At 41.5% G+C, this 288,358-nt stretch overlaps 2 protein-coding genes across 3 annotated transcripts; both read left to right on the top strand.

Moving 5' to 3' along the window:
* The first annotated feature begins 66,188 nt into the window (after window positions 1–66,188).
* On the top strand, window positions 66,189–133,608 carry LOC124607290 (zinc carboxypeptidase-like). Its single transcript, XM_047139576.1, has 10 exons — window positions 66,189–66,256; window positions 76,417–76,570; window positions 84,502–84,638; window positions 90,316–90,391; window positions 98,426–98,570; window positions 101,817–101,977; window positions 110,210–110,300; window positions 124,710–124,912; window positions 130,025–130,109; window positions 132,955–133,608. Exons 2-10 carry the CDS (start codon window positions 76,418–76,420, stop codon window positions 133,152–133,154), a joined length of 1,251 nt encoding a protein of 416 aa, XP_046995532.1. The 5' UTR covers window positions 66,189–66,256; window position 76,417; the 3' UTR covers window positions 133,155–133,608.
* Window positions 133,609–154,073: 20,465 nt separating this feature from the next.
* LOC124607364 (zinc carboxypeptidase-like) lies at window positions 154,074–271,285 on the top strand. Of its 2 annotated transcripts, none has more exons than XM_047139673.1 (10): window positions 154,074–154,176; window positions 162,568–162,727; window positions 186,422–186,558; window positions 200,744–200,819; window positions 206,485–206,629; window positions 234,864–235,024; window positions 240,043–240,127; window positions 254,479–254,681; window positions 258,216–258,300; window positions 271,044–271,285. In XM_047139673.1, exons 2-10 carry the CDS (start codon window positions 162,575–162,577, stop codon window positions 271,250–271,252), a joined length of 1,254 nt encoding a protein of 417 aa, XP_046995629.1. In that variant the 5' UTR covers window positions 154,074–154,176; window positions 162,568–162,574; the 3' UTR covers window positions 271,253–271,285. The 2 variants fall into 2 exon arrangements, with proteins under 2 accessions (XP_046995629.1, XP_046995628.1); XM_047139672.1 differs by having other exon boundaries at window positions 254,476–254,681.
* Window positions 271,286–288,358: the final 17,073 nt, after the last annotated feature.

Here is a 288,358-nt window from a genome sequence, read left to right as displayed (position 1 = left end):
ACATTTCGAACAATCTGAATTTTCCAGTCTTGTGAAATATTTTGAAGACATGTTGCACAAGAATCAGTACCTGTCAAACCCTTACAGCCCTTCAGAACTCATCCGCATTTGCTTAATCAAATTGCCTGAACATTTGCGACATTTTGGTTTGCCAGGACGTTGCAAAGACGACATTGAAGCTTTTCAGGGACTATTACAAAGAATTGGAAATTAATACCGACAATCGCAGAACGCGAAAACAGGAGCACAACAATTACAGCTCACATCCGTCACAATTCCGCGATGACAGAAATAATAAATGGACACGACAAGGCTATTCTTACAACGTAAATCGTGACCAAAACAGACATCACCCGTATGACAACCATTGGCAGAGTAGTAATAATTACAGGGAAAGATCACTTCTCCGCGGTAATGACTATCACAGAGACAATCAGAGAAACAGACAATATGGAAACCAAAATAATTATTATCGAGGGAGACAGAATAACTTCAGATGCAACAGTCCACCGTGCAGTTACCATTCAGGGAGAGATTCTCCACCACAAAACCGACAAAAAAGAAACTATGTAAACTACCGACACAACAACAGACCAGAATTTAACCAAAATTGGCGTGGTTCAAACAGGGCAGGGCCCTCTCGGCAAGGTGAATTTGTAGAAGTTAGGTTTCCTAATCCCAATAACGACGCGCGCCAAGAGACAGACAATGACTCGCACCGCAGGCAACCACATGCTGGCTCAGAGAAAAATTACATAAGCTAACCTTGAGAAAAATTCCAGTATTCTTTACTGACGTATACCACATGATAATTGCGTTCAAGTTAAAACTCTGAATAAAGGATTGCACCACACTTCACATGTTAAACCGCTTATTGAGAGATAATCTGGTTTTTTTAATGAGTGACACAATTTATATTATTGCTTTTGCGCATGTCTGTTTTATATCTGCACAGTTTTTCTGAATTATTCTGGAAAGTAAAACATGTTTTAGTAGTAACTTTTGTGGTATAGCTACAATGAGATAGCCTTTTCTGTAGCACAACAATACGTTACAGCACAGTACTTTCTTCATCACGGCAATAAGCGTAATAACTAAGATATCTAAACGCAAAGCATTTCACTTTTGTTTATCATGAGGTAAGTACATTGACTTCTGCAGAACTTAGCTTTCGGAGGACGATAACTACGACACTTCCACAGAGATTATCTTACAACAAGACGCACAGTTTAGCGCTACAGTACACGTATTTGAGTGATTAAATTTGTACTTAAAACATTTATTTTTAAAGATATTTGAAGTACAATGATACAAAGGTTTTCTGTGATACATTTCCTTCCATTGCTGTAATCTGTCACATCTGAGGATATAATTACATTAATCCTCAGGGGGTACATGCCTGCATTGTGTACTGTGTGGCTGGCACAAGGAGCCCTAGCTAATATGGTATTTGCTTATACAACTTTACACATCGGTACCATATTTCTCTAACACAGAATTACACAGCTATCTGATTATTTAACAGAGAAAAAAATCTTTTTTACTATGTCAGTGACAGATATTTACGCAATTACACAGCTGGATAACTTCACACTTATGAAACTGTATTTCGTCTGTACTTTGTGAACTGTTCATATTTTATCGGAACCATTGTGATACTGTGAGAGCTCTGAATGATGTATTTGGTATGGGATCATGATTTTAAAGTACGTTTGAGGTAGATGACACTATTGAAATGAGCAGAGAATTTTTCTTAGGTTATGAAATTATTGGAGGAAGCTACGGCGATTTTGAGAATTGACTGAGATGTTATGATATTATTATGAAGACGATATGTATTATGCTGTTGAGGTATGTTTATGATCAATAAGATGATGCTACCATATATGAGGAATTTGATTATGCTATGTATTTCTTATGATGAAATATTGAAGAAGTGTCGATGAATATGTATATGTATAATAAGGTAAGGAATAATGAGTAGTGGTTAGGGACTCTGATTTGTGGAAAAGGATGTTGGAAACCAAGAATCGTACTTTAGAATTATGAAATGTGTGTACATGTGTGAATGTATCATAATGCCGCTGAAAATTTTTTGGTCACCGTTGTATTTATAGGATTTTGTTTCTACACATTTGTAATGCAAATTCTCGACCTGTGAAATTTTTTATATGAGACTGTCACTGTAGCACAAACTACTGTCATAAATATTTCAGTAGGAAAGTGAAGTGACCTTCACGTATTGTGTGGTGGGCAACCAGCTGTGCGATAGTTGCCTGGGAATAAGCCATTAGTGTGTGTCTTTCAGAGGCACAGGTGGAGAAAAAAAAGAGACCATTAACCTGGCTATTGACATTCCTTTGTAGAAAGCATCGCAAATATGACACGCTCATTACTTGAAAACGTATGATTACTCATACTTTGTGCTACTTACTGAAATGCTTATGAATTGATGTGAAATATTCATACATCTACACACCTGATTATGACAGGTGTCTTTCTACGAGAATTGAGAGAAATTCTACTAACTTATGAAATGCCTCATGACTACTGAATGATTATTTTATGCTTTACTTTGTACGTAGTTGCTTATTTTATTTGATATCTGTTTTCCAGGTGTGTTGCATCAATGCTTTTATAAAATTAAATTAAATGCATTTGCTAGTGTGAACACTTTCTGTCAACAGATCTGTTAGATAATAATTTTATGATCCACATTCTTCAAAAAAAAAAAAAAAAAGAAAAAAAAGGGACCACTTGGAAAGGAAAGAACAGTAAGAAGGGACTAATAACAGTAACTTCATACATAATTTACTTTTCAAGTACTTGGTAATTTTTATGGTAGAATAAGTTGTGGTGCACCACTTTAATTACATAGACATTAAGATGTGAATAGACATTTCCCTTATCTGCATTGTTGTCTTAAGTGTGCTATTTTTTCTGCTTTAGCTTTGTCATGTTTAGGTATAAGTTATTGCATTTGCTGCTGCTGTGTGCCAGGCATAGTGCTACTGAATTTCACGTTGTATTACTCTGTTAAGCCAGTTTTACTACTGATTTATTTTTCTTGTTGCTGCACATTGGCTCATATTAGTTGTAATGTTGCATTTTCTCTGTTAATTCAGATTTACTGCTACGTGCTTTGCCAATTTGCATTTTTTGTCATTGCTGTTTGTGTTAATTGTTTTGTGCTGCTGCATTGCCTCGTCCCTTAGTTTAGCATCTGAGCTCAGTAGCTTTAAGTTAGCTTAAGAGGGGTAGACTATATAAGAGAATGAGTTGCGATGAATTGGAAGAAATGCATTGAGAAGTTTTATGAAAAAAGTACAGAAAGCAGGTATAAATAGCACTTTTTGAAATAATGAAGAACGAAGGGAGATCTCCAAGAAGTAAAGAAAGTTTTGTTTGCAAGATACTGCAGTAAAACAAACCCTGTCCTTTCCCTTTCTGTTATTCCGCTATGTGTTTGTGTACTCTTGTATATTTGTGTTCTTCCTGTCTTTATGTGTTTATCTGATGAGAGTTACATTGTAGAATTTTTCTGATAATATGTCATTTACTTTGTAAAGATGTTTAAACATTATTTATTCTGTTTTGTTGCTGATATGTGAAGGTGATGTTTCAAAAGTTATTCTGATCTTTTATGTATTTACTTATGTCATAATTCCTGTAACACTGATGTATATGTTATTTCGATTCTTTTGTAAAGCCTGTATTAATACAAATGTTATCTGTATTGTCATGTTCTTTAATGATGTATTTTGTACCTTTGTTATTGTATTCTTATGTTATAAAATTGTAATTGACACCAGTTCATCAAATTAAGTAACTTGTAAGCATTCATTTCATTGCACATATTTCTGTTGTTCATAGTATATGCACAATATGTGAAAAAAAGAGGACTGTTAGTGTTTGGACGTGTGTTAATAATTCAGCAAGGGACTGATTAACAGCACTGCTGGTTCCAAGGACAATTCCAAAAACTCTGTGAGTGGTTTGTGAGTGGTTTATGGACTTGCTATATGCTCCGCAAGACTCTTTGATGGTGATTGTGCACCTGCACAGTCGCAACAGATAGCTGCTGGCCGTCTCTACAAGGACTACAGTGGGTCTACATCTTTGATGGCCCACCAATACCATTATTTCTACAAGGACTGCAGTGGGTCCGCACCTCTGATGGCCCACCAATACCATACACTCTACCAGGACTACAGTGGGTCTGCTCTGTGATGACCTACCTACCAATATTCTTCAAAACTTCGACTGACTCTGCTGTGGGTTTGCTCTGTTGTGGCCCATTAGCTGTCTGCATGTCAAGAGTCAGCACTGTCTTTCCGTTGGAAGGACAACACTACTTCTTCAAGACTGCATGGAAATCCACTACTTCCGTGTGCATTCTCTTTTACTGCTCAGACTTTGAGGAAAAAAAAAACACTGCAGTTTTACCGTGATCAATGATCAGGACTGTCTTTATGGACTGTGAGAAAATTTTTGCTTTTGACCAACATTTTATCAATAAGTGTGTGCATTTGATTTCTTTGTTATTGTAATTATGAAAATTTTTTTCAAATCTGTATTGGCCACAACCCAAAACAATTCGTAAAATTTTTTGTGGGGAGCATGGGGGCAATGTAAGTAGGCTGTTTAGGTTTTTATATTGGTAACGCTACACAGCGCTCTGTATGAAAATCACTGGTTGTGCTATGTGCACTCTGTGGCTGGTTTGCATTGTTGTTGGCCATTGTAGTGTTGGGCAGTTGGCTGTTAACAGCGCGTAGCGTTGCGCAATTGGAGGTGAGCCGCCAGCAGTGGTGGATGTGAGGAGAGAAATGGCGGAGTTTTGAAATTTGTAAGACTGGATGTCATGAACTGCTCTATATATATATATATATATATTGACTTTTGAACACTATTAAGGTAAATACATTGTTTGTTCTCTATCAAAATCTTTCATTTGCTAACTATGCCTATGAGTAGTTAGTGCCTTCAGTAGTTTGAATCTTTTATTTAGCTGACAGTAGTGGCGCTCGCTGTATTGCAGTAGTTCGAGTAAAAAAAATGGTTCAAATGGCTCTGAGCACTATGGGACTCAACTGCTGAGGTCATTAGTCCCCTAGAACTTAGAGCTAGTTAAACCTAACTAACCTAAGGACATCACAAACATCCATGCCTGAGGCAGGATTCGAACCTGCGACCGTAGCGGTCTTGCGGTTCCAGACTGCAGCGCCTTTAACCGCACGGCCACTTCGGCCGGCAGATCGAGTAACGAAGATTTTTGGTGAGGTAAGTGATTTGTGAAAGGTATAGGTTAATGTTAGTCAGGGCCATTCTTTTGTAGGGATTATTGAAAGTCAGATTGCGTTGCGCTAAAAATTTTGTGTGTCAGTTTATGCACAGTCATGTATTATTGTTCAAAGGGGACGTTTCAGTGGTACAGCGATGCTGCCACTTGAGCTTCAGAAGGAACGAATTTCTTGTAATACGAAATTTTTCCCAAGAAGAATTTCAACTGATGAAGGTTCCAGGGACGGGTCAGGTTGTTAATGGCGTCGATATAAGAGAAAGATGGAGAAATGCCGTTCTGGAAAATGATATCACCCAGATAGGAAATAGATTGTTGGAAAAATGAACATTTAGAAATATTACATTTCACACCTGCAGTTCGAAAGTGGAGGAAGAGGAGGCAGAGCTTCGCTATGTGCTCTTCGGGGGAGGACCCCGTGACGACTATGTCGTCAATGTAATTTATACAGCCCGGGATATCAGTGAGAAGTTGCTCAAGGTATCTTTGAAAGATTGCAGGAGCTCTGGCTAAACCGAACGTGAGTCGGTTTAGTTGGAAGAGGCTGAAAGGAGTATTTATAACAGTGTATTTACGGGAGGAAAGATCAAGAGGAATTTGGAGATATGCTTCTGCTAGGTCGATTTTGGTAAAGTAGGAGCCCCCTGCCAATTTGTGAAAAAGATCTGCCGGTCGTGAAAGGGGATAACCTTCCACGAGAAGCTGTGGGTTGACTGTAGACTTTAAGTCACCACAGAGGCGAAGGCGGCGGCCTGGCTTCTGCATGTTGACTAAAGGTGTGGACCACAAGCTCAACTGCACGGGCTAGAGAACCCCTTCATCCTGAAGACGTTGGAGTTCTTCTTTCAGCGGCTGTTGTAGTGAAACTAGTACCTGGCGTGCCTGGAAGTAGCGGGGCCGTGCGGCGGGACGGACTTGAAGCGGGGCCTCAAAGTCCTTGGCACAGCGTATGCCTGGTGAAAACAGGTCCTGGAATTCATTACAGAGTGCATCGACTTCAGGAAAAGAAACGTGCTGAGACACTAGGTGAACATCGTCCATAATGCAAAATCCGAATAAGCGGAAGGCGTCCAGTCCGAATAAGTCTGCTGCGGAGGAACTGTTGACAACCAGAAACGTGATAGGATGGTGAACCGATTTGTACCTGACTTGAGCCGTGAATTGTCCAAGGAGAGCTATCTTTTCTTTATTGTACGCCAGTAGGCGCTTAGGGGCTGGAGAGAGGGGTGGTGAACCAATTTTGGCAGATGAAGTGTAATTAATCAAGGAGACTGCTGTGCCTGCGTCGACTTGCAGACACAGAGGCTTGTCATTGATAGTGACGTATATAAAAATTTTTGATGTCGAGGAGTTGTCTACCTGGTTGACGTCCATTGGGGTGTTGTTCAATCCATCTGGATATGGCCTGGGCTGGCGGCTGCTGGAGTGGTGGTTTTTGCGCGACAAACGGGCGCTAAATGGCCTTCTCTGCCGCAGTGTGTGCGTTGCGGCCAGCGGTCTGGGCATTCTTCTCTGTCATGTGTTGAACAGCAGGTGGGGCAGGAGGGCAGGCGGAGTCGATCCCACCGACGACGTTGCTGGTTGTGTTGTGGCTGCAGTGGCTTCTGGCTCCAGCCGGGATGGTGCGACTCGGCGTCTTGTTGTGGATGGCGGTCTCCGACCGCGGCGGCGGTAGGAACGCGGTGTTGAGCCCTGGATTGCTGCGACGTCTTCGGTGTCTGCCGTGGCTCGTCACGGATTGCTGCTACATCTGCCCAGGATTCCAGTCGACGATCGGCGGCTGTAGAAATTTCTAACTTACAGGCTAGTTTTATGACCTACTCGAGGGACAGGTCTTCTAACTTGACGGCGTCATGGCGTAAAGCGGTGTCTAGCGCTGCCTGTATCAAATGGTCTCGCACCATGTCATGAGCGTATGATTCTTTGGAAAGATGTGTGTCAAACATACATCTCCTGCTGAGACCTTGCAGCTCGGCAGCCCACTGGCTTTAGGTTTGCTCGGGTTTCTTCCAGCATTGGTAGAACTCGACGCGGGCTGCGAGTACATGATATTGGCGTTTGTAGTAGGCATTTAACGTCGCACAGATGGAGATGAAGGTGAGGGAGTCGGGGTCCAGCGGCTGTAGTTTCGTGAGCAGGAAGTACATCTTCGATTGGTTCCAAATAAAAGGTGTGCTTCCTGTCTTCTTGGGTGATTTGATGAATCGTGAAGTGTTGCCGGATACGTCGCTCGTATGCAGATGACGAAGAAATTGATGAAATGTATGATGAGATAAAATAAATTATTCAGACAGTTAAGGGAAAAAAATTTAATAGTCATGGGTGACTGAAATTCGATAGTAGGAAAATAGAGAGAAGGAAACGTATTAGGTGAATATAGATTGGGGGTAAGAAATGAAAGAGGAAGCCGCCTGGTAGAATTTTGCACAGAGCATAATTAAATCATAGCTAACAGTTGGTTCAAGAATCATGAAAGAAGAGTGTATACATGGAAGAAGCCTGGAGATACTAGAAGGTATCAGACAGATTATATAATGTTAAGACAGAGATTTAGGAACCAGGTTTTAAATTGTAAGACATTTCCAGGGGCAGATGTGGACTCTGACTACAATCTATTGACTACGAACTGTAGATTAAAACTGAAGAAACTGCAAAAAGGTCGAAATGTAAGGAGATGGGACCTGGATAAACTGACTAAACCAGAGGTTATACAGAGATTCAGGGAAAGCATAAGGAAACAACTGACAGGAAGTTGGGAAATAAATACAGTGGAAGAAGAATGTGTAGCTTTGCGCAATGAGGTAGTGAAGGCAGCAGAGGATCAAGTAGGTAAGAAGACGAGGGCTAGTAGAAATCCTTGGGTAACAGAAGAAAAGTTGAAATTAATTGATGAAAGGAGAAAATATAAAAATGCAGTAAATTAAGCAGGCAAAATGGAATACAAACGTCTCAAAAATGAGATCGACAGGAAGTGTAAAATGGCTAAGCAGGGATGGCTAGAGGACAAATGTAAGGTTTTAGAGGCTTATCTCACGAGGGGTAAGATAGATACGGCCTACAGGAAAATTAAAGAGACCTTTGGAGAAAAGAAACCACTTGCATGAATATCAACAGCTCAGATGCAAACCCAGTTCTAAACAAAGAAGGGAAATCAGAAAGGTGGAAGGAGTATATAGAGGGTTTATACAAGGGCGATGTACTTGAGGACAATATTAAGGAAATGGAAGAGGATGTAGATGAAGATGAAATGGGAGATATGATATTGCGTGAAGAGTTTGACAGAGCACTGAAAGATCTGAGTTGAAACAAGGCCCATGGAATAGACAACATTAGAACTACTGACAGCCTTGGGAGAGCCAGTCCTGACAAAACTCTACCATCTGGTGAGCAAGATGTATGAGAGAGGCGAAATACCCTCAGACTTCAAGAAGAATATAATAATTCCAATCCCAAAGAAAGCAGGTGTTGACAGATGTGAAAATTACCGAACTATCAGTTTAATAAGCCACAGCTGCAAAATACTAACTCCAATTCTTTACAGACGAATGGAAAAACTGGTAGAAGCCGACCTCGGGGAAGATCAGTTTGGATTCCATAGAAATGCTGGAACCCATGAGGCAATACTGACCCTACGACTTGTCTTAAAAAATAGATTAAGAAACGCCAAACCTACGTTTCCATCATTTGTAGACTTAGAGAAAGATTTTGACAATGTTGACTGGAATACTCTCTTTCAAATTCTGAAGGTGGCAAGGTGTCAAACAGGGACCGAAAGGCTATTTACAATTTGTACAGAAACCAGATGGCAGTTATAAGAGTCGTGGGGCATGAAAGGGAAGCAGTGGTTGGGAAGGGAGTGAGACAGGGTCGTAGCCTCTCCCTGATGTTATTCAATCTGTATATTGAGCAAGCAGTAAAGGAAACAAAAGAAAAATTCGGAGTAGGCATTAAAATCCATGGAGGAGAAATAAAAACTTTGAGATTCACCGATGACATTGTAATTCTGTCAGAGACAGCAAAGGACTTGTAAGAGCAGTTGTACGGAGTGGACAGAGTCTTGCAAGGAGGATATAAGGTGAACATCAACAAAAGCAAAACGAGGACAATGGAATATAATCGAATGAAGTCGGGTGATGCTGAGGGAATTAGATCAGGAAATGAGAGGCTTGAAGTAGTAAAGGAGTTTTGCTATTTGGGGAGCAAAATAACTGATGATGGACGAAGTAGAGAGGATATAAAATGTGAACTGGCAATGGCAAGGAAAGCGTTTCTGAAGAATGGAAATTTGTTAACATTGAGTATAGATTTAAGCGTCAGGAAGTCGTTTCTGAAAGTGTTTGTATGGGGTTTATCCATGTATGGAAGTGAAACGTGGACGATAAATAGTTTTTACGAGAAGAGAATAAAGCTTTCGAAATGTGATGCTACAGAAGAATACTGAAGACTAGATGGGTAGATCACATAACTAATGAGGAGGTATTGAATAGAATTGGGGAGGAGTTTGTGGAACAACTTGACTAGAAGAAGTGATCAGTTGGTAGGATATGTTCTAAGGTATAAAGGTATCACCAATTTAGTACTGGAGAGCAGCGTGGAGGGTAAAAATCGTAGAGGGAGACCAAGAGATGAATACACTAAGCAGATTCAGAAGGATGTAGGTTGCAGTAGGTACTGGGAGATGAACAAGCTTGCACTGGCTAGAGTAGCATGGAGAGTTGCATCAAATCAGTCTCAGGACTGAAGACCACAACAAAAACAACATGATCACAGATGCATAGAAATTGAAAAACAAATGTCACAGTCAATGGTCTCCAGATACTTGCATCAAAACACAGTGAACCCCCCCACCCCCCCACACTCCCCTCTGGCGACAACACAGACGTGTATTCTCGCAGTGTTCCCTGGATGATGTTGGATCGGCCACTGCTGGTCGCTGATCTAGACCTGCGTCCGTACCGCGTGGACGTCCAGAACCTGGTCCGCGGGTGTGGGAATGTTCCACATACCATTGCTGAAAGTCATTATGTCCAGTAATCAGTCGACACATCAATCAAGCTTTCCTTAGGCCCACAATGCGACACCGTCCAAATGGTTGAAGCTCTTCAACACTAGTACACATTCATCAGTGATGTTTGGTTTGTGATGATGTTTGGTTTGTGAGGCGATAAACTGCGCGGTCATCAGCGCCCGTACAAAGTCCCAATTTTTACACAATCCAATTCAGCCACTATCACGAATGATGATGATGAAATGATGAGGACAACACAAACACCCATTCCCCAGGCAGAGAAAATCCCCAACCCGGCATTAGGATTAGGGGGACATGGTTATAGACTAGAAACGAATATTGCAGAAATTGTTTGACTCTGAACTCATCACATTTACTGCCCACAGAGCCAAAACACATGGTGCCGTCTGAGTGCCTTCTTATTGCCGATGACAGTGATAGAGGAATCACTTTTACAATCCGTTAGGATGAACACATTATACCATCGTGCCACAAAACACAGTGTTTGGGGCATGGGAGTCTATAGAAGTTTTTGCAAGAGGGAGTATGATTCAAAAATTGACAGCTCTTTTGTAACTGATTCGGTGAGACTGAAATCGTGCCTTTCTCCTGAAAATAAATCTGAGAAGGATGATGTATAACTTAAAGTATCTCGATTCTTTTTTAGTTACCTACTTAGTATTTTTAAGGTGAATGCTTTGGTATCGAAACGATAAGCATATTTAATACGGTACGTAAAATACACCCATTTAGTTGTTAATGTGTAAATGGCTCAACCCTTTTGATCCAACGATCTGAAATTACATCCACATGTGATTAAATTATGTATTATAATTTACTGATACTCACGCAGTTATGTTAGGTTGAAACTCATAATTAAAATATTAAAAAAAATTGAATGATTGAGTAAACCCAGTTGAATATCAGCAAATACGCCACATTAGTACCCGTCGATATGGCACAACAGGAAACAAACTTTAAAAAAGGCTTATTGGTCCTCAGTGCCAACAATATTATTTTGTTTACTTATAAAACGCTTTCGTTCACTTTCATGGATTTATTGCATTATTTATATGTTAACTCTAGTCCAACAAAATGTGTTTAGGAAGCTACATTTCTATGGCTTGGTCAGCCACCGTGCAGCACAGGGGCCCATACACGACTAGGTGAAAGTCGGAAACCGCCCGAAAACATCCGCAAACTGGCCGATAAAATGAACATTTGGCAACCTAGAACTGCACTAAGGTAGTCCTCGTCTCTCGGTTGCGTCACCTTATTCTGTAGCATGCCACCTGGAATTCTTTCAACCACAGATTTTCAGACGGTCTCGTGGAGAGCACATTTTTCAACCTTAAGATTTCATCTTCCTTTCCCAATCTTCTAACGGAGAATGCGATGTCTTTTTTTCTGTTGGTGTATTAGGAATTGATAAGAGATGCATACGACTACGATATGTGAGAGGAATTCAAATGAAAACCGAACAACCGCCACAACAGGACTACGGAATGGTTCCATTCAGAGGTAATCACTACACGCGTTAAGACATTTATCTCACTGGAAGATGAGACGATCAGTTCCTGTTTCGTAGAAACCGGACAACCGTTGACACATCCACAGCTGCTGGCGCTCGTGCACTTTCTCATCAGACAGAAACTGACATCCACACATGTCTCTCTTATAAAGTAGCCAAAGATGTGAAAATTACATGGTGGAAGATCCGAGCTGGACACTGGATGTTGCAGTGTTCCCCATTCAAACTACTTAAATGTAGCCCTCGCCCGATTGGCAGTGTAAGGAAGGGGGGGGGGGGGGGGGAGGGCGGGCGTTGTCGCGCAGCAGGATAATTGATAATTCCGCCCGATAGCATTCCTGGGTGTTCTGCATTTTTGGGCGCGTCACGCTTTCCGCAAGGTATCTTCACAGCGCAGCATATTGACTGTGGTTTCTGATTTCTACAGACAAATGGTATACTATTGTGGAAACCCACGGAATCTAGGTCTACGTGAGAAGAATGCGAAGCCCCAAATGTGGGATTGTGGTCCAGTAGCACGCCCAAGGGCGACTGTAAGACGGTGTTGGCTACGAGTACAGTATTTAGTGTCGGGATTTATACAATGCAACATAGTTTACCTGTGGTGTATACTGATGACAACAAAGTAGCACGTGTGGCTGGGAGCTGATGACATTCCCGAATGTGCAGGTGTCAATGATGCTTGGCGTGGAAAAGGAGTGCATAGTCAGCAGAGGTGGTGTCGTGCAGGATGCCGACCCACAGTTCTGCAGGGGTTTCCCGTCCAGCCGGGATTCTAACAGCTTGGCAAACCAGAGCACCAACGTGCTCTGATGGTCATAACAGTTTGCACCCTGCTCAGCGGCCAACAGTTCTGCATGGGACGGCAGTAGTCATGCAGAAGTATGCCCTGGGCTCCCAACAAGATATGGCCAAGACACTGGTAGCACAAGCACAGCCAGGGCGCAGGACAAGTGCAGCTCTCCCGGAAGGTGTGAGGTCGGCAGCTCGCAGGATACCGTTGACTGACCCCCAGTGGGTCGTTGATAGAAGGCACTCAGATCTTCTCATCAATGGCAGCAAAGATATCAGCAACAGAAGTCCGCAGCAGTGATGTGCATCAGGCTGGCTGTCTGTTTTCTTGTAACTGAAATTATTAGACGAATGATAGGCTGCTCTTTTGTTTTCTTTCCTGATTTACATTTCAACTGAGACATTGCATTCGAGCCTGTTTATTTAAGCTCTGTGCTTGTCAGGCAAAAACCATAAAAATAGTTTTTGTTCATGCTGAATTGCATTCTTTGTAGCAAAATTCTCCTCCCCTTTAGAAACAATCTCATTATACACGTTTTACATTGACAGTTGTACACAATACATATTTTATTATTTGGCTATTCATGAGAGCTGAACCGCAATGTTTTTGTTTGGCTTGGCTTCTTAATTCTATGACACTACTTCCTAGTTTTCATCCATTGAATTCATCTGGTCTAACCCTGTGCTATCTTAGTTTACTCCTTATGTGATAACATAAATTAACAATTTAATTACTTTGTACCTTTAATGCTTATTTACATTAGTAAGCCACTCGAAAGGTATCTGATGTGCCAGTAAGTCACCGGGATGGACAGTTTTATATTTAAAGCAAAAGTAGAGTAAACAAACTGCTACTAGAACCACGGCAACACTGGTGGTCGTATCACTTAGAGCCGTGATGTTATAATGTTATCTACACGGTACTGTTGGATATGCTAGAACATTCTTACCATGGAAATTCGTCCTCTCTGCAGTGCTATAAGTTCGTCAAATTAGTCTAATAGGTCCGGGTTCAAGGTGTTGTATAAACTAAGGTATTTCATTCCTAACACTTCGAAACGTTTTTCCATTCAATTTAATGCAGAGAGTGAAACTACATTGCAGCCATGCACGCGACTGCAGGTGGGACGTGAAACTGTACTTCTGCTAAATCAGAAGTTGTACTACTGATGAATGTAAAACTGTTCAATAACTTTATTTTTATCATGCTCTGGGTCTTCCATTCTGTAATAATTACTATTTCTGGCGAGAAATAACAAGTACATCACCTGCCCACACTCTGGAACGGAGATGGGTCTTCACTTCACATTCGATTTCCCTAAGAACAACTATATTTCACATGCGTGAGTGTCAGCCTGTATCACTCTGCCTGGGAAAACTGCTTTATTTAAGATATTTTCATAACTTTTTCAATTACATAAGAATGTAAGTTTTCCTGCTCTGAGATTATCAACCTTTCCGGAGTTGAAGAACGGATAGTCAGTTGTGCATGTGAGGATAGTATCATGGGCTCAAGTGGGCATCCGGGATGTTTCTCTTACACGTAAAATAAGGACTTCTAGGATTCAGAGAAAAATGGGTTTTATTCGCAAGGACAAACATTAGGGGGTAAAGTACTCACGAAAACTGGCTACGGCCGAAGAGTGAACGGCGCATGGGAAGGACTGGCGTACACGTATAGAGAGTAAGGAAGCTGGGAGGCAAGAGAGCTACCCGATGTTGTGGCCGCTAAGTCGCCGACTGTCTTGCGTACCTCACGTGACGGCTCTCCATCTTCCCATTGGCGGATTTGTGACAGAAAGTTGGCGTCCCTAGATCAGCGTCATAGCGGAGTAGTTTACGTAACTGCTCACGCCACTGCCTGAGGCTAAGTTACAATCAAGGAGGAAGAATACAATAAAAACTTTTACCATAACTAATCCTTCCTCTACGAGTGAGAACCGGTTAGGGGTCTGTGATTGTGACAGTGGCTGACACTATTCACTCTTAATGACCGATTCAAAACACTCATCCGGCCGCGGTGACCGGGCGGTTCTAGACGCTTCAGTCCGGAACCACGCGACTGCTACGGTCGCAGAATCGAATCCTGCCTCGGGCATGGATGTGTGTGATGTCATTAGGTTAGTTAGGTTTAAGTAGTTCTAAGTTCTAGGGAACTGATGACCTGAGATGTTAAGTCCCATACTGCTCAGATCCATATGAACCAAAACACACAAAAATTCTTTTTTTAAAAAAAACTTATTATGAAATATGCGGCAGGGACAGAGAGTATAAAGTACGAGAATTTACCTTACAGTATCATTATCCAGTGGTGTCATTTGAGTTGCTGTTCGTTGGAAGTTTCTATTAATATGGTTAATGTCTTTTTTTATACACACTTGGCGAATCAGCCGGAGTCGGTGCAACGGCCAGTAGTGGACTGCGTGCGTGGAGCCAAGGCGGTGGTGGGCGCGGTGGCGGCGACCACCTGGGCTGCAGCTGAGCCGAACTGCATGGTCACCTGGGCTCTGTAATACCGACCCGGACTCCACGTCGCTAGAGTGCCGGCTGGCCGAATGAGAGCTTGTCAAGTACCAGCCACTGCAACTCTCGCAGGCGGGAATAGCGTCAATGGAGGCTCAAGTTACTAACAATAATCATGGGTTAAACTTACGGCAAGAGATATATTTAACTGCAGACTGCTCCTCTAGGAGGCGTAACGGGCAGCTGAACAAACCAGGCATCAAACGTTTTCATTAAAAATAGCTAGTTTGTTTTTATTCCCGAGATCTGACAACTACTTGCCAATAAAATTGTTTTTACCAAATTTGCATAATACTTGAGTACACAGTCATAAAAAACTCTATAGCTTAACTAACTGGTAGGGCCGTGCCTGTGAAGTGTGACTCTTCAGACGTTACCCACGGTATTCACCGTCTGGCTGTGGATTTCGTACAACCTGTGGTGGTGGTTCGCGGGATTTGCGGTACCCATATTTATCCAAATTGCATACAAAGAAGCCAGTGGCCACTAGAGCTACAGACACAGACGTAACGCTTCAAATGACTACTCTATTGGAATAATTCTGAGTGTGTCATTCAGAAATGTGTAAGGAAGCAAACGTAGCGACGAAGGAACACAGATTGCCACAGCCGACAAGCAGCAAAGTTTTATTTCTATCCCTTAAGGTGAGGCATGCGTTACCGAAGTGCAAAGCGTTCGATATCTTCGTAGAGTTTCACTTTCTGACATTTAAGTAATGTACTTGGTTAATCTAGTAGGACACCGTTGACGCCTTACGACAAAACACTGAGAAAGTGAGATGGATCACGGCATCAAAACAGGAACGATAATGTGGGTGGAAAATAATGTGATAATCTCACTAACTGTGCAGGGTCCCGATTAATCCGGCTAGCTCCTCAGACACAGAAAAAAGAAATACATAATAGAGCTGACAACAGGGTAACTGATAAAAGCGGGACGGTCAAAAAATTAACTGCACCAAGATGCGGTCGTGGGCGCTAATTGGCAATTCCAGCAGAACGGACGCACATGTACAGTGCCCCGTGAGTAGCATAAATAACCGTGTCGTCACAATCAATACAGGCTTACTCGGTCCACCGTAGAAATCAACAGGTGCATAGTCTCACGTCAATCGATATATTACGCGTTTCTGCGTTTCCGGCTGTCCAAGGGCGTAGTGGCGTGGCCACTCAATGAGTTCCTCGCAGGCCGGTGTGTCTTGTTTTGGCATACGCCATACAACTTTTGGCGCCACCTTTAGTGACACTGATCCGCTATGTATGTTAGTGCAGGTATCTGTTACCAGTTCTCAGGGCTAATCTTTTTATATCTCCTGTTTTACTGGGGATTGCTACTGCACCGAATTAGTGAAGTAACACGTATCATGGCACACACATTCTACGTGGATTCAAGACGAAAAGTATTTGTTGCATAAAGTGCTCTGCGTACAAGTCTCTCAGTGAGAGCAAATAATTGTTTACAATATCTCCATAAGGAGATATGCCCTCGTATCTGTTGTTTCCCTCGACTGCTATCTTCAAATCAATAAAGTTGAAATAATATGAAATATCCATATGTTCTATTTCCCAATAGATCAGTTTGAGCCTCCTGTAACTGCATTGAACAGTTTTATACATGACACAATAAAATAAAAACAAAACTACCCTTCAAAGTGGGGAGGCAAGCTCAGAGAGAGGGGGTAAACTATCAGATAAAACACACAAATGCATAATAAAATACAAAACCTTGCCGGTGCAGCTCCAGAATCTTACGCTAAACTCAATATACATTTTCACATATATTTCCAGTAGCTACAGCAGGGGCTGCTACGATAACCTTTCTCTCGATATCTATGTTGTCATGTGCTTCTGCTTATAGGTTTCACGTGAAAGTATTGAGCAGTGTGAGCCCAACGGTTCTGCCTATAACTTAGTGCGTCATGAATTCCAGTATTACTTCTACTTGTTACCAAGACATGATCTTCTTAACAATGTTTGGCTCTCGCAAATGCTTTAATACTGGTATGATATATTCATTGATCATCTTGTATTATGTGTTTCGTTTCTTTTTCCTTGCAATCCTTATTGCAGTAAGCGATCATTGTCGGACTTTCTGGTGATTTCTTCAACCTACCTTCAATATCCCGACGACAGATGCGCCGCATTGAAGATATTCGCAGAAAGCAGCATATGATTTTCCAGTGACGAACTTACCTTGAAGTCTCAATGAAACCTGGCAGTCAAGGGAAGGCAGTATTCGGTTACGATTGTGGACGAGGCCGTAATCAGTTACTATTGGTGGCCTTTTACGGTTACACACAATTTATTTTAAATCAGTAATTTGAGACTCAATAATAAATGAAAATACCACACGTTATTAATGAAGGAATAAACAACTGTGTAAATAATAGTGTTTTCAGCGAGTTACAGTTTATCAAATCACCATTAAATACAGATACAGCTGATAATGTTTTAAAAGCAAGCCACTGTGATCTGGGCAGAAGGCCTTACACGCCAAGAATGGCAATAAAGTAAGAATTGTTTAAAACTCGCTGCAACTTACAAATTAGGTATTGAAATATTAAACGCAAGTCGCCACAAACACAGAAGAAGGCATCAGACGCCAGGAATAGCAGTAAATAAGGTTTTAAAGGCTTACTGCGTAAATACATGTACCAAATTGGAAATTTACGGCAAGTGAGCACAATCACGACTGAAGGACTTACACGCCAAGAATGGCAATAAAGTAAGAATTTCTTAAGAACTCGCTACAATTTATAACCTACAGATATCGAAATATTAAAGCTGAGTCGCCACAAGCACAGTAGAAGGCATCAGACGCCAGGAATGGCAGTAAATAAGGTTTTAAAGCTTACTGTTAAAATACAGATACCAAATTAGAATTTTAAGGCAAATGACGACAATCACGGCTGACGGCCTTACACGCCAGGAACAGCAATAATAAAAAAAATTAGAAACCTGCTGTAAAACAGCAAATAGAAAAGCAAAGGTTAATTAAAAAAACAAGCAACTGATCACCAAGCGGGTGAAATAAGATGATGGTAAACTTTGTAACACAACCCTTAACATCCACTGAACGCTACACTGCTGGATTTATTGCGAAAGGTGACTAGAACTATTAACTAGACATATGCAACCTTTAATGTAGGCATTAAAAGGTATTGTAATAAAAAAAACAATAATAAAACACAAGGACCAGTACATAAGTTCGTTAAAGTGTACTGAGGCAGATTGTAGCCATAGAAGGCGTGGAATGAAGGAGCATTACACTGAACTCCTGGCCATCAGACCTCCTTTTAGAACACACATGTCTTACAAGAACCAAGAGGCCACAGACGGTGCTCCAGGAATCGACCTCTGAGAAGGTCTGGCAACAAACACTTTCGCGAGAAATGAGATAGGCAGCCAAGAGTTGCATTCACTTCATAAGATGGTAACTCAAACTAGTGGAAATATAACGAATGACCAATGACAATCTTGCTGAAGATACCTGACGTCCGATAAACCAAATGCAACAATGGAACCATACGCCAAAGCCGGAACCAGCCATCTTCACTACGTCCCCAAAATACAGTGCTTAGAGCGCCCGGAACGAGAAAGAAATCACTACCACCAGAGTAGAAGAATCACCAACTGGCCTACAATCAAGAAAGCTGGCAAAACTACACGCCTTACCGAACAGCAGTTACATACACTTACCCCACGGTGTGAAGGCATTGCTAATTACGGATATAAAATTTTTTTTTGTGATTTTCATTGGATTTCTATTCTTTTCCTTTTGTTCATATGGGCATTTCTAATTGTGATTATGTAACATTCTACTGTGGTTTTTAAATGTAAAGATGTAATTGTGATTATTTCGTTTGCCAATGGATAAATATGTTTCTAGCATTGTACCTGTGGCAAAGTTTCTAAAGTTCTCTTTTTGAATATTATTAATTGTGAAAAATGCAATCAATAACATTTATAAAGGTTTAAGTAATTTACGATAATTGTATAACACCTATAGACAGGGGACAGCGATAGTGCTTTCGAGAGTTGAAAGGTTGTTGCATAGTAGAGGGGATGGTGGATGGCGTGTCTGTGAATCGTACGCGGGAAAAATAGTACTGTGTTCCATGAAAAGCATACGTAATTGTATGGACAGTGATATCGAACTATCAGATTTTTAATTCTCTTTACCACTTCGGTATGTAATGCCATCGCCAGCGAACTTTAAGAACAAATAAACCGGACTGTGAAAGTGCCGCTAACATTACTTTGTTGTGGCCGACACGAACTGTGCCTTTATTCGAATGAACTTTGCTGGTATTGGTTTTGGGTGGTGGAACTGTTGAATATCACATTCTATCAAGCCATGAAAGTGAAGACTAACTAACTGTGCAATATAAATGGTTTTCAGTGACGTTGTCGAAGTTTGAAATGCGAGAACAGAGTGGACATTATTTACGGTGTGCTTCACATACATGAACAATTCTATGAACTGTGTATTTGTGGCTAAGACTATATGAATGTGACGAACCGTGTAATTATGGACGATAGCGTCACGGACAGTGCATAAAGTGTAAAAACGAGCGATGTCTACGTCATATACTTTGAAAGAGAGGACATGTCAACAACGTTCGTATACTGGCGTCTTGTGGTTTGTTAATCACCACGGGGTTAATGATACAGCTGTGCCGGAACTTTATTTGCGTTTCGCCGGAGAAGATTAACCAGCGGAACTGTCTGTATCCTGCTCTCATCATCTTAACCCGCCGACATCGTGCTGCCTAACGAAACGCTTCGCATGCAACAAAAAGTTAAGGGATTTCGCTGAACGCTATCCCCTGACTTAGAAACGTTCTTTCTCTATTAAAAGTATAAGAATTACAGACTCTGTTTGATTAAATTCTTTGTTTAGTTTGTTTGATTTCTGCTAACGAAAATAAAATTACAATCAGTGAATTAAAAGTTGCCTGGTAGTCATTGTTGAAACACCAGTAAATATAAACTTCTTCCTCTCATTAGGACTAATTCTCCTTGCATGTCAAAATTATTGTGGTTATTTTATGTAGTTTTATGTATTGTTATGAGACTAGATATATGACAGTAACTAATAAGAGTATTTTGTCGCGAAATATGGCTTCGCGCGAAAATTACGGCGACTGCCATAATTGCTTGCGTTCTTACCAATAATGTAAAAGCTGCTATTCCGGTATTGGTGCTTTTCCTGACGTGGGCGGGAATTATAAATGTCAGCTGTCAAATCACGTAGTGACAGTTTACCCAGTAATAAAAGTTTTTTGATATTGTATTGCTACGAGTCGTAGAATTAAGAGACACTGGTTATACTCAAATGTGGGTAGATGTATGGTGAAACACCCCCGTGTTCATGCGATTGTTAACAGTACTGTGTGTGATTCACGAAATTTTGTCACTTTTTCTAATTCCTTTCAGATATTGTCTTAGATGTCTTTGAAGTTTCAGAGAATATATACACAATTTTGTCGGTTCAGGTTAATTTCAGAGCAGTTTCTCGTGAATATTAGAGTTTTCAGTTCATAAACAAAGTGGGATCGTGACCAACTGAGAAGTATAACAGAGAGTGTGGTTTTGCAACTAGAATTTTGGATGATTTCACAGTTCAGATTTTGATAATTATTTTTCCTGTGGGTTTAGGTCATCACACATGGCACCATGTTGTGGCAGGACAGTCTTTTAGTAATACTGTCTTTTCGAACCTGTCAATCTTAGGATTGATGTTTGAATTTGGAAGAGTGAAAATTGTATTGTTTTGTTTTGTGTGGGTTACCTCTTGTAGACAAAATGGCAATCAGAGAAGATGAGCGTGTAGTTAGTTTCAAGGTGTGGGAAAGTGAGCAAGAAAAAAAATAAAGAAGAAGAGTTTGTTATGGAAAAGGTAGATAAAGGATTAGACATTAAAGTGGAACCAGGTGTCAGAAGAGAAGCAGATAACAAGGGAGGAGTGGAAAGTACGTTAGCATTGCTTTTGACGAAACTGGAAGGAATGAAAACAGAAGTGAGTGGAAAACTAGAAGCTGTCAGCAAATCACAGGAAAAAATGGGTGAAGAAATAAAAAAGCGAAACGAAAAGTTTGAAAAACGTCTGAGGGGATTTAAACAGGAAATGAAAGATGGGTTGGAAAAGAAAATCTTGGACTTTAAATCAGAGGTTGATAAAGATTTTGAGAAGTTTAAAGATGACGTTAAAGAGACTTTTAAAGAGACAGAGTTTGAGTTAAATAAGAAGCAAGAGAAGTTTGAAAACATCATAAAGGAAAGTGTAGAATGCTTGGATAAAAACATTAAAACCCAATCTACTGAATGTATGAAGGGGACGGATGAAATTAAAGATTATTGCAAAGGAATGTTCCGTGAATATAGACAAGAGACTAAGGCAGAAGTGGAAGATATTAGAGAGACCACTGCTAAGATCGAGAATAGGGTAGGGAGTTTAGAAAAGACAGTACAGGGTAAGCAGTTTACAGCATCACCAGTAATAGTGCAGATAAAGGATGGTAGTAGTTTCAATAATATAGTTTTTGATCCTAGTGGAGATGTACATCCCGTGTCTTTTGTGAATAGTTTGAGAAGTAAGTTTGCTACAGATTGGACAGAAAAGGACAAACTAAGGAGGGCAAGTGCTTGTTTAAAAGGGGAAGGTTTAGATTGGGGAGTTGATGCACCAGAAAAATTTGAAACATTTTAGGATTTTGTGTCAGCGTTTTTGCAAGAATACTGGTCGAAAGAAAAACAAAGTGATGTCATAGAAGCTTTTAAGAAGGCCCCATGGTATGATAGGAGTAGTAGGGAGAATATGAGAGAATATTGTGAGAAATGGATAAGTAAACTAAAACATTTGGACAGCCCATGGAGTGACAAGGATACTATAGAAGTATTGATAGGGAAGTTGCCTCCTAATAGAAGATGTGGGTTGATAGCAAATTTTAGTACTATCAAAGACTTTCTGAACAGAGTGAGGGATGTGGATAGGTGGCAAGTGGGCTGTTCATTTAATGAAAATAGACATGTGGATGGTCATTATGATAATCAGGATAGAGTAGGGAGAATGAACCAAGTAAATGTTAGAGGTAGGGGAAGAGGCCAAGGAGCTTTTAGAGGAAATAGCCAAGGCTATCAGACAGTAGGGGAATCACGAGAGGGAAACGGGACCCCACTACAGTGAAGGCCCGTGCTGAGGCGGGTCAAAGGTTAGGGCCTATTGAATTTTCAAATCACCATGGTAATGTAAGGGATACAGTGATGGGTAATAGTATTAGTAATGATTATGGTGATAGGGTGTGTAGTCATCATGGTCTGGTGATGGAAGAAATTGGATCTGAGATTAATGGTGAAGGTGGTAAGGAATTAGGGGACTCATGTATGGAGAGATTTTCCCAGATGTATGAGGGAGGCAAAGAATATGAAAGGCAGCCAAAATGAAAAGAAATTATTTCAAAATGCAAGTGGTAATAATGAAAGGGAGAGTATGAGTAATGGTTGCAGTACGGGAGGAGAGAAAGAAAGTAGTGAAAGGGGAGCTTTCCATGCATGTGATGATTTAAGGAAAGATGCTAAGCCAAGAGAAAGGTCAATTTCTGAGGTCAATGGAGGAGTGATGAATACACATGCCTTGAACCATAAAGAGAAAGTAAGTAATGAAGAAGATGTCTATGTTTTCATTATTCACAGAGATGCAGGAATAGCAGCTGATGATCTGGAGGAAGTAGGTGTTTGTGCTCTTCAGAAATGTTTAGAAGGAAAGGAAAGTTCGAAGATGAATTGTGATGACTGGGCTCATAATGAAATTGAGCAGGATTTGTTATGTGAAGAAAGTAGTGATGATGGTGACAGGATTAAGCAACCTTTTGTGAGAATTGGAATGTATGGTAGGGAAGAAAAAGCTCTTTTGGATACAGGTAGTGAAATTAGTGCTATTGCTGAAAGTTTATTTAATTACATAAAGTAGCACAATGAAGTGATGAACGTACCAGTAGTAGGTTTGAAGATAGTGGGTGCTACAGGGAAATTAAGCAAGATAATTAAACACCAAATAATTTTTGGAATTTGAGATTGGGGTCATAGGTTTAGGACATAATTTTTTGTAGTACCTGGGTTAACAGTGAATATTATATTGGGCATGGATTGGTTGACAGAGTGCAAGGCAGAGATAAATTGTGGAGAGAGTTTTGTTAATTTTGAGGGTGATGGGTCAAGGATCAGTGTGAAGTTTGATGGATTGGTGATAGATAAGGACCGATTGTTAGGGTATTTAAAGGTGAAAATGATGCCTGTAGTAACTAATTTGGGTGATGATAAGCTGAACTTGGAGTATAGGAGTGAGGAGGATACAAGTGGACTTATGGACGAATTGAAGAGCCAAATGTCTAAAGTTGAAGGGTTAAGTGAATGCCAGAAAGAAGAACTGAGAGAAGTTTTGTGGATGAGTAGGGAAGTTTTTTCTGACAGGCCAGGAAGAGTAAAGAATTATGAATGTAAGCTGGATATCAAACCACATGAACCTTTTTCGAAAAAACCTTATTCCATACGATTTGCACAGAGGGAGGCGGTAAATAAAGAAATTGAGAGGATGTTGAATTGTGGTGTTATAGAGCGAGGGAAGAGTGAATATAATTCACCTCTGGTCATTGTGGGCAAGAAATATGGTAGTGTGAGACTAGTTATTGATGCCAGGATGTTAAACGAAGTGGTAAGGAGAGAAACTGATAGGCCAGAGAGTATGGAGGAGATGTTACAGAGGTATCACAAAGTAAACTATCCTAGTAGTCTCGATCTGACCTGCAGGTACTGGCAGGTGCCACTTGCTAAGGAATATGGGAAGTATACAGCATTTTTGGTAAACGGGAAGTGTTATCAATACACTGTTATCCCATTCAGGCTGAATATTAGTGTGTCTGTTTTTATACGAGCCCTTGATCAAGTATTAGGACCAGAACTGAGTTCAAAACTGACAATATATGTGGATGACCTATTAGCTGCCACTGAGTTATGGGAAGAACATTGTTGTTTATTAAATGAGTTGTTTCAAGCCTTAAGGAAAGGGGGCAGTACCCTGAGACTCAAAAAGTGTGAATTTGTTCGCAAAGAAATAAGGTTTTTGGGTAGGATTTTGTCAACTACTGGTATTAAGATGGACCCAGACAAAATGAAAGCAATCGAAGAGTGTACATCCCCAAGAAATAGAAAAGAGTTGAAATCATTTTTGGGTATGTGTAATTTTTACCGGAATTTTGTTCCAGGGCAAGCTTTTAATGTCCAATGTCTGAACAAATTATTGAGTTCTAAAGTGAACTAAGTTTGGACAGAAGAGTGTCGGAAAGCCTTTAATGAACTTAAGGAAGCTTTGGAAGTGGAAAAGATTTTACACCATCCGGATCTTAGTAAACCTTCTGTTTGGGGACTGATTCGAGTGGGTATGGTATTGGAGTGGAATTGTTTCAAAATTTTGGGGATGAGGAAAATGAAGATCATAGGACCATAGCCCAATGAGAGAAATTACTCTGTGACTGAGTGTGAAGCATTGGCAATAGTTTGGGGATTTCAAAAGTTCAGAGATTACCTATGGGGGAATAAAACTATCGTATATACTGATCACAGAGCCATTATATTTTTCAAAAAGTTTCGTCTGGTACACAGACGGTTAACAAGATCGACTTTGTTCTTAAAACAGTTTCCTTTTGAGATAAAGTATATTAAAGGTACACAGAACAAAGCAGCAGATGCTTTATCCAGGTTACCATTGAGTGAAGGTAATGATACAGGGTATGATGTTGATGAAGAGCACGTAAAGTTGTTTTATATAAAAGGTGTTCAAGGAGAGAATAAAATTGAAGGTATTTGCAAAAACATGAAAAGGTATCAGAAGCAGTGGAAAATGGTGAAGCGTGAACTGGAAAGGAAAGATAGTAACAATAAGTTGCCAAAGTATTACAAAATTCGTGATGGAGTGTTGTTTAGACAAACTGATGAAAATTCAGAAGATTGGAAAGTATCTTGGCCCCGTGGATATATAGATGAGGTAATAGACTGTATTCATTTGAGTTTTGGACATGTTGGTGTTAAGACGTGTATACAGAAATTGAGGGAATGTGTATCTTTTGACAACATGGTAAAGAGAGTGAATAACAGTCTTAAGACATGTGACAAATGTCTAAGAGCCAAAGTTACTAACCAAACATGTAGGCTCCCTATGCAAAATATTAAACCGAATGATGTAATGGCACTGTTATCAGTGGATCTTTATGGTAAGTTACCAAAAATCAAGGGAGGTTTTGCATACATTTTTGTAGTTTTGGAGGTGTTTCCTAAATTTATAAAACTTTATCCGCTACGTAGAGCTACTGGAAAAGCCGTTTTGAGTAAATTGGAAGGTGATTATTTTGTGAAGTTTGGGAAACCTAAGGCCATATTATCCGACAATGGGTCACAGTTTGCATGAAAGAAGTGGAAAGAAGACCTTACCAATCAAGGAGTTACAGTAATTTACACATCAACGTATCATCCGCAAGGGAATCCAGTAGAACGTTATATGAGGGAGATTGGCAGATTCTGCCGTACATATTGTAGCAATAATCACAGTTCATGGGGAGACATAATAGGAGACATTGAGGATGTAATGAATACTGTTGTTCATGAGGTAATGGGGTTTACTCCTCAGGAGATTATGAAAGGTGAGAGACAAAATAAGTCTGGTGGAGGAAAATTTATCTTTCCCTGCCAAGGAGGAATTGACTTGGGGTGAAAAGAAGAAAAGGGCAAGAGAACAGGTAGAGAAGAAACTGTTGGAAAGAAAAAAAAGACTTGATGATAAGGTGAAGGGTATTGATATAAGGATAGGAGATTTGGTTTTGGTCAAGACATATGAGAAGTTAAAAGAGATAAATAGTGAGATTTCTAAATTTTTTGATGTATACAAAGGACCATTTGAGGTGGCTGGTATACCCCACCCGAATGCATTCCATCTGATTTATCCCAAGTCCAAGAAGAAATTTGCCATTAAGAATGCGGTTGATTTAAAACCATATAAGGCAAGAACAACACACTAATACATTTGCCCACTTGCAGTTTTCAGAGGAAATAAATTTCAGTGTAAACAGTGTAAAGATTTGATTATGAACTGTAAATGAGAAGTGGTTTAAGAATAATTTCTTGTATACCATTATATAAATTTGTTTTTGAAACCAGATAGTTTTTTTTACATGTTTGATGATGTGAAGAGTCAAGTAGTTATCAGATTCAAGCAATGAAATGTGAGTTGTTATAGTAGACTGTGGTTTTGCTTACAAATTCTTCCAAAGACACTCCAGTGTGTGTGATGATAAGTAGTATATACAACTGTCAAGAATCTAGCAAGATTTGTCTGCAGCAGCATTGTATAGGTTTACAGTAATTATTTGTTAATCCTAGAATTCTGTTTGTGCTGTAACTAACACCTGTCTTAGTTTTAGTCTTTACTATATGAAATATTCATTTGTTAATTTGATTTGCTTGCTTTATGTCAGCCTTCTCAAAGAATTGTGTAAAATGATGTTTCATTGTTGTTAAGTTTATTTGTACTGTTATATGATGTATCCCATTATTTGTGTCAAATAGTCTGATTAGACGTTTGAATACTTTAGGGCAATATATATATACCCATGACATGACCTAGCTTTATGATGTTGGTTGTCTCACATGAGTCAATGACAATTTTTTTTTGAGAGGTTCCTGGGAACATCTCATGATAAAATGGGGGGCATATGTGAAGGCATTGCTGATTATGCATATAAATTTTTTTTCGTGATTTTCTTTGGATTTCTTTTTCTTTTGTTCATATGGGCATTTCTAATTGTGATTATGTAACATTCTACTGTGGTTTTTAAATGTAAAGATGTAATTGTGATTATTTCGTTTGCCAATGGATAAATATGTTTCTAGCATTGTACCTGTGGTAAAGTTTCTAAAGTTCTCTTTTTGAATATTATTAATTGTGAAAAATGCAGTCAATAACATTTATAAAGGTTTATGTAATTTACGATAACTATATAACACCTATAGACAGGGGACAGCGATAGTGATATCGAGAGTTGAAAGGTTGTTGCATAGTAGAGGGGATGGTGGATGGCGTGTCTGTGAAGCGTGCGCGGGAAAAATAGTACTGTGTTCCATGAAAAGCATACGTAATTGTATGGACAGTGATACCGAACCATCCGATTGTTAATTCCCTTTACCACTGCGGTATGTACTGCCATCGCCAGTGAACTTTAAGAGCAAATAAACCAGACTGTGAAAGTGCCGCTAACATTACTTTGTTGTGGCCGACACGAACTGTGCCTTTATTCGAATGAACTTTGCTGGTATTGGTTTTGGGTGGTGGAACTGTTGAATATCACATTCTATAAAGGCATGAAAGTGAAGACTAACTAACTGTGCAATATAAATGGTTTTCAGTGACGTTGTCGAAGTTTGAAATGCGAGAACAGAGTGGACATTGTTTACGGTGTGCTTCACATACATGAACAATTCTATGAACTGTGTATTTGTGGCTAAGACTATATGAATGTGACGAACCGTGTAATTATGGACGATAGCGTCACGGATGGTGCATAAAGTGTAAAAACGGGCGATGTGCACGTCATGTACTTTGAAAGAGAGGACATGTCAACAACGTTCGTATACTGGCGTCTTGTGGTTTGTTAATCACCATGGGGTTAATGATACAGCTGTGCCGGAACTTTATTTGCGTTTCGCCGGAGAAGATTAACCAGCGGAACTGTCTGTATCCTGCTCTCATCATCGTAACCCGCCGACATCGTGCTGCCTAACAAAACGCTTCGTATGCAACAAAAAGTTAAGGGATTTCGCTGAACGCTATCCCCTGACCTAGAAACGTTCTTTCTCTATTAAAAGTATAAGAATTACAGACTCTGTTTAATTAAATTCTTTGTTTAGTTTGTTTGATTTCTGCTAACGAAAATAAAATTACAATCAGTGAATTAAAAGTTGCCTGGTAGTCATTGTTGAAACACCAGTAAATATAAACTTCTTTCATTAGGACTAATTCTCCTTGCATGTCAAAATTATTGTAGTTATTTTATGTAGTTTTATGTGTTGTTATGAGACTAGATATATGACAGTAACTAATAAGAGTATTTTGTCGCGAAATATGGCTTCGCGCGAAAATTACGGCGACTGCCATAATTGCTTGCGTTCTTACCAATAATGTAAAAGCTGCTATTCCGGTATTGGTGCTTTTCCTGACGTGAGCGGGAATTATAAATGTCAGCTGTCAAATCACGTAGTGACAGTTTACCCAGTAATAAAAGTTTTTTGATATTGTATTGCTGCGTAGTATTAGGAGACACTGGTTATACTCAAATGTGGGTGACTTCAATATAAATTGTATAAGTGGTTGTGTAAGGAAAACGATGCTGGTAGACCTCCTTAATTCGTATAATCTTATGCAAACCGTATTCTTTCCAACGAGAGTGCAAGGGAATAGTAGTACAACCATAGACAATATTTTTGTTCATTCGTCATTACTAGAAGGGCATTCTGTTAGCAAAATGGTGAATGGCCTTTCAGATCATGATGCACAAATTTTAAGTCTAAAAGATTTTTGTGCTGCAACACGTTAAATATAGTTACCAACTTTTTAGGAAAGCTGATCCAGTTTCTGTAGAGACTTTTGTAAACCTTATCAAGGAACAAGAGTGGCAAGATGTTTATAGTGCTGATACAGTAGATGATAAATATAATGCTTTCCTCAAGACTTTTCTCGTGCTCTTTGAAAGTTGCTTTCCGTTAGAAAGTTCAAAACAGGGTACTAGCACAAACAGGCAGCCTGGGTGGCTGACTAAAGGTATAAGAATATCTTGTAGAACAAAGTGGCAATTATATCAAAACGTTAGAAACAGTCACAATCTAAATGCAGTAGCCCATTATAAACAGTATTGTAAGGTGCTTAAAAAAGTTATTAGGAAGGCAAAAAGTATGTGGTATGCAGATAGAATAGCTAAGTCTCAGGATAAAATTAAAACCATATGGTCAGTCGTGAAGGAAGTGGCTGGTCTGCTGAGACAGGTCGAGGATATAGAATCAATGCGTAGTGGGAATGTCCGTGTTACTGATAAATCACATATATGTACAGTATTTAATAATCACTTTCTGAATATAGCAGGTGAAGTAAATAGAAACCTAGTCCCAACAGGGAATCATATAGCGCTCGCAGAAAAAAGTGTTCCGAGACTGTTACCTGAAATGCTCCTCCATGATACTGACAAGAGGGAGATTGAGTTAATAATTAAATCACTAAAGACCAAGAACTCTCATGGATATGACGGGGTATCTAGCAGAATACTGAAGTATTGTTCCATGTATGTTAGCCCAGTACTTAGCCATATCTGTAACTTTTCCTTTAGGAGTGGTCGGTTTCCTGACCGATTAAAGTACTCGGTAGTGAAGCCACTTTATAAAGAGGGAGACAGGGATAATGTTGATAATTATAGACCTATTTCTCTCCCATCGGTGTTTCCTAAAATTATCGAGAGGGTTGTATATATAAGGTTACTGCAGCATTTAAATTCGCATAATTTGCTGTCAAATGTACAGTTTGGTTTTAGAAATGGCTTAACAACTGAAAATGCTATTGTCTCTTTTCTCTGTGAGGTTTTGGACGGATTAAATAAAAGGTTGCGAACCTTAGGTGTTTTCTTTGATTTAACGAAGGCTTTTCACTGTGTTGACCACAAAATATTACTGCAGAAGTTGGAACATTATGGAGTAAGGGGAGTAGCTTACAATTGGTTCGCCTCTTACTTTAAGAACAGAAAGCAGAAGGTAATTCTCCGCAATATTGAGAGTGGTAATGATGTTCAGTCCCAATGGGGCACTGTTAAGTGGGGCGTTCCCCAAGGATCGGTGCTGGGGCCACTGCTGTTTCTTATTTATATAAATGATATGCCTTCTAGTATTACAGGTGATTCAAAAATATTTCTGTTTGCTGATGACACCATCTTGGTAGTGAAGGATCTTGTGTGTAATATTGAAACATTATCAAATAATGTAGTTCATGAAATAAGTTCATGGCTTGTGGAAAATAATTTGATGCTAAATCACAGTAAGACTCAGTTTTTACAGTTTCTAACTCACAATTCAACAAGAACCGATATTTTAATCAGACAGAATGGGCATGTTATAAGTGAGACAGAACAGTTCAAGTTCCTAGGCGTACGGATAGATAGTAAGCTGTTGTGGAAAGCCCATGTTCAAGATCTTGTTCAGAAACTAAATGCCACTTTATTTACCATTAGAACAGTATCTGAAATAAGTGACATTTCAACACGAAAAGTAGTCTACTTCGCATATTTTCATACGCTTATGTCATATGGTATTATTTTTTGGGGTAATTCTTCTGATTCAAAAAGGGTATTTAGGCTCAAAAACGGGCTGTTCGAGCTATGTGTGGTGTAAGTTCAAAAACCTCTTGTCGACCCCTATTCAATAGTCTGGGAATTTTGACATTGCCCTCACAGTATATATTTTCTTTAATGTCGTTTGTTGTTAGCAATATTAGCTTATTCCCAAGAGTTAGCAGCTTTCACTCAGTTAATACTAGGCAGAAATCAAATCTGCATGTGGAATGCACTTCCTTGACTCTTGTGCAGAAAGGAGTGCAGTATTCTGCTGCATCCATTTGAACTCAAAAATCTTAGCAGTAGCCCAAACGCTTTTAAGTCTAAACTGAAGAGTTTCCTCATAGCTCACTCCTTCTATTCTGTCGAGGAGCTCCTGGAAGAGCTAAAAAATTAAGCAAATTCCAGTGTTACATTCTTGATTTTCTTTATTTAAACTAACGACGTGTCGCCTGAATATGTTTCTTATATTTCATTCTATCTGTTTCTACAATCTACAACTGAATATGTTTCTTATATTTCATTTTATCTGTTTCTACAATCGTGTTATAATTTTATGTATTGACTCGTTCCATGACCATGGAGACTTCTCCTTAATGTGGTCCCACGGAACAATAAATAAATAAATAAATAAAAATGTATGGTGAAACCCCCCAGTGTTCATGCGATTGTTAACAGTATTGTGTGTGATTCACGAAATTTTGTCACTTTTTCTAATTCCTTTCAGATATTGTCTTAGATGTCTTTGAAGTCTCAGAGAGTATATACACAATTTTGTCGGTTCAGGTTAATTTCAGAACAGTTTCTCGTGAATATTAGAGTTTTCAGTTCATAAACAAAGTGGAATCGTAACCAATTGAGAAGTATAGCAAAGAGTGTGGTTTTGCAACTAGAATTTTGGATGATTTCACAGTTCAGATTTTGATAATTATTTTTCCTGTGGGTTGAGGTCATCACATAGGGCAGGTACCTGTGGCGTTAGCGGCCACCAGGCAAGAAAAATTACCGCTGGTTGAACTTAACAAATTGTAACAAGTTAGACGTAGTATATCGTAATAAGAAGTCGAGGAAAATCAGATCTGCTTCCCCCAAACACTCCGCTCGCCGCTCTTCGCCTCGGCGACACTACGAGCAGCAACACGTACCCAAGTCACTGGAGAATCGCGAGGTATCAGAATAGTGGAGGTTTCTCTACTTGGATTAAAATGAACTCATCCTAAGGCGTGCTGAGTCCCCAACCGAACTCGCACATTCACACGACCCGGAAAAACAAAGACGTCGCCCCAAAGATAGGGCAACAGTTACTACATACCTATAACCGCCGCTGCTGCCACTAGCGGCAGGACAAGCTTGCGAAACCGAGTGCCGCCAGTCAACACGAGAAGAAGACAAACAACAGCAACCATTCCAACTAAACGATACAGTCTGGCCTCCGAGAAAGAGCGGATACCTACAAACAGCACCAACGCGAGCCGCAGTACGGCTCACTGAAAACTGCGTATCTTGTTACAATCTCAGTACCTCAAAACTAAAAGTTGTGCGTTTTAGTCGCAAGCTTGGAGCTTGTAGACAATGCCTTGACTCATAACAGATGGTCCCTTCGAGTCGAAAGAGCCCGAGGCTGAATGGCCGTGAAACTCCATCCGGCATTACGGTGTCGTGAGAGGCTGTATCTTCAAAATCGACGTTTTGCCAAAAATTTGCAGCACGAATTTCTGTATATATTTTGTAAAAACATGAATAACTGTGTTTGGTAAAATCAGTATGTATGAAGGGAAGGCTGCGGCTGTACTGGAAAGTTTTCTAACTGCGTTATGTAAAGGTGCTGGATGCCGTAGCTAAGCGAGGCTCGGCGCAGTCGCAGTGGTATGTGTGTGCTGTAGTGAGCAGAATCCAGTGTCGCGTCGGCAGCGAGCGTGCTTCCGAAGTGAGAGCTGCTCGTCCAGTGCCTTTATGGCGGACCATATTCATGCGCTGGAAAATGTATCTGGCTCGTTGGCGCAGTCGTAGATTCAATTTCGATTTATATTGCTCCAGAGTTTTCTTTCATCGTTACATATGCAAAACCCGTAATTTACTTCAATTACGTTTTGTGACGTAAGGACACGGCTGGGAATGCTGCAGCTTGATAAACTGGTTATGCGTAGTTACTTTTAAATGCTCAGGTCCTCATACCATGATTTCAGCTACAAAATAAATGGCAGTTCTCTCTCTAATTTGAATGAAATTTAAATTAAGACGATCAATAACGAGTATGACATCATATCTTGAATAGAATTTCACAATATTTGTATCTTAATGTGAAATTTTTGCTTAGTTTGAGATCTGAGTAAGTTTACTCAGGCAGGATTTGATATTACTGCAGTATTATATTGTTTCTCTCTCACACGCATAGCACGGAATTCCACGGAAATACATATCGTAGCGAGTACTTGCTAAAGTAAGAATCTACGTTTATCACCCCTGCTACAATGACAGATAGGACGGCAATATCTGCCGGGAAGTGTTAACTGAACTTGCTAATGGGACTTGTGTTTACTTAAAACTACATCATTTATGGTTCTGCTTCTTCAGTCACACAACGGAGTCAGGTTGTGTGATAAACCAGAAATATTTTCCTTAATCTACTGAAAGCTATTAGCATTAGTTTGCACACTATGGTTGATATAGCAGTTCATGCAGAATGGTTTCAGGTGAGCTCCGAGCGCTCTAACATTGGACTTATTTAAGCCATTATGGAAGTGCATAACCGCTTACTTGATAATGAATTTAATGTTTTAACTTTCTGTTTTAATAATTCTTTGCTAATCTGGGATACAGTGGGTATGTTATGAAGAGAAATAATCTTCCGGTATGCTCAGCTTAGTACGGTAGCGTTCGAGTGGAGGTGGTAAACAGCAAGCGGACGCATGGCCATACAGGTGGGAGCCGCACGACGGCAGAGTGATGGCCGCCGTTCGCCAACAAAGAAGTGGTGAGGAGCCGGCGCCCATTCGAACCTCCGACGCGGGAGACGATATGGCGTTGCTCACCGGAGCAGCTAAGATTTTCGAATTGTAGCTTCGTTAACATTTCCTATCAGGAGGGTGCAAAGACGTTTACCAGGCAGTCGGTACATGTTTCTACGGTGCAGAAATCTTTAGAGACACTCTTATGGCCCTGTTGATTCTAAGCTGACAAAAATGATCTTATGTTTATTATTTTACTGTTTTATAATAAATTATCCTTATTACCAGATAATAATCAATAATCTTGAACATTAAAGGGATTGTATTACTGCTCAGTATGCGAAATCTGAGTGTAAAATAAGTCATGGCTTTGTTTGAAAGTATGGTTCTAACTCAACTCGTGTAAGTTCTAAATGTTGTATGAAAGTTAGCTATTTTAATGAAGTATTTCATCTTCGTGTAAACAACATTGGTTGACATGAAATTGGCAATGTGTAACGTGTTACATTTTTATTACAGTTTGTGTAGATATACGCAGCAACTTTCTCATGTCAGTATAAATTACTGACTGAAAAAACATCTCTTAATACTTGTTAAGAGACAGAGCTGCCCTATGCATGAAGTATGGTAGATAGAGGTAAGACATGTGCTTACTAGTAACAGTTGTTCCTTGTAAACGCGAGATTTTTGTGTCTCGTGTGTCTCAAGCTATCCAGCGGTACTAATAATACTGAGTGAAATGACCAACTTTCGAGTGGAGCATAACTTGGTTCTTCACATGTGTCTAACACATGCAGTGACTTGCGCTTCTTGGAAATGGATTAAGCATTTTAGAGGCATTTTGCTACATTTCCGTCTATCCCACTTAAAGTGTTGCATTATGCAAACTTATTCTCTTTAGCTTCTCCGTGCATGACCAACTTGTGACTCCTGCTTCGAAAACTTACTCATACCTACAGATTTCCCTGTAATTGATAGAAATTTTTCACAACTAGAACAGTTGACTAATTGTCATGACTTGAATCATCATTTTCTTCTGCTCTAGCTACTACAACTAATAGGATAATTTGACACAACTAGAAACATAAAAGAGCACAAGCAACCCCTGCACGTTTTTTTGTTTTATTGTTTTTTTTGTTTTTGTTTTAGTGGATCCGCATGCATCTCTGTTCCACTCAATTCTGTCTGGTTAATACATTTTACAGATATAACCAAGTAATTAAAAGATTATCTTTCTTGTCCTCTTGTGACATTCTTATCACTACATCTTTCTCATTTAGCAGCTGGACCTCAGGGCATAGGGATGCTTGTATCTTGAAGTGTAAAGAGGACGTGCTGGGAACACTCTGTCCTTCTTCTTTGGCTGCTTTGTCGGTACGATTTTCGGGTAGAAGCAGGCGGTGCTGCTTGAGGCAGCACAGTGTCGTGATATGGCTTTAGCCAATCAAAGTGTACTATTGTAATTGAATTTTGCGTTCACCGTGGAGCTGCTACACAATAGAGGGAAGGGGCATTCGTGCCGAGGAGTGAACCTCTTAGTTCGCCCCTGTTTTACCATGGCATTTCGGAGCAATCCAGATGACCAGGTTTATACTGAGGGAGTGTAGTTCCTCTGCTGCTGCATTCTAGGTGTTTTTATGTGGCTTTGAAATTACTATGACATCTTGGTTCCATATGGCTTTGAGATGGCGGGTTAGCTGTTTCAATTCGCCTAAATTGACGTCAAGGGGCAGCTTGTCAATCTCAAAAGTTGAATTCATTGGTCCCCCAAAGACTACTTCGTACACGGAGCATCCCTTTGCCTCATGAACATGACTGTCGTATGCTGTACATAATACGATAGCATTTGCACAATATATTTGTGCTCTCACTCAAGGCACCTGTTGTATTTAGGGCGAAAGGGCATAACTCGCCATTTTTTTAAATTTGTAACGTTTTATAAATTTGTGCAAACAGTGCTGATATAAAACTGGAGTCTTGTTCGGTAGGTATTGCTTCAGGAATTCCGAACGGCAATAGCAAGTTCGGCAAAGGTGCAAGCAACAGTTTCAGCGGTCATATCGGAAAGTGGTACCGAAACTAAGTACCTTATATATTCTTGGTACCTTGTGGAAATGGGCCACAGATACGCAAGACCACAATCCGGTTTCGATGCATCTGGTAATGTTTGTAAAGGAACTTTACTCCCTGGTAGAGGCACTCTTTGCACATAAGGCAGACAGTTTTGTATATACTTCTGAAAATCGGTTTGTCGACCTCTCCACCAGTAATTTGAGGCTATTCTTGCATTTGTGGCTCGTCGCCCATTATGGCAGGCCTGTAAACTGTCATCACACTGTGCTGTTATTTATTGTTACAATTCTTTAGGTTTTACTGCTCTGTTACCCAACGGGGTCTTGGATATAGTATACCACCTCCTGCAACAAAATCAGAGAGTGATGCATACCAGTGGCATTCCACATCTCTGTCTTGCGATTCTTTAAATTCTTCTATGGAAACGTCATCTGTCTGGACAACTCAAACCGCTCAGCTTACGCCGTTGGCATTTTTGTGCAGGAGGCCAGTGTTATGCCGAACTGTGTAATCATGTACTAATAATTTTAATGCCCATCTAGTCAAAGATTACTGGGGAGTTTTAAACTTAACATCCATACCAAAGCAGCGTGCACCATAACCACAGTGAACTGACATCCATACAAGTAACACTTAAAGTACTTTACTCCAAACATGAGAGCCAGCAGCTCCTTCTCTGTAATACCGTAATTAATTTCTGCTGAGTTGATTTGTTTGCAGGCGTAAACAGTTGGTCTTTCCTCACCATTAAACTCCTGACTTAAAACAGCTCTGTCAGCGTAGCCTGATGCGTCCGTCGAAGAATAAAAGCTTTTTCAAAATCTGGAAATATTAGCAAAGGTGAACTAGTCAACATTTCTTTAATTTTCCTCATTGCTGCTTTGTACTCATTTTTCCATTCAAATATTCATCTTTCTTTAGTAATTTTGTTAATGGCTTTGCTATAGTACAATTATCCTGCACAAAACCCCTATTGTAGGTGGCTACACCTAGGAAAGGTTGTAATTCTATAACATTTCTTAGGGTTAGAAAATTATCCACTGCTTCAGTTACCCTAGGATCCGGCTTAACTCCATCTGAACTAATGATGTGCCCCACGTACTGAATCTGTGACTGTGCGAAAGAACACCTTTCTAGTTTTAAACTCAAGTGTGCACTTTTCAATCTAGACAATACATTTCTTAATCTTTCAGTCTGCTCTTTAATTGTTTTTGCAAAAATTACGATGTCGTCTAAATACACAAGATACATAGCAAACTTTAAACTTCTCAATATCAAGTCCACAAATCTTTGAAAAGTCACAAACGCTTTTCTTGGACCAAAAGGCATGCATTAGAGTTCATACAGTCCAGATGGACCCACAAAAGTAGTTTTTGGTGTAACTCTTGATGCAGTCGGAATCTGATGATATCCAGAAAGCATATGCAGGATGGTAAGGTATTAGCAGTTTCCTAATCTGTCAAAGGTCCCGTCGACACGTGGTAGAGGGTAAGTGTCCGGTGTGGTAACCTTGTTTACCACTCTCATATTGACACCTGGAAGATAGGTTTTCTACCCACTGATTGATTTCTTTGGCGCAATGACTATTGGACTGCCAATGGGCTTGCAGAGGGTTGAATTATCCCTGCAGCCATTTGTTGTTGAATCGTATCTTCAACAACAGATTGCAATTGATAGGATAAACGATACGGCTTATGTGCTATTGGTCTATCGACTCCCGTGGGAATTTCGTGTTGTGTGAGGACAGTTTCCGGCAAATATTCCATTTCCTCGAATAACCAAGGATATTCCTCTAAAACTGGATGAAAAAGATTTTGCTCTGGCACTGACAAATGTGCCAACTTCTCTTTCAACTGATTTCTTATTGAAAGTGCTAGTGCACAGACCTTCCTCACAGGTAACTGCTTACATTTTTTCTCTTGACACTGTTTCTTCTTCGAAACTTCTGTTTCCGTGACTTCTTCGCCACTTGCTAGTACTGAACCATGCAGGATTTCTAGGTCCCACTGACAAAAATTTTCAATTCACACAGGTATTTGAAAACTGTTCCCTTCTACTTTGAGTCTACTTAGACCTATCCTAACATGGATCTGCAACCTGTCTAGAAAGTCATTCTGGACGAGCGGGTGAACCAGAAAGTCCGATCTCGACGCTAGCCAGTCTTTGACTTCAAACTAGAGAACTTTCCCTATTCTACCACTAAGTGTTAGATGTGTGATAGTTTTCAACGCCTATGAACACGGTTCAGTTGGAGCTTGTCAGATACGCCTCGCTTCACAGGTTCCTCGCGAATGAGATCCATTGCACAGAGCACTGACTGGACAGTGTACTATATCACTGAAACGAACTGTGCGCGTTCTATAATTTATCACAGCCTGATAGCGAATTAGGAAATCGTTCCCCAGGATGATATCAAAATTCCGTCTGCGTTTTCATACTACTTCCGTATCAAAGACATAATTTCTCCCTTCAATGTGCAGTCTATTATACAAGTGCCTGCAGGAATGATTATCACGCCTCCTAATCCATTTATGTTGTGGAGTGGCGGTTTTAGCACATACAGATATAACCGAAAACCAGGTGTTTCAGCAATAAGCGCTATCACTAGAGTTAACGCGCTGCTTCCGGGATGCTGTGATAGGAGCCTGCCCCAAATCATATCCTCCTTGCGGATTAGCGACGAGTACTGGTGAGCTGACCAGCCTGGATGTTGTTTTAGGCGCTTAGCAACATCCAGTTAGGTAAACATTGGGCAACTACCCACGTCCCGCCTCAGATACATGCTACGGAAACATTTATAAAACGTCCTCATATTTGAACATGAGATTTACTCTAGGCGCAGACATATGGAGTACACTCCTGTTCCCGGAGGGAATGGTGGTGTCACGAAGGGCATCCAGCCACCAACTGCTACTAACAGTGCTAAAACCCATATAACTATTTTGTGAATGAGAGGTATCTGTTCTCTCGAACATGTTCGAAAGAACAGACAGCACACATTGAAAAGATTGATTTGCCTAGATGAGCAATGGAGCAACCTTCTTCAGTGTGGAGGCACAAGTACATCCGACCTCGTGCGACAGTCTGAGTACAGAGCATGGAGGATATGGACAGGGACTGAGGACAGGTGGCACTCGGTGGGAATGTGGGTCGGCCGTGAGGCGCGCCGAGGTAATCCGCACAGTGGCGGCGGCTGCTGTGTCCCGGGTGACGCAGTGGTCAACGCACCTGCGTGTTGAGCACGCGCTTCCAGGTACGAACCCCAGTCCGGCACGTATTTTCACTCACCGCCGCTGATTCCGCGTAATTTCCAGGTGCAGCTGACGTCATTAATCCGTTCCCTTTCCTTTCGTTTTCTCTCCTCTGCACTTTCAGGTTACATATACCATATAAAAGTGCTGACCCTGACGAGAAACGGAAAAAACAAGGAAGAAAGAGAAGATCGTTGACGTCAAACTGCCGCAGGATATGGGAGTTTTATTATATCAGTAGGAGATTTTTGAGAATGAAAATCTCCTCTGTAAAACGTAAGGTCTGGGACGTTGGATTGTAAGAGCAGGAGCAGAAGATGACGTTCATCGCCAGTGGCCTCCTAGGTCTCCAGGCCGCGCACCTCTGACTTTTACCTATGGGATTACCACCCACCCCCTCCCCCTACACCTCATAGTCTTGAAAGTCTTAGGCGTCTTTCGTGTGTGACAGGAAATGAGCCACCATTTTGATATTTGTAGTGTAACGCAAGGTGCTCACACTGAACTTTTCACTTTCCGGGAACGTTGGAATTGTGTTTCTATCTTTTGTAGTTTGAAACCTGTTCCTTCTTTTTGAATAGCCCTGTATTTGTAAATTACCTGGCGGATAACGTTAGAAGCTCCATTATACTGTTCGTGGACGCTGCTGTTGTCTCAAGAATGTTGTAACTCCAGAAGACTGTATCCTGGCGAGGAAGATTTGAAGCGTATCGTAGGGTGTTGCCGTTGACTCTAAATGTGAATAAATTTAAAGTATAGCACATAAATAGGTGACGAGATAAACCACTCTTCGATTACAGCACTGGCGACAAATTACACTAAATAACAACTAAATTAATATACCTAGTTGCAACATCCGAAGCGACCTAAAGGAGAATCACGACGTAAAACCAAAACTACGATACCCATATGTCAAGCTGAGATAAATTGGGTTGACCTTAAGGAATTATAATTTATTTACATAAAGAGCCCACAAAAGATTTTTTCGAATGTCCCTTCAACAATGTTCGTCAATCTGAGACCATTACTAACTTGGATTAACAGAAGACGCACACAAAATCCAATGAAGAGCGTCACGATTTGTCACTGGATCGTCCAGTCGGCGCGACAGCGTTATCGAAATGCTGCACAAACTTCAGTGGCAGATGCTACAAAAGAGGCACTATTCAGCATAGGGAGATACATTGAGATTTTTAGAGCGTAGTTAGAAGAAGAGCCGGGCAACACACTACTTCCTACACTACTGGCCATTAAAATTGTTACACACGAAGATGACGTGCTACAGACGCGAAATTTAACCTACAGGAAAAAGATACTGTGATATGCAAATGATTAGCTTTTCAGAACATTCACACAAAGTTGTCGCCGTTGGCAACACCTACAATGTGCTGACATGAGGAAAGTTTCCAACCGATTTCTCATACACAAACAGCCGTTGACCGGCGTTGCCTGGTGAGACGTTGTTGTGATGCCTCGTGTAAGGAGGGGAAATGGGTACCATCACGTTTTCGACTTTGATAAAGGTCGGATTGTAGCCTATCGCAATTGCGGTTTATCGTATTGCGACATTATTGCTCACGTCGGTCGAGATCCAATGACTGTTAGCAAAATATGGAATCGGTGGGTTCAGGAGGGTAATACGGAATGCCGTGCTGGATCCCAACGGCCTCGTATCACTAGCAGTCGAGATGACAAGCATTTTATCCGCGTGGCTGTAACAGATCGTGCAGCCACGTCTCGATCCCTGAGTCAACAGATTGGGACGTTTGCAAGACAACGACCATCTGCACGAACAGTTCGACGACGTTTGCAGCAGCATGGACTATCAGCTCGACCATGGCTGCGGTTACCCTGACGCTGCATCACAGACAGGAGCGCCTGCGATGGTGTACTCAACGACGAACCTGGGTGCACGAATGGCAAAACGTCGTTTTTTCGGATGAATCCAGGTTCTGTTTACAGCATCATGATGGTCGCATCCGTGTTTGGTGACATCGCGGTGCACGCACATTGGAAGCGTGTATTCGTCATCGCCATAATGGCGTATCACCTGGCGTGATGGTATGGGGTGCCATTGATTACACGTCTCGGTCACCTCTTGTTCGCATTGACGGTACTTTGAACAGTGGACGTTAGATTTCAGATGTGATACGACCCGTTGCTCTACCCTTCATCCGATCCCTGCGAAACCCTACATTTCGGCAGGATAATGCATGACTGCATGTTGCAGGTCCTGTACGGGCCTTTCTAGATACAGAAAATATTCGACTGCTGCCCTGGCCAGCACATTCTCCAGATCTCTCACCAACTGAAAACGTCTGGTCAATGGTGGCCGGGCAACTGGCTCGTCACAATACGCCAGTAACTACTCTTGATGAACTGTGGTATCGTGTTGAAGCTGCATGGGCAGCTGTACCTGTAAACACCATCGAAGCTCTCTCTGACTCAATGCCCAGCTGTATCAAGGCCGTTTACTAGGGCCAGAGGTGGTTGTTCTGGGTACTGATTTCTCAGGATCTATGCACCCAAACTGCGTGAAAATGTAATCACATGTCACTTCTAGTATAATATATTTGTCCAATGAATACCCGATTATTATCTGCATTTCTTCTTGGTGTAGCAATTTTAATGGCCAGTAGTTTATTATATATATCTAATCTCGCGAAGTGGCCACGACGAAAATATCAGAGAAAGTACAACTAATACTGAGTTTTATTATCAATCATTTTTCCGTTGTGTCATTCTTGAAAGAAACAGTGAAGAGAGGAGGATTCTGGTAACAGAACTGCGTTCCACCACAATCAGGAAGAAGACAGCGAATGTATTGAAGCATACCTCTGCAGTGCGTATATTCTATTCATTTTGATCTGCATTTCAGTGTTTACATCGTTCACACTGCATGCTATAACCAAACTTGTTTCAAAGCTAGTATAATCTACGTACGATAAGTGAGGAATAGCTGATTTGGAGACAGTTGTAGTTACTATAATTGACATGAATATCACAGCCAATAATAAGTTCGCAAAGAACCTAAATAATACGCCTGCAATACTGACTGCAATACATTTTTGATACAAATAAAACGGCCCACTTCTCAAAAAGTAGTTGGCTTCAGACTTGTTTACACGACTCTTCTTAAGATTTAACCAGTATTACGCCCCATAGAAATTCATACTTTCCATCTTTAACCACCGAGCAAAACCTTGCGCTTTGTGTTTGCACTGCTGGGGTCGTTTTTAGGCGAGCAATTGTGTGAAATTAGTTAAACTGTTTAATATTACCACATGTTGACTATTGTTACACAACATTACAGAAGCTGCCGTCTTTAATTCCTAGTGAGGTCTTTAGTGCTGGTGCTCACGATGACTCATACTGTCAATGAAAATCAGTATGTTACAATGCATCGCCCAAAACAAGAATATTTTTCACCAAAAAGAGAACTATTGGTGACATAGATAATAAATAGTCTAACAGTGCACGAATGATAAAGAACGTTATCATGTGAAATGCCCGAGATCTCCTCGTTACGTTATCTGTAGCACAAACGCACACGCTCTTACATCTGATAGTAGCTCGCACTGTCCAGATTTTTCTTTCTATTTAAGTAGAACAGGTGCAGGTTATTTCGAACACTTGTTGTTCACTGATGGTGCTATACATGTACTTGGTTCATAACAATAAAAGAAAGATATCGATGGAGTGTAGCTCCTCATTTGACAGCGACATCGTAACAGAGAGCGAAAGAAGCGGCAGTGAAGAATCGCCTGTTGGTTTTTGTTCGGGATCTTTGGTCCACGTTTGCTTAACGATGCATCAACAAGTGGCTACGAAACGTTTAACAGTACTGAATGGATAGTGGTTTTTTCAAGGCACCGAACCATATTCATCTGAAACAACGTAGGTTAACTACGGAAAGGTTAATGCAGGATACCAGAACTGGAATTTTATCTTCTCTCCTCTTGCAAACTACTGCATCACTCAACATGAGTTCTCTAAGAACTAATGTCAATTTTTTTACGATACTGACACTGCCAGAATGATAAAGTCTATGTCATTGTGTTCACAGTGCAGCATGAATCTCAAATCTATTTCGCCGCTCACTCGGTAGAGAAAAAGTTGCTCTCAACTGGATCTTTTTTCTTCTCCTTTTTTGTGAGTGCTTTCTAGAACTCCCTGTATTGCAACAGGAAGACATTGGAATGCATTCATGTGATAACATCACGATTTTATTTATTTGTTTTGTAGCTTTTTACCTCTAGTTTCTAAACAGGCTGTATTCATTGTTACACAAATTATTTCTGTCAAGTCATTGGTTTCCTACACGTCGGCATCTAGTAACACAAAATGCTCTGTTATAGCTGACACAATACTACTCCCTAATTATTTATTTCTGCAATTGATGAACTTTGTTTCAAGTACAATAAATAACTTGATCCTCCACTAGTATGCTCTGCAACTTGTTTCCCTTCTATGATCTTTACGATATTTCAGTGGCTGTGTTGTTCATGCAGTGTTCCTTCAGACATGCGCACATGGACTAAGGAACAGTCACTGCTGCGATTAGAGTCGTCATGAAATATGTAAAACTTGTTCAGTCACTGCTGCGAACGTAAACAGCTATCAGCTGTATAACGGAATGAAGACAATGAAAATTCATGCTTGACCAAGACTCGGACACCAGTTCGGTTTTACAAAGAATACTCCACGTCATTGGCCCCTTACGTAGCTTTCATTTATCACGAATCTCCTCACCAACGCAAAGTACCAAATGACTGGAAAAAAACGATGGTGACTCTTGTGCATAAGAAGGGTAAGAGAACGGACCCCCAAAATTACAGACCAATATCTTTAACATCGCTTTGCTGCAGAATTCTGAAGCATATTCTGCTTTAGAATATAATAAATTTCCAAGGGACAGAAAAGCTCATGTCCACGAAATCAGCCCACAGATTTAGAAAGCATCGCTCGTGCGATCTTTTCACACATGGTATACTGTGAACTATGGATGAAGGACAACGGGCAGATTGCATATTTCTAGATTTAGGAAAAGCATTCGACACGGTACCCCACTGCAGACCGTTAACGAAAGTAGGTGCATGCGGAATAGGCTCCCAGATGTGTGACTGGCTCGAACACTTACTTCTTCATCGGAGGTTGGGGTAATATTAGGAGTGTCCCAGCGAAGTGTGATAGGACCGTTGCTATTTTCTGTGTACATAATTATCTGGCAGACAGGTAATCTGTGGTTGTTCGCTGATTATAATGTGGTGTACAGGAAGGTGTCGAAGATAAGTGACTATACAGTGATACAAGATGACGTAGATAAAATTTCTAGTTGGTATGATGAATGGCAGGTGGTTCTTAGTGTTGACAATTGTAAGTTAATACGGATGAGTAGGAAAAGCAACCCGTTATTTTCAGATACATCATTATTAGTGTGTTTCTTGACACAGTTAGGTCGTTTAAACATCTGGGCGTAACGTTGCGAAGCGATATGAAATGGAACGTGCATGTGAGGTTTGTGGTAGCGAAGACTTCCGTTTAGTGGAAGTATTTTGGAAAGTGTGGTTCATCTGTAAAGAAGGCCGCACATAGAACGCTAGTGCGACCTATTCTTGAGTACTTGTCGAGAGTTTGGGACAGGTCGGAGTGAAAGAAGATATCGAAACAGTTCAGAGGCGAGCCACTAGATTTGTTACCGGTAGGTTCGATCGGCAGCAAGTGTTGCTGATATGCTTCGGGAACTCAAGTGGAAATCTATGGAGGGAAGAAACCATTCATTTCGAAGAACACTACTGAGAAAGTATAGATAAGCGGTATTTGAACCCGACTGTGGAACGATCCTACTGCCGGCAACATACATTTCGCGTAGGGACCACGGAGATAAGATGTGAGAAATGGAGGCTCATACGGAGGCATATAGACAGTCGCTTTCCTCTGTCTCTGTCTGCGAGTGGAACAGGAAAGAAAACGACTTGTTGTGGTAAATGGTACCCTCCGCCTCGCACCGTACGATGGCTTGTGGAGCATGTATGTAGATGTAGATTTCCCGCTTATCGTTAGTAGTCACCTTCATGACTTTGGCCATCCGTGCATGCTTCGCAGGCGTATATTGTCAACCATGTGTTTACAATCTGCACTCGTACATCCATTACGTATATTTCTTTACAGGAGAGACATTTTATTTGGAAGCCGCTTGCTCGGTAGAGGCGGATAAATACAATATTGCAGTGCCTGTGTTGTTCTCGAGTACTATGCAGTGTTCCTTCGGATAGATCTGCGGCACTACGGCTATTACAGCCATTATGAAGTGCATCAAACATATTCGCAGTTGCGAGAATGAAAATTCATGCCGGAACGGGACTCGAGCCTGGATTTCCCGGTTATATCAACCGGCCCCCTTACCAACTGGCTATCCAATCATGCTTCAGAGCCAGACCCAAATTTTCATATGTCGTCTACAACCTGCACTCATAAATCAATTATGTCTATTCCCGTATAGGGGAGACATTGTTGTCGGCCGCGCGGGATTAGCCGAGCGCCGGCCGCGGTGGCCGTGCGGTTCTAGGCGCTCCAGTCCGGAGCCGCGCTGCTGCTACGGTCGCAGGTTCGAATCCTGCCTCGGGCATGGATGTGTGTGGTGTCCTTAGGTTAGGTAGGTTTAAGTAGTCCTAAGTTCTAGGGGACTGATGACCACAGCAGTTGAGTCCCATAGTGCTCAGAGCCATTTGAACCATTTAGCCGAGCGGTCTAGGGCGCTGCAGTCATGGACTGTGCGGATGATCCCGGCGGAGGTTCGAGTCCTCCCTCGGACGTGGGTGTGTGTGTTTGTCCAGGATAATCTAGGTTAAGTAGTGTGTAAGCTTGGGACTGATGACCTCAGCAGTTAAGTCCCATAAGATTTCACACACATTTGAACATTTTGAACATTGTTGTCGTTCCACTATACAGCTGATGGTTGTTCGTATTCGCAACTGTGAATACATTTCACGCATTTCATGTGTTTCCCTACTGTCTGTCAGTGATAAGCATACAGCTATTGTGAAATAGATTGTAAACGGTAAAGGCACGAGTTTTAGTCTGCCACATTCCACAACGTACCCCTCCAGTAGCTTTGGCATTGCGGGTGGCATTTCAGGAAAAAAAATGTAAACACCATGTTTTAGACATCCCTCCCATTTCTCCTTTACGAAAATTTTGAACTATAATGTTTAATGATTCTTATAAACCCAAAAAAAAAATCCAATTTTAATTTGTGTGTGAGTGATTCAGATTACAAGACATATTCATTTCTAATTTCGCCATGGGCTCTTAAATTTCTCTCTGCGTGTGTGTGTGACGAAATTCAGAGACTGAACAGAATCTGAAGTACAGTATTTGACAAAAAGTTTTCGTGGGGGAGTATAAAGCAATGATTTATGAAAATACGTGCGTGTGTTACGAAATTTAGTAACAATACGGTGTTAGATATAAAATTTTTGGTGCTAACATGTGAAACAGGCATTTATGAAAATGTGTGAGTGTGTTTCATAAAATGCTAGTATTTGACATACATATTTGAGATAAAACTTTTTGTGCTACAGTATGAAACTATTATGTAATCAAGGCTGACACGTTGCGCACGCTTGCCAGAGTAGCACAAGTTTATATGCCACCTAGCTCCGGGGATGATGAAGACATTGAAGAAATGTGTGAAGAGATCAAAGAAATTATTTACATAGTTAAGGGAGACGAAAATTTAACTGTCATTGGGGACAGAAATTAGATAATAGAAAAAGGAAGCGACGAAAATGTAGTAGGTGAATAGGGACGAGGGGTTAGGAATGAAAGAGGAAGCCACCTTGAAGGCGTTTGCTGGCCTTCTGTTTGCAAGGGACGACTTCGTTGTTCCGAGGAGCATCGTGTTGTCGTGATCTTAACCACATGCTCGCCCGTGTCACCCCGGTTTTATTGGTATTGTTATGATCACCGATAGTGTACCCTTGGCTGTCGAGCAGCAGAAACTGTTGACCTCGGTTGTCTTCGCTGCGTTTCCTTCCAAACTTTTGTTGCAACCTTTCGTCGTTCAGCGGACAGGGATTCATCCACAAGATGACGAACTACTCAAGCCTTTAATGAATGCACGGAGAAGATATTGCTCATGATTGTTGTCTCGCAAAGCAATATTCCCCTGACATAGTCTTCCGTTTTGATTCAGTTGCTGCCAAACGCTATCAAAAATATCACCATACAGCGGACATATCCAGATAGTATGTACTGGATGGCTTTCTTTATTACAGACACATTCCGAGGGTTGTGACTGCATACAAATTAGGACTGTTTCATAGTAAGCTGATACAGCTACTCCATACTTGCCACTCATATACAACTGTTCGCTCGACGAAAGATCCCTACCTAAAGACGGGATAGTCTCTCTGGTCACACCAATATTCAAGAAAAGAAATAGAAGTAATTCACCGAATTACAGACCAACATCACTGACGTGGATCTGCTATAGGAGTTTGGGACATATACTGTCATCGAACATTGTGAACTACCTCTAAGAAAACTGTCTGTGGGCACATAGGACGGATCCAGGCCGGCCACGGTGGTCTAGCGGTTCTGGCGCTGCAGTCCGGAACCGCGGGACTGCTACGGTCGCAGGCTCGAATCCTGCCTCGGGCATGGGTGTGTGTGATGTCCTTAGGTTAGTTAGGTTTAAGTAGTTCTAAGCTCTAGGGGACTTATGACCTAAGATGTTGAGTCCCATAGTGCTCAGAGCCATTTGACGGATCCAGAAAATATCGTTCTTGTGAAATATTTTTAGCTCTTCATTCGAACGAAGTAATGAATTCTGTCGGCAGGGGATCTCAGATTGATTCCATATTTCTAGATTGCCAGAAAATTTTTGATACCGTACCTTACAAACGACATCGAATGAGATTGCGTGCCAGTGGATTTTCGTGTCAGTTATGCGACTAGATTCGTGATTTCCTGCCAGAAAGATAACTGTCCGTAGTAACTGAGGAAAGACGTCAAGTAAAATTAAAGTGATAGCTGGCGTCTCCCAAGGGCAGTTTACACCATAAATCACACGTATCTAAGGCTCGCAATTCAAATACTTTGGGATTACAGTTATGAATAACTAAAATTCGAACCGTCACATATAAAATGTTGAGGGGAAAGCGAACCAAAGACTGCGTTTTATTGGTAGACTGCTAAGAAGATACTAGAGGTCTACTAAATAAAATGCCTACACTACGCTAGTCCATCGTCTTCTGAAGTACTGCTGTGCGGCATGGGATCTAGCAGATACGACTGACGAACGACATCGAACAAGTTTAAAGAAGGGCAGTTCGTTTTGTAATATCGCAAAGTAGAGGACAGACTGACACCAAATTGAAGCCAGAGTTGCGGTGGCAATCATTAAAAAAGAGGGATTGTCGTTTCAGTGAGATATTTTCACGAAATTTCAGTCACCAACTTCCTCCATCAAATACGAAAATATTTTATTGACGCACACCTACATAGGGAGGAATTATCATCGTAGTAAAACAAGACAATCAGAGCTGGCACAGAAAGAGTTAAGTGTTCGCTTTCCCCGCGCGCTGTTCGAGAGTGTAACGGTAGAGAAATAGTTTGAAGGTTGTTCAATGAAACATCTGCCAGGCACTTCACTGAGAATCTCAGACAAGTCATGGTAGATGCAATTCTTCAGTTTCTCCCGGTGTATTTGTTGATCGAACAGTCCTCGGATGTACTGTCGATTAGTAGCGTCAGCGGCCGTTGAGACACTACCGTCGGCCTCTGTAAAATCGTTGATATAAGTTCTCTATCCGCATCGGTCGCCACATCGTTTTGTTTGCTGAGTCTTTTTAATTAGACTCAGTGCCGCTTCCCAAGTCTTGACAAGACTATAGTCGCAATCTTGGTTGATGAGATCGTCCCTGGTGCGAATTTCTATGAACTCTCTAACGACTCTGTCCAAGTATTTGGACGTCTTTGCCAAGATCCTGGTACGTCGGTACTCCTTCGCGATGGAGAGACCATAAAAATTCGACCAAGGCCGATCTCATCAACCGAGATTGGGGCTAAAATCTTAGCAAGGCTTGAAAACCAGAACAATTTAGTTGAGAAGACTTGAAAGTTAACCCGTTGGGTGGTTATATAAAATGATCGAAAATGTATGCAAAATTTAGTTTACTAACAATATTTATTTTCCCGAAACAAAGACAGACATAAATTATGATAAACAAGTTATGATTGGATACCGTAAACAACTAATAAGTGGTTTGAGACCGCAATGCACAAGGATCCTGGATAGCAGAAGTGAGTCGAGTAGTCTGGCCCTAAAAATGTGGATAACACAATCTAAATTGATCTGACGCTTAGCAGACTTTGATTGTTCAAATCTACAGAAGTTTATATAGGTGCAGCTGAGAGCAAGTGGCGATTGAGATCTGTACGCCCTGACAAGGGCCGGAGCAGCAGTACGTCACCCTGTTTGCTTCGTGTGGCAGTGTAGCTTGCAGCTGGCGTGATGTGTGCGGCGGAGGAGAGGCGTGAGGCGGCACCTGTGAATCGATCGCGGCCACGAAAGAAATGCAAAACTCTCACGGTCTAGTGATCAGGCAGACGGATCGTAATTTAGTCTACCAGAGCTCTGAAATCATGGTAGATTTCAGTGTGTCACTCACCCGTTCGCTGGTCATACCAAGGACCAATTTGGCTTACTTATATGACAGAGCGCACAAGGACACCGAACGTCAAGACGTAAACCAAAAATGAATAAGTGTCCCCTCGGCAAACGAGAAGTCGGAGACATTTGAAGTCACACTGTCGGTACAGTAAGAACTTCACTACAGGCTCCCCAGTCTTAGCTACTCACAAGTGAAGTCAGTCTCAGGACAGGTCCCAAGTATCAACCACACATGCCAGAGCTTCGATCAGAAGTGCTTTTACCAGACCAAAGTCATGCACCCGAGTGCATCGCACCTCTCCAGAAGAAATAACCCGTTTTGCTGCAAAGTGCACGAACGATACCGAATTCACGCCATCTTGAGCCAATCACCACGCTGTAGAGGCGCCAAAACTCCCCTCCCACATGACAACACAAACTCCTGTCGAACCAGGGCAAGAATTCAGAAACCTGCGTCTCTGGAGAAAGAAGAAACCTTCAATTACTGGCTTTTTTAAGTTTTTTCGGGGAGGGAAGATGTTTCTCTCCGAAGTTGCATCGCTTCCTGCAGCAACAATGAACAGATACAATCTTAAAGATCGTTATCTAAATCACCTGTGCCTTGGAGGTTGTTAGTTCTACTTATGAGGTGTAATAGGATTCTATCGCTAAACGTTTCTCAGATGCCGGAGTTTCTTATACAAACGAGGCAGCTGATGAAAGTGGTCACAGGCCTATCTGCAGTATCGGTGAACACGAAAACATGTGAATTTTTATTATGCGTGACCCTGCACACAATGCCCAATTAACGATTCCACTGTGTAGATGCGTCCCATCAGTCCATCGCCCCCAGTCCAGCCTTCGACTGGCGCCAATGCAGGTATAGCAGCATTGTTCTGCTGGAGACCTGTCTCGCCAAGGGGCTGCTCTGTCTGCCCTCTACAGCTGTGTGAGCCTAACAGGCAAACACAACGACCTTGTGACCAGGGCCGACTGACAACTTACATTAATGCTATGAGCTAGCGTCCACGCGACCGCTTACATGCAGCCATAGGAGCTCAACGTGGAGTGAGCGGCTCGTGGGAGCAGGGGATGTTGGTTGGACATGTGTCCTCATGAGCTCAGCACACCTGACGATGGCGATATGGCTGATTACCGAAATATTATGCACTTTGGATACAATGAAGCTGTAGTACACAATGGACTGTTTAATCACGCTGTCTTCAGCTGATTCGATGATAGTAGATGAGATAAGATCAGTGACTCATCAAGAGATGTGTCAAGCCTCTTGAGGGATTCAGGTGCCTCATTGTCCCACTCCGTTTTACGTTTGGAAGAAAACAAGTGATCTGCACATCAGCCTGTTGCTTCTGTCACAGCAGGGGTGCTAATTTTAAATTAGCTGCTTGCTTGTGCCACACATTGCAGTTAAATATTATTCTTCATGATCTTCTTCTTTCTTCAGCCAACACATCACTGCTTTATTTCTCTGTAATTGGAAACGGAGTGAACATATCCCAAATATTAACTACCATACCTCGACCTGCAAATTCCAGATGCTTATAATTGAAGTGCAGCTACTCACGCAGGTCCAGTGTAGGTTGTATTTATTGTATGGCAAGGAAACTTAATACTTATGCTAACGCCTTAATTCTGAATCAATTTACACTCGAAAACAGGTGCAGATGTGGCACTGTACACTATTTATATGACGGAATGAGATCCACGCTGTGAACTGACAAGCCATAACACGAGAGAACAGTGTAGCTATCGAGAAGACAGACTGTGATCTGTTTATGAAACTGTCTGACGTGAACGGCAGCAATTACAGTGCTGCCTTGAGAGAGTATAGGCAACTGAAATGTCTGAGGAGAGCACTGATGCCATTAACTGGTCTCAAAAAGATGATAATGAAATGTGAAGACACAGGTGAGCATTGTGTGGCACTTGGAAGAGGAAGGCGTCCTATCCCAGTGGAAGTTATTGACAACGTTGCTGCTGCTGAAACTGACCATGCTGCATGTGCCCCGGTTGTGCCAGGGCTCGTGCAGTGTCATCAAGAATTATCCATACCATGGTCAACAATATGGAATGTTCTGCGGTCTATTTTACAGCTGTACCCATACAAGATCCAGACGGTGCAGTAGCTGTACATCATGATCCACAGCAACGTTGTGGTATGGATCTGAGTTGATGATATGTGGCTGAAAATATTCTGCGAAGTAATGAAGGAGATTCTTCACTACAGGGTGCAGTGAATATACAGAACTGATGAATTTAGGGTACTGCTAAACCGCGTGTTCTTCATTATGAGCCATTGCTGTCATCATATATAACTGAGTGGCGTGGTTCACAAGCATCTTTATTTTCGGTCCGTTCTCTTTTGAAGAGATTACACTCGGAAGACCTGTCAGGGGTATCGTGACATCTGTACTCCTTTTACAATACGAGATTCTTGCTCTGGAAGTGCGCAACTCTGTAAAAACCAGTGACTTCATGCACGATGGGGCAACGCTTCAAGTCGCTTATCCGGTGAAAGATCTGCTTAATATTAACCTACGCAACTGTTGATCAATTCATTTTACGGATGCTGCATCTCGTCGACGTCTCCGATGCTCGTATTGAGTAAATTGTGTGAGCGCCTGTCAATAATAGAATCAACGTTATGCTTTTCACACTTGTTTTAGCTTTCGTGCCAACATCCTGATTCCTGGTTCCTTACATATGGCTTCATTTCTATATGCCATTCTTTCATTCGCAGGGCCAGCTTTTCACCTGGCGGCCAAAACTGAAACAAATACTTTTTGTATTTTTTGTGTTTTTTTCTTTTTTTTTCAGAGTAAAGCGGTTCCGTATTAATGCACTACAGTGTCTACTAAGTTTCGTTGCCATATGGGAATTACAGCCCACGCTGGGCCTATGTGAGTAGCTGCATTGTAACTAAAACTACTCGGTACAAAAAGGTCCCGTCTACCGACGAAATATTCTACATTTGACCCATCCTGGGGTAGTGAGTGATAGTCTGCGAGTTCAAGCATTCGCAGAGATCCCAGGACCTGAGTTAGGTTGTGTTACAACTAATTCTTATTGTTCTCATTGGTAGTTTATGAACATAACTGGGTAGCGTAATGATTTTGTTCATCAGGCTGCTCAATTCTTACTCACTGCTTCAGTATGAGCGGTAAAATTGAATTAGAAGGCGTGTTTCTCTTACCACCAGCCCTGCTTGCCGCGCTTGCGTGGGTCCGGTGCTTGTGATTCTTGTTAGAGGGCACGTTCGGCAATGTGAGGTCAGCAGCAGCATCTTTCTGAGCTTTTCTGAGGGAATACGATTCAGCTGTGGGCAGTCTGCTGTATGGAGACGTAAGCTCAAATCATCTGGTCGTCAGTGCTGTGGCCACCATGGAAGCAGCTGACAATCCTGTGACATACTGCCAGGATCCAGGCATTGACACGACTGATGGGGTTATCTGTTGGAGGGCTGGCCCCAAAGATGCCAGTCAATGTTACGGAGGAGAAGCTGATATAACAGCTTGGGCCACTGCCAGAGGCCATAGTGTCCTTCAGCTGACAGGTTGTGGGCGGTGCTGGGCTGCGTTGGAGTGCTGGTCACACTTGTTTCGGGTTTGGTGTTGCTGGCACAAGTAGTAACCACAAGCGACATTTTGAAGGAGAGTGAGTTCGTTGACGGCCAGCAAGTGAAATGCAAAGGGTAAGAGACTGGGAGGTGGTGTTGCATGGATATAGGATGCGAGTGGATGGTTGTATTGGTTAATACAGGGCGTGGCCATGCCGTATGTAGACACTGCCTATTTGGACAGTGGATGGTGTCCTTTCCTGGTGTCCAGAAGAAGACAGCAGCCCACAGCCAGAGAAGAGGAACTGTGAACAGTTTAATTGTTGCAGACGTGTACGGGATACCATGTGTTATGCGTTTTATGACCCATATCTATTGGCAGCCAACTGACAGGTATTCGCAATGTGATGTTAGTGTGCGGCAGGTACCGAAGTAGTGAAGTCAGCTTGTGTCTATTGCACTGATTTGAAGTATGTTACAGCCATTATAAGTTGTGAAGTCTATACTGCAAGCCTAGACCGTGGTGCATAGGAGAGAGGTTTAACAGAATTGTGATTTTTTTATTCACGCAGAAGGCGTGAGTAGACATGGTCTTCTCTCAGTCTTCAGAAGAAGATGGCAGCCTACAGTCAGAGACAACGGACACTGAAGAGTTTAGTTATGGCGGAAATGTAGTGACAACAAGTGTTGTTCATTTACGACGCACATCTATTGGCGAGAAACTGACAGTTTTTCGCAATGTGAAGTTTGTGTGGCGTGTAGGAAAGTAGTTGAAGCCAGCTGGTACCTGTTGTGGCATTTTCAAATATGTTGTAGCCATTACTAGTTGTGAAGCCTGTACTTCACAGTATAGGCCATGGTGCATAAGAGCGTTTTTCTGAGATGTGTTTTTTGTATTCGTGCAGAAGATTCAATCATCGCATATACCTATAACAATTTCTGCACTTTTTTGCTTTCCTTTGTCAGGATGTTAGGTAGCTCTGTGTAGCTGTGTTGTCTGTAGTACCAGATTGGTAGATGGTGGAGTCTGATGATACTAGACTGTGTCTCTTCTTATCGCAGCTCATGGGTTTTAATGTATGGTGTTATCTGGATGCCTGCTTATAAAGTCACGGGGTTGTATTGTGATACCTGTTTCTGGTTGATGCCTCACTTGTCTGTCCCCAGGGCCGAATAAGATTATTATACAAAAATATTTCCTGATTTATTTCATTATTTTGTACTGTGCCCCTTTTAATGACTTAAGCCTCGGCAGAACACTGTTCTTTTTGTGATAATTATCAAGGATTTCTGTCGATTTCATTGAAGCTTTTATTCTACAATATTTGGTTGTTAGCAAAGTCTTTTCAACTGAGTCTCGATGTGTTACAACCCCATACATACCCTGTTTTACAACTGGAAGTAGGGCGAGGTTGTGTTTTGTGCCAATATGATGCCATGACGTTAGCATTAGCTTATTGGGAAGCTGTCAAGTTGGAGATACAGTTTACAAGGTATCCATTCACAGATAGGCCCCCATGAGCAATGTGACTGACTTGCCTCAACAACTTCGAAAGATGATGTACAAGCTGTTGCAGTTGACAGCTGGGAAGCAGATAGACGTGGGTAGGAGCTCCCTTGCCTCTATATCCAGAACAGATGACGGTTAATCATTCGATCCAGCAGGGTCTTTCCAACAAAGTTCGGTAAGGCGATACTCTGGTAACTGCTGGAACATGTGCGGTCCTTTCCTCATTTGAAGAGAGGGGTCAAAACTGTCTCTCTCCAAGAGTGAGAAAGTCACCTGTCTGGAATATCAAATTAAAACATTCGAGAAGGATTTCCTTCGACACTGTGGTCAAATCTCAAAGCTCGCATTACCTCATTTTACCGTAATTGGGTGCAGCATCAGAGTCTTAGACACAGCCGATTCCATCCCAACGGGGAGAAAGAGTAGTTATAATACTCAGAATTGTTGGATATGCAAGTCCAGCTTGCCCATCTCTACAGTCACACGGTATCGGCGAAACTCCGGATTCTGACTGGCATTGACAGTAGTCTTTATAAAACGCTCCAGCAGCTCTGTCTGCAAGTACAAAACGATAATATCACGTGGGGACTGCACGTAGCTACTGTCAACAAACCATTATGTGTTGCTCATGTAATAGATGTACCTGTTTTATACACAGTGAACTGTGAGAGCACCAAGAGCGCACAATTTTCAAGATGTTATTCAGGTAGGACACACAGTTTTGGCTTTAATGTAGAACCTTGTGAACGAAGTGAAATGTGTTGTCGATTGAGAGGAGATCAGCTCTTAAATAAATACTTATCACGATTCACAATGTTAGATAAGTGAAAAGACACTAAACCATGCAATTTCGATGTGTCATGGGAGACTGTCAAGCAAGGAAAATACATTATTATGACTTTGTTCTTGTGCATGTACCCAAAACCAAGCGTGGACAGCTGTGACCACGTCAATAACTTGAATCTTTTATGATAAATTACGGTCGCCAGTATGATGAAAACTTGAACTAACGATTTCATAATGTCGGTGAACAGAGAGAAAGGAAATTGTGTTCCACACAAGTAGTTCGCCTTCTCGTCAAACTACAAGATGTTATGGTGCGTCAACAAACTATTCTTGTTACTGTGAACGTTGGACACACGAACTAATTCCACGCTACTCGTACCAAACCTGTTACCACGTCAATCTCGTTTAACGAACTAGTTTTGTACCTCAAACCGAGGTTAATATTTTGTGTGTTCTTTCTTACTGGGAGAATTTAAGATATTTTGTGTTTCATACTTTTTTTATAATGCAGACTAATGTGTAAGTTTTGATTAAAAGGAATACGAAAACTATGGTCGTTACTCTAATATTTTCGTTGTTTTAACCTGTTTTAGCTATTTTCTTTTATTAGGAGCACACCGTTTTTGTATTACTATTTACTTACTGTTTGACCACACCTGATGTATCACTATTTATAGATATGTACACTATTTTTGTGCACAGTGACACAAATGTGAACTCAGCACCGAAGTTGAATTTTGTGAATTGCATATGTCTTCAGTTTTGTTTGGATTTTTGTGTCACGTAAGCTGTTGCATATACATTTCTTGAGTTTCATTTGTAGCTTGCGCTATATATGTTATTGTGTGACGATGTACTTTCAGGTTTATTTTGCCATGTTTATAGTACTTTAACACATATATTTGTAAAAAGGATGTATGAGTGAAATTGTAAGAATGGTTTTAGTTTAGAAGGAATAATTAATTAACATTTAAAGAATGAAGAATTATGAGTGAGCCTAATCTATCAGTGAGTGAATGAGTAAGGAAAGTAACAATACATTCTTTATAGAGTCAATGAGTGTGAATAAGAGCCAAGATAGGAATACGAATTGTAAACTTAATTTTAAAATATGATTGAATTAGTTGTAAGGTAGTACTCTTGATGAATTTGATTTGTTTAATAAATAAAATTACCCTTTTATGCCAGGAAGGAAATGAATGAGTGCATAATTGCTTATTACATTGGTAAGGAACACAATAAATGATGATGTGAAGCCTTGGCAAAATACTATCGTTGTCCAAACGAACATTGCCAATGGTTAACACATAATCCCAGTACCTAGTCTGGGCAAATTCCTTTAATGCACGTATACTATATGAATTCTGAGTTCAGCAGCAGCTACTATATAAAGTGGAAAGAGCAGAAAGCTGTGATATAATGTGAAAGTTCCTTTTTCCCAAACTTTCCTGCTCACTTGTGTAGAGCCCTAAAGTAGAGTCAAATCAAATCTGAATAAAGTCACCTTCCACCAAAAAATAAGACATGTATAAGTACCAGTGATTGTCAATACTTAGTTACCTAGATTACAATTTCCTATATTAATCTGCATATATAACTAATTGAGATGCTACTATGAAACCAGGCTGCACCTGGCTGTGGACGAGGCAACAAGCTGTAGGGGTTGCCTAACAGGCGGGAGCCAGCCCCCAGCAGAATTCACAGAAATGCCGCCCGCACACATGCCAAGGACCACACCAGACATTTGGGTCAGACATTACTTTGAGGACAACTGCCTTGACACTGGCTAATCAAAGTTATAATCCGTATTACATCTCCACGACTAGTAGAAACAAGACACTTTGTTTGGTTAGCGGTGTGCGGTCGGGGGAATAACTGTCGTTCTTAGCAGAGTCCCAGAAGAACTGCTATGTTGGAAAATCTGGAGGCAGGCAAAATTCACCAAAAACCTCGGGCTGGTAAGATAACGTCTTAAAAATGCAATGGGTTCGGAAATTTTAGCCCTCTTTTGAATATCGCGAGACACTGTGTGTCAATTTTTACATCTCTATCTACATTATTCCGTGGTTTATTAAGTTTTCAAATTTATACTGACTTTTTGATCACCCTGTAAATCTTGATATACGAATGTAGACCACGCACCTATACGTGTTAGTGTCACGTACCTAACGGAGGTTTAAGAAAATGTAAAGCAGGGGCGATTGGTTGTTAGAAATAATTTACGAGTTGGATTAAACAGTGCAGCTGTGTTTGCAGAGATCCCACCTTACTGAGCGACAAACGCAAACAGAGAGAGCAGACGTTTTAGAGCGCCAATTCTAAGAGATTTCGTAACTGGTTAACCACGTGAAATGCGAGTGAGGAAGGGAGACCAGCATCTTGTAAGACAACTTCTTACTGGCCTGCACTCCTAGTATTTATCAGTTTACCATTCAGCCGATCAAAATTACATGATGCCAGAAAACGCAGAGAATCGAGTTTTTCTTATCGGAGTAGAACTGCAGAAAATTATTTCTCTGGCGAGGTTCTCAAAGGGCGGACTTCACATCTAGACGACTGCTGCAGACTTGTCTGCGACCAGAGGCTCTCACCCATCTGAGCTGAACTTAGACGCAAGCTGCCAGAACAGAGTCAGCGACTGAGTTTGCAGCCACTTTAGCCACCATCTGAGGATTGAGTGTGGTGAGGTTCAGACGCAACAGTGAGGTGGACTGTAGGGAAAGTCCAACTATCTTTAACGACGTTCAGAAATTTCAGTCTTCATGCTGAAGACCGGATTGCAGTTAGTGATTCAACATTCTTTCAACTCCGGCAGTAGATGCAGGGCAAGCATGTCCTTCTGTAGTATTTTCTGCCTGTATGAACAGTCCTTCAACAATCATGTTACGACTTCTGCGAATGTAAATATTTTATACAGAGGTGTGTTCACCTGAGTTACATTCCAGATTCCTGATCCAGGTTTACCAAGGCATTAGCTTATTATTTCCAATGATTTTTAATCCATTTCTTTTAAGCTACGCTCATTACCAGATGACCTCTGTGCCCTAGTTATGCAAGCTTTCTTTTCAAATTTTGTGTCATATAATGAACTGTTGTTCTTCATTACGAATGTAATTTCAGTCGTACTTAACTCTGGTTCAACCTGTGCTACGTAAAACGTAGCGAACTTTGTACTATTTTATCCCGTTTGAAGCTCATTTATAAATGTTACTCAATAATTTGTAAAATTAATTTTTGTTAAAAGCTATATTAGCTATACGTGTGATTTACTTCAGAAAATGTGTAATATACAAAATTGTTTTGCCCACGTTACTAGTGGCCCGCTTGTGGCGCACCCTACATTACGTTTAATGGCAGCGTGACTAGTTACCACACAGTCAGCCTTTTCACACCGCACCGGTGTTACTTATGTTTTAATGTTTGACCTTTTGAAGAACATCATGTTTTATATTTTAATGTATGAGTTGAGAAACTCAGCTCTTAAATCACTGTACATCTTTGACGATATGTTCTTCATGTAAGTACTATTTGTTTTACACTCGTTTACATTAATGTAACTTTTATTAGATAAGAATTTAATCTGACATATTCATTTTAGGTAATTACCTTACCTTGTGGTGAAGTCACCCTTAGAGGTGATGAAACCTGGTCAAGGTATATAGAAAGCCTTTGCAACCGGTTGGCTGGTTTTTTGCATATTTTTCAAATTTGTATATACGGTTGCTACAAACGTCAGCCATGTTCAAAATTGTACATTTCTTTTGTTTTTACATGTAATAAACTAAGTTAATTGATATCCCTGTCTAATTTCGTAGTCAGATGAATTCCTTGATCATTGTTTCGGTGGGTAATGATTTGTGTATCTCTCTATATAAAAGGTAATGTCCTGGCTGACTGACTGACTGGCTCATTGTCGCCCAGCCCAAACCGCTAAGGACATAAGCTTGAAATCAGCAGAAGGTGTGGATCTTATACTGTAAGCGATGTTTAAGAAAGAATTTTCCGAAATTACAACTCCAACGGGATGGAACAGGGGATAAACATTTTTTTTTAATGTCTCCATTAAGGCAATTGTGAAGTAGACCAACGAAAATTGGTATTCGGATTCTCGGTCAGAAAACGATAAAGAACGTATTTCAGCATTTTTTGGAAATTCAACCAAAATAAATAATTACTAAATTATTTTCAAGACTATATCTATGACAGTTGGTATTTGTCTTTTCAGTTAGAAATTTAAAAAATGCAGCAGTACTCTGTGTACACTTGGTATTAGTATGATTACTTCTAAAAGACCTGTGTCGTATGTTGATATTTATGACATGCGGTACACATTATTTAAATAATGACAAATGTAATGTTGTGGCTTAAACAATTTAACCTTTATCCGTGAAGATGGTCCATGACTGAAATCGGTCGATATTTGGGTACAAAAAAAAAAAAAGACAGATGGACAAACATGCATTTTATATAATGAAATTATGGATGCTACATCGGTGTAATTCACCTATCACATAGCAGCCAACCATACACTGGAGTCAAAGGGGAGGACCGTGTAGCGGAGTCACAAGGCCCGGTTCAGCAGACATCGGCCGATAGGTTTTGCGAGACCACCAAGCCACCAGGCAGCAGCGTTGGCGCCACGAGAGGTCCCTGGACCCGTCAACCTACATGCTTACGTGGGGTCAAATGGCCCTAAATGAACCCTGCTGTATCATGATACCTGCATGGTATTTAGACTGGCGCCTAGGCTGTGCCACGGAGTTCTGTGCTTCGATTTATCTGAGGAAGGCACAGACTGCAGTAGCGGTTCCGCAGTCAGAGCTAAGGAACCATCAGGATCCACGACCCATTACTCGAGCCAGAAACGTGAGTCTTGCGGAGCTACCAGCACCGCCACCTTGCATCACGTAGATACGGCCTTTGCAGCACTGATATTTGTGGGCTTTGGTACTGGTCGTCATCATGGGCGAGTCATTGAATTTTCGTCCAAAGTAAATTCGGCCATTAAATCTGATATTTACTTGGGGCCTTTAGCTCAACAGACAATTACTGTGTCAGTTAGGCACAGATAAGAGTTAATTGCGCATTGTCAATGTAAAAAAAAAAAAAAAAAAAAAAAACGTACTCGAAGGGGAACATTTAGTTAATGCGCCTTTTCCAGTAAATTTCTTCTAATTGTTCACTTGGGCAACGTTGTTATTGCGCTTCTGGTGCCGCCGTACATATCAAAGGAAAACAAGTCATGGATAAATTGAGAGAAACAGACGTTGTTGGAGTTTCAAAGGCAGATTATGCAACGACTGGTAGCAACAGTGCAAACGCATACAGTAGAAAAGGAATGAGTAGCTTACAGCAGCTTAAAATAGTGGAAGCAGCAGAGAAACAAACTGATAAAAATACAAGGAGCAGGTACGGTTAGACTAAAAATACAAGGCCGTAGGAGCGTGCGTAACTAGAAAATCTACAGGAAAATTGTAGTGATGTTTAGACAAAATAGAATCACATCTTCAAGAGTAAGGAGCTTAGAGGGCAATCCTCTACTACACAAAGAACGAAAGCAAGAAAGATCGAAGGAATATCTAGAGGGCTGTGAAACTTGGACGGAAAATGGCATCGTTAAATTAATTGTAGATGGACCCGCCATAGGAAGAGTAACTAACACAAAAGTTATAGGATGATGTGCGGTAAACACGAATAGAATTTCATCAGTGTGTTACGCCCTCAGACTCCTGCCATCAGCGTGCAAGAGCCGGTGTCATTTAGGTACATACTGTTCATGTGCACACAGACTTCTTACCTGTGGAATTCTTTCCTGGGGAATAAATTCAGAAAATACTGGCACAGTTTTGGAACTACAGAAAAGGGCAATGAGAATAATAGCAGAAAATAGTAATAATTGTAAAGATCCGTTGGAAGCATTTTGGATTTTAACTTCATCATGTGAGTAAATTTACCGGTCAGCTGTTCGCATCAAAACCAACATTGATAATTACTGCACAAATATCTCTGTCCAAGTCTATGTAACAAGAGATAGATTGAACTTACAGTTCATAAGAACGAATAAACAAACATCTCAAACAGTATTTTCTTCCAAAAAGATCACAAAATAAAAGTTATAAACGTTATTTAAAAAGGCAGTTAAAAAGTGCGCGTTAAACTATACTTCCAGTACATTGAAGGATTACTTAAACAACATAGACTAGTGGTCTGATAGAAAAGGTAACACACAATGTATAAATAATATAGATATTAAAAGATATATTATTTCATATACCACTTTCACACTACTCTTCCTTATTATTTTTCTTTTTTGGAAAAACTTATTCCCAAAGCTGTACAGTGTACGACGTTATTCCCTTTCTGAGCTCAGCGTGTCACTCATTGTTGAGGGACGGTGAGCCTGTTTTTTCAGGCTAGCAAACAGGAAATCACTAGACACAAAATGGAAACAGACATCGTCGCTGTAACCCTGACATCAGCTGATAGTGTATATAGTGATGTTTTATGAAACAATATGTGTATAGTGCGAGTTTCCTAAATTTCTTCAGGCTAATTCCGGGATTGTCCGTAAATGAGGCCACAGTAGGCTACCTGATGCACATAATCAAACTAGACCTGCAAGTCAGAGATCCTTGCGACAAGACGCCATGATAAAACTATTCCACCTAGTATGGAAGATAAAAGTGACACGCCAATACCCTGAGACCTCAAAAGGAATTTAATAACCTCAATTTCAAAGAATGCTGGCTCATACAGGTTTCATTCACTTTAATATGTCATGGTGGCGAAATACTGAGACGAGTTATTTACAGACAAATGGGAAACCTGGCAGAGGTCAACCTCAGGGAACATCACTTTTGGTTCCAGAGAAATGTAGGAACACTATAGGCAGAACTGCGCTCACCACATAACTTAGAAGATAGACTGAACGCAGAAAAATGTACATTTACAGCATTTGCTTATTCAGAGAAAGGTTTCGAATATGTTTGTCTGGGACACGCTCTTTGATGTTCTGAACAGAGAATGAATAAAATATTGAGAGCGAAAAGTTATCTAGAACTTTTGCAGAAACCAGTCGAAGGACGCGAAAGTCGAGAGCAGAAGTAAATAAAACACAGATGGGCAGCAGCATGGAAAAGCGTTTTTGAAAAAGAGAAATTTTTTAAGGTCTGATATAAAATTTAAAGTTAAAGAAGTCTTTTCTGATGGTAATTATCAGGAGTGTAGTTTTGTACGGAAGTGAATCGTGGACGATAAACAGTGCAGACAGCAAGCGGATAGAAGTTTTTGAAATATAGTACCAGAGATGGGTATACCGAATAACTAATGAATCAATGGTGAATCGATTTGACGAGAAAAGACATTTTCCCACATAAATCGAGTAAAAGAAGGAATCGGTGGGTAAGACACATCCTGAAACCAAGAAGTAGTCAATATGGCAACGAGGGAAGTGAATACCCTAAATAGGTTTAAAAGAATGTAGGGAAGTATTTATACAGATATGAATAGAACAACTGCTATCTAACTTGTCTTCCAGACTGAAGACCACAACAACAACTTGCTATTTAAGGGGAGCTGCTTCACGGTGGCTTTAGATTACATTTTGTAGAAATATTACTCCAGTTTCTATAGGAACCTGTTCCAAAATACAGTCAGTCGCGTAAAGAAGACGTCATTACACTTTAATGAATAAAAACTGACTGATTTAAAATCTGTTACACACCATACGGAAAATTCCTCCTAGTTCTACATCAAAACAGAGAGAGGACTGACTATGTCTCTCAAAATTACTTTTATCATCCTGAAAAGTTTGGACCATATCACCAGAATAACGTTTTCTATATGTTTCCACAGCAGTAAAAAATGAGAAAAAATTCACTTCTCAATAAAGTCATCGTGTTTATTTACAGTCCTTCTTATGTAATAGCCAACTCATTTTTTTAATGTCAGTATCAGTTTTTCATCTTGGTAAAAACCACGCAGGTAAGTTACCCACAGCATAAGGTAGGAGTGTACGGACCACCGAATATACACGGTCAGAGATATCAAAACTTCAGAAAACGTTCCACGTAACATGTCCATAATAACGAAAGTAAATTTAAAACTGTCATTCAGACAGGAAATTTGAGAAGAACTACAAGGTTTTAAATTAACCTGATATGTCCACAACTGAGAGTAATTTGGCACAAATAGAGTACAAACACACCAAAAATTTTGCCAAATTTTTCACTTTTTAATGTGCATACTGGTACACTAACACCATTTCCCCTACGAACTTCGGAAAATTTTTCTTCTTTAGTCACAAATAACTTATCTGGAATTAAATGTAAGTTGCTTAGTTATTTTTAAATTGATGTTCTGTTTTGGCTCAACCTGTGTACTTTTATGCACATGTAAGTTCCTTTAAGTAACTAAATATTTATCTAAAATTAAAATAGCAATAATACTTTATACAGCTACAAAGAATTAAACAATACAACATTAACTCATGAAGCAATTTCTGTTTGTTCTGAGTGAGGTCTAAATATGTGTTATGTCTATCTGTGTAACTCTTGGATCAGTTTTGCGCTGATGTAAGCCATGTGCTGCCATATTTCTTATTGACATATACTTTATGCTGCAACATTGTGAAAGTTGGTCGTTTCTCTAAAAGGTATGTAGCATTAGAACATAATTTCTCATGAGACTATCAGACTGAAATACACGTAATATGTTCATCTGATTTATACAGATGATGGTAGTAGATAACACTCGCTTTGGTGACATAGTCATACAGCACCAGCCTTTTGATACGTGATTCTATGCATTCAGAAGTTGGCGCACTAATACTCGTCAGTAAACCGCCAAATATCGTACAGCACTCAACAGTGTGTTAGTGTGTGCTATCTTTTATTGCTGAAATGACACGTCACAATTTCAAAATACGTGAATACGTATTCACATCCGAAGAAGGCTGCCGACACGGTAAACATGCCCCTTGTCCTTGGCGTTCAAGTTTAATTTCAGAACGTAAACTGAATCAGTTAATGAGAAGAGAGCAGAGAAGAAGTAAGACTTAATTTGGAAAATAGTCTACTTGGTTTCGACGAAATCTGTGTCGACAACGATTGTGAAAGAAGTAATTAAATTTCCACTTATTAAGCAACTTCTACAGTCAAGCTACCGCTTTTATTACGTTGCTTGGTGAGAGTGGAGACTTCCTTTTGTCAATACTTTTCCGGACACAAAGATGGAGATTCCTAATTTATTGCATTTAAGTGAGGAAGGGATACTCATCAACGAATCTTATGTGAACCACCTCTGATGTGCGGGTAACATTAATGCGTTCACATTGACTGCAGAACATTTCAACAATGAACAAATGAACTCAGTGGAACAAGCATGAGAGTGGATCTGAAAATTACAGTGAAAATAAAATTGCACAGGTATAATAAGTATGCTGAAAGAAAACAGCGAGGATTTCATCTGTAAGATTGTTACACCTTGGAACGCTTCAGGTAAATGAAAAATAGGAGTGGATAATCCCTGAAAGAAAGAAATAGTAAAATAAAATAGTTTGAATTCGCATGGGATATAAAAGTGCTGTACTTCAAAGAAAATTAGATGTAAACCAGCCACGAAATGAGGCGTGACTAACAGGTTACATTAAAATATCCTTTTAGGATAACAAGCGATCTGTATGAAACTGGGTTGCAAATTTGTGGAATGGCAGGAAGGGAGGGGGGGCTGGGTGTTACGTTGGTTAACAAACTGAATTTTTCTGGGTAATTAACGACCTTAGCAGAGTAATAGGCAGAAAAATCGGGACATATTTCGGTGAATAAGAACGAACAATGAAATATGTGAAGAACTGCAGAAGGATACGTGCAGCAGACTATGGTGTCTGCTGATGATAATGGCGACGATGTCCCTAACTCGTTAAAATACAAGGAAAAACCTGAAGAAGAGGAGAAAGAAACTTGACCGTTGTAAATTGTTTTAACCGGAGATGCCATGAAACACTGCTAGATTTAGTTGACCTGTAAACAATTTTGCGCCACATTGCGACAGTGTTAGTAAGAGAAAGTTGTTTGGGATTTCCGTTCTGATGCACCATATCACTGAGTATATTGCTTTATTGCGTAATATAGTTCTCAGATTCAACGCTCTTTCAAGAAATTCGAATAATAATTCTTAAAGTACTCCTTACATAACAGGAATTATTGTCATGAATTTAATACCATAGCTTCCGGAATTCATATTTTGAAACTTTAAAGCTGATGATTAAACGTGTTGTTACACTTTACACTATCGAACATTTATTAAAAATTGTAAGGGAAGGGGTAAAACTTAAGGCACATAATATCGGAACCAACAGCAGTATAAATGTTCCAAAATTCTGAAACTGCAGGACTGCAACACTTCTGTGTAATGTTTGTTTGGTTTTTTTATCTGGTGTATAGCAATGATGATGAATATCTGTCGTACTCTTTTGCTGCTTTGTAACTTAGAACTCGAGTACAAGAAGCTTACCTTTAGAAGCACCTGAAGGTAATTTTCTAGTTGAGCTGTGAACAATTTTGCGCCACATTGCGACAGTGATAGTTAGTACGAGAAAGTTGTTTGGGATTTCCTTTCTGATGCACCATATCACTGAGTATATTGCGTTACTGTGTAATATCGTTCACAGATTAAACGCTCTTATCGATGCCTACCACTATGAAAAGAACCTTTTATCTCGATTGGTTGTTTGCTTAGCTCAAGGCCGTTTTTAAAAGACGAGTGAATACTGTCGGAAACTGGGACAGATGACGATCATTATAAGATTGCCTGCGGATTTCATTCTATATAAAAACGATATATCGCCGAGGTTACTCACTTGCTTTTACAGGACAACACAGTAGGTATGATTACCGAGCTATCTGTAGTATCGCACTAAAATAGATCCAAAGTAATGATACTGTTTGTAAGTGAGACGTAATTTTAGTTTTAAGCCGTCATTGTAGTAAAGCAAGAAACTGTAGCAAGCTAAAATTTCGTAGCTGTCTACTGTTAAGAGCTGTGGTCCTTAACTATATTAGCAATAATTTGCTGTTTGCCAAAAGTTAAAATTTCGCAATTTGGAAGTGTAAGTATCACTATGTGATCAAAAGTATACGGACACCCCCAAAAGCACATGTTTTTCATGTTAGGTGCATCGTGCCTCCACCAGGTACTTCATATCAGCCACCTCAGCAGTCATTAGACATTGTGAGAGAGCAGAATGGGGCGCTCCGCGGAAATCACGGACTTCGAACGTGGTCAGGTGATTGTGTCATACGATTGTACCCGAGAGTTCCACACTCCTAAACATCCCTAGGTCCACTGTTTACGATGTGATAGTGAAGTGAAAACGTGAAGGGACACGTACAGCACAAAGGCGTACAGGGTGACCTCGTCTGTTGATTGACAGCGACCGCCGACAGTTGAAGAGGTTCGTAATGTGTAACAGGCAGACATCTATCCACACCATCATACAGGAATTCCACACTGCATCAGGATCCACTGCAAGTACTATGAGAGTTAGGCGGGAGGTGAGAAAACGTGGATTTCATGGTAGAGCGGCTGCTCATAAGCCACACATCACGCCGGTAAAAGCCAAACGACGCCTCGCTTGGTGCAATGAGCGTAAACATTGGACGATTGAACCGTGGAAAAAGGTTGTATGGAGTGACGAATCACGGTACACAATGTGGTGATCTGATGGCACGGTGTTAGTTTGGCGAGTGCCCGGTGGCAGCGTGTGTAGTGCGAGCAGCAAAATTCGGAGGCGTGGTGTTATGGTGTGGTCATGTTTTTCATGGAGGGGGCTGGCATCTCTTGGTGTTTTGCGTACCACTTTAAGCACCTTCTTGCTTCGCACTGTTGAAGAGCACTTCGGGGATAGCGATTGCATATTTCAACACGATCGATCACATGTCCATAATTCACGAACTGTGGCGGAATGCTTACAGAACAATAACATCCCTGTAATGGACAAGCCTGCACGGAGTCCTGACCTGAAGCACATAAAAGACCTTTGGGATGCTTTGGAACACCGACTTCGTGCCAGGCCTCAATGACCGACATCGATACCTTTCCTCTGCGCATCACTCCATGAAGAATGGGCTCCATTCCCCAAGAAACTTGCGAGCACCTGATTGAACGTATGCTTGCGAGAGTGGAAGCTGTCATCAAGGCTAAGAGTGGGCCAACGCCATATTGAATTCCAGCATTACCGATGGAGGGCGCCACGAAATTCTATGTCATTTTCAGCCAGGTTTAGGAATACTTTTGATCACATAGTTTTTTAATAAAGTGCCCATTGTTAGAAGCAAGTGGATGCTACGCAATTATCGCTTATCGACGGAACGATTAAGCCGATAAATTTTTGTTAATGGTGAGCAAGGTTGAAATTTTTTTTCAGATTTTTATGTTTCTTTTATGAGTCACTTACACCTGATTTTGGGTTGTTGTATCTCAACAACGTAACATTTCGTCGCATCATCTCACATCATTTTCTATCTAACGTAGAGTATTATTCATCTAATAACATAGCAGTCATCGGCCGCAGTGGCCGAGTGGTTCTAGGCGCTTCAGTCAGAAACCGCGCGACTGCTACGGTCGCAGGTTCGAATCCTGCCTCGGGCATGGATGTGTGTGAAGTCCTTAGGTTAGTTAGGTTAAAGTAGTTCTAAGTTCTAGGGGACTGATGACCTCAGATGTTGAGTCCCATAGTGCTCAGAGCCATTTGAACATAGCAGTCGACAGAATACGAAAGATGAACATGTATTTGAGTTCTCATTTGACAAGGGTTTTCTCACGTAATACTAGTTAAAGGAAAGGTCCTTCTCAGTAGTTACGAAAAATATCTAAAGAAACATTTGAAAAACATGAATTTAAACTCTTTTAATAAGCCTAATGTTATATCCCCCATCAGTGTTGTGCAAGGAAAATGATGAATTGTTCGTAGATAAATTAACATTTAGTACGATATTTAATGAAATTTGCCAATTTAAATGGAATTTCATTAAAGAATAAAAGTAAATAATCAGTTACCTTTCTTAAATTTTTTTTTTGCTTTTAGTTAATTTGCCTTTCTTTCTTTCTGTACGTACGAACGAACTTTGTTGTAGAACCTCTCATTTACATGTGGTAATAAAAAATTCATTTACACGGAACTAAGTACATTTAAAATTACGTGAACTCATATTAACTGATTAAGAATATTTAGTTGAGAATTAAATCCTTTACATAATTCGTCCTTGGCACACATTTTCTAAATGCAGTGGTTTTTTTTTTAAATATTTACTGAATTCTTTCCCGGCGTTAGCTATGGAACACAAGACTGTCTCTATTAGCAGAAAACGGTTAAATATTGCCAAGCCGACGTTTAATTATCACTGATAGAACACACATCCCTATACATTTAAGTTATTTGAAAGAACCAAAATTGTTAAATTTCAACATTAACTATCCGCCTATGAATGCACAAATGTGAACTAATTTAAAATCCGTAAGTCTCAGGATCGCTGTAAAAGAAGAACATTTTCTTAATTCACTGCTAATTTTATCTGTTCCCGATTTACGGGTTTGGTTAATTTTTCTTAGCGGAACAATTTTTTAAATGTACCGCCGCTGCAAATCGTTCGGTCGTCACACAGCCCAGCAACACCGCTAAAAATGCTGAAAATTCTTTAAAGAAATATTATAGATGACATGGGCAAGCTAATTTACATTAATAATACACACTTTTGATAAATTATAATATATTTAAACCACAACAAATATTCAACTCACATTAGTTTGTAATTTCTCCTCTAATGGCGGCTAAATCTAGCTACAGACAAAAGACGTCTACCCATTCATAAAATGCTTCGTCACAGCTTGCTCTCGCTTTCAGCTCTACAGGGAGACGACCAAAGAATACTCAGTACGTGGTGCTTTTATACTACTGCTTACTATTAACATCTCTTTGTAATCATATAACATTATTTTCGTCTGTGGCTGAATTTTACATTTTTGTTATCGCAGATATTGACACATTTCGCAATTATATTATGAATATAGAAATATTACCATCCTAAATACAGAAAGAATATTACTACAGAAAATATTACAATAATAATGAATGTCCTTTACACAAAATTCAATAATATTTTTTGTTAAATAATTACAGTATTTACAAATTGCTTTATAGCGGCGTATATGGTACAATTAAATTTTAGTTTATTAATAGTGTGAGGCTGCCAGGGAACGTTACAGATACAATTGTCAAAGTTAATGATAGCGCCTAAGAGTATTAAGATATGCATCAGAGGAACTGGTCATTGTTTTTCTGATCCACGACTACTGTACGTAATTGACGGTCTTGCGCAATGCAGTGTTCCAGTTTTTCATGGCGCATCAGATTTCTATGTGCTGCAGCCTTCTGTCGCTATTTTCAAACGTCTCAGAGTCAGAAGTCGCTAACGCACAAATTTGCAGTAGTGATCGACAATGAAGTTGCCCTTCTCGACGGAAGAATATGAAGGATGTCAGTACAAAGAGAGCTGGGGATTTTTTCTCATATTATGGCGTGGCTTTTTAGAAGACTATTGGAGAAGTACCACTGATTAGATAAGAGGATGACTCCTGCGTTGCTGGAGCTGAGGATCATTTATCAAGACCTCAAAGATACAGCACCACATTAGTATTTCTTTCATTTGTGTTTCAACAAATCGGGAAATTTCGTGACCATATCAAGAATTCAGAAGGACATGAATTCGGACGCAACTAGGAAACGCTCTCAGCCCAGACAGCATTCACTGTAACTAACAGTTTCGATTTATTCCTTTCAACACAAATCATCGCACCCTTTCTCTTCATCTCGTAACCTGAGAAATCACTGGTGACAAAAAAAAATTATTATCGAACCACTTCAGTTTGTGTGTGGCACAATGTCTTTAATAAGGAAGAACGAGCACACGTGCGATGTCAGGGCAACTGCGCCGCAGTAGAATCTGAAAGGCGAGGCGAGGTCATCCTTTTAGCTGTAACGGTAACAAAAGAAATTATTTGTCAGGAGAGGTGGAAGAGGACTTTTAGGGTATAGTTCATGCTCACTTTGTGCCAATATTCTGGGTGAGATTCAATCTAGGTAGTTTCTTATGAAATGAGGAGGTGTTACAATTTTGTTGGTGAGTCGTCTATGGTATGGGGATGCTGTTTCCAGGAACCCACTTTCTCCTATCGAAATGGTACAGACTATGTACTGTCTCCGTATTTTCCCCTCATTTCTCTGTTTCATCACCGTGAATACTGCTGTGTAGTCGAGTGGAGACATCCTAGAATGATGTCAAGATGGTTGCTGGTAACCTACGAAGCGTCGAACATTTATTCATGGTGATTACAACGCGTTGCTCTCCCGCACCAGCCTTAGGTGATGTTTCATTCAGCTGCGTGTTGGATGGCGTTAACAACCTCAATGCCGAGGCGGGCTGCCGGTGGCAGGCGACGACCATGCTCAGTGCGAGAATTTGGTCTCTCACTGGCTGCTGGAGTGTCCTCGGTTCTACTGCAGATTCTACAATGACGCTTGATGACCCATGAGTGATGTATGTTGTGTAGTCGGTTGATCTCCTCGCTACTGCCCTGGTTGCTTTCATCGCCTAGAGGTGCCTGGGCGCTGAAAAGAGACATGAACCCGGAGAGGCCTATTGCTGATTTCCACGTTGGAGCTCAGTTCTGGAAGCTCTCTGCGATGTGGTGTTGTGTAAGACAGTCAGCTTCTCCATCATTACATGGTAGTCGGCGAGCTTAATGAAGTTTATCAGGTAAATACCATCATCTCGAATACATCTTCAGCTAGTTCATAGACTGTGCTGGAACATCATTCACTACAGTATCGTAATCGTAGAACTGAATGCTACTGCTGTGAATAGCATCATTCCCGATGGTCAACCGACGAGAGCTGGAAAATTGGAGTATTTAAACGAAGGTCGAGGTGTGCACCAACAAAGAAAAGCTTGCCCTCCCAACACCGACGTTCCGGCAGGCTAGGAAACCATTTTTGAAAAAAGGAAGTAGCGAGTTCTATGGCCCATTAGGCGACAGCTAGCCTCTTGGTCACCCAGGAACTTGGCACCGGAATAACTTCTTTCAGCAGTAGGCATACTCGTGTGAGGCGGCAACAAGCTAACAAAACCTCTGAGCATCGCCGCTCCGGCCATTCTGCATCGTCTTCTGGAAGGCCCACCAGCTGCCGCGTGCACTCGACCGCGTCTGCTCCGTAAGTACACTCACTCTACTGTAAATTTTAACGGTCGTCATTTCGGGTAAAGTCTAGTAATGAAGCTAGGATTACATTGCGGTTTCTGTCGTTCGGCGATCAGATGAGCATCAGCACCAACCATGCGGTAAGGTTCACCGAAATCTGCCACCCCTTTTGTTGCCGAACCTCAGTATTCTCTCTCCAAAGTGTTCACATCTAAGCCTACGCAGTTATAGGTGACTTTTGTTTCTATATCTTGCGCTGTGAATGTGTCTGTTAGTGGAGGCTGCCCTCAGTTAAGGGAACATTGTTCTGCTCTGATTATAGTATATATCTCTTTGTGCTACTTTGTAAATTATTTATTTGTGTTGTGAATTCTACCATCTTTTCTCAGTATCCATTGAAATCAGGGGCTCCTTGCAAGAAGAGTCGCAGTGTACGCCTTCCCACACTTCGGTACTGGGTAGAATAATACAACGTGAGGTCCCTATAGCCTATCAACATTTATCTCCCCCGCTAATTGAAGCAAGCTCTTTTGATTCACGCCTCCTGGGCTACGAAAACAGCAGTGGCAGTCAGTGTAGGAGAGGAAGTGCAGTGTCATATAAACTTCAGTGGAACTAGCGAAAGAAATTTTCTCGTTGCTTGGTTAGCAAACTCTCTCCTTGTCCTTCTATTGACATAAATATAAAATAATTTAACAGTTTGGTAATTAACGTAGTCCACACAACGATAATAACACTCGCCATTTTTTCAAGTAAATCTGATACAAAAACATGAATGCGCCTTTATTTGTGCCTGATCATTTCAACATCCACCAGGAGGGGGCAAATTACGTCCGACTTTCCCATTTTCATTTATGTCAAGACAACTGAAAAATTAGACTGCAACTGAGATAAAACTGCAGACATGGAGGCTAAATCGATAGAAAAAGATACCTGACGAGAAGAATAAAGATACAAAAGCTACATAAAACCACTAAACTGAACAGAATTATGTCGACGCCGGGGGAAGGTGTGATATATTACTGGTGAACATGAGGACAAGGCGACGGTCGGCCACTCTCTGTATCGAGATACAACAGAACAGCCTGGGCAGCATGCGATCTTGCATTATGTTGTTGAAAGATAAAGTCACAGAGACCTCGAAGACAGGACACAGCCATTGGCCTTAACAAGTCAGTAGTGAAACCCCAGCTGTCCACACTACTGTCTATGTGAATCTGATATGACCTTGCTGTGACGCAGTGGCAACCCGCACAGTCGCGCCGGGTGCAGCCAGACAAAGTTTGTTCTCGTACGTTCATCCTCGTGTTGTACGTGGTACCGTGACTCCTCCAAAAAGAAGACGTGTCCCTACTCCTGTATCGCAATATGTCGTTGGGCCGCGCTGTCGGTGCGCCTCTCTCAGATCTCCCGTGCTGGATATCCGTGGTGCTTCAGACGTTGTCACGAACTCAATGGAAAGCGATACGCACATATAAAGATGGCGATGGTGTGCCATACACAAGGCATAAAAGGGAAGTGAATTGACGGAGCTGTCATTTTACTCAAGTGATTCTTATGAAAAGGTTTCCGATGTGATTATTCAGTATTCTGCGATCCACACTGTCAAGAGAATTCTGGGAATACCAAATTTCAGGCAGTATCTCTCACCACGGGCAAAGCTATGGCCAGTGGCCTTCACTTAGCGACCGAGAGAAGCGGAGTTTGCGCAGACTTTTCAGTGCTTACAGACAGGCAACACTACTTCAAATATCTGCGGAAGTCTATGTCGGACGAACGGCGAACGTATCCGTTAGCATGGTGTTGCGCAATTTGGCGTTAATGGGCTATGGCAGCAGACGACCAACGCGAGTGCCCTTGTTAACAGTACTACGTAGCCTGCAATGCCTCTCCTGGCGCTCGTGACCACATTGGTTGGGCCCCGAGTGCTGGATAACCGTGGGCTAGTCAGATGACACCCAATTTCTGCACGTAAGAACTGATCGTGAGATTCGAATGTGGTGCAGACCCCCGAAGCTGTGAACCCAGCTTGTCAACAAGGCACTGTGCAGGGTGGTGGTGGCCCTATAATGGTGTGGGCTGTTTTACGTGCGATGGATTGAGTCCGATGGTCCAACTGAGCAGATCACCGACTGCAAATGGTTATTTTCGGCTACTTGGAGACCATTAGCAGTCATTCATGGACTTCATGTTCCCAAACAACGATGCAATTTTTAGGAATGACAATGCTCCACGTCATCAGGCCACACTTGTTCGCAATTGGTCTGAAGATATTGTGGACAGTTCGAGCTAATAATTTAGGCACCCAAATCGATCGGCACGAATCTCATCAAACATTTGTGGAACGTAATCAAGGGGTCAGTTTGAGCACAAACTCCTGCACTGGCGCCGGCCGTTGTGGCCGAGCGGTTCTAGGTACTTCAGTCCGGAACCGTGCTGCTGCTACAGTCGCAGGTACGAATCCTGCCTCTGGCATGGATGTGTGTGATGTCCTTAGCTTAGTTAGGTGTAAGTAGTTCTAAGTCTAGGGGACTGATGACCTCAGATGTTAAGTCCCATAGTGCTCGGAGCCATTTGAACATGCACTGGCAACACTTCAGCAATTTTGGACGGCTACAGAGAAAGCATGGCTAAATATTTTTGCAGGACACTTCCAATGACTTGTTGGTACTTCAATCCAGTGACTCATTTTAGAATCACACGAAGAAATGAGCACCAGAGATCGCCATAAGCATTTTCTTACACTTTACAGTAGTTGTTGTTGTTAGACATTAGGTTGTGTTTTCTGCAGCATTTGTAAACGTTCCACATTCTGGACTTTTAAGTGCTGTATAACGTATTAAAACTATTTGGGATATATTGTTAGTTATTCAAGTACATAATTTTATGGTGTGTAAAATTCTATATATTCTTAGATTTGTATTACATGTGGACAGTTAAGCCGCACTTTGGCGCTCATGCAGCATCTTGGAACGGAAGACGGTGTTCTTGTAAATGAACTGAGTTTTTTTTAAATATCTTAACCACTGGGTGGTTATAAGTAAAACATAGTTACTCACACAGGTCCAGTACTGGCTGCAGTGGTCGTATGGCAGCGAAATTTGATAGATATTCTGATGCGTTAATGCGGAATCGATATAAACTAGTAAAAAGTCAGTTCTAGTATTGGCCACCAGGTGTAAACTTGGTGGTGTGAATGCAAGGGACACATGCTGAATTGTTTCCATGTGTAATGGATTAGGAACTGAGTTTGGGTAGAAAATGACAAACAGTTGAGAAACCCATATTGTTGGTGTTATTATTAAATGGCGCTTACACAATTTGTTTAGTATGAGCACCGGAGATGTCGACGAGATGTCGTACATTGCCACATTTTCACCTGGTGGCCAAAACTGAAAGTAATGTTTTTTTCAGCGTGTGTGGGTTGCACATTAACACATAACAATATCTACCAAGTTTTGCTGGTATAGAGTCTAAACCATTTCTGGTGAACATTAACAGAATTAAAACAAACAAGAAACACATATTTGATACTTTAGAACTCAATACCATTTAAGAAGTAACCTATGTATGACACGACGCCAGTAGAGGACTACTAGCTCACTTATCAATGTTGTGCTAGAACACTTTACGAGGCTTATTCGGATTCTACATACCAAAATGCATACTGACTGACATATTACATCTCAGACGCAAATGGGCTGTTGAGTAGTGTAATTAGACCGCAAATTAAGTAGTCCATTTCTCTGTGTATCAACACAGATTGTCAATCTTGTCTACAAGGAATGGTGTATAATTTGCAGCCATGTAACATGGCGTAAGGACACTGAACAGTGCTCATATAAGTCCTAACTAACGCTGACCAGAGATGACTGTCTCGTCTTGTCAAGCACAGTCGATTTCAGACCTGAGAGGAAATGCTGTCAGTGAATACAAATCCATCTCAGCTAGATTCCTAATAAATATTTAAAATGTAAGTACATGCAATGAGAGCTGGGTATCTCGTAAAACGCCATTTCTCACAGAGCACAATAAGTTGCAGGTCTTCAGTAGGCGATACAACAGCTCGACAGTAGTTGACTGGAGGTTGTATTGTAGTCCGATTAATTGCTAAAATGACGCAAGGTATCAAGTGCACCGACAGCCCAAAGAGGCGTTTAAATTTCAGTGTATCAGAGGGTGTAGCTGAGCAGGGGCAGAACCTGGTTCTACGATGTTTTGGGTTAGAGGACGAGGAGGGGTTTGTTTCTCATACCGTGACATGGGTTCATTCATTCAAGTAAAGTGGAATGAACCAAGATTTTCGGATTTTCATTTCAACATTGTCACTGACCAATTGTTGGCTTTTCTTCCACGTTTCATGACGAGTGTGTTGTTGGTACTCACCCTTCTAAGTTGGCACCAGCTGTGTTCCAGGGGCTGCACAAATGTGTTCCTAGTTTAGCGAATACTCACACATCATAATGCCCCTCGACTGGTACAATGAATAACCAAGCCATAATCGCACAGAAAATCTCCCCACTGGAAGATTGGGTAAAATGTAACAATCAATTTCCTCCCCATTAGGAAGCTCTGCAGGAGCTGCTCACCAATTAACGGCTTCCACTTGACACGAAGTACCAGAAACATTGGTGGGCTCTCTTCCTTGCCGAAATGCAGCTGTTGTCAAAGCTAGAGGCGATGTTACACCATACTAGCTGATATCTTCAGGTGATTACTAATTTTGTCCGGTATGGTTATCTTTGTACTGTGTGGTTAAAATCGGAAGATATCCATACTTCTGTTCCAGGATGGTGCATAGAGTTTTGGTGTTCCTCGTGGCTGGTCTTGCGGTGGCTGCTGGAGAGAAGGTGCGCTATGACGACCACCGTGTGTATCGGGTACTGCCAGCCAATGTGGATCAGCTGCAGTTCCTCAATGGGCTCACCAAGTACCACAAAGATGTGAGTATTCCTTCACCAGCGACTACAGTACCGCTTCTTTCTGCAGAGTTCTTCTAGTCACAGTGTTCAGCTGACATCGGTCTTTCTGCAACAGTATTCCAACTTCTCTAAAGACAGCTGCTGAATATTTTCTCCCCAATAAATAGCTTATTCAAAAAGCATGTGCAAAAGTGCTTGTAATCTTCCTACGTTATAACATAATAGCAGTGTCTGCTGTTACTTAAGGATTTTCTAGACTCCCAAGTTTCCAAGAAGACAAGGGACTAGTCCTTGTGTTGATTCTCCAGTGACGGTCTTTCGAAACCCACTTTAGGCCGAGTTAGGTATTCGTAATCTTCGCTTGCTTTGTGTTGTTATTTGACTCCAGTCTTTGGGTAGACTGTCGAATGCCATGTAAGGGTTATAGTCAATTTCTCAAGGAGCTCATTGTCTCTTAGTAAGCTGATGCCAGCGATTCCAGTCTTTCGTTGTCAGACTAAATGTATATGTGATATTCATAATGAAAGAAAATACCCATTTCAAGGTGTAACGTGTTAAACAAGTAACACATCTTCCACTGAATTCCTGAAACAATGCCGGTTAACTCGATATGTCACACAATATATCGAGTGAGACTGTACGAATACTATGAATATGCGGATTCAATGAACAAGCTAGCATTTCGTGAGTATAAACCACTAACACTCACACTCGTAATTGCACGCAAGTAATTTTCCAGACCTGAGCTACGAGATGCAGTTATGAGGGAAGGAGAACTTTACAATGGCATGCCCATCCCGCGCGGCGCGAAACCTCACAGCAGGACACCTAGCAGACCCAATGAGACATCGGAGTCACTGCGTAGACCGCCGGCAAAAGTAGGCCTTGGCCCCGCATCTAACGACAACCATTCATAAAGCCTTTCTACAGGAACACCGCGGAAAAAGCCAGATAAACGTCTGGAGAAACCCTACTCAAAACATTGGTGACTCGCTGTAGCTGCTTGAGTTAAAACTCGCATGGAAGAATAAGCTGTTTATCTCAGTATTACGTATTAAAAGTTAAACTCTGCGCTATGAGAGAAACGACACGTGTTATAGGGTACAAATCTCTAGTGGGAGGAGTCATAACAAGTATGAACACTCTGATTGGCCCGAAAGAAAACGCATGGCCACCAGCTTTGATCTAAACAAATTGCAGACAGAGTAACTCGCTGTTTCTCTTGCAGCAAATCGTCGAGTGTCTGAGCCAGGGGACTCGCGCCGCGCTGAGACGACTGAGAAAGCCATTATTTGAACACTTGTTCACGGGCTCATCTTAACTCATAAGAAGTTAAACTGCAAACTCTCCTAGTATGGAGAATCGCACCAAGCACTGACAACGCTAGTGAGAGATTTGAGGGCAACAATGTACGATAAATTCCAGCCATATACCGTGTACCATGCCAATTAACTTAGCTAGCGAATAACTGGGAGCCTCGGTTTCACTGAAGATATAGAAAATGTATCCAACTGGTGTTCAACAGACGAGAGAGATTTAGAATAGATTCTCAGGTTCACAGCTCGCGCCGACAGCAGCCACTGCCGCCGTCAATCACGTGTAAACACGCGCGCTCGCGGTACACCAGCAAGTGATATTCAATTCACTCAGAACTGTGGTCATCTCGATCTCTCCTAATTTTTGTACATTTAACCATCATGACCTGTAGTTAAACATAATCAAAATTGTCGGGCTTCATTGGAGCAGAAATGTGAGATATCCGATCTAATAGAAAGGATTGATCAGCCACTGTAGAGTGCTTTATACCCTCAAGTTATTAAAATGTTTTTATTGCGACCTTCTTTCTGGTTGCTCTTTACCCACCCTATCAATTATTTGATTATTTTCATTGTGCATTTTAGGTAAACTGATATCGCTGGCCCCAATTGTATTCGATTTGTTTGTACTTTTATCGACCTGCAGACACAGTCATCACACTTCTCATCATTAAAGAACCTTATGATAGGAATTTCGCTTCACAGTGGTGAACACCCAATATCAATATTTTACCATCCTGTAAGTAATTTTTCTAACATTACTATGTCAAACTTAGAGTAAAAATAAACCTTAATAAATAAAACCTAGGATTTTCATTTTTTGCTAACCTATGTTTGCACATCAATCCGTTCACTAATATCTGTCAACCATAACGTTTCCTTTGCAGGGAGTGTAGTGGAACTGACATTGAGATCATTTTCTGATTATATCACTTTCCGTACTGCTGCACTCTTCTTAACTGTGTATGCAAGAGAGGGTATGTTCCTACCTTGCAGGTCATAGGTTCAACACCAAATTCCTGAAACACTCACAAAGCGTTCTTGCGCATCTGTGGTAGGAAGATAGATCTGAACCGGTCTCACACTTATTAGAGAGATCATAATAGTACATAAACATTTTTGAGTTCCAATATGCAAAGAACTGTTATTCGAATAGACTTCAATTGATTATTAATTTATTAACATTAATGCTAAAGACTACCAGTTCTGTTTGCGAGACGAAAACAGATCTCACTGTCAGTATCAACACTGACATGAGTGACTGTGTACCTTTGTTACACAGCTGAGTGGAGGCTCAGAAGGTTCTGCGACCGTATAGGCTGCAAATTGCTTGATTTGTGTTATAGGGTGGTGCGTCTCAGGTTCCGATAGACAGGTCGGGGGTCCATTGGAGGCGGCTACACGGGTAGTGGGGCTATGTACAGTGGACTGGGTGGATATTTAAGTTAGAGGGTCTCAGTCTCAAAGGATGTAGGGCAAACAAAGGCTAGGGTGGAACTAGAAAATATATTGTAGTTGTAAATTTTCGTAGTTGTGTTGGGAAAAAATTAGAGATCCAACCGCTAACAGAAAGCTCCGAAACCTAAGTTGTTGTAGGCAGTGAAAGCTGACTGACTCCAGAGATAAGTTCAGTTGAAACTTTTACAAAAAACCTAATGGTGTTCAGCCATAATGGATTAAATATAGTTTGTGGAGGTGTGTTTGTTGTCATTGGAAGTAGTTTACCTTGTAGTGAAATTGTGGTCTACAGTTCCTGTGAGTTAGCACTAGTAGAGGCTATACTCGGCAATCTGAACAAATTCATAATTGGTTCCTTTTAACCACTCCCTGCCGAAACATTCATAGAATTATTGTGACTAATATCAAATAGGTACCCCACTCAATAGGTACCCCACTCATACAACTACAGGCAGTGGTGAAATGAAATGAAATGAGCGTTTGGCGTCATTGGCCGGGAGGCCCCTCGCGGGGCAGGTCCGGCCGCCATATCGCAGGTCTTATTACATTCGGCGCCACATTGGGCGACCTGCACGCCGGATGGGGATGAAATGAGGATGAACACAACACAACACCCAGTCCCTGAGCGGAGAAAATCTCCGACCCAGCCGGGAATCGAACCCGGGCCCAGAGGACGGCAATCCGTCACGCTGACCACTCAGCTACTGGGGCGGACACAGGCAGTGGTGACTTCAGTCTACTCTCTGTATGTTAGAGAAAACGCATTTTTAAAGTCGGCGTTAGACATAAACCAAGACCCGAAATTTTACTCAATGCTTCCTCATAAGTGTATTTTGAACAGTTAGTTCAAGAGCCTCGTCGAAGTGTAACAGGTTGCGAAAACATACTTTATCTCGTAGCAACAAATAATCGTGAGCAAATACGGCGCATCATGTGTGATTTTAGGGTTTCCCGGCGTAGGAAAATCTTGAATAGTTCTCGGATGAACAGACGGTGATCACAAGCGTGTTATAGTGAGATTTACCGTCTAAATCCTCCAAACATAAAAATCATGTTTAAAGTAGAAGATAGAAATTTGCTTGACACCTTCCTAAGAGACAGTCTCCACCTCTTACCAACTAACTATGTAAGCGTAGACCAAATGTGGCCTCAGCTAAAAGAAATGGTATCGGCATGTTGCAGTGGTTATCAAACTGGACCATTCGGGAGAACGACGGTTCAAATCCGCGTCCGGCCATCGTGATTTAGATTTTCCGTGATTTCCCCAAATCGCTTCTGGCAAATTCCGGGATGGTTCCTTTGAAAGGGCTCGGCCGAATTTCTTTCCCATCCTTCCCTAATCCGATGGGACCGATGACCTCGCTGTTTGGTCCCCTCCCCAAAATCAACAAACAAACTAACCAATAGCATCGGCGATAATTGAGAAATATATACCAAATAAATTATTGATGGACCTGGTCCATCATGGTTCACAAAACAGGTCAGATCACTAGATCACTGTCACAGAAGTAACGAAAAATGCTTGCCGAATTTAATAGAATGCTAAATACTTAAGATCGGTATCGTTTTCAGAAGCTCGATATTAAGCAGAAAGGTCAGTGCGAGATGCTCTTAATAGTACCACAACGAAATTCTCTCTTTGTCAGAAACCCCAAACACATTTTGGTTGTATGTAAAGTATGTCAGCGGTAAGATACATTCAGTACCTTCACTGTACCATAACAATGGCAATCTTACTGAAGACAGTGCCAATAAAGCAGAATTAAGAAGTACGGTATTCCGAGATTTCTTCACCAAAGAAGACGAAGTAAACATTCCAGAACTCGAATCAAGCACAGTTGCCAACAAAACTACCTTACAAGTAGATATCCTCGGTGTAGCGTAGCTGTTTAAATCAGTAATAACAGGTCTTATGTTCCAGATTCGTACCAAAGTGGTTCCTTTCAGAGATGTTGATATAATAGCTCCGTACTTAGCAATGATATACAATAACTCGCTCGACGAAAGTTCTGTACCTGAAGATTAGGAAATTGCGTAGGTCACACCAATACTCAAGAAAACGAATAGGAGTAATCCGATGGATTACAGATCCATGCCATTGAAGTCGACTTGCAGCAGGGCTTTGGAACATATACAGTATTTCGCTTGAACGCTATGAATTACCTCGAAGGTAACGCTCCACTGACACATACTTAGAACGGATTCAGAAAATATAATTCTTATGAAGACAATTAGCTCTCTATTCTCACGAAGAAATGAATGATATTGGCAGGGGATGTCAGTATCGTCACTGTTGTGCGATTGAATTCGTGCTTTTCTGTCAGAAAGGTCAGAGTTCGAAGTAAATCACAGAAAACCATCGAGTAAAACATAAGTAATATCTTAGTTCCCCAGGGAAGTGTTAGAAGTCCTCTGCTGTTTCAGAACTACATAAACGACATAGGAGACAATCAGAACAGCCCTCTTATATTGTTTGCAGATGGTACATTCATTTACCAGCTGGTGAAGTGACTACATGGTCAAAATCAAATACAAAATAATTTAGAGAAGATACTGTATGGTGCGACAAAAGGCAATTGACTCTCAATAATGAATAGTACTAAAAGGAATCCGCCAAATTTCGGTTACACGATAAATCACACAAAATTTACTGTTGTAAATTCAGATAAATACTTAGGGATTACAATTACGATTAACTCAAATTGGAATGATCACATAGATAAAGACTGTGATTTATTCATAGAACAAGTAGAAAATGCAACAACTCAACTAAAGAGTCCGCTTACACTACACTTGTCCACCCTCTTCTGGAGTATGGCTGTGCAGTATGGGATCCGCATCAGATAGGATTGACGGAGGACACTGAAAAAGTTCAAAGAAAGGCAGTTCGTTTTGTATAGCGAAATAAGGGAGATAGTGCCACGGGTATGATCCGCGATGGCAATCACTAAAACTGAGGCGTTTTTCGTTGCAGCACGATCTTCTCATGAAATTTTAAACACGAATTTTCTCCCCAGATTGTGAAAATACTTTTCTGGCGCCCACCTACATAGGGAGGAGTGATCATCATAATAAGATAAGAGAAATCAGAAATCGCACGGACACATTTAAGTGTCCGTTTTTCCTACGCGCAATTCGAGATAGGACAGGGAGAGCTGTTGAAGGCGGTTCGCTGAACACTCTGCCAGAACCTTAATTGTAAACTGTGGAGTAGTCAAGTAGATGTAGATACAGGTAGTAGAAAGGAGAATTAAAACTCACCATATATATATATATATATATATATATATATATACAGGGTGAGTCACCTAACGTTACCGCTGGATATATTTCGTAAACCACATCAAATCCTGACGAACCGATTCCACAGACCGAACGTGAGGAGAGGGGCTAGTGTAATTGTTTAATACAAACCATACAAAAATGCACGGAAGTATGTTTTTTAACACAAACCTACGATTTTTTAAATGGAACCCCGTTAGTTTCGTTAGCACATCTGAACATATAAACAAATACGTAATCAGGGCCGTTTGTTGCATTGTAAAATGTTAATTACATCCGGAGATATTGTAACCTAAAGTTGACGCTTGAGTACCACTCCTCCGCTGTTCGATAGTGTGTATCGGAGAGCACCGAATTTCGTAGGGATCCAAACGAAACGGTGATGGCCCTTAGGTACAGAAGAAACTGGAACAGCACATTACGTCCACATGCTAATACCTTTTTATTGGTCTTTTTCACTAACGCACATGTAAATTACCATGAGGGGTGAGGTACACGTACACACGTGGTTTCCGTTTTCAATTACGGAGTGGAATAGAGTGTGTCCCGACATGTCAGGCCAATAGATGTTCAATGTGGTGGCCATCATTTGCTGCACACAATTGCAATCTCTGGCGTAATGAATGTGGTACACGCCGCAGTACATCTGGTGTAATGTCGCCGCAGGCTGCCACAATACGTTGTTTCATATCCTCTGGGGTTGTAGGCACATCACGATACACATTCTCCTTTACCGTACCCCACAGAAAGAAGTCCAGAGGTGTAAGATCAGGAGAACGTGCTGGCCAATTTACGCGTCCTCCGCGTCCTATGAAACGTCCGTCGAACATCCTGTCAAGGGTCATCCTGGTGTTAATTGCGAAATGTGCAGGTGCACCATTATGCTGATACCACATACGTCGACGCGTTTCCAGTGGGACATTTTCGAGCAACGTTGGCAGATCATTCTGTAGAAACGCGATGTATGTTGCAGTGCTCTCCGATACACACGATCGAACAGCGGAGGAGTGCTACTCAAGCGTCAACTTTAGGTTACAATATCTCCCGATGTAATTAACATTTTACAATGCAACAAACGGCGCTGATTACGTATTTGTTCATACGTTCAGATGTGCTAACAAAACTAACGTGGTTCCATTTAAAAAAACGTATGTTTGTGTTAAAAAACATACTTCCGTGTATTTTTGTATGGTTTGTATTAAACAATTACACTAGCCCCTCTCCTCACGTTCGGTCTGTGGAATCGGTTCGTCAGGATTTGATGTGGTTTACGAAATATATCCAGCGGTAACGTTAGGTGACTCACCCTGTGTATATCATTGCTGATTTGGTGTAATTTATGAATAAGGAACTGAGACATTTGAATGTATCTATCATTTTATCAGTGACGATGATAATTGATAAGAAAAATTCCTTTAAATCGCGCTTAATATAGCGAAGCTGCAATGATAATTTTACTCCTGCATATGATTTGTTTGGCTAATTGTGTGTGGCTCAGTGGCGGAGTGTAAGTCTTCCAATTGGACGCCACTTCGGTGACCTGCCCCCCCGTCGTAGATTCGAGTCCTCCCTCGGGCATGGGTGTGTGTGTCGTCCTTTATGTAAGTTAGTTTAAGTTAGATTAGTGTGTAAGCTAAGGGACTAATGACCTCAGCTGTTTGGTCCCATAAAACCTTACCAGAAATTTCCAAATTTCCGGTGACCTGCTTCTCCCTAGCCTACCAACCTACCCCAGTTGACCAACTGGATTAGAGTGGTTATGCTTCCGTTACTTGTTACACATATTTCTGATCCACACGTAAAATATGCATACACCACAACGCCACTGGTTAAAGGCCCCCTACTGTCGTTTCCCTGTAAAGTACTGAATATAAGTAACAACATGTTATCTTTCAGATTTACTTCTGGAAGGAACCTAGTGTCGTGAATAAACCAGCCGATGTTATGGTATCGCCTAAAATGCAAGCCAGCTTCATGGAGGGCCTAGAAGCAAATGGCATTGAGTCGTCCGTCTACATCGATGATGTGCAGAGGTAAGCGTTAGCGTGGCCAGAGTAACCTTCAAATTATTTTTCATGTGTATGTCAAACACAGCTGCTACCCTAAAAAGAATACAAGTGGGACAATGAAAGCTAAATTTGTATTACGAAAATTATTAATGGGCCTTTGCACTCCTGTGTGTGCTTTACATGAAGTGAATATTCACACCTCCTTGTTTTTTTTTTGTTTTAAGTAAATGAGATTACACTTTGTAAGTGACCACTTAGCAGTTCCTATCTCTACGTACGTCAGGGCTTCACAACATACGTGCTCGCAGAGCAAGCTGTGAGCAGCAAGGCGCGAGCATGGAGCAGCGCGAGCACGCTACCCCCACTACCGGACCAGAGAAGAGAGTAGGGAAAGTCACGCGGGGCACACAACAGCTGCCGCCAGTCAATGTAAATCCGCGGCCACCTGCAGGGATATCACTCACGAATTATTACTGAGACAAATAAAGGAGAATGTACAAATGCCACATAATTTTATTAGCTTAGTGTATGCCTCTACATTCGCATTAATTTGTGAACTGTTACATAATAAAAGGTGTCACTGAAGTGTGGGATTCTCAGTTATCTTGGACTTTTTGCCCTTTACAATAGCGTCTATGTTCGGAGCAGCGTGCAGTTTAAATTTCGATCAGACAATGCGTTTCTCAGACGCGTCTTGTTACATTTCATTGAAGAGAACAGTTGTTCACAAACATACGTGGAACCGAACATTGATACTATTGTAGCCGCCAGTTTGTGCAAACGAGGAAATCTATCCTGAGGGAAGTGCCTGTAGAATTCCAAAATGTTTTTCTTGTTCTGAAATTTGTCTCTGTATTCTATGTCACACTGCAGGTCAATAATTTCTTGCTGCAGCTCAGGACGAATCTCTTAAATATTCACTGAATGTGGAGAGATCAGATCAAAATCACTGTCTAGTGCTGTCAGATCTTGAAAGCGTTAATCAGATTCTCCCTTAAGGGCAACTAAACTATGTGAATAACGTTCACAGTCTTTGTGAACATCTTGCATGGATGATAATTTAGGAAAATGAGCTAGGTTTCCTGTTTCCAGCTGACTCACCCAAAGTGTCAATTTCATTTTAGAAGCTTGTATTCGATCTACGAAATGAGTAATTAGCAGATCTTTACCTTGTAGTAAAATGTTCAAAGCATTCAGATGGCTAGTTAAATCTGCTAAGAACACGAGATCACATTCAAACGTGCGCGCGCATTTCCCCTCCCTCCCCTCCCTCCCTACTCCGCGACCATGCACCTGCTCGCGAGCACGTGCCTGAACAGACGCGAGTACTCGCGCTCAAAACCGGCCAGTTGTTAAGCCCTGACGTACGTGATGCGATAAGGAGAGTGCGTGAGTGGAACAGAGACGAATAGGGAATCATTCTAGAGACTAGTATACGTGGGGTGAAGTGGGAAATCCGCTGAAATAAGTGAGTTGTTATGGCCCGACGACTGCGAACTTGCATCTCAGAAACGGTGAAGCTGGTCCGATGTTTACGTTCTCATGGTTCAAATGGTTCAAATGGCTCTGAGCACTATGGGACTTAACATCTGAGGTCATCAGTCCCCTAGAACAGAACTACTTGAACCTAACTAACCTAAGGACATCACACACATCCATGCCCGAGGCAGGATTCGTACCTGCGACCGTAGCGGTCGCGCGGTTCCGGACTTAAGCGCCTAGAACCGCTCGGCCACAGCGACCGGCACGACCTCATGTCATGAGCAGATATGGAAAGTCGTTGAGTGCTCTGAAACCACGTCTTGACGACAAGATGTTGAACGTACAAGTTAAATCACAGTGCATAGGACTCCACAGCAGACAGCCGCTATGTGTTCCCACATAAATGGAATCGTAACTGATCATGTTGTTGGTTCAACAACATCTTCAGTTACGATTCCAGTGTACCCGGGATCATAGAGGCTGGGCCGTGGATCAATGGAAACGTTTCGCTTCATCCTGTGTATAACGGTACATCCTGCACCACGTCAATGGTCGTGTCCGCATGTGCTGTTATCCAGGCTTTGATGGTCTGATAAGCGTGACAGGCAAGTCACGCTGATAACTTGACCACCAACTTCGCCTGATCTGAATTCGATGGGACACACCTGGGACAACAAATCACCAGCCATTAATTTGTGGGGACTGCGTGACATGTGCGTAGATATTTGATACCGCAGCATACGTACGGAAACCTGCCAAGAACTTTTGGTACCCATACCAAGCATAATCGCTGCTGTATTTCTTTCCAAAAACGGGTTAACACGCCCTTTAATAGATGCTAATGGTGTTTCCTACTTCGTAGGCTGCCTTTACGCTGTGTAGTGTAGGTCATACGTCGGTGGAAAGCTTGGAAAACTGTAAGTCTCCATGCATGCCCGAATTCCTCTAATGTTACAGGCGGGACCACCAAGTGACATTTGTGTAAGAGGGAGTAATGCTTCTCTAGATTCGTCTTGGGACGGCGGCTCTCGCAATATTAAAAATAAAGCCTTTTATGATACATACGCCATTCTCATAGCCTTCCCCATTAGTATTTGATGGGCAATTTTGTCACATTCGCTTTTTTGCTCGGTTGTCAGGACGGTGCACAGTATTCAACAAGTAGTTGCACAAGAATTTGTAGTCCTATTTATTCCATAGTGCTGTGAATTTGAGACGTCAGCTGTGAAATACTTTCGTATTAAGAACAGACGCTGTTGTCTTACTAATTTTAGACGGAGTAGAGATGAGTTCTTTTAGCTGATTTCGACGCGAATACATATTGATTTTCAGGAACCTCTGGTTAGACCCCAGTTGGTGTAGATGATGCCATAGCTGAATCGAAGTCCATTGCAAATTATTTAACCATACACACAACTCAGTGTTCGAAAAGTGCGTGAGTGAATTTAATTCCACACAATTCTACTAATGAATCTGTTTGGATCTATGGGATTGTTCTATCTTACAAAAATTTAGATGGATATCCCTAAGTAATTCACATTTGCAAGTGAATAATTACATCCCGATTTGACCTGTATCAATGAAATTACTGTTTAACAAGCTGCATTTTCCCTTCTACAGTGGAAAAATGCTCGTTAGTGGCTGTAAACTTTTAGCATCAGGCTGAAAGTAGGTAGTGTTCATTCACAAACAAAAGAGCAAATGGATCTGAAGGCCTACGAAATAAATATTTATGATTCACGTAAAGCTTCATCGTATGCTTTTAGGGTACAGACTCCTTAACCAAGTTCACTTTTTTTTTATATCACATATAGTTTGTATTTACTTCTTCAAGTACGTAATAAATTTTTTTTTCCATGTGAATATCTCTTGCTCCAATTTCAGTCGTCGTTGTGCCGGCCACTGTGGCCGAGAGGTTCTAGGTGCTTCAGTCCGGAATCGCGCGGCTGCTACGGTCGCAGGTTCGAATCCTACCTCGGTCGTGGATGTGTGTGATGTCCTTAGGTCAGTTCGGTTTAAGTACTTCTAAGTCTAGGGGACTGATGACCGCAGATGTTAAGTCCCATAGCGCTTAGAGAGATATGTAGTAACCGTTGTTTCTGTTCTTGTTGTTATGTTTGTTCTTGTGGTAGTGGTCGTGGTAACTATGGTGACGGTGGTCTTCAATCCGAAGACTGGTTTGATCCAGCTCTCCAACATAGTCTATCCTCTGCAAACCTCTTCATTTCTGCATAACTGCAAGAATCTGTCTGTGAACTGTTTGTTCTCCACATCTGACTTCCGTACAACGCTACACTTTAAATATCTGTAGAAAAGACCTCCTAACACTAAGGTCTTTTATTTAATGGTAACAAATTTCTCTTTGTCGCGAGTGTTTTCTTGCCATTGCCAGTCTACATTTTCCATCCTCTTCGCTTTGGCCGCCTTTAGATATTTTGCTCCCCATCTACTAGTTTTATTGTTTATTTCCCAATGTAATGGCCTCAATATCACTTGATTTAATTCAGTCACGTTCGATTACCCTTGTTTTACAGCTGTTATTATTCGACCACAATCTCTTTTAAAGATCTTCCAAGTCCTTTGCTGTTTATTATAGAATTACCGTCTCATTGACAAACAATAAGGTTTTTATTCATTTTCCGTTAATTTTCATTCCCTTCTCAAATGTCTCTTTGGTATCCATCATGTCAGTGCATAGACTGGATAACGTCTGGGACGGGCTACAGCCCTTCCGGTTCCTTCTCAACTATTGCTTTCCTTTGATTTATAACTGCAGTATAATTTCTGTTCAAGTTGTACATAACCTATTAATCGCTGTATTTTACCCTTATACTTTCAGAATTAAGAAGAGTTCATTCCAGTCGACATTGTCAAAAGCTTCCTTTAAATCCACAGTATTGCCACAAGCGTTTCTACATCTCTCCGGAACCCAAATTTATCTTCCCTGAGATCAACTAACTTTTTCATTCGTCTATTAATAATTCGACTCACCACTTTGTGTTCATCACTTATTAGAGTAATAGTTCGATGCAATTCACGCCTATCGATACCTTCCTACTTTGTAACTGGAATTATTACATTCATCTTAAAAAGTGAAGGTATTTAACCTGTCTTATATATCTTACGTACAGGTGCAATTGTCTGTTATGGACGATTCTCCCAAGGATCATAATAAGTGTAAGGGAATGTAGCATACTCCTATGATCTCAGTGCTTTGTCGGATTCTTCCGGCCTTATGATATCTCCCATACCTTAAACTACTTCCTTTTCCCTTTCCATAATGTTGTCTTCAAGTTAGTTTCTTTCGTATAGCCTTCCACGTGTCAGTTTCCTCTTCTTTGCTCAGTAATGACTTGTCGTCTGAGCTCGTAATATTCATACAGTGTTCTGTGTTCCCCAGAGGTCTCTGTAACTTTCCCGTATCGATCTTTCACCGACTCTTCCTTGGTTACGCAACTTTATATTTCCTCTCTCTCCATTTCTAGTCAGCCATTTGCGATTTTCTGCTAATTTTATTTTTAGATGTTTATATTTTCTTTTCTTTATATTTTCTCCATTTGTCAGTTTAGATCAATATGTCGTCTAATATCCAAGGACATTTACTGACCCGTTTCTTTTTCTTATTTGATCATTTGCTTCCGTCTATATTTCGCCATTGAACGCAAAACGAATCAGAAATCTTTTTCGACAAGAATATGAAATATATTTTTCTTCGGTTTTGGAAAACCTTCGTTAAACTTCATCACTGATGCCATCGAAGGCCGAGAATTGTTAGCCTAGTTACGAGTTGCTGACTCTAAAGCTTTCTAAGAAAGCGCAGACGATAACATGACGACGTGAAGTTTTCATGTAGTAAAGGATAAAGTGATCACGTTCCTAACTTAAAACGACGTACTCACCGTTACTGCTTCATCGAGCAGTGATGTAGTAGATTTTCCCTTTGTAGACGCCGTTGCGGAAGGTAAATTCATTTAATGTTATTCTACCACCTTTGTGACGTTCTTTCAACCTTACAAATTTTGCAAATACTGCAATTAGCTGTGGCCTATAGGTCACTGTCATGTGTCATTTGTCATCTGTTGTTCCATTTGAAATGTACCATTGATGAAAATGGTACAATTAATGCCAGTGGAAGAATGAGCTCCGTTCACCAGCACAGACAACGTCTCAGTTGTGATCGCCACGATAGGGTGATAACAACGATTTACTTACTTTCCAGACTCATCGACAACGAGAGACCAGTTCGAGAGCCCAAAGCAAGCTTCGCATTCGATGATTATCATAGCCTGGAGGAGGTAAAGTATGATTCTATGTTATCCTAAACACACAATATTTAGAGATACGTGTAACTTGGAATTATAATTTGATAATGAATTCGATTGGGAGGATCACTGTGTGTGTGTTTGTGTGTGTGTGTGTGTGTGTGTGTCTGTGTGTGTGTGTGGGTGGGTGTTTGTATGTGGATTGGTAAGCTGGGTCGGGGGGGGGGGGGGGGGGGGGGTTGGCGATGAGGGGGGAGAGTGAGGCACATATTTGCAGTGTACAAAAGCGTGTTATACTAATTGTTGTGTTGTGAACGGACGGAAGAGTACCCTGCAGATCCGTTCATGGAACTGGGGACATTAGCTTCCGCATCCTACTAAATTTACCCTTTAATGAAATTTGGTGCACACAATATTCCTCTTTTTCATACCAAAAGCGCAAAAGATTTAAAGTCACTAACTTTGGTTCAGAAATGTGTACATTATTCAGAAATACGTATGTTCAATAGCCTTCCAGCAGTCATAAAGAGATTAACTGCTAATAAAGTTCAGACTTGAAACCGCCTATTCCATCAACAAATTTGTTCGTATAACCTACTGACTTATATTTTATCAATAATATCAAATAACGTGACTTTTACTCGTCTTGTGTCCAGTAACGTGATGAATGTAAGTAAGTACTTCAAACTTTGTTTCTCTTCGATAATGCGTGGCTTCAACTGCCACCATTATATGCGCCCCATTTAATTGTACATTTAGATGCTTTGTGAAATGTTTGTTGTTAAATCAAAATATGTTTCAGATTTTTTTATTTACTCCACATTTTGAGGATCATTTACCGTAGGACCTGTGGGGTCGTAAAAAAATCTGTATTTCGCAAATGTGTGTTATGTATTCTTGTTTCAAGATTTGTTGTACACCCCTGGGCCTCTGCTCTCTATGAATCTATGGAGCAAAATATATGTTTAATCTCATCTGTTTTTACGGCATTCTCTTATAGAACTGTTTGCGACAAGGAGAAGTTTCCATCTGTAAGCAGTTGACGTTTTGGTGTCTTTAAGAAGGCCAATTGAAACCTAGCATTAAAAGGAGAGACTTAGTTCTAGGTCCCAGGGGTTTTCCTCTGTCTGAGCTACTTACATGAACTGCCTAAATGGGATATTTATTAATCCATCCAGTGGAAAGTACCTTTAATTTGTAACACAGAATAGCTTCTGGCAATGGAAGAAATTGGACATTAAATTAGTGGTCCTCAACCACACTATACGTGAAGTTACAGCGGAGCGCGATGATGGCGAGCACCGCCCTCCATTAGTATAGGGAATACTTTACATCCATGCTCTTAAAACTGACAACGCTGGTCATTACCCACCACAGGAACTGGACAGGTGTATCTGTAAGCGATATTTCCACTAACGCAAAAAAGTCAGAGATAGCTTTCCTAGCACTATAAGGAATGTTGGAGTGTTGCCGCTTTGTTCACAACGTCTCACTACGTTTTGCTGTAGAAATTACAAATTTGATGTGTTACCAAATATTATAGTCTGTGCATTAACGGCCATGTCGAAATACGGTTTGGAACAACTGTAGGTATCATAGCTGGGCAAAGTAATTCAGAATCGTACACTCTCCCACAGCTCTTGCTAAGTAGGGCACCAGCCCACTGAATGATCTGTCTGCCTAAATGCGTTTTTTTTAAATAATGAAACTCTCATTATTCGTAGTAAAGGATTAATCGCAAGCCTGAAGAGACATTTGATAGTGATTGAATGATGAGTGTCTACTAGTACTTTCGTGGTTGTGGTGCTCTGGCGAGTAGGGCACCAACTACTCCCCCAGTCCCAGGTAGGCGTGGGGAATATTCTTCGTATCAGCCCTCTAAGCCATCCCTGATCCACTCAGCCAGCTGTCAAATGAGTACCGGTGACCTTTCGTGAGTATAAACGGCAGCCGGCTAGATGGGCCCGGGTAACACAGAGGAAATTTACAGAGCAGTAGATTGTTTAATAACTTCACTTGAGTGCTCACAGTCTTTGCCAATACTGACCAGAGAGCTCCTGCTCTGAGGACCATAAGGAGACCGCTTCGCTATAGGCTTTTACGAGCAACGACTTCACTGCAGGATTTGAAAGAGTACACCTCACTTCAGCTTTTGCAGACTTAAGACTTCAGGTTAGGACTCGAGCTTGATGCCTCTGGAAGAATGTCTATACTTAAGCATTATTACAAAGAGAGGGCTGAAGTCACATTCTCAAGCAATTGCTGCTGCCGGGTACCTCATTTGCGCTCTGCTTGTTTGGGAAGATGGGGCATCGTTGCACTCGCCCATGCCACTCAGACAAGAAGTTAATTCACTGCCTTCAGCAGGCGAGTACGTGAGTTTAAAGACATGCGTCTAGTTTGTTGCTCTCACAGCGCGTTTTGGCGATCTTATGGCGTTCTTTTCAGTGTGCTTAGAGTAAAATAGAGGCAGATGATCAATATCAAACCCTAATATACAAAAAGCCGGAAATTTACTCATACTGATTGATATATTCATATTAAAACAAAACAAGACTTCGTTCAGAAAGTAGACCAAATTGTAGATTAAGTACCAACCTCTTTATATATATTTTAAAACTATGTAATGCTTGTTCATTTTGCCGGTATATAAGGCTTAGATGGCCAGACATGCAAGGAACAGATGGCCAACTGACAAAACACTTTAAAACAGAAGTCGCATTAAATGTGTATCCAACAAAATTAAAACGTCTTTATTGAACTACTTGTTACAGATAAGTTTGTAGAGAAAATTGTAGGAAATCACGCAGTTTTAAATGTGACTGATATTTTTTTCCTGCCGCATCCATGCCATACATCAGTATGTCATGTGCAGGATTCGTGTAGCCAACGCTTGCACCTCACACACTGAATCCAACAGCACTGTTCTTTTGTATCTTGTAATCCTCCCCACAACCAAAGCGCTCTTCATCGTAAAAGCCATCACGCGAGTCACCCCTGTACGGAAATTCCTCTGATGAGCCTGAACTGTCTGAAGTCACTTTAGCCTCTGTCTTAATGAAAGCCAACTATCACTTGCAAAATCGTAATCTGGAGCTGCATCTGGATTAAAGGGGTAAATTCCCATTGCTCTGAACTCAGACATGGCGTTCGCTGGCGTTTCTGCTTTCCTCCGACACTCATGAAGAAGCTCGCAAAATTGTCATCTGTCTAGCTTCCGATCTGGATGATTCCTTTGCCATTTTGCTGCGACACTGTAAAACTAGTTCAGAATTAGTACAACATTTCCACAGGGCTTACGAGGCAAAAAATGATTCTCTAGCGATTCACATAGGCAAATTTCCTTGATACCACCATTTAACTACCCACTTTTTTCCTAGTTAACTCCGTTCATGACAACGTAAGGAGGAAGAAACATCCCTTCGGAATTGCAGCACGTCAGCACGGTAATATTTCCTCCCTTTTCAGACAATGTAACGACAGGTACTGTCTTTGATTGTCTTTCCCCTTTAACAGCGACTGGTAGGTTGTTTAACTCAAGTCCCGCCTCACCCGTATTAAATATACAACCTGGTTTTGTGAGAAAACCGTTCTCTTCTATTAGGCTGGAAAGTAAAACGAGATATTCCTTGGTTTCGTACAAAGTATTCCCTGGACTCTGACATGAGATACATCTTCAGATTTCCGCACAGATAGTGCAGGATGTCTAGAAAAGAAATGCTTCAACAATCGTTACCTGTCTTTTACTTTTCAACGTTAAATCTACGTTTTAAGTGAAGCTAAATCCCAAAATTACTAGCCAAACTCCGTGCGCTGTACTTTGTGACAGGAAACCCGTAGGCTTGGATTTTTTTATATGGCAAAGCCCAACAGGTATCTAGACCCATTGCAGCTTTTGAATAATAACCAGGTTTTGTTATTCGTTCCAGGGTTTCCTTGGAAGCTTCTGTGATTGAATAACCATAATTTTTTTTTTTACTTTATTAATAGAAATTTGAATGTCTTCTTCTCTACATCAGCCTAAGTGGAACTAATACATGATTATTGTGTAGTTTATTTTATGCATATGAAAATACAGCTGGATGAATTAGAATTCAACAACAGCTGGAAAAAATACTTCTTCTTCTCGTCTTCTACACGAACGAGTTGGTAGCAATTGCTAGTAGACGGAAAAGAAAAAAGTTTGAAACAATTGTCCAATACGCAGGAATGCTCATTACAATTTAGTTCAAGTCATAAAAAAATGTGGAAACAACTGTGAGCGATTTGGAAAATATACAAGATCCTTCTACGGTAAACCTTGATAGCAGGTTTGCAGCAAGCTTGCTCCTTCCAGCTATATACATTTTAGCTTTTTAACCTACATCAACTTTTGACACACGACGCTGGACGAAACAAAGTCTACAAAGTCTACTGTCTCCAAAAACGTCTTCCGGTGAAGGACTCCACAAATTACAAACAGTGAATGAGGTTTAATCACGAACTAGAATTCTAGGCAATGCTGTAACTTTCGACACTTTTTTTGGGGACATCAATCTTCTGGCTGGTTTGATACTGACTGCCAGCTATGAATTCCTCTCCTGTGCCAACCTCTTCATCTCAGAGTAGCAATTGCAACCTACATCCACAACTATCTGCTGAACGAATTTCAATCTCTGTCTTCCTCTATAGTTTATGCCCTCCTTCTAGTACCATGGAAGTCATTCACTGATTTCTTAAGATGTGTACCATCATCCTGTCCCTTCTCCTTTCCAGTGTTTTCCACATATTCCTTCCCCTTCCGTTTCTGCGCAGAACCTCCCCATTCCTTACCTTATAAGTCCACCTAATTTTCAACATTCGTCTGTAGCACCATATCGCAAATTCTTCAATTCTCTCCTGCTCCAGTTTTCCCGCAGTCCATGTTTCACTACCATACAATGCTGTGTTCCAAACGTACATTCTCAGACATTTCTTCCTCAAATTAAGGCCTAGTTCGATACTAGTAGACATCTCTTGGCCAGGAATGCCCTTTTCGCCGGTGTTAGTTTGTTTTTCATATCCTCCTTGCCGTCTGTCATTGGTTATTTTGCTGCCTAGGTGGCAGAAATCCCTAACTTCATCTACTTCGTGACCCTCAATTCTGATGCTAAGTTTCGCGCTGTTCACATTTCTCCTACTTCTCATTACTTTTTTCTTTCCTCGATTTACTCTCAGTCCATAGACTGTTCATCCAGTTCAGCATATCATGTAATTCTTCTTTACTTTCACTCAGGATAGCAATGTCATCAGCGAATCGTATCATTGATACCCATTCACCTTGAATTTTAATTCCACTCCTGAACGTTCCTTTTACTTCCATCATTGCTTCTTCGATGTACAGATTGAACAGCAAGGCCGAAAGACTACATCCTTCTCTCGCACCCTTCTCAATCCGAGAACTACGTTCTTGGTCGCCCACTCTTATTATTCCCTATTCACTCTTGGACATACTGTATATTACCCCCTATAGCGTACCCCTAGTTTTCTCAGAGTTTTGAACGTCTTACACCGGTTTCGTTGTCGAACGTTTTTTCCAGGTCGACAAATACTATGAATGTGTCTTGATTTTTCTTAGTCTTGCTTCCATTATCATCCGCAACGTCAAAATTGAATCTCTGGTGCCTTTATGTTTCCTAATGCCAAACTGATCGTCATATAACACATCCTCAGCTTTCTTTTCCATTCTTGTATATATTACTCTTGTCAGTAACGTCGATGCATGAGCTGTTAAGTTGTTTATGGGATAATTCTCGCACCTGTGAGCTCTTGCAATCTTCGGAATTGTGTGGATGATATTTTTGGTATGTCACCAAACTCATACATTCTACACACAAACGTGAATATTCGTTTTGTTGCCACTTCCCGCAATGACTTTAGAAATTCTGATGGAATGTTATCTGTCCCTTCTGCCTTTTTTTTCTAGCTTCTCTGCCACGTTCAAGATTCTGAAATTCCACGCTCCGACTCGTAGGACATTATCCTTCCGTTGGTTATTCAATCTTTTTCTCATGATCAGTTCCCCCTCGGCAGTCCCCTCTCGGAGATCGGAGTGGGGACACTTCACCGGAATATTTTGCCAGAGGAGAGATCATCATGACATTTTTTCAATTACACGTCACATGTCCTGAGATGCACGTCGTGTGTCTTTAATGCAGTGGTTTACATTGCCTTCTGCATCCTCATGCCGTTGATCGCTGCTGATTCTTCCGCCTTTAGGGGTAGTAACCCCCCCCCCCCCCCCCCAAGAACAAGATAGTGCCCTGAGCCTCTGTCTGCTCCTCCGCCCCCTTTGATAAGACCGTTGGCAGAATGAGGATGACTTTTTATGCAGGAAGTCTTCGCCGGCCGCAAATGCTGATTATTATTCAAAGATTAAGCGGTGGCGGATTTCGAGCCCGGTATAAAGGGAGGTTTTGATTAGTAATCAAAGACGCTACCCACAGACCACGGGTGCATCGTCTAGTGCTTTGACACTAAGAAGACGAAATGGTATGGACGTTAACGTTGATCGACGAGGAGGAAGGAGGTAAATAAAACAACGCCAGATGAAATAGCTCATGATGTTGGATTATCGATTCAAGAAGAAGTTCGTCGATAAGTGTTTGAATGCACAAACCAATTTATACGACAACTGTCACAACGATACAGAGCCATGAAGGAAATCACTAAAATTTTTCCAAATTGTTGAAGCAAAATCTATGGTCAACGCTTCATACGACGATGCGGCTGTAGCATTGGAGTACCTGGCAGAAATTTACGATGAGTTTGATAAGAAGCAGGTTCTGCAAGAAATAAAAGTTATGGTAGGTATCTACGTGCGGACAAGACTAGAGTGGCCGTTGCTCCGAGATGGATTTTAGTTTATAATGGAAGCCCAGTGAATCATTTCCACATACACCACCTATAATCCAATACTATTTTACCATTCGTGTCTCTGTCACATTATGCGAGAGAAATTTTTCTAAATTGAAACTAATAATTATCTTCACATTACGAAGAATCAAGAACAACTAGTTAGTCTGTTCATTTTTCCAACAGAAAAAAAACTTTCAAATGGAAGATTTCAACGGCGTTATTGAGAATTTCAGCAAAACATTTACCACACTAATACCAATAATAACTACTATCTCGTACTATGATTGCGAAAATAATTCATACTATTATCGTATAAACTTTCTTACCAGACGTATCAAATATAAATGTAATTTTCTTATTCTATTCTTTATTAATTCTTTACAGTGTACCTGATGGTTGCTGTGTTAAATGACGATCCGTATTCTAAGATTCTCAGCTATGTCTCTATGAATGTTTATTGGTACTATTAGAGGGTAGAGCGCCAACAATATAAATACTTATTTAATTTGTCAGCCATTATAGCTACAAATATGTCAGTTTCTAAAACAACCAAGGGCTTCATTTAGTTTGTCACTAGTCTGGAGTGTAATGTTTTTTGGAAGTTAAACGTGAACAATCAATGGTAGAAACTAGAAGTTCGCAGAAGCATTTGAAATTTGGCGTTACAGTAGAATGCTGAAGACGAGAAGGTCGAGTAACTAATGAAGAGGTACTTAACCCCATTGGAAAGAAAAAATTTATGGTACAACTTGTCTTAAAGAAGGGAACGATTGATGGAGCAATATCTTGTGGCCTCAAGGAATAGTCAGTCTGCTTACAGAGGGAAGTGTGTGGCGTAAAAGATGGTAGAACGCGATCGAGGCTGTAGAATATTTATGATCATATGGAAATTTTGGAAATTTGTAGGAAAGGTCTACGGGACCAAACTGCTTAGGTCATCAGTCCCTAGGCTTACACACTACTTGATATACCTTAAACTAACTTACGCTAAGGACAACACACACACCCATGCCCAAGGGAGGACTCGAACCTCCGACGGGGCGAGCCCCGCGAACCGTGAAAAAGCGCCCAAGACCGCACGGCTACCCTGCGCGGCTATGATCAGATTCCCACAAGTCACCAATGTAGCTCACGCACCTTTTGTTTCCAGCTATGTGCAACAATACGTGATGCTTCTGTACTTGTTCGCAGATCTACGCCTGGCTGGACACTCTGGTGGAAACATACCCAGGTACAGTGACAACAGTCGTGGGTGGAAGCACATACGAAGGTCGCGAAATTAAAGGTGTGAAGATCTCTTTTGGGGACGGTAACCCAGTAGCAGTCATTGAGGGAGGTGAGTAAAGCGATCTGAACCTTATAATGAGTAACTTAATATACAGGGTGTCCAGAAAAGGGCTCCCTGATTTCAAAATAAAATATCTCGAAAAAGATCGATAGAGGAATGCAGTAAACGGTATGTTTATTGTGAAAGCTGTAAGAAGTTTATACAGCAGTTTGAAATAATAGTTACAAAAACTGCTAACAGATGGCGCTGTACGCTGTACAGCTCATATCAGCATACATGAGTGAAAGAATCGTATGAAAACAATCTTTGCAAACAATCACATCACAATGTTTTCAAAATGTTCACCATTGGCACTACAGAGGTGGCGCAAACGAAGAATGAAATTCGCCATCACATTTCGTAGTGTCTCAACCGAAATGGATTCACATGCCATAGAGATCGCCGATTCAAGCTCGTCCAGCGTGGCGGGATGCTTCGGGTAGACCATGTCTTTCACTGTGCCCCACAAAAAAAAGTCACAGGGAGTCAAATCCGGCGAATATGGAGGCCAATCCATGCCTGCACCAGTAAATTTGGGATATTCCAAAGCAATGACTCGATTCCCGAAGTATTCCTAAAGAAAGCGAAACACTTGTTCGGTCCGATGTGGTCGGGCTCCATCTTGCATAAACCATTCAGTAACTGGTCGATCCTCTAACGCTTGCTGTGTGGCGACAAATTGTTCCAAAATTGCAACGTAACGTGCACCAGTGACCGTTTCTCGAATGAAAAAAGGGCCAGTAATGCCTCTGCTGCGTACTGCAGCCCACACAGTAATTTTAGGAGAATACAGGGGTTTCGCTTAACACCAATATGGCTTTTCGGAACCCCAAAATCGCCAGTTATGCCTATTCACGTATCCATTCAGGTGGAAGTGTGCTTCATCTGTAAACCAGATGCAGCCAACATCAAATCCTTCAGTACCAATCATTGTGAGCATCTGATTAGTAAAGGCAACTCTTTGTTGCACAGCTCGTACGGGTATGGCATGGTGCGTTTGAACTTTGAATGGAAACATGTGTAGGCTCTTGCTCTGTATTTTCTGCGTGCTGGAACGCTTCAAACCAGTCTCAGATGCAATTCTACGGACGGATGACATTGGATTTCGCTGAATAATTCCAGAAACTGTGGCGATATTTTCAGGCGTAACTGCGGTTTGCTTGCGGCCAACATGCCCCACTAGATCATCAGTTACGCTGCCTGTTCGTTGAAATTTTGCGAAGAGCGTACGAATGGTTTTCGCATCGGGTCCTTTTGGAACATTAAATCGTGCTTGAAAACTTCGCCTTGTTGCCGTAGGACTCTCTTCTAACCTGTGGCACCAGAAAAACACGTTGTTCAATGGAGTACATGGTTTTAATCTCTTCCTTCGGTACGCTAACCTCCTTTCACGTTTCAATAGTGGAACTGATCGCTCTGGGCTTCGGATCACTGTTTATATTTGGCATTACGTATGGCGATTACAGCGCCATCTGTTAGCAGCTTTTGTAACTATTATTTCAAACTGCTGTATAAACTTCTTACAGCTTTCACAATAAACATACCGTTTACTGAATTCCTCTATCGATCTTTGTTTTCGAGATATTTAATTTTGAAATCACGGAGTCCTTTTCTGGACACCCTGTACAGTCACACTTACACAGTACAAGATTTTTAACGATTGGTTTGGGATGTGAAGCGTTCGTTTACAAGTGAGATGAGCAGTGAAGTCTCCACTTCGCGATGGAGCGTCGTCGTGGTTTTTGGATCCAAAGAGGTTGCCGAAGACGGATATGCCAGGGCGAGTAATTCGAAAATTAATTTTACTGTTGTAGCAGCAGACATACATTTAACAGACTGAAGCTGTCGTATGTAATAACGAAATGCCTTTGAGTATGCACAACCGTAACATTGTGGTTTCGTGTTGGGTGTTTTCAGTGACAGATCCAGAATGTACATACACACTTTTTATGCTGCTGGTGATCAGAAACGGTTGTCAATGGGAAAAGAAAATATTACAGTTAATTTGCGTCTGTCAGTTGAATTAAATTTCTACCTGTAGAGAAATGAATTAGTAGTTCCATCAGGCTTTCTATCACACGATCTATGATGTGAATGTACTTCGAATATCTCCTCCTTGTACCTGAAGGAGGGACCTTGTGGTTCCTCAACTGAAAGGCCATAAATACAGCTGAGTGTATAAATAACCATAGCTACGAGAATGTAGAGTACTTTCTTTCCACTTTGAAGTCAGAGTTCACAATCCCGTAGACGTCGATCTCACTGAATCATGAATACAAGTTGACTGACTTTAGTCGATTTCCTTAAACCAGCTAGCGTGGAAAACCGAATAAAAAGGTTACTGCTAACAGATCTAATTGTCAGTGACGTGAGGTAGTACATTCGTTTTCATAAAAATAGCAGACAGGAAACATGTGATTGCGTTCAATCCTTATACAATACACTATGTAAATTATGTATGACATTGGTTCCAGCATACAAAGTAATAAAATAGAGAAAATAACACAAGAAACGTTCAGTGAAACCTCAGTTCTTCAGAACTTACATTACTCACTGATGCTGTGCCACTTTCATGGGCCCCATTACGTTCTGCTGCATGCGATTGTTCAGAAAAGTTTTTGTTGTTGTTGAGTGAACTTAGTAAATGCATTTTCGTAGAGTGCTGACCTTTTAAATCTGAAGACGAAGCATAATTCCTGTAGACAAAAGTGCTAAGTGTGAAATAGGCTCTTGATTCTGTTTAGAACTTTAAGAAGCCTTTCTGATTTTTATAAGAATTTCATTTGAAGATGTAGGAAAGTTAGCTCTTTGTAATCCGAGCCTGGTGGTATATAAGAGAGACACAAAATCCAAAACATAGAAGAATGAATTCTTCGTTCCAGGTTTGCATTTGCATGTTGCAGAAATTTTTGTTTGCGGTGATCAGAAAGCCAACTCATATTAAAATGTGAAAATATTGAATGTAATGAGTAGGCTAATACTCTGCGACGATACACAAGATTTTTCCTGAATTTGAGGTACAACGATCCCGAAAGCGCTAAACGTAGTTGTATCATTACTGTGCTAAGTTATAATCTCACTCTTGCAGGTGAGTCGATTTACCTTATCAGTACTGTACTACTGCATGCAGCTGCATTTCACCGTGTATGTGGACTTTCACGTCAAGCAACTGCGAAAAGTGAGCGCCTCTACAGCAGCTCCCTGCATCTAAATTTACCTACATCGCTTCACAAGAACGTTAATTGCTTTTGGCAGGCATGCATGCTTTGGAGTGGGCCTCCGTAGCCTGTATGTCGTGGTTCATCAATGAGATCCTCACCACCGACAACTCGACAGTCAGGGACGTCATAGAGCAGCTCGACTTCTATATCTTCCCCACCACAAACCCCGACGGGTATCACTACACTTGGACTACAGTAAGTAACTCGTGAATTTTATGACGTTTCACGCACTAAATACACAATATTCAAATTAAATACTGTTAAATGAAATACGATGTCCATATTCTATTTTTGATATTTAAATGTAAAATAAATCTCACCAGTCTCGTTGATGAGTGAATTAGAAGCACCTAGGTAGTAGGTTGCATTCGCCCGGTTGGCGGTGGCGAGGTGTAGGCACACACAAAAGCATTGGTAGGTCACCCTGGTCCATAATCACTCAGCCAGTTTCCTCAAGCCACTGAAATTTGTAAAAAGTGGGTCAAAGACGAATACGTTTTGCTCAGTGGTGTCATAAATGTGTTCAATAGGATTGATATGACTTCAGGAACCACACAAGCACCCCCATGTCAATGAATTGTTCCTTTAAATGTTTCGACACACATTTAGGAGCAGTGAGATGGTGCATTGTCTTGCTGAATGCGCATGGTGCCTACGGGCTTTACAGGCAAGCAAATGTAATCACTTCCCGGACAACAGAAACCTGTGTCACCCGCTGGTGGGAAGTGATGACAGACTTATGAAGGACCCCATTTAACCTCACGTACACACTAAAACTAAACTCCGCCCGAATAAGCCTCGGCAAGTCCAGTGGTACTGACCGACGGCCGCGTTATCCTCAGCCTATGGACGTCAGTGGATGCGGATATGTAGGGGCATGTGGTCAGCACACCACTCTTCCAGCCGTTGTCAGTTTTGGTGACCGGAGCCGCTACTTCTCAGTCAAGTAGCGCCTCAATTGGCCTCGCAAGGGCTAAGTGCACCGCGCTTGCCAACAGCGCTCGGCACACCGGACGGTCGCCCATCCAAGTGCTAGTAAAGCTTAATATACAAGGGAAATGTTTGCAGCATTGCTTGTATCAAAGTCAGTAATAAACAAATGCCGAATTTAGATACAACTTTTTTTGCGTTTACTGCTGCACAGTGCAACTCGATAGTAATTGTTCCAGTGAAAGTATACTTCTAGCATCGCTCTCAGACGTTGTTCCTTTGTTGAGTCGCATGCGACAGCACACAATACCAATATATTCCAAAACACCACGCATAAAAACGGGATTTTTCCGAGACTCATATTTAGCGTTTAGTTGTGATAGAAAGGGAGGGTAAAATATTTTGGATAGCCCTCGGGCTAGGGACAATTTCTATACCCAACAGAAGGATCGTCTTACTGTAACTATGCTATAGAACAGGGTCAGTTGCTATAGAACAGGGTCAGTTTTTGAATATTACACACTTCCTCCAGCTTAGCAAAATGGAGCAAATCGAATGGTTCGTTTTACATTAGATGTTGATTATGCAGGGCCTAAAGGGACTTATCAAATGGTTCAAATGGCTCTGAGCACTATGCGACTTAACTTCTGAGGTCATCAGTCCCCTAGAACTTAGAACTACTTAAACCTAACTAACCTAAGGACATCACACACACCCATGCCCGAGGCAGGATTCGAACCTGCGACCGCAGCAGTCCCGCGGTTCCGGACTGAGCGCCTAGAACCGCTCGGCCACCGCGGCCGGCAAAGGGACTTATCGAGCCACCATTTAGTCCATGGACGGTTCCTGAAAACACCCGAAAAAGACGTTTTTCACCATTTTTTTCTGTCAGCAGCTACTGCTCAGATTTTAATGGTATGGTCTGTATTATCTAGAGGTGCCATATTTCCGTTAGCGAAAAAACATAATTATTGAGATACAGCCGAAAAACAAGATTTTTTTGCCATCAAAACCGAATTTTTGAAGGCGCTAAGGAAAGCCGAATGAAGCACCACATTTTTCAGTCTATCTTTTAAAAAGTAGCTTATTCGCATTTTTTTGTGTTACGATAAGAGCATTTTTCTGCTGGTTGCAAAAGATACATGTTTTTACATTCGTAAAAGACTTCCGGCATAAGAAGTTACCCTCTTTCTGCCAAAGGCATTGTCAAAGAGGGCGAAGGAGCGGACAGAGATTCTTGCCCATTGGGTGGAAAACCTTCTCTGAAAGGCAGAATAATCAGCCATGATCAACCGCATGAGGATGCAAAAGGCAATGGAAAGCACCGGGTTAAAGATACATAATATGTATCCGTGGGACCTGTTGCCTGTAATCGAAAATGTGTTATGAAGATCTTTTCATTACCGAAAGAATCTCCGGAAGGATACTGCCAAGACGGAAGTGACCATTAGAGAAAGACTCAACACCGAATAAAAGGATAACGTCCTACGAGTCGTAGCGCGGAACATCAGAAGTTTCAACGTGGTAGTGAAGCTAGAAAACGTGTAATAGGAAATGCTAAGTCTCAATCTAGAAATAGTAGGGCCCAGTGAAATTACGTGAAAAGAAGGCAAGGATTTCTGGTCAGATGAGTATAGCATAATACGAAATGCAGCATAAAATAGTATAACGGGAGTAAGATTCGCTATGAATAGAAAAATAGGGCAGACAGTGGGTTGCTGTGAACAATTCAGTGATTGAGCTGTTCCCATTGATGTCGACAGCAAACCAACGCCGACAACGAAAGTTCAGATATACATACCGCAAGCAGAAGGTGAAGAGAAACGGAAAGTATTTTAGAATACTGAACGCATAATTCAGAACGTAAAGGTGTAACGGGAAGTCCACTGTAAAAAATTCGGAGGGGAGAGAGCAGATGGATGGAAGCAGCACACTGAAGATCTGTTTGAGGGGGAGGACTAGTCTGATGACGTGATAGAAGTATAAATATGAGTCGAGTTAGAAGCGGTTGTGGAACCAGTGTGAAAATCGTAACCTAAAAGAGCTCTGGAGATGTTAACATCAAATAAAGCGGAAGGGATGGATAACATTCCATCATAATTTCTTAAATCACTGAAGGAAGTGACAACAAAACTATTATCCACGTTGGTGTGCATATTGTATGAGACTGGCGCACCAGACTTCCGGAAAAACATCGTCCACACAATTTCGAAAACTGCCAGAGCCGGCAATTTCGAGAATTGTGGCACAATCAGTTCAACAGCTGTTTCATCCAAATTGGTTAAAGGAATAATACACAGAAGAATGGAAATGAAAACTGAGGATCTGTTAGATGATGATCAGTTTGGCTTTAGGAGAGGTAAAGGAACCAGAGTAGCAGTTCTGGCGTTGCACTTGATAATAGAAGCGAGACTAAAGAAGAATCAAGAGACGTTCAGAGGTTCAGTCGAGCTCGAGAAATCGTTCGACATTTTCAAATGGGGCAACACGTTAGAAATTCTGAGAAAAGTAGGGGTAAGCTATAGGGGAAGACGGGTAACATACTATATGTACAAGAACCAAGAGGAAACAACGAGAGAGGAAGACCAAAAACGAAGTGTTCGGATGAAAAAGGGTCTAAGTCAGGGATGTAGGCTTTTGCCCCTTCTGTTTAAACAATATATCTAAGAAGCACTTAAAAGAAACGTTCAAAAGTGGAATTAAAACTAAAGGTGAAAGGACATCAATGATATGATTTGCTGATGATATTGCTATACTGAGTGAATGCGAAGAAGAACTGTTGAATGGAATGGACAGGTTAAGAATACAGAATATAGATTGAGAGCAAATCGATGAAAGTAGAATCAATGATGAGTAGCAGAAATGAGAACACGAGAAATTTAACATCAGGACTGATGATCACGAAGTAGATGAAGCTAAGGAATTCTGCTACCTAGGCAGCAAAGTAACTCAGGACGGGCGGACACAAAAAGCAGATTAGCACTGGCATTTCTGACAACGTGCGCTTGGAACGCAGCAGTGTATGGTAGTGAAACATGGGCTTTGCGGAAACCGGAACAAAAGAGAGTAGAAATATTTGAGATGTGGTGATACAGAAGAATGTTCTAAATTAGGTGAACTGATAAGGTAGGGAATGAGGAGGTTCTCCGCGCAATCGGTGAAGAAAGGCATATGATAAAAACGCTGACAGGAAGAAGGGACAAGATGATAGGACATATGTTAAGAAGTTACGGAATAAATTCCATGGTAGTAAAGGAAGCTGTAGAGAGTAAAAACTGTAGAGGAAGACAGGGATTTGATTGCATCCAGCAAATAATTGAGGACGTACGTTGCTAGTTCTATTCTGAGATGGAATGATTGGCACAGGAGAGGAATTCCTGGCGGACCCCATCAAACCAGTAAGAAGACTGATGACTCAAAAAAGCATCTTTATGTCGCTCTAATCTCGTGATTTGGTGATAGCAAAGAATGAACGCTAATACTAATGCGCAGTTGTTCCAGGACCATGTTCAATACACGCAATTATCCTGTCAGTAACGTGAAATTCAACAAGTTTATACAAAACTATTTTTTGCGGGGTTAAAAAGTTATGTATTACGAAGCACCCTGTGAACAGTGTGCAATAATAAAAATATGTGCAAGTACTTCTCGCTAAATGACATCCCAATGACTGCAGTAATTTGAGGCAGACGCTCACACTATGAGGGAAGTTGAGAATGATAAATTATGTACAAGAAAAAAATTTCAAGGGATGGCTCCCAACTGATAACTATTAGTGAGCAATGGGATTCTCTTTACGATTAACTTTGAAATCAATTTTCCAATTAAGAACACGCAGTTAAACAAATGAGTAACAGTCAGGAATTCATCAACAAATTAAAACCAAAGGTGTCAGCTGGCTACCGTTAAAGACTATTTTCATCCATCCCAGATCAAGCACTACTCCACATTCCACATCGCGTTCGAATTCCAAACAATAGAAATATTTTTAACATCGACAAACAAAAATCTTAATAAAATATTATGTACAGTCTTAGCTATTTGATAAAAAGCTGTATGAGTACTGTATAGTCGGAGGAAGAGTGTCTCAACGGGCTCAGTTAAGACAAGGAAACCGAACCTCTCACCACGTGGACACATGCTGCAGACAACTAGCGGTCTTCGCGAATTATCCGCAATGCATAGGGAGACATTGCCGCAGAGGCACGTACGAGTAAAGCAGAATCAGTTTCAATAACGTAACTGCCGATAAACACTCCCTTGAAATCAAAATTGGTTCAAATGGCTCTGAGCACTATGGGACTTAACATCTGAGGTCATGAGTCCCCTAGAACTTAGAACTACTTAAACCTAACTAACCTAAGGACATCACACACATCCATGCCCGAGGCAGGATTCGAACCTGCGACTGTGACGGTCGCGCGGTTCCAGACTGAAGCGCCTAGAACCGCTCGACCACACCGGCCGGCACTCCCTTGAAAGTGGTTTGTCTGAAACACAGAGGCAAACACCCTACATTATAGAATAAGATGCTCACCAAAAAGTCCATACGCTTCTGCAGCTCCACCGAGCGTAGGAGTCAGAGACAAACGGCCGGGGTGAACCATGGTCGTCTTGCAATTCGAGCACCGTATTTCCCAACACACTAAGTTTGGCAATACAGACTTCCGCTGAAAATATGGCATGATTGGAGCAGGTGGTTGTAGCCTTCAAGATCCACGCAATCACCACTCATAACTGCTTGGTGGCTTTCCACTGATTGGCGGTGAGCAGCAACCAGAGCCGTACAACTTTTCCTTTCTACTCCACTGCAACTGTTAAAGCAGCTCAACCGGCCGCAACGAAGACACAAGAGTGCACGCGTATTGAACCACAACGGTCAAAGCAGGCCGCCTTTGGTTTCCACAAGTCTAGCAAGCTTTGTGGGACCCGTCGAGCCTGCTGCATCTGACAACAGATTCTGCTATCAATCCAGTATGACTAACCAGATAGACGTGTGAGTGGATAGTTTCACTGCAACCCTTTTTTTTCACAACGATGGGAGCAGTACAATTACCAAACCCAACGTAAAGGAGATTGAGGAGAAATTAAGAATTGGGGAATATATATCAGTAACGAAACAGAGCACAGGTCCAGAAGGGGAAAGGTTTCCGTGTTTTTATGAGGCACCTTGAAATACATCGGTAGGTGTCTCTCACTGCCAATCGTGTAAAATGTTACTTAACGCTTATTCGGGAACCTCTAATATATTACATGTTTATATTAGTTTCATGACTCTGTAATTATTTTGAAAGATGGCAAAGACTTAGTGACTGACAAGTAAGTGGGAACTGAGGCCATTTAGCGATATATAGGCTTTTCAGATCTAGGGCAAATATTGATTGAAATAGAGAGTAGTGTGGCTCAGTGGATAGTACGAACTATAGTCTGGTTGAATGCGATGAAGTGCGAAGAAATCTTAGTATAAAAGAAAAGCTTCTTCCTTCAGACATGTACTTTTTAGAGCAACATAATATGACAAACGAACTTCGTGTTTGCTAAAGTGCTTTGGGGGAATATAGAATGAATTTAGCCGACCCGCTATGCACATTCTAGAAAAAGTAAACAAAATTGGTGTAATTGGGATCATATTTGGCTGAAACACATTAAAGTTGCAGAAACAATACTTCCAAATCCCTATTTCAGTTAGCGTTGCAGCACAATTGACATCTTCAGGCTGTCAGGTGAAAAGGATCTGGACTTTCAAGGATGACTCTGTTACTGTATTACAGGTGACCCCATGATGGTTCGAAGTGAGAATAGCCAGTACTAGTCGAAAGAGGGTGAAGTTGTACAGAAACCGTTCACATCGAAATAAACAAATAAGCTGGAAATACGCCGAAAAGGAAAACAGGTCAAATACAATCCTCCATTTTCTGGCCTACAATGCTCGAAAACGAATGTATTTTTCATTGAGTCTCGTCTTGTGATACGCGGGTGAAAAGGATTTTTTATCAACTGCCAAAACCTACTCATAACATTACAACGAAGCTGTACAGAATAAACGGCTACGTAGCGTAGAACATCGCGAAGGCAAGCTAGATTACTTTAGCTTACCTGGGACGCGCATAGCTTTGCTTGAATGGGGGCGAAGCCTCTCACCCGTTTTGCTAATAACGTGCTGCACCTTACCTGCCTGGCTAACAGGCAAGCATGCAGGTTAAAAGCTGAGTGTGTACACCATTGGCAACAACCGAGGCCGAGCCGAGCCAGAGAGACGCTGAGTCAAAGAGCCAGGCCATAAGAGCGCCCCTTCGCCGTGCGCCAGGGAGGACGTTGCTTGGCGGCTGGCAAACATATCGATAGGGGGCATGGTTCATGTAGTAATATTGGTGTCCTTAGGTAATAATAAAGTAAACGCTCAAGACCTAACCAGCATCAGATAATGGATCCACATGGTTGAAATCGTGTACTAGTGGCCGATAGAGACGATTGTTTCTCATATTATCTCTCACCCCGTTTACATGGGACTCCCAAAACAGGATTTCGTAGCCTATTTGCCAATGCCGCTTTTGGGTGATCATGTGAACACTTCAAAACCGATTCCGGAGATCATCTTCTAATTGCCGGTTTTCCAATCCCGCAGGCGATTTTTGCCCCCATGTATACGCAACCGGTTTTTAAAAGTTCTAGGACTGTCAAGTTCTATCTCATTTTTAAGAATTTTTGGCTGGTGTGGACGAATCGGCTTTTTGTACAGTAAAGTATAAGTAGAAATATTAGACTACAGCTGTTCACATCTGATGTAATTGAAGAGAAATAGCCATTTTGGTGACTAAATCACAAACTGTAAGAGCTGTTTTCCAGGCGCTATATTTAACTGGGCTAACAAATCCGCTTCAGACCTTAACGTGTAAACATGAAAGCGAAAAATGTTTTTTTCCGCATTCGGTTTTCGTCTTTCGGAAGATGTGTCGCAAGTAAACGTAGTGACTATGCTCTGAACTGTGTAACACAGACACGGTTCTAAATATTTCTGCTCAGAATAAATTAAATTCCAAAATTTGTCGTGGAATAATTCTTTGTCTTTTACCCGCCTTTTCTTTAATCGTTTTCCTTTCGGCAGGAAGTGTAAAATGCCAATACATTTCACCCGTTATTCCAATCACTGTCGTGATAACAAGTAATTAACTTAAACATGTAGTAAAAAATTGAGTTAGCTGTACTTGCTATACAGAATGACGTGAAAGTATCAATTTAATGTTATAAAATACATTTTTTTTTCAGTAGCAGTAGATCATTTTCCGATGACCACAGAGCTGAAGGCGTCGAGCAGATCGAACCGGTAATATTATTGTTGTGGGAGGAAATTAATAGTAACTGGATGCGTAAAGTCACCGATCTCTATGGACAATATGTGTCCCCTGATTGCAGGTTGTTCGTCTAATAGCCACCGATGTCTTAAACTAATCTGAGCGTATCTTTGAGAACTTTTGTTGCGAACTCATATGTTTTCAGGACCGTCTTTGGCGCAAGAATCGGCAGCCGAACCCAAACTCGACCTGCGTGGGGACCGATGTTAACCGCAACTGGGGCTTCCACTGGGGAGGTAAGACCTGCGCACCGCCCTGCGTAGCCGCTGTCAGGCTCATTCTGCGCTTAGTTACACATTTGAAACTCTACCCTTTGCCGAAGTAACCATTCCTCTTCTGTCATTTATTACTGTTCCGTATAGGCTGCGTGTTGCTTGAAAAAGAGTACTTAATTCTGCATTACGAGTGACTGACTTAGTGCTCGTAGACGTTTTCCTGTATACAAAAAAAAAAGAAAAAAACACAAAAAGACAAATCGCCATATAATCGAAAGTGAATTTTTGTTACACAGCTTTGGAACGAGTACCGGAACGCCCATGTTGAGTTAGAGGCATCCTGTTGAGTGGCAGCTTATGCTGCTGTACACTGCCGGTAGAAAAATGAACCACCCTCAATGTCTGCGTTCAGTGGCACCAGAGTGTAATATGTAGGCAGTGAGGGACTATAGAGTTAGTTCGTCATTTGTCACGGTCGTCGGCGTTCTGACGGCCTGTCTGTGTGCCTTCTGTTTTGAATCTGCGGACAGTAACTGCACTGCGTGTTCATTGATTCTAGAGTACAACCATGCCCCACCTACGAGTACGTACTTCTGTTGGACAGTTTCACCATTTGAGTAGGGTCGCATTGTGCACATGATGGAAACTGGGTGGATGAATCGACGGGTTACTACACATGTTGGGCAAAATGTATCGGTGATGTCTCGCAGTTTTCAACTGGTCTGTGGAACGCTTCCACACCTGTAGATCAGGTTCTGGTCGTCTGCATAGCAGAGACGTACATTAAGATCGACACATTGTCCGAGCAGCGGTGGCCGACCGAACGTAGTACAGGGACAAAATTTGGACACCTGATGAGTCCACTATGTCATCAGAGACCGTTGGGAATCGGCTGCTTGCAACAAGATTAAGACCACAGGTACCTCTGGCCAGGCTACCACTTACATCGCGGCACTGCCAAGCTGGGCCACTCTGGTGTCGTGAAACAGTTGATTGGAGAATGTGATGCCCCTCTGTTGTCATCATTGATGGGAGTAAGTTCCGACTGAATGCCACTGAGGGAAGTACATGCGTATGGGATGGACCTGGTGAGGTGCCTGTTCCAGAGCGCAGAGACGACACACATGTCTTATACCAGGCTTCATGGTGTGTTGGTGTGTGTATGGGGATGGGCTACCAATTACAGCTCGCGGGCACATTTGGTATTTCTGCAGGTTAAAGAAATACCTTCCTGCTCATTAATAGGAAAATTGCAACAAAAGGAGCAAGATGCTTGGAACAATGTATCGCAGAATGCTATTTGGCACCTTTATGATAGTTTACATATAAGAATACACGCATGAATTGCCGACAGGAGAGCATATGTTGTGTATTGTGTATCCTCATCATACTGCTATTTCTTCGAAAGGAAGATGTACTTTTTCAGCAGGACAGTGCGCGTCCACTAATGGCAGCTACGAAACAACATTTTCTTCTTGATGTACAGCAACTACCCTGGCCGTAAAGACCACCAGATCTCCCACCAATTGACCACATATGGGACATGATGAAGCTGGAACTTAATCGTTCTTGCCGAATTACAATAAAAGGCGCAAGATTCTTGGGAAAATGTATCGCAGGATGCTATGTGGCGCCTATATGTTCGTTTGCATACGAGAATACACGCATGCATTGCCGCCAGGAGAGCATATATTGTGTATTGTTAAGACTTTACTGTGACATGTGTGTTTCATTTGGTCTGAATTTTTTGTCATATACTCTTAGAGAGATGATCTACCTGTGGCCTCAAATGTTAATAGAATGATCGTGTCCTTGAGAGTATTGCAATTTTTATACCGGCAGTGTATGTATGCGCCTTCCTGCCGCCATGTGCGTACTGACGATAATGAACATGCATGCATACTTGAAAATTACTATGAGGTCAAACTCGACCGATGGTTGTATGGAATAAAGTACTTTATTTCAAACAACATACAGTTCATACGAAAACGCAATATAGTAAAACATTTGTTCACCTTTTATCAAATAATTTCTGCAACTCCTTTGGGCCTTGACATCTAGAAGTACACTCTTTTGGTTTGTTCTTGATTTCCAGTTTATTGCCTTGCCGTGAAACATACTTATGAGAAACATATGTCCTATAAATTTCATCTGCCCTCTGCCTTCTGACTGAGCTTCTGTCCTTTACCTCGTATACTATTTCCAGATCTAACGTCCTTTACCTTCAGATCGTTCTAATGATCTAGGCCGATTTTATATCATTTGATCTTCAATCTCACTTTCTCTATTCCCAGTATCCAGCTCTAAGATAAGTGGATAATGGTTACCCAGAAATATGGCTCATGTCGAATATTCTGATATTGATGTGTTTGTAGTAGGAATATTTTATTTTGCAGTAAATAACTTGTTTTAAGCATCTTTTATCTACTGTTATTTTACTACCGAGATAGCATAGCTACTTTATTCGATTAATATTAACTCAATCAGTTTTCTTCCTTGCACTGATGTCTCTAACAATTTGCTTAATTACCATCACTATAATTTATTCTCACCTTCTTTTAATTTTCGCTATTTTATTGCATCAGATACGACCTAAGGCCGAATACACCTTGTTGTACGTAGTAATTAAGGAACTTCTGTTTATCCGGTTGCTTCCTAGAAAATAGAATATTCAAAAAGATGCTAACTTCAGTGCCTTTCCCATAACGCATACTACGAACGGGTAGGAGTGGGTACTTTAAGCCCACTAAAAAAAAACACGAAATAGAAGTTTAGTTAATTTTTTCAGTTTCATTAAAAACATATTTTTTAATGGTTTACTGATAAGTAAATAGGGTCTACAGCAATAAAATTTCTTTTAGTACTGCCTTTGTAACACCAAAACGTTCTGAATAATGTACACTACCAATGGAAGAGGTAGAGGACAACTAAAAAGATAAGAGATGCAAATTTCGCTAATTGTAGTTAACTTTCATTAACAACTCTCTTTTTAAACAGATACTAATGTCGAAGTAGGGTCCAGAACCTCAAAATATTCACATTCTTTATGAAGATTGCATCTGCTGCTTCACTTCAGACTTCAACTTCAGGATTACGTTTAACTTAAAACATTAAAACAGTTAAAGACTCTGGTAGAAAGTTTTACTGAAAACAATAAATATTTTCTTCAGAATTTTAAAATATAAATTACATGACCAGATTACAATACTTACAAAAGTTGGGCATAGGGTACCCCTGACTTCCGTCGCTATTGCGATGGTTAAATGCTCTTACATCAAATATTCACATCCAGAGAGTTAAAATACGTGTATTTCACATTATTCGTTATTGTAGAAGAGTAATATTCAGCAACAGAAATCCAGTACATCTGACGAATTTGAAGCTGATATTGGTAATTAAACATCTGAAAGGTAGAACAAAACTGCAACAGCGTGAAGGATACAACAAAATATGTTTACTATATTGACATTGACCATAATACCTGAAATGCTGCTCTCAGACCAGCCAAGGTATGGCATGAATTACTGCGGGTAAGAAGACACTTCTCCAGAGTACTAGCCGGTCGGAGTGGCCATGCGTTTCTAAGCGCTACAGTCTGGAACTGCGAGACCGCTACGGTCGCAGGTTCGAATCCTGCCTCGGGCATGGGTGTGTGTGATGTTCTTAGGTTAGTTAGGTTTAAGTAGTTCTACGTCTAGGGGACTGATGACCTTAGAAGTTAAGTCCCATAGTGCTCAGAGCCATTTGAACCAGAGTACTATTAACATGTCAAGGAAATGAAAAAGTCGTTCCATGTGCAACTTCTGTGGCGTCGAAGATGTTTATCCACGAGATGCACTTTATATTCTTGCACTGTTGAGTTTTCCGCCACTTGCATCGGCATAACGAAGTACATAACCATGCAAAATCTTGCTTCTGTAGATCTGAGCAGCCACCGTTTTCGTGGAAGAACTTGATGTCTTCACACTCATGTTAATCTAAATTACGGATTCTGGCAATTCCATTGTTGATACGAGCGTGGTAATGTGAAATCACTGGGCCCATGCTGCGTTCCGTAAGTCCTAGAACAAGCTAAATTTCACTCTTAATTTAGTAGTCGGTTTTTTACTGCATCAAACCTAAAAGTGATATACTTGTCATATTGAAAATGTGATTAGTTTAATTGTAAATGAGACAATGAGACAGTACAGTAATAAAAGGCCATGCGACAGATACCATAACACAGGGAGCCGCGCTGCAAACATTTGTGTCAACGGATAACGAACTTGTGATGCGGGCAGTGGGGATGGGGGGGGGGGGGGCGGTCATCTAGAATTCTGTAGAAGATTGGTGAAGGTGTACATCCACTTTCCAGAAAATGTAAGACGTAATAAATATGCTAAGTTCATGGAATATTCCGTCAGTTCTTGGAGAAACACAGACGTATTAATAATACACAGTGTTAATATTGCACAATAATATTTATTTAATGTTTCGTTATGAACCGGCTTTCGGCTTCTTCGGCCATCGTCAAATAACTTCAAACTATACAGATATTCCACACAACTTTAGCGAGAATTCGTAGTTGTACAAAGACTGTTGAACAGTGATATGTGAGAATTTATGACTATATCGATGCAAACCACGAGCATAATGTAATACCTAAAGAGACTCTGAACAAATATATATTATATAATTGTATATTCAAATGTTAAAACTATATGAACGTACAAACCAAATATATTACACCGCGAAGTACTGGCACACGCTACTATGTCTTACTTGGTCTGTCATATGTACAAGCTAGTGATGTGATGAACAGGCTGAAGAAAAGGAGGGTGGGGAGAGAAAGAAGTCTATGGAACGTGGAACAGTTGTAACAAGCTTATTATCTGATGGCTACATAAATAATAACTGGCTGCTGCTACTTTAGTAAGGGTGAGTAATGGAACAACGTTTGTTCATTAAGGACCTTGTCAGGGTTCTTTGATTGTTGTTTATTAATGGCCAGAACTTCCTGTAGTGTTAGTTTTCTGCCTTTAGTTATTTTATGGGGAACATTGCATTTCACATCATATGAATGACGTTTATTCAGAGCATGTTCCGTAAGGCCGGCCATTAATAAACACCGATCAAAGAATCCTGACCTGGTCCTTAATTACTAAACGCAACTCCATTATTCACCCTCACTAAGTAGCAGCAGCCAGTTATTGCTTCTCTGACCATCAGATAATGAGTTTGTTATAACTGTTCTACACCCACATTCCACAGAGTCTTTCTCCCACCCCCTCCCCTCCCCCCACCGTCCCCTTTTTTGGCTTGTTAATCACATTTACCAGTTTATCCATGTGACACAGTTGCCTGTGCCATTACTCGCTTGTGCAATATATTTGGCTTATACATTCATATAATTTTAATATTTCAATGCACAGGTACATAAGATATATTTTTTCAGAGTTTCTTTAGGTATTACATTATGCTTGTGTTTTGTATGTAAGAATCCAAAAGCTGGTGCATAACGAGCTAGCACAGTGCAAAATAACAGTTCTGACAACAAAGAAAGTAATAATAAATGGAAAAATGTTATTTAACAGAGGTGTTATTCACGCTTAGTTCTTCCGTTATGCGAGAAGAGAAGAAAGACATCACAACACCTGGCCCCATTTGACATTTAGGGGCTCAGCCTACATATGGCTTGTCGACACGTCTCAATTACGGCCTGTTGACTTTAATTAATGCGCCGACTAATTAGTTCGCTTATTTGCAAAAATAACTAAATTTTTCTTTTAAGAAAATGTTTCATCATTTAACTGTATGCAGCGAAAAGTCATTGATTAAATATTAACATTTTGATTGTTCTGTGGATCTCCACATTAGCACAGCTCATAACCACAGTGATGTTGCCAATCCTCACCCAACCTCAAGTCTTAAGGCAATACAGTGACAAAGTAGCATCGTAAAGTTATTGTGAGTGCCATACTTCAATCGCCCTACACGCTGAAACTGCGACTTTTGTATACACCCTGCATACAGACCTCTGATAACATGGTTAAAATCTAAGCACAACACGTTGCTTTGAAAGCCAGACTTCCCAATCACGGTCGCTTATTGGTCTTCAGTCCAGTGGACTAGTCTGTTTCGTCTTTGTAAACACTCCCGTGGCGAGCGATGAGAAAAGTGCGTATTGCTGGTCGCTTTGCATACGTACTGCAGTCATACAGTCTTCTGCATGCAACACTCCATACGATCAACTCCCAGATGGCTGCAGCAAGAGCACAACGTAGTAGGCGTGTAGTCCTTACTCCATTTCATTTGTATCCCGCACGATATCGACAAAAGCGGCATGCATTGTGCCAAGAGCCAGCCAGTCCTATCGACGAGACTTCTCAGGGCGATCACAGCAAAGACGTTTTACGAACGAATGTGGAAACTGGTGAGGCTAATTCCGTACCATCGACCAGCAACAGACAGGCATGGTGATTCCACGTTAGTACAACTCATAACCTCTTTTATAAAACAGTTGACTGCGAGCCGTTTCTTAAAACAGCCTTTTCTCTTTTTTTGTTTTTGCTCATAACACTGCACCGCGATGATGGGGCTCTTTTTATTTGTTTTATGACATAGCAACTGTGTAGTTTCAATTACTGGATATAAGGTCTGCCCGTCAGCCAAACAACTGCATTTTCATAATCCTCAAACATATTCTTTATTCTGTGAACATATTTTAAATAATAATTACTCTAATGGACATTGGGCCTAAGAGCAGTTTTTGTCTGTTGTTGTCACTATCTTAATTTTTGTACATTATTGGGTAATATAGGACCCTCTGTACATTATTGGAAATTGGTAACTTGGCATACGTAATTAAAAGATGTTATCGTTGGTTTGGTTGCTGAATGAACATACCGCTTCATTTCCAAACGCAATGCTATTGTGCGAAAATATTTCTCGACTATATTACTTACAGGTAGCTTTCGAAAATCGTTTTTTATTTGTTGTTGAAACTTTCGCACATATATCACATATATATTTTGAATCTTCGCTCGTAAGTAACACTTTTTCACTTTACAAAAGACAGTGTTAACGTGTCTACAGCCTGTCGAAGTTTACCTCTTTTCATTTCAGTTTGGCGCCAAAAAATGGCTCTAAGCACTATATGATTTAACATCTGAGGTCATCAGTCCCCTAGCCTTAGAACTAATTAAATCTAACTAACCTAAGGACATCACACACACCCATGCCCGAGGCAGGATTCGAACCTGCGACCGTAGCAGCGCGGTTCTGGAGTGAAGCGCCTAGTACCGCTCGACCACAGCGGTCGGCTCAGTTTCGCTCCAAATTTGCACCTAGTTTATTAGCTTTCTCCACTGTCCCTCTCTCTTTCCTTGTGTATCTGTGAGTCTGTGTGTGTGTGTGTGTGTGTGTGTGTGTGTGTGTGTGTGTGTGTGTAACCATTTCCTTTAGTGTGTTAAGTACTCTGCCATCGCATATTGCAGTGAAGTCATTTATAGCATGTTTTCCATCAGTTAATGTCTACTGTATGTGGAAATTTTCTTCCGCTGTAAGTTATTAGTATAGGCGGAGGTTGGGCTTCACGGTTTTTAAATCTGTTTATATTTCAGTTTTGTGGTTGCCATGGTCTGTTAAGTGGTCAGCAAATGTGGTTCCCAGCTGTTACTTTTTATAGCTCTAGGGTGTTCTGAATATCCTGCATATTTGCTCTATCTATACTGTTTGACAGGAGCTGCATATAAGTTCATACATACCTGACGTGTTGACAAGGGGCATTCAAAAGGTAACGCAACTCATGGTGCATCGATCAACTCTGTATTTTGTTACCCTCAGGAAATTGAAGAACAGACTGCAATGTGTCCGTCGCCAGAAAAATGTAAACGAACTTCTGTATTACAACACAAGGCCTTACACAAGTCTGAGCACCCCGGAGAAACCCACGAAACCTCATTGGACTGTTCTTCATCATCCACCCTACAGCTTGGATCTCGCACCTTCCAACCTTCATCTCTTTGGTTCGATTTAGGAGACATTGGCTCCGACGTCGACCAGTAGAGTGGCACCATGCAGACATATAGACCCTTCCAGCAAGGTTACGTAAGGCCGTAGCACTGATTGGGGATTATGTTGAAATACAGGATTTTGTAGCCAGAAGAGTGGGGAATAATATGGTGTGGTGGAATCCAGAGTAAAACCAACCTGCTTTCAGAAAAAAAAAATGTTGCATTACTTACTGAACACCCTTCGTATTTATGGGCGTTTCTTGTCTTCTAAGTATTTTTTGTGTTGCATTATCTCTTCTGTGTACTATCTGAAGTTCCTGTTTTTTTTTTTAAAAAAAGGATTTTTTTAAAAAAAGGAAAATATTTTGTACTATGAAATTTTTTAATATGTGAGTATGTGCCATTTTGTTTTGTGAATGGGTGCTTGTTTGTTATGTCTTGTGTGTGGTGATTGTGTGTGTGTCATGTTCTTTGAGTTGTACAAGATCTTGTGTATAAGTGGTGAATTCATTCCTTGGCCATTTACATATTATCTTGTTAATTTCCTTAGTGTATTCAGCGCCTGTGTGCAGCTCTTTTTGTTTATGGTTGCTCTGTTTAATCTGTGGAGATCCCTCGTTTCTATTTCATCAAGTGGTTTGACTGACTGTGACTGGTGCAGCTGTTTTATGTGTGTTAATGGTTCATCACTCAGGAATGCCATTGGCAGAGTACATCCCAGGTCTTTGTTCATTTGGTTGTTCATGAAAATGATGGCTGAGATCCCACTAATTTGTGATCCCATTGAGAGTCTTCCATGTTGTGAATATAATTCTTTGTTGAACACAAAGTAATTTTGTGCTGTTATAGTCCTGTGTGTGGTTGCTATTCAATGTGTGGGTGCCTACTACGTTACCTTGTTCTTTTCGTTCTAGTCTAATGATGTTCATTGTGTCATCTACTGGATGCAAGTATACTTTGATATGACTTCAAGTGGTATAAGGCTTACTGTGTCGCCAACGTCTATATTCTTCATCCTGTTAGTTAATACATTTGTGTTTTCCATGCCACTATTGTTTTCAAAAGGGTATATTTTCTGTAGTAATGTGTGTGCTGGGCTAGATGATGTGATGCAAAATTTCTGAACTTAATGACTGGTCTTAAAGGAATATGTTGTGTGTGCATTTTTGATATGGAATTTAGAATTGGGCCCTTTTGATGTCCCAGTGTCTTTCTTTCTGTCTGGCCTCTAGTGAATGTATTTTTAAAGCTTTTCCGACTTTGTTGAATGTTACTGTTGTTATTTGCTGTTAAATCGGTGTTTATCTTCGTGATGTTGCTCTTCAGAAAATCTAGTGTTTTGTCTATGCACTCCTTTTCTTTCATGATGACCATCTTACTGCCTTGTCTCCTTTGTTGGTATAGCATTGTGTTAGGATTGTTGAACCTTCTTGGCTGTAAATTCTTCAGATATTCTACTACTTGAGATCACAGTGGATCTGTGCATTTCCATCATCTGTGTTATTTCTACAGCTGCTAATCTTTTTAGTGAAGTTTTCATAAAAAATTTATGTGTTGAGTCCTTTCTCCAATATAATGTGTTCAGTCTCTTTTATAAGGTCTTCCTGGGTTTTGTATGGCATGTGTGTGTTAATGCTGTGTGCTGACGTTTTTCCTGGTACACACTTTCATTATTTTGTGATATTACTGTTTTGCAAATTATATGTTTCACTTGATGATTCTCTGCAGTGGTGTTCTTATGCTGTTTATCATTGTGTTGAATTTTTGCTTTGTTTCTCCTGTTTTTCTTGCATTATCTTTTGTACGTGTGCCTTTCCTCTTTCTATTATTTTCTCAAAGTGAGCTGATATTATGGAAGATCTAGATGCGTTATGTAATGTTCAGTGTTGAGCGACTGCTTTTTAGCATGTAGTTCCTACTTTTTTGTTTTAACAGCATCAGTTCCAACTTCCTTCTACTTTTCTTGTTGGAGATTACACGCTATTCACAGACAGTTTTGCAGTCTAGAATTACACTATGAGCTAGACAATTTCCATCAAACTTTATGTTGAAGATTATCATCTATAAATTTATGAAGTGTATTTGTTGTAGAGCTTGCTGCAGAATGCCTGGCTAGGTGATGGCTAGGTGATGAAGTATCGATCATTTGGTTCTGCAGCTCTTCCAGGTACTGTGTTTACTGGTTGCTCATTACAAGGTGCACCTGTTACCCAAACACCGGTTTCTTCATAGAAACTCAAACATGTATGAGCACTTTTGTTCCATCACCAATGGGTACTCTTTATTCAGTTCTGTAAAATGTAAATTGGATCTAAGTAATGTTTATTCTGACAGAAACTGGGCCCAGACACAAGTTTCCTGTACATTACTGGATACTGTTGGCTTGTAATCTGCAATTAAACAACGTTACTGTGAATATGGCTTTTGAGTTAACAAATCACTATCTCTAAATGCAAAAGTATTTCGATTTGATACTGAAAATCCCCTCTATAAAAATCTACATGGATTCTTCAACAGAGTATCAATAATTATGCCATGTTCCTTGGATTTCGAAAAGTATTTGATACAGTTCCACACTGTTGTTTAGCGATAAAATACTAGGTTACCCAGTATAGGACACAGTTTGTGGCTGGATTCAGAATTCCTTGCATACAGAACTCAACACGCCATTCATAGCAGAACAGAACACACAGATGTACCAGTAATTTCAGGAGTGTCTCAGATGAGTCAAGTAGGGCCATTACTGTTATTGATCTGTTGAATAACATCATATGCTCCATGAGGCTTTTCATGTATAATGATGCGGTCTATAGCTGCAACTCCAGAGAAGGCTACGATCAGAAAGGGGAAATCTGTGTGGTAAAATATATATGCCAGCACGACCCAGTTATCTTTCAACTTTAGTCCAGAAACCTTATTCTCCCCAAATACTGTTTTGAGGGTGGTCAGTAGGGGTTTCGGTGGTAGCAGCACATGTTGTTTAGTCTTCCTGCTTAATTAATGGGTCCGAGCGACTTTCTGAGTAACAGTCAGTGGTGCAGGGCTCTTATTAGTAAATTTGATATTATAACTACTGAACTTTGTGTGTGTGTAATCAAAACGATGTTATCATCCTTGTACAAGTAAGTTCACTAGCACAATAACGCAGAATGCTATCCAAAGGCCACGCATTAACGTTCCTTTCCTGCATGGTGAAACAGTATTGCTAACGAAATCCCACGCTATATGTTGTTTGGAGCATGTGGACGATGGCATTTGATGCCGTTTTTTTACATCGCATGAAGAAAATAAACATTTACAGCTCTGCAAAAAAAAATCATTATCATCATCATCCGCATTCATAGATTAGGTTTAAGGAAATTGTTCTGACTTCAGCGTCTTTTCACCATAGCTTCGCGGGGCAACCTGCATTCCCTTTTTGGGTATATATTGCAAAACATTTTTAGTACAGCTTTCTTGTTCAAGTCAGTCTACATACTGCTTAAGTCTATTTGTATGTCTCATTTTCTCCTGTTATTTCAAATATTTTAAGCTCATTTATAAAATCTTCGTTTCTTATTCTGTAGTTTAGTTTAAATTCTTTAACTGCTCTGAAGAATTTCATTTCTGCCATCGCAGTTCAGTTTATGTCTTCAATGTTTGCTATCCAATTTGCTGGTCTGTAAAGCAGCACTGGAGAAGATAGTGTTTTATAGAATTTCAGTAATGTTTCTTTGGTTGTCTTTTTGTTTAATTTTGTTTTTATTGTTTCGAAAATACCCTGATGTTTTACTGTTTTATTCTTTATTATAATAAAAAGATATGTCACAGCTCAAGTAGTCAAAATGACCAATTTTCTCAATAATTTGGTTTCTGCTACTATTTTTGAGTGCACCTGTTGTTCCCCTCAGGAAACATTATTTTTGTCTTTTTTATAGATATTTTAAAATTATAATTTTGGTCTGTTAGTTTTAATTTTTAAATATTTCTTTGTTATTCTTCATCCAAAGCGGTTGTCATAGTTTGTTATTCAGCATACATAAATCTTTTTACATGATGTTCGTATCTCATTTTAAGTCTCTGTTGTTTTGTATACCCTCATTCCGTTTTTTAATCGTATATATTTGAATAATTTTATAGAAGGATGCAACCTTATTTAATTCTGTTGGTTATTTGTACCATTCTTTCTTATTTTCTTCCTTGCTTTTATTAAAACTTTAGTTTTATTTTATAAGTTTCTTATCAGGTTTCACAGAATACCATTTTCTTGTAATAATAGCAGAAGCTTTACCGTGTTTAATCAGTCAAACGCCTTGGCAGTGTCAAATAAAAGCAGTATGTGTCTCATTATTAAATTATCTTATTTTATTAATCAATACCTACAAACTACGTATTATCCATTGTTGGTTGTCGAAATCTAAATCCACTCTGGTCTTTAGTTGACTGCTTTGGCGTTGGTCTCAGCCTTAGAAATAAAATTTTTGTATTAACTTTATATCCAACTGTTTAAACACTTATTTTCCAATAATTAATACAGTCTTTTCGACCTCCTCTCTTAAAATTTGATTCCTGGCGGCTATTGAATAGAGTTCCACTATTCTAGCTTTCATCCAGCATAAATTTAAGAAAAGTAAAAGCTTAGATTAGTGGGAGTTCTGCAGTATTTTAATATCTCACTGTCAGTATCGTTTACACAAACTGCAATTCTTCTATTCAGTACATTTACACCTTTCCTATGTCATATATTCTCCTTGTTCCATTAAGTTTTGATCATACCACATTTTTTGCAATGTTCTTCCCATTTTTGTTCGTTGATGGTTTCAATGTTTAATACATCTTTTTCTTGTCTGTTTAAATATTTAGTTGTTTTATAGCTAATTTCTTTTTGTTCATGAAAGTCATTTTCAATATTATTTACATCCATTTCCCAATATCGTCTGTGTGCTTCTTTACACTCTCTTTTAAAAACTGCTCTGTACTGGTTATATTCTACTCTTAATTTGGGCAGTATTTTGTATATGTTTTAGAAATCCTTCCTTTTTCTCCCTCGTTACTTTTTCTAACTGTTCATTCCATTTTCTTAATACCTTCTTGTTGTATCTTTTAAATGCTGTTCCCAGTGCATTACAAGCTGTCTCCTAAACAGTATTACTCACTGTCTACCAGTCTTCACTAATAGCATCAGTGGTTGGTTTTATTAGCAATTGTTCAATTAGTCTCTTTTCGGATGAAGTTTAAACACTTTTATCATGTGTTAAGTGTATTTGGGCTGCCATTTCTTTATTTCAGTAAGTGTTATTACTCCTTCTCCATCTTATTAAAATTACTGAAGGACATGTTGCTTCCTCGATACACTCTTTTATTTGTTGACAGTGAGAATACTTTTTTGGTAAGTCACACGTAATCAAATAATGACATTTGATCTCCAATGTACAGTCTATTCATGTGGATATCGATTTTCTTAAAATGTGTTGGTAATTTTCAAATTATTAAACTAGTGAATCGTCTGTATTCTTGTCCATTTTTATTTAAAATGTTGTCCCCTTCAGTGCCAATTTAGTTATAGATGGTTCCCTAATCTTGTGTTTAAATCTGACAGTAATATTATAAGCAATTTTATTTTGCTTATCTACTTCGTTTCACAAATAGGATGTAATTCTAATGTTTTCTGTTCCTTTCCTTTTTCTATATATATTACTACTACTGTCATGTAGCCACTGTTGTACTTTAATCTTACAGTCATCATACGTTCATTAATAAAGATATATGAGTCTATTTTATGTGCCTATATATTTTTCCAAGGTGTCCACTCCCAATTGAGCTCTGGTTTTCTCCGAAATTTCACTGTAAAACATCATCATATCATTAATCATCTTTCATTATTTTAACTCTTTCTTCGTTTCTGTTGCAGCTAGTATATCTATGTCCTTGTCTTCCATTTCTTTAAGTAATTCAGTTTCTTCGTTGCCGAGCCTACTAACATTGTAAGTTGCTGTATTTAAGCTGTCCTGATATCATATTTTTTCTTCCTTTGCCTTTGCGTGCTGTGGGTAACATAACACTTACTCGTCTAGATATTTATCTACTGAAGATTGTAAGTGGTTAATTTTTTTCTTTTCGCAAGTAGAGTTTACTGACCTCGAGATACACCTCTGTTCCGGGGAACAAGTAAATATAATTTCGGGTGTTCTTTCCCTGGAGAAGCTACCTTCATCGCAGCTGACGAACTTAACCTAACCATTGTAGGCCAATTTTGCTTCCACTCAACTCTTCTTATCCAGAAAGCTAGCGAACTATACTTCCCTGGGAAGGACATTTGGATCACTGAATACTGTGCCCACCTACCACGACAAATTGAGGCCAAAAGGGCGATGCAATAATAAATAAATAACTTAAATATGATTTGTTTGTTTGAAGTAGGGAATCATAATTGAGAATTAGAATATTGTGTTGACAGAGTACGACGCCAGTGAAGACCCATGTGCCTACAACCACCGTGGCCCAGCCAATTTCACCCAACAGGAAGTGATTACGTTCGCGGATTTTCTGCTGAATTTCGGCGACGACCTGCTCTTCTATTCCAATTTCCACGCTTACTCTCAAGTGCTCATATTCCCATATGGGGTTCCGAACGTTACTGCGGACAATTACGACGAGCTGGTGGGTATATCATTCATTTATGTGACCTTTGTAATTATAAAAAGAATTTATTCATTAAGGCTGACTACGTGAAACTTTCAAATACCAAGGGTTTTTTTTCCTCAGGCCATTCATTTTAATTGAGAAAAATAATTTTCAACTTTGAGACAACTCTCTCTAGTAGGGATAAGATGGATACATTTCCATCTAGGTATACTGATTCAGGTATCCCACGTATTTCGTAAATCCGTGCTTGAAACTTAGTCAGTGTTCAACCTTCTATAACTTTGATTTCGACGCGTTTTTAGAGACATTAACCATCTTTAATCGTACATGTGTTGAGGCTTCTACACAATGACGCTCTTTAGCATTAGTATTTTGGAACACACATTTTAGCAAACAGCATTGCAATGTTTTAATATTGCAAGAAACCTACCAATACGGGAGGAAACACTCTGTTCTGCTAGAAGGACTACGATACAGAAAATCGAATCAACCACTCAACTCTAAACTATCAACTGATGATAAGAAACCACTCAATAAAATATCACAATCTTATGTATATGACAAATAGGTGGGACTGTCAGGGATTCTTGAATACCATGAGCAGGAACAGCGTGAGGTAGCATTGACATTTATTGATATTTCCAAAGACTGGACTCCCGAGTCGTTCTTTTGAAATTGCGTTTCGTATGTGGAGTTCAATTTTTCTCGTTTTTCTGTCTATATCTCTTTATCTTACAAGAAACTACGTGTGATGTGCTGCTATGCAGTGCATATTATTGAATCAGATGCAACTGGATTAGGAAAAAGTGAAGCGCAGTATAGATAAAAATAATTAAGTTGGAAGTGCCATTACATCTGTAACGTTCGTAGTAGCGACAAAACATTGGATAAACGTGTAAGTGCTGTGACTTGCCAAAGTACGAATGAAAGGGAAGAAAGTGCACAAATCAAATGGAGTCCACTAGCAGCGTTCGTTAGAAATGAAACTTACCAGCAAGTTGCAAAGGCATGATACCCGAATGAAATATAGAATAATGTGAAGAAATTTGAAACCGTTGCCTAAAGGACAAGCTGGTAGTATACAGAACGAAATCTCCCAAATGTGTGAGTATGATAGAAAAAAATGGTTCAAATGGCTCTGAGCACTATGGGACTCAACTGCTGTGGTCATAAGTCCCCAAGAACTTAGAACTACTTAAACCTAACTAACCTAAAGACATCACACACATCCATGCCCGAGGCAGGATTCGAACCTGCGACCGTAGCGGTCGTGCGGTCCCAGACTGTAGCGCCATTAACCGCTCGGCCACTCCGGCCGGCAGTATGATAGAACTACGAACTAGCGTCATAGAAATATGACATTATCTGTTGTGGTGTAATAGATTTTCCAATGCTGTGGACATGGAATACTGAAAGATTTATGTTGAAAGAAAGCTGCAGATTTGGATTAAATATAGGCTGTGATCAGGGGATCCTCCATGAGAAAAGCTGTGTTTACTTATTTATTCAATTTTTACTCAAATGTTAATCTGTATCGGCAAACAGAGATCATAGAATATAATATTCATAAAATATTTTGACAAAGAGCAAGTCAGAGTAATGAAACATCGAACCATCGAAAGCTGCACAGAAAATAGCACTGAAGATAACAACAATAAAATATATGGAATTAGAATTCACATTATTTTCAATATTTTGTGAAAGCCTAGGAAAACAAAAACCAGAATGGTGTCCTGTTTCTCGCGAGAATATAATTTCCTGTAATATTCAATTTCAGAAATGTATATGTTTCAATGATGCTTGTGCAGTCAGTAAAAACAGAGCATTAGAGTATCTAAAATAGCTGGAGACACATTAAAACGCAGCTCTGACAAAGAAGTGATTCTAATGTAGATCCTAGCTTAAGACCTCACTTTTAACCACTTTAAAGTACCATCTGTTCTCTGTTGCTCAAATGAGATTCAAATATCTGAATTCCTTACCCCTAATTTCAGTATACTCTGATTTGTTTATATCTTGATTACATAGATAAAAGCAATTACGATGGCACGGGGGGGAGGAGGGGGGATGATAACCAGAATCTGCAGTTGTTGATCAACATCATCCACTACTTCATGCAAGGAACCTATATTGCCTACTCAGTTAAGGAGGTATGCATAAAATCAAACTGAAAATCTCTCGGTGAATTGTGCTCAAGGAAATAGGCAGCTATGGTGTTATACAGTGGTCTTTTGAAACTTTTCTGATTCATATATGATACTGCAGTCAGTTAATCTGCAGTTAACATCGTTTCATTTTTTATTTAGTACCTTCAACAATGAATATTTAAATCTCTCTGAGAAAATATCTGTCCTAAGACTTATTTTGCGCAGGTATACAGCTATGAAAGAGGCAAAAATAGTAATTTATTTTTGTTGTGAGCTACTCTAGAAATTTCTCGATAGTGTTGTAAAAACTAATGAAATTCGCATTTTGTTTTACACGATATTCTGATGCCTGTATATATGCTGTTCACTTGATGGGATCTGGCCCGGTTTGCTACATTTCCATTGTGAGTGTACGAGTTCAGAACTTTGATTTTCCCGCGCAAAATAGAGACGATAGCACTGCACCACTGTAGACATTAAAGGAAGAGAACTTTATGCGCATGCTTGAATTTTGTCCCCGCCTTCCAGCTCGTCAGTCGCTGCTCGTCGGTCGCTGACTGAGGTGCTACAAAACGTGTTCGTCGGATTACCGATTCTCTCAAAATGACCGAACGTGTTGAGCAAAGATACTGCATCAAATTTTGTCAGAATCTTGGTGATTCTCAAATCGAAACAATTCGTAATATTCAGGAGGTGTTTGGAGAAGATGTGATGCGTGTAACACAAATTAAGGAGTGGTTCAATCGATTCAAAAATGGCTGCACATCAGCGGAGAGTGACCAGCGTTCTGGCAGATCCTAAACTGCTCAGAGTGCAGCTGCTGTTGAGAGGGTGCAAAATTTGGTGATGGCAGATCGTCGTTTGACCATGTGAGAGATTTTCCAAGAGGTTGGAATGAGTAAAGATTCTGCACATTCAATTTTGCGTGATGATTTGAACAAGCACCGAGTGGCTACGAAATTCGTGCCCAAGTTGTTGTCGCTGGAACAAAGAGACCTCTGTTTTGACGCTGCACAGGACCTTCTGGACACCACCAACACTGATCCTGGGTTTCTGAGCGCTGTGATAACTGGAGACGAGTCATGGGTGTATCGGTATGACTCAGAAACAAAAAGACCGTCTTCACAATGGAAGCATCCCGAGTCTCCAAAGTCGAAGAAAGTGTGGCAGGTGCGAAGCAACATCAGGGTGATGCTAACTGTCTTCTTTGATGTCCGTTGAATTGTGCATCACGAATACGCACTGGAAGGCCAAACAGTGACAAAGGAGTGCTATCAAGACATTCTCCAGCGAGTCTGTGACGCAGTTCGGCGCAAAAGACCAGACATGTGGACGGCGAAAAACTGGCAACTGCATCACGACAACGCCCCCGCACATTCATCCTACATGATCCAGAATTTCTTGGCCTAATACGGAATTACAGCCGTTCGCCAACCTCGCTACTCTCCATACATGGTTCCTTGCGACTTTTGGTTGTTTCCAAAATTGAAGACGCCACTGAAAGGATCCCGTTTTGAGAGTAGAGAAGAGATAATGTGGAACACGACGACGGAGCTGAACACCATTAGAAAAGAAGTCTTCGAGAGATGTTTCAAGTGGTGGAAGGATCGGTGGGCTAAGTGTGTGCAAGCACAAGGGGCCTAATTTGATGGGGATTAGGGTCCCAACCCCCTCAGATATTCGAAATATTTATTCTGGCCAAAGGTCGATACTTTTTAGATAGGCCTCGTATAGTACGCTAGGACTCGCTCTCTTCCCACTGTTTCAACGTCAGTGATAAGCAGGGACACAGCTGTTAATATAAGATACGTTCTTACTCACGAATTGTTTTACAAAGCGCACAAAGTGCCCACGAGCTGTGGCCGTTTGTTGGTCGAGTCGTACATCTGCTAGCTCCAGTGTCTCTAGGCCGTCTGGTTCATCCATTCCCTTCGACCGCTCAGTGGTATCCATATGCACAAAGAACCTGGGCGGTAACGTTAGGCGCACCCAGAGTTACATATCTCCACAACGGGAAATTATACTGGGCAAATTGACATGTCGAGTCTGCAAGATACCAGTAGGAGTGGCAAAGTGAGTAGCATAACTCAGGACTGTATTATTCACACTGTTTCATCTGCCACTGTTGTGTTTTTTGTTCCTTAGTGGAAGTCAGATATCATGAAATGCAGTGAAAGTGTATGATTGTCTTGTATTTACTGACCAATCAGTATGCACTATCTCTTGCCATTTGAAAAGCCGAATAAATAACTATAATGCATCTGTGTTAGTGATGTAAATATATTGCATACGTTTGTTTTCATTTCTTTCTGAATACCTCTCAGTCCCAGGACCCAGTACCTCATCTTCTAAATGCCCATTAGTAATATCATCCACACAGCCCCTATCTGGTGGTTGCGCTTAGGTAAAATTTAGAGTTCAGTATCAATGAAACAGGGAATTAATTAAAAGAAACATGTAACGTTTACCTTATCGAGTAGTGCACAACAAGATCATTCTGAGACCTACAGAATGTTTACAAGTATATTAGACATCTTTATTACTGAGTACAATAACAAAAAGTCGACTGTGTTCATGCATATGTGATCGAATTCACGGAACATCTATATTAATGTAAGTCTTCAAAGTACTGTGATGAAATTTACTGAGACAAATTTAACACCATGTAATTTGTCCAGTACAAAAGTTAAATTACGTACAGTCTCCACTTGCGGCTGTGTGTAAAGTTCAGAATTGTCATTATTCTTTAATGGACCATATTACACTTCATATAAGTCGGTTTAAATGAGTTTTACGAATTTTAAGTCACTTTAAATGACTTTCAGGTATACTTATCTTCTCTCATTTACATGGAATATCAGAAGATATTTAGAGACAGTAGTTACTTCATAAATCGACTGTTAACGTGTAAGTTTCGTAATCACTTTCATTGCAACCAGTCATTGTTCGATGGAAGTAAAATCTAAATTTTTCTTTCCAGTACCAACTGGCTGAAAAGGGTCGCGATGCTCTGAGGGTCAGATATGGCACGGAGTACACCATTGGTAGCACACAAGAAGTTTTTGGTAAGTGTCAGATAAGAAGATAAATATTTGATTATCGCCTTGCTAAGAGCCAGTCTCCGCTCCTTTCAAACAAAGTATGTAATTCCTGATGAGAAGTGGCTTAAGTAGTGTTGAAGGCAGTTGAGATTTTTATATCAAGTGAATTTGTAAGAGACGGATCACATTCCCCATAGGTCACAAAACAGGTCAAGGCACTGTTACAGAAGCATGAAAAAAAGCATACCAGATTTAAAATAACGGAACATTCCTAAGATTGGAAACGGTTTTCAGATGCTCGTAATTTAGATCGAACTTCAGTGCCAGATGTTTTTGATAGTTTCCTCAGTGAACTCTGTATGGCAATTTGGCAGAAAATCCATAGAGAATGTGGTCGTTTGTAAAGTAAAAGTGGCAAGACGATCAGTACCTTCACTGTGCTGCACAGTGGTAGTGTCACTGAAACGGTGTCACTAATTCCTTCACCAAAGAAGATGCAGTAAATAGCACAGAATTGAAATCACGAGTGATTTAGCAAAGCAGCTTAGCCACTTAATGAAGCAAGTCTACCGGTCCTGTCTTTATACCAAATAGAATCCTTTCGAGGTCTGATGAAATTTCCATTTTTGGCGATCATTTACGTACAACCGTTCTCTCAACGAAAGATCCGTACCTAATTACTGAAAAGTTGCATCGGTCACATAAAAAAAGGAAAGAGAAAAAGACGTAATCCTCTAAATTAAAGGCGCACACCACTGACATCGATTTGCAGTATAATTTTGGAACATAGAACTTACAGTGTTTGAATATTGTGAAAGAGGTCGAAGAAAACGACGTACTGGCACACAACCATCACGGATTCAGAAGACATCGTTCTAATGAAACAAAATTGGCTCTTTCTTCACACCCATAGCGGGATACACTAATATACGCGTTCACCGCCAAGAGATGTCTACCATCCGCCGTGACATCCTCTGTCAATTGGCGTCATGGAGATGCGGTATGGGGGAGGGGTGGTGGGGAGGCACGTGGTCAACACACCGCTCTCCCGGCTGTTTAGCAGACTTTCCAAAGCGTGGAGCCCCTGCTCCTCGGTAAATTAGCTCCTCAGTGGGCATCACGAAGCTGAGTGCACCCCGACCAGTCCTCTCACCAACGAAAATCGTTGGCAGCACCGGAATCGAATCTGTACCCTCTGCATAGCATCCATATACCTTGACTCCTCAACTACGGAGGCGTATTCGGAGATACAGACTGGGAAAATTATTTCATGCACCTTTAGATACGCAACTCAACTTAGTCCACCTGCTCAGTGGGCAGATGAAGTAAATTCTGTTGCCTACCTTCATGAAACATTTTCGAGGCAACTTTTATTATGCCCATCCTGTATAAAAGGATGGTAGCAGAATTTTACTGCAGTCTTTCTAGAAAGTAACATCTTTCAATTAATCCAACATGATTATCGGAAAACCACGGCCCGTTTCTTCCAAAAATTTCCATTACATATCAGTGAGCATATCTCATACACTTCATATGCGTTATATCGTTCTGATATTACCCTAGCAGCGTGTCTATAAATTCGTTTTACGTCTGTCGTAATGCCCAGTTCTCAGGACACCAAACGCTGGAATAGTAGTCTGGAATTGGTCACATTGCCATCATCTACCGAGTTCTTTTGCGAATGGGCTGCTCTTTCCCAGAACCCTTCCAGCAAATCTATGTTGTCTCTCCGACTAATCTAAAACTCTTATGTGTTCGCATCATTTCATACCGCCTTTTGATGTTAGCCCTAAATACTTATACAATGTGATGTGCTAAAGATCTACGGATTCTTTTTCTTTGTTATTGGCATTATCCTTCATTTATCCACATTTGGAGACAACTGTCATTAATTATATCGAATGGAAATTTTTTCCCCTAGACAACATCTTCAGCATTTCCATGGGTCTTTGGGCGTCGTATATCTTCTTGCGAACACAACTGCGTTCGCTACTGGGTTTTATTAGCAGCTGACAGGGTAAGAATACCTGATGTCTGTTCACCAAAAGCAATTGTACGAGCACAAGGGGAACTCAGCAGAATGTAAGTTGCTCCACAAGGTCGTGGGGATGGGCAAGAACGTTAGTGGACGACGTATTGCTATGACTGCATTGACAAAGGACTTATGGGGCATCTTCATGACTGTCCTGCTGAAAGCAGTCCGCAGACAATCCAAGTATCTCAGCGTTCCTTGTGTCCATTCCCATAAAACGTTTGAGGTCAGTTAACCCTCAAAATAATAACACCCTTATCTTGACCATAGCTTTTTATTGACTTTGTTACACGTTACCCATACAGCGTTACGCCATTTTCAAACGCTCTACAGTAAAATGTATAGACATCAGACAGTAGTAAATACACCGTGGCAAGCGAATGCAAACTAACAATTACCGAATATGTGACACAAACTGTCGTATGGACCAACAAGTGGCAAAAATTAATCTGTCCAACATATGAAGTTACATACTATTTTGTCATTGTTAACGTCGTGAGAAGTAAGTGCAAACTGATTAGAATGTTCTCACGAGAACCTTACGAAATAAATTCGGACAGAGTGCATTTAACGTATGGTGACTATTATATGTAATATTTTGGCACTACAAAAGTAATTTACGTTTTGTGATCATGATATAAATATAGAATAACAAATGTTCCGGATAGCTTGAATTTTTTTTTCTGTATGTGCTGTACTTCCGAAAGCCAAACTTTTTTATTCTCTGCTTACAACGCTGATAAAAAGTACGGGATAGAGATCTGTTACCTGTTGACTTTGCAGTCAACCTTTGCAACCAAATGGCAGAGAATGACTGCTGCTTTCTCCTTCTTCCAGGTCCAACGACGGGCAACAGCATCGACTGGATGCAGGGCGTGGTCGGCAAGAGGTACAATATGGTGTGGGAGCTGAGGGACAAGGGCCAGTACGGCTACTTGCTGCCAACGGACCAGCTGATCCCCACGAGCGAAGAGGTCTGGGACAGCGTCGTCACCGTGCTGACCGGCGTTCTCGCCTCCTCCGCAGCCGGCCGCTAGCCTCACTAACACGACACCTGTACACCGTGCAAATACAGCAGCTTACTACAGCCAGTCTGCGTCTCGTTATATTGCGCGAACGCTTGCCTTCTTTTTACAGGAAATACGTAGTTGAGTTTGTATGTATGTAGTCTTCCTCAGCGCTTTGGAAAAGGTTATTTGTCCGATCACGAACAGGCTTTCAGCTTCTCAGTCAATGCACTCACAGATATTGCTGATACAGAAGATACATAAAATGTGCAGATACGAAGTTATTTATAAAGGAAAAATATTATTTCTGTATGTGACATGAGCATTGTAACATTTAACATTAAAAATAACATTTTTAATTTAGGTGAAGTCATTACATTTAACAAAATATGGAAATAATCCAATTTTCTGTTGTAATCAAACATTTGTGTAAGTCAAACTTAATGTAACTAAGAGGAAAAAGGAAATTACGTTCGGTCATTTAGAAGTGTCATATGATTATTTATTCCAAGTACTTCCAGTTGCGTCTTATTCTACCTTTCCTCAAAGTGTGAAATATGTTTAAATCTACATCGTATGGGTAGTTTTTTGCTTAAAGATGTTACGCAAATCTTTAACTTGTCTTTCCTAGTCCTCAGCTTCTCTCTTTTTCCGATAACCTAGTAACCTCAGTTCCTCCAGACTGACCAGCATATAAATCTCCAAGGCGCTTGTAGGGGATTTTAAACGCGTCACTCTCTGACAACGGGTTCATTTAGTATATAGTACTGAATAACAATTTAGTTATACCGTAATTGTTGTAAACTCAGGTGCGAATATGTCAGAATTTAACTTCTAACAAGGCTGTCTGAAATTTTGACATCAGATGGGATAATGGATCAGTCTTAGTAACTACTGAGTAGTTATTTTGGGCAGTGGTGTAATTTTACGCGTTTTTATTTCTGGAATATTATCAATCACGTCAGAGCAATAGCCGTCACTGGAAGTTAGGAGTCTGGCTGAATCTTTTTCAGTCTGACACCCATAATTAGATAACGGAGCTCTAATCTGATTAAGTATTCGGTTGGTGCGTAGGTTAGTAGAGTTTTTCCGTAAGTTTAATAAACACAACAGGTACACATAACACAGATTTTAGTCATCGATAATATATTCCCCTTCACTATTTACAACAGTCTGCGAACGCTGGGGTAGCTTTTCGATTCAGCAACTGTAAGAGTCACGTGGTTTTGAGACAAATAAGTCGTCGAGCCACATTCGGAGAGCATTTTCATCCAGAAAGGAAGTTCTTTGAACGTTGTTCCATACAGAGCGGAAAAGGTGTAAATCTGAGACTCCAACATTAAGCGAAAATGGTGGGTATGGAATGACTTCCCAACCCCAATCCTGTACAGTGTTTTTTGTCAGTCTAGCAGAATATGGGCAGGTGTTACCGTGGTGTAACATCACTCCACACTGTTTTCCTGGTCGTTTTTCTTGGACTGCTCGTTGCAGGACGGTTTAGTTGATGACAATAAATGCCAGCAGTGATGGTTATACCTCCGGGAAGCAATTCATATTACACCACACTGTCGTTGTCGCACCAGATGCGTAATTTTATCTTTTGTTGATGTGCGGATGTCTTTGTACGGGGAGTTTCTGCTTTTTTGTTTTTATTTCAGACATTCTTTTCTTTTCTTTGTGTTAGCATAAAGACACCATTATTCGTCGCCAGTAACGATGCGGGATGGGAATGGTCGGTGTTTTTCACGAGCCAGTTGATGAAGACCAAGCAGAAATGCACATACGTCCACCCGCTGATGTTGTGTTTTTGGCTTAGGGTATGCGTTTCAATAGACCCGCAAGCAAATATCACACTATGGTAGAGTGATCACAGTTCGCCACGTTTGTCCTTTCTCAGCGTTAGTGATGTGTATCATTGTGGATTAATGGGCTCAAACGGTCTTCATCAAATCCCGAAGGTCTTCCAGAACTTGGAGTATCACTAATGTCCAAATGAGCTTTCTTAAAAAGAGAAAATCATATTCTGTCCGTGGTCTGTCCAAGTGGAGTTACCCGCAGACACGGCGACAGTGTTTCTGGCTGCCTCCGCTGCTGTCAACCCTCTATTGAGCTCAAACAGAAGAATACGTAGGAAATGTTCCGATTTCTCCACTTGGCACTCAATTTCATAGCGTCCACAGCTCCACTATCTCCAAATACAAAATGACAATATTGAAACTCAAATAGCAACAGTAAACTACAAATAAAAATGACAATGGATAAATTAACCCACAGAAACCAGAATACTAAGATGCAAAACAAAAACACTATGAACTTATGTACTAAACTAATATTTAATTTTGATACTCAGTGGCTCTTTTTAAAAGAAAATCTTGTCGTCAGATGAGTGTGTAAGTTTAGAACGTGGAAAGAATTCTATGCACATTGGGTCTGAAACCTGGTAGAAAATCTAAGTGATTTTACCTTAACATAATAAAGTTGACTATTGTCACAGCCATAGAAGCGGCTCCTCTTTATTTTCACCTTTTTAAGATGTCGTTGAAGTGCCATGATCGGATCGCGTCCTGATTTTTTGTGTTATAACCCCATAACATACTACACCTTTGATATTAGATTGTGTGAATGCGTAGAACTAGCGCCGCTTCTTATTATTTACTGTCCACTAATATTGCCATTTAACACAGGATCTTTTCTTTATTACAGCAACAATTCGGCGAGCTTTTATCCACATCAAGTTTACTCTTTTACCTTTACTAAAACATCTACCACCACCTGAGGAATAATTAAGATGTGTCTGTTTCTGATGTGCTTTCAGTGAAGAGTCTGAATCGAATACAATAAAAATCTCTTAACAATGGATTTTTTTTGTATACTTCAGTGGTTTTGCTATGCCTGTAGCTTCTGCAGCTTGCAAGAACGCATATTGTGAAAGTTTATGCAGTTTTTCATAATGGGTTTTAGGACATATATAGAACACCTAAATATGGTTCTTCCTATAACCCTATGTCAGTGAAGATACAAATATACAAAGAACTGGACCAACATTCTTCTTCATAAGTCAAACAGCGTGGCGTTAGCGTGTTGGTTACCGTGTTGATTCATGTGCCGGTAATAAACTGGAAGTGATTACGAGAACTGCGTCGTATTCTATAAAATTACTGCTGGAGAAACCAACGCTTCGGCCACGGTTGCAGCGGCCTTCTTCTGGGACTGCTGCTAGAAGGTCGCTGCAACCGTGGCCGAAGCGTTGGTTTTCTCCAGCAGTAGTTTTACACAATATGACGCGGTACCATATCCAGACAACTTTTATGTCGACTGGCCGCGGAAGCCTACGCAATTATATGATTACAAGAAGATTAACCAGTGCGCTAACATAAGTAGTTTACACTAAGGTTCAAATGGTTCAAATGGCTCTGAGCACTATGGGACTTAACATCTGAGGTCATCAGTCCCGTGGAACTTAGAACTACTTAAACCTAACTAACCTAAGGTCATCGCAAATATCCATGCACGAGGCAGGATTCGAACCTGCGACCGTAGCAGTCACGCGGTTCCATACTGAAGCGCCTAGAACCGTTCGGACACAGCGGCCGGCTACGCTAAGGGAAATTATATTTAGAGACGTGTTTTATTGGCATGTAACTGTTGTAGTTATTACTGCGTGAAGAATTATGCTGAGTTGAACTCACGCAGTTTTTGTTAAGTAAACTGAGTAAAAACCCCCCTGTCACTCGTGTGATAATACCTGACAAGGTCGCTCGTACGGACGATAGGTGTAATCCACAAGATGAACTGTGTATTTATGTACTCTGAAAGGTACATATGACTGATTTTAACAATGTTTTATTGAAATCTAAACATAATACAGGGTGATTCAAAAAGAATACCACAACTTTAGGAATTTAAAACTCTGCAACGACAAAGGGCAGAGCTAAGCACTATCTGTCAGCGAATTAAGGGAGCTATAAAGTTTCGTTTAGTTGTACATTTGTTCGCTTGAGGCGCTGTGGACTAGGCGTCAGCGTTGGTTGATGCTAAAATGGCGACCGCTCAACAGAAAGCTTTTTGTGTTATTGAGTACGGCAGAAGTGAATCGACGACAGTTGTTCAGCGTGCATTTCGAACGAAGTATGGTGTTAAACCTCCTGATAGGTGGTGTATTAAACGTTGGTATATACAGAGAATGGGTGTTTGTGCAAAGGGAAAAGTTCTGGACGGCCGAGAACGAGTGATGAAAATGTAGCATGCATCCAGCAAGCATTTGTTCGCAGCCCAGGAAAATCGACTCGCAGAGCTAGTAGAGAGCTGCAAATTCCACAATCAACTGTATGGAGAGTCCTACGAAAAAGGTTAGTTATCAAACCTGAACATCAACTACCCGAGGCGATGGATCGGACGCCAGGCAGCCCGTGACAGAGCACTTCATCACTGCCCTCCAAGAAGCCCTGATCTTACCCCCTGCGATTATTTCTTATGGGGGTATGTTAAGGACATGGTGTTTCGGCCACCTCTCCCAGCCACCATTGATGATTTGAAACGAGAAATAACAGCAGCTATCCAAACTGTTACGCCTGATATGCTACAGAGAGTGTGGAACGAGTTGGAGTATCGGGTTGATATTGCTCGTGTGTCTGGAGGGGGCCATATTGAACATCTCTGAACTTGTTTTTGAGTGGAAAAAAAACCTTTTTCAATACTCTTTGTAATGATGTATAACAGAAGGTTATACTATGTTTCTTTCATTAAATACACATTTTTAAAGTTGTGGTATTCTTTTTGAATCACCCTGTACACTTAACACGCATGTACAGTAAGGTATAAACTAGGTGAGGAATTTTTTTGGTAAATTGTTAGTAAATTGTCTCAGTAGCCTCTGAGAGGAACCAACTTGTCAAGCACTCTGCGAATACCTCTTTCAAGGATGCAATCAGACTTCAAGCATCTCAAGAGAAACATCAATCGGCCGTTTTTGGTCACGCGTAAATGACATCATTCAAGTCTGTTAGCAACTGAGTTATCCTCCAACTCCGATAAATTCTTTCTAGAACACCTCAGAGACCCACACAGACATAATATATCAATGAAAGTTCTGATCCCTATGACATCTGTTTCTGCAGCATCCCATTCCATAGCAAAGTTACAACGAATTTCATTCATGTAAGTATTAGTACATACTGCAGTAATGCATATTATATTTTCACCCAAGAATAACTTCAGGATATGTGTTTCTGTCTTAGTTATAGGAATTTAAGTTTTGGGTTCAGGTAAAAGCATAAGGATATTATAAAAGATTCTTCTAAAATTGGTAGCATATTTACTTTTTCTGCATTTAGTAGTTCCATCGTTTGCTAAAAGATATGCGTCCTTTTGAATTACTTCTTCTTGTGATTCAAATTCAACGTTTTCTGGCACTTCTTGTTGTATTCCTGAGATAACTTTGATGTACAGAAACATCGTTCTCCGAGTCAGAAGCAACATTGTCAGGATCTTCATCATTCAGCTCCTGAAATCATTCCACCCATACATCAGGATCTCTGCAAAACTCTGTCTTAGGTTTCTCTTTTGATGTTTCTAAAGAGAACATTCACTTTTATTGTGTTAGTTTTCTAGGTAAGAAGCAAATTAACTGTAACTAGTTTCAGTGCACTTGAATTAATCACAGAAAATTGGATTGAATCTAGAAATGCAATAAGTAACACACACTTAGTTCGTTTTAGATTGTAGCACCAAGCTCGTGAAGATGACCAGTGTCCAACAAAGCTATAATAATGTTTCATAAACAAAGTAACCCCCGTAAGTGGCAGCCAATAATATTTGGAGCTAAATGATGGGGAATTAATGGAAAGGTACTGAAAATGGAGTGTAGTCATTCCAGCTGAGTCTGAGAAAATGGAGTGGGAAAACCATGTGGATGGAGGGTGTCATCCGCGCTAGCAATGAAGGGAAGTACGCTGTCTTTTTGTACTGTACGACTATGTTAGAAGATATATTGACAAATTTGCACTTTCCCGACTGCATTTATTGTATATTGTATTGGAGACTACCTGGAGATTCAGTGCTATAAAAAACGTAACTAGCAGTTTTAGTCGACAAGATTAAGTTCGTTTATTTATTACTCAGGAATTGTGCTGCACGATGTACACAGAATTCTTACCTCGAAAATCTACTACAAGCCTGTCTCAAATGGATATTTCATTGTTAGAAAAAGAAAAACAACACGTAAAAAGTTCCTAATATATGTATTTACTTGTCATAAAGATCTAGTTGCGTTTCAGACGATAATGATTACTGTTTATTCCCTCAGAAACAAATACAGTATATGGTATTACTGTTAACGGCATATGACACAGGCACTTATTGAGCTACTCTCCCGTCGTCCAACATTTTGCAAGTGCAGTTAAGCTCGGACTCGCAAGCAGACCTTCTGTGCAAGGTGCAGTGCATAGTTGACATTCCAGTAGGTTTTCTATTTTCTGCGCTTCCCGGCAGTCACAGTTCAACCTTGGGGCTGCTGGGACTTGCCCATGTAATGGATGGTTTTCCTGATGAGTCTAAGTTGTTATCTCCACGTTGGCAGCTACCTCAATACGGATATCTTGCGACGCCATGCCTACGAGCTGACAGAATTTTACAGGTGGTGTGAGTTTCAAGCAATCTTTAATAAACCTACTGGATTCACTTAGGGCAATGTGAACTATCTTTGTAAGGGTTGATTTATACCACACTGGACACGAATACTCTGCAGCACTGTTACATGTTGTTTGTCCCGTCGTTCTCATGGTTTGCGGTGGAGAATCCAACGTGTCACCAGTGATCTTACGAAGGGTAATATTTGTGGAGTCAACTTTCACTCTCATATTTTCTCAATCTGCTTGTTTATAGGAGTGCGATCCCGAATCAATCCCAGATATTATCGACGGGGCGTATTCAGTAACTGTTTACGAGGTGACTGATTGTGCCATTTCTTTGACATCTGCATCGCTTACGCTGGCACTGGGAGTTCACATAAAATCTCGTGTTTTGGACTATACTCAGGATAAATTGGTGAAAACCATGATCTTTCGTTGTCCGTACGTACTCACCGACATGTAAAGCAGTGCCATCTTATTCAAGCCTCATGTTCAGGTTTTCCCCACGGGATTGTCCTTTGTAGACGATACAGACATTCTAACTGTAGATGGTAATAATATTTCCTCATGACTGAACGAGCTGGTGCAAGTCTTTCAATGTACGCCACTTTGGTGACCTGCTTGTCCATGAAAGAACGGCACATGGTGATTGCGGGCAGACAACCATCCAAGTACTAACAGGGCCCAGTGCTGCTCAACATCGGTGACAGGCTGGGATCCGGCACATCCGACGTGGTTTTCTATTTGGCAATTTAAGTTGATTATCCCAGATTTTCTTTTCAGGGTAATGCCCGTGAACCCAACGTCGTTAGGTGTTCATTAAAAATTGAATTATAACTTATTTGATGTATGCATATAACCTTCATTCTAATACGGTTACAGGAAACAAATACTGTTAATCAGTGCTGTTCCATTTACAGAAAATCGGCAGTGTACGGCATGGCAGAAGCATTTGCCCTGATGCACAGAAGAACTTTCCATGACAGATAGATCACGGAAACAGTTTATCAGTTGAGATCGTCGCTGCTCCCTTCAGTGCAGGTAAATCCACGTACCTGTCGATATGGCCAGTTTTAGTTCTTCCGTGATTTCCCTAAGCTAAATTCCCAGATGTTTACTTTGAAAGAAGAACATTTCTCCCTATTTCCCCGATCCCAGCCTGTGCTCCTTCCCCAGTGCCCTCATTTTAGACCTGACTTAAACGTTAACTTCCTTCCGAAAAACTTGAATTGATTACTGGAGAGGAACGAAACATGCACTGTGTGATCAAAAGTAGCCGGACACTCCCAAAAACATACGTTTTCCATATTAGGTGCATTGTGCCGCCACCTACTGCCAGGTACTCCATATCAGCGACCTCAATAGTCATTAGACACCGTGAGAGAGCAGAATGGGGCGCTCTGCGATGTAATAGTGAAGTGGAAACGCGAAGGGACACGTACAGCGCAAAAGCATACAGGCTGACCTCGTCTGTTGACTGGCAGAGACCGCTAACAGCTGAAGAGGGTCGTAATGTGTAATGGGCAGACATCTATTCAGACACTCACACAGGAATTCCAAACTGCGTCAGGATCCACTGCAAGCACTATGATAGTTAGGCGGGAGGTGATAAAACTTGGATTTCATAGTCGAGCGGTTGCTCATAGATAACACATCACGCCAGTAAATGCCAAACGGCGCCTCGCTTGGTGTAAGGAGCGTAAACATTGGACGATTGAACGGTGGAAAAGCGTTGTGTGGAGTGACGAATCACGGTACACAATGTGGCGATCCGATGGCGGGGTGTGGGTATAGCGAGTGCCCGGTGAACTTCATCTGCCAGAGTGTGCAGTGCCAACAGTAAAATTCGGTGGCGGTGGTGTTATGGTGTGGTCGTGTTTGCCATGGATGTGACTTGGACCGCTTGTTGTTTTGCATGGCATTATCACAGCACAGGCCTATATTGATGTTTTAAGCACCTTCTTGCTTCCCACTGTTGAAGAGCAATTCGGAGAAGGCGATTGCATCTTTCAACACGATCGAGCATCTGTTCACAATGCACGGCGTATGGCGGAGCGGTTCCACGACAATAACATCCCTGTAATGGACTAGCCTACACAAAGTCCTGACCAGAATCCTATAGAATATCTTTGGGATATTTTGGAACGCCGACTTCGTGCCAGGCGTCACCGACCGACGTCGATACCTCTCCCCAGTGCAGATCTCCGTGAATAATAGGCTGCCATTCCGCAAGAAACCTTCCAGGAACTTATTGAACTTATGCCTACGAGAGTGGAAGCTGTCATCAAGGCTAAGGGTGAGCCAACATCATATTGAATTCCAGCATTACGGATGGAGGGCGCTACGAACTTGTAAGTAATTTTCAGTCAGGTGCCTGGATACTTTTGATCACATAGTGTACAAACCACTGTGCGATGATCCCACCAGTGTACATGTTATAAATGTTCATGTCGAGGTACTGAACAACGCAGAGCCACAAACAAAAACTGACGCGTCTGTGGAAGATTGTAATTGGCCGTCACCAACATTGTCTAGTACTGTTTCGCTGATTTGAACGTTGTATAACTTATGTTCTGCATTTCAGTGTTTCGTAACAATATTTTGTATTTTTACCGATTTTTTTTTTTCCTGCGATATCGACGCTATCGGAATTCCTTGTAAAAAAAGAATGCTAGTTACACATTCCTATCCACCATTCCTGGATATATATGTATTTTTATCTTCTCTTGGGCCATGTCCTCCTCCACTTCCTCCCTCTGTGCACCATTTCCACCCACCACTCTGTCCATCTCCTGCTGCCCCCATCTCTATCTCTTCCTCCCCATCTCTCTGTCGACCTTCTCCTCCACCTCATCCCGCCCATCTCCTCCTACCGCCTCTCACTGATCTCCTCCTCTCTCCTCTGTACCCCCGTCTCCTCCTCTGTCCCTTCTCTGTCCACCTTCTCCTTTCCCTTCTCTCTGTCCATTTCCCACTCCTCTTCTCTCTACCCATCTTCTCCTTTCCCCTGCCTGTGTACGTCTTTTCCTTCCCCCTCTATCTCCTCTTCATCATCACTTCTTCCTCGATATTATCGCCCTCACTCCAATAGGAGGCTGGTCCTTCTTAAACATACAGTATTTGTTTCCAGGTCGTAACTAATATGTGTACCAAAGTTGTCTGAAATCGTTCCAAGATTAAGGATGATATTACTACCAGTGGTTTTGCTCACGGACACATGAACATTTTTTTCACTTGTATTTAACGTACTTCGCAAGTGTTTGTAGAGATATTTTACCTACATCTCTAGTGAATTTTACCATATAGTTTCCTTTGCTCGCAGCTCATTGTTCATGACGTCGTATCTCCTGAACTATGTGTAGTACAATTATATATTTTTGTAGGTACGTTCAGCGACCTATGAGGATAAAGTCCAGGAAATGTGTAACAGATAGAGTTAGAAGTAAAGAAATAACAAACCAAAACATCACGTATGGTGTGGCAGTATTTCACGCATCTCAGCGTTTATGGCTTCAAATGGCTCTGAGCACTATGGGACTCAACTGCTGAGGTCATTAGTCCCCTAGAACTTAGAACTAGTTAAACCTAACTAACCTAAGGACATCACAAACATCCATGCCCGAGGCAGGATTCGAACCTGCGACCGTAGCGGTCTTGCGGTTCCAGACTGCAGCGCCTTTAACCGCACGGCCACTTCGGCCGGCCAGCGTTTATGACGTCATGTCTCCTGAACTACTTGTCATACAATGATATAGGTTTACTTGTACATTCAGTGGTACATTTGAACACATTCTGCAAAAGGAGTTGTGAATACAATTAGTAGTAAAGAAATTATAATTTAAAACTTCATGCTTCATGCGGCCATATTACTGCATAAACCCCGAAAAGGTACTAAGCCATAAACTTTTTCCCTTTCATCATTTTGTGGAGGTTATCAGAAACAAAACGTTTCGTGAAGGTTGTCGGCTTTCAAATAAAATGGAATGATGTTGTGTGGTGTGGGTGGTGGCCCTCAACTACGTACCTTCCAACTCAGTGTTGAAATATTAAATGTTTTGACTGGTTTCGCTGTCTAGGGGCTGGGATACGTAGTTGCCGCATTACAAGCCAAATACTGCTGAGTCTACAGTATACGATAAGAATACACACATGAATCGAATGGTCGAAGGTTTCTATCACTCGGAAATTGCGAATTATGAATGTAACATATAAATTTGTAAATGAAAGATTGCAATTAAATAAAATCTGCAAGTACTATCTTAACGACTTTAAATGATGATTACGATAGTCGAAGTACTTCTGAGAACGCGGTATATTTCTGCAAAACACTTATTGGTGTCGATGGTCCAGCAATTAAAAAAACATATATTGAATAACAGGGAAACAATAGATTCCTACTGCATGTAATTAGTTATGAACGACAACATAGCTCGCAAGATATTCACTTCTAAACGCATACTCCGTCTTCACTGACGAAGCCACGGAAATCATAAATATCCCTACGGCTGGACCGTAAACACGCTCTAACACACATTATTAGATACATAAACAAATTAAATAAGCGTATATCAAATGAATAGCACAAAAGGTAGGCCAGTAACCCAATGTCTGTGCTTTCTAAAACACAGTAAATATTTAACCAATCTCTTCATGAATAGTATAGGGTATAAGCAAAGACATAGACGAATAAATATATTTATAAGCATGCTGCTACCTTTTCTTCATGTAACTGTGGAGTACTTATGGCCTGACGCGATCGATAGTAATCGGCCACTTTGACCTCCAATAACTCATGTACCATTTAAGTTACACCCCTGTAATTCATACCAATTTATGTTTACACTAATAGATTTCTAAAGACACGCCGATCGACAAAATCGGATGAAGCGGTTAGATTTTGGAAATTCGTTGGTGGGTGTTCTCGTATAATTTACAGTCAGATACTAAACTTTAAACTAATAAAGGTAGTGAAAATCTGATTACAACTTCAGAATCGTCGTGCAAATAATAGTAATGTACATGTTTCTTTTTGACGTATCATGATTCATTTGGCTACTATTCATTTCTATACGAACTGTGAAATGTCTGCCATGATGGTTTCACAAACTTTGGCACTCTCGGCATACAAGTCTCTTTCATTGACACAGCGCCACCATGGAATTTCCAGCCACGCGGTCGGGCTGGACCCCTCTTGCTTCGGCCAACGTCTGGCACCACGTGGTTGCTACCGGGCCGCGGTTTTGACCAGCGTCGTGTGCGGCCGCCCCAACTCCGAACATACAATATTTCCAGGGCGCCATAACTCGCCCGTTACCTCAGAAGGTTTGATATTAGATGCAAAGTTTGTTGCAAGTTACTAAGTGCTTTCATTTTAAAAACTGGGTGACTAACGTATGGATATTCACATATTGTGGGCTGCACTGCTTTTTCATTCCCATCCCTAAACATCTGAGACTATGTGGTTCTCACGTCGCAGCGATTATCTCTAGACAGTAAGTGATATATGTACCAATCTTGGTTGAAGCAGGTCCAGTGGACTGGGAGGAATTGTTAACCATATATATATACGTATATATATTTATAATCTGTATGGATACATCAATCGCTGTTACTGAGATGTGCGAGTGTTGTTTCTGGTACAAAATTTAATTTACATAAACTTCAAGTGAACTACTGATAGGTGCATAGCTGTGAGAGTGTATGGATCACTATTTTGTCACAGGCTCCTTTGTTATCAATATCGAACAAAATGTATGCTCGAAAAAGAAGTGAAATTAGTAGACCGATTCTTAAGTCGCCATATAGCATAGACAACAATACGACACTTCTTAGTACCAAGCGCTCATGGTCAGTGTAAATCACTATTCGACAAGCCACAAATAAAAATATTCTCGAGTTTGCCTAACATAGCAGAAATTCAAAATTTCAGTTAGCATATGCCATTGAAAAATTAGTCAGTCTCGATGGCCAATCTCGAAAAATCATAAAAATCCGCAAAATCCGCAGAATGAGACAGTTTTCGAAACACGACTCATCTCCGAAAATTTAACAAGTGCCGAGGGCATACAAGTGAAGCATTCTAAGAGCTCAAACTGAAATGAGCAGCTCGTGTGTTATGCAGAGTGCAACAGATGCGGCCTCCACTGTGGTCCGAATCGAACAGTTCTGCTCCAGGTTCTGTTTATTGTTTATATGTATTCAGATCTCAGGCCAGATATTCTGTAATTCACACTTTGTTGGGCGTAAAGCTTACATGAGTAAAAATTTATGTTTTGCATGCCCTTATGCTTAATTAAATCCAGTTCCACCGGATGATGCTAATTTCAACAGTATATTGGGAATAGTGTCTAAAATTTGTTAATAACGAAGTATCACTTTATTCTTAGAGAAAATTTCCTCTCCTTTCTATTGATGGAAACAGAATTTAAATTATGAGCAAAACTATTTATAAAAATATGAACTAGCGCAAAATAACCAGATAAATCCTATAAAACATCACACGTCTTCTCTTCTCTATATATAAAGAGAAGTTCCCTGGTCGCCTCTGTCAATGTGTGCAGGATAATCTCAGTAACAGTTGTATGGATTTTTATCTGGTTTCGAGTGATAGCTAGACTGATTCACGAAGAAGGTCGCGTATATTAATTTATAAATGTTTCGTGGCAATTGGTTGAACTATGATAAAGTCCGTAGCCTATGTGAGAACGATGGCATTTCCATTCATCAGTACTGCCGGCACATCACCAGAGAGCAGCAAAGATGGAGTGGAATACAAGTTAGTCCTGGAGATATAGTAGTAAAGTGCATGCCTGAAAACCAAGGATTATGAAACATAATCCCGGTGCGACGGATCTTTCACTGCACTGACCTTTCGGTGATGTCAACATTCGCTAGAAGGAAAACGCGGTTCATATTTCATGTTAGAGTGTAGGTCTCCTTTATTGGCTGCAAGATCCGATTCGGACGTGGTAGTCTAGCTGTAAAGTGCATTCCTGGTAGCTGAAATGTCGTGAGATCGAGTTCCCGTCATAAAAGAATTTTTATCTCTGTTTTTTTTTTCTTTTTAAGCTAGCAACAATTATGTGGAGATTTGCCGTTAACGCAATTAGTTGCAGATCCAAGCTAAACTGTAGGTAGCCATTTCCCTGCTCAATAATTGAATAGGAAGATTGAAGTCACCGAAGCGGCGTCCAATACACCAAGGCAATGACCCACGCGAAACTACAATTACCATAACTTGTGAAAAAGATGCCCTTACCATCTAGCAGTGATGGGTGACTTACAATGCCATCCAAGGAGTGTGCAAAGCCATTTGTCTAACAAGACGATTCTCACTGAAACAAATAACATCGAAAGCTGCAATATGCTGTACAGCAGACAACTGTTTACTATCATACTACAATTACTGACAAGAGGCTTCTTTGGAAAAATCATCTTGAAAGCATAGCTTAAGACACACTGCATCGTAAACGACAAGAACCGTCATCAGATGGTACAGATTGAGAACAAAACACATTTGGTGAAGCCCGACTTGAATTGAATAAACGGCCTATAACAGAATTTTTGACTTCTTTTTTCGATATACGCCAATATAATACATCAACCAACATGGAATATTAGCGAAAAACAAACTACGACCATTCTGTCTTTCACAGACAGTTCAAAATGTCAATCACCTGAATCACGAGAAATGTTTACAACTTGATAATGTCATCAATCAATAGCATTGAAGGGAAAAGGTTTTTCAATGTCATCAATCAATAGCAGTGAAGGGAAAAGGTTTTTCCTTCGATGTGCCTTGAGGCACTGCAAAAACGATTTTACATACATTAAATTTCAGCAGTAATCTCAAACGTGCACAGTAAAATACAGACACTGCAAATTAGTGTTGCATGCCTAGAAAATCCGCGGTAATAATACTAAAATCTCCCAGTGTGGGATTCACATCAAGTACACTAGTGCAGGCGTGAGCTCTCGATGAGATCTGGAGGTTTGGGTTGCTCTGGAAGACGTGCGCAGGTAGCCGAAGTGACAGTCTGAGTTGGCAGTCAAACAGTGCCGACAGAGCTGTTTAAGTCCTCGTCATGGTGCTTGTTTTCATTGTATTTACACGCCTCATCAACCATCACACAACTGAATGTCTTTCAGAATAAATGGCCAGTTATTATCAGAAGTCATCGCTGAAGTTCAGCTTCTGAACTCAATATGCACGTCCCAAAGCCCTGGGTATAGAACGACTCCTTCAAGACAATGTGGAGATTCCCTGTACATATCTCAATGGACCCACCTCTCAATTTTGAACAGCATGGTTTACCTTAAATTAGTAATTGATGCTGGATGCGATGCGATTTTACAGAAGATGAGAGAAATTTAGTCCAGTGACTGTGAATCATGTGGGTCTCGCTCTCAGGATGATTCGCATGTTCGAACTCCCATGGAAGTCCTGGTTGATGAAGTAGTGTCAGGGTTGAGGCACTATGGAACGATTCACAACTATATTACAGAGAATTATGGCACAATGTAGCACATACCCTGTATTGAATGGAATGTGACAGATAACATATTCACCTTAGTAAGCGCTTTGCATCCTACCTCTAAAGAGGAGCAAATTCGCTCAGAGTGTCTGCAGAGACGGATTTATTAGCTCCAACCTTTGGATCTGAGGCCTCTTCCAGCACCCCAACATCTGTACCTTTCACAAAAATATGTAGGCACATTCCAGATGGATCCCACACAGGTGCATGGGTCTGATCACCCACAGGACATTTTGCAAAGAGTGATGTCAAGACAGGACGATGAGGGGCGACTGACAACTTATTGGTTCCTCTTTCACTGGCACTGGAAGGAGGTGAGAGGTGAAGAGACACCTCATGGTGGGATGGGAGTTGATGTTATGGTTGTGCCAGGGGCTGCTTTTGAACCTGGAAGTCGGATTCACTCTTGTTGTCAGACACAGGGGTCTACTCTTGGAAACAGCGGTCCACAAAGTGGAATAAAAAGTGACAGATGACCTTGGCCGGAGTGCCCATGACACAGTCACGAACCAATGCGATTTGAACGCTGGATTGTGACGTGTTTCCTTCCAATGGGGAAGCCACCAATTTGCTCGTGTTGGACTACAATTGTTGGTAGTCGACCAATGCGCTGAACGATGCCCTGTGATCTGAAAAGTATCGCCAGAGCCGTCATGTCCCAGAGGGGAGGCATTTGAAGACTGTGCCACTCACCCAATGACATGGGTGGATGATATTTTACCCAAATCTTCGGCCAAGGATACAGAGGCGACTGTTGCCTCGGCGGTCCAGCGACAATAGAATGTTTTATGTGGTGAAGAGGTAGATCGAGGTGGTTGATCTGCTGCTCTGATTACACCTCCTCCCCAAGTTGTTCTGAACGTCACTCTGCCTGTATACCAGCTACAAGTCTACTGGATTGCCTCAATCAATCTCAGTGTAATCAGCACACATATCAAACTTCCAACTGCTGCGCGATATGCTCAGGGCGACAGACAGTGGTGTTCCACTAATGCAGGAAGTTCGATTGGAAACCTTACCAAACTTCTTTGAGTTTACTGCTTACGTTACCCCTGCTGCTAAGGGAGGCAGTGGAACAGCTACACTTGTGCGAGATCGATAGAAATAATCAATGTGATTTACTTCCCATTAGAATGTGGACTGGCGTTCGATATCAATAGGATTCGAGTTATTATTCCCTTTCTGGAACAGATAAAAGGCACGACCAGTCACGAGTTTACGCAGTAGAGATTATGCATCTCTTCTTGCACTGCTATGACCACTTCATTATTGGTGTAGACTTCTATGCTATCTCAAAGTGACCAAAAACCAGAATATAGTCTGTGCTCCGAACTGTGTCTCTTAGTACAACACCTGTGTCTTGCTAATAGCTGGGAGGAGTTACATGGCGATCGACCTGTCTTTACATATGTGACCAGCAATTCTGCCAACAGGCTCGACTGCATCTACGCCTCTTCTGATCTAGCGACGGCAATTAAGGAAGTGAAGAGGTAACCCATGGCTTTCTCGGACATTATAACGTACATCTGAACTTTCAGAGGAAGACGGTTTGGAGACGTCGCTAATTATGTGGCATTCCCGTAGGACCAGGAATGTAGGCAACTAACAGCCTCCCGTAAGTGTCGATTGCTGAGGCTTTTGTCGATACTTCTACGGTGGCCATACTGGCATTATGATGTGTGCCAGTTGGTTATGGTAGAGAAAGATCACTCTGCCAGCGACAAACAATAGATTTTTATTATCTGTTTCGCTGAGAACTTATGACGATTCCACCATCCTCAGATCTCCAGGTGGAGCTCTGCCACGCGAAAGCGAAAGGTCTCACTCTTAGCTTTAAGGAGTCATGGTGCAAACAAGATGCCAGGACTGGATCGGTGGGAAACCTACTTCTATGCATACCATTATGCCTGAAATAAGAAAAAGATAACGAACACTGGTGCATACTCTGTATCTCCGAATGGTTGCAGGATGATCAAGCAGATGGACATCACATGTGCGTTCTGGGATCACTATCACCGACTATATCAGGAGGTGGGCTATAATGATGCGGCCTTGGCAGCAGATCCTTACTGGAATGCCTCTCTTTAGGAGGAAATTGTGAGCGATGATACTGTAGATGCAACTGCCAATGGAGCAGTTAATGATTCACTGGGATCAGATGGCTTTCCGTTGAAATTCTACCAGATTTTTAAGGATCTGTTGGCCCCAGGGAGGAAGCAAATGTACTAAGAGTTCCTGTCACAAGTGGTCCCCATACCATCAACTTTCATTGAAAGTGCTGCGTTTGCACAGGCGATCTAGTCATGGAAGGAGCTGCGCTTGCACAAGTTCAAATGGCTATGAGCACTATGGGACTTAACATCTGAGATCATCAGTCCCCTAGAACGTAGAACTACTTAAACCTGACTAACCTAAGGATATCACACACATCCATGCCCGAGGCAGGATTCGAACCTGCGACTGTAGCGGGCGCACGGTTCCATACTGAACAGCCTAGAACGGCTCTGCCACACTGGCCAGCCTAACACAAGTGATCTATTCTTCTTCGCGACTTCTGAAAATTAGATCCATATGGCGCTAGGGCAGATCAAGCGGTATGGGAGTGTGGCAGGCAGCAACACCACCAAGGTCAAGTCACTGGCCAAAGAAATTGGCAGAGGGCACCGGGAAGGGAGTGTGGCTCTACTGCAGGTGATGGATATACTTTGGCGTTTCTGCATCGTATTTACAAGAGAAGTCAACTGTACGGCGGCGCTGAACTAGAGATGCCTTTTACGAGCCCTCCACATGGATGTCCGAGGCCATCTCCCATGAGTGCTAGATACAGTCCAAAGGATCACTTTTATTAACATCCACATGCTGTCCCAGATCCCTCACTTGGTACAGATACTACCAATACGTCGCGTGATGGCACAGTGGACCCAGGCAGTCTTTGCATACTTCGTCAGTAACAGACTTCTGTTCAGTTTGAGATACGATGCCCCCACACTCCCCCCTTCGCAGCGGAGGACTGCGACTTATCAACGTTTGAGTGAGTGCAGCAGCCGTATATATGAACACCATGTGCAGGATGTGGACCCACCTCGCAGTGGAGGACTGGGATTTTCCAACGTTTGAGTGTGGTAGCAGGCTTACATATCAACACCATTCTCAGGATGCGGACCCATCGTCGACACAGTTACGCTGGTCTCCTCGCTAATCAACTGGAGCTTCCGTCCCACCGGATCACTGTTGCACTCGCTCACATCGTGGCTGCACTCTCCCACATCAAAATATTTTTCGTCGAATATAGCTGTGTGCACACGAATTCGCTTTTACCAGGGTACTTACAGTGTGGGGAGTGTGTGGCCTATGGATGACGAATCAATATCGGAATACAGTTGAGAGACATCACCCTGGTGTGGCATGGCTTGCACTATGATGAGCGATTCACCAAACATAGATCACGACAGATAACCTCGCCAGTTGGTTAACAAAAGGTTTCTGACAATATAGAGACTGCACGACATTGCTGTGGTTGAAACCGAATGTGCTTGTGGCATCGTGCGACCGACACAGATGAACATCGCCTGAAACGCGGATCTTCAACGGATGTGTGGCTTCTAATTCAGATGATTCTTACAGTGAAAACTACGAACATCATTTGTTGGACGAAAACTATGATAACAAATACTTCAGACCGACATTTCACGTAAGTCATATCCCAGTGCAAATCCGTAACATAACTATCTGTGTGGCGTGCTTATAATTATGTATTATTTATATTTTAGTACAACTAATCAATAAAAAACGCACCACCTAATCCACCTAATGAAAGTATGAAAGCCATCTGACGATGAACTGTAATGTTCGAAACCGGTAATGGTACCTTTTGAATAAAGGAACTTAAAATAAATTTGTGTCTGGTTACTGTCTCAACGCCATCAACACCTGTACAGTACATTTTTCAATTTGTCAGCACTGTAAAATTTCCGTGTTTGTGATATTTGAGAAGAATCAAAAATGATCTTCATGTTAATGTTTCGTTTTGGACTAATATTGAAATGTATAGTAACTTTGTCGTACAAGAAAGGAAAAACTGTGTAGGGTGACCAGTTGCTATAAATGGGAAATCCTTGATCAGGTCATGGTCTGGCATAAGTTTTCATGTGTTACTTATGCATTGTACATGTGATGTCTAACCACATTCTCAATGTGCGAACACATCTTCTGTTTCTGACATTTGTCGATCGTCTACAGCATCTGCTCCTTGAGACATGAATGCACGTCAGGAGGACACTGGTTAGTACTCGTACACAGTACCTAGCATTGCCTGGGTATGTATTTATTCTAATCGTCTAATAGCCCATCTTCTCCTTCCCCTTCTCTGTATCTGTTTCCTCCATCTCCCCTGTCACTGTCCACCTCCTGCACCCCCCCCCCTCTCTTTGTCCCCTCCCTCTGTTCCTCCTCCTCCACCACCACCTGCTTCCCCACTCTCTATCTCGCCCTTCCCCTCACCTCCTGCACCCCCCCCCCCTCCCTTTGCACCTCCTCCATACCCCCACTCGCTGTCCATCTGCTTTGTTCATCTCCACCTGCCCCATCTGTATGCCCATCTCTTCTGCACTCATGACTCTACCAATCTCCTTCGCTTTCCTTTCACTGTCCAGCTCATCTTCTGATCTTTCGCTGTCCATTTCCTGCTCTTCCCCTCTCTTGTCAGCGAGAAAAAGTTTAATAAACGTTTGAAATTCTGTGTAAGGTTTGTTGCAAGTCACTGAGTGCTCTCACTGCGAAGTCTCCCCAATGTTATGTGAGCATGTACCAAAGTGCGGCGCTAAGCTTCTGATTCGAAAAATTGTGTGTAGACTGGTAAACTTTAAATTAGTCAGTTCGACGATGCTCGGATTTCATATAACCAGAGCACAGGTCACTTCAAAATTTTGAAGTGCAATAAAGAAAGGTTTCTTTGATAATACTGCAGAAAAAGATGAGACTGGGAAAAAAAGATTCATTCACTTATTCTCTTGGCACAATACAATTCCGACATTGACCAGCCAAAAATGCTGTATATTGGCAAAATTTATGCCAAAATTCGATTACTGCACACTGGGATCGTGATTTCGAATTATATGTATGACTGAAAAATTTCTAAGAATTGTCCTTTAGTCTCCGTCTGGAAATAAATTAGCTTCATTACTTCAAAAGTAAACAAGATGTATAATGAGCTTTCAACTCTATACACTTAAATTGTCCTCTATAACATAATACAGTACGTATGTCCTCAATAGCAGACAAACTGACACTTTCCTTTCTTTAAAATGCAGTACTATCGTTTAACGACCAATGAGAACCAGAATTTCCCAGCAGTGGTCGGCGGGATCTTCTAGCTATCACTGGGCGTCGCTTCAGCAGTGGCACCAGGCAGTGCAGTGTCTCTGACCGCACTAGTGAAAACGCTGCCGCCGGCGTGTCGCGTCGCCCTTGCTGCCGACACGAAACAGGGAAAACAAACATTTATGCGACAAATAGACGAAATAAAATACAAATTAAGTGGATAAATTTAAATCAACTGCCTTTACAAGCATTAAATTTAAGTGTGTTCTTATCCGTATTCGCGATAAGCAGCAACGTGACGGCTTTCAACGTTCTGTTATAAAACATAAACTATATCAGATATGGCAATCGTCTGCTGACTGTCAGATTGAGCGCTTAATTGCTTACTTACGGGAAATACGAGATACAGCTTTCTGATAATGCATAAGTGCTTTCTAGTTTACTTCAAGACCATAAACACATTACGGCAAGTGTCATTTCATCGGAGGTTCAGTATTCACTCCCAAGATCTACACGTCTTATAAGAAACACACTACTCACGCCCGGGTGTCGTTCTTACAAGACAACCTAGTAAGTATGTAACTGATAATTCGGTCTGGAGATTTTTTTGGTCTGTGATCGGTTTATCCGAGCTGTTACGTTCAGTGTTGAGTATATGTGATTAAAGAAAGATGTGAATTCACGGAAGTACAGTATATGTAAAATGTGATCCTATTGCTATACTACAAATGCTATACGCTGGCAGCTGCGGAGAATGGCAATTGCCACAGTCGCGGTTAAGCTGAGTCTGGATTTGTTATCCAAGTACCACAGAGAGTTATCAAATGTAAGCTTGCAGCTTGTTCCCAAGAGGTGTCTTTCTTCTATTTAGGAAAAAATAAATTTAGTAAGAACCATCGCTGATGTCAAAGACGATTGTGTGAAGAGTAATTTTTTAAATTTTACCCAATACTAAATGATAGTAAAACAATTTGAAAGTTAGGAGAAAACCTAGCCTCGCAAAGCATTCGGCATATATTTGTTTGTATCTCTTATACATGACCATATGAAATAACTCAAACCCAAAACACGTTTTACGAGAATAACATCGGAATATTACGAAATTTTAAACCTATGTGCATTCGCCTATTTCTGGTAGCAATATAATAAATATATAATTTCTTTTAATTTTATCAGAACAAGAAATGAGTTTTAGAAGGGGACGATTCGGCAGTGGTGGTATTTTTAATATAAAATGGCTTGTAAAGAAAAGGAAAGAATTTAACTTAGAAACGCATACAGCGTTTGAATGACGAAAATTCTTTTCATAAAGTCAACAGACAACTACTGTGACAGATTACGTAGAAAAGACGCTTCCCAAAGCTACTCTTTTGAAGCTCTTTACCGAAACAGTTAACAACAACACACAGCGTTAAAAAAAATTGCGGTCTCTCTGCAATCCTTTCGAACACCTACGTAGAAAACCTACTCAGAGCTTGGTACTATATGCAGATGATCAAATAATATTAGAAGAAAATGAAGATAATCTACAAAGAGCCGTTTACCAAAAAAATGGTTCAAATGGCTCTGAGCACTATGGGACTTAACATCTATGGTCATCAGTCCCCTAGAACTACTTAAACCTAACTAATCTAAGGACATCACACAACACCCAGTCATCACGAGGCAGAGAAAAGCCGTTTACCATTTTAATTTGTTGGCTTCTAAACATACCTGCAAGTTGTTGTGTATGAACCTCAACAATAGGCGTCTGGCACGTGCACTACTATTGTCTGCTGTTCATCGGCGGCGAAGGCTAGAATTTACACCCAAGTGTCGACAGGGGGGCCTTTCAGATTAATCAAGTTTTATTCTCCAACCAACAGATGGCTATTTCCGTATACGGCGTGAAACGTCTAAAAACAAACATCCTGCTACAATAGTAGAAATGGTCCAGGCCGGAGGAGGCAGCGCTATGGACTGAAGAACACAGCAGTGCCTGGGTGATCTCGCCATTCTGAAAGGGACAATGGATCAACACAGGAATGCATCTATCTTTGGGGACTATGCCCACCCCTACATCCGGTTTGTATTTTGTCGACACGGTGGCATCTACCAGCAGGAAAATGCAAAGTGTCACAAAGATCGCTGTTTGAGCGCATTGTTCGAAGAGCACCAGGGTGTGTTTACCGTACTCCACTGGTCACCAAACTGTCCTGATTTAAACCCAATCGCGAATCTGTGGGACCACCTCGACCAGGCTGTACACGCAATGAATCCTCAACCGAGAAACGTAGTGCAGGTGGCCAAATCACTGGAGTCAGCATGGATCCACGTCGTTGTCGGTATCTTCCAGAGCGTCGCTGACTTGCTGCATGTCTCCCAACGGTTCGTACGGCAAAAGGTGGTCGTTCAGGATTTCGAGAGGCAGTTAAAACAATCAAAAGTAGCACCTTCGCTCAAGAAAGGAAATGCAGAAGACGGAAAATTACAGCCCATTTCCCTGCAATAAGCATTCTCAAAATTAATAGAAGCAATTATGAAAGACAGATCTTTCAAGCGAATCACAGTTTGGTTTCCGAAGTGGCAAAAATACGGAGTCAGCCATAGTAGAATTCACGAATGTTGCACTTGATGCTCTTGATAAAGATGAGTTTGTCACAGGCATATATTTGGATCTTTGTAAAGCGTTTGGTACAGTCGACCACAAGATTCTATTAAATAAATTACAAGCATTAGGAATAAGAGGTGTAGTTAATAACTTGTTTCGATCATACCTACAGATAGGGTACAAAGAGTAGAGATAACACATACTTCAACTAGATCTAAACATTTAGTAAAACATTTATCAGAACCAAAATGCATTAATACATTAATATAGAGGTTCCGCAAGGTAGCATATTAGGACCAATACTGCTTTATATACATCAATGACTTTCCCAATAGTGTTACTTATGGTAAAAAATTCTCTCCGCTGATGACAGCAATATTATAGTCACTGAGAAAACAAGAGAACTCCTTGCCAAGAACACAAATGAAACTCTCAAGGAAGTTATGATTGATCAATAAGCAACAAAGTGACATTGAACATAAAGAAAAATAATGTCATGAATTTCAGTTTGAAGAGGAAAAATGATACTGTTACGTTAAATGTAGATGGCACCTCTACAGACTGTGCAACAAATGCAAAATTTCTGGAAATGAATATTGATTCTCAGTCTAAGTGGTGTGAACACACAAAGGTACTTCAAACAGAATGTTATCAGCATGTTACGCCCTTAGACTCCTATCATCAGTGTGTAACATGCAGTGTCTTTTAGTTACATGTTATTCATATGTACACTCAGTTCTTAGCTATGGAATTCCTTTTGGGGAACAAACCCTCAAAATATGAGCATAGTTTTCAAACTCCAGAAAAGAGCTATAAGAATAATAACCAAAAATACTAGTCGAGCTCATCGTAAAGATCTGTTCAAAACACTGGGGATTTTAACTGCTTCACATGAATACATTTACCAGTCAGTTGCACACATCAAAAATAACATTGGTAATTACTGCACAAACAGCTCTTTCCATGACCATGCAACAAGAGATAGACTCAGCTTACATTTGCCAAAAAATGAACACAAAACTGAAAACAACATTTTCTACCAAGGAATAAAACTGTGCAATAAATTACCAAAAGAGATTAAAGAAATTTCAAAAATACACTTATTTAAATAGGCAGCTAAAAAGTATCTGTTATGCAATACGTTTTATCCATTAAAGGATTTTTTACCTACATAAAACATAGTGCGGGTTTGATAAAAAATGTTATACAAATAAATAATTATAATAATGATTATAAAACATCCAACATTCCACATAACACCCTCACATTATTTTTTTCCTTCTTTTTTTCCATTCTAGAAACACTCCCTACTCAAGCTATGCATACCACAATACAAACACCTCTTTCTGAGCTCAGTATCTCACTCATTATGGAGGGATGCTGACTCAGTTTCTCAGGATAGCAAATGGGAAGTTGTGGTACAGAAAATGGCCCAGAGAACAACAGTGGGTGTTTGTGTGTGTATGTGTGTGTGTGTGTTTGTGTGTGTAGTAAGTGAAGTGTTACAAAACAATGGGTGTGTAGTGTGTGCAGTGACTGATAGTGAGATATGAGTGAACAGTGTGGTATTACATTATTTAACAAGTCATTTGTAAAAAAACCTATTGTATACCAGGAGCAAATCTAATGACTGTCTGTTGGGTTGTGTTGGGTTGTTTGGGGGAGGAGACCAGGCAGCGAGGGCATCGGTCTCATCGGATTAGGGACGGATGGAGAAGGATGTCGGCCGTGACCTTTCAAAGGAACCATCCCGGCACTTGCCTGGAGTGATTTAGGGAAATCACGGAAAACCTAAATCAGGATGGCCGGAAGCGGGATTAAACCGTCGTCCTCCCGAATGCGAGTCTAGTGTGCTAACCACTGCGCCACCTTGCTCGGTGAATGTCTGTAACTAGAAGTCTGTAAATATATGTGTATACTAATTAGCTTATTTTAAACTGGTCTAAGCTTGTAAATACTTTGACATGTCCTATATCCTAGGAAAAAGAGATCTACGGATGAATAAAGCTACTACTACTGCAATCACATTAATGTGATTGTACATTGTATTTGTCGTATCAGTTCTTTAAATAGAGCGTTTGACTTTCTAAAGTAGGGTTAAATCAATACATCCATCTTAACAAGGCATGGCTGAAACATTCAGCCAACAGTGTCTGTCTTCTCGTTTTCCAAACGTCACAGAATCTTTGTCTTTTGTGTGGAGATTCTGTAAGACACCCAGTTAAAAGTGTAGACAACTTACAGTAGGATCTCTGCTGATGCTTGTGACATCACATTCAATAATAGTGCTCTACAGGTATAGTTCTAAAATGATGTTTGGAAGAATTTCGCTGACAGCTGATTTCGCTGCTTAAAGCCGCATCATCTGGTGCATCCTACATGGTAACGAGCAATAAGTTATACAGTGTCATCATTTTGTGGATTTAAAAATTAAGAAAAGAATGTCTAAAATACACTCATACTTACAAAGTTAAAAGGTCATAGGCATACCCATTGCTCCTTGTCCAAATTTACCATTCAGTGAATATTTTCAGCACTGAGGCGAACGAAAGGTAACTAAGATGTGCTCATCCTATTAGGACATTCATTTAGTACTAAATGCTGATAGGTGAAATATACAGTAAGAGAAACATGCGTAACGCAGCAAGTTATTACGAGATGACATTCGTTGCTGTACGGCAACTTAGTACGGTAGCTGCAGGGTGGGTATGTTTTTTTTCTTTTGCTCACAGCACAGCTGACGCTGCCCGTTGTGAGAACTGTATAGCGTAACATTCAGTCGATGCGAAGATTCATACCCCCCTACGAATCTAAATAATCCATATTAGTTATTATCCGATTTTGTTCAAATTTGGTACACAGCCTTTTGTTATTCATGGAATGATGCTCTCAAAACTTCAGATTATTAATTATTATAGCTCTGAAGATAAAGAGAATTACCTAAAACTCCTAGAACCTACGCTTGTTTTTCAAAACCAAGTTATAAACAACAACAGATTCACTTTCATTATCTTTTGAAGCCATTACAAAGTTATCAGTGCATAAAAATCAATTAATTAGAATTTTCTTTTTAAAACTTAAGTCACTGGGTACTACGTAATACGAAAATCGGTCAAAATTTTTATTTGATTATATTTTACCTGGTGAGTGCGTGAGAATGATTGAGAGAGTGTATGTCGGACATGGGTTAAAATTCAATATTTCGTTTTACGTAAAACCTTGTACAAATGAACCGTGGGAAAGTTATGTTACAATCACGATTTAGGTGAAGTATGTCGGTGTGTGCTTGCTTTTGTATAAAATTAGGCAGAATGGAAGTTAAAGGCAGAATAAGTTTATTTGTCAGTTTGAAGAATATCTCGAACTTCGTTTATTTTGATTAAATAAAATACAAGAATTTGAAGTTCTGCTGCCATTAATTACTATGAAATTAGTGATTGGTTAAGGCAAGATCTCCTACGAGAATGATCTGGAAGGAACTTCTGATTGGTCATTTATGTCAACAGCCGATCTGAATTAAGCTGTTCCTGCGTGAAAATAGGAATGGGAATGTAAGAGAGTACCTCGAGGAGAATCACTTGCTAGGCGGTCTAAGGAAAACACGATGTCAGATCGCTCCTTAAATGGTTCAAATGGCTCTGAGCACTATGGGACTTAACTTCTGAGGTCATCAGTTCCCTAGAACTTAGAACTACTTAAACCTAACTAACCTAAGGACATCACACACATCCATGCCCGAGGCAGGATTCGAACCTGCGACCGTAGCGGTCGCTCGGTTCCAGACTGAAGCACCTAGAGCCGCTCGGCCATACAGATCGCTCCTTAAAAATACTCTGTAAGATGAGGGAATAGTGAGCTAATTTCGGTTCGAATATATCGTGACTGAAGCGACTGGAGTTACGAACATTTTAATGAAAGTTTGGTGTTTCTAAATTAAATAGTTTGAGAGATATGAGCGTGTGAATTTCCTGGTCGTAGAAACAAATCCGCGTGGCGTCTTCCGTGCTCTGTTCGGAATATTTTGAAGAGAACCTCTTACGAAGAATACCACTGAAACGACGAAATGCTTAACTCGCGAGTAGTTGAGGGTCTGTGACTGATAGAACGTGAGAATTAGTCGGATCAGACTTACTAAAATTTGGCTACTTTTCGAGTGAATATTTGCTATACAGACAGTGAACTTTGGATGATAACGTTTTACCATATTAAATGCGGACTTGGTAGCCATTTCATGTGTTTCAGTATGAATAATAAGCAGAGTTAATCTTATTTTAAAAGCTTTTCTGCAAGCAAACTGAAGATCACAAACGCCCGATTTTTTAATCATGAACTTTAAGGAACGGACTTTCAACTAGAGTTGCGCAGCCTCTGTGTGGTAGGTATTAGGTGGTGGTTTCACCAACGCTGCTTTATGATGCTTAGCACGTATCTGCTACCACAGAGTGAAGGGACATTGGTAAGAATCCTACCGAGGTAGGCAGACTGAACGATAGCGTTCACAAAACCGCAGACTACCGACCCCGCCAAGCCGCGTATGGTTCAATATTGGCATACATCTAAAAAGTAAAAGGAAATATATATTATAGTGAGAGGACGCTAAAATTCCCGCGGCACAGTGCTAATTACTGTGGCAGTGTCTTACTTGTGTGACGGCAGGGCAACGTGGAGTTGGGCAAAGTAAAAGCAGCCCGCACGAGCGACTAAGAGAGATTAGTCGGCTGACGGAACGGAAACTGTCCACATGGACAGTGTGACGTCATATACACATGACTAGGAGCTTTGGGTTTCTGGCTTAAAAAGCGATAATAATACAGAATTTTATTATTTCCTAACACCTGATCTTATAAATCAGTCAAAATTAATCAGATTGCTATGCTGCTTTAATCCTAATTGCTCTCATGTTTTCAAATCTCGTCCGATGCAGTACCCCAAGAATCAATCTTTCCTTCTCATCCCGTGCGGTAACTCTCCCTTGACCCGTGGTTCTGGGTGCCTTTCCCGAAATCTACCTCTTCTACTAGACCTCTCCAGTCATTTTCCTTCACCACTCTTCCTTTCCCTTCAACACTTCTGCCCGAAGAAGGAGCCACTAACTCCGAAATCATGCCTAATTACAACCTTCTTGAATGTGCGTGTTCTGCCGCCGCTTGGTGAGTAGATCTTTTATCTATATAATTAAATTATTTAATCCTAATTGGTTATTCAACGTGAACTGTGCAGTTCCTTTTTTGTGTCTAAAAGTTTCTACTTCTTCTAATGCCGGAAACAAAATATGACTTTTTTATTAATATTTTTAAATTTTCTGAAGGGCTTGTGATGCTGTTTTCCTCTTCGTGTAAGTGCGCTGTTACTGCAGATCGGGGATTATTTAAATTAAACTGTACCTGTAATCTTATTCGAAATGAGCTACCGGTTTGATCCACATATTTTTATAGGAATCATTGCACGTAATGTAGTATACCCCACTTAACTATATTTATTTACCACCGCTTTACCTTGGCCTGAGTTTTCTATGTAGACCCGAAAAAGTAAAATAATGTTGTTAGGTCTCATACGTATGCCTACTGTTTCGAATACTGTACCCAGATATAGTATTCTACAAAAAATACAGAATCCCTTTGTCTGCTCGGCTGAACTAAGCGTTATAAAAGCTGCTTCTCATCCCCTATAAGAAAGAAGATTTTTCTTTTTTAATACACTTTTATTAACTGAGTAAACAAATTCTGGATCGTAACGGTTCTGATACGTCATCTACCGCTTAACCTCATATTCAGGCATTTAAGCTTCACTTGTAAGGGGCATTTTATGCATACAATTTAAATGTCTGGGAATGTCGCGGATTTATATTTCATCGGTGACATGACTGCCTGTTTATAACGAGACCTGTCATACTTGGCTTTCGTTAAATACCGAAGTCAATATTTCCGCTTTTTACGGTCACTTTGTGGTCCAGAAAAGGTAAAGTGTCCTTCTCAGTGCATTGTCCAGTAAACTGTATCGTGTGCTTCAAACTGTTTTGATCCCAGAGGAACTGGTCGCTTTCAGTATTATTACTATAATACAACATAAAACCTTCGTCAGCATGTTTATCCCATAAAATCAATCATCCATCTTGTTGAGGGGATTTTGTCATAATTTCTTCCTCAAAGTGCACTTTAAAAATATTTCCTGTGCAATAGGCAGGTGGCCGTTCAATGGTTAAGCTTCTTTGTTGTGAATAAAAAACGTCGCCGAATTTAAAAAAATTAAAAAATAAAAACAATTTTTATTAAGACCAGCATCCCTTCCAGCTGCTTAGATAGTCTCTTCGGTAAAGTACACAGATGCTCTGCGATGATAGTTTGCACCTGAACAATAGCCCTGGGATTCAGTTCCAGGATGATGCGAGGAATCCTGCTGTTCCTGGTGGCTGGTCTTGCGCTGGCTGCTGGAGAGAAGTTGCGCTACGACGACTACCGAGTATATAGGGTTCTGCCAGCCAATGTGGACCAGCTGCAGTTCCTCAATGGGCTTGCCAGGTACCACAGTGACGTGAGTATTCTTCGAACCATCGTCCACATATATTTCACGAGCACCTCGACTTTGTGTTCTTTACACCTAATAGGCTAAAAGATATGTGTCAAATATTTGAATCTAAATCACTGTCTCTGAGTTTCGAAATACTTTCCATTCATTAGAGAGATTGACTAATGAAAATATACTCAGTAGTGATCTGTAGCACCATCAGTGACGGGCGTTATACAATATATAACGTAGCACACGGAACCTTCAATACACAAGATGGGCTTTTCTTGCCACTTAATAAATTGTAATAGAGCCACTACGTTTCGTTCTACACTGACGGGAAAAAATCGCAGCACCAAAAGATAATTAACGTAGAGTAATAAAGTTCCGGGAATACATTTGTCTAGCTAACATACTCCAAATGTTAAATGCTGGTACATTAATAACCGGTGTAACCCCCATACTGTTGAAGACAAGCACGAAAACGTGCATTCAGTGTGTTGTACAGGTGCCGGATGAGAGTTTTTGGGATGGAGTACCAAGACTGTTGCACTTGGTCGGTCAATGCGGCGACGGTACATTCCTGTCGTGGCTGACGCTCTAGTTGTACTCCGATGATGTCCCGTATATGGATAAAAATCTGGTGACTGAGTAGGCCAAGGCAACAAGTTGACACTATTTAGAGCACGTGGGGCTATAACCGCAATATATGGGCGAGGGTTATCCTGCTGGAAAACATCCCTGGTGTGCTGTTCATGAACGGCAGCACAGCAGGTAGTACAATTTTGCAGTCAGGGTGCGTGGGATAACCATGAGAGAGTTCCTACTGTCTTAAGAAATCGCACCACATACCATGACCATTGTGTCTAGCACGGAGGCAGCTTGGTTGCAGACCCTCACCTGGCCTCCTTCTAGCCTACACACGGCCGTCACTGGCACTGAGCCAGAATCAGCTTCCATCAAAAAACGCAGCAGACCTCCATCCTTCCCTGCAAATGAGCTTTCGGTGGATGCCACCACTGTTGCTAATGGTGGTTGCGTGGGGTTAGAGGAATGAACGCTACACGTTGTCCAGCTCGGAGCCGTCCTTGTAGTTACAGATTTGTAACTGTTCACTGTCTCACTGTGATGCCAACCGCCGGCCGGTGTGGCCAAGCGGTTAAAGGCGCTACAGTCTGGAACCGCGTGACCGCTACGGTCGCAGGTTCGAATCCTGCCTCGGGCATGGATGTGTGTGATGTCCTTAGGTTAGTTAGGTTTAAGTAGTTCTAAGTTCTAGGGGACTGATGACCTTAGAAGTTAAGTCGCATAGTGCTCAGAGCCATTTGAACCATTTTTGATGCCAACCGCCGCTCAGATTGCTCTTGCAGATGCAGTGCAATACGCCAGAGCAGGACACTGAATAAGATGGTATTCCCTCTTGGTAATGCCACGTGGCCGTCTGGTGCCCGTTCTTCTTGCGACCGAACACTCTCGTGACAAAAGCTCCCATCAGTCGCGTACTGTCGCTACATTACTCCCAACTCTTCCGTAGCTCTTTACACAGCCGCGTTCAAATCCAGTGAGATGTTGTCAGTGGCTTCGTAGGGTCTGCACCACATTCGCATCCTACCATCAGCTCTTTCCTACTAGAATCGGGAGTCATCTGAACAGACCACAGGTTTCGAGTCATCTAGGATACTCACGAGGCCTGGAGAAGCGTTTCAGGCGATGTCATGCTGTTAGCAAATGGTCCTACTGTAGTAACAGATACTTTCGTCGTACATCCCACATTGATTTCTGCGGTTATTTGTTGCTTCTCTGTTACCACTGACAACACTACCCAAACGCCGCTGCTCTCGCTCGTAAAGTGCGTTATTTGTGGTGAGAGGTAGTGCCTGAAATTTTGTATTCTCGGATCACTATTGGCACTTTGGATCTAGAGATATGGAATTCTCTGACGATTTCCGAAATTGTATGTCGCATGCGTCTAGCTCAAACTACATTTCGCTTTGAAAAGTGTGTTAATTCCCGTCGGCGACCATAATCACGTGGAAAACTTTGCCACGTGAATCACCTGAGCACAAGTGAGAGGCCCACCAATGCACTGCCCTTTTATACGTTGTGTCCGCGATGCTACCGCTCTCTGTATATGTGCATATCCCTATTCCATAACTTTTGTCAACTTAGACAGTTGGAAGAAATTGTGTAAGCTCCGCACTATATGAATGTGTATGAAACTTGGCCCAAATTTACCTCTCACTCTGTAAAAAATCTGTCTATAGGCAAACCTTCGTACCCACCAACTTAAACTCTTATGCTAACCTTTGACTAAACAGAACCTAATTTGGAAACGATAATCCGGCCCTAATTAAAATTTCCACTTACTTCGTGTTTTCACAACGCTGCTGCAGATTTCTCGAAAGCCAACACCAAATAGCAAGCAGGAAGCGGCTAAGCTAGAGTTTTATTTTTAAATAATATTTCCAAACAATATACAAACAGTTGTATACCATACGGTGCAATTTGGCCATGCGTAATGAGAAACAGTGTGATGGGGAGAGTGACAGTTCTTATCAAATGATATTCCAAGACAACGATTTTTTAACAGATTATGTATTCAAAAGGACAGAGTAAAATTTCGCCTGACAGTCGCACATAACATTGGTCCGAACAACACTATGCTTAGCAAAGTGAACAATGATTTAAAAAGGGTACAGTGTTAACAGACAATTTCTATAAAAATCAAACAGCATAATCATTTGATATCTGAGTGTATGATGTAGAGAAATAGGGGGGGGGGGGGGGCTTTCTCTTAGCTCTGAGCAAGTGAACAAAGTTAACTAGCCGACGGCAATCATTTCGACGAACTACTGGCGCAGTGTTGCAATCTTACCTCAAACTTCTTCTCCTCAAAAATAAAAACTTTGTTCAAATTTTAGATTTCTTTCACCTTCAAATATATACAACATATTCATCCTTGCTGTCCTTTATAATAAATCTTCCTTCATCTGACACACACAACCACAAGTTAACATAGCACTGCTGAATACGTCCATCACCCACCACACTTCAACGAAGATTGTATCAGACTGCGCAGAGGTAAATACTGTGCCACAACAAGAACAAACATTTTTTCATAGCTCTCTCTCCGACGAGCACATCGACAACTTACAAAACTCAAAATGGCATACCCAGATACAGCTGTAGCTGGCTGCAAGAGGTGTATCTATTAAGTACCGGTCAGAATAACGCGAGCAGCTGTATATATGGGTCAAATAGTGAAGATTAGAAACTTTGCAGTGAAGCCACTATGCCTGGCAAGAAAGGTTACTGCAAAGGACCTGAACACTGTCCTCGTCATGCATCCCCCCCCCCCCAAATAAAAGTCGCTTACTAACAGGGGTCAAGGACCACCAGTACAAGAATTATTGAGAAGCTGGAATAGCCTGCTTAATGCAGTATTTTGGAATATCTTACTGTGGGCTACGTGACATCCGGGTATTACATCGTTCCAAACCAGTTTTCGACAGTTTTTCATTTGCAGAAAATAAAGATTAACAAATGGAAGACATTTTAGTCCTTCTTTTGAGCCCTCAACGGTGCGCTGAATCTATAGTGAAAGCTGGATGCAACGAAAGTCAAACTGCCACTAACTGTACTACAGGCCTGAATATGCAAATGATTATCATTCCATCACAACAGCACAGTGCACGTAGGACCAACACTATCTACGTTACGTGTGTCATGGACTGCGCTGCTAGTCCCGGCGGAGGTTCGAGTCCTCCCTCGGGCATGGGTGTGTGTCTTTGTCCTTAGGATAATTTAGGTTCAATAGTGTGTAAGCTGAGGGACTGATGACCTTAGCAGTGAAGTCCCATAAGATTTCACACACATTTGAAGTCCTCACGTTACATGCAATAAGGAAAATTACATGATGCGTATCTTATTCAAAAATCACATTTGAATGTTCTTTGTCTGCGACGATATCGTACAAGAATGAGAAACATTAAGCGGTCAGAACACGATATTCCTGCTCGCATTAGTCGGGATCCTACGAATCTGAGACCAAATAGGAATCTATATATTCAGGATGTTTATAATCAACACTGTGGAGGATCTCAGGGCTCGAGAGGACAGACAGGGTAAAGTTGCCATCAATGGACGAGTTAATTTTTGTCACAAAGGAAAGAAATCCTATGATTCAAATGTTGTGATAATGAAATGCCAAAGTTGTTCAGGTAATCTACATCACAGCGCAAACGGTTATTCCTGAAATACATTTAACACCATCAAAAACAAGTGCTGAATTATTTTACCTAAAGGTTTTCTCGTGAATACACATTTCCATCAATGGACCAGTTGAATTCCATGAGGTATATGCGAAATTTCGTGATTAAACACCTCATTCGAGAATACTACGCCCTGATGGATTTGAATATGGCCGCACAGTGATTAAGTGGAAATAAATTTCAATGCGAACGATGAATATTGATTTTGAACATAAAAAGGAGTAAATTAGACAGACGTTGAAGTGTAGTACGATTCTAAACTGGCATTATTATGAAATTAAGTAAAATTTAGTCTACTTTATAAAACAATTGCCATTGCGTATAGTTGTTGAAAGACTATGAGGCAGTTCATACTCTTTTCCGTAACACAGGGATATAGTCAATTTGCTATTAAAACAAAAGTAACTTTTAGTGTTCTTCCTATCTCAACCGCAGCTTTCATACACCGACTTCCTATATACCATGCACTGAATCATGACTTCCACTGATCGATTTTGAAATGACAAAACCAATCATTGTTGTCCGTGTTTTCCATTTGTTTCCTTTGACTCACTATAGGCAGCTCTCTCTTAAGGTTAGCGGAAGGTTAAGCGCTTCATTGTAATTGATCATTCTATGGAGAACTTGTTAGTATTAAAGCTTTCAGTGTGCCTTTTCTTGACCTGGTCTTCACTGACGTGACAATTTTGGAATGGGAGACGTGCTTGCTAAATGGAACAAAAAAAAATAACTGGGTCCAACGGTAATTTTTCCAATTTCCTTTGTGGTCGTTGATGGTCTAGCTGGGTTTCTAGCCATGCGTTGAACCAAACACCTCCTCCATCTCTGTTGGTGGTGAAGTAGCAATCTCTCCCACTACTGGTAACTCCTCACTGGATGGGTCAGAGTGAGCTGCATTACAGACATAAAAGTGACGACCCTGAAAAACATATCTGACTACTGAACGGACCCCATAACGACCAAGTCCTTTAGTTGCCGTCTTTATAGTTCCTGCCCTCCCATATGCTTTTCCAAAAATTACTGAAAGTGGGAGCTCGCCGGATTTGCAGAAAGACACGTCTAAAGGCTGCGGTATGCCCTAAAAGATAAAGCAATGTCATTCTGTCTCTCGAGGTAGATGTAGTGCTTCGGGATTTTTTGTATGGGTTGCATGGCCATCAAGCAGAATAAGATTCGTATGATCCTTCACAGGTTTTACATTAGCCATAAGATGTTCCAGATATTTCACAAATAATTCTTTGTTTATGTATCCGCTATCTGAAATGAAAAGTCCCAAGAGGTGCACCATACTTCAGCTCATGTTTACCACGAACTCGGTCAAAGATCAACATCGGCGGTACGTATTGTTCAGCAGAATTGAGGCCAAAAACAACAGCAGATATAACACAACGTTCTCCGGTTGAGATCGATCGAATTTCTTTTTTCCCTCTCTTAGCAGTTACTTTCCTTGTCTTTTTCTGTACAGCTAAAGTCCAGTTTCATCGACATTAAAAACTGCAGGTCCTTCAAACATGTTCTCATCGACTGTCTTCGTGAGAATGTCAGAAAAGTTCCTCACCTCTCACTTCGTTGGAACCAGTGGCACGAGCCATGATATGGCCCCTGGCTGTCTCAACGAGACACTGCTTCATAAAATTATAGTAACATTTCTTGTGGACATCTTTTTCTCACGGTGAAATCTAGGTGGTATATTGTTTCTTCTGGCAACTTCGAATGCTATCATTCGTAAGATCTTACGCGTGCTGGAAAACATGCGCTCTTCTGATTGCATCACATGTTGACATATAAATGCTCCACTTCAGAAGATAAGTCACAAACACTGTCGATTACTTTTTTTATTCGCAAAGCAAACCAATCTTATCCATCCAGATGACGTTTGAGAGTTGCTTTGGGAACGCAATACTGCTTCGTAGCAGCATTCAAACCGAGATCATTATTTCGCACAGCATCAAGTGTTCGCTGCTCATTCTCTTCCTTCCATTTCCTATATTTAACTCCTTTTGGCGATTTGAAAACTGAAAAACAATAGTTCAAATATACTTTAAACAATCATAAAATGAGTTTCATAGCTCTAAAAACTTTATTGGGCTTCTGTCTGGTAAACTTTAAAACCATCTGAATTTAAATATGCGACTGCTAACTGCAAAATAGACTTGCTTTTCGTTCCAACGTATTTCAAAAGTGCGTGTGACAGAAAGGTTGTAGTACTAAATACAGCTAACCAATGTTTTTAACTCAACTTACTAAAACAATTGTGATGTACCAGCATGATTTTATATCTTTTGTTAAATATTTGATTGTTTTTATTGTCTATAAAATGCAATATTTGTACCGTGAAGCATATTTATGTGCCTATGAGAGGAACAGAAATGGTCCTTGAACGTCTTTCTTGCCAATAAAATAATAAATAAATAATACCCTTTATACAGACGATGGTCTTAAGTAATTTTACGGTGTTTCCATGAATCACGACCAGTGGTTCAATAGCTGCAACACTGTAGCGTCTGCTGTACACTCTATTAGATAGATACTTAGCCCGCATCTCGTGGTCGTGCGGTAGCGTTCTCGCTTCCCACGCCCGGGTTCCCGGGTTCGATTCCCGGCGGGGTCAGGGATTTTCTCTGCCTCGTGATGGCTGGGTGTTGTGTGCTGTCCTTAGGTTAGTTAGGTTTAAGTAGTTCTAAGTTCTAGGGGACTTATGACCACAGCAGTTGAGTCCCATAGTGCTCAGAGCCATTTGAACCATTTTTTAGATAGATACTTATGGCAAATAATACAAATCTAAATATGTCCATGAAAAGTAAGTAAGACACACATACCAATGGTACACACCAAGTAGACCTCAAATAAGCGATGTTATCACAATCCAATCCAATCTGAACCCGTCAAATTACATAATTTTCTTCATGCGTTTACTTCAAATCTTCGCTGTAGCCTACAACTTTCAAACTAAGACGGCGGCTGGTTTCCTAACTGGCAAGTCAGTTAAGCATAACTAGATGGCAGCAGCTGTCGACGAAACAAAAACATAGCACTCGTCCATCTATGGAATCGGTCCACTGATGGCAACCTCGCCCAGTCTTGTTAGTCGGCCATGGAAGATCCTACAGCTGTGTCACGCACTTTGTGTCAGGAATTGGGCTTGTATGCAGCAAGACAAGTACAGACACGTACAAGGTGGTGACGCCTAAAGCGCCACGTGCTGACAGCACATCGACCATAGTCGCGGTTTCCTTTGATGCGGCAGCAGAGTAGGGCGCCGACAATGGTGTGCCCAGTATAAACGATGGACCTAGCAGTGGTACCCACGCCGCCTTTCCGAACTAGTCCCGATATTGCGTGCAGCATCAATATATACGTATCTGTGTGTGTTTGTGTGTAGGTTTGAAGAAACTGTCAGTCTATATTTGCTATCGTCATACTTACTCAGCACATAGCGTGATGGTATGAGCTTCCATTGTGTACACCTATGGTTCACATAGACGTTCATTTGGGCAACATCAGTTACATTTCTGACAAGTTACGCCTGGTGTCCGTCTCCATTATGTTCTGTTTCAACAAGATAACACATGTTACCTGTGCCGTGCTGCACTAACCAGATGAAGAGGGCGTTCGACTATTGCTGTAGCCGGTACGTTCTCCAGATTCCTCACCCAACGAAAAACCTGACTGTGTGTTGCCGAGAAAGTTTCGCGCTACCACTCGCCAACCAGTATAACTGATGAAATCTGGCGTTACGTCACACTAACAGTACCATAACATTACTCATCATACAAGGCGTCCCAGCAGGAATGGCCAATATCGAGCAATATGTTAGGAACTGTATTAAAAGTCTAGTAGACATGGGGTCTAAAATGCATAGATTAAAAACTATAAGCACGCCTTCACCTTCAATACTGTGAAGCAAATTTCTTCTAAAGCAAACTCTTTGGTTGCCATGTTTTGAAAAGGCGGTAATATTGAGTAAAGCAAGAACGAAATGACTATTAAACACGGGCTCTAAATTGCATACCTCAAGATCTATTATCACTACCTTATCTTCGATACTGCAAAACACACCTCTTCTATTGAAGAAGTGCTCACAATTCTTAAGTCCTTGTTTACTGTGCTTTTTTGCCTCCAATGTCGTTCCCGTCATTTCCCTGATACCGGCCATTCTTCCTGGGACACAGTGTATGAATACACTTCTGACCATCAAGCCAATCATCCATTCTGTAATGCAGTGTTCGAACCACATTGGTCCCACAGGATCATGAGATATTTCACAACTTGGCACCTTCCTCATGTCTTGCAAAGTTTCTATTATTTTGATCGAAAACCGCTTTTTTCGCACCATTTTAGTTTCAAGCATAGGATATCCGCTGACTGTCACTTAACGGCAAGATGGGTTGTTAGCATGAGAACTTGCTCGCCAAAATACCGTACATCATAGCAACGTCACTCAAAAGTTGGGCTGCTAAAGTGACACGCGAAACACTGAGCTACTGCCGTTCTTTAGTTGTTATTTTTGTTTTGTTTTACAGTCATGTTATTATTTTCGTTAATACTACGTACGTGTGCATGCACAGAGTGTTAAAAAAAAGTATTTCATATTTCGATAGGTGTGTAGTTCTGCTCAAAATGTCCAGTAAAAATTGACCCTAAAATGCATACCTTAAGAGCTATGAGCATTTGTTCATCTTCGCTTCTGTGAAAACATCTAATCTATATCAAGCTCTTTTCTGTTGCAAACGACCTACAAGATGCAGTTAACAAGTGTGTAAACAAATGAGAACACATTAATCTCTTACTGTAAAACAGCAGAGCTTCTAATCCAATCGGTTTGCTATTAGAGAGCACCTTCACTTGTGACACATCCCTAAAGGCGATGCTGAATATGGTGTCCACTCATAGTATAGCATGGATGGGTCCGACGTCTCAGAAAATCATGTACTCCCTAAAAAAAAACCAGGTTGGTCACGGACGATCTGTCAGGCACTGATGAGGCGTTTCTGTAGTGTTTGTTCATCATCAATGGGCCTTGCACAGTTCACAGATTTCAAGTATCCCAATAACCAAAAATCCAAGTGATTAACGTCGGGGAACGAACTGGCTAACGTACGGGACCTCCTCAACTAATCAACTGCCAATTAAATGTCAGTGTGAGGTGTTATCGGTCATGTATGTGTATGAACCACATCTCCAAGCGTTGTTCGAATGGCACCCCCTCTATCAGGACAGGAGAGTCGCTTGAGAGGAATTGTCGACATCTTCCACTAGACAACCTGTTTGGAGTATGTAAATTAATATTAGTCTGGCGGCAATAATTGTTGCTCGTACATTAACTGAAAATCGGCGTTGATGTGTTCCTTCTTCAGCTGCTTGTGGATTCACATCAGTCCACACATGTTAATTATGGAAATTAACGATCCCCACTAGCCTTTAATCAGCCTCGTCCGTGGATGTTATCTTTGATGTTAATAGTGGATCTTTAATACATCTTTGCAACACCCATTGGCAGATCAATTCTGGTACGCTGATCTTGTGGCCGAAGGTGTTACACATTCCGTACATATGTGTGTGGCAAATGGTCACGCAGGGTCGCCAAGACAAGGCGATAACTGACCCAGACCGATACTGTAATTCTACATACATTAGTTCCAGGATCTTCTTCTATACGTTTCAGTACTCGTCCCTGCACAACAGAAGTGCGAATGGTGTGACGTCTGTCACGGTACGCCGTTTTGGAGCTACGGGACCAGAGAGTGCTGGTCGCTGGAATAGACGGATGAATGGTACCCTGCGTTCCGGACATTTTTCGACGTACAGGACACGGACTCCCCGGTTGCATTCATTTGCCCAACCGAAACAGAAGATCATGTCCGCCATTTTCCGTGTAGTGCAACAGGCTTCCATTATGCTGATAAGTGCAAAGATAAAACTAAAACGTAAAGACAATTCATTACCCAAAACTGTGAATACGGTTTGTGGGAACAACACTGACAGATATTGAGAGCATCTACACCTACATGATTACTCTGCAATTCACAATTAATTGTCTGACAGAGGCCTCACAGAACCACTTTCAAGCTACTTTTCTAAAGTTCCACTCTTGAACTACTCGAGTGCCAGTTCCGATTTCCGTTATTTCATTATGAAAATCATTCCTCCCTATGTACATGGATGCCAACAAAATATTTTCACTCTGACGAGGAAGTTGGTGATTGAAATTTCATGATAAGATCCTGCTACAACGAAAAACTCCTTTGTTTTAACGATTACCATCCAAATTACCGTAGCTCTCTCTCCCCTGTTTCATGGCTGGAATTCTTTGAGCTTCTGCGGTGTCTTCCGTCTACCCTATCTGATGTGGATCGACACTGCGTAGCAGTGCCGCAGAAGAGAGCTTATAGCCGTAGTGTAAGCAGTCTCTTTAGTATTCCTGTCGTATTTTCTAAGTTTTCTGTCAGTAAATTGCAGTCTTCGGTTTGCTTTTGCCACAACCTTATCTGTCCGATAGTTCGATTTGAAGTTATTCGTAATTGTAATCTCCAACGATTTAGCTGAAATTATGGTCTTTAGATTTCTGTGTTCAATCCCGTAATCGAGATTTAGCGAATTTCTCTTAGTACTCAGATAACTTCACATTTTTCAGCATTTAGATCTAAATGCCACTCCTCGCACCATACAGGTATCTTGTCTAAATCGTCTTTCAATTTGTTTTGATCATTTCATGACTTCCCATGACGGTAAATGATAGCATCATCCGAAAACAATCTGAGGGGGCTACTCAAATTGTCTCCTAAACCGTTTATGTAGATCTCGAACAGCAAAGGGACTGTAACACTTCCCTGGGGAACTCCAGATATTACTTCGGGTCTCCTCGATGACTTTCCATCAATTACTACGAACTGCGTCCTCTGTGACTGGAAATTACGAACCCAGTTGCACAACTGAGCCCATACTCCATGTGTTGTTGTTGTGGTCTTCAGCCAGAGACTGGTTCGATGCAGCTCTCCATGCTACTCCATCCTGTGCAAGCTTCTTCATCTCCCAGTACCTACTGAAACCTACAACCTTCTGAATCTGTTTAGTGTATTCATTTCTTGGTCTCCCTCTACGATTTTTACCCTCCACGCTGCCCTCCAATTCTAAATTGGTGATCCCTTGATGCCTCAGAATATGCCCTAACAACCGATCCCTTCTTCTAGTCACGTTGTACCACAAATTGCTCTTAATTCTATTCAGTACCTCCTCATTTGTTATGCGATCTACCCATCTAATGTTCAGCATTTTTCTGTAGCACCACATTTTGAAAGTTTCTATTCTCTTCTTGTCCAAACTATTTATCGTCCATGTTTCACTTCCATACATGGCTACAATCCACACAAATACTTTCAGAAACGAGTTCCTGACACTTAAATCTATATTCGATGTTAACAAATTTCTCTTCTTCAGAAACGCTTTTCTTGCCTTTGCTAGTCTACAATTTATACCCTCCCTACTTCGACCATCATCAGTTATTTTGCTCCCCAAATAGTAAAACTCGGTTACTACTTTAAGCGTCTCATTTCCTAATCTCGTTCCCTCAGCATCACACGACTTAATTCGACTACATTCCATTACCCTCGTTTTCCTTTTGTTGATTTTCGTGTTATATCCTCCTTTCAAGACACTGTCCTTTCCGTTCAGCTGCTCTTCCAAGTCTTTGCTATCTCTGACACAATTACAATGTCATCGGCGAACCTCAAAGTTTTTATTACTTCTCCATGGATTTTAATACCTACTCCGAATTTTTCTTTTGTTTCCTTTATTGCTTGCTCAATATACAGATTGAATAACATCGGAGATAGGGTACAACCCGGTCTCACTCCTTTCCCAAACACTGCTTCCCTTTCATGCCCCTAAACTCTTATAACTGCCATCTGGTTTCTGTACAATTTGTAAATAGCCTTTCGCTCCCTGTCTTTTACCCCTGCCGCCTTCAGAATTTGAAATAGAGTATTCCAATCAACATTGTCAAAAGCTTCCTCTGAGTCTACAAATGCTAGTTTTGCATTTCCTTAATCTATTTTCTAATATAAGTCGTAGTGTCAGTATTGCTTCATGTGTTCCAACATTTCTACGGAATCCAAACTGATCTTTCCGAGTTCGGCTTCTGCCAGTTTTCCATTCGTCTGTAAAGAATTTCTGTTAGTATTTTGCAGCCGTGGCTTATTAAACTGATAGTTCGGTAATTTTCACATCTGTCAACACCTGCTTTCTTTGGGATTGGAATTATTATATTCTTCTTGAAATCTGAGGGTATTTCGCCTGTCTCATACGTCTTGCTCACCAGATGGTAGAGTTTTGTCAGGGCTGGCTCTCCCAAAGCTGTCAGTAGTTCTAATGGAACGTTGCCTACTCCCGGGGCCTTGTTTTGACTTAGGTCTTTCAGTGCTCTGTCAAACTCTTCATGCAGTATCATATCTTCTATTTCATCTTCGTGTATATTCTCTTCCATTTCTATAATATTGTCCTCAAGAACATCGCCCTTGTATAGACCCTCTATATACTCCTTCCACCTTTCTACTTTCCCTTCTTTGCTTAGAACTGGGTTTCCATCTGAGCTCTTGATATTCATGCAAGTGGTCCTCTTTTTTGGAGAAAATTTTCAATCTTTAATTTTCCTGGAGGCAGTATCTTTCTTACCCCTAGTGATATGCGCCTCTACATCATTACATTTGTCCTCTAGCCATCCCTGCTTAGCCCGCACTTCCTGTCTATCTCTTCTTGCCTGCTTCATTTACTGCATTTTTATATTTTTTCCTTTCTTCAATTAAAGTCCATATTTCTTCTGTTACCTGCGTATTTCTATTAGCCCTCGTCTTTTTACCTACTTGACTCTCTGCTACCTTCACTACTTCATCTCTCAAAGCTATCCATTCTTCTTATACTGTATTTCTTTCCCCTAGTATTTTCAATCGTTCCCTAATGCTCTCCCTGAAGCTCTGCTCAGCTCTGAAGGTCCCAACTTTGTGCAGTTTCTTGAGTTTTAATCGGCAGTTCTAAACCAATAGATTGTGGTCAGAGTTCACATCTTCCCCTGGAAATGTCTTACAATTTAAAACCTGGTTCCTGAATCTCTGTCTTACCATTATATAATCTATATGAGACCTTCCAGTATCTCCAGGCTTCTTCCATGTATACAACCTTCTTTTATGATTCTTGAACCAGGTTTATCTATGATTAAGTTATGCTCTTTGCAAAATTCTACCAGGCGACTTCCTCTTTCATTCCTTACTCCCATTCCATATTCAACTACTACGTTTCCTTCTCTTCCTTTTCCTACTATTAAGTTCCAGTCACCCATGACTGTTAAATTTTCGTCTCCCTTAACTATCTGAATAATTTCTTTTATCTCATCATACATTTCATCAATCTCTTCATCATCTGCGGAGCTGGTTGGGCTATAAACTTGTACTACTGTGATAGGCGTGGGCTTCGTATCTATTTTGGCCATAATAATGCATTCACTATGCTGTTTGTAGTAGCTTACCCGTATTCCTATTTTCCTATTCATTATTAAACTTACTCCTGCATTACCCCTATTTGATTTTGTATTTATAACCCTGTATTCACCTGACCAGAAGTCTTGTTCCTCCTGCCACCGAACTTCACTAATTCCCACTATAGGTTACTTTAATCCATCTATTTCCGTTTACAAATTTTCTAACCTACCTGCCCGATTAAGGTATCTGACATTCCACGCTCCGATCCGTAGAACGGCAGTTTTCTTTCTCCTATTAACAACGTCATTCTGAGTAGTCCCCGCCTGGGACTTTTTACCCAATTGGACGCCATCATCATTTAACCATACAGTAAGGCTGCATGCCCTCGGGAAAAATTACAGCTGTAGTTTCCCCTTGCTTTCAGCCATTTGCAGTAATAGCAGAGTAAGGCCGTTTTGGTTAGTGTCTCAAAGTCAGATCAGCCAATCATCCAGACTGTTGCCCCTGCAACTACTGAAAAGGCTGCTGCCCCTCTTCAGGAACCACACGTTTGTCTCACCTCTCAACAGATACCCCTCCATTGTGGTTGCATTTACGGTATGACTATCTGCATCGCTGAGGCACACAAGCCTCCCCACCAACGGCGAGGTCCGTGGTTCATGGTGGGGTCGATACTCCATAGGAACACAATTTGATTGTAAGTCGCTTGTGAGGAACGGCTGTAACGAAATATCTTGGCATGGGGTGTCTGGAACACTACAAAAGTAATCATTGAAAAATTATTTGATTAAACAGAGAATTTGGAAAGTTTATTGTTATACTTGTGTTCCAAGGACATCAAGAATTTGTGATCATGTGGATGACTTTGATGTAGATCACTCTGACCTCCACCACTCAAAGATATCTTTGAGACAAATGCACATGTTTATTGCTAGAACAGTTTCCAAACATTACACTTTAGTAATTAGTTCTAAAGTGTAATATAAAGTTTAGTTCTTTGCTTATACGTATCTTAGTTCGATGTAACTGGGAGTAATCTGCTTCCTGCCACTTCTGCTGAAGTCGTCGTCCCGGTCCATTTCATCTCCAAACTGGATTTAGTTAGGTGACTTCCATGAAATAATCCAGGTAGCAAGTCGTTTTATAGTGGTTTATTAATGACAAGCCACACAACTGGTTCTTGGTGGGAGCCCACTCCACATAACAGGCTACAGAGTCACAAAACCACTGTAGCAAAACAATTAGATTATTACACTGACGTGTGACACAGTGGTCGCGTCTGTGAACTGACTCCAACTGAGCTCTTCTGAGCCTTCTGCTCCCCCCTGTTTACATGTTCTTAACAATGAAGTTAACAAAACTATATTGCGAATTTATAAAATTAATAAGTAAAAGTGCAAAGTTATTATGAATAAATATACATAAACCTTTCGTATTTTATGCCCAAACTGGCCTATACAACATAAAAGATATTTACATAAGATATATATCACATTATACAAAATAGTAAGAAATAACAATGACAACCTAATTTTTCTTAATTATGGGGTAATTAGTGAATGCAAAATAATGCTAGTATATATTGGATGAACATGACATAGAAGTAAACAAGCAAAATAATAAATTTTATGAAATTTAAGATATTATACGAAATCACTTATTACATACAACTGGAAATACGAAACTTTCAATTAATTGCCTCAATGGCCATGAGTTTACCTTTGTCAGGCAGAATCCCCTTTTCACTAATAGTGTGGCCTAGACGTTTTAATTCTGTCACTCCAAATTTACAGTTCTCTAATATCAAAGTCATACCCGGTGTCTAAATTTTTTTCTAATTTGTCTTAAAGTTTCAATATGTACTTCCCATGTGCCACTAGTAACATAAATTACTTAATTTGGACAATAATTCCCTAACTAAGAGACAGTCTAAAACACAGATAAATTCAACAAGTGAAATGTTAAGTCCAAATTGCACCACACAATACTGATACCTTTTTTCATCATATAAAAATGTCATATACAGTCTAGAAACTGGCTCCAAAACAATTTTTTGAAACCCTGATGTCAAATCTAGGCTGGAAAAATATTTTGGGTCATTGAATTTATTCAATAATTCCTCAATGGATTCAGGATGGTCAGTTTCCCCTTCAAGGAATTTGTTCGAATGGCCAGAATTCAAATCAAGTCTAACATCTCCATCTTTGTTAGAAATAACTACCAGTGGATTATTGTACTGGCTGCTACTCCTTTCCACTATCCTCAATTTTTGCATCTTCTGCGGTTCTCTCTCCAGTAATTTCTTTTTGCAAATTGGGACCCATATGGTTTCATAAAAAGTGGATCATGCTTTTTCATTTTCAATTTTCAGACATAATTCATAACTCTTCCTAGCTTATTACAAAGAACGTCACAATATTCCAACAGAAACTGATTTAAATTTTCTCTCCGAGAACTGGATAAGCTATCTGCAGTATTTACTTTATCACTGACTAACTGTGAAAAACTATTACTATCAAAATTGTCCTCCTGTTCTTCCTCTAAATCTTCAATCCACCTGATATCAGTATATTCAATTTATCTAATCAGATTACTGCAATTTTTATACACTTTTAATGTAATTTGGGCTCACCAGAACAAGCAGGTTTTGGTTCTGTGAAAAACATTTTTAAGTTTTCCCAATCAAAAATTACATTTGCTTTCAGCAGAATATGAAGGGTACAAGTCCACTTTTGTTCATTCTGAGATACAAAGTCCTAAAGTTAAATGAGCGCTGGAAAATCTGCAGTTGAGATACCAGAAATATTCAAGCATATGGCTTCTTGCTAGAGATGAACCTTTCTTTCTGTTTCTTTGGACCATTAATGCCAGAAGCATTATAGACAGAAAAATGGAGGTAATAGACTTGTACCACTATTGAAATAAGCCCTTCATACATCTATTCATTTAGGTATATCGACACAAAACATCCTTGTTCAAACAACAAATCCCCAATTAAAAATGAAATCAAGGCCTGTTTGCAAATTGGTTTACTGCACTTACCTGTAGCTCCCTTAATCTTAACACCTGTTACAGGAAATTCTATATATGAAGCACTGTGTCTATTAGACACCGTGCTTCATACATGCCTTTCCAATTCCCAGTTGCTATTTGAAAATATGGACTACCAGATACCTCTTGTTTATCAACTTTCACTTCCTTCATTAATAAATCATCTTATATTTCTTTAAAATCTAAGTTAATACATGACTGTTGCTTATTCACTGAAGCTCACAAAGACATATCACTATTAGAGTGAATTTCTTCTGAATCTGACAAACTACTGCTTTCTGTGAAAGAGGGCTCAGTAATTATTCCTTGCTGACTGCCTGAATTACTACTTACCTCAGTGTTTATTTGTGTGTGTTCCACGACTTAATTACTGTCAAATTCCAAATATTCATCATCACTGCTGCATTTCACTTCACGAGTTCTTGCTTATTTAAAACCTCTTAAACATTGTAACCTACTTGCTTAGTTTGTTCATTCTTATCATTACTCTTAGACAATATCTTCCTGACGTAAGTAGAAGACTACAGACATCCTTGTACCTTATTCTCACACATCAGATCATCAATACCTACTAACCGGCAATTATTAACGTCATCTCCGAATACTTCTACAAAAATCACCCCATCAAACGCTTCTTTAAACAAAATATCATCATCATCATCACCAGCACCACCTGAGTCACATGCACCTGCATGGACCTCAGTTACAACATCAAATCTCTCTACTGCTGCATCACCATCTCTATCAGCTACTAAAGCATCAATATTTTTTGGTACAAGGTCATCATTTTGGCATACTGCTACTAGAAACAAACTTGGATCATTGTCATTAACAAATAAACTAGCAATACTATAATCATCATTATAACCATTCTTGGATACACACTTGTTGTCAAATAAATTTGTCAAGTCCTCTTCACTAAGCTTATAACTATTTTGTGTCTTTGTGTCATCATTACTTATTTCTTTTAACATGTATTTCAAAAATTCATAGTGCTTATTTACATTATTAATGTGGTAGTTCCTAGTGTTATCTGTGTAACGTTGGTGGTGTGACCTGTGTCTGTGTCTCCTGCTCATAGACTGATTACGAGTTTTTCTCTTCACCTCAAACTGGCTGGGCTCCAGTGAGGTGGTTACTCGTTTTCTTGTCTATACTGTCTGTTCTAATTTGAGCTGGTGTTTTGTCTGTAGTTGTTGCTATTTCAAGATATTTTCTGTTACCATAGTTATTTTGTCTGTTACTGTTATAATAATTTTGATTTTCAGAGAATCCACCACTCTGGTGTTGGCACTCTCCCCTATTTTGATTGTTCTACCTCTTCATGACTTTGCGATGTGTAGTCTAGCCTATCCACATACTTCCAAAAATCTTTGATCGAGTCATCCGGCCTGTAAACTAGGCCCCACTGAACCCAGTTTGATAGACGGCGTTTCAGTGAGTCAATCTGAATTAACTCGTCTAAAAGTTTGACTAGGTGCTTCAGTTTTCTTAGCTGTGTTTTGCAAAACTCACCCACACTTAATTTCCATTCTCATATTTGATGCCATTCTAAAATTCATACTTAATCCTAGATTGTCTGATTTCCGAGCAAAATTTATTAAAAAACAGTGTTTCAAACTGATCAAAACTCATTTCAGGGCTTACATTCTGATATGTTCAGGATAAATCCTCACCATCACGAAAACTCTTAGCTACTTCGACTTTTAATGGTGTTGGCATACCTGGCATACCAGGTGTGAAACTGTCGTGTGTTGATATAAGAAATCTACAGGATGCAGTTTGACGTCTCCAGGTAAAGTTTTTAACAATACATTGTTACCTGGGTTGGCAAACAGATTGTTGTTCTTGTAACAATTAGCAACAAGGTTATTTTCTAAATTATTTACTCTTAAGTTGACTGTTTGAAAGTTTTGCGTTACTAACTCAGCTTTTTCTTTTACGCATTTAACCTCTTCTGCAACTAATATGGAGTTTAATTTCAGTTTCTCGTCTACATATTGACTTTCAGAAGTAACATATTCCTGCATAGGTTTAGTTTCAGCTTTTCTGCTCTTGATCAACTCATCGATAACATTTGTTTCTGTGAAGCTGACCCATTCCTCAATGGCGTCAAGTCTATCGTTTATTACTTTTACTTTTGAGTCAGTAACTTGACTTAAACAATCAACGTCTGCTTCAATATGGTCGACAGGAATATTAATGTTGACCAATTTCGTATTCTGCTTGAAATAGTTTAAACCTGTATAGACTTTCTGAAAGCTACTATTTATGTTCTGATTAACATTCTTTATGTTCTGATTAACATTCCTTTCTACTTTCTTGCTATGGTCTAATAATTTAGTATCCAACAATTTGGATAATTGTTCAGTTATAGGTTGGCCTGATTGCTGGAAGCCGTGTACAAGGGAACACAAACTGCATGACGCATTTTCTTTATTATGAGTTTCACAATATAAGTTTGGGGTTGAAGCATAGATTTCCCTACCTGACCTAGTGGTCATAGGTATGTGGAGAACATTATTCTCACTCATACTAGTATTAGACTTGCAAAAATGCTCAAAATCAGTAAATAATGTTCTCTTCCCACGAATCGCCACATGGATGAAACCTTGTACTGCAACTATGAAAGATTTACCGTAGCTCTTTGTAACTGTTGAACAACTGAAATTAAAATTGATTTTGTTCCAAACTAATATAATTGAAAAATAGAGTACTTATCTTTCGTCCATCGGCGATGTTGCAGGTCCTTACAGTTGAGCGTCAGTTTTCGTCACTTTTCCTGCGTCCACATATAAACAAGATTTATTCATGGCACCTAGAATTTCACAGATTTTAGCACTCCAGATAGACTTACGACTATCCCAGTTCCTCCACTATTGTAGCGAAATATTTTTGACGTGAAGGGAGACATGAATTGCGACAGAAATACAACACTGAAAGACTATTTGAGTGAACAGAGAATTTGAAAAGTTTATTGTTATACTTGTGTTCCAAGGACATCAAGAACATGTGATCATTGGGATGTCTTTGATATAGATCACTCTGGCCCCCACCACTCAAAGATAATTTTGAGACAAATACGCATATTTACTGCTAGAATAGTTTCCAAACATTACACTTCAGTAATTAGTTCTGAAGTGACATATTAAGTTTAGTTCACTGATTATACACATCTTAGTTCGGTGTAACTCGGAGTAATCTGCTTGCTGCTGCTGCTGAAGTCGTCGTCAACAATGCTAACCTAATTTTTCTTAATTATGGGTTACTTAGTGTATGCAAAATAATGCTAGCATATGCATCGGAAATCATGAAACTTCGTTGACTCTACTTGAGAGCCGCAAGTTTGCTTTCTAGCCCATTCTCTCGAATCGGATCCAAAACTTTTTTAGCGTAACTTGTTGCAGCGTTGTACGTGTGTAGGCAAGTGCGAATGGCAGCTAGTTATGTTGTAAGTAATACCGATTCCTGTAGTTTAGTTACCCTACAATGCCTCATTTTCGTGTTACACTTCAGATGCTCCTGTGAAGGGGTCATATATAGAGCACTGGTACAGATACCCGTTCACGTACTTTGTTCTGTGCATCCAATCAAGGAAAAAAACTTCAAAGGCGTAAAACTAGTCAAGATACATGTAAACGGAAGTCAGGTGGCTCTTATAGGGCGTCGTTTTTGGTGAAAGCGTAGCGTCTCTTCTACTAACGGAAACACAACTTAAGAGTGCAACACGCTCATTTTTGCAGTGGTAATGGAGATTATGGCAGCTTGTATTTCCTACGCATGCCTTATTATTTTTGTATCGTCGGTAATTGTTGTTGTTTTTCCCTAGTGAAGCCACACAACTGGGCTAGTAGTAGTTGTTACTGTCACTAAGTATTTATTCTGTCGTTGGTTTTAACCAGCGATTGGAAGTGATCGTATTTTACTCATACCCAAAATATTGGCACCTCTTCTGTGGAGAATTAACTGAATAGCATCGTAAATAAGTGCTGTGTGTAGTTATAGTAATGCATATATGACTAGAGACGTTACAGACACCCGAATTTCGAAGCAAAATATTGTGTCCGACGCTGCGAAAATAAAATGAAATATGTAAATGTGGCTCTGCCACCGTCTCCACAAAGATAAAGCCATTGAGCTTTAAGCTAAAGAGACCATCTCAAAATGGAATTTTACTTCAGCCACCCATTCACTTACTTTCTTCCAACCATTAATCATGTTCTGTACATCCCAGCAAACAGAAAAATTTCAAAGCTGTGAAATGAGTCCAGATACATGTAAACATTTGTCCGGTGGCTCGTATAATCTTAATTTGTACTCAGTATGTTGCTTAGTATGCTGTAAATAAAGACGCCACTTAGAAAAAGCTAATCCTTCCTCTCTTGTATTGAAATGCCACTGCTTTTGTTCTATTGGTAACTTAATATTTACTTGATGACAATGGTACTTTCCAAATAAAACAGTTACCTGACTCTAGAAAAAGAGACCTGTTTATAGCGCGCTTATATCTGTCATGCAGCTTTCCTTACTATGTATGTAACAGGAATTTTCAGTTCTTGAATACAGATAATTTGATAATAATTTCCTGAAGGAAAGACTAAGGAGAAGTTTTTAATTCCATTTTGAATAAGCAGGGATACCCAGTATCTTGCTTTAGTGCTCCATGCAAATGCCTTATAGAATTTCACACAGAACTCAACTCTCAAGACTGGAAAAATATGCAAGGTACGCATAAAAATTATTTCTTTTTGTTGTACCGTGATTGTGCAAATCATAGTTCGCCTAAGCTGATTTTTATTATCAGCAACGCACGCCATTAAGCACTAAATAAACTGAGAAGTCAGCTAAGACATCGTAAAATCGTTACAGAAGTCTCTGTAGAAGTCAGTATTCCCAATGCTCGCTTTTGTGTTCTAAATATTTCACATACCTTGAAAGTATTGTGTAACGACTTAGATTCGTGTTTGTGTGTGTCTGTTTAGTATTTGAAAAATGTATCAAACTTATATCGATATCCAAATATGTAAATCTCAGTGTGGGGCAACAGAATAGTGCCAAAATTAAATTTTGAACAGAAGTATCTTAAACTCATGTAACACGATGCGAAATCCAGATTAGACACTACAAACAGTTTTCAATGAAATATACATATGCTATGCTAATTGACTGAAAAGCAAATGACTCAGATTAAAATGTTTGCCCTCAATATTGTTAATCTTTATCTTTAGTCTTGCTATGATTCGCTGTACCAGAACTGTTATTCTAGTTACAGAGGAAATGAACATAATATTTAACGAATCTGACTTTCTGATAAAATTGCTTGAAAACTCGCAAGATACCACTTTACTAGATCTTCTGCTGGTATTAAGCCTCTGGATTGATATGAGCTTTTTACAAATACATTATGACAATCACTATATTTTATAGTTCACATGAATTTCGATGATAATTAAATTTGTTGGCCTATCAGTGCGCACAGAACGCTTGTCTGCTCTGCAACCTTTCACCATAAGGAATAATGAGGTGTTTCTCAAAAATCAAATTTCAACTGCCGTGCTTCTGATGTGCAGTGCAAGACGGCATCTCATCAGTTTTTTCAATAATGATTCTGCAGCACACAGCTCGCGATGTGCAGGGCGAGTATCCAAACACATTCATGAAGGAGCACAATGAAAAATGAGGAACTAGACTTGAAGGAACTAAACTGACGACTGATAAATGAGAACAAAGACGCCAAGTATAACTACGCTTCATTAAGCCATAACAACAATACAGCCTTCCATAAAGTTTTCACAACTAGACAAGTTAGCAAAATATTTCTTAATAATTTTTCTGCGTGCAATTACTTTTCTTGACAGTTGTTTCAATTATAAGGCAAAACCACATGCTGCATTATAATATTCCTACAGTACACTTCTACCTATTTCTACAGTACAGCTCGACCATACACAGTGTTCCAACAATAAGGAAATACACAGTCATATATACATCAACCCAAATACCTTAAAATTTCCTCTTCAACATTCTTCTACTGATATAATCTCGTTTTCTTTCATCAAAACATATTAGCACAACATCCTCTTAGATAATGCTGCCTGCACTACACGGTAGGCCAGCTTCCATCCTTTTCAAACCGAGTACATAGCCAGATTGTCTAACAACCACTGCACACTTCTACCATATGCCTTACTTTTACATCTTTGGTCTCAGAACACAGACTTACGAAGAAAATCATAATCTCGATACTACAGATGTTGAGTACGTTTATCAGATTCGCAACTTCAGTCTTAGCTATGACCAAGACTTCTTGAGAATCGACATGGGAAATCGGACAGCCCTTTCAACCTATACTACAGGCACACATCTATGTTAAATAATTCTATATGGAAACAAGTCTTGAAGATATGCAAAATGACACAACGTTCTTGTCGTTGGGTCAAACAAAGAGACCTACTTCCAAGAAAGAAACAGAGTGACCTGCGCCTCTTCATTAGTATGTCTATAAGTCCACTCCGTTCCGACTTGTTATCGAGATAGACCCACAGAAATTTACACACACTGTTACGTTTAGTGTATCGCTCTAATTTATACTTCTGACGCACAGTATGAAACTTATGAGCATTGGCTGATAAGGTTGAGTTTGGAGCCTTGATTAGGGCGCTTGTATCATCAGCAGCTAATAAATTTTTCAGTCATCTTTTTAAGTCACTGGAAGACCATTTATATATGTAATCACTTCTTGCTCTCCCAGGCGTAAAGTTTCATTTGGCTGATAAATTACATTTGCGTAAGTCCTTTTCAGGACTTGAGATCTGTCTATAACATGTGTCTGACAACTTCTATGCTGATCACTGTGCTTACGGCGAAATAAGTTATATTGTTATATGCTGCACTTCAGGCGAAAATGTAACTGTTTTTTTCTCTTGCAGATTCGCTTCTGGAAGGAAGCCAGGGCAGTCAATATGCCAGCGGACATCATGGTGTCGCCCAAGATGCAACCTACCTTTTTGGAATGGCTGCAAGCGCACTCCATCACGGCGTCCGTTTTCATTGAGAACGTGCAGTAGTAAGTGTTAAGGTGCAGCAAGAGGCTCCATTTCCTTGGTTACATAGAGTAAACCATAATACACCAACTGAACTCAGATAACAAGCTTACTAAGTACATAAACCTGTCCCATTGTGGTAGGAAAAGGTTCTACATAACCTGCCCAGCTCATACATATAGCATGTAACTGTACTTCTTGCTGGGTGATAAGCTGAAATATGTATCACTTGTGCATCGTACTGCTCTACACCCTTGATTTCAAATTTTGGAAATGAACTGGGGTCTATTAACTGACAATACTGACTGTAATTTTGCTACAGACGCGAAGTATTAAATCACCCTACTAAATGCAGCTGTTGGTGTTCGTTTGCTAAGTGCCTGGAGTTTGACTAATATGGAAACAATTGCCGTTACCACTCGTATAAATGTAACATGTCCTAAAGTTTTTAGTAGTGTTCCAAACAAATGTATAGAACTTAATCAAATTCGGGTATATTGTTATGCATGGGACATCTTTGGATCTGTCTGTCATTTTTTCCATTTGACAAATACCAGTCTCTTGATTTAGTTCATTTATTTGTCTTTTAGCCCGGTTATCAACAATTACTGTGACACCTGAATGTTTCACAGTACATTCCATAGGTCCACGATGTCCTAATGCTGACTGGAAACAATCAGTTCATTGAGTTCCAAAATAAGATGGGCATTAGACGCTCCAGTTTTCCCTATCAAAATCTTTTGTTTATATAAAAATCCTTTGTAATACTGGATAGTGTGAGGATGATTCAAACCAGCAAAATTAATAACTGCCGACTTCCAAACTTCGTTCTCGTTCTGATGATGTATCATACTCTTTTCTTTTTTTTAAATATATGCCCATTTTTTCCCAATTACTTCTTTAATGAAATACAGTTGGAATGTACCGTCTTCATTGTTCTTTCTTAGGTTTTCCAGAAACAAAGGTAAGGCATCTGCTACATAATTGCCAGTGCCTTAACGTAACAAATCTCATAATCACGTGACTGAAGTTATAATGCCGAGCGGATTAATCTTCCCTCTATCAGAGTCAATCTCTTTGAAATGTTAGTGCTTTGTGACAAGTGTGAATAATAATTCTATGTCACATAAACAACATCGAAACTTTTTAAGACCCCATATTATTGCTAAGGCTTTTTTCTCTGTTGTGGTGTAATTTCTTTCGCATTTAGCTGGTGTCCTGCTCGCTAACACCAATGTTTTACGACCTGTTCCTTCCAGGCTACTGATTTCTTGAAACATTTCAACCCTGATCCCATATGCTTTGCTGTCAGCACTCAAATGAAATGGCTGCGTTAATTCTCAACGATCCAAAACTGCATCCCTTAAGAATATTCTTTTAAATTTCCAAACAAAAGCACTATTTTTCCTAATCGAGTAGTTTAAAAGAGGACCATTAATAGCTTGCCCTTCGCAAATTTTCAGTAGAAAACCATACAGTCTAATATATGCTTTCAGTCGTTGTCTTTATTCTTGCGGGGAGGGCACTACACAACAGCTGGTAGTTCTTCTGGGTCGTTCCCAGTCTCAGACTTCGTCACAATGTGCTCCAGAAATTTAATTTCTCTTTTTAGAAACTCGCATTTTTTACGTTTTAGGTCATTCCCCCAGCTTGAAAAGCAATTAAGAATGTACTGTATACTTCACAACGTTCGTGTACTCTTGTGTAGTGATCAACAAATCTGATATGTATATCGTTAATCCAGTATACAGGGTGATTAGTGATATGGCACGCTGGTCATACATCAAGGATCAGTAATCACCTAGGAACTGGGAGTCACAAAGCCACGAGAGGACACTGCGATCAAGAGAGAGCTGCCATCGTCGGAGACCGTTTAACTGGGCCGTACATTCTCCCAGACGGAGTTCATGATCATACGTACCTCGTATTTTTGCGAGAGAATCTGCCGGACATGCTGAATGACGTTCACATGCTTGTTCGTCGCTGCATTCGATTTCAGCTTGACAGAGCCCCCACGTTTCAGGATACAAGTGAGGACACATATGCAGGCAACATTTCTCACCCGCTGGACTGGTTGCGGTGGGCCAGTCGCGTGGTCACTCGATCTGTCAGCAATCGACTTTTTCAAGTGAGGATACGTGAAGGGCCTACTCTATGAAACACTCGTTCAGTCGTCGGAGGACCTGTGGGCAGGATTGTTGCACCAGCAGGATCTATTCCAGGTACACCAGGTACCTTTGAGAGGATGCACTGTTCAATTCAGGGTCCATGTCAGGCGTGTCTCGATTCATCTGGAAAAGACTTTAAGCCTCTCCTACAAGTATGCGTCCATTTGTAGCACGTGACTAAATAACTGTAATGCCATTTAGTGACCCCGGATGGCCTCTGCGACTCCCGGTTTCTATGTGATTACTGATCTTTGTTCTACGCCCGCTGTACCATGTCCGTTTGCAATTTTTTGTATCAACCTGTATAATTCACTCTCCAACATTGAGTGTAATGCACGAATAAAGAGTGAAAGAAATGTATTGAGACCAAATAGAACAGCCTTATAACGGTGCTCTACTCAATCCTTCTTGGTACATGACATCACTTTGCTTCCCAAAAGTAACGTAGGTTGGCCATAATTAAAAGAGTATCATCTGACCAACTCGCTGTCTCTGTGGGAGCCTTCAAATCACTAACAAATACTGTTGATTTACCAGCAAAATGAGTCACCAGGTGATGGAATATACTTAAGGATTGGATACAGGAAACAGCGCTTTAGCCTCTTTTGGATCAGTCTGCAAGGTTTGCTGATCACCAACTTTCTTGCACAACATTTCGTTAGATTTCTGCAATTCAGTTAGCTGATTGAGCGGGGCTTCAGTCGCCTCCTGCGTAGTTGCTGCTTTTTGTAACCTCCATCCAACAAAACAACAGAAAAATTATGCAGTAACACACCCAATTATGACAGAAAGTACGATAGCCCTTGAGCTGTATCATAGCCCAACAGTTTCAGAAAACTAGAAAACTGATGGCCCTCGTGGCCAATTCTCCTACATGTGCTTCGTATAGCTAACAATGCCGGAAAATATCGCAACTCGTGTCCACCCAAATTACAATACAGGCACCACAGTGGTCGTAGGTAAACCTCTCTGAGTCAGACCCTCACGATCTGCGGCTTAACAAGCGATATTTTTAAGTACATATCACAGTTACGACGCCCTATCACTGCTGTAGGCAAACGAAACAAAAAAGCCGAAAAGAAACTAACAGACCTGCAACTCCTGCTGAAGTACTGCTGGACCACTGGTGATATCAGACGAAAAGGTGTGAGGCAGCAGGATTCAGTCGCCCGGAAACCATTCGATATGTTAGGTGACGATATTGGGTCATCGAAATCAGGTTTAGGTCGGACCATCACCCCTCGGGCCTGAGTGAGTCGTGGCTCGAGGGGAGAGGGCCTAGTCTGCGCCCTAACCGCTAGTGAAACATCGCTAACAAACAAGCATTTATTTCTCCAAAACACAATATACCTTTTTTTACGGCACGCAGCAGTGGCAGCAAGCAGTAGGCGTTAGGCTCGCCGGAATGTGCTGAAACCTATGCAAGATATGCCATCCCGGCTGCTGCAGCACCGCAGACACGTACTCAGCACCCGGTGACCTCTCAGATCTTTGGCCGCAGGTCGACCAGTATTGCCTGCGCTGGTGTTAGCAGTGCAGGGCAGTGGGTTAGCAGAATGCTTTCTTTGCCATTGTAGACTGCGCCCTGGAAAGCACCCACTGGCCCTACGCAGAGTGTACGATGTCAGACTGAATCACACAGGGATAGGGCCTGCAGATTCAGAAGAAAGTTGGCGCCTGCGGCACGCCCTCAGCGATGATCATTGATGACTGTTCCCTGGCACTTCAGTCAGGTCACCAGAAGGCCTGGTACCGAATGTCGTCCACAGCTTCCAGTCAGTCTTGACTTGAACGGCAGCACTGCAGCTGACAGTGGCGAAGTCCTCCTGGCAGGATTCGCTGTTCCGTGAGACTTCGAAGACGGACTCCGCTAACAGAGGACTGACTGACACAGGTCCTTTCTTCGGGATCGTTGTCTGCGACTTTATACAAGCAGGTCAAGCTGGATAAGAGTAATATTTATACACGAACCGTCTCACGTGCATTGCTATTGTGAGGTGACGGTGACTACACTTTCCCTGTTTTTCTAACATGTCACTTTTGTAGTCGCTTCGTCCCTGGCTGAAAGGTGTCATGGCTTCGCTTTCAGGAATAGTGTTGGACGTACATTTCAGCACTGGTATTTTGAATCGTCGTTGTTATGTATGAGTTATGGCTTCATCCCACGTGATCAGAACAATGACGGCATCCTCCTCTCTGTATGGTGACACTATGTTGCATTGGCGTTTTGGACACCCAGTTATATGTAGAAATTACCTCCGTCTTGTAACTGCATTAGACGTAACATTAGCAGTCCTTCCTTTTCGACCTTCCACCCGATGTATTGCTTACCGACCGCTGTTGTATTTTCAAGGGGTGAATTCTAGAATTTTAATCCATTCTTCGGGCTATTACTTCGTGGCCTTTCAAAATCATAAATGCTTTACTAATTTATTCCAAGAGTTTCCGCAAATTGTAATATTATGACGGTAACTCAGACCTGCAAAAGTCGAGTTGTTAAATCTGTAAATTCTCAAATTTCAAATAGCGAAATAGGAATGTTCGCCTTTCAAGCAGATGTTCTCCTGGTTGTAGTTTACACCAAAATTGTTTCTTTCTTTTGAAGTGATTACGGAATGTCCGTTGTGTCACAGTCAGATCCATTGTTGCTTAAATACGTTTCGACACAAAAATACTTCTAGATAGATTCGGAGCTTAAAATTAGAACGTCAACGTCGCACCCAACCAACGATACCGTTATTGCCGCTGCATCCCTTCCATGGCCCAAATGCTCCCTCTTTACTAAATTCGCTTCAACAATGTAGTGCACGTTTAGCATGTTGAAATGTCAGGCAATTTATATAAATAGGATAACTGTTGCCACGGTTTAGAAGTGTCGCGACAATGTTTTTAACCTCTGACCTTCACGTCTGTAAGCAATTCATCCTAGTTCCTGTTTAAGGAAAGAAAGAAAAGAGTTGCCTTAATATGCACGGTGTTTCAAAAAACTTCAGCCTGTTTTCTCACAACTATGTCTTCTGCATCAGTAAAGACAGAAACTTGAGGTAAATTTAACTTACGCACAACACTGAAATATTGTTTTAAAAAGAACAATCCCATTGTACAAGTGTATATCTTTTACTTGCATGCACAATCGTTCTTGGCGTAATATTTACAACTGTGTTTAGCACAAAAATTTTCATTTAGCTTTCACAAATGTTCATTTCGACCTTCGCAGCACACACGAAAAACGTCTAGACAATAAATAAATTTATCCCATACTTTTATTAGCATGTCGGGGGGTAACACAGTCGCTGCTGTTGCTATGAAACGTCGGATTTGTTTCGTAGTTGTGGCACTTGCAGAGACATTGATGTAGTATGCCACAAATTTATGCAGAAAAAGCGCATACCAAGCATCTGATGAAACTGAAAGAGCTGCGGCTGATGCATCGGATCAGTTAGGAAATGCTGTTACAAGCAACTGCCATCGTAGTGGTACTTCATCCAGTGGAAAGTGAAATTTTCGTCATGTTCTAAGAATTTTGCAAACATCCAGCTCTCTCAGCGTATGGAGATGTATTCCGCAAAAAGAGCCGGGTCATTAACCTTATCTTGGGAAATGGCGCAAGAAGCATGACGATTTGGGAAATCCCTCTCGTGTTCGGCTAAGGTACGTGACTGCTTTGTACCCAATATTCTTACGTTTCTGTGGTTCACGTTTGCACTTAAATAGAACGTTGTCTCATTACTGAACATTAAAAGTAAAAGGCAATTTTGATCTTTCATTTCCACGCCCAGGATGAATTCACAAAGCTCTTCACGCTGTTGTTTCTCGCCACCAGGAAGGGATTTTAGCAACAGAAATCTGTCTGATTTGAAACACAGCAGACAGACATACATTTTCTAATCAAAAGTATCCCAAAACACCGACATAATCCGGAACTGACCACTGGGTGTCAGTAGCGACGCACCCACCAATATAGAAGCAGGTAGGAAGTATTTTGTGGTGAGTAGAGAAGCGGTGACAGCATTCGGGGCAGTCAGGGGAGCTCAGTGACCGAACGTGCGCTAGTCATTAGATGTCGTCTGGGTAACAGACCCTTCTGGAAAATTTTGAATCCTGCTGAAGCTGACCAAGACGACTACTGGTGATGTGACTGTGAACTGGAAACGCGGAGGAGCAGCCACAGCTAAGCCAAGACCAGACAGACCTTGTCTACTAAAGAACGAAGACCACCGAGAATTGCGGGAGGTAGCTGTACAAAATCGCAACAAATCAGCGGAACGAAACACTAGTGAGTTAGAAAGTGCTACCGATAGTTCAATTAGCACAATGACTGTGCGCGGGGAATTAAATAGAATAGAGCACAGTTGTCGAACAGCTCCTCGTAAGTCACAGATTTCCGTAGGCAGTGCCAAGCGACGCTTGAGGTGGTGCGTAGAGAAACGTTGCTGGACAGTGGGCGACTGGAGAGGAAAGGTTCGGAGTGACGAATCACGCTATATCCCATGGCAACCGGGATGGAAGAGACTGGGTTGGGCAAATGCCTGGAGAATATTAAATGCAATCATGTGCAGTGTCAGCACTGCAGATGAGGTGGTATTAAGATATGGCGGTACTGTGCTTAAGGAAACGTTGAATGCGGAAGGATGTGAACACATTTACAACATCATGTTCTGAGCACCGTAGAAGAACAGTTCGAAGAAGATGACTGTTTCTGTCAGCATGACAATCCACTATGCGATTTGTGTGCGAGACATAGGTTTCTGACGGTTACATTCATGAAACAGACTGGTCTACTCAGATTCCTAACCAGATCGCGACACAATACCTTTTGGATGACTTCGCTCCAGACCCAAAGGTCCAACACCACTACCTTCAGTGATTTCGGCTCATGAGAGATGAATGGTCGGCATTTCTCTACATATATTCAGATCCCTCGTTTAAACTGTCTGCAGCAGAGTTAATGCCATTAGAAAAGCAACGGGTGGACGCACTCCATGGCTAGATACTTTCGTTCAGCTAGTTTATGAACTATGACTAACTCTCGGTTGGTACAATAGGCAAATGTCTATGGACTAAGTGTTAAACCCTGGTGAATGTGCTCTACGCCTTGAATGAGCGCACTGGGTGATCTCTGGATGTAATAGTTGCTACATCACATTGCAGCTACAGCCACCTGGCAACAACTGAGATCGGCAGGAGCCGAAATCCAGAGTCGCTTGTGTTTACCGGCGTAGTTACCACACAAGTCAGCAGGCAAGTTTATCAGTCAAAATCCTGTTCAGCGGCCGCAAATACATATGTCAACATTTACTGCCGACCATGACACTGGTCTGCTGTCAAGTCTAACCACAGGTGCCGGCAAGAAAATGTGTGGAGCCAGCTTAGCCACATGTGTCGCTTGCGTCACCCCTATAGGCGCTACATGCAGGCCCTTCTTAACATCCGCCGATCATGTGCCCGCTGAGCGTAGAACAGATGTCCTTCGGCCAGACGTCTATTTAAGATTGGGTCCAGCCCCTAGCTGGCAGTTCAGTTCGCTGAACCAGTACTTACGTCACTGAGCCAAATCTGAATGTAGGCTGGGGAACGACACTGTCCAAGCCACAGACCCAGCTTCAAAGATGCATCACAACAGCCAACAAAGAGCAACCATGCGTCATTCCCGGAGCTTTCGCCTCCTTCGACATTGGCTATTGACTATGCTTTGCCCAGGAACTACCATCTGACTGGACTTAGAATTACACTGCTAAACTCTTGGTAATGATTGACATCCAACTTGGACATAGTTACTTCAAGTGTTGTTGTTTCTGTCAATGAATCAAACTGAGACTATTATTCATTATCTATATCAGACCAAGAAGATCGTTAGTGCGTATGTTTTTAATTTACTTATTATTGGGCTCAGTAGACAATGTCTGTGAATAATTTTAGTTTATGTGTGTCAGAAAAAATTTCTTTTGTTTTTTCACTTTCTCGTAATCTTATCTATAGTTGTGAACTTGCATAAGGGTACTGCAATAAACAACCTTTGTCTTGAAACTGCTGGCGCCATCGTCTACTACACTGAGCTATAGAGTCTGCAGAAATGTTATCTAAATGAAAATCATGCAGCTCGAGTATAAACTGCCCTGAAAAACTTAAGGGCGACATAGATAAACTACCGTTGCGCAGTAACTACTCTGTGGAAGCGAATGAAATTGATGGAACACACAGCCAGGGGTCTCTCATTCGTGCAGAGAAAGCTGTACGCCACGGAACACAATGTACCGGTCTTCGGGCAAGGAGACCATCTGAGTTCAGTTACCGTGCAATCATCAACTACAGCATCAGATAATAGCTACATCTTGCGACAGACAATAAGGTACCCGCGTCAGATAGCGGGTGCAATTGCAACCACAATTAACAGAACTGTACCGTTTGCGATGGTGCCAAGGGTTGCTCCTAACGAGGAGTAGCGTCCTGAGCCCTCCCTGGACGACAGCAGATTCATTCTGAGTACTTATGCTGGGCGTATCCTCATTTGGCGAGTGGTGGGAACACGTAGTGCACCCAGGATCATGCTCCAACATGATTGCTTTGGCGGTCCAAGTGCTTTGTTGTTCGGATGCATAATGGTGCATGGGCACACTGACCGCCAAATCTTTGACCATTGTACAGTCACCGACCTGTGTTACTGTAACACTGTTTTCTTCCTCGGGGATGCATTCGGCTCTGACTTCGTTTTTATGAATGACAATGCGCGGCCACATCGAACAGCGCAGGAAAAGGAGGGAGGGGGGGTGGAGGAGCTCTTGGAACGAGAGGATTTCCGGCGAATCGACTAGCCTGCCTCTCACGACTTAAATTCTATCGAACACGTATGGGATGTGTTGGGGAGACGTTCTTCAACGCGTAGACATGCTGCGATGACCATCCAATAGTTATCAGACGCACTTGTGGAGAAACGGAACGCCCTACCGCAACAACTCCTTACTAACAGGAGCAAATTGTAAACCTTGCATTGCCGTCCTTGGTGATCACGGTGTCCTTTAAAACCATGTCACGGCTTTTGTAATGTATGTGGGCCATCATGAATCGCGGTGACATCAGTGTTATTATTGACTTTGAATAAAAGTATCGCTTCTGCCTGTCTCGTTGCGTATTTCTTTCGGTTACATTCTGTACTCCACTGTAGCAGTTTGTCCATATTCCATCGAACTATGGTACTTGGCAGAGACAGAACAGGCGAAAGCTATTTTCGTCGTTAAGTTTTTCAAAGGAGAATATTTGATTTCCGTCTCCTGAACTGGATAAAAGAAAAGGCGCTTTTTTGCTGTGCTACAGCAACCTCCACCTGAAGGAACTACACGCAGCACTCTGGAGACACATGCAGCAACCACATTAGCAGGCAACTTACAATCGGCTCCAAGGCAAACTTTTAAATTTGAAACGTAAGACACAATTCACCACAAATTTCAGTCTTCATCCATGTACGAGAAGATACATGTTTTTGGTTAAAAAATGGTTCAAATTGCTCTGAGCACTATGGGACTTAACATCTGAGGTCATCAGTCCCCTAGAACGTGGAACTATTTAAACCTAACTAACCTAAGGACATCACACACATCCATGCCCGAGGCAGGATTCGAATCTGTGACCGTAGCGATCGCGCGGTTCCAGACTGAAGCGCCTAGAACCGCTCGGCCACAGCGGCCGGCTACATGTTTTTGATGTTGGGTGAAATCTTTTTGAAATACCGTACAGAATTCGCAGCGACATACCTATATAAGTTTGTTAGAAATAAACTGTAAGTTTAGCAGGCAAATACCTTCCGTATCACACAAGAGTTGTCATACAAAAATAGGAAGGGGGATGGTGTGGAAGGGAGGAAGCGAGGGAAAGGTTTGCTGTCTATAAAGACCTACGTGTTCCATATTCATCTAAAGTTAAATGTGACAAAATTTTGTCTGTGGAGTTACGAAATTAAACGAAATTAGTCGCTAGGTGTCAGCCACTAAATTAAGTCATCCCTAATTCGGCACAGGTCGTTGTGGCGGCTTCACTGGAGAAGTTGGTGGAAGAGAAGCGTCGCGACCAGCTAGCCTCCTCTCTGTGGTTGCCCAGCTGAGGTCTGTCGACATCGGCTATGTTTCTTTTGCATCCACTCGCAAATATGTCTACAATAGTTCTTTCTATAGACGAGATGTCTGACTATTGCAGGTAAAAACTAAAGAGACGAGTAGAAGAAGGTGGAAGCAACAAATAGTCCTAACAAACAAATGTCCGGACACCAAGGGTTTTACCGATATTATTTATGTACAAGTGCTGTCATACGAGTGTTATAATATCGTTGATGTCCGAGGCTACGAATTTTTCCAAACTCCGTATGATTTCATCATCATTACTGACACTTGAGCATTGGTTAAAAGTGTTTCGATAACAATACCGAGACCTCCCAGACCCCAGGACTTGAAAACATCGGATTCTTTTTGTGGGGAATTAGGGGGGGGGGGGGTATGTTTAAAAGCTTTGACGTATTCCGTATTCCTGCACAATCTATAGTGTCGATGAGCTACAGGTATTCACTACGGATGGTTATCAGTGCGTTCAGAGCACGCGTGGAGAACTATATGTATATGGCTGTTGATGAGGAGGGATGCTGAAACCTCCATTCACATGAGTCATATGTCCTGAAGTGCATATCTGCATTTTGGTTCTGTGGGAACTGTCGCAAGGAGTTCATTGACACAGTCGTAATAAGTCGATTGGGCAACCACTATTTTTATGTCGTATGTTTACTGGGATTATTTGCTTGTTTTCCTGTCCTCCGCCCTCCCATTTCGACTATCTGTAACAATCAAACAGCCTGTATGTAGATACTTGTTAACATAATGGTTGCATTCACTACTTGTGGATATAATTGAACAATTAAGAATAATCCAATAACAGTCAGCATGCATACAACTTGTAGTGAGGGTTAGTTTGGTCTAACATTGCTAATTACACACTTATCAAATCTTCCTGACACACACTAGAGGTTAATTAATGTAAATATAAATAGATTACATTTTAATCATTTTATTTCCATAATATGTTGGACCACTGCTAGTTAGTTTCACCCAATTACACAGGATGTTTTCGAAGTTTTTGCATGAAACGTTCAGGGAAAATGGAACACGCATGGTGAACACCTGTCATTAGAGACCAAATGTTCGCCTGAGCTTCCCGCAGTCGCAAGGCGTCCTTTCGTGGTGGTTATGCGCCTGAGAGGCGACAAGGCCTAAGCACTCTGCTACGTGTATATGTCTTCTGTGTTGCCTATAATCCAGTCACTTGTAGGGGGGTAGGCCTATCTAAATTAAACCTAATTCGCTTCTAAAATATCTTTTTCCACTTACACTTATTCTCAAGATTTTCTTGCTGGAACTCACTCATATCAGTTTGCTTGGATAGCCAGTATGCAGCACGTCATTCCAGAGTCGGCTAATAGTCGCTGGGGTCAACAAATATTTTGTCTCCAAAAAAAGTTGTTCCCCATAACGTGATCTACCAAACCTAGATGTTTGATGGCAAGACTTTGAGAGAGCCCGTACTGATGAAAATTTCGAAGGATAGTTGTCCTAGTTTTCTGTTATTGTTCCGGTAAGAGCAAAGAAACATACACTGGTAGTTTTTGTTAGGAATGTTTAAGCGCATGCCGTTACCATATGATGATTTTGATCTGTCGGAACAGTTGACTGACAGCTTCCAGTGGCCAGCTAGCCTGTCCCCCGCGCGTCTACATGGGGGCATTGGTTGGTGCATCGCTGTCACCATGGCTGCAGTTTGTTGTGGGTAGGTGACTACTACCTAAGGCAGGCCAACGGCCACTGCACATGGAAGCAAAGTTCTGAGTGATATATCTTTAGCTGATGTAGGTTTTTCACCACGCCTAGCAGCGAAGTGTCCCACATGAAGTGAAGAACAGAAGAAAAGTTTCTCATACTTGAAGTATATTTCCCCTACCGTTCTGAAAAGTTGTTAGTCTGGTACATACATTACTAGCGTTTGTCCATAAGTTTAATAAACCCAACAGTTACACATAACAGAGACTTAAGTCTCCTTAACTATTTACAGAAGTCTGTCAGCGTTTGGGTAACTTTTCGATTCCGCAACCTTAGCAACCACGTCGAGCCATATTCGGAGCATATTTTGCATTCGGAAAGGAAGGTCCTTGGACGTCGTTCGGTTGAGAGCGGCGAAGGTGGAAATCCGAGCCCGCAGCATCAGGGAAACAAGGTGAGTGCCGACTGACTTACCGACCCAATACTACGTATGTTTTCTGTCAGTCTAGCAGAATGTAGGCGGGCGTATATCGTGTAGCGGCATCACTCCGTGCAGCTTTGCCGGTCGTTATTCTTGGATTGCGTCTCAGCCTTTGACAATAAATGTCTGCATTGCTTATTACCCGTTGGGAAGCAATTCGTAGTACACTACACCGTCGCTGTTCCAGCAGATGCTTGACATTATCTTTCGTAGATGCACTCAAGTCTTTGTACAGGCAATTGGTGCTTTGTTTGGGCTCAACCATTCCCTTCTTTTCCTTATGTTAGCATAAAGTCAAATTTCTCGTCACCAGTAACGATACAGGACAGGAATAGTCGGTGTTGTTCACGAACCAATTGATAATGAGCAGTAGAGATGCACAAATGGCTATTCGCTGATTTTTGTCGTTTTAGATTACAGTGTGCGATACCTCCGATTTTTGAACCTTCCCCGTTGCATGCAGCTGCTGCACGATGCGATGATCACTGTTCACACTTAGGCCAGTTCTCGAGTGCACTGTAGGCGATCACTGTGGATTAGTTCGTTTAAGCGATCTTCGTCAAACACCGAACGTTTTCCTGAATGTGGAGAGTTACTAATGTTAAAACGTTTCTCGCTAAAACGAAAAACCATTTTCTTCCAGTGCTCTGTCCAATGGTGCCATCCCCACACAAGGCGCAAATGGTTCTGGCTGCCTCCGCTGCTGTCACCCCTCTACTGAACTCAAACGACAGACGTCTGCCCTGGAGGGGGGGGGGGAGGGGGGAGGAGTGTTGGGGTGAAGGCTTTAATCGTCTGAGGACAAACGAAATCGCTTGAGAAGGACGTCCAAGCACCATTGTCTGACTGGAGGGAACAGATACGCACATTACCCCTGTTCAAGCGCGTGTGCGTGCTTGTGTGTGTGCATGTGTGTTTTGACGTCAGAAACAAGCGTTACGCAACACCTGCGAAAGTTTATGTCATGTAATTTGATAGGCAACACGAATACACAATCTGGAAAATCAGATATATGGACATGACCATAGGTATTACGTTGGTAATATGTCGTGTTCTTGTTTTTGAGTGTTCATATTCTGGTTGCTACAGATTTATTTATTATTCTCATTTTTTATTTGTATTTCCCTATTGCTGTTTGAGTTTACATATTGTCATTTTGTCATCTGGAGAGAGTCAGTCAGCTAAGGACTCTAGACAATGGAGTAACAATGACGATATCGAAACATTTCGGAATATGCAACAGTGAAAGATGATGGAGGATGATGATACGAGTGAACAAAGGCGTCATGATGTGTTGACAATGGATGAAAATGATGATGATGATGATGATGAGTCACTTCTCTCAATACAAATTATAATATTCTATTGTTTCTTATGAGTTACAAATAATATAACTGTCATCAGTGGTTTCACATGTGTTGCGTTTCCACTCTTAACACGATTACCATCTGTAAATTATGGTGAATCAAGGACTCTTCCTTTCTTTGGTGGTACAATGCACTTTTTGGTTAGGAAATCTGCTATCAATTTATTAGCTTTCCGATTACATCTCGCTGTTCCTTGAAGAACATCTCTTTTCAGTGCATGTGATCTTTCTGTCTTTAAAATGTTGGTGTACACTCTGGATGCTCTCCAAGAGTGGCTGAGAGAGCTGTTTATCAGTTCAGAGAAGAAATATGACATCACATCGATTAGTAATTATCACACCTAATAATCATCAGTAATGACAAATCAAGACCGAAACAGCTTTACTTTTTTCTATTTTCAGCTTGATTGACAATGAGAGGCCGGCTAATGTAGTGAGAGCAGACTTTGCTTTAGATGATTATCACACCCTAGAAGAGGTAAGTTATCGGTCTACATACACTTTTTCCCCTTCTGAACAGATTTTAGACATATACGCTATTACTTAGTCTTATCATCTGACACTCTGTGAATGTGAAGGAATAGTGGTTGCAAATTTGAAGTAATTTGAGAGTATTAGTAAAGAAGTAATTTACACCTACAGAGCGTAATTATACTCACCTGGCTTAAATTGAAATCCCTTGGTGGCACACACATAATTGAAGTCATCTAACATTACTTTTGATGGCAGTCATACAGTTCAGTGTTGGACACAAAATGACCAAGCTCAATTTTCAACGATTCAACGTTTATGCTAATTAGATACTTTCACTGGAGTGATGACCAGTTTCTATCAACTGATAGTTCTTTATGCATTAATCCAGTGGTAAATCTAGCAAAAATTGTCATGCTAATTTGCATCCAAAACGATATCATTAAGAAACCAAGAAAAACATCTTAACTTCCTAACATTACAAACAACATTAACACTCAGTTGTAGCTTGTTTATGCAATCCATTGTTGTTATATATACCCATTTCATTTCTGCATAACATTACGTTACAGTCCATTGAACGCATTCTCAACACAACTGAAGTAATAGCCCACCAATAGAAGTTCAGTATTCATTGTCTCTTATTACATGACTGTCACCAGTGGTGTTATATGAGTTGCGCTTACAATCTTGATACAATAATAATTTGAAAATGGTGGTGAACCAAAGGCTTTTCCTTCATCTGTTGGTGATTCATTTTCAAAAATAGTTTATCAAAATTAAGACAGCACATTATCCATTGTACAAACATGTCCTGTTGCAATGTAAAAGTTAATAACAGGCTAGACATATGCAGTCTGTAATAAATATTATTGTATGAATTGAGCCACTGATTAACATCAATGAAAATACCATGAAACTGTTAGTATGGTCATAATTGTAAGCACACTTTCATCAGAATGTTCATGTAATGATCGCAGTATGAAAATTCTCAAAGATGTTACCTGAGTGTAAGACCAGTAAAATTTTGATTTGCCTGATGAACTAATCCATGTTTAAGGTATGTGGCCTTTAAGGCTTAGCAAGTAATACATTTTTTGTGTCTTCTTGATCACAGACGAGTTTATTTAGTGTAACATTTTGACACATCATCTTCAGAAAACTGTGAAAATAAAAGAAAGATTTACATAAGTTTTCCAAAGATAGTATGCCAAAATATGCTACAATAAACAAATTTGTCTGTGACCAAGATATCTGCAAGACTTTATCATGTACCAAAATATTAATCACTCTACAGGTGTAGAATAATAGCAGAAGGAACTATTTCAGCTTTCTGCATTACATCATACACTACTTAATTTTACAGACAGATGTTTAGTGGATAGCTTACTGTATACATCAGTGTAAAATAACCACCAGTAGTACCTTTTGTAGACATTTTAAAACCAAGCAGAAATCAAACATAGAAAATTTCACACAATATGATTTTAAAATATAAATTATACGACTGAAACTGAAACTTAAATATTGATCATAACCATACATTGCAAAATACAAATGCATTAGAATTTTCTGTATATAACTTTATAAATTTTAACAATTCCTTTTTAGACCTGGGACATTAAACAATAAGACACAAATCATTTATATAATTTTGCTCACTTATTTCATGGCATTGTCTTGGGGAATACTGTTCTTAACTGACATTCAACCTTAAATTTTTCTGGCTGTGAATCTGTTCTTCAGTCACCTTTTCTTAATGCTCCATTAACATACTTACATGAAAAACAACAATATGCTAAACTGAAACAACAATACGAATTTCTCCCTGTACCTATAAGAAAGTGGATTAATTCTTCCACTGGTCGAAACTTTAATAATTCTCACACACAAAATTATACATATTTCAACATTTATTATACAGAATTACGTGGAGGCTGCTTTTATATTCAGCTGTTCCTGAAATTAAATTCAGTTACTAAAATACTCCATCTTTACTTTCTTAGAAACTAAGTTGCCTCTGGTTTTTATTCCAGTCAGATCACTTACAGTCAGATTTCTTACATATTTAAGGTGATTAATCATAAATAGATTTTCCATAGTGCATTATTACTTGAAATTATTAATACAGAAACATATACACAGAAATCCATCATTTGCCTTACGAAAAATTGTTGGTGTGAAACTGTTTGTGTAATCTGACACAATAATACAAGTTTGTTCCTAAACCTTAAAAAAAGTGGATTAATTCTTCTACTAGGCAAAACATTAGTAATACATGCACACAATATTTTACATAATTCAACATCTGTCAAAGTTGGTGTCATATTTGCAATTCATGTATATATATGTACACAAATATTCGTCTGTGTGTGTGTGTGTGTGTGTGTGTGTGTGTGTGTGTGTGTGTGTGTGTGTGTCTGTAGTTCATAATACATTTCAATGTTTTTTCATTATAGGTGACGCTATTTTGTCTCTTATGTGAAGAAAAGTAAAGTTTTGTTCTTGTTTGTTGCTGTAAGATGACAGCTAATAGAGTTATTTTCTGTGAGAAACCTGAATCAAATAAGTGATGTTTAATAAAGTTGGAATGTGGAGATATGACATAATGATGATATAGTAATAAACCAATGAAGTGTTATTAAAATGGTGAAATGTCAGGGATGCATCAGTGTTAAGTGGTGAAGCCTACACTCAGTAAAATAAAACTTCCCAATTTCATTTGCACCAACAATTCTACATAAGGCAAACACTGGTTTGGTGTGTATATGTTTCTTTATTAATAATTTTAAGTAATAATGCAGTATGGAAAATCTATTTATAAGTAACCACTTTAAACAAGTAATAAAATTATGTAGATGATCTGACTGGAATAAACAACAGAAGAAACCTAGTTTTTGAAAGAATAGTACTTTAGAAACTGGATTTAATTTCAGGAATGTACAGATATGACATGATATGATAATTTAAAAGTAGCTTCTACCCACTTTAATTTCACAATTGTTGAATTACATAAAATTTTGTATTTATTATTGATATTTTGCCTAGCAGAAGAATTAATCAACTGTCTTTCAGGTTTAGGAAGAAATTTGTATTATTGTGTCAATTTAGAACATTGTTGTTTTTCATGTGTTTGTGTTATAGAGAGTTGTAAAACATATGGAAATTTTAAAAAATGACTGTGAAACAGATTCACAGCCAGAACTTTCCTACACTTAGTGTCAGTTCAGAACTCTTTTCCCCAAGACTCAGCCATGAAACAAGTGAGCAAAATTATGAAAATCATTTGTGTCTTCTTGTTTAATATCCCAAGTCTAAAAATGGAATTGTTAAAAATTTATAAATTAAATACAGGAAATTCTAATGAATTTCTATTTTGCATTGTATAGTTATGACCTATTTAGGTTCCAATTTCAATATGTGTGTGTGTGTGTGTGTGTGTGTGTGTGTGTGTGTGTGTGTGTGTGTATTTCAACATAAATTTCATTAATTTTTCTATTCATGTGTAGTGTTTGTGTGAATGATACAAGTAGACAACAGTTCGATTTGATGAAGGTTGAATATTGGTGTTATTGCTTGAAATAATTTGACTAGAACCTTTTAAACATTCGACCAAACAGACACATGACAGGTGACATGTGACATCAGTGGTTGCCTGATGTTGCACATCAGAAGGATGGGACCCAGTTACATGGTTAGATTTGAAGAGGCATCACAAATATACTGGGTAGTCAGTCACACATGCATCAGGTGTCCAGTATGGGAATTAGGTGATCTGTACACTAATATTATTGATATGGGGACTTATACAGCCAAAATACTGTGCACACACTGTTTCTAATTAATTTGTTATTCAGGTGGCAGTTTCCAATCCACTGATTATGTCAGAAAACTTAGTTTCACTAGAAGCCATGTCAATGAAGAGTAACTGATAACTGAATCTATAACTGCTGTATGTAGTGGTAAAAGTACTATGTGCTAACTAGTATGTCTGAGAGTATTGGCAGCACTCATTAGAAAGTCACCATTTCATTCTACTGAATAATCTATTTCAGTTTTACGGAACCTAAGTATCTTGGAAGCTAACTGTAATTGAAGTTCAGACACATTCTAAACTGATTCTGTCATTTGAGCAAGAAGGCCTGTTACATTCCAGCATCTGAATTCGAAATTTTGGTGCCCTGACTTTTTTGAACTAGATAGTATCCTTCATTAATCAGTTATGAAGAACTAACTAAATTAACATAATGCCAAATATGGTAACTTCACTTCAAAATTGGTAATTCACAATCGGTGCAGTTTTACAAACTGCATTTCAATTCTCAAGATTGCTAAATATCATTACACCAGTATATAGGTATCCCTCACCACAGAAAAATTTTCATTTTCATCTGATAGTCACACGACAAAGACATATATAGAATTAGTCTGTGCTTAACATCTGGCATGATAAAAAGTATGCACAATTTGTCTAAGCTGGTCTCGCACTCAGGTAACACCTTTGAGAGTTTACATACTGCTATCATTGCATGAACAGTCTGATGAAAGTGTGCTTACAGTTAGTATCATATTAATAGGTTCGTGGTATTTTCATTGATGTAAATCAGTGGCTCAATGCATACAATAATTTGTTACAGACTGCACATGTCTAGCGTTTTATTAACTTTTCATTGCAACAGGACATGTTTGTACAATGTATGATGTGCTGTCTTAATTTTGATAAACTGTGATTTGAAAGTGAATCACCAAAAAAAAAAAAAAAAGATAGAAAGAAAGAAAATGCAACTCGTTTGACACCATTGGTGACAGTTACACAATAAGAGACAATGAATACTGAACTTCTGTTGGTGGTCTATTACTTCAGTTGTGTTTAGAATGCGTTCAATGGACTGTAACGTAATGTTACACAGAGGTGAAATGAGTATAGATAACAAGCTTTGACTGAGTGTTAATGTTGTTTGTAATGTCGAGAAGTAAAGATGTTTTACTTGATTGCTTTGTGCTATCGTTTTGGATGCAAATTAGCATGACAGTTTTTGCTAGATTAACCAGTGGAATAATTCATTAACTTTTTTGCATGAGCTTCGTTTTCATTTGACTGCCCCTTATATACATTCTTTACAAATGCCTTCATCCCTTAGTTGCTTCTGTAACAACAAAACTGGTCTACTGCTTTTAGTTTCTCATTTCCTAACCTACTTTCTTCAGCATCATGATTTAAATCTACTACACTGCAGTACCCTTATTTTGCATTAATGTTGGTTCTGGTCGTCATCACATCACTGAGGGATCTAAAATTTCACAACTAATACTAATATGCTGATGAATCGAATATACCGAGTTTTGTTGAAATTTGGTAAATCCATATGTAATGTTATAGTTCAGTCTATAATTCAGTTTCTAATTGAGTCGCTGGCATAAACCCGTAATATACATGGTTGTATCAAAAATAATAATGGTTACATTTTACCTTAAATTTTCAGTGATAAGTCATTAACAGCTTCACGAATGGAAATATGCTTACAAAACTATGTGGGGCATCTATGTGCCACAACCACGTACAGAAGCATCTAGTTTTCTGTTTTCTGATAGCGTAAAGTAACTATTTAGACTTTTAAGTAAGCCTTAAATAACAATAAATCGTTTTAATCAAAAAACGCCCTCGTTTGTAGATCTTCGCCTGGATCGATTCGCTAGTGCAGGCATATCCTGACTATACGAGGAGGGTCTTCGGTGGAACTACATACGAAGGTTTCGAATTCGACGGGATAGAGATCTCCTACGGAGATGGAAGTCGTGTGGTCATACTCGAGGGAGGTAAGTACAGTACCTTTTGTTCCACAGACGCGTGTGTAGTTCCCGGGTTCGGTTCTGGTCGTGGGTTATACTTAATTACTGTCTCTGTCTGTCTCCACCGTCTTTCACTCAACCCCACCCCCTTCCTCAATCATTTCCCATCACTACTACTTTTAAGTTGACACAGATGAGGATAATTTTACTAATATCAACAGAAAATATTGGAAGTGTTCCAATACAATAATTATGAATTGCTTAATAAACATAAAATATATCAAATATTCTAATCTCATAATAATACTTTGTGAACAGTACATTGTTATGGCATAAAGGCCAAGAAACTGGCAATTAGGAAAATACAGCCTTTGAAAAGCATACGCCCGAATACTTGAGATGTACTCCAGTCACAATATTACTTTAAGAGCTGCTAGGAGCGTGCAATAAGTAATGCAGCACATTTTTTTCTGTAAACAGGTTGGTTTTGTTTAGGATTCCACTCTTTCGACTACAAAATGCTATTGTTCAACATGCTCTCCACTCCCTGTGACGGCTGAATGTCACCTTACTGGGAGCACCTGTACGCCCACATGGTACCACCCTATTGGTCGACGTCGTGACCACCGTCTTGCTGCGTTATCCACGTACTGCTTCCCGTGGAGTGCATTCTTCATTGGGCTAAAGTGATGGAAGTTCGAAGGTGCGAGACCCGGGCTGTAGGGTGAATGAGGGACGACAGTCCAATCAAATTTTGTGAGCTCCTCTCAGATGCGCAGATTTGTGTGAAGCCTTGCCTTGTCATGAAGAAAAAAGCAATTGATTTGAATTTTGTGGCGACGAACGCGGTGAAGTCGTTTCTTCAATTTCATAAGTGTAGGATATTACATTTCAGATTTGGTCGTTGCACCATGAGGGAGGATATCAAACAGAATAACCTCTTCAGAGTCCCAGAAACCGTCGCGATGACTCTACTGGCTGGCGGTGCGGCTTTGTACTTTCTTTTCGGAAGTAGCCTTGTTTCTGATTCCATGTGACGAAGACATGCTTCATCGCCTGTGACGAAGTTACAAAAAAATGTCACAATCAGCCACGTAGCGCGCAAGCAACTCGGCAAAATGGTCCTTTGTTGCTCTTTATGGTCTTCTGTTAGGCCGCGAGGAGCCCATCCAGCGCATACCTTAGAGTACCCCAACTGGTGGACGAGTGTGTCAGCGTTATCGACAGACACGTCCAGTTGTGAAGCGAGCTGTCTGGTGGTTATCTATCGATCACCTCGCATGAAAGTGTGTTCATGTTCCAACACAGCAGGAGTTACAGCTGTGTGCGGCCTACCGACACGCAGGAGATCTAACATGTTTGCACGACCTTGTTGTGACTATGACGGACGTTTCGCCCAGCGACTCGCCTTGCTTTGTTCACTGTCAGGTATCCGTAGACATTCTGCAAGCACCTATGAATATCTGCGATGCACTGGTTTTCACTTAGAAGGAAGTCAATGACAGCTCTCGGCAGGGAACGCGCCTCCATTATAGACGACATTCTGAAGGTAATGTATGGCGCCCCCACCTGTCGGAACTTCATGAAACGGAAATTTTCCAATATGCCTCACAACAAAGTCCGTAATTTTTCAGCTGAGGTCGGCCGAGAAAGAAAAATGTTGCATTACTCATTGAACGCTCCTCTTATAATAGCAATCAACTCTCGTAACATTCAAGAGTCATAATTTACACAATATGAAATGGAAGTGTGCGGTCAAAATTATCTGTAATTCACGGATTACTACGATTGTGAAAACAGCTGTAAACGATACCTATACGAATGTATAAATGAAGGGAGGTTTTTTTTCGGTCGTTTCCGCCCTTATTCGACAAGTTTTTTTTTCTGTTCATGTTTAATTCTTGGTGGAGGGTCTCTCCCTTTAGTCTTACTCATATTCCTGTGCTCTGTCGGATCTAACTGTGAAATCGTGAGCCGTGTCGAATTTGTTGTCGACAGCTGGTAGGTCAACATGCTGCAATGTTGCTGGCCACGCCATTAAGCCAAACCTCTTAAGGAAGCCTCCACTGAAAAGTACTCTGTGTTCAACGTGGTAGTTTATAATTTCTATAATTCCTTGCAATTTTCGAGGCTCTTTAGTTACCATTCTACTTTACCCTCCTAAAATTAGCTGTCATATTTGGGGATATATGTAAAAATATCAGATCTTCTACAGTTCTTTTTTTCATTTCAAATAAATTAAAAACAATCGGATGTGAAGTGCAACGATTACCTGGAATACACATTTGCAGTAAAGGATGACGATAAAAAGTCCATAATAGTCGCGGTTGTATGTTAATCACTGCTGGTATAGTCGACGACTTGGATTGGCAATGGTTCCGCTCACACGTAAAGCCAATTGTTCGTGTCTTACTGTTCATATTTTTTCAAGTTTCTGTACGTGAGACTGAAACATATTGCGCAGTTCTTGGAAGATTTTGCAGAGTGGAGAGGTACACTTGTAGAGTATCTCTTATCTTAAAAGCATTTTCTACCTTTTTTTCTGATAACGGCACAGACAAGACATACGAGAAATTTACCAAAGCAGATCTACTGCAACACTTGTGACCATACTTCAGATCATCGGAATTCCTTTGGAGAGTGTAATGTTCTCAGTGGTCTGTGCACGATAGTGCATGGTACCAGTACGTTCCAAAAAGCCTCTTGCGAAAATACTTTTGCTGTTTTTCAGGGGACCATATCTCGGGTTCCATTAATCACACAGATAAGAAGTCAAGTGTTTTGAATAGCCCTTGCCTTAGTGACCGTTTGTATACCAGTCGAAAGAACGGGTATACTGCAGTTATACTACACTACACATTATACACATCCACCAGACCAGGAAAATCGAGCAAATCGGTTGTCTCTTTTGCACTAGGTGTGGTCAAGTGTGGACCTAAGCTGGCTTATTAAAGCACCGTTCGTTCATGGGTGATTCCTTACAAAAGCCCGAAAAACTATGAATTTTGGGTACCAAAAGAACCAATTGTGGTGATGGCGACTTCCGTAATTTTTATTCAGTGCAAATCGATATTTTTATCATATGTTCTTAAGATGATATGTTTCCAGAATGATATTTTCACTCTGCAGCGGAGTGTGCGCTGATATGAAACTTCCTGGTAGATTAAAACTGTGTGCCCGACCGAGACTTTTCACTCTTTCTTTCAGGAGTGCTAGTTCTGCAAGGTTCGCAGGAGAGCTTCTGTAAAGTTTGGAAGGTAGGAGACGAGGTACTGGCAGAAGTAAAGCTGCGAGTACCGGGCGTCAGTCGTGCTTCGGTAGCTCAGTTGGTATAGCACTTGCCCGCGAAAGGCAAAGGTCCCGACTTCGAGTCTCGGACGGGCACACAGTTTTAATCTGCCAGGAAGTTTCATATCAGCGCACACTCCGCTGCAGAGTGAAAATCTCATTCTGGAAACTATGTTTTAATCAGCACTTCTTCACCAATAAAACTTTATGACACACTGTCTGTGTGTAATGGTACTGCAGTGACAAACAATGGGCTGAAAAGAGCTTAAAATGACAGTAAAAAATTGTGTATGAGAGGGAAGGCTGCATGTTCAGTAACACATTTCTAATAACATTTTTACCCTTTTACTACACAAATTACAGGCAGGACATTTTCGAGGAATTGTCATCGATGAGCAAAGTATCCAGAAAAAAATGTAGCGCAAACGATTTTGTGGTAATCTTATATTATACGTACTTATTTGCTGTTTATACGTGTCAAAATACTATTAACCTATAGAATTCGTTTTATATGAGCAGCACGCGCTGCTGTAGCAGAGTAAATAAGAGAGCCAGCGAATAAAGGCGAATTTTTGATCTTTAAAAGAGCACCAAAACGTTTGGCAAGCAAACACACTCGCGTTTTTTTGCGCTGGTAGAATGTAGCAGAGAGATAGTGATGGTGAAAGAGTGGGGAGGCAGTGCCAGTGGAAGAAAAGAGAGACAAGACAATGATGGGAGGAGAGAAAGAGTGGCAGTGAAAGAGGAAGAGAGATGGATGAAGGCAACAGGTGGGAGCCACAGAGAGACTACAACAGCAGTGAGACTTCAGACTCTGTGGAAGCTATTACGGATTATTTTTTAATGGTAGTTGTGTCCCGCAAACTTTATTCCAGTACTCACTGCCTGTCAGAGTTGGATTTTTCACTTACTGTTCAAACTCACATTACAATTCACCGTCGATTTATTGACAAATGTTTGATTATCAGGTTTTCATAATACATTTCCCATTATACTGATTCCTAAAAGTAATGTTCTTGCTCCCTGCATGTGACAACCACCGCAGCTGCCAAAACTACAACAGAACATCCTAACAGTTTTACCTTTTCATTGCTGGAATAGACTTCTTTTCCCTTTGCTGAGGGTCGAGGATTGTAGGAGAGCTCTGTAGCCTTCAAGCTACGAAATGACTTAACTTCCTTTGAAAGAATCGGCTGAACTCTTATACAACATTCATTTAGATTGGTGAGCAGACCTCATATTCATTATAGCAATATTTTAGAAGTGGTTGTGCGCTGGTTTGACACAGCGTCGCTAAAATTATACCTTCTACAGCGGTTACCAAAGAAACACCTTACATGGGAAAATGTAGATTATTATTTAACAATGATATATGATGCAACAAACAAAACATAAAGCTTTTATAGCCGTGTTTTCTCCGCCGCAGTATTAAGAGGCTAGGCCTACAAGATCAATCACGGCGATGAAATGACTGATAAAAATTCAAGGAAAATCTGCCACCATACGGAGTATAATTTTATCTTTAAGCTGTGCAAAAAATTGAAGGTCTGGTTTTGCAACGTTCTAAACTTTGCATTCCCAAAAGATGCTCGAAAAACTGTACCTTTTTGTAAATATTTGTGCTTAGTGCAATATAACGGCAAGGGCTTTTGATGGCTACTCTGAACCCAGAGGACGTGTTACATTCAGTGATACGTCACCCTGATACTGCTCGTGAATTTCTACGTGACTGCTTTCTTATGGTCGCCTCCTCGAAGTTTCTTGAAGCTGTGGACTTGCTGTATCGTGCCATCGACACTCGTCGTGTGACTTCGTTAGAGTTTCCAGGGGGTCGAGAGTTATAGAGTCTTCATGCTACGAAATGACGTAACTTCCTTTTAAAGAACTCCTTTGTATTTTGTTCCTCTCATATTGGGTGAACAAATCTCATATTAACTCAAACAACATTTTCGAAATGAATGTCGTAACATCACATAAAATAGTAGCATTTCTCTTCTGCTCTTTTCAACGGTTTTCGGGCGTTGAGATAGTAGGCCGCGCCTCAGTTGCGTTCAGTCCGTCGTCTCCGTCTCATGTCGCGTCAGGTTGTGAGGTTCTGCTTTGATTGAGCAAAGTACTGCCTCTCCTTCCTTGATGAGTCGGGAACATGTGCCCCTGCTCATAAAATTATCAGTTACACAGATTTCAACTCCTTCTTTAAAAAAGCAATCCTAAAATATACCAGTGCGAGGCAAGACTGGTAATTCATTTTATACCCATTTTATACCCATTTTCAGTCCATTTTTCCGCTATTGTAGACTTGTTGGGCTGATGTGGCGCTCATGTTCGATACATCGATTTTCAGTTATGCTGATCGTTTCTCTAATATAAATTTTTTCGCATTCACACAAAACTTAGTACACACCCGCCTTTTTGAGAACCGTGTCGTCTTGCACTGTCCCTAATAACTCGTGTTTTGGTTGGTAGGCGAAAAAGTAGAGCTACGTGGTGTTTTCGCAATATTCTTCCAGTTTTTGACGACACATTTCCAGCAAACGCTATGAAAGTGGTCTTCTCATCGCCTTCTTTTCGTCCTGCGTGTCGTTTTTGGAGTTCTTCCTTCCAAGGGCCGTCCGAATCTATCGGACGCTGTATCCACTCTCGTGGAAGACGGATACCAGGTGCCACAGTTCTACCGTCGGACTTTGTTAATCTGAAATTGAGTATGTCCTGTGTAATAGAGTGTTGAACAACATGGACACTATCTTCCAACTGAGCAAGGAATGGAAGATAATACTAAGCTCTACCATAGCAGAACATAACATCTGTATGCGAGATGCGACAGGCGGACGTAAGGCATCTGAGACTTTTGTCCACCTCACCCCTCACACACACACACACACATACGCCAGCCCCACCACGGAGAACGGAGCGGGGCCCACGAGACCCATCTCTGGACAGGCAGGTGTAGATACCGCCAGAATGCGGGAGAAATTTCATTGCATCGCTGCCAACTGGTGACTGGTTTCTCGACGAAATGTCGTGGACGTTCTACGATTGGAACTGGCAGTATACCCAAGACTCCTCGAAGCAGCTTGTAAACCGAGGGGACAAAAGTCATGGGATGGTTCTTAATGCATTGTCTATAGCGTCAGACCTCCTTTAGACGGAGTAGTGCACCAGCTCGACGTCGCATGGACTCAACAAGTCGTTGGAAGTCCTCCACAGAAATACTGAGCCACGCTGCCTCTATAAGCGTCCATAGCGTTGCCAGTGCAGGACTTTGTGCACCATTTGACATCTCGATTATGTCCCATAAATGTTCGATGGGACTCAGGTCGGGCAATCTGGATGGCCAAACCATTCACTCGAATTTTCCAGAATGCTCCTCAAACCAATCACTAATAACTGTGGCATGGCGACATGGGCATAAAAATTCCATCGTTGTTTGGGGAAATGAATCCATGAATGGCTGCAAATACTCTCCATGTAGCAGAACATAACAATTTCGAGTCAATGATCGGTTCAATTTGACAAGAGGACCCAGTCCATTCAATTCAAACACAGGCTATACCATTATGGAGACACCACCAGCTTGCACAGTGGCGTGTTGAAAATATGGGTCCGTGGTTTCGAGGTGTCTGCACCATCAGCTTTTACCAACAGAAACCGGGTCTCATTTGACCACGCCACGGCTTTCCAATCGTCTAGGGTCCGACTGCTATGATCGATAGCTGAGCAGAGGCGCTGCAGGTGATGTACCGTAGCAAACGCAATCGAGTCGGTTGTCCGTTACTATACTTCGTGGTGATGGGTAATTTCTCAGATTACGTATTTTCGGCACATTCTTGACACTGTTGATCTCCGAATATTAAAATCGCAAATGATATCCGAAACCGAATTTCTCATGCGTCTAGCTCCAACTATCATTCCGCGTTAAAAGTCTATTAATTCTCATCGTGCGGCCGTAATCGCGACGGAAACCTTTTCACACGAATCACCTGAGTACAAATGACAGCTCTGCTAATGCACTGCTCTTTTATACCTTGTGTACACGATGCTACTGCCATCTCCGTTTCTGCATATCGGTATCCAATGACTTAAAACCTAAGTACATGCCAGAACAGCCTCACATCACAACCTTTGCTGTCTCTTGGCAGTCAGTGATATTATTGCTATGACTCAAGGTAAATACGCAGATACTCGTTTAACTGTCCTAGTTCTCAGTAAAACAGTCACAGCTAAATCTTAACTTTGCTCCGTAGCTTAGCGCAAGAATTCTTAGCATTTGTCAGAATGGCTGAGCTGCAGGAACTGAACTGAAGTGGACTGAACTGTCTGACTTCAGAATGAAAAATGTGTGAGCGTTTGTGGTGCATCGTCTTTTCTACCTGACGGCAGAAGGATCTCCCTTTCCGCCACTGATAGGTGAAAGCAATGTAGTCCCTGGTTGACAGCATTCCCTTTGGTGACTGGAAACAACGTCAGCGAACTGGCATAACACGGTAATGAAAGTGGCGGAGAAGCAGATAGTGGTTCGGATAGGTGAGTGCAATCTGGACACCACGGAACTGAGAGGCGCCAGGCGAGAGGTGGTGCCTGAGTCGCGGTGGCCAGGTTGCATCCGTGGCGTACCTCTTAAGACTAGTACACTACAAAATCTCGACTGACCAATATGATACGTCTCCTATAGGAATTTTTGGGCTACCCCATGTCTCCTAAATGGCATTTGCGACCATGTACGGATACTAGTCAGTCCAAACCCCTTTTTCGAGTGTCTGGTGATGGCGTTCCTGCTCTTTTGCAAATCTCTCCTCTTTGTGGCATAATCTGAGCAGAGCTGCATGGTGCTTTTCTTTCTGTACACCACAGCGAGTAAGTGGGATCATAAGGTGTGGTCATTCACCAACTGCCATCGTGTGTCACCACACACTAAAGAGAAGCGGGTAAGACCTTATACAGGGTGGGGAAAATAAAAGTGGTTCGAATGAGTGGATACGATAGGACGTGAATATATGCATACAACAAGACACCGTCAGGCGCACACCTGTATACGCGCACCACGTGACACATTTACGTAATCTCCCACCCGACAGAGTTGTTAGCAGAGGTCAGACTAGCCGCGGCTATAGCTACCCACCCAGGTCACATGATCTGTCAGTGTGCGATACTTTGTGTGAGGAGCCCTCAGGTCCTAGGTGCATCGCAACAACCCTCACAGTCTTCAAGAACTGCAGCAGAACATTTCGGATGAGACTGCAGCAATTGCAGCAGCCCAGTTTCGATCTGCCTTCAGCAACTTGCTGACCAGGGCCCATAAGTGCCAAGAGATGAACGGTATTCACTTTCAACATGTGCTATAGTCAGGCTAGTACTGTATTTCCTTTGCTCTGCTGTGTTCTTTGTACCCTGGAACTCTGTTCTCTGAGGCACTTTTATTTGCCTCGCCCTTGAAAGACTTCGGTAATTAATAAGACTGCAAATCTGGATAACTATTTTATATGCAGTGCAATGGAAACGGTATTTATTTATTTATTTTATGAAACATCAGTCTCCTGACTGGCTTGATGTGACCCACCACGAATTCCTCCTTTCAGACAACCTTTTCTCCTCAGTTACACGGACGGAAAAAAAAGTCGCAACATCAAGGAGTTACTATCAAACTCCACTGCACTAGAGTCTGTGTAGGGCCCTGGCAATAGGGATGCGAGAAACTGAAAAGTCCTTATGCGACATTGCACAATGAGTTGTCAGGAATGTAGGCACTGAAGGTGTTTGCAGACAGCGGTGGTCACGAGAATGTACAGTCGCAAGAAGACCGGTCTCCGGATGGCCACGTGGCACTACCGAGAGGGAAGACAATCGTATTCGGCGTATCGCTGTGGCGTTTCGTAACTGCAGCAGCGATTCAGGAAGCAGTTGGCACCACAGTGACACAACGAACTGCTAAAAATCGAATTTCCAGCATGTTGGAGTAGCTATGGGTCAGCAAGTTATGTTAATCAGTAAAACGAAAAACCAGTCCACAGTTTCAAATTTTACTTTTTTTTATTCAGTCGATGACAAGTTCCGGACCGAGATCTATTTTCAAATCATGGTAACTTAGTCAAAAATAATAGATTTCAGCTATCAGTCGTCCGTTTTAAATTTTTTTGGCAGATCTAGATTTCAGCTAGAAACTAGCCATTCTCAATGCGCTATCATTTTTTATCGATCGATGTAATTCCTGTTGTCGGGCTTCATACACAGTTCATTGAATGTTCAAGACGCGAAAACCATGTCAAAAATGTGCAAAAAACTGTTACAGGGCATACACATAACATATCTGTGTGGCTGTAACTGTTAGCTAAATGTAGCTGTACCATCAGTTTTAAACTATGCTACTGCCTTTTTGTTGCTAGATGTACAATACTGACAGCACCAAATTTAGAGACTACGTAACCATCCATTTTCAGCAAATTCAAAGAGATCTGCAAAATAATAAATACAGTTTCTTACAGAGAGATATTTAATAAACGTCTGTGCATCAAATGTTCCCTGTGAGTACTCCAAGGAATGGCCACTCTCCATTGATATTTACAGTAAATGTTCATGTCCCATATTCCCAGTCGGATACAGATTTTTCCATATTTTGTGTTTAAAGTTGTCTGTGAAGACCTTCTTGTTCATCTGTAATGGCTTGTTGTTTTTTCAAGAGTAGTGTATGTTCCTCCTTCTTGGCAAATTTCCAGTTTCTTTTGGGTGTGCACAACACATTAATCTCACTTAAAGTAGTTATTTCTTTAGTATGGAATGATTTAAATATGTTCCATACATTTGTTCTTTTTCTTGAAACCTGTAGATAACATTACTTGTTGCAACCAATACTGATACAGGAGTTCTTTTCTTTTTCTTGAATCCTGCAGACAACATTATTTGTAGCAACTAGTCCTGATTCCGAAATTTTTTACTTGATGGCATGGTGTAGAACATTATCCTGAATTGAAAAAATGTATTTCTCCAGCTTTAATATAACACTTTATGGGAGTTCGTGTTAACAACTTCCACACAATTTACAGATAAATAATTAGAATTATAGGCAGGTAAAACATAGTTTGTAATCTTTTCTTGGTCTTGGAGGTTTGCCTGTACACCGGTCAACATTCATACATTCTTACTGACCCACTAGACGCACTTCAGAAAACTGTTAAACACAACACAGCAACTATTCAGTTAGATATCCTAAAATCTAAACCACGTTGAACCAATTGGCACAGAGTACAGTGTAGCACATTGTAAACACTGTTTACTTTCGCCAGGGAAGACATAAGTTTCTCATTGACGCAGACCAAATCCCTTCATAAAATCAGTAATGTGGTTATGGTGAGAGACACCCACTTGCATTGCTCATACTGTGGCATCAAGCAGTCAGGCCTGCAAGATGAGTGGTCTGCCAAGCGAGTGGATTCATTCTTATGTATCGAGTAACATGAACTCTAGTACTCACACTTAAGTTACAAATTATCCTCCTATATGATTAATACGCAACGGAAACACGCTTCTGACTATCAGTAATTTACAGAACTCTGAATGTACACTACGCACTGGCAATACCACATTTTCTTTTTGTCTTTTATTTAACGGCTTTTGTCAACACGTGGCCACCGCACTGAATATGAATGGCGCACACATTATAAATTCGGGACATTATGACAACATACAATTCGAAGGAAAAGTCCACCAATCTTTTTCTTTTCACTATCTTATTTATTCCGATAAATTCTCTAACCTAAACACACAAATTCTACAACCTACAACAATAACACAAGAGAAATTCCGCCCAGTGGGCATGGCTTTACAATGGTGAATCTCTATATTATGGTCTCGTAATTATTTTTAACGCTACAGTGCACTTTCTGGATAGGATGGTGGATCTTTTATTATACCTCACACTTCGACTCTCACAATCATCATCACTAAACTTTCCTCCAGACCGAGCGGTACTGAAGGAACAAGCATAACCCACTAATCTTTTGAAACTACGTCGCTACTCTCCCATGCAAACCACACATACCCAAATTACATGACATACACCACACTACAACATGAAATACTATACAGAGAATAGTCACAACATTATCACTTTCAGCTTTCCCATTTCAATCAATATTTATCCCAGTTTCACACGACACTGCCCCACTTCGTAATTCTACTTTCCCACTATGAACTCTGGAGATATTTGCACGTCTTCCTGTGCAATGCAAGCCAAGTGGCGTTGCTGGATAGACGGCCGACTCACCTTGCTTCTCTCTCAGAGTTTGAATCTAGCGTCACACGGAATCATATCACGCAAAGTAATATTAAGAACGTATTCATCACACACGCGAGTCCTCAACCGATACCATGGACGAGTACTTCTCTTTATCTTTTGTCTCATACACAGTTTGAGACTCACACAGTACTCACCACGTGGAAGTACTCGTCTCTAATTTCAAGTCCTGCACACGCCATTTCTTAAATATTTCAACTTATGGTACACATGCTATTTCGTAAATATTTCAACTTATTGTACACACGCTAGTAATTCAGCTTAACTTAAGCACACGGAAGTATTTCAACTTAATGCTACACGTGGTTTCATTGTGACCGTTGGTCACTTCCGAAGATTCCTACAATCCCATTAATATTACCTGCTTGACATTTAATTCTCCCCACAAAAGTTCCTGAAATAGAGAAATTAATATTTCAAACTACTCTTAAATATTCCACATGCATACCATGTCTCCACTCTTTCGTCATTACGGAGCACAACTAAAACAGGTCTTAACAGCACAAGATCCAGCGGCAGAGTGCCGAAACATGGCCGTTCTCTAGGTCCTCTCCCATCTCTGTCGAGGTGGGAGAAGCACCTTGCTATCGTATTGGCCAGCCACATTTCAGGCGCTCAAAGCTCTGGTAAATTTCATCTCTTTGGTCTCACCAAAGGTGGCCAAAGGATCGACTCAAAGATGATCATATATTCACATTCACTATCTGCGGTTAGCAGACGACCATACATTCATTCATTTAACAGATCTCACCAAACTGGATGTAGGGATTTACTTTGTGGGAGTGCACATGTGATCAATTAAATAAATAAATTGTCGTTCTTTCCCACACTGGTATCTGGCTTCGCTGTATTAATTGAAATTGAGTTATTTTACAAAAAAAATGTGTTGTTTTGGCAAAAATAATGAAGTATGTTGTACCTATTTTCAATGTCGGGCAGTACTGTACCCTTTCACCACCGTCTACCCCTGCAGAAAAAAATGGCACGGTACTATCCTTGCAATGCGAGTGTAGTTCTGAACATTTTTTTAAGAAAGCTGTATTGGAACAAACGTAGCAAGTCATCAAAATAACCAGGAGGAGACCTTAGCCCCTGGTGACCTCAAATAGACGACCAAATGCTGCTACTTTACCAAAGTATTGACACAGTTGTTCCATTATTGTACTCTCCACAATCCAGAGTAACGTACACATACAAGTTTGCAACAATCCACATGACAAATAAAACATTACATCACACAAATAAAAAATAATGTTGAGATAAAAATTTGCTTAGTTACTGGGATCTTCGTTATTTTTATGAGTAATCCAAACTTCACTAATTCTATGACAAATAAAAAAATACTAATTGTACTCATGAAATTTTAAGTAGCTCACCGTCCAAACACAGAACAAGTAATCTGACATTCATAAATAGCGTTGTAATAATCTTTACATGGCAATGTCTAAATACAAAACAAAATCTACGAAAGAAAAAAATTGCGTACATTAGTTGCACGTAGAAGTCAGGCTCCATATCAATACACGCAATAAATAGTTAGCAATAACTGCTTGAATCCACCAGTAGCTCTCGTGTCTTACTCTACTGCTCATTTCTCTATTGTTACACATTTAGACGACAAGAACTTGCATTTCGACTAGCCTTCGTTACACTTTAATGTGAAATATCACCACTGTGATAATGCAAATAAGTGGCTTCAGTCAACACACCAACAAGATTATTACTGTCCACGACATCAAAATACATCAGTTAATTCCGATATTTTGTTGTGCAATGCAAACTCTTGTCCCCTGTGACAACCTTACTGACCAATGCAACAAGAGCCGCTACGTTAGTATTACGCCACCGGCTAATAATTAAAGCATCATTGTACCAAATATTCTAATAAACATGCTACGTGAACTTGATAACTCAGAACAAACAAAAAACAAACACTAACTACTCTAAACACAAAAGTTAATGAAATACAATTACACTTGCTGTCCCTTCAGGAATGAAACATATAAAAAAAACATTTACACAATTACAAATACATTATTCCCTATCTTGCGAGTCACACGGAAACATTTCATTCTGTGATTTTCTTGGGGTCAAAAAGTTGCTGATAGTTTTCCTAGAAACACTGTCTCGGTGTCAAAGCTCTCCCATGGTTACCCGGACGAAAGTCTTTAAGTCACTCAAATCGGCATTTTGAACACGCACTGAACAGTAAACTGTATCTCACATTACACACAAATGTCATAGTCACTCTCAGAGTACCATCCACACGAATCTGGTCGTCCAGAAATGGCCCTACAACTACTATTACCCACGGTTCTGTCCTTTCAGTTCATGGTCTAATTAAAAGTCGTAAGTTCCAACAAACAGCACTTATTCCTGCACCAATTAAAGAAGTGTCTCCTACTACAGACGCAAATGTCAATGTCCCACTCTAGTTTCTTGCGTTCATACCATAATTAGTCACCAAACGACAACTGTCCTCTTCAAGAATACCAAGCGTCCCACATGCAATTCAGAAAGCACACTTAACAAGTCACTGCCAAAAGTTTATGGATCCCACCGTCCAGTGGTCAAGACAAAACAAAAGAATCGTCCTGTCTGCTAAAGACAAAATCTTTTCCACCACTCACAACGTGGAAACACCAGTCCTTCACTTTCCACCTTATGGAAAGTCGCTGTCATCTTGTTTCACGGCTCCACAGTCCAGTACTAGTTAATAGCTGCTGGTAAAAAATGCTGGCCGGACACTGCCGCGCGTCGTTCACTCTGCCGTGGCGCCGCCGCCGCGCGAGCCGTTCAGCAGAAATAAACCACCCGCTGTTGCCTCCGCAGGATACTTTCCCCAGTCGTAAGGGTGGCGAAACTTATGAATGGCCAGTGGTACGTGCGTGTCGCCCCAGGCCGTTGACCTGCTGTAGCGGGCGCGTGGAGTGTACCCCGACCGGCAGTGGAGTGGGGAGTGCCGCGGCTCTGTCGCCTGTCGCCATGGCGACGTCAGCTCGGCCCGCTAGCGGTATGGGCGTTACGACACCCAATCAGTCAGACCCTTCCGTGCATCTCGCAACATTACAGACAAAAGGATATATTTAAATACTCATTGATTACCTGTATGATGTATTAGATACATTGCTAATAAAAGAATCTTTGTTCTAAAAAAAACATAAAATCATACCCCCTAGTTTTCTACACATACAACATCAACATTTATCCCTTTTCTATATACAGCCCACACTTGTGCTATTGATTGTACCTGTCGTCCCTCATACAAAACATGAAAGTGTAAAAAAAAAAAGGAATAATAAACAATCTATTTTATATATTTTACATTTTATTATATATAACAACATTTCTAGGACATGTATGAACCATCCACATGATGTCAGATCCTGACCTGCCATCGAGGTTCATCCAAATCAAACAATACACAATAATGTTTTAGTTACAGATCGGTAGCATCCCCTTTACAGGAGTGTGTGCATTGATCACACTACTCTACGACTCTCACTCACCAGACATCACATTTTCCTTCTCATTCAATCCATTAATACACTAACAGAATAGGTCTAGAAGTCAGCTAACCTTAACACCACCACACTCACGACAACATACCATACCTTTGCTCCCTTATACTCAACCACATAACACATGAAGCTGTTTCGGAGATAGCTTTCCAGTCTCCGAATTCGTCCTTTCACTCTGGCACCTCTCTCCATCGGCTTACCTCTGCATTCACTTCACCGATTATTCATCCTCCTAAATATCACTTAGAATTGCGACATTTCATCTAAGAACAAAAAATACACAAATTATTCCTTCTGCAAAATAACTGTACACATTCTTGGTACCGTTTTGATTAGTTATACTGGGACCAGGCTTCAACAACAACAAAAAGTATTATTTTCGCCAAATTGGAAATCTTATGGTAAGAGTTAGATTTTACACATATATTACCTCCTACGTCAATATTCCACAACGTTCACCATCTGGATCTCATACTCCCTTTATGTCTTTTCACATTGTGCAGTTGTCCTCATCTCTTCATTCGTATTTCGGCTCTCCGTGCCTCCATTACTCCATCATTTCCTGGTCTTCCTTCACCATTGGCATCAATCTCTATTGCAGCATACACAGGCCTCTCTGTAACATACATCTAAGACATCTCTACATTATTCAATTCTACTCACCTTTATTTACCACTGTTTCATCACGTCGAATCTCTCTTTATTAATCACACTGCTCCACGTCGCTTCTCTCCTTATATATCACCTTTATCCACTACTATTTATCACGTCGCTTCTCTATCTACCATCTTTATCCACTCATTAATCATCACGTCGTTTCTGCTTGATCCTTATTCATATGACAAAAAATACGTACATACACCACTCTGTCGACTCCTGTTCATGACTCATTCGACCAGTCTATTCCGTCATACTTCCTGACATCCCACCTGAAAATTCTTATGTTCGATTTGACCCTGCACAACGTTACACACCACAAATAAATACACTGACTATCTACCATAAATTGCCTACTTTAGATCTATCCTTAACTTTTCCATAATTTGATGTTAGAAATGTGATGAAGCCCACGAGATTGTTTTCCCTTGATCGTCTCAATCAGTACAGCATTTTCATGGACAATCCGCCTCACTCTGAATGGTCCGCTATACACAGTAAAGAATTTCCTAGTTAGGAATCTAAGTTTACACGAAAATTAAATGTGTGCAGAGAATATACAAGCTGGGAGAAACGGGGCAGCCCAAGTGTTAGAAACTTTGGTGCTAGTGGCCTCTTTCCCTAACACCAGATTCCTAACAACCATACACAGCACCTCATTATAACTGTCACCCCGACTATGACATACTATAGATCAGCTGGCGTCTAATTCAAATACTTCGATCACATTACTGATGTGACCTGTAACAGCAGTATAAACGTACCCTATTCCATACAGATCACAATGTTTACTTTTTACATTACGTGTTAAGTACCTGCAATAGTCAAATCGCACTAATTATACTGGACTCCTTGGCATTATTACATAACATTTTAGCAACTGGTTTCTTTGAAGAAACAGTTCTTTTACTTTACAGTTCGAAATAAAAAAATTTCAAATTTTGCTCTGAGAGACCAGCCTAACAGACTCCATTACTGGTGTTTTATTCTCTGATCAGAAGTATGGTATTTGCATTCCTACATATCAGTAGAGTATGTCTGCTACATAGACAATTTTCAGTGCCAGCTGCATGTGTTTTAAGGCAAGATGCTAAGGGCCGATATGTTGGATTAGTTTCTCCTGTCCTTAATCCATTATGACAAGAATGAAATGCCTGGATTCCATGCTCTCCTGTCATTCTGATAGTTTCTGCCGTTCCTATCCTCGACACTATCTGACCTATGAGTCGTGTTTCCGTTCACGATATTGCTTTCATTACCCAGTTCCTGTAACAAGTGCTGAAGTGACGCAGAATCGTCTAAGCTTCTGCCTGCTATCACTATATCTCTGCGCAATTTCACTGGCAACTTCGTTATACAGATCCCAAAGAGCTCCCCAGGTTCGTATGGCACATCCAAATACCTATTTCGTCTCAGCATTTCCTGATAGCACGACACTGGATCTCTTATACCACCTTCGTTACCATTTGGCATCATCAATATGCTTTGCGTAACCTGGTCCTGCTTACTTTGCGACCAGAATTCATTCAAAAACTTGTCACAAAATATCTTGTAGCTACTACAGTCTTTAATAACCTCCTGCATTTTCGCTCTAGCCTCGTCCCTCAAATGGTTACACACAAACTTCATTTTGAGGAGCGGTCCCCACGATGAAGGTAATGAATCTTGAAATTGAGAAAGCCTTGGACTATACCCAGTTGGATCTGCCACCTGTTTTATCCGACACAACCGTTCTTCTGTCTCTCTGAATTCGTCTTCCTCTTTCTGCCTATTTTCGCTTTTTGAGTTTATCTCACTCTCCCTCTGCAATCTACCTGGTGGTGTGTCACCTTCGCTACTGCACGCTAATTGCAACTGTGCTAGTTCTTCACTATGTTTCCTACTTATTTCTAATTGCGCCTCTTTAAACTGTAAAGGTGATTGTATCTCCTCCTGGTCGGTATAAACCTCTCGCTGCGTACTGTCAGAGCCTGTCTCGCCTCTTATACTGAGCTTTTCTACATCTGCACTAATCGTATTCATTCTGACCACTACCTCTTTGATTCGCTCATCCGGCAACGCGTCCCTACGCTCAGTAGTATCACTCTCTATTGCAAATACTTGTACTTCCATATTATTAGCTTTTTCTTTCACGGCATCACATACTTGCTTCAACGCACCCAGATTCTTCTCCCCCTCATCTAACCGATTATTAACTGCGGGCAGACGCTCATCGATAACCGTGTGTAGCTTCCTCATTGCCTCTTTATTTCCCTTATCCATTGCCTCCAATCTTTCCTTATTTGCTTCCAATCTTTCCTTAGTCTCCCTATCTCTCTCCTTATTATCTCTGTCCATCGCTTCCAATCTTTCCTTAGTCTCCCTATCCATCGCTTCCAATCTTTCCTTATTATCTCTATCCATCGCTTCCAATCTTTCCTTAGTTGCTTCAAATCTTTCCTTATTCTCCCTATCTCTCTCCTTATTCTCCCTATCTCTCTCCTTAGTCTCCCTATCTCTCTCCTTATTATCTCTATCCATCCTCTGTAAAAACTGCAGTATCACATTGTCATTTGCTACTTTCGACGCGCTCACCTCGTTCGCTAAGGGTAGCTGCACTTTCACTGCATACCTGACCTAGTCCCGGCTCGCCCGCGTCGTCTGGAAAAGCCCGCATTTGTGGACAAAGCCCGCCGCATAAAGGATCACCCAGCAGCGGTCCACTGAACAATTCAGCCCCTTCCGAGTGTTTGTTTTTCTCGCTCATTAACCCATGGTCAACAGCTACTTCCTGCTGCACTGCTACGTTCACGCCAGAATCGCTATTCTCCATGGTGGCTACACTTTTCGACTGCGACATAGTTACCACGGACATTACGCAAAACAATTATACAACGATCTTCCAGCCTTGGGCGATATAGCAATTAATTACATAAAAAAATAAAAGATCCTCACCAATCCAGAAAGAAATTGCAAACAGAAAAAATTTTACTTCTTAGCGCTATCACAATAGTTTCCATCAAAAAATAAAAAAAAATATTAACAGCAAACCCTAACAGTAAAATATCCTGAAAAAAACTATCCTGGCAAAATATATCCTGGCCAAGTTATCCTGGCAACAAAATATCCTAACAAAAAAAATCCTGGCAGGGTCGAAATTATGAGAGGCACCCACTTGCCTTGCTCATACTGTGGCATCAAGCAGTCAGGCCTACAAGATGAGTGGTCTGCCAAGCGAGTGGATTCATTCTTATTTATCGAGTAACATGAACTCTAGTACTCACACTTAAGTTACAAATTATCCTCCCATATGATTAATACGCAACGGAAACACGCATCTGACTATCAGTAATTTACAGAACTTTGACTATACACTACGCACTGGCAATACCACATTTTCTTGTTGTCTTTTATTGAACGGCTTTTGTCAACACGTGGCCACCGCACTGAATATGAATGGCGCACACATTATAAATTCGGGACATTATGACAACATACAATTCGAAGGAAAAGTCCACCAATCTTTTTCTTTTCACTATCTTATTTATTCCGATAAATTCTCTAACCTAAACACACAAATTCTACAACCTACAACAATAACACAAGAGAAATTCCGCCCAGTGGGCATGGCTTTACAATGGTGAATCTCTATATTATGGTCTCGTAATTATTTTTAACGCTACAGTGCACTTTCTGCATAGGATGGTGGATCTTTTATTATACCTCACACTTCGACTCTCACAATCATCATCACTAAACTTTCCTCCAGACCGAGCAGTACTGAAGGAACAAGCATAACCCACTAATCTTTTGAAACTACGTCGCTACTCTCCCATGCAAACCACACATACCCAAATTACATGACATACACCACACTACAACATAAAATACTACACAGAGAATAGTCACAACATTATCACTTTCAGCTTTCCCATTTCAATCAATATTTATCCCAGTTTCACACGACACTGCCCCACTTCGTAATTCTACTTTCCCACTATGAACTCTGGAGATATTTGCACATCTTCCTGTGCAATGCAAGCCAAGTGGCGTTGCTGGATAGACGGCCGACTCACCTTGCTTCTCTCTCAGAGTTTGAATCTAGCGTCACACGGAATCATATCACGCAAAGTAATATTAAGAACGTATTCATCACACACACGAGTCCTCAACCGATACCATGGACGAGTACTTCTCTTTATCTTTTGTCTCATACACTGTTTGAGACCCACACAGTACTCACCACGTGGAAGTACTCGTCTCTAATTTCAAGTCCTGCACACGCCATTTCTTAAATATTTCAACTTATGGTACACACGCTATTTCGTAAATATTTCAACTTATTGTACACACGCTAGTAATTCAGCTTAACTTAAGCACACGGAAGTATTTCAACTTAATGCTACACGTGGTTTCATTGTGACCGTTGGTCACTTCCGAAGATTCCTACAATCCCATTAATATTACCTGCTTGACATTTAATTCTCCCCACAAAAGTTCCTGAAATAGAGAAATTAATATTTCAAACTACTCTTAAATATTCCACATGCATACCATGTCTCCACTCTTTCGTCATTACAGAGCACAACTAAAACAGGTCTTAACAACACAAGATCCAGCGGCAGAGTGCCGAAACATGGCCGTTCTCTAGGTCCTCTCCCATCTCTGTCGAGGTGGGGGAAGCACCTTGCTATCGTATTGGCCAGCCACATTTCAGGCGCTCAAAGCTCTGATAAATTTCATCTCTTTGGTCTCACCAAAGGTGGCCAAAGGATCGACTCAAAGATGATCATATATTCACATTCACTATCTGCGGTTAGCAGACGACCATACATTCATTCATTTAACAGATCTCACCAAACTGGATGTAGGGATTTACTTTGTGGGAGTGCACATGTGATCAATTAAATAAATAAATTGTCATTCTTTCCCACACTGGTATCCGGCTTCACTGTATTAATTGAAATTAAGTTATTTTACAAAAAAAATGTGTTGTTTTGACAAAAATAATGAAGTATGTTGTACCTATTTTCAATGTCGGGCGGTACTGTACCCTTTCAATGGAATTCTTTGTTTTTTTCGGGGCATATGATTTGGCACACTAGTTTGTTATACGAGTACATCTTCATTGCACATCTCATCCATGTTAAACTGATTCCTGGTAGTTTCTTGAGCACTCAAGCCTTGGTCCGATGTTAGCAGCCTGTGTGCGTGCGTGGGCCTCGAAAGCTAGATGACAGTTTCTCATCAATTCATACAGCGTAAATTTATTATGTACATATAACGAGCTACGAGTGCAAGTGGTAGAGCAGGGGTCAAAGATCATACCTTCACAGTAAATGACGGAACTGGGGTATGTAGAACAAACTACTGTTGTAACGTCTTTGGGGATCTAGACATCGAACTATGAGAATAAAATGGAGAGATCGAACTACAAGAACAAGACGGCGGAGCAGGGGCAGAGGTCGAAGTAAAACAACAAAATGTCGGAGCAAGGGGTCAGATTTCGATGTATGAGAACAGGATGAGCGAGCATGAATGCAGCAAACAGTGCCCCTTGCAACATTCTGTGTGCAAACATGTGTGTGTCTGTGTGTACGTCATATACTGGCACGCATCCTGCAACTCTCCTTATAACAGCCCACCTGCCGAAGTCCGAGGAATGGCGGGAGGGTGTCCTTTGCTCCAAATACCCGCTTCAGTCCTACTCTTTCACCCAGAATATTAATCTGGGACCTTAACTTTTGTTTCCGTCTATAGTTCTTCGACTATAGCTTAAACGCTACTGCATTTACCTTTCCAAAAGCCAAACTGATCGTCATATAAGAGAACCTCAGTTTTCTTTCCCAGTCTTTTGTATTTTATTCTTGTCAGAAACTTCGATGTATGGTGTTTACGGCTTATTGTGAGATAGTTCTCACACTTATCTGTCCTTGATGTCTTCGGGATTGTGTGGATGATGTTTTTCGGAAAGTCTGACGATACGTCTCCGTTCTCATAGATTCTACACATCAACTTGAATAGCCTTTTGATTGCCACTTTCCTCAATCGTTTTAGAAATTTCGATGGAATGGTGTTTATTCCTCATATCTTATTTGAGGGCAAGTCTTCCAAAGCTTTATTAAACCCATATCCTGAAACTGGATCTTGTGTCGACTCCCATTTTTCTTCTATCACGTTGTCAGACAAATTCTCCCATCTGCTCTCTTTTTTGGGTTTGACAGTGGACTTACCACTGGACTCTTAAATGTCGACAGCCTCGCTTTTTAATTTCAATGAAGCTTCTTTCGACTTTTCTGTAAGCTGCAACAGTGCTTCGAGGAACCATCTACTTTCCAATTTCTACTTTTCCAGCAGTCTTCTCTCCACTTCCTATTTACGTAAATCCTAATCGAGTAGTATTATTGTATTCTTGTCCTTCCATGGACACTGTTATATATCATTCTTTCGCCAATAAATTCAAGCATCCCTTCTGGCTTCTTCGAAGTTATCTTCGTTGTACTTATATTTGTCTTTCCAGCTTCTGAGATATTCTCTTTTAGAGATGTGCATTTCTTTTCAATCGAAGCGCCTACTGTGGTAGTCATCATCGCAGTATCCATCGTTTAAGATAACTTCCAACGCATCTCATCGTTTCTCAGTACTTCAGTGTCCCACTTCCTTCTATTATGATTCTTTAGGACGATTCTCTTAAGCTCCAGTCTATTCATCATTAATACTAAATTGTGATATGAGTCTATAAGGGCTCCTAAGTATCTCTTACAATCCTTGATTCCAGAAACTTTGTCTGCCAACGATGTAATGCATCTAGAATCCTCCTGTATCTCCAAGGCCTTTCTCCAGTATACCTCCTCTTCTTGTCGTTTGTGTACAGTGTATTCGCTATTACCAACTGAAATTTATAGATAGATTCAATTAGTCTTTCTCCTCTTTCATTCCTACTACCAAGCCCATGCCCTCCCTTAACTCCTTCTGCTATTGCTTTCACTAGCACCGTTTTCTAATCTTCCATAATTATTATTTCCCTTACATATTGAGTTATCCGTTCAACAGTCCCTTATACTTTATCTTTTCATCTCCTCCTTGTAAAGTTGGTATGTGTACCTGAACTTCTGTTGTCGCTGTTGGCTTGCTGTCGATTCTGATGAGATCAAGCCTATCACTTAACTGTTTACAGTAACTCACTGTTTGCTATACCTTCCTTTCCATAACAAATCCTACTTCCTTTATACCATTTTCAGCTTAGTTGATATTACGCTGTATTCGTCTGACCAGAGATCCCTATTTTCCTTCCATTTCACTTCAGTTACCCTACTGAATCTAGACTGAAGGTCTGCATTTTCCAGCTACCCTACCACTTTCATACTTCTGATACTCCACGCTCTGAATCGCAGAATATTGTCCTTTTGTTGATTACTCAATTTTTTTCTCGGAGTTACGTCTCTCTTGACAGTACTCGTCCCACAGATCCGAAAGGAGCTAAAGGCCAGTTCACACTGGCCGTCATGTCGCTTCACGTCACGGTACTGCCACATCAGGTGCACTCAATCTCCGTCTCGTCATTTCAAGTCAGTTCGCTTATCTCAGTACTGAACAATGAAATGGAGGTTTTGAGTGAGACAAGAGATAGAAGTATAATATCGGAATTGAGGAACTAGTGACAATATGGTTTATGGCCAAAGCAGACTTCATAACGTATGTCAGTGATCAGTTTTGTGTGGTAAAGTGCTGAGAAGTGAACAACATTTCAAAACACCGACATTTATTTGTAAGCGAATATATACACACATAAACATATAAAACAATATTTATAAAGGAATCAAGAGACCCGTTTTACATTACGCATTATGTTCTTTTTTTTCTTACATGTCTAATAATACCATAAATAACCGAATTTTTCTCCTACATTAGAGCTGACTTTTTCACTTAAATATATAATGAAGATTTCACAGTTCTTTACGTAAAATCTAAACAATTTTTCGCTTTCAAACATCGAATCGCTTGTGCCAGAACACTTAACGGAAAAAGACATCCAAGTCGCAATGGGATACTTGGAATTCGGAGGGAAAGCAAAGCGCAATAATGAAATAAAGATTAAGAAGCCACAAAAGGAGAAAATCCAATACTACAACATGTGTAACCGCGGCGAAAATACATTAACCTCCCATATTAGCAGACGACGTGATCGTCAAAGCTTTTTTCTCGAGATATCTTGACGTGACGTGACGGTCCGTTGACGGCCTGTGTGAATGCCGTATTTGAAACGCATTGTGAAATGCTTTGTCGTGTCACGACCTGACGGCTAGTGTGAACTGGCCATAATCCAGAATCTTTTGCTAATGGAGAGATCATCATTACACTTTTTCAAATACAGGCCACATATTCTGTAGATATACATTATGTGTCTTTAATGCATCAGTTTCCATTGCATTCTTCATCGTCATCACTTTGTTCGTTGCTTATTCATCCGCCTTTAAGGTGCAGTTCTCCACCCTTAGCGCTATACGTTGCCCTGAAACTCTCTCTGCTCCTCCATTCGTTTCGAGAACGCATCTAGCAGAACTTCGTCACTCGTTTCACCAGAAATCTTCTACCGCCATTGGTGATGATTCTTATTCAAATTTTAACCAGTTAATGAGTTGGAACGCACGATCCAGGGCGTTTTCATTACTAGTCAAAGACATTAGGGCAGCCTAGAGATGATAAATAGATAATGACATAGAGGAACGTTTTCCTGTGTTTTATTTAATTCAAAACATGTTTGCATTGAAAAGTCATTAACAATCGCAAAGATGACCGTTTAGGTACAACCAACCCTTTTTATCACTTTGAAGCTTTGACGTGCAGCGATACATTTCCAAGGTGAAGTTAGCCATTAGAAGATGCAGGTACCTGGCAACTCAAGTTTCGAAGGAGTCCATGAAGAACTGTTGGTGAATACAGTTATGTTAGACATAATAAGCAGTAACAGTTTGGTCTGTCTGCTGTTTTCCTTGGGAGACGAGGTTCTTAATAGCTTCCAAATTGTGCATCGGGCTTTACTTGTTGGACCGCGGTGGAGAAGCTAACACACGCTTCAGCGATAGGATATAGTCAGCCCCTGGGCCACATGGGTCTACGGTTTGGACTCAGTCTGATAGTAGTTTTCCCGAGGTTTCAGCTTGACCTGCTCGTATATCGTAATTCTCAGTGCACTATCTTCCGAGATATTTTTTCGTCAGTAAACTTATTTAATACCTGAGGTCTAGCGAACCCCCCCCCCCCCCTTTTCGGCTTCCAAGTTAGAAAAAAAGGCTTGGGCGTCCTAGGGTTAAAAGGACGGAGCAAGTGCTGAAGCGTCAGTCACCTCGACTCACTCTGAAGACGGTATTCAGCCGAAATATTAGAAGAAGAAGTTGAATTAATGCGGCTGCACGACCGAAATTTTATCGAACTAAGTTTTCATGATTCACAGGCAAGTAGCACACGCGACTTCCCTTCCTTAGGTCATGCTGACGACTGCGCTGTCAGGAGAGGCACTCTTCCAGAAAGTTGTATAAAAAATAAAATCTGACAAATCCTGAAAAGTGGAGACCATATTAGACGGAGTGAACACTGAGAAACAGAAAAAGTAGAAGGTCCTGAGTGCAGACCCATGAGAAGTTTAGCGAATGCTACTGGCTTCCAATGACCAAACCGTTGGGTAACGTGTTGCTTACTCGTCGCGACTATTCCATCAATAAATACAGTGGTTTTAGTTCGAAAGTACGACTGCAAGTGAACAACGTAGTCATTCCTACTGCCGCTCAGATAACATTAAACGTTCTGCTGCCATCATAGGATCATTTCACATAACGTCTCTCTCAGGTATAATTAAACATTCTGCTGCCATCACAGGCTCATTTGACTTAATCTCTCGCTCAGGTACCACTAAGCGTTCTGCTGCCATCGAAGGATCATTTCACATAATCTCTCACTCGCTCGTCTTAATTTTCTGGTATTTAAATAATAATTATTATATTTTATTTCGTTCTGTTGAGCGAGAAATGACTATTGGACGGATAACACGTAAAAGTTGCAGCACAATTTGACATTCAATTCCGGTCTATCTCATTAAGTGAGCCTCTTTTTTCTGTTCAGATGGTTCAAATGGCTCTGAGCACTATGGGACTTAACTTCTGAGGTCATCAGTCCCCTAGAACTTAGAACTACTTAAACCTAACTAACCTAAGGACATCACACACACCCATGCCCGAGGCAGGATTCGAACCTGCGACCGTAGCGGTAGCGCATTTCCACACTGTAGTGCCTAAAACCGCACGGCCACGTCTGTTTGTTTGAGTCCATCCACGACACTTATTTTTGTAGCTTTATAATCTCATCGGTCGTAAATTTTTTTAGTAGCTCGATCACAATCACATTGATGAGCGAAGAGTCCAATGTTAATTACACCTGCAAGTGCGAGAGAAAACTGATGATTGGCTTTCGGCCAGCAATTGAAGTTGAAGGGCGGTGCCCGTTTCAATTGGTGCACAGGTCGATGGGTGGGGACTTATTACAACGGTACTTCTTTAGCTCTTAACATGCGATCAATTTGACATTACTATACACTGTAACGATATGCGAAAGCAGATGGCATTCCTTGTCATAAATACTTTGTTACCCACAGCAATTTGGTGCCGGAAGATTTCTCTCGGTATAGCTGTTACATGCTAACACTCACTGCGCCACCTCAAACACAAGTTATCCATGTGGCGCGCACCCACGCTTTGATCACGGTCAAGGGCACCGACAAGTCGCATCCTATCCTCGCTACAGTCGAGAGTCATATTGGTCACCAGTACAATGTCTAAACGTCTCACTAGTGACGTAAAACTCCCAGCTATTCCATTCGGTGGAGCATCAGGAACAAAACCGTTATCCGTAGTTCAATTTTAACATTACTGCACGTAACTTCAATTGTGAAGTAATTGTGGTTTCTTTACCACTACAATGAGAATCATACACTAGCGGAAGAAAATCGAACACCAAAAAAATAATTAATGTAGAGTAATGAAATTTCGGGAATACACTTGTCTAGATAACATATTTGCCGCGCGGGATTAGCCGAGCGGTCTTGGGCACTGCAGTCATGGAGTGTGTGGCTGGTCCCGGCGGAGGTTCGAGTCCTCCCTCGGGCATGGATGTGCGTGTTTGTCCTTAGGATAATTTAGGTTAAATAGTGAGTAAGCTTAGGGACTGATGACCTTAGCAGTTAATTCCCATAAGATTTCACACACACACACAGATAACATATTTAAGTGATACACTTTGCAAGATCACAGGTTAACGTAACCGCGAGATAAGCCATTGCAAACGTGAACTGCTGGTACATTAATAACCGGTGCTATCGCCAGAATGTAGAATGCAAGCACGCAAACGTGCATGCATTGTGTTGTACAGGTGTCGGATGTCAGTTTGTGGGATGGAGTTCCATACCTGTTGCACATGGCCGGTCAATACAGAGACGTTTAATGCTTTTGTTGGTAACGCTACAGTTGTCGTCCGATGATGCCCCACATGTGCTCCATTAGAGACAAAATCTAGCAGGGCGAGGCGACATGTCAAGAGTCTGTAGAGCATGATGGGCTACAACCGCGGTATGTGGACGAGGGTTATCGTGTCGGAAAACACGAAATGGAACGCGGTTCATCAATTGCAGCACAACATGTCGAATCACCAGACTGAAGTACAAATTTGTTGTTATATGGAAATGCGCCCTAGAACCCATGTATAGGGGCAGTGTATCTGGCACGCAGACAGCTAGTTTGCAGGTCTTCAACTGGCCTCCTTCTAACCAAAACACGGCCCCACTGGTGCTGAGTCAAACCAGCTTTCATCATAAAACCTCCACCCTGCCCTCCAATGACCTCTCGCTTGACACCACTCTCTGTTTTGGAGCTGTCCTCGAAGTAAGCGACTTTTAACAGTTCAGTGTATCACTCTGGTGTCAACTGCTTCCAGTATTGCTAATGCAGATGCAGATACGATGCCCAGGACCTTACGACGAACACGATGGTCTTCCCCCTCGGTAGTGATACGTGGCCATCCAGAGACCGGTCTTCCTGCGACCGTACATTCTCGTGACCTGCGCTGTCAGCAATCTTGTGCAGTGATTACATTCCTTTAAAGTCTTTCTGCAATATCACAGAAGGAACATCCAGCTTCTCATAGCCCTTAACACTACCTCGTCCAAACTCAGTCGTGTGTTGCTAATGGCGTCTTGATCGCCTTAAAGGCATTCGTAACTAACATCAACCTCAGAACGTCCAATCTCAAAGACAACGCTCATGAGCGTAACAGTGTATATTTAAAGCAAACCTGATTTACATCCTCATAATGGCGCTACATTTTAATTGACATTACATTTCAGATGTAGAAACGGTGCTACCAACTTTATTTTATGTCCCACAAGTAATTCTTTGTGTAGAGGTTTTTTTTTTTTTTTATCGACAGTGTATATCCGAGTAATGTGCTTTTCCTGGTGGTTATCACATCTTTCATGCTTCAGGTATGCACCCACGTGACTGGGCCGCCACCGCCTGTATGAACTGGTTCATCAACGAGATCTTAACGACTAACGACACGGACGTCAGGGATGTTATCAGCCAGTTCGTATTCATGATCTACCCCACCTCCAATCTCGACGGCTATAATTACACCTGGAATACAGTGAGTAGCTCTTATTACAGTACTTGGTTCCCTGTAAATGTTGAATGTGTCAATTGTTAAGCAATTTCTCTTTTCATCAGGCTCCATATATTCATCCTAACACAAAAGCTTAGGAGGTTTCGTCACGACTGAGATGTCTTCTGTTTTGAGGCGTCCAGCTGTTACAGATGCGTAGATGAGTGCCACAATCGAGTTTTCAAGTTCTGTCTTGTGCCGTTAAAGAAAAAGTCAAACAGGTACAAATGGCTATTTAATTCAGTTCATAGACTACCAGCAAAGGTAAGGAAGGGGAAATTAGGAAAAAAAGTTCAGATTCTCGGGAAAAAAATAAAACTGTGAGGTTCGACGGTGACGTTGTAATTTGGAAATTTATGGTAAGTTCCTATCGGACCAAACTGCTGAGGTCATCGCTCCCTAGGCTTACACACTACTTAATCTAACTTGAACTAATTTACGATAAGGACTACACACACACCCATGCCCGAGGGACAACTCGAATCCCCGACGGAAGGAGCCGCACGAACCGTGGCAAGGCGCCACTGACCGCGCGGCTAACTCGCGCGGCCCGTTGACGTTGTAATTCTGTCAGAAACGGAGAAGGACTTGCAATTACAGTTAAAAGGAGTATATAGTTTCTTGAAGAGAGGGTGTGGGAAGAATAACAACAAAGGAAAAACAATAATAGAATGTAGTCGGACTAAATTAGGTGATGCCAATAGAATTAGATTTGAAAACGAGGCATTAAAAATTGTTGATCGGTTTTGCTGTCTGGGTAGAAAAATAATGGCTAATGACCGAAGTACAGGGGAAATAACATGTAGACGCAATAGCAAGGAAAGTTTTTCTGAAAAAGATAAATTTCTTAGCCTTGAATACAAATTTAAGAAACGTACTAGTCACTATCGATCCCAAAGATTTATTAAAACCTAAAAGTCACACGTCAGAATGGTAACCGACTGGTAAGTGTCGGAGAAGACCGTTGGTAACTGCTCAAAACATTACCAGTGCCTCGCCATCGTCTCTGCTCCACACTTGATGAGACATGGTCTGAAGATGATTATTGATAAAATCAAAACCGATTGCCATTCTGAGGTTGGTCTTTAATTTTTAATAAATCCTTTAGATCAAGACTGAGTGATATTTTAACCACTCATCAGGTCGCTGTTAATTTACGGTAATGTTTTAAAAAGATATTAACAAATCTAAGTGTTGATAAATAGTTTTTATAGACATTTGTGTGGTTTATAGACTTATTCGGAAGTGAAACGTGAACGAAAAACAGTTCGGGGAAGAGGAGAATAAAAGCTTTTGAAATGTGGTGTCCCAAAAAAAGTTGGAAATTAGGTGGGTAGATCGAAAAACTGCTGCTGAGATACAGAACTGAATTGTGAAAACAAGAAATTTGAGACATAACTTTACTAAAAGAAGAAATCGGTCATAAAACACATTTTGAGGTATAAAGAAATCGTAATTTTGGCAACGGAAGAACTTATGGTAGGTAGAAGTCGTGAAAGGAGACCGAGGTTGGGTACAGTAAGGGGCTTCTAATACGAAGATGAGGAGACTTGCACAAGCTAGCCGAGCGTACAGAGCTGCCCCCAACCAGTCTCGCACCGCAGACCACGTGACAAGGACAGAGATCCGATATGGCCTCTTATAGCTATTTTATCAAACTAATAGTACAATGCTACTAAATGAAAAGGTTATTATTTGTTACAGATTCCCCACAACACTCTATGCTCTTTACTATTTAAGGTTTTCGCAGGGTTAATTCTCCAACTACAGATATTCCACCATGTAGAACTATAACCCAATGGCTTAGGATAGATTACAAGCCTCAAGGGATGTGGGCAATGGGATCATGGAGACAGTTATGAGAACAAGAGTATGGTGCAACGTAACGTGCCGATTTCCTAAGAAAATCAAATGAAACACTAGCGAAAAATGAGGAGCAACTGTGTGGTAGATCCCAGCAGCCTCTCATTCTCTAACAGACAAAGGGATGTTTTAGAGAGCTTGGCCGTAGCTTATGTTCCTTTGTAACACATGCGTTGACGCTATCAGTTGTCAGTTTCCAAATTCGTGACGTTTATACGCTGTTGCTATGAAACGTATGTTCTTAATTCCAATAGAAACTCAAAATTAATTTCTGACTATTAGTTTGTTATCTGAAAGAACTCGAGCTAGGACCGTCCATCACTACATAACGTTGGCCATAATGTTTTATGTTGTTATTTCTATTACGCCAGACTGCACTGAGGTGACAAACATCATGGGGTACCTCCTAATATCGTGTCGTACTTTCTTTTTCCCGGCATAGCGCAGCAACTCGACGTGGCAGGGACTCAACAAGTTCCTGGAAATCCCTTGCACAGACATTGAGCCATGCCGTCTTTATGCCCGTCCATAACTGCGGACATGTTGCCGCTGCAGGATTTCGTGCACGAACTGACCTCTCAATTATGTCCCAAAAATATTCGTCGGGATTCATGTCGGGCGATCCGGCTGGCCATATCATTCGCTCGATTTGTCCAGAGTGTTCTTCAAACCAATCGGAAACAAGTGTGGCCACGTTATATGGCATAATCTCAGCCATAAATGTAACAACGTTCTTTGGGAACATGAGGTTCATGAATGGCTTCAGATGGTCTCCAAGTAGCCCAGCATAACCATTCCAGTCAATGAAACTTCCTGGCAGATTAAAACTGTGTGCCGGACCGAGACTCGAACTCGGGACCTTTGCCTTTCGCGGGCAAGTGCTCTACCAACTGAGCTACCCGAGCACGACTCACGCCCTGTCCTCACAGCTTTACTTCTGCCAGTATGTCGTCTCCTACCTTCCAAACTTTACAGAAGCTCTCCTGCTAGTTCTGCAAGGTTCGCAGGAGAGCTTCTGTAAAGTTTGGAAGGTAGGAGACGAGATACTGGCAGAAGTAGAGCTGTGAGGACGGGGAGTGAGTCGTGCTCGGGTAGCTTAGTTGGTAGAGCACTTGGCCGCGAAAGGCAAAGGTCCCGAGTTTGAGTCTCCGTCCGGCACACAGTTTAAATCTGCCGGGAAGTTTCATATCAGCGCACACTTCGCTGCAGAGTGAAAATCTCATTCTGATTCCAGTCAATGATCGGCCCAGTTGGACCAGAGGTCCCAGTCAGTTCCATGTAAACAACATTACGGAAACACCACCAGTTTCCGCAGTGCCTTGTTGACAACTTGAATCCATGGCTTCGTGGAGTCTGCGCCACACTATAACCCTACTCTGAGCTCTTACCATCTGAAGTTGAGATTCATCTGAACAGGGCACGGTTTTTCAGTAGTCTGTGGCCAACCGATGTGGTAACGAGAATAGGAGATGTGCTTCAGGCTGTGTGGAGCTGTTAACAAAGGCACTCGCATCGGTCGTCTGCTGCGATACCCCATTAACGTCAAATTTCGCCACACTGTCCTAACGGATACGTTCGTCGTACGCTCCACCTAGATTTCTGCGACTATTCCCTACACTCTGTTGCTTATGTGTTAACTCTGACAACTCTAAGCAAACGCTGCTGCTCTAGGTCATTAAGCGAAAGCCATCGACCACTTCTGTGTCCGTGGTGAGAGATAATACCTAAGATTTGGTATTCTCCGCACACTCTTGACTAAGGATCTCGCAGTACTGAATTCCCTAACGATTTCCGAATCGTAATGTGCCTTGCTTCTAGCTCCAACTACCGTTCTCGTCGCTTGGGCACAATCATTTCGGGAACCGTTTCACATTAATCGCTTTAGTACAAAGACAGCTCCGCCAATGTACTGCGCTTCTTTACGCTGTGTACGCGATATTACCACCATCCATATATGTACGTACAGCTATCCCATAACTTTTGTCACCTCTGTGTAAAGAGCATGGCTAAAGCTTTTGTTCCTTTGTAACTCAGGTATTGAGGCTATCCGCTGTCAGTTTCAACATTCGTGACGAGTTTAAGCTGCTGCTACGAAACGTATGTTGTTCATGCCAATAAAAACAAAATATTCGTTTCTGACTATTAGTTCTTTATTTTAAAATACTCTGCCTGAGACTGTCCTCCATCCATTTAATTTTGGCCATAATGGTCTGAGACACCATGTATTGCACAGATTTGTATTGTTTTTTCTATTATCAGGCCATGGCTGAAAACTGGTGAGCAAATGCACCGTATGTCACACCAGCTGAAAGGGAAAGAACGTTCGAGTAGATGGCTGACACTACCAACGCTTTCCTACGTGCATAAATAATGTCTTGCTTCAGTACTAGAATTTCTTTTGGGACGGGCAAACTAAATCCTTACTGTCGTCAAGTGAGGCTCGGATCGTTGATCATCCGACAAAGGCGGCTGGCGCCTGCCTCCATCAGCTTGCAGAAGCGTTATTCGTGAGATCCGCGTCATTCTGACCGACCTGCAGTGTGCATTTGTTACCGGAATTTCGAAATGCTCTTACAAACACTTTTGGGCTTTGTTATCATCTGTGGAAGAACCACTATCAACTTGCCCTAGATGTGTGCTGCAGTCCACTTCCACCATGCAGTACTAACGCTCTCCTGTGAGAGCTGCTAAACCCTGTTATCGTATAGGTTTTACGTGTCTTGCTGTTCTGAAATTGATATGCCATTCATTAGTGATAGTTCTTACTCCTATAGTCGTCACACCCTAGAAACTAGTCTTACCATACTCCTATACCAAGTGAAAGTTACATGGGCTGGAGCACAAATATCTGTCTGTTCCTTCTGACCTCCCCTCGCCGTTGGGTATTGCAACCAATAATAATGTTGTATTTAAGTCATTTGTGGAAAAAAACTAATTACTCAATTATTCGTATATAATCGTCCAGTGTTTCCTTTGTTCTACTGAATGGTGTCAGCCTCTTACTTTTCTGTTCATTTACATAAATAACTTCACATATTGGTAGTCAAGTAAATTTGTATTTTGTTTTATGAGCGACTATGATGATAGATTAAATCTCTGGTATGTACGTGTTACTGTAACATGATTCAATTTGTTTATAGGACCGTCTATGGCGTAAGAATCGCACACCTTATCAGAACTGCATAGGCGTTGATCTGAACCGCAACTGGGACTTTCATTTCGCAGGTGAGAAATTTAATTTCTGCACTATTTTCCTCATTAAGTACGACCATTTTATTTGTCTCACGATTTACAAAAAGTAAAGCTTATAGTGACCCGATTTAATTACCAAGACAGACATCCTCGAATTCTTTGGAACGTACTATGTCCAAGGACGCCGCTGCAACCACATTTTTTCGCTGGAAATCCTAAGAGAAATTTTAACGCGTCCACAGTGGATTAAAGCCAACGGCCTTAACGACAGTTATAACGTCGGTTCCCGTCAGATCACCGAAGTTAAGCGCTCTTGGGCTTGGTGGGTCACCATCACCGTCTGACGAACGCTGTTGGCAAGCGGGGTGCACTCAGCCCATGTGAGGCCGGGGTGCACTCAGCCCATGTGTGGTCAATTGAGGAGGTACTTGACTGAGAACTAGCTCTGGTCATGAAATGTGACAGCGGCTAAGAGAGCGGTATGGTGATCACATGCCCCTTCATATCTGCCTGCATCCAGTGATGTCTACTGGCAAAGGATAACGGTGCGGCCTACGGTAGCATTGGGCATTACAAGACCTATTCGGACAGAGCTCGCTCACACTCTTAATATTTTAACATAGCATACAGAGGCATTCCTAGATATTATTTTACGAAAATAATTCATTCGACGGACTGAACATGTATTTACTTAGCATGAATGTCAGCATAGTTTGGGATAATATCATTAAAATATATATTAAGAGTGTTTTAGCTATCCTCAAAAGTTTAAACATAAAGGGCCTTGAACCACACATATATAATAATTCCGAAATATATTTACAGAATACGTAAAAATTGTATGTTTCTGGTGTTTAAGTCTTCGAGAACGGTAATGCTGTACTGCTTCACCGTACTGGGAGACAGACTTGTATGTTCGACTAGAAAACTCACGTTCCATCCGTTGTGAATCGCCGTGTGTTTCGGTATTCGGCCCTCTTACTTGATAAGATAACGTAAAGGCAACACAAAAAGTGATTTGGTACTAATAACACACAAAATCTTTCATTTACCCTGCTACGGCCATGTAATTCATGAACCAAATTACACCATCTACCTAATAGGATGTATTCCCATCCACCTACGCTCTGATAATGTGTCGTGTCGTGTTCAAACACGACAGCTCATACTGCCATTCTGTCACGTCTCCATATCGAACCATCTCAATGCAGTGAATGCATACAACAGACAGGCATATACGCACCAGTTCACTGCCATGACTTACGATAGCGGTGGAAGGTCACGTGACCATATAGTACCAGTTCTACAATTTCTACAGTGCTCCAAGACGACTAGTGTGATCTTTTAAGCGTGGGACTAATATTTATACCGTGATCTTCCATATAGCGAACTTCAGCTTTTTACCCTGTAATGACTGCATAATCTTAAACTTCTTAGTTATCTCCAACCTCAATAATTTCCTACCAACTCCAGCGATCACCCACTCATGAAGTACGAAGTATTACGATTGGTGACAGTGTTTCGAGTTCAAAATTGTTCAGGCTTTCGTGACCAGTTATTAACAAACTGCCTATTCGCTTGTGTCTCGCGATCTTCGGCCGACGTCCGTCTGATGATTTTACTGACGTTTCGCCAGCACGAGTGACTGGCATTGTCAAAACTTCACCCTCCATTGCCGGTGGTGAACTAGAACCGAGCTCGCGGCCGCAGACTATATGTACCTGGCGCGCCAACGTCCGAGGGCTTCTCCGCGGTCATTTCCGGTGCGGTTCTCCTCTTGCTACCTGCGACGGTCGTTCACTGCAGTACGGGAAGCCAGGATCTGTTTACCTTAGGGTTTTCTTCTTTCTTGTTGAAGCTGTTCCCGTGTTGTGTATTACTACAGCTTCTCTAAACAAGCGGATGTGATAGTACGCCGGCCGCGGTGGTCTAGCGGTTCTAGCCGCTCAGTCCGGAACCGGGCGGCTGCTACGGTCGCAGGTTCGAATCCTGCCTCGGGCATGGATGTGTGTGATATCCTTGGGTTAGTTAGGTTTAAGTAGTTCTAAGTTCTAGGGGACTGATGACCACAGATGTTAAGTCCCATAGTGCTCAGAGCCATTTGAACCATTTGTGATAGTGCTTCTCTACAGCCAGAACTTCCGTGTCGGTGAATTTTATTACATGGTCGATCTCACTCAGCGTGTGCTCTGCCAAGGCCGATTTCTCCACCTGCCCCAACCTGCAATGTCACTTATGTTCTTTGATCCTGGTGTTGATTGATCGCCCACTCATTTCGACATAAACCTGTCCGCGTGTGCATGGTAAGCGGTATATTCCTGACATTGCAAGTGGGTCCCTTTTATCCTTTTCCGATCTAAGACATTCCTTGATCTTCCTTGTCGGTTTGAAAACTGTCTTAACGCCGTGTTTGTGCAATATACGGCCGATTCTGTCCGTCACTCTGGGAATGTATGGCAGAAAGGCCGTACCCCACATTTCTTTTCCTGATTTCTTAGTTCGCCGAGTGTTTGGTTCTGTTACACTTCTAATATAATTTGTGGAGTACACATTGCTCCTCAGAACACGTTCCAGATGTTGCATTTCGCGTTTGAGGTGCTGTGTCTCACATATTCGTCCTGCTCGCTTTACGAGCGTATGAATCATGCCTCTTTTCTGGCTCGGGTGGTGGTTTGATAGATTGTGCAAGTATCGGTCCATGTGTGTCGGTTTTCGGTACACGCTTTGTCCCAGTTTTTCGCCGTCCCTTGTGACCAGCGCGTCTATAAATGGTAGTTTTTTGTCCTTTTCTACTTCCATGGTAAATTTTATGTTGGAGTGGAGGCTGTTCTAGTGTCTTAGGAAGTCACCGAGCTGTTCTTCACCATGGCTCGACACAACGAACGTATCATCGACGTACCTGTACCACACCTTAGTTTTACAAGACGCCGAGTCCAGTGCCTGTGCTTCGAAATGTTCCATGAAGAAGTCGGCCACCATCAGACTATGAGGACTACCCATGGCAATGCCTTCCAGCTGTTTGTAGAAATTGCCATTCCACGTCAGTAAAATCATTTGACGAACGTCGGTCGAAGAACCCGAGACAGAAGCTAATAGGCAGTTTGTCAACAACTGCCCACGAAAGCCTGAAAAATTTTGTATTATGCCTCTACGGGGAGGAGATTAGCAGATTGTACCGACGCCTTGACCAACGACGGAAGAAGAAAGCGCGATTGATGTCCTCTCTCGCCTTCCTTTCGCGGTGCAGAGATGAAGATGCTACATGCAAGTTCTTGAAATGTAAACGCCTATTCATCACCGCCCAAGAATATCGTATCTACGACAGAACTGAACGAGTTTTTCTTCGTGAGCGAATTTATACAACACGTAGAGACTCGGCAAGAACGGATCAGGAACTTTTGGACATTGTCTATCAACTAAGTAGCAGAATGCATCGAGACGACTGGGACAAGATCGACAGCATCATTTACAGGAGCATGCAGAACGAACTCGAACATTGAACAGAGCGACAGAAGAAAAAGTTTGAAGGATGCGGGAAGCAGACTGACAAGGCGATTCCCGACATGTCACACACAGTGGTCAACCTCACTGAACGACAATTGACCGAAGAGGAAGTGTCTGTTCTTCAAAAAGGAGGGAATTTCGCTATCATCCTGAGAACAATACCTGTGGAGAACATCATCGCTAACACCGAAGCGGCCATTCGGACCCTTCCTTGTTAAAGTGCAGAAGAAATACGTACTGAAACAGCCAGGATACTGCGCCGAGCTAAACCACCAGCTTGCAATCTCAAGAAAGAAGAGGTACAAGCTATTAAGAATCTTAACGCCGACAAGAGTATATTGGTACTGCCTGTCGATAAGGGGAATGCGACCGCCGTAATGAAGGCCGAAGATTATGACCAAAAGATCCGAGACCCATTAGATTCGACGACGTACGGAAAGCGAAGCGCAGATCCGACGCAGCGTATCACACGGAATACGAATCTGTTAATCAAGGCGTCTTCTCTGCCGGCGAACATACAGAGAAACTTCGCAACACGGAAGCACTACCACTTCGGCTATATGGATTACCTAAGATCCATAAGAACAACGTTCCACTAAGACCGATTGTTAGCGCTCCTAGCTCACCGATGTATAAACTGGCAAAACACTTGGCCTCTCTGCTCCAGCTACACGTGGGGAAGACAGACACATACATAAAGGACTCAGGACATTTCAATAGAAGCTGAAGAAACTGAAACTTCTACCAAACGACATCCTGGTCAGCTTTGATGTTGTTCCGTTGTTTACGAAAGTGCCACTCAGTGACGCTCTGGAGCACATCGGTTCCATTTTCCCGCAAGAGATCAAAAAGCTCTTCCATGGATGTCTCATCACTAGCTATTTCACATGGAATGGCAATTTCTACAAACAACTGGAAGGCGTTGCCATGGGTAGTCCTCATAGTCTGATGGTGACCGACTTCTTCATGGAACATTTCGAAGCACAGGCACTGGACTTGGCGACTTGTAAACCTAAGGTGTGGTACAGGTACGTCGTTGATACGTTCGTTGTGTGGAGCCATGTTGAAGAACAGCTCAGTGACTTCCTAAGACACTTGAACAGCCTCCACTCAAACATAAAATTTACCATGGAAGTAGAAAAGGACAAAAAGTACGTGCTGGTCACAAGGGACGGCGAAAAACTGGGACATAGCGGTTACCGAAAGTGCTAAGAGACAAGCAATACTACGTGAAGTAACGGCAAAAAACAATATGGGACGTACGATGAACATACCCGTTAGTACAGTGTAGCGAAATGTGGCATTAATGAGCTATTGCAGCAACCAACCGACTCGAGTGCCTTTCCTAACAGTACGACAACGCCTACAGCGTCTCTCTTCGTGACCATATCAGTTGGATGCTAGACGACTAGAAAACCGTGTCCAGGTCAGCTGAGCCCCGGTTTCATTTGGTAAGAGCTGAGGGTATAGTTTGAGTGTGGCGCAGATCCCACGAAACTATGAACTCAAGTTGTCAACAAGGCATTGCACAAGCTGCTGGTGGCTCGAATAGTCTGGGTCCTCTGGTCCAACTAAACCGATCATTGACTGGAAATGATTATGTTTGACTACTTGGATACCATTTGCAGCCATTCATCGGCTTCATGTCCCCAACCAACGATGGACTTTTTATGGATGACACTGTGCCTTGTCACTGGGCCACAATTGTTAGCGACTGGTTTCAGAAACGATCTGGACAATTCGAGTGAATGTGTTGACCACCCAGAATTTCCGGCATGAATCTCATCCTGCACCGGCAACTCTTTCACAATGATGGACAACTATAGAGGCAGCATGACTCAGTATTAATGCAGAGGACTTCGAAGGACTTGTTGGACCCATGCCAGGTCGAGTTACTGCACCAAGCCAGGAAAAAGGAGGTCCGGCACGACTGACGTGGCCCACAGGCTTTGGCTGGGACAGATACCGGGGAAAACATCAGACAATGCCCGAAGGCCAATGCTTTGAATACGTGGAAGTTGTGGGGTGTACGGGCAGTCACCGTTTCTCTAATAAAAGCCCCTGTTTTACCTTTAACATTTTAGAACTTTATTAACTTGGTTTTAAAATAGTGAGTGAACATTCGTTATTATGAACAACAAGATCCTCGATATAGCTTGTTAATGAAAGCTCCTGAAGTATTTTAACAAACCAAAGAAGAGCACTCAGAATCAATTTACAACGCTTAAAACTCAAAATCCCTTTTCAGGCAAAGGAAAAAATATACAAATTGCATAATGCAGGGTTAAATAAAAGATTCTAACGCCACATGGCAGTACCAAATTTTTCGCAGGTATGACCTGTGATCTCTAAAGGCAATAAAATATTGATCACAAAATTTTTAATTATAACAACTTAAATGGAATAAAATCTGATTACTATCGACGTAAACTCAAACCCGGTAGCCTCTACGATGCGCACCGTATCACAAAATACTTTCCTTCCCTTTAAACACTTTACACCATAGATATCCTTACATGTGATGCACACTACCGCCAATGAATTATGACAAATAAGTAAGCATATATGTTATAATTAACTAGGTATATAATACTTTTCCTTTCAAAATCAAAAAACACAATTCAACTCTTAAGCTCAGTGGTTACAGCCATTAAAAAAATATACAATACATATCTTTTGATGTCGTCGTGGTCATGGGATGTTGTGCTCCGTGCTGTCCTTCAGAATCACACGCGGCACGGGAAAGATTTTCCACGACGAATAAAACGTTAACAGGGCGCATCCAACTTACACAACTTGCATACTAGGATTATACATCGATGTGGATGCGGTTCACAAATCTTAAAAAGGACGAGGGAGTAGATGAGGTACTACTAAAAACACCGACTAAACCGCACCGCACCAAACAGCAGTACGGTGGGGTAAACAAGAGACAGATGAACAACTGTTGCAAGGCAACCTCAACAACGCAGTAACAAAATATTTGGGACTTTAAACTCTTGGGAGAGGCACACCTTTCCCACGCCCGGGTTCCCGGGTTCGATTCCCGGCGCGGTCAGGGATTTTCTCTGCCTCGTGATGACTGGGTGTTGTGTGACGTCCTTAGGTTGGTTAGATTTAAGTAGTTGTAAGTTCTAGGGGACTGATGACCATAAATGTTAAGTCCCATAGTGCTCAGAGCCATTTTAACCATTTTTTAGAGGCACACCAAAGCACAAGAATTACCTCCGAAGCTACTATAATATCAGAGATTTCGCCACGACAAGTACAACCGTAAAATACCATAGAAAGATAATTGTAATTAACACAGTTCATAAGCGTCCGACTGAAAACTCCACAGTCAATCTTTCTCTTACTGCAAAAACTTAACAGTATCTCCGAAGTTCAGTAGTGGAGACGACCAGAGTGTCGATTAAGAGTTGTAACTGCAGATAACACGTTTAACACACTTGGGGCCGACTTAGATTTCTTAATGAGACAAGCAATCATTCGGTCCTTCACTTGGATCCACCTTCGATCCAAACAGTCGTTCATCTTAAAGCAGCTAAATATATGACAATGCCCATATCAGCGCTCTCCTCCCAAGCAGCGCTCTAACTGGAGACTGCAGTACCGAAGCAAAGATTACGCCACTCACAAGTCTAATATACACGCCAGGAACGCGCACCTTTTTAGGATTCTTACGGTCACCTCATACACCAAACTTGCCGTAATTTTTCGTCGGAATCCAAGGACAGAACCAAGAAATAACTTGTGAGCAGTTGAATGACCACACGATGATCGCCGTCGGGACCACACCGGCCCTCCACACACTGAGATCTTGGAGCGTTCCGTCCCAGTCGACTGCTTCCGCAGGGCCCACCGAACAAGCTGCCTCGCCCACCGGCACCGGCGTCGGTCCTCAGGCACCGTCCAACGCTCACTCTCCGCAAGCCCCTTCTGTTCACCTCGCGGTGCGCGGGAAGCCAACTCGCCAAAGATAAGCGCCGACCAGAGACTCCAATCCGATCTCGATATTATCACCTCGGCGAGTACTGAAAAGGCGGGTAGTTTCAAAAAATGAAAAAAATTTAAATACCATGCCGTACCGGCTCCACCATCCCCTTCTATCATGAACCATGGACATGGACCTTGCCGTTGGTGGGGAGGCTTGTGTGCCTCAGCGATACAGATGGCCGTACTGTAGGTGCAACCACAACAGAGGGATATCTGTTGAGAGGCCAGACAAACGTGTGGTTCCTGAAGAGGGGCAGCAGCCTTTTCAGTTGTTGCTGGGGCAACAGTCTGGATGATTGACCTATCTGGCCTTGTGACACTAACCAAAACGGCCTAGCTGTGCTGGTACTGCGAACCGCTGAAAGCAAAGGGAAACTACAGCCGTAATTTTTCCCGAGGGCATGAAGCTTTACTGTAGGGTTAAATGATGATGACGTCCTCTTGGGTAAAATATTCCGGAGGTAAAATGGTCCCCTATTCGGATCTCCGGGTGGGGACTATTCAAATGGCTCTGAGCACTACGGGGCTCAACTGCTGAGGTCATTAGTCCCCTAGAACTTAGAACTAGTTAAACCTAACTAACCTAAGAACATCACACACATCCATGCCCGAGGCAAGATTCGAACCGGCGACCGTAGCGGTCTCGAGGTTCCAGACTGCAGCGCCTAGAACCGCACGGCCACTTCGGCTGGCCGGGGACTACTCAAGAGGACGTCGTTATCAGGAGAAAGAAAACTGGCGTTCTACGGATCGGAGGGTGGAATGTCAGATCCCTTAATCGCGCAGGTAGATTAGAAAATTTAAAAAGGGAAACGGATAGGTTAACGTTAGATATAGTGCGAATTAGTGAAGTTCGGTGGCAGGAGGAACAAGACTTTTGGTCAGGTGAATACGAGGTTATAAATACAAAATCAAACAGGGGTAACACAGGAGTAGGTTTAAGTATAAATAAAAAATAGGAGTGCGGGTAAGCTACTACAAAGAGCATAGTGAACGCATTATTGTGGCCAAGATAGATACGACGCCCACGTCTACTACAGTAGTACAAGTTTACAAGCCAACTAGCTCTGCAGATGATGAATAAATTGATGAGTCCGCAGCTCGTGGTCGTGCGGTAGCGTTCTCTCTTCCCACGCGCGGATGCCCGGGTTCGATTCCCGGCGGGGTCATGGATTTTCTCTGCCTCGTGATGACTGGGTGTTGTGCGATGTCCTTAGGTTACTTAGGTTTAAGTAATTCTAAGTTCTAGGGGACTGATGACCATAGATGTTAAGTCCCATAGTGCTCAATGATAATTTTTGAATAAATTGATGAAATGTATGATGAGATAAAAGAAATTATTCAGCTAGTGAACGGAGACGAAAATTTAATAGTCATGGGTGACTGGAATTTGAGAGTAGGAAAAGGGAGAGAAGGAAACATAGTAGGTGAATATGGATTGCGGGTAAGAAATGAAAGAGGAAACCGTCTGGTAGAACTTTGCACAGAGCATAACTTAATCATAGCTAACGCTTGGTTCAAGAATCATGAAAGAACGTTGTATACATGGAAAAATCCTGGAGATATTAGAAGATATCAGATAGATTATATAATGGTAAGACAGAGATTTAGGAACCCGGTTTTAAATTGTAAGACATTTCCAGGGGAAGATGTGGACTCTGACCACAATCTATTGGTTATGAACTGTAGATTAAAACTGAAGAAACTGCAAAAAGGTGGGAATTTAAGGAGATGGGACCTGGTTAAACTGACTAAACCAGAGGTTGTACAGAGCTTCAGGGAGAGCATTAGGGAATAATTGACAGGAATGGGGGAAAGAAATGCAGTAGAAGAAGAATGGGTAGCTCTGAGGGATGAAGCAGTGAAGGCAGCAGAGGATCAAGTAGGTAAAAAGACGAGGGCTCGTAGAAATCCTTGTGTAACAGAAAAAATATTGAATTTAATAGATGAAAGGAGAAAATATAAAAGTGCAGTAAATGAAGCAGGCAAAAAGGAACGCAAACGTCTCAAAAATGAGATCGACAGAAAGTGCAAAATTGATAAACAGGGATGGCTAGAGGACAAATGTAAGGATGGTTCAAATGGCTCTGAGCACTATGGGACTCAACATCTTAGGTCATAAGTCCCCTAGAACTTAGAACTACTTAAACCTAACTAACCTAAGGACATCACATACACCCATGCCCGAGGCAGGATTCGAACCTGCGACCGTAGCAGTCCCGCGGTTCCGGACTGCAGCGCCAGAACCGCTAGACCACCGCGGCCGGCTCAAATCTAAGGATGTAGAGGGTTATCTCACTGGTGGAAGATAGATACTGCCTACAGGAAAATTAAAGAGACCTTTGGAGAAAAGAGAACCACTTCTATGAATATCAAGAGCTCTGATGGAAACCCAGTTCTATGCAAAGAAGGAAAAGTAGAAAGGTAGAAGGAGTATATAGGGGGTCTATACAAGGGCGATGTACTTGAGAACAGTATTATGGAAATGGAAGAGAACGTAGATGAAGATGAAATGGGAGATACGATACTGCAATAAGAGTTTGACAGAGCACTGAAAGACCTGAGTCGAAACAAGACCCTGAGAGTAGACAACATTCCATTAGAACTACTGACGGCCTTGGGAGAGCCAGTCATAACAAAACTCTACCATCTGGTGAGCAAGATCAATGAGACAGGCGAAATACCCTCAGGTTTCAAGAAGAGTATAATGATTCCAATCCCAAAGAAAGCAGGTGTTGACAAAAGAGAAAATTACCGAACTATCAGTTTAATAAGTCACAGTTGCAAAATACTAACGCGAATTCTTTACAGACGAATGGAAAAACTGGTAGAAGCCGACCTCGGGGAAGATCAGATTGGATTTCCGTAGAGATGTTGGAACACGTGAGGCAATACCTGACTTTACGACTTACCTTAGAAGAAAGATTAAGGAAAGGCAAACCTACGTTTCTAGCATTTGTAGACTTAGAGAGAGCTTTTGACAATGTTGACGGGAATACTCTCTTTCAAATTCTGAAGGTGGCATGGGTAAAATACAGGGAGCGAAAGGTTATTTACAATTTGTACAGAAACCAGATGGCAGTTATAAGAGTCTAGGGGCATGAAAAGGAAGCAGCGGTTGGGAAGGGAGTAAGACAGGGTTGTAGCCTCTCCCCGATGTTATTCAATCTGTATTTTGAGCACGCAGTAAAGGAAACAAAAGAAAAATTTGGAGTATGTATTAAAATCCATGGAAAAGAAATAAAAAATTTGAGGTTCGCCGATGACATTGTAATTCTGTCAGAGACATCAAAGGACTTGGAAGAGCAGTTGAACGGAATGGACAGTGTCTTGAAAGGACGATATAAGATGAACATCGACAAAAGCAAAACGAGAATAATGGAATGTAGTCGAATTAAATCGGGTGATTCTGAGGGAATTAGATTAGGAAATGAGACACCTACAGTAGTAAAGTGGTTTTGCTATTTGAGGAGCAAAATAACTGATGATGGTCGAAGTAGAGAGGATATAAAATGTAGACTGGCAATGGCAAGGAAAGCGTTTCTGAAGAAGAGAAATTTGTTAACATCGAGTATAAATTTAAGAGTCAGAAAGCCGTTTCTGAAACCCATGTATGGAAGTGAAACATGTGCAATAAATAGTTTGGACAAGAAGAGAAGAGAAGTTTTCGAAATGTGGTGCTACAGAAGAATGCTTCGATTAGATGGGTAGATCACATAACTAACGAGGAGGTATTGAATAGAATTGGGGACAAGAGGAGTTTGTGGCACAACTTGAGAAGAAGAAGGGACCGGTTGGTAGGACATGTTCTGAGGCATCAAGGGATCACAAATTTAGCATTGGAGGGCATCGTGGAGGGTAAAAATCGTAGAGGGAGACCAAGAGATGAATACACTAAGCAGATTCAGAAGGATGTAGGTTGCGGTAAGTATTGGGAGATGAAGAAGCGTGCACAGGATAGAGTAGCATGGAGAGCTGCATCAAACCAGTCTCAGGACTGAATACCACAACAACAACAACACCGGCCCAACGCTATTAGGAGATGTCCCAAGACGTTTGACATTTCCGTGCGTATTTACCAGCTGCAAAGCCCTTATATTCTGTCCAGGACTAAGCGGCAGATGACTATTGATTTTCTGTTACCAAGATGTATCGCGAAAGCAAACTAATCTTCGTCCAAGAACACCTCGTTATTTCTTCTCTGTTTCTACGAACGTTTTCCTGTTTTTTTTTCTTCCTTTATTGTTGTTTCACTTTCCGAAAGAGAGCTGTCAGCAGAGAAGTGTCTACTCTTCTACTGTACAGATATGATTTCAGTGAAATTGTGCACTAAAATTAAAGGGATGGTAAAAATGTGTGAATTACCGAGTGGTCGTTTGGCGGTGAACGCTGCTATAGTAACAGGGTTTGCGTTGTAACCTGTTGATGATCTGTTGGAGCTGCTGTAATGGGATTGGAGTTTGTCTTCAGCTCCTTTAAAAAAATTCGGATGGAATGGAATTGTGGGATGGAAAAAAAAAAACACTGGGATGTGGATAGATTGCAAAGGTGAAAGTATAGCTTAGGGAAGTAAGTAAGTGTTGTGAGGACTGGTGTAAAAGAACAGAATCTGGCTGTCGTTATGGTAGCAAGTGAGTGCAGGAGGACAGGGATGCAGGAGACAGCGATGCTGTGCGGGCTGAGATCAGACTGACTTTACACAAGACTATGTAGACGGGAGAAAGGGAAATGTGGGAGTATGTGGGAGTGGCACTGAGGTGAAATGTTGAGCGAGCTATCCTTGAGATTTGTTATTAGATATCGGATCGCTTAAATGGAAGGACGTTTCGGAGCAATATGGTTACAAATCAGGTTGTGTATTCAGTTGTGGGTACAGGATGTAACATCTTGTGTGGTTGCAGAGATTATTGGATATGGCAAAGCGTTGTTATTTCAGGTTTGATCAGAGGATTCTTAGTTTGCAGTCATGTTAGTCTGGTTGAAGACGTTACACAGGGCTGCGGATTGTGCATTGGCTATTGCTTCAAGAATTGATTGGCTTTGCAACGAAGATAAGTGGGTCATGATAGAGGGGGTCGTTGTAAGATATTTGAGGCTTTGCTATGATTGTGCTTATGAGTTGTATGGTTTAATGTGGTGCCTTCAGTGATAAGTGAGGGCGCTATTATAACGATGTGATCGATTTTCAAGAAAAATCGGACTAGCAATCTGGTTCCAGAGGTCTTACAGATGCAGGGGAATTTTCTGACTGAGGTGTCTGTCTCAGTCTTTCCTTTGGTGATCTCCAAGTCTTCCTTTTTGACCTCAGCAGTGAGGTATGATGATGTTTGAGGTGGTGAGGGTTTAGTTGTTTTCGATGATGTGATGCTATAGGGAGCAAGGAAGCATGGGGACCAAATGTTAAGGCTTGGAGTCGAAATCAGGGTTAATGAAATTCACGATCACGACGTTTTTACATCTTTACATACTATGATTTGATTTATGTTCAAATTGGGATACGGATTTTGGGTTAAAGAATTTTTGTTGAAGACTGGACAGGACAAAGGCATGTCTTGGAGAAACGGTATGAATAGTGATGGAATCACGAATCCATAGACTGTGTTGGGTTCAGAACTTTGTTGTGGTATTTTAGACGTTTTGGAAGAGGTTTGCAGGGATATTAATTGCTCTGTGGATTGAGACGTACGATAAGTTGATTTAATCATGGCATGGATATCTGGAATGAAACTGGTGCGATGGAAGCTGTTGATGATGAATTTAATGTGGCTGAGATTGCCAATGACGATGCTGGTGCAAATCTCACGGGTGCAGTTGTGGATGGTAGTCGTGCTCGTGATGATGATGGTGCGATATAAAATTATGGACTACTGACTAAAAAGTAACAGGTTGGCATGGTCATTAGTCTTGGGTTGGAGGTGGGGATGTTAAGGAAAGATGAAGAGGTAGGAAGAATGGGCACGATAATGAAAATGGGATAAAGCTGAATGTGGCAGTGGATGAATGTACATGATTTTGAAATTGTGAATTTTGGTACATCATGACGGCCAGAGAAGGAGAGGCGACAGGGTGATGGGTACTCAAGACTATGGTTGTGACGAAGCACTTCAGCTGCTTAATATATGCCGCCCAGAGTGACCGAGCGGTTCTAGGCGCTACAGTCTGGAACCGCGCGACCGCTACGGTCGCAGGTTCGAATCCTGCCTCGGGCATGGATGTGTGTGATGTCCTTAGGTTAGTTAGGTTTAAGTAGTTCTAAGTTCTAGGGGACTGATGACCTCTGAAGTTAAGTCCCATAGTGCTCAGAGCCATTTGAACGATTTTGCTTAATATATGTCTCCTTGAAGGTGATGGTGGTGTGAAGACTGATAAAATGAAAGGCAGTAACGGTGGCAGCACGAACATAGTGGAAATAATAGAAATTATATGAGACAACAGCCAAAACATGTCTACAGAGCCCAATAGCCAGTGACGGCAGTTGGTGATGATGAATGCGGTGAAGACACATGACGATGCAGATATGAATGGTGATGGCGAAGAAGATTTTTATGTCGTTAATGCAACCTATGAATGGTTGTTACTGATACCATCTCGATGGTTGCTCTGTCGAATCTAGTCAATAAGCCTGGCGATAGGTGGCCTAACACGTCGTCCACAACTTCACGTAGTTGTCTGTCTGTGACGTGACAGTTTTTTTTATGTTAATACTTTTGTGGAAATCTTTGCTTGATGCTTCGTAGATATTATATTCGACTCTAATTGATCTTCATGATCCTGCATGTCTTACTGATTTAACCATGTCCCAAGATCAAGCACAATTTGTCACTGTTATATATGAAAACCGATTCTCGTCCAGAAATATGAGCGGTACCGTCTTTTGGCAGAAGACGGTACCAGCGAGGACTTCTGTGCAGACAACTACCCTGGGCCAGTGGCGTTCTCGGAGTACGAGACAGCGACTTTCTCCAAGACGCTGACGGGGTACGACTCCGGCGTGCTGGTGTTTTACGGCAGCTTCCACGCTTACGGCCAGATGATCTTGTTTCCATATGGAGTGCCTGACGAAGTGGCCACCAATCACGACGAACTGGTGAGACCTCCTTTTCAATACTGCACTTCACTAATGAACCAAGTACTCGCTGTGTCGGTGACTTCCGCCTCTTACCGAGCCATCTCGCGCGGAGGGTAGCTCTTTGGACGGGAGGACGACGATCCAAATCTCCGTTCGGCTGTCCAGAGGTTATCCATAATTTAAGTAAAACGTTCAGAGCAAAGTCCGGGATGGTTCCTCCGAGAAGGCCGATTACCTTCCCCCCCCCCCCCCCCCCTTTCGTAACTCGAGCTTGTGCGCCGTCTCCGTTAATCGCGCTGTTGGTAGGACGTTAAACTCTATTCTCTCCTCTCACTTCCGTCTCTTCATACAGGTAAATCAGTCAGCTTGTTTTCAATTATTTGTCTTCTGTAAAATTTTTCAATCTGATTTCTCTATGTGTCTACTCGTGTTAAGTGCCCATATTTTACAACAGTATTGTGACAGTTGGCAATTCTCATGGAATGATCCATCTGTTGTGCAACCAAAGGTTTAGTCTATTATAGTGGCGAGGATAAGCAAAAGATTTCCCCAGATGGCGACAAACACGTCTGCTCTGAGACCAATGCCCACGCTATTACTACAGAGAAACGTCTGAGAGGAGAGAGAATTCAAAGACAGATAAATGCTGAAACAGTAGGAACATAGACTCAGAAGGAAATTAAATGATCAGCTAAGGCGAGGCAGTTACGGATTATTAAAAGAAAATAAAATCAAAAAATAATATTGTAACACAATTAAAGAGTCTAAACCTCGAATTTTTTTCCGTTAACGCTTCTTTCAACGCCGATACGATGGGTATCCCGCCACAAACTTCAGGTAAATTAAAACTGCCGAAATATCAACACTGTGGACCCTGAACAATGAGATAAACACTATGAAACACGGAAAGAGTTGTGATTCTTTCTCTTCTGGCAACGATTTGTTAATGTGTAAAACTGAAAGTTGCACGCAAGTGAGGCGGTCTGTAGTCGATTGGAGAGAATGTGGCAATCGGCCCACGATGTATCGCTCGCCGCAAGGTGGGCCGAAGCCTAAAGGATGAAAGCGCGAACCGGTGGAGACAATTTTGGACGGGCAAGTGAATATAGTGATTTACCAAGAGCGGATTGCTGTGCTTCATCGAAGCTGAATTTACGGTAGGGGCGATGAGCCGTGGTGCCGAAGTATACTTTAAAACATGTAGTAGACAGCAGTGAAAGCCGAGCAATGTTCTGACGTGCTATTAAGCCATCGCACGTCGAACTTTGCTTTCCGTTATCGCTTCTTTCAATGGCGACGCGACGCGCATCCGGCCACAGAGTTCAAGTAAAATATATGTTGCTCTGCGTGAGAGGAAGTTGCACGCTGCAGCGCTGTTGAGCTGGCCGTTTTAACCGTAGTGGGCTGCGGCATTTTGTGGTTCACTGAAGGTGGAATAGGTCAGCGCTAAGCGCTTGTAATTGCTGCCATATTTGGAAGGATGTGTGCTGATGTGCTGATAGAAAGTTATTGTAAGTGGCTGAAAAGAAGTGAGCTTTGCATAGGTATGATGTAGAAGCGCGTCTACAAGTCCACGAAACTTCGTTCATTGCATATGCTTCAATTGTATTTTTCCCTGCTCCTAACAGCGCTAAGTTTCATTAGCCTTATGCGAATTTGGTATGTCAGTGGCTGGTTGTTTTTCACAAAACAGCTGTTTTACCTTCATATTTGCGTTAATATTCCTCACAAAACTTTGATGTGATCTCCTTTTTATTGAGTTATTTGAAGCGAACAGATCACAAGCTAGAAGCCACGTTGCATTGTAAGTCTCGCTGTAACTGAACTCAGTCAAGAGGTCGGAGCCAGTGAGGGCGTCCACCTTCAGTAGGACACCAGACCTGGTAAACCACTGTATCGTTTACACGAATCTTCACGTTGATGACAGCTGTACCTTATCATTCATAAAATATACACTCCTGGCGATTAAATTTGCTGAATCATGGATGCGGTGATCAACAAACGCAAACTGGAATGAAGACGACTACATACTTGGACACGCAAACGATTAGCGTTTTTGTGCTAGCGATTAAAGTAGGCAGGAGTAACAACATCTACATTCTGGAGGTAAGGAAAGATTTTACGGCAGGCTTCTCGTTCAGAATTCGCATTTAACAGCGAATTTGTGAGATTGTGTTGTGCCTTGTGTAAGAAGGAGAAATGTCTCATAATTCGACAGCGCCAAGACCATGCCCTGTCGAGACTGCGGTGTTACCGCCCGCGTTGGTAGAGCGTCATGCTAATATGGAATCGATGGGCTCTGGAGAGCCATGATCAACGCCATGCAGCATTTCAATAGCCCCACGCGAAAAGGACGCTCGAGAAAAGACATATTGATAGTTCTGCCGGAGGATCGTAAAGACAGGTCGCGTAACTTGAGTTGGGCCTCTTTGCAGGAAGACAAGTGTCCACACGGACGGTTCGACGACCTCTGGAGCGACATCGACTGTAAAAAACAGCTGTCGTTGTTACGGCAGTCGTGCGTCAAATGACAATGGAAGTATGCGCGTGTACAGACTTCGAGGAGCACCAACGTTGATCATTCGAGCTCAACACCTGCCACGATTGTATGGGAAACCACTGAACACCATCATCTCCCGTTCACACAGACGATAATTTCGACAGTAGCTGTTACATTTATGTCGTTTTATGGCTGTTAACTATCTTCCGGAGTTTTGTGACATTATATTTCAGTAAGATGACGCAAGACCGCATTTTGCTCCTTCTGTCATGACTTGTATCGATACAGAGGGTGTTTTACTGTTTCCGTGACCAGCACGTTCTCCATATCCCTCATGCACTGAAAACTTTTGATCGGAGGCCGCGAGACTGCCACTTGGCAGTTCCTGCTGTAAACTCTGGCGTACAACTGAAGGAGCAGAGCGTAATGTGCCGGTACCTGTTATTCAAGCTCAGTTCGATTTGATGCTTAGTCGGGGCGCAGCCATTGTTGCTGCCAAAGGTGTCAGCTGCGTACTAAATTTCGGACACCATATACAGTTGTATCACCTGCCCATTTAACAGTATATTCTTCATATGGTTCAAATGGTTCAAATGGCTCTGAGCGCTATGGGACTTAACATCTATGGTCATCAGTCCCCTAGAACTTAGAACTACTTAAACCTAACGAACCTAAGGACACCACACAACACCCAGTCATCACGAGGCAGAGAAAATCCTTGACCCCGCCGGGAATCGAACCCGGGAACCCGAGCGCGGGAAGCGAGAACGCTACCACACGACCACGAGCTGCGGACTATTCTTCATATGATGCTCTGTAAATGCGATAAATAAAATTTACTTATCTGCTGCTTCTTCTGCCCCCTGTCCCTGCGCATATCCTCCTCCCCCGTCTCGTTGTCCATGTCCCATGTCCTCATCCTCCTCTCCCCCCCCCCCCCCCCCCCCTCAAGTCGTGTAAACAAAACCAGAATCTGATACTGAAATTACAGCAGTTGACTCTTCACTTTGAGTGACACAAAATGGAATACTAACGTCCTATTTTCTTTACAGCTCGAAATGGCTGAAAGGGCCCGGGATGCATTGGCGGCCAGGTACGGCACCAATTACACAGTCGGCACCGTGCAGGACCTCCTCTGTAAGTATGGCAATGTTATCGCTCCACAGAGTGCAAAACAAACTTAAATTATCTCGAGTATGTATGCAAATAACTGCAGCCTAAATCTAGTACACAAGACTATTTGGAATAATATTTGCTTGTTAATAATTATTTTGTCGTAGGGATTCACAACAAAATTTATTTATCCAGGATTGTGCAATGTTATTACCTTCCTAAATAGGCACAGCACTCTGAGAGGAATGAGTAAAAGTCACTGGACAGATTGTCTCATTTTAATATCTACATTTTGACGACCGAATGCTACCGCTAGATGCGGCGTATGCCGCGAGTGTCTCAGCAGTCTGTTACAGTCGTGTATGTAGTGAGCATGGCACAGATCGTGGGCGAACCGTCTACTAACGTACTGCGATAATCTATGAAAGAGGAATGGGTTAAAGATTCCGGATTTTCGAGATGAACGATGTGGAGATTGAGTCTTCAATAACGCAGAGATAATGTTTGCACACGCTTAAGCCGCCGCAAACGACGAACACAAGTATTTGACGAACTTCCCGTCATGTCACCGCAGATCCATACGAGGCGATCGATGGTCTCCTCACGTTAGAATCGTACTACTATCAGGTATGTAAGGAGGCACGTATGTCTGAGTAGCCCACGACCGACTGGTGTCTCTTTAACTTCCCATTAATATGTATTCGCAATTGTAAATATGAAACATCTGCTCTACATTCGAATGACGACAGCGAAAATTTGAGCCGGACTAGGACCCGAACCCGGATATCCCGCTTCAAGTGGGTGATCGCCTTAACCCCATCGGCTGTCCGTGTACGAATCACGGTCAGATCCAAACTTCCATATGTCGTCGCCCCTGTGTCACAAGCTGTACTCGTACGTTACGTATATTCCCGTCAAGCAAGGACATATTTATTGACATTCAAAGGTCTAATGTTGGCGAATAAATGCGAAGTGGTAGTGCCTGTGTTATCAAGAAGTACGATGCAATAGTTCTTCGGACACTCATGTATGTGGAAGTCCGGGTTCGGCCATGATTCATGCACGGATAGCAGAAGCGGTTGAGGCAACCGCTCGCGTGTAGAGGGAAATCTGGTTTCGAGTCCCAGCGAAGATGGTTCACATTCGCACTTGGGAGTGTATTTCCTATATTTCTTGACAACTGTAGTCGCTGCAGTGCCTGTTCCTGCATGCATGTCCTAAGGAACGTTACATCGTACTTCTTAATAACACAGGCACTACTGTTTCATATTTATTCGCGAATAACAGGCCCTCGATTCTCAACACATGTGTTCTTCCTGATCGAGATTATGCGTAGTGTTTGAGTGCAGGCTGTGACACATGGACGACGACAAATGGAAGTTTAAGCCTGGCTGTTATTCGTGCACGAACAGCCGAAGCAGTTAAGGCGACCGCTCGCGTAAAGCGGGAAATCCGGTTTCGAGTACGGGGCCGGCACGAATTTGCAGTGTCGTCATTCCACTATACAATCGACTGTGGTTCATATTCGCTGTTGCGGATACCTTTCCTGTATTTCTTGGCAGATGTAGTCACTGCAGTGCTTCATCCTTCGGACTTGTGTACATGTTCGAAGAAGGGTTGCACCGTACTTCTTAAAAACACATGTACTGCTATTTAGTTTTCCTATAACTTTAGCGTATTTCTTGTACTTTTGAGACATTTCTGAGAGAAACCTTTTACTTAATATAAACCTAAAACAACATCACTCGTGAAAAGTGAAATAATCATATAACATAACAACAACAATTACGGAGGAGTGTTAATCAATGTACCTGGACTAAAAGCCTAAGTACACAGAGACCGGGAATCACTGGTGTGTCTTATGCGCCCCGAAAATTTAGGGTAACATCATACTTACTCAACGAAGAGCAGTCACAAAAAGTGGAAACGTGGAAACAAGCGCTGCAATTCCATCACGTGAGTGGTTTCGAGTATATCTGTATGACCGGTTTAAGAGTAACGGATTTGACGTACAGCGAAATTTCGCAAAGAAACTTACATAATATATGATACAACCACAGTACACTTATAGATGATGAGCTTTCTCAACTGCACAAGGCAGTCACGTGCAGATCTTACAACAGCGGAAAGGTTGTGTAAGTTTCACATATTAAAAATAAATGTGTAAGTACGCGTGTTCTACACTATCCTTCGTCAAACTGGTTTGGATATCGCAATACATGTTATGGACGTACTAAAAATATCTATTGCTTGTGCTGCAGTGACATTTGAAGATGTTGGAAGTGTGTAAATAAGGTGTGTCATCATAATTTATTGTATGAGGGCCAATAAAAATGGATGCCTTGTTCATTAAGTAGGTTATATAGGAATCACTAATTTTGCGCTCTTCCCCAAAACTTCGTCCACAGTCCATTCCAATAACAGCGTCCTACTTCAGCAAATGTCAGCACTGTATGTGTTCAGAAAATGGCCAACATTCAGACAGCAAGACAGCATTCTGTGGTTGAATTCTATACATCGGAAAATAAAACGCCCAGCAGTATCCACGAAAGGCTTAACAATGTTATGGAGGTACTACGGTGAACGTCAGCAGCATTAGACGATGGGTTCGTCACTGTAGATACGCCGAAGGGCAAACACAGCTGGCTGATGCAGCACAGAGCGGTCACCTGGAGTGACGTCACGAATTCACCGTGACGACCAAATCATCCGTCACGGGCGCTTGGAAGCAAAAGATGACTTCCGTCTCCAATTAGTCACTGACAAAGGGAATGCGACGTCCACAATTGAAAAACTGGGCTACTCATATGTTTGCGCATGGTGGGTACCGGAGATGTCGACGACAATACAGAGGCAAGGAAAATACATTGACGGAAAAAAAACACAACACCAAAAAGTAATTAATGTAGAGTAATGAAATTTCGGGAAAACATATATCAGCGTAACATTTTTAAGTGATTAACAGTGAAAGATCGCAGGTTAATGTAGGTGCGAGATTCACCATTTCAAATACGAAATGCTGCTGCATTAATAACCTGCGTGACCGCAATCGTGCATGCATTGCATTGTACAAGAGCTGGATGTCAGTTTGTGGGATAGAGTTCCATGCCTGTTGCACTTGGTCGGTCAACAGAGGGACGGTTAATGCTCTTTTGTGTATGACAGTGGGCTCGATTGGAGACATGTGTGGTGATGGAGCAGGCCAAGGCAACATAGCACTCCGTAGAGCACAATGGGTTACAACAGCAATATGTGGGCGGGCGTTAACCTGTGGAAAAAAAAGTGGAATGCTGTTCATTAAAGACAGCATAACACGTCGAATCACCAGCCTGACGTACAAATCTGCGGTCAGGGTGCGTGAGATAACCACTAGAGTGCTCTACCTGTCGTACGAAATCGCATCCCATACCGTAACTCCAGGTGTACGTCCAGTGTGTCTAGCACGCACACAGGTTGGGTGCAGGCGCTCACCTGGCCTCCTCCTAACCAACACACGGCCATCACTGGCACCGAGGCAGAACCAGCGTTCATCAGAAAACACAACAGACATCCACCCTGCCCTCTAACGAGCTGTCGCTTGACACCAGTGAAGTCGCAAATGGCGGCGGTTTCAGGTCAGTGGAATTCACTCTGCAGGGCGTCTGGCTGGGAGCTGTCCTTGAAGTAACCGATCTGTAACAGTTCGTCGCGTCACTATGGTGCCTACTTCTGCTCAGATTGCTGCTGCTGATGCAGTATGTTGTGCAAAGCCACACGTCGGACACGATGGTCTACCCTCTTGGTTGTGCCACGTCGCCGTCTAAAGCCCGGTCTTCTTGCGACCGCACATTCTCGTCACCACCGCTGCCAGCAGTCGCGTACAGTGGCTACTGTCCTACCAAGTATTTCTGCAAAATCTCAGAAAGAACATTCAGTTTCTCGTAACCCTACACGATGTCGTTCAAAATCAATAACGTGTTGACAATGGCGGCCTTGTCGTCTTAAATGCATCCTTGACTAACATCTACTCATCTACACGTCGAATCTCAAAGGTAACTAACCATCACGACAGTTACAACGTACATTTAAAGTAAACCTGATTTACATCCTCATAGTGCTGCTATTCGCGACTGGTAAACATCATCCATCAGGTGTAGAAACACGCCTACCAACTTACTTTTATGTCGCACAACTCCTTCTTAGTGTTGTAATTCTTCCTTCGTCAGTGTAGTTGCACTCAGTCTGTTGCAGGCCATCAATTCGGCCCACTCAAAGATTTTTGTTCGGGGGCATCACTTTGAAGACGTGGAGACCTTAAAAAATTCCGTTTACCAGTGGCTGAGAAAGCACAGTCATCATTTTTACCGCAAGTCTGTACATACTCTTCCTCAAGGTGAAAAAAACTGTGGACGAAGGTGGTAATTATATTGAAGTGTGACAAAGTAATCGTGAATATTGTTCAAATGGTTCAAATGGCTCTGAGCACTATGGGACTCAACTGCTGAGGTCATTAGTCCCCTAGAACTTAGAACTAGTTAAACCTAACTAACCTAAGGACATCACAAACATCCATGCCCGAGGCAGGATTCGAACCTGCGACCGTAGCGGTCTCGCGGTTCCAGACTGCAGCGCCTTCAACCGCACGGCCACTTCGGCCGGCTCGTGAATATTGTAGTTGTTACCTTAAATACGTGGCATTTACTTTTCTTGTAAAATAAAAATTTAAAAAGTTAAAAGTATTACCTTCTGACTAAGCCTCGTACTGTGATTCTGTAAGACGACACAAAACAGTTAAATGTTGCTTGATAGTCAGTAGTCTAAGAGTTATGTACATAACAAAAAGGCATTTAGTGGACTACGTAACATGACCACTATAATACCCCGCCACTGCAGATATGCAAACACCGACTCAGAGAGTGGCGGCGATATTATTTATTGTGTAATAAACTGAAGGTGGATGGGATTGGGGGGGGGGGGGGGGGGGGGGGAAGGAAAGGGAGGGACTATTGATGTCAGGTGCATCAAGATCTTTTTTCGTATTCAGTGGTGACGATCGAAACTGTAGGCCGAACCAGGTTTCGAAACCAGGTCTATTGCGTACGAGACAGTTGCGTTAACCACTGCACCAGCCAGACGCAGTGTTTATCTTAGTTGAGTAAACTACCTCAGCGCGCCACTCGGCCGACCCACACTCCTTCGAAGCGACACCTGTCGGCAGTCCGCGACCGTGTCCTCCACGCTCGCTACTTTGATGATCCCACAAGAGGTCGGAAGTAGTTGTGCATCCGCAGAGAAGGTGGCCGGTTTATTGTTCATCGAGGCAAATCAGTTATAGGAACGCGTGGTGTGTGTTCCTTCGGATATTTCTGGTACAACAGATACTACTTATTCGTATAGCAGATGTTACCTGCATAGCACAGACTTCCGCTTTCAACTGGCGCAACTCCAATGGTCGCAACAAATACTTCATGCATGGACGGATCTTGATTCCGTAAAGGAGATAAATACATGGACCAAAAGATTGATTGACACTTCTCTCCACACCAGTTCTCGAATACAACTGTTACCTCATTTTTCTCGGTCCTTCGGAATGCTATTTGATTAAGTATTGAGCTCATTCTATCTGCAATCGTAAAGATTGCTCTCTTTGTATTTTCAGGCATTGAGTTAGTCTCGATCTTGATGTTCGCACACTATGCAGTTTTAGACAATAGTCACAGCGTAGGACAATGGTCATCTTACCCGCATTCCCACAACATAGGAACAGCTTTGTCTACGGTGTTGGTTCAGTGTTGAAGAATAGTAGACCTTTCTAAGACATCTACATCTACATCTACGTGATTACTCTGCTGTTCACAATAAAATGCCTGACTGTGTTATATAAACCACCTTCAAGCTGTCTCTCTACCGTTCCACTCTCGAACGGCACGAGAGAAAAACGAGCAGTGTGCTCCCTGCCGTCGTTGGATAAGCAGCTGCAGCAGCAAGTCGTATACTCCTAGCATAGTTTAATTCTTAATTTCTTTGCGTGTTTTTGGTACTTGCATTGTCTAATTCATAAATTTCTGGCGTATTATAGTATTTGAGAGTTGTAGCATCGCGTTTTAGTACCTGAACAGTGTAAATTCGCGTAGTCGTTTGTCTTCTGTTTTTGTTTTGAACGGCCAGCGTCGGTTGGTCACAGTCAGTGTGCTCCCTGCCGTCGTTGAATAAGCAGCTGCAGCAGCAAGTCGTATACTCCTAGCTCGCTCATTTGTTACATAGTTTAATTCTTAATTTCTTTGCGTGTTTTTGGTACTTGCATTGTTTAATTCATAAATTTTGGGCGTATTATAGTATTTGAGAGCTGTAGCATCGCGTTTTAGTACCTGAATAGTGTAAAATCGCGTAGTCTCCTTCCGCCGCCGAGCAGTGTGTCAGCAGTGCGCAAGTAGCAGCATTACTGCATTTACTAGGCAATCTTGTATTTTAATAACCGTTTAAATTTTGTGTCGATTTGTTTGCGCTCTCTGTAGATTAGTTCAGACGTTCTTTGCACAACAGTTTTTAGCATGGATAGGGACTGCAACTGCTATGTTCGGATGCAGGCTGAGTTGGCATCCCTTCGCTCCCAGCTTCAGGCAGTGTTGGCTTCGATCACACAGCTTGAGCCTGTTGCCAATGGGCATCACTGTGGTGGTCCGGATGGGGGTTTGTCGGGGACGGCCAGCTCGTCCCACGCATCCCCCGATCGGACTACTACTGTGGTTGCCCGGGATACTGCCCGCATTGAGGCTGATCCCTCACCTGTGGTAGAGTGGGAGGTCGTCTCAAGGTGTGGCAGGGGGCGAAAGACATTCCGGAGGGCTGAACGGAAGGCCTCTCCAGTTTGCCTGACGAACCGGTTTCAGGCTCTGTCTCAGGCTGATACTGATCTTCGGCCTGACATGGCTGCTTGTCCTGTTCCAGAGGTTGCCCCTCAGTCTGCAAGATCCGGGCGGTCGCAGAGGGTGGGCTTACTGGTAGTTGGGAGCTCCAACGTCAGGCGCGTAATGGGGCCCCTTAGGGATATGGCAGCAAGAGAGGGGAAGAAAACCAATGTGCACTCCGTGTGCATACCGGGGGGAGTCATTCCAGATGTGGAAAGGGTCCTTCCGGATGCCATGAAGGGTACAGGGTGCACCCATCTGCGGGTGGTCGCTCATGTCGGCACCAATGATGTGTGTCGCTATGGATCCGAGGAAATCCTCTCTGGCTTCCGGCGGCTATCTGATTTCGTGAAGACTGCCAGTCTCGCTAGCGGGATGAAAGCAGAGCTCACCATCTGCAGCATCGTCGACAGGACTGACTGCGGACCTTTGGTACAGAGCCGAGTGGAGGGTCTGAATCAGAGGCTGAGACGGTTCTGCGACCGTGTGGGCTGCAGGTTCCTCGACTTGCGCCATAGGGTGGTGGGGTTTTGGGTTCCGCTGGATAGGTCAGGAGTCCACTACACGCAACAAGCGGCTACACGGGTAGCAGGGGTTGTGTGGCGTGGGCTGGGCGGTTTTTTAGGTTAGATGGCCTTGGGCAAGTACAGAAAGGGCAACAGCCTCAACGGGTGCAGGGCAAAGTCAGGACATGCGGGGACCAAGCAGCAATCGGTATTGTAATTGTAAACTGTCGAAGCTGCGTTGGTAAAGTACCGGAACTTCAAGCGCTGATAGAAAGCACCGAAGCCGAAATCGTTATAGGTACAGAAAACTGGTTGAAGCCAGAGATAAATTCTGCCGAAATTTTTACAAAGGTACAGACGTTGTTTAGAAAGGATAGATTGCATGCAACCGGTGGTGGAGTGTTCGTCGCTGTTAGTACTAGTTTATCCTGTAGTGAAATAGAAGTGGATAGTTGCTGTGAATTATTATGGGTGGAGGTTACGCTCAACTACCGAGCTAGGTTAATAATTGGCTCCTTTTACCGACCTCCCGACTCAGCAGCATTAGTGGCAGATCAACTGAGAGAAAATTTGGAATACATTTCACATAAATTTTCTCAGCATGTTATAGTCATGGTGGAGATTTCAATTTACCAGATATAGACTGGGACACTCAGATGTTTAGGATGGGCGGTAGGGACAGAGCATCGAGTGATATTATACTGAGTGCACTATCCGAAAATTACCTCGAGCAATTAAACAGAGAACCGACTCGTGGAGATAACATCTTGGACCTACTGATAACAAACAGACCCGAACTTTTCGACTCTGTATGTACAGAACAGGGAATCCGTGATCATAAGGCCGTTTCAGCATCCCTGAATATGGAAGTTAGTAGGAATATAAAAAAAGGGAGGAAGGTTTATCTGTTTAGCAAGAGTAATAGAAGGCAGATTTCAGACTACCTAACAGATCAAAACGAAAATTTCTGTTCCGACACTGACAATGTTGAGTGTTTATGGAAAAAGTTCAAGGCAATCGTAAAATGCGTTTTAGACAGGTACGTGCCGAGTAAAACTGTGAGGGATGGGAAAAACCCACCGTGGTACAACAACAAAGTTAGGAAACTACTGCGAAAGCAAAGAGAGCTTCACTCCAAGTGTAAACGCAGCCAAAACCTCTCAGACAAACAGAAGCTAAATGATGTCAAAGTTAGCGTAAGGAGGGCTATGCGTGAAGCGTTCAGTGAATTCGGAAGTAAAATTCTATGTACCGACTTGACAGAAAATCCTAGGAAGTTCTGGTCTTACGTTAAAACAGTAAGTGGCTCGAAACAGCATATCCAGACACTCCGGGATGATGATGGCGTTGAAACAGAGGATGACACGCGTAAAGCTGAAATACTAAACACCTTTTTCCAAAACTGTTTCACAGAGGAAGACCGCACTGCAGTTCCTTCTATAAATCCTCGCACAAACGAAAAAATGGCTGACATCAAAATAAGTGTCCAAGGAATAGAAAAGCAACTGGAATCACTCAACAGAGGGAAGTCCACTGGACCTGATGGGATACCATTTCGATTCTACACAGAGTACGCGAAAGAACTTGCCCCCCTTCTAACAGCCGTGTACCGCAAGTCTCTAGAGGAACGGAAGGTTCCAAATGATTGGAAAAGAGCACAGGTAGTCCCAGTCTTCAAGAAGGGTCGTCGAGCAGATGCGCAAAACTATAGACCTATATCTCTGACGTCGATCTGTTGTAGAATTTTAGAACATGTTTTTTGCTCGAGTATCATGTCGTTTTTGGAAACCCAGAATCTACTATGTAGGAATCAACATGGATTCCGGAAACAGTGATCGTGTGAGACCCAACTCGCTTTATTTGTTCATGAGACCCAGAAAATATTAGATACAGGCTCCCAGGTAGATGCTATTTTTCTTGACTTCCGGAAGGCGTTCGATACAGTTCCGCACTGTCGCATGATAAACAAAGTAAGAGCCTACGGAATATCAGACCAGCTGTGTGGCTGGATTGAAGAGTTTTTAGCAAACAGAACACAGCATGTTGTTATCAATGGAGAGACGTCTACAGACGTTAAAGTAACCTCTGGCGCGCCACAGGGGAGTGTTATGGGACCATTGCTTTTCACAATATATATAAATGACCTAGTAGATAGTGTCGGAAGTCCCATGCGGCTTTTCGCGGATGATGCTGTAGTATACAGAGAAGTTGCAGCATAAGAAAATTGTAGCGAAATGCAGGAAGATCTGCAGCGGATAGGCACTTGGTGCAGGGAGTAGCAACTGACCCTTAACATAGACAAATGTAATGTATTGCGAATACATAGAAAGAAGGATCCTTTATTGTATGATTATATGATAGCGGAACAAACACTGGTAGCAGTTACTTCTGTAAAATATCTGGGAGTATGCGTGCGGAACGATTTGAAGTGGAATGATCATATAAAATTAATTGTTGGTAAGGCGGGTACCAGGTTGAGATTCATTGGGAGAGTCCTTAGAAAATGTAGTCCATCAACAAAGGAGGTGGCTTACAAAACACTCGTTCGGCCTATACTTGAGTATTGCTCATCAGTGTGGGATCCGTACCAGATTGGGTTGACGGAGGAGATAAAGAAGATCCAAAGAAGAGCGGCGCGTTTCGTCACAGGGTTATTTGGTAACCGTGATAGCGTTACGGAGATGTTTAACAAACTCAAGTGGCAGACTCTGCAAGAGAGGCGCTCTGCATCGCGGTGTAGCTTGCTCGCCAGGTTTCGAGAGGGTGCGTTTCTGGATGAGGTATCGAATATATTGCTTCCCCCTACTTATACCTCCCGAGGAGATCACGAATGTAAAATTAGAGAGATTAGAGCGCGCACGGAGGCTTTCAGACAGTCGTTCTTCCCGCGAACCATACGCGACTGGAACAGGAAAGGGAGGTAATGACAGTGGCACGTAAAGTGCCCTCCGACACACACCGTTGGGTGGCTTGCGGAGTATAAATGTAGATGTAGATGTAGAGCACATAAATTTTTCTGTGCGAGCCTTGATTTGTCTTATTTTATCGTTATGGTCATTTCTCCCTATATAGGTGGGTGCCAACCAAATGTTTTCGCAGTCGGAGGAGAAAACTGGTGATTGAAATTTCATGAGAAGATCCCGTCGCAACCAAAACCGTCTTTGTTTAGTGATTGCCACTCCAATTCGCGTATCACGTCTGTGACACTATCTCCACTACCTCGCGATAATACAAAACGAGCTGTCCTTCCTTGTACTTTTTCGATGTCATCCGTCAGTCCCACATGATGCGGATCCCACACCGCACAACAATACTCCAGAATAGGGCGGACAAGCGTGATATAAGCAGTCTCTTTAGTAGACCTGTTGCATCTTTTAAGTGTTCTGCCAATGAATCGCAGTCTTTGGTTGGCTCTACCCACAACATTATCTATGTGATCGTTCCATTTTAGGGTATTTGTAATTGTAATCCCTTAGTATTTAGTTGAACCTATAACACTCCCTTGGGGAACGCCGCATATTATTTCTGTTTTACTCGATGACTTTCCGTCTATTACTACGAACGGTTACCTTCCTGACGGGAAATCACGAATCCAGCCGCACAACTGAGGCGATATTTCACACGCACGCAGCTTGGTTAGAAGACGCTTGTGAGGAACGCGGTCGAAAGCCTTCTGGAAATTTAAAAATGTGGAATCAGTTTGACGTCCCCTGTCGATAGCACTCATTACTTCATGAGTATAAATAGCTAGTTGCGTTTCGCGAGAACGGTATTTTCTGAATCCGTGCTGACTACATGTCAATAAATCGTTTTCTTCGAGGTACTTGATAATGTTGTAATACAGTGTATGTTCCAAAACCGTACTGCAAATCGAGTTAGTGATATGGGCCTGTAATTCAACGGATTAGTCCTACTTCCCTTTTTGGGTATTGGTGTGACTTGAGGAATTTTCCAGTCCTTAGGTATGGATCATTCTGTGAGCGAGCGGTTGTATATAATTACATACAACGGAGCTGTTGTATCAACATATTCTGAGAGGAACCTGACTGATATACCTATACCGTGTTCTGCGGCCATTACTGGTGTCGCAACTTCTTTCAGCTTCAAAAGTACATGTACCAAAAGCTCCTCAGACTTCAGTGGGCAGTAAAGCACTGCAACGGCTTTTCGAAGCCACACGAGCAGCACTCATTCTACACACACTCTGCAAGCAGCCGGGTTTCACTCGAACAGCGTATCCCAGGCAAGAGGCGAGCACTCACCTTTCGGCCCCAGCACTCACGTGGTTCCACTATCCAGCTGACGCAATAAAGGTGACGACGCAGAGCGTCCTGCAGTGGTGAGTAAAGGAAGCGCACTGTGCCTGCGGACTTGGGAACCTATATGCAGAGGGCTGAGGGTTTGGAAGGTAGGAGACGAGATACTGGCGGAGGTAAAGCTGTGAGGACGGGACGTGAGTATTGCGTGGGTAGCTCAGGTGGTAGAGCACTTGCCCGCGAAAGGCAAAGGTCCCGAGTTCGAGTCTCGATCCGGCAAACAGTTTTAATCTGCCAGGAAATTTCAAGCACATTCAGAAGTATGAAGAAATCTTGGCTTCAAAAAGAGCTCACTTTTCTACCAAATGTAGCAATACTTAATGTGGTTCTAGATGACTTCAGCGAAATAAAACAAAAATAAATAAATGATAATAATAACAATATAGTATTAGATACGTTTATGACAGTAATGTCAGTCTTATTAATACGGGTTTATGTACAATAGTGTTCATGCCGGATGAAATTAATGGTATACTAACGGAAATTCTTAGAAGCGGTACAAAAGGAATTAAAACTAGAGAAAATGTTATCTGGTCTTCGAAAGAGCAATAAATAATGGGATGAAACTAGAAGATGAATTGTAAGGAGGAAACAGAAAAGGATGAGGAAAGCTGTATGAGAACTGAAAATGGGACAGATGTAATTGTTTGCTAATGGATAAGATATATGTAGCTGGAGTAAGGCCATCAGGAATGCTACGCCGATGATAACACAGAAAGCTTTAATGTCCACTTCAACGCAGCTTAGTTTTGAATCAGAACAGGTTGCTGGGTGCTTTGTTTCGGACACGCATGGCTGAAAGCGAGGAAGAGATGAAGTAAGATTCAGAGTGATACATAGATACAGCCGAAAAGCTGAACGCATCAGTTCTTGTACTGGAGTTATTGAATGAGAATAGTTGTTAACAAGCGAGAATACATGAAGTGTATCATAATGATTAAGAAACAAAATTTAATTACACCTCGTCCATCGAGTGACATCGATCTTACCTCAGCATAAGTAACCAGACAACTGAGACAACTCTTGGTGAGCTTTGACTGTGACTATGTTTTTGGCAGATCCGGCGTCGGGAACCAGCATCGACTGGATGCAAGGCGTCAACGGCAACCAGTACAACTTTGCTTGGGAGCTGAGGGACGAGGGCCAGTATGGTTTCCTGCTGCCTGCCGACCAGATCGTCCCGACCTGCCAGGAGGCGTTCGACAGCCTGGTCTCCATCCTGCAGGACGTACTCACCAACTCCAGAAAATCTTCAAGGAAGCACTAGTGTCTGTTTTGTTGTATCCATAAATAATAAATAAATAAGCTTCTCACGATAATTTGTGTCTGACATATTTATATCATACTTTATTTTCCCTTTTATAGTTAACTATAAATGATGTATTGGAGCTTCTGGAACTATACTTGCAGTGCAGCAGTAATACAGAAACAGAGATCTGCCTTTTGTACTCAAATCGTGTTCACTGGAAGTTAGCCTGTGGTGGTTCCTATTTAGGGCGACTGGCTTACATTCGTCAGTATCAAAAAGCGAATAATTCTGATGTCCGCCGCCCTCAAGAGGAAGAATACTGATACCGTGTCGCTATTTTACTTTAGCAATCATGGTGGCTAATTTCTCTAACAATTGCTACAGAAGTTACGTGACAACCGCTTCAAAATGTGTGAGCTGAGGAATGAAGTTAAATTATGATCACGAACCAAGAAGACAATGTGCTAATCTATAACAAATATATTTATTTGCGTAAGCACAAAATTAAGACTTGGATTTTGACCAGAATTTTAGAGCGACAGGTTATACAAAAATCAGGAACATTGGCAAGAATTTCTGATGGTTTGTTAACAATACACGATTGCATTCCTACCTTAACTGCAGAAAACGTGCTGTTGACGCTACCGTGAGTGGAGGGCACTTAATATTAACGTAGTATTTGCCTAACTCGAAACAGTGACTGACCTCAGATACAGAAGACATGGCTTTGCAGGTGAACAGAGAGGCGCTGAGTGTGGCTACTGCAGATGACAACAAGGTAGCCAGTGCTGGCAATGTAGCTCAGAATACTCTACCTGCCGGTGCTGCGACACGTTACCAAAACGGCAGACGTGTGACACGAAGCCGACGGATACATGGAGACGACACCGCAGCTGCAAGTGTCGTCAGCTGCCCAGCGTGCCTCTGCTGTTCTCCAGAGTGGAGCACGATTAATCAGTGGCTACGTCAAAAGTTAATTTTCGACCAGGTATCCGGACCAGTACATCTCTGCGCGAATGTGTGCGTGGATAGAGAAGACATAAGACGACTTTACGCTGCGACCAATGAGAAGTGAGTCTGATTTTCTGTCTTTCGCACCACAACAAGGGAACCCATTCCGTCGCCAATCTTAACGTAGCAACAAACTGGCACCGGTCAAGTCCCTGACTCAAACGCGCTCTGCCCCCACTAGAAAGACGCGCTGTATCAATGTCAAGGCGTTCCGCCAAAACCAAAAGGCAGCTTTGAACATGGGCAGACGTCACAGTGGACCCACCAAACATACGCCCACGCGTGGGAGAACTCGAGTGCGGGATGCAATGAAAATCTGCTGGCCTTACGTGTGGAACCACTCCAGCGGACGTCCCGTAGATCCCAAGGGATATTTCTGCGAATTCTGAAACTTCCACTTTGTATGTAAAGAATGACAGTGCTGGAAAAACTCTTACGTTATTTGATTTTCAAACAGCTGAGAAAAACTAAACGTACTCAGACATTTCTTTCTTTACTTATTCTAATCTTCACTAAACTGACACACAATATTTTTAGCGTAACGCAATCTGACTTTCAATAATCCCTACAAAAATATGGCCCTTACTAACAATAACATACACCTTTCATGAATCACTTACCTCACAAGACGCGCGTTATTAGCCGATAGGTCTTAGGCGCTCCAGTCATGGACTGCGCGGCTGGTCCTGGCGGAGGTTCGAGTCCTCTCTCGGGCATGGGTGTGCGTGTTTGTCGTTAGGATAATTTAGGTTAAGTAGTGGGTAAGCTTAGGGACTGATGACCTTAGCAGTTAAGTCCCATAAGATTTCACACACACACACACTTACCTCACAAAAATCTTCGTTACTCGAACTACTGCAATACCGCGAGCGCCAATACTGCTAGCTAAATAAAAGATACTAACTACTGAAGGCACTAACTACTGATAGGCATAGTTAGCAAATGAAAGATTTTGATAGAGAACAAACAATGTATTTACCTTAATAGCGTTCAAAAGTCTGGCATCCAATTACACAAATCTCCTTTTTCTGACGGACACACGTCCAGATCGTCCACTCATAGTAACCTCTCAAAACTCTGGCATCTCTCTTCCCACTTCCACCACTGCTGGCGGCTCCTCTCCAACTGCCCAACGCTACGCGCTGTTCACGCCTGACTGTCCAACACTACATTAGCAAATATTCCAACAATGAGTCCAACCAGCCACAGACTTCACACAGCGCAGTCAGCGATTTTCATACAGAGCACTACGTGGAGTTACTAACATAAAAACCTAAACAGCCTACTTACAGTTCTAACACACGAAGGAGTGCGGACACCGTAGCCCAGCAACCCGCCCGCTGGAACAAGCACGTGGCTTCCAGCGACACAGAGGGCGAGCTGTGAGGCGGCTTCGCTAGCGCCGAGTCTAGGCAGCGCAGCGGTAACTTAAAACACGAACTGTGACTGTGAGGATCTTTGTGCTTTCAACTGTTTGTCCTCACTTCCTTCCAGGAAGGTTCCCGACTTTCAGTCTGATGAAGTTGACACCCAACGTTAGAGAAATATATGTTTTTTTCAGTGTTCTTCACAGGTACGCCATTGTTCTAGAGTTTTCTGCGCAAAATTTAAGTAGTTACGCAGAATTTCACGAAAGTTCACTAGTAATCGGGAACATTTTAATGTTGTGAAAAGTTTTTTTTACCAATTTGGGGAAATAAAGCTGTGATCACAATTCTGAATAGCTCCCCAAGAGCTCGACAAAATATCTTAATGAAATTTTTTGTGCATGTAATAGTTCATGAGATAATTGCAATAATGAGGAACCCATTTTTCACTACACAAAATATATGAAATACCACCAGAGTTCTGATGACAGTTTCAACCACAGTTCTGGATAATAGTCCAAGAATTTTATCTAAAAACCTTATGTAATTCCTTGTGGAGGTAATCGTTCATAGTTGCAATAATGTAGCTTTTCCATAGGAGGCTGAGCTTCGCTTTCCCAGTTGTGATAGGTGGACGTAGTTACACGTCGCTGTGATATGTATCCGACTGCTGACAACCCCAGCAATCTAACGGTAGTTACCAATTTTTCGTTAACTTATTACGTATTACAACAACTTTAATTTAATTTGATACTCTTTGCTACAACTAAGTATCGGATTTCAAGAAAGCTCTCGCTACAATGGTCTTTCGCGGTCTCCTGTTACTTTAGTATTCGATACGGAGTGGGACTTTCGAAAATTTAGCAAGACCTATTTTTTCACGAGGAGTTCAGATGAGTCGTACAAGTCAAGCACCTTTAGTACCTTCATACTTTTATTGTCAGCGTTGGAAAACTGGGATAGGGGTAGGATCTTGTTCGCTTAGACGAGGTAAAAGACCAACTGACCCACGGAATTAAGTTCATTGATTTAGGCCAGCTCAAATACACACGCTTATCATAGCACCAGTCATCAGTAGTCGGAAATCATCTGTTCGATGAGAGGGTGAGGAGGGTGAGTGCTGCCGTGGACACTGCTTATGGCGCCACACCTGCCAGAGAGTGTCGTTTGCTGAAGAAGATAGCTCTGGACCAGGTTTGGGGATTCGAAGTGCGTGTACGTGTGTGTGTTGTGTGTGTATGTGCGTGCGAGAGAGAGAGAGAGAACTTGCAAGTTGTCGGTTGCCTCTGCTCACTAGGACTCTCAGCCGATGTTCGAAAGTATGAAACGAAGTTTGATTGTAGACTTAATTAACGTTTTAATTAATATATTTAAACAATATCTGTCACAGCTCAGGAACCTTACATACCATTAATATGAGTCTTTTATCCGTGACGTTGTTTTGCTCTCAATAAATGTCATACATGAAAAGCCTTGTGTTCATCTGTATATCCTCTCAAAGAGGCATAGGGCTACATGACCATGTGCAAATGTTCTTAGCTCTAGGAAATGTTTGCTGCGTAATGAATGCCAAAAATTAATTATGGCAGAATCATTTAGATATGAAGAAAGCTTATAAGATTTCATTTTTAACTACTAAATTGCTTCTAAATTAATCAGCTCTCTTTCAGTATGACTAGAAATCGGCATTTTGTTTTGTTGACTATCTAAAATTGGGTTTGAAATTGATGAAAACGAATTTCAAATGAACTTCGAAATTTTTGTGTTTTTCAATATACACTCCTGGAAATTGAAATAAGAACACCGTGAATTCATTGTCCCAGGACGGGGAAACTTTATTGACACATTCCTGGGGTCAGATAAATCACATGATCACACTGACAGAACCACAGGCACATAGACACAGGCAACAGAGCATGCACAATCTCGGCACTAGTACAGTGTATATCCACCTTTCGCAGCAATGCAGTCTGCTATTCTCCCATGGAGACGATCTTAGAGATGCTGGATGTAGTCCTGTGCAACGGCTTGCCATGCCATTTCCACCTGGCGCCTCAGTTGGACCAGCGTTCGTGCTGGACGTGCAGACCGCGTGAGACGACGCTTCATCCAGTCCCAAACATGCTCAATGCGGGACAGATCCGGAGATCTTGCTGGCCAGGGTAGTTGACTTACACCTTCTAGAGCATGTTGGGTGGCACGGGATACATGCGGACGTGCATTGTCCTGTTGGAACAGCAAGTTCCCTTGCCGGTCTAGGAATGGCAGAACGATGGGTTCGATGACGGTTTGGATGTACCATGCACTATTCAGTGTCCCCTCGACGATCACCAGTGGTGTACGGCCAGTGTAGGAGATCGCTCCCCACACCATGATGCCGGGTGTTGGCCCTGTGTGCCTCGGTCGTATGCAGTCCTGATTGTGGCGCTCACCTGCACGGCGCCAAACACGCATACGACCATCATTGGCACCAAGGCAGAAGCGACTCTCATCGCTGAAGACGACACGTCTCCATTTGTCCCTCCATTCACGCCTGGCGCGACACCACTGGAGGCGGGCTGCACGATGTTGGGGCGTGAGCGGAAGACGGCCTAACGGTGTGCGGGACCGTAGCCCAGCTTCATGGAGACGGTTGCGAATGGTCCTCGCCGATACCCCAGGAGCAACAGTGTCCCTAATTTGCTGGGAAGTGGCGGTGCGGTCCCCTACGGCACTGCGTAGGATCCTACGGTCTTGGCGTGCATCCGTGCGTCGCTCCGGTCCGGTCCCAGGTCGACGGGCACGTGCACCTTCCGCCGACCACTGGCGACAACATCGATGTACTGTGGAGACCTCACGCCCCACGTGTTGAGCAATTCGGCGGTACGTCCACCCGGTCTCCCGCATGCCCACTATACGCCCTCGCTCAAAGTCCGTCAACTGCACATACGGTTCACGTCCACGCTGTCGCGGCATGCTACCAGTGTTAAAGACTGCGATGGAGCTCCGTATGCCACGGCAAACTGGCTGACACTGACGGCGGCGGTGCACAAATGCTGCGCAGCTAGCGCCATTCGACGGCCAACACCGCGGTTCCTGGTGTGTCCGCTGTGCCGTGCGTGTGATCATTGCTTGTACAGCCCTCTCGCAGTGTCCGGAGCAAGTATGGTGGGTCTGACACACCGGTGTCAATGTGTTCTTTTTTCCATTTCCAGGAGTGTATTTGGTCGAACAGCTGTTATCAGCAGTTCATTCACTCTCTTGTTTCAGATATGGAAATTCACTCGAATTCTCATTTTATGACTCAGAGATAATCAGTTTAAATATAATTTTAAATGGACTGGTGCTTTTCCCTCATAGTTTTAAATTTAGACTTTGAGGTGGCAACTAAGTTCAACTAAACATACCAAATACAGTTGCTTGTTGTCATGTCACAGGATTCATTTTCAGATAGCGTGTTTTCCCGTTCCAAAAAAATCAGAAACAGCATCTGTCAAGTTTCAAGCTGTATTCCCTCCATAATTATTGCATCTCACAATGTAGGACAAATCCAAGTCCTCCATACTCGAAGTCCAACAATTCACAGGACCCTCAGAATCCTCATGTAGTTAATGCCGTGGCTCTAGGTTTATTCACACATTTCAGAACTGGTGGCATAACACGCTGCTTATTTAAGGTTTTCCATTCAGTGACTCTAGGTGCATAATGCAGTAATACTTTAGTAAAGGATGTTTTAAAAGGTATTCGAGCTAAGTTGCAGTGCCGTTGATTATTCGTATCATTAACGGCTCTCCGTCAGTACACTTATTGACGACTTTCCTCTTATATATTTTTAAATTTTTGTAGTCATAGTTTTACTTTTTCAGATATTCCTGATTCTATTGTTTTTGCATTCAACGTCTCCGACTGGTAACATCATCGAAGACATTAACATTAGCATCAATTCCAGTTATGAAAATGATATACCGGGTAATAACGTTCCGTTGATCCATGCAAAGCTAGAGAGAGAGAAGTACCAGTATGGGCAAGGTCTTGTAGCTGCTAACAAATCAGACCACAATTTTATTTTCGCAAGCTGGCTAACAATCTTTTTCACAACATTAAAACATTCCCGATTACTAGTGTTTTCTTCACAAAATTCTGCAGAACTATTTAAATTTAGCGCAGAGAACTCTAAAACTATAGCATATCTACCAATAACTCTGAAAAAGAATGTATATCTCTCGTAAGTCTGGTGCCAACTTCACGTGACTCCGACCGAATGCAACCGCCGCTTATAGCGGGCGAAACGTAGTGCTGAGAAAAGAAATCCGTCCCCTCAACGATGAAATTCCCTAGACGTACAGGTAATGTGAGCTGAATCACCGTCTCATGGCTCCTGTTCCATAACAGAAACTAAATGAGAAAATGGATGTTGAATTGCGAAAAGAAATAAAAAAAAAAAACAAATGAATGAAAAAGGACTGGGCCTTCCAGCTAGACTGGAGGGACCAGAAGGGCCTGTCACCTTTCAGTAGTAACGTCAGAGGTGAAAGTAGTTAACCCAGTTCTCCTATTACCTTCTCGATTCCATCCCTGGTCCCTAACTCTCTGAACGAGCGAGGTGACACAGTGATCATCACAATGTACTAGCATTCGGGAATACGGTGGTACAAATCCGCATCTGACCATCCTGATTTAGGTTTTCCGTGATTTCCCTAAATCACTCCTGAAAGTGCTAGGATTGTTTTTTGGGAGAACACGGTTGATTTCCTTCACCATCCTTGAAACAGTCGTAGCTTGTGCTCCGTCTTGAATGTCTTCATTTTCGAAGGGAGGTTAAGTACTAACTCTCCTTCCCAATAGCCTTCTGAAGAAAATTCCATTTTGGCGGGGTTGGGAAATTCAAACAAGTCAGTTCTCATGTGTAATACAGTCCTCATCCCTTGTGGGAAATTCAAAATTTGGAAGGTGTGGCGGGGATCGAGGCTTGCTCATTTCTCATCAATTAAAATTATGCTGACATGTTGAAGGACTCATTTGCACGCGAAAGCGATAATATAATTTTTTCGAGCTCTCAAAAATATGATACGAAGCGCTATCGATAAACAACATGTTACTGCGGTGAGAAAACAGCAAACGTTTTAATATTATACTTCAACTTCTTCTCCCCTAGCTCTTCTCGGAGTGGTGAGGTAATCTGTTTATGTACCGACGCATTTTGTCATTGTTCTGTAAGTCGAGACATTTTCTTACATACTGAACATAGGCAGATTTAAAAGGCTCATCGACGTAGTCATTTATATTAATGTACTGCCAAGCAGAAATTATTATTTATATGTAAGTGTCTATTCATAATTTATGTGATTTCTTGAATATATATTTTATTAATATCTATGTCTTTTTTTTCATTTTAGTAGTTTTAACAATGATGTAAGCGGCTGCGACATGGCCTAGGTTTGTGTGCAATTTGATGGAAAATGATAAAGTCCTAGCATTAAAGAACCATAAGTCTATCTCCACGGCAATTTTACTGCTAGAAGTCCAATATTTCACACGGTAGTACAAAAACACTTAGCAAACGCACGACCTCATCCACCAATGCCATTGTCTGCACGCCAGACAATGTGTGAGGAATTAATATAGTTTAATGTTAATACTTTGAAATATCATTTATTATCTAATCTGTATTCTCATTCTCATACACAGAAGTAAAAATGATTAATACTATTATATTTATACATGTCACACAGGGCTATGCACCTGAGAGGTCCTACGTTGCAGAACCGGACAAGGTATTCTTCGAGATTTTCGACACTTGTGGTATTTTACGATGTTTCAGAATCTTTTTTTTTTTTTTTTCATTGTGACCCACTACTTCTACCTGTCGGATTGCATCCACGATCACAGATATGCAATTTAGTGATACATATGTTTCGCAAATATTACTGAGATGAAATGAGACACCGATTGTCGGAAGTGGAACATACTGGATGAGTACTTGTTGTCAAAGAAGTACTTCAAAACACTTTATTTGACATTCAGAAGCCCGGAATAAATACAACACCGCTGAACAGTTACACTGTGCTCTACCACGTCACTGTTAGTGCTCGTACCCTTCAATGAATTTGTTTTGATACTCCTGCTTATATCTTCATAACACCTTTTGAAGATTCCCGAGGTTAGCCTACCGTTTGGTTACACAACGTAGTCGATCACGAGCTCCAGTGTTCACCATTCATGGTGGATGCATTCCAGACACGTGCAGCGCAATCTAGGCCTGTGACGCTGCTACCAACGGACAAGGTTTCTGTCACGATACCGTCCGCCTCGCGTCCAGTCGCAGAGTCCACGCACTACCCTCGGTCTACATGCCGAGAGGGACGGCTAGTCTCGCAGCGGCACGCTCTCTGTCGGTGACCACAATTACTTCCAGAGATTCACTTCTTGATGCCTACCCGTCTCTATCTCACTCTGTCACTGTCCATACCCTTTTATTCTGTCAAGCAAATATATATATATATATATATATATTCCGCATAGTTCTCGTTTCGGTAACACTAGAATGACGACTCACTCATACCTTTGCTTGACCGATGTGCGACACCGCTCAAATGGTATTGTCATTATTTTTGGACATTTAGAAATTTTTATTAGTTACGAAAGTATGTTGCTGTTTATATCTAGTGATACTGTATCTCTAGTCTCGGCTTAAAGCCTAAGAGACTAAATTTTAGCCGAAACTCGATAACTTGGAAAAGTTTTTACCCAAAGAACTGTGAGTGTACATCCAGACATTGATATGTTCACAGTCTCTATCCTACCACATTAGTTCCTACCTGCCATCCGGAGTGGCCGAGCGGTTCTAGGCGCTACAGTCTGGAACCGCGAGACCACTACGGTCGCAGGTTCGAATCCTGCCTCGGGCATGGATGCGTGTGCTGTCCTTAGGTTAGTTATAGGGGACTGATGACCTCAGTGCCAGAGCCATTTTGTGTTCCTACCCAAGGAATTATGATTTGGCAAACTTGTTACTTGCAAATCTTGGATAAAGTATAGATTACAGTACTACATGCCCGGTATGACGTGTGACGTAGTGAATATTTACCTCACTTAGTGATTAATAATTCCATTACGAAAGGAGAAAATATAAAAATACAGTAAATGAAGCAGGCAAAAAGAATACAAACTTCTCAAAAACGAGATCGACAGGAAGTGCAAAATGGCTAAGCAGGGTTGGCTAGAGGACAAATGTAAGGATGAAGAGGCTTATCTCACTAGGGGTAAGATAGATACTGCCTACAGGAAAATTAAAGAGACCTTTGGAGAAAAGAGAACCACTTGTATGAATATCAAGAGCTCAGATGGAAACCCAGTTCTAAGCAAAGGGAAAGCAGAAATGTGGAAGGAGTATAATATAGAGGGTCTATACAATGGCGATGTACTTGAGGACAATATTAAGGAAATGGAAGAGGATGTAGATGAAGATGAAATGGGAGAAACGATACTGCGTGAAGTGTTTGACAGAGCACTCAAATACCTGAGTCGAAACAAGGCCCCGGGAGTAGACAACATTCCATTAGAACTACTGACGGTCTTGGGAGAGCCAGTCCTGACAAAACTCTACCATCTGGTGAGCAAGGTGTATGAGACAGGCGAAATACCCTCAGACTTCAAGAAGAATTTAATAATTCCAATACCAAAGAAAACAGGTGTTGACAGAAATGAAAATTACCGAACTATCAGTTTAATAAGTCACAGCTGCAAAATAATAAGGCGAACTCCTTACAGACGAATGGAAAAACAGGTAGAAGCCGACCTCGGGGAAGATCAGTTTGGATTCCGTAGAAATGTTGGAACACGTGAGGCAATACCTGACCTTACGACTTATCTTAGAAGAAAGATTAAGGAAAGGCAAACCTACGTTTCTAGCATTTGTAGACTTAGAGAAAGCTGTTGACTATGTTGACTTGAATACTCTCTTTCAAATTCTAAAGGTGGCAGGAGTAAAATACAGGGAGCGAAAGGCTATTTACAATTTGTACAGAAACCAGATTGCAGCTATAAGTGTCGAGGGGCATTAAAGGGAAGCAGTGGTTGGGAAGGGAGCGAGACAGTGTTGTAGCCTCTCCCCGATGTTATTCAATCTGTATATTGAGCAAGTAGTAAAGGAAACAAAAGAAAAATTCGGAGTAGGTATTAAAATCCATGGAGAAGAAATAAAAACTTTGAGGTTCGCCGATGACATTGTAATTCTATCAGAGACGGCAAAGGACTTGGAAGAGCAGTTGAACGGAATGGACAGTGTCTTGAAAGGAGGATATAAGATGAACATTAACAAAAGCTAAACGAGGATAATGAAATGTAGTCGAATTAAATCGGGTGCCGCTGAGGGAATTAGATTAGGAAATGAGACACTTAAATTAGTAAAGGAGTTTTGCTATTTGGGGAGCAAAATAACTGATGAAGGTCGGAGTAGAGAAGATATAAAATGTAGACTGGCAATGGCAAGGAAAGCGTTTCTGAAGAAGAGAAATTTGTTAACATCGAGTATAGATTTAAGTGTCAGGAAGTCGTTTCTGAAAATATTTGTGTGGAGTGTAGCCATGTATGGAAGTGAAACATGGACGATAAATAGTTCGGATTAGAAGAGAATAGAAGCTTTCGAAATGTGGTGCTACAGAAGAATACTGAATATTAGATGGTAGATCACATAACTAATGATGAAGTATTGAATAGAGCTGGGGAGAAGAGGAGTAGGTCTCACAACTTGACAAAAAGCCATCTCCCTCTCCAGAAAAATTATTCACCAACCGCCATGGGTATGATCTAACAACACAGTCCCAATAACCATATGGAAGTATGCTAGTATTTTATCAGTTACCTGCAAAAATTACACTTAATACAAAAGCCACTCTTTAAAGCATGAGTCCCATCCATAATTAAAAATTAAAATTCCTTGCCTTTCATTATTTCAAATATACATTTCCCCTACAATTTCTACAAATAATTAAAACATGCCGATTTTGTTGCAGTGTTTCCTACAAGCATATTCGAATGGATAGAATTGCGTCTACTTCCATTTCGCTAATTGTCTACTAGAGAAAATGTTTGCCCCTAGAGCCTGAAAGGACTCCTCTTTTCTTCTAATTAAGTCTCTAGCTTACAATCTTATTAACCATCACAAGTTAAAATTTACTTAATTCAGAAAAATAGCGTTTGTCGATTATGATACACACACTCTGGAACACACTAGAAAAGTTATTTACAGTGATTGTCAGAAACATCGCGATCACCTGGCAAGTTATGAGTTGATGCACTTTTGGCACGCAATACAGTAGCACTTCTGCATGGCACATATGCGACAAATCTTTGGAGCTGCGCGGCACCAGACGAGTACGCACAAGTCACTCAAATCCTGTAGAATACAGACAGGTGGTTTGTGGCCACAGAGCTGGCATCAGAAAGCGTCCCAGACGTGTCGCATAGAGTTCAGATTACTTGAATTTACTGGCCAAGATTTCTTCACAGGTTAGCTGTAATGCTCCTCGTACCATTCTAGCGCGATTCTGGTCTTGTGAAACGAGCAATTATGCTGTTGGCAGTAATACTGTTGTGAGATCTCATCGTCGTCGGGGAAGACATCAAGCATGAGGAGATCGAAATAATGATCATGTGATACAACAGCTGTAATGGTGCCTTCGATTACTACCGCACGTCGCATGGAAGCCCCTCACTGCGTAATCTATCTAATTGGCGAGTTAGGTCGTCAAAATGTCGAGATCGCTGGACGGCTCTGCCCATAAAGCTCCAGACGTTCTCATTTGGGAAGAGATCCGGTCAGCTTGCTGGGCAAGGTAGGGTTTGGAAAGCACGAAGGCAAGCGGTAGAGAATCTCACTGTGTACGGGCAAAATGTAAGCCAAGGATGGCTTGCCACGAAGGGCAACAAAACGAGGCATATAATGACGTCGACGTACCGCACTGCTGTAAGTGTGCTGAGACTGACAAGGAAAGGGATCTTGCTATGGAATGAAGTGGCACGACAGACTATTACACCTGGTTGTCAGGCTGTATGGCAGGTAACAGTCAGGTTGGTATCCCAGTGCTGTTTGGGACATCTCCAGATATGTTCTCACCCGTCTTCGGGGCATAGTTCGAAGCAGGACTCATCACTGAAGACGATTGAACTTCTGTCAGCGAGATTCCAGGTCGACGACGACCAGACACTCGCACCTGAGGTGATCTATGGATCACAATCAGACTCCTCGCTGATCGACTGGACGTCCCTGTTAGTAGTGGTGACACACTGCTCCACTATTTGGAGTACTCAAAAGTGTGTGCCCATTGGGTTCCTCACCTCCCAAAAGAAGACCATAAAGACCCAGATTGGACCATATGTGCAGAGTTGCTTGTGCATTATGGAAATGGTTCAAATGGCTCTGAGCACTATGGGACTTAACATCTGAGGTCATCAGTCCCCTAGAACTTAGAACTACTTAAACCTAACTAACCTAAGGACATCACACACATCCATGCCCGAGGCAGGATTCGAACCTCCGACCGTAGCAGTCGCGCGGTTCCTGACTGTGCATTATGGAGCTGATGATGATAATTATCTGTCGAACATCGTCACAAGCAACGAAACATGTGTTTATCACTTCGAAAAGGAAATAATGCGGCAATCCATGAAGTGAAGCAATACCATCTATCCTCCAAAATGTATGTAGATGTATATCAACAATAAGTCCAACCAGCCACAGACTGCACACAGAATAGTCAGTGATTTTCATAAAGAGCGCTACGTGGCGTTACCAACAATAAAACCTAAAGAGCCCACTTACATAGCCCCCATGCTCCCCACAAAAAATTTTACAAATTGTTTTGGGCAGTGCCCAATAATTATTTCCTAAATTTTTTATATTAGCTATAACAAATATAGCAAATGCACAAAACTATTGATACAATGTTCGTCAAAAGCAAAATTTGTTCTCATAGTCCTGATCATTCATCACAGTAGTAATTACATTGCACAAAGTCTGATAAGGAAAAGAAAATACACACAGAAGTAGTGGATTTCCATGCAGTCTTGATGAAGTAGTGTTGTCCTTCCGATGGAAAGACATTGCTGACTCTTGACATGCAGACAGGTAATGGGCCACAACAGAGCGAACCCACAGCAGAATTAGTCGAAGTTTAGAAGAATATTGGTAGGTAGGTAATCACTGAGCAGACCCACTAGTCAAGAATCTACGACCAAGAGCACCAAGGCCACCCAGGTTATGTGGTCTACCCAAAGTCCATAAGGATGGGGTTCCGTTGAGTCCTATTGTTAGTGCTATTGGGTACTCCTACATATCGGTTGGCAAAATACTTAACCAAATTATTAGCACCTATAGTCGGCCACTGTAGCCATCATATTACTAACTCAAAAATGTTTGTTGACATAAATCAGATGAGGATAGGTCCGAATGACATCATGATCAGCCTAGATGTGGTCTCTTTGTTTACAAAGGGTCCAGTGGAAGATACGTTAAAAATGTTGGCTGCTCATTTCTGTCCTGAACTACTGAAGTTGTTTCGACACACTTTGACGACCACCTATTTTTTGTATGGTGGAAAATATTATGAAATGATTGACGGAACAGCCATGGGTTCGCCACTGTCACCAGCCATAGCTAACTTCTTCATGGAGGATTTCGAAGAACGAGCGTTGAACAGTGCTCCCTTACGCCCATCCTGCTTCTTCAGGTATGTTGACGATACATTTTTAATCTGGCCACATGGCAATGAGGCACTGCAGCAGTTTGTTGAACATTTGAATGGTATACATCAGAACATAAGATTTTCAGTGGAGGTGGAGAAGGATGGAAAGTTACCCTTCTTAGATGTACTGGTGGAGCGAAAATCAGATGGACGTCTCGGACATTCTGTGCACAGAAAACCGACGCATACAGATTTATATCTAAGCGCGCGTAGTTTTCACCACCCAGCTCAGAAGAGAGCTATGCTGAACACCTTGGTACACAGAGCAAGGACTATTTCGGACAAGGATCATCTCGGCTCCGAGATTAACCATCTGACGACGGTATTCATAAGAAATGGTTATTCTGATCGTGATATCAGATCTACTCTGGCGAAGAAACCAAGAAAGGACGCTGTTCGAACAGATCAAGAGGACCAACACATCGCGCGGCTACCATTCTGCGGTGCAACGACCAGCAAGATCGGCAGAGTCCTGAGCCGGCAAGGAATCAGACCAGTCTTCCGGCCACCCAGGAAGATTAAGGAAATGCTGCGACCCGTGAAAGATAATCTTGGCCTGAGAGTACCGGGAATTTACAGCATTCCTTGCGAGTGTGGCAAAAGTTATGTGGGCCAGTCTATAAGAACTGTCGCCGATCGCAGTGTGGAACATCAGCGTCACCTGAAATACAGGTATCTAGAGAAATCAGCGGTGGCTGAGCACAGTTTGTTAAATAAACATGAGATTTTATTCGATGAAACAAGACTACTTGCTCACGCTTCAAACTATTGGGACTCTGTCATCAGGGAAGCAGTTGAAATTAGACTCTGTGAAAATAATTTCAACAGAGATTCCGGTTATGCACTCAGCAATGCATGGAAGCGCGCAATTGATATAGAAAGAGCGCAGAGGGAGACTTCTTACATTCCTCTCAGTTCTTCGCCTGTTGCGATGGATGGCGCTGCAAGCAACGCTGGATAAAGCGCGCAAACAAAATCTATGGATATAGAGGCCGCCACCTCATTACGCATCGGTTTCACCGTGACGGCATCCAGCCAATGAGAAGCCGTCCACTGCTTATACGCCTCACCAGTCCACGACAGTCAGTTTTACCCCTGACGAAGATGACGGAGGTAGTCATCGAAAGCTTGGGATTTTATCCAAATTTGACGCGGCAAGTAAACTGAGAACTTTTTATGCAAGGACTCCGTCGCGAAAGACTTCGTAGTCATATTAGTTTCCTCTACGGGGAGGATGTAGCGCGCAGCGTTCGTCGGCTGGAAAAGCTGCGCTTGAAACAGTCACAGCTGCTGAGTAATCTGGCTTTTCTACAACGTTGTCGTGACAACGTGGTTGTACCAAATGTCGCAGTTGTCAAACATCACATCCGAACTGCTGCAGTGAATAGAATTTTGCGGAAGACAAGTCATGCGATCGTCAGGGAGAGGATACATCATACGAGGTATGAACTGGATGCCAACGCTCGCTCTGTATATAGTTGCCATCTGTTTTTGTCTGCAGTTTTGTCACCATGGGACTGGGAATGGGTAGACACGTCCTTGGCTGCACATCAGCGAGCTGATTTAAGCAAGACTACAGCAAAACAGGCTGATAAATTTGTGCGCCTAAACCGGGGAAAAGGAACTTCTGGGTCCAGCGACGTACATCGCACTGTTATCAACTTCTCCGACAAGGATATTGACGACGCCACCATCTCGGTTCTCAGTAAGGGACTGAACTTTTCTCCAGCTCCACAAAAGCTACCAGTGGCCGAGATTATCAGTGGAGTAGAACAAGCGGTTCGGCACCTTCCTGAAGAGGCAGCAGATGAGGTAAGGCTTGCAACTAGTCGGATTTTAGCAACAGCCAAGCCTCCTAAGCCCAATGTGAGCAGAGTGGAGAAACTGGCATTGAAATCGTTGGGGAAGGATGAAGACTTCGTTGTACTACCAGCCGACAAAGGGAATGCCACAGTTATCTTCAGTGCTACCGATTATCATAAGAAAGTGGCCATATTATTGGAAGATGCCACGTACCGTATTCTTAAACGGGATCCCACAGCAGCACTTAGTAGGAAGACAGGGGAGCTACTGAAGAACTCTGGCCTCCCAGAAGAACTAGTCAAGAATCTACGACCAAGAGCACCAAGGCCACCCAGGTTATATGGTCTACCCAAAGTCCATAAGGATGGGGTTCCGTTGAGACCTATTGTTAGTGCTTTGGGTCTCCTACATATCGGTTGGCAGAATACTTAACCAAATTATTAGCACCTATAGTCGGCCACTGTAGCCATCATATTACTAACTCAAAAATGTTTGTTGACATAAATCAGATGAGGATAGGTCCGAATGACATCATGATCAGCCTAGATGTGGTCTCTTTGTTTACAAAGGTTCCAGTGCAAGATACGTTAAAAATGTTGGCTGCTCATTTCTCTCCTGAACTACTGAAGTTATTTCGACACACTTTGACGACCACCTATTTTTTGTATGGTGGAAAATATTATCAAATGATTGACGGAACAGCCATGGGTTCGCCACTGTCACCAGCCATAGCTAACTTCTTCATGGAGGATTTCGAAGAACGAGCGTTGAACAGTGCTCCCTTACGCCCATCCTGCTTCTTCAGGTATGTTGACGATACATTTTTAATCTGGCCACATGGCAATGAGGCACTGCAGCAGTTTGTTGAACATTTGAATGGTATACATCAGAACATAAGATTTGCAGTGGAGGTGGAGAAGGATGGAAAGTTACCCTTCTTAGATGTACTGGTGGAGCGAAAATCAGATGGACGTCTCGGACATTCTGTGCACAGAAAACCGACGCATACAGATTTATATCTAAGCGCGCGTAGTTTTCACCACCCAGCTCAGAAGAGAGCTATGCTGAACACCTTGGTACACAGAGCAAGGAATATTTCGGACAAGGATCATCTCGGCTCCGAGATTAACCATCTGACGACGGTATTCATAAGAAATGGTTATTCTGATCGTGATATCAGATCTATTCTGGCGAAGAAACCAAGAAAGGACGCTGTTCGA

Source organism: Schistocerca americana, chromosome 3, assembly GCF_021461395.2.
Source record: "Schistocerca americana isolate TAMUIC-IGC-003095 chromosome 3, iqSchAmer2.1, whole genome shotgun sequence".
NCBI classification, from domain to species: Eukaryota; Metazoa; Arthropoda; class Insecta; order Orthoptera; family Acrididae; genus Schistocerca; species Schistocerca americana.
The sequence above is the reverse complement of the archived record's forward strand: the minus strand, read 5'-3'. Positions and strand labels throughout refer to the sequence as shown.

Bases quoted from the DNA above. Each gene is read 5' to 3' on its own strand.
- LOC124607290 (XM_047139576.1), top strand. From the start codon at position 76,418: ATGGTGCATAGAGTTTTGGTGTTCCTCGTGGCTGGTCTTGCGGTGGCT. The intron at 76,571-84,501 runs GTGAGTATTCCT...GTTATCTTTCAG, and splicing joins TCACCAAGTACCACAAAGAT to ATTTACTTCTGGAAGGAACC. The intron at 84,639-90,315 runs GTAAGCGTTAGC...CTTACTTTCCAG, and splicing joins TACATCGATGATGTGCAGAG to ACTCATCGACAACGAGAGAC.
- LOC124607364 (XM_047139672.1), top strand. From the start codon at position 162,575: ATGATGCGAGGAATCCTGCTGTTCCTGGTGGCTGGTCTTGCGCTGGCT. The intron at 186,559-200,743 runs GTAAGTGTTAAG...TTCTATTTTCAG, and splicing joins TTCATTGAGAACGTGCAGTA to CTTGATTGACAATGAGAGGC. The intron at 200,820-206,484 runs GTAAGTTATCGG...CCTCGTTTGTAG, and splicing joins ATTATCACACCCTAGAAGAG to ATCTTCGCCTGGATCGATTC.